Source organism: Xenopus laevis, chromosome 7S (assembly GCF_017654675.1).
Source record: "Xenopus laevis strain J_2021 chromosome 7S, Xenopus_laevis_v10.1, whole genome shotgun sequence".
NCBI lineage: Eukaryota > Metazoa > Chordata > Amphibia > Anura > Pipidae > Xenopus > Xenopus laevis.
Window position 1 is genome coordinate 15603523 of NC_054384.1, and position 288358 is coordinate 15891880.

The 288358-nt window shown below is 40.3% G+C and overlaps 4 protein-coding genes across 8 annotated transcripts in view; all 4 read right to left on the reverse strand.

Annotated features, from left to right (window-relative positions):
• Positions 1–22854: 22854 nt before the first annotated feature.
• Positions 22855–27441, reverse strand: cyp26a1.S (cytochrome P450 family 26 subfamily A member 1 S homeolog). Its single transcript, NM_001088399.1, is given in 7 exon segments — positions 22855–23465; positions 23715–23870; positions 24470–24604; positions 24792–24938; positions 25175–25459; positions 26702–26926; positions 27202–27441. Coding segments are annotated over 7 exon segments (1479 nt in total). The 5' UTR covers positions 27391–27441; the 3' UTR covers positions 22855–23123.
• A 14817-nt stretch (positions 27442–42258) lies between these two features.
• Positions 42259–55735, reverse strand: cyp26c1.S (cytochrome P450 family 26 subfamily C member 1 S homeolog). Of its 3 annotated transcripts, none has more exons than XM_018227047.2 (7): positions 55593–55735; positions 54116–54341; positions 53736–53960; positions 52132–52407; positions 48580–48735; positions 47321–47887; positions 42259–45155 (listed from the first exon to the last, which is right to left on the reverse strand). In XM_018227047.2, the coding sequence occupies exons 2-7, from the start codon at positions 54317–54319 to the stop codon at positions 44775–44777; spliced, it is 1809 nt and encodes a 602-aa protein (XP_018082536.1). In that variant the 5' UTR covers positions 54320–54341; positions 55593–55735; the 3' UTR covers positions 42259–44774.
• A 9090-nt stretch (positions 55736–64825) lies between these two features.
• On the reverse strand, positions 64826–223942 carry LOC108697397 (exocyst complex component 6). Of its 3 annotated transcripts, none has more exons than XM_041570912.1 (23): positions 223739–223942; positions 196423–196594; positions 192628–192675; positions 192124–192214; positions 186035–186080; positions 171195–171399; positions 169415–169567; positions 165508–165576; positions 161863–161946; positions 161712–161758; positions 160395–160515; positions 158319–158390; positions 154483–154580; positions 151329–151434; positions 149969–150078; positions 145714–145825; positions 143039–143173; positions 136811–136990; positions 133642–133671; positions 116444–116585; positions 105912–105985; positions 67329–67441; positions 64826–66135 (listed from the first exon to the last, which is right to left on the reverse strand). In XM_041570912.1, the coding sequence occupies exons 1-23, from the start codon at positions 223837–223839 to the stop codon at positions 66003–66005; spliced, it is 2442 nt and encodes an 813-aa protein (XP_041426846.1). In that variant the 5' UTR covers positions 223840–223942; the 3' UTR covers positions 64826–66002. The 3 variants fall into 3 exon arrangements, with proteins under 3 accessions (XP_041426846.1, XP_041426849.1, XP_041426848.1); XM_041570915.1 differs by having other exon boundaries at positions 67329–67457; XM_041570914.1 differs by lacking the exon at positions 133642–133671.
• A 63084-nt stretch (positions 223943–287026) lies between these two features.
• Positions 287027–288358, reverse strand: part of hhex.S (hematopoietically expressed homeobox S homeolog) — a 12099-nt gene continuing 10767 nt past the window's right edge. The window contains exon 4 of the mRNA XM_018227407.2: positions 287027–287653. Within this exon, the coding sequence (XP_018082896.1) occupies positions 287426–287653 (228 nt within the window). The 3' untranslated portion in view covers positions 287027–287425. The remainder of the gene's footprint in view (positions 287654–288358) is intronic.

Below are 288358 nucleotides of genomic sequence, written 5' to 3' on the forward strand. Positions count from 1 at the left end.
CCCATAGGCATTTTTAACTTATTTAATAAAAGTTATGTTTTAGCCCTATTGAAATTCCATCTCTAAACTGGCAATTGTAAGCGCATTTTAGCCCCATTTCCCCTTGCACTAAATCCTTCTATTGCTGGATCTATTTTTGTTTTCATAATTTGGATTTTGGACTTGCAGGGTTTGGTCATTTGAGTTTATTTATACCTAATTATTATACCTTACCCCTAGTGAGTTTGTGTATTGGTTGCATAAGCAGAGGGAAGAACAGGCGGTGTTATCATTCCTGCAAGTTTGTGGATCACGGTACGCTTGCATAACCTGGTCAATAATCTGTACTCCGAGAGGACATGTATTCTCACTAAAAAGTCATGACCCGTTTGTTTTTATACTCGTCATTGTCCCAGACAGGGAGCAAAACAACCATAAGGCACACAAGGCTTCACAACTTATTAAGGAGATTAGTTGCGTTTTGCTTGCGCCCTAATGAGTAATGAGTGCCCATTGGATAGGAACGCTGATTAGCGATCCACAATACTGTATTTTTATCTCTCTTCTTTTGTGAAAAAACACAAAACAGAGAGTAGCTCCAGGTTTCACATCAATTTTTTTCTCAAAATTCCCCAGCGTTATGTTTTTTCTTCAATGTTTTAAGGGTAAAATAGCTGGGATGCCTGCTGTTCAATGACAAAGTTCATGGTTCAACTGAACTTTTGAACTCAAGGGGAGTATCTGAGACAGCGAAACCTAAATGGATGTAAAGGCAAAGTTTCCCCCAAGTTGAAAGCTTGCTTTTGGGCATTTGTTTGGGCCGACCGGTTGGAAAGTTCTTTATTGATGTTGTTAAACCCTAGCGGTTTAATGGCAGGCAGATGGGAGGGGAGGAAAGAACACCTTAGGATTTGTGAAAAACTGCTGTTACACTAGTTCACTGAACTCTACCTGACCCTATGGAGAAACCTTCCTCAGGACACGGTTTTACAGCATCTGTGACAAGACAGAAGCTTCCTATCTTGTTTCAAATGCTCAAGGGCACAGGGGTCACAGATAAGGGGATTTTTAAGAGCCCATACTTGCTGCACACATAATAAATTCAATATTGCTTGCTCCTCTGGCTAATGCCGCTTCTTCGCTTTCAACCCTGGTTATAGGTTTGTATAAGAAGAATGTATTTTGGATTTAATATATTGCAAAATGTCTTCTAGGTCATAGGTTCCCGAACTAGAGAAGCCCATAGCAGTGGGAAGGGACCTAGGGGTATATTTATCAAAGAGTGAAGTTAGAGATCACCACAGTCCTCTAGAGTGAAATACCGCCTCTCTCCATTTATTTCTATGGGATTTTTAAAGGCGTATTTACTGAAGGGTGAAAGTGAAAGTTCATCTTTTGATGAATACGCCTTTAAAAATCCCATAGAAAGGAATGGAGAGAGGCGGTATTACACTCTAGTGGACTGTGGTGATCTCTAATTTCACTTTTTGATAAATATACCCCTCCTGAAGGCCAGACATAGGGGCAAATTCACTAAAGGGCGAATTGTCACCAGCGACCACTTTGCCAGGAGCAAATTCTCTACCACTACACGTATTCACTTATATGCCCTGGGTGCCGAACACTGGCGACTTTTTGCTATCGTTACTTCGGCAATGAAAGCATTTCATAGCGAAGATGCGACAGTCTTCGTTTGTGCCTAGCAAAAATTCGCTAGTGATTTTGCGCTACGGTCAATTTGCATATGGCGGGTAATTTAAAGTTGTATTATAAATGTTGGTGCAAATGCTTAAAGTTTTTATTACAAATGTCCAGGGAACCTTAATAAAGACAAGAGAATACAGTATATATAATGCCCTACACATGAGCCCACTGTAAAATGAATGTTCCATAGGAAAAAATCTGGAGAAAACTGTTTACCCAAAAAAATGCAGGCAATCCCGCTTAAAAAAAGGAAAAGTCGTCAGCGGTTTTTGAACTTTAATGCATTTTCGCCACACAGGATATGATGTAAGTGACAGAAGATTGAGGAGGATCTAGCTTCTTTTTAGCACTTCGCCTGGTCTGAGGTGGAGAAGTCAAATCAACATAAGCATGCAAGTTCCTGGGGGTGCTAAATATGGGCTGTAATTGGTTATTGGTAGCCCCTGTGTGGATTGGCAGCCTATAGGAGGCTCTGTTTGGCAGTACATCTGTTTTTTATGCAACTAAAACTTGCTCCCAAAGCAGGAATTGAAAAAGAAATTTGATTTGAGCTCACCTGGATGTTGCTCAAAATTTTTTTGAGCAACATCCAAGGGGTTGGAGAGCAATATGTTGCTCATGGGCCACTGGTTGGGGACCACTGCTCTAAGGACCCTCTCATAGTCACACACACTAGGGCAGTGGTCAGGGCAGGAACTAGGGGTAGGCAGAGTAGGCACATGCCAAGGGTGCAAAGCTGGAGAGGCACCGGGCACGTACCTTCTCTGTCTCCTACCCCTAGTCCGATCCCCTCTCGCCGCTCTGGCCGACTTGTATGTCCTTCTTGGCCCATGCGCTTGTGTCCTTCTCAGTTTATCAGTTCAAGTTCGCTTGAAGATCCTACTTTTGTTCAGGGTCCTTCCTGAAGGTCCAAGCTTTGGTCAGGATCAAACTTAGCTCATGAAATGGGTACAGATTATAGGTAAATATCAGTGTATCAGACATTTAGCTATGGTTCAAAGAATATGTGAAACAGCAAATACAACATTTCTCCTAGGTCACAGATTCCTGAACTAGAGAAGCCCACGTCTGAAGGCCAGACTTGGGGTGACTGGTCTGCTTGTTATTGGGTAATAAATATGCTTGATTTTTATTAGTTCTGTAATTTGTCTGACACTTTTTTTTTCACGGAATTGATTTTGTAGAAATGAAAACATGAGCTTTTGAAAATTTGTGTTTCGTTTGTTTACCGAATGGATTCCATGATATGTAATCTTCCTTTCCACATTAAGCATCTATTTTGTCTTTTAATTCTAGCAAATTACAGTTATATATTAATTGTTTAGTTGGCATACAGTTATAAGTTTATATATTTTACACATCTTTACTCAACTTTACACAGCACTGGTTCTGTTACGCGGATATTATACTTTTGAGAGACAAAATACAGTTTGAAAGACAGAAGACATGCTTACATATACAGGATAAAGTTTGTGAAATTATAATTTTCTTTTGTCCACAAACCTGATTTTTTTTTTCTATATTTTTTGCCGGTTTCGCTGGCCACAATTACATACTTTTTGTACCCTGGGAGATGTTTGTTTTGTGTCCAGAATGTATTTTTTAAAAAACAAAATGTACTTGGGATAAACGACACCCCGTAATTTGTCTGATCTGCTGACTGACTGCAGGAGTCATAAAAAGCAGTATGCAGGTTGCCATTTTTATTGAGTCCTTTTGGAATCCTGGTGCCTCATCCAGGGGACTCCCTGCAGATTCACACTGGCAAATCTAGATGACATCGCTCCTTCGTGGAAGTTGTTCGCTACACACTGGAATTTAACTTAGGGTCGTATCAGGCAACAAAACTCTCCTATATGATCCCAGTATTATTTGTCATGGGTCTGTGTATTAGGGTTGACCTACATCAAGAAGAAACCAGAGCCATAACACTAGACCTTTCTTTGTAAAAAAATAACTTTCCCTCTCCTTTTACTGCCTCTGAGGATTGAATCAGTCTCCCCTGTCAAGATATGCAAACTGAATTCTATTTATAAAAGTAATGGCATCCTTATAGTTGTAAATGAATTATTGCAGTGATATCCACATTTGATAGTTGATAGCCCAAAACAAAAGCAGATTATATTTCTTTTCATCGCTGGGTTAAAAGACACCGTCCATATTAATCACTTTCAACAAACGAAAAAGCTGAGCTAAAAGCTTATAACTCATAATATCACAATGATGGAAAACCATACGTTGGGTCATTTGGTTGAACAATGGGAAAACATTTTGGTGTTCTTATACCACAGACACATATGATGACGCCTTCTGTCGAAAGCCATGAAAAATGCTTCTAGGCACGAAATATATCTTAGGAACTTGATTAAAGGAGTTCCCAATGGTGTCCAACTTTAAATCAAAATCTGTCAATTTTTTAATTTTGTGTTTACCAGAAATAATCTATGTATGAATGTGAATATAAATGTCTCTGTTTGCAAATGGTAAACAATGACTTTAGGGCTCCGTAACGGTATCCATATGATGTACAAAGGACTAATGAAGATTGAGGTCTACCGTATCTTAGGGGCACATTTACCTAGGGTCGAATATTGAGGGTTAATTAACCCTCGATATTCTACTGCCGAATAGAAATCCTATCGAAGTTGAAGGATTTAGCGCTATTCCTACGATCGAACGACCGAAGGAATAATCGTTCGAACGAACGATTAAATCCTTCGAATCGAACGATTCGAAGGATTTTAATCCATCGATCGTAGGATATTCCTTTGATCAGAAAATTGTTAGAAAGCCTATGGGGGCCTTCCCCATAGGCTAACATTGGCCTCGGTAGGTTTAAGGTGGCAAACTAGGGGGTCGAAGAATTTTTTAAAGAGACAGTACTTCGACTATCGAATAGTTGAATAGTCAAACGATTTTTAGTTTGAATCGTTTGATTCGAAGTCAAAGGTCATAGTCGAAGGTCGAAGTAGCCCATTCGATGGTCGAAGTAGCCAAAAAAAACATTCGAAATTCGAACTATTTTTCCTCTATTCCTTCACTCGAGCTAAGTAAATGGGCCCCTTAGACTTCACCAGCTTCCATAGATTAGATGCGTGTCAAGTACTTATTGTGCTGCATTAGCTGTTTCAACTTATTGACCAGTGGCTGTCCAATTTTTTGTTTTAAGCTGCCCTTGGAGACTTGTCCGGGACCCCTCATAATATTGTTACAGATATTGCAAAACATTGGTGTATAAGCCAATCAGCCATTTTTCAAAAGGTATCTAGGATAGCAAATACATGTTCATCCCAAATATCACCCTAACTGACTTTAAAGCTGTGCTTTTAAGAACATGTAGGAGAGCACATAGGCTTGCTTTCCGAATCCAAGCGAAATAAACCTTCAATCGAAAGTCCCCTTATACTACCTCTATATATCCACAATTTTTCAGCCAAGGGGAAAGAGTTTTTGTGAGCATATATGGAACCAGGAAACAGCACACAAGCAGAAATTTGGATCAAAGGAGATCAGAGGCCAAATAATGTCTGCAGTTTCACAAAAATGTTGATCCATGATAATCCCGCTCAGCCTGAACATGCCAAAAACAGCTCCTTTTCCTTTCTTTGTTTTATTTTTTCCAAGGAATGTTTTGTGACCTCTCTGAAATAATCTCAGTCTTATTCTATGAAGACAAAAATATTTTGTGACAATGATGCCAGTGTTACATCTTCACCCACAGAGAAACCCCTTTATCCTACATACGTATAGTCTTTCTTCAGGTTTCCTTAGTGCCAACTTTGTCCTGTCTCTTTCCACATTTTATCACCTTTCTATTGGTTGTCATACCTGTAGCTATGAACTTGATGGTGCAAGGAAATCTTGCCTTGACTTTCTTTATGCCAAATATATAATGAATGTTGTGTAAGAGAGCACCTGTGGTTACACTAGACATAATGATTAGTATGGGACTGAGGGGGTGCTTCAGGGGCCTGCACACACTCAATCAGGGCCAATGTGGACAGTTAAGGGGGTAATGCTCAGGGTTTCTGGCCATGAAGCAGGTCTGAGTCGGCAGGACCCAAGAGGACTAGGGTTTTCTCAGTGTCCGAGTTCTACCCTGAAAATGTTGAGGCCTCTGTCTACTTTAGTCTGCATGTGAGTGTGGCAAAAATTGTAGTTCAACAGCTTAAAAGTTGTAGGTTTGACATTCCTGTCTGGCCCTAACCATCCTTGTTCAGATAATCACTCTATTAGCCAAACAAATACTAACATAAGTAAACAAGTGCAAAAGGAACCATGTTTTATGGACACAAATGCCCCGGAGAAACTGTCACACATAAAAATCCGAGAAGAGTTTCAGCATGCTTCCAGGTGAACTGAACTAAAGAATGCCACGGAAACAGGTGTTATGTGACACAAGCAATAATTATCTTTTGCCTTGATGGATGTCTGTATAATCCTGCATGGGATCTAAACGAATGCCAAAAGCGGTGTATTTTACACCAAGCATAGAATCCGTGTGACACAAAATGATTTTTCATTTGTTCTGTGAGATTCTGATATATTTTGTTCTGAATGACTGAAATGAATAAGCTCCAGTAAACTTTCTGGCTATGGGGAGATCTGCCCACGCTTTATATAGGGAATATATGTTAAATATGCATTTAAAATACCTGTCTAATATCACTCAGAGACCGAATGGTTTAGTTTAAAATGATCCACCAAATCTACATTACCCCTCTAAGGCTTGAAGCTATGGGTAGATCAAAGGGAGCAAATTACGTGATGTGGCAGGGGAGAAGCTGGATTCTTCCACTTGATATGGAATTGCCCTAGAGTGGCAGCATTTTGGTCAGAAGTAATACTCTAATATATTTCTATCCTTTCCTGAAATTAAGTCCCCTGAGACTTGTCTATTGGGTATTATAGACGAGGCAGTACCCCTACAAAAATCCAGAACATTACTACGGTCTATTTTGTTCCATGCAAAGATGGTAATAATGAAATGGATGAACCCAAACTTCAGCAATGGATCGACCTAATAAATGGCAAATTGACGCACAATGCTAGGGGAACACCCCAGAAATTTGAAAAGATAAGGGAACCTTCGTTAGATGTCAACCCTCAGGCATCTCTACCAGATGACTGAGCTCTAGATTGGCCCGAAGTATATGCTGATATAACTGGTGAATATGTTGCATGCTCCTTTACGTATTGAAACTGTCACTAAAAAGGCAAAATAATTGAAACAATAGTCTTGTAAATGTTGGTTTACTTTATATGTGTTTTTGTTGGTTGTTTTGAAAATGCAAAATAAAAACCTTTTAAAAAATATACATTTCGGGGCACATTTACCTAGGGTCGAATATCGATGGTTAATTTACCCTCGATATTCGACCGTCGAAGTAAAAAACTTCGACTTATATCGAAGTCGAAGGATTTACCGCTATTCCTACGATCGAACGATCAAAGGAATAATCGTTCGATCGAACGATTTGAAGGATTTTAATCGATCGAAGGATATTCTTTCAATCAGAAAATTGTTAGGAAGCCTATGGGGACCTTCCCCATAGGCTAACATTGGCCTCGGTAGGTTTTAGGTGGCGAATTAGGGGGTCGAAGAATTTTTTAAAGAGACAGTACTTCGACAATCGAATGGTCGAACGATTTTTATTTCAAATCGTTCGATTCGAAGTCGAAGGTCGTAGTCGAAGGTCGAAGTAGCCCATTCGATGGTTGAAGTAGCCATATTCGACTATTTTTCCTCTCTTCCTTCACTCGAACTAAGTAAATGGGCCCCTTCAAGTAAGTCATCAAGGAGTTACATTCATGACCTTATAATGGCTTGTAGTGATTCAGATAATGGAACTCCATGTTAAATCCTTAATTTTTCTGCATTGTCCCCTGCACTCCTACCTTCTGCACTTTCTCTACTGGATAATTTAGTAACTCACCTCTCGCGTGTCACTTCTTCTTGTATATCATTGTCATGCTCCCTGCATTTTCATTCGACAGTCTGATACATGTAGTTTGTACCTGCGACTTCATGTTCGGTTCCACACCATTCTGCACATCCTACACGTTGCATGAGTGTCATCGCATGGCGACGTGTCGGACAACAGTACGCCATGGAGTTCAGCCCTTAAAGTATGAAAATATCATGCGCTGTTGCCCTGCACTGGTAAAACTGATCTGTTTGCTTCAGAAACACTACTATAGTTCATATAAACAAGCTGCTCAGTAGCAATGGCGGAAACTGAAAAAAGTCTATATGGCACAGGTTAAATAGTGGATAACAGATAACACCATTATGTTCTACAGAGCTTATCTGCTATCTGATGTGTTTCCTGCGCTTTTTCTCTTTGAATGGCTGCCCCCATTGCTACACAGAAGCTTATTTATATAAACAATAGTAGAGTTTCCGAAGCAAACACACCTGTTACACTGCATTATATTTTTATTACTTAAAAACACTTTCATTTGTTGATGTTACTGTTCTTTTAAGATCTTCTGCTCACAAGCTAAAGGTCTACTTGTAATTCCTGATCTACCTTTTGGACACCCGGGCGTACATGTCGATCTCACTACGAATACTGGAATCAGACTTGGAAAACTTTTTTGCACAATGACATCAAATTTAGTTAGAAAGTGGAAGCACAATTGCATTTATTTTGATGCATCGCCTGCAATTATAACAAGCGCAACTCCCCTGGCAATCACAACACTGTAATTATGGGGGAGAAAACATGCCAATTGTGCTAGAAGTTGCATTTTGCTCACTGTATTTGCAGATTTCAATACCCCCTATTTTTCTTCCATTGTGAAAATACTTTTTTGGGGGTGAGGGTTCCCTTTACTTGTGATAACAAAAGTTGTGATCCATCTAATGCAGCTACCCCCAACCAATAGCTTGTGAGCAACATGTTACTCTCCAACCCCTTGGATGTTGCTCCCAGTGGCCTCAAAGCAGGTGTGTATTTTTGAATTTCTGGCTTGCAGGCAAGTTTTGGTTGCATAAAAAATGGTGTACTACCAAACAGAGCCTCTACATAGGGATACTAAATAGCCAATCACAGCCCTTATTTTCACCACCTAGAGACATTTTTCATTCTTACATCTGAATGTTGCTCATGCATAAAAAATGTTGGAGACCCCTGAACTAATGGAATAAGGGAAACAATCAAAGAAGATTCAAGAAGCAGTTATCACCTTGGGTAATCTGTTGTAGCTTATAGCAAATTTGAAGGGATCCTACAGGTAACATGCACTTTTATTTACAGCCCAATTGCAAGTGCCAAAGACTGCAGGGGTCAGTTACCAAAAAGCAAGTGGACTAAGCATTGCAAGTGTTTGCTCCCTTTATAACTCATTCAAAGAGCTCTTGGTGGTGTATTGCACCTTACTTTGGATAAAAAAATTATCCCCTTTTAGGCAATGGCACACTAAGAAAAAATTAGTCAGCGATAAATCTTCACTTCTGCAGAGACTAATCTCCTGCAAATGCCTCACTTTGTTTTTCCAAAGTTGCCTCACAAGGAATCTTCACCACATACAGTATGTTTTCCCATTGGTGATTCGAGCATTCATGGTGGCAAAGCATTTGGAGGAGATTCGTCACCTGCATTTATCACGGGCAACTAATCGCCTAGTGTGCCATTGCAATTACATATAAAAGCTCCACATGCTGCAGAATACAGGTATAAGAATACTCCTGTAGAGCTACAAAATACCCTCTCCCCCAATGTCAGCAATACAGGTATAGAATCCATATATACGTTTGAAAAAGGCCATATCTCATAGACTCCATTTTAATAAAATAACTCAATATTTTAAAATATATTTCCTTTTTCTCTGTAATAATAAATCAGTACCTTATATTTGATATTTGATAAATACAGGTCCCATACCTGTATTTATAGTATCCAGGCAGAATGTTGGGATAGGGAAGGATGGAGAAGGCTATTACAGGTATCCCTCTGCAGATGATCCTGTACAGGTATTCGTTTTGGGAACATCAGTCACACAACATCTGACCCCACCACAACTCTTTAGTACACAATGGAAATGCACAAATATTGCTTCCAGCAAGCCGCTGTCTGTAGGAAACACTAGACGTATGAAAGTTTAGACCTGGTTTCCTTTGATGTCTTATAGGAACCCTTTTAAATATGAGTTTCATTGTGCAGTGAGCTAAAGCATTTTAATGGGCATGTCTATTGATACAGTCTGATGTGTATTCCTCCCTCCTTTGGTTCTTCTCCACCCTTCCCCTGTCCTTGTTCTCCTCCCTCTCCCAGAAGACAAGTGTTGCTATTCATATTCACTGAACCTTGTTGTACCATTTCTGACAGATGTCTTAATCTGTTAGTCTTTATATTGTTCTGATTGCCTGGATCTTGTTTGCATTGTTCATTGTTCATTGATCAGTGTGTCTGGGGTCGGACTGGGCCAGTGGCACAATGTCTGTTATCTGTAGTCAGGGGGTAATGGTTTTCCAGCAGTTGAAGTTTGCAGCAGTGGCATCAAGAGGAGGCATGTAGTAGGATGGAGGGGGGTTCGCTAAGAGCCTCCATGGCTAAGCGGGTTGATTTAGGTCCATCACGGGCCTTAATGGGACCCTAGATACCCCAGTTCAAAACGGGCCTTAATGGGCCCCTAGATACCCCAGTCCAACACTGAGTATGTCATATAACTCTAGGACTCTGAGCAGGTATGGAGTTCTATATACTGTACAGGTATAGGACCTGTTATCTAGAATTCTTGGGACTTGGGGCTTTCCAGAGAAATCTTTCTGTAATTTTGATCTCCATACCTTAAGTCTACTAGGAAGGATTATTTGTAGCTACGTTTTGATCGAGTATAAGGTACTGTTTTATTATTACAGAGAAAAAGGAAATCATTTTTACAAATCTGATTTATTTGGATACAATGGAGTGTATGGGAGATGGCCTTTCTGTAATTCGGAGCTTTCTGGGTAACGGATCCCATACCTGTATTGCCAGTCTATATCTAAGCATGGCGACTTCACTATGTATTTGAACACACAATCAGGGTTTCTTCCAACCTCCTCATTTTAAAGCTACGTTTAAACTTTACAACTACTGTAGACTTTTTACTTGGATCAATTATTTTTTTTATTTTTTTCTCTTTACCCCCTGTGTAATTTGAGTGATTTATTAAGGAAATCACACACTGCCCTTCCATAAGTTCCTTTGAGTTGTTGTACACAGAATGACCATGTGGAAATTCGCCTCCTATCCTTTTCATAAAGGTGTGAGAGGCTTACAAAGCAAACACAGACCTGTGAACTCAGTCCCCTTGTCCGAAAGCTGCTCTATTCAGCCGGCTCATTTTCACATCCTTATATAAAATAAAGAGATGAGCCTGCTGCCCTCTCGAGGAAATTGCCTTGGACCGGACAAAGAAGGTGAAAGGTTTGAATGACTTTTTGAACCTCCTGGTTCAAACTTGTTAATTAACCTACAGAACTGGTCCAAATGGTACAAGTTTTGCCTCAAACTAAAGTTTAAATTGTGCCCTTTCTCTTGAAATGTTATTGTTTTCGTCTTTAAAAGTCTCCGAAGTGAACAAGTTGGTTCAGTTTTAAAATGCAATTTGTCATATATGTATTTATATATGTAGGTTGTATTTAAAGGCATTGCATGGAACTAAAAGCCAGCAATTCTTTAGGCAGAATATTTGGTTTGAAATTAGAAAATTAAAAATGTGGTCAAGACGTCTACTACTCTATTATTGAACAGAGTATTTTTAAGTTGCTTTGCTATTAAAGCCTTCAAAAGTCCATCTCTATAAGCCATTGTGACCCTGGGAGCAGGTTCCCCTGACATCTTCTAGCACATAATGGCAAATGGTGGAAAGAAGTTGGATTATTTATTGCATTGGCGGTGTTTTATTATTATTGATAGAGTATTTCACAAACCAAAAAAAATATAGAATTTGTTATTTAGCTGGAGGTCTTTAGCACACCTTTCGCTCTCAACCTGCCTAAGGGATTCACTGATTCTTATCTATGACAACATGGCAGGTGCAATATACAGACTGATCCAGGTGTTGTCCTCTTGCATGAAAGTGCACTGCACCTTGCTCCTCTTATAAAAGGTGGAACAAACAGCAAATTGATGCATGGCACTAATTAAGAGCAAAAGCAGGTGCTAGTGATGTGGGGGTCGACAAAAAGTCGACCCACTCCCAACCCTAAACCCGTGAACCTCCATATTTATAGGCATAGTACCCTCACCCACCTGCGGCCTGCAAAAGTTGTAAAGGTAAACCTACTGATCCTGTGGATTTTGGACCAGCCCTGAGTTACTAACTGAGACTTTATATCTAGATTTGGGTATCCAATTAATGGAATACTGGTCATCCATGGTGCAAAGACTGCTATCCTGAGCTAGCCTGCAGGTTGGACCTTTATTTGTGGTTTTTGCCTCTTTATTCTGTCACTCTGCAAATTGAAACTTCAAAATATAACTAGTTGTTAGGGTGCAGGACCCCAGTAACCATAATGCTGTTTGATTGCAAGACTAGGCTTTATTTCTATTGCTTTGTAACATATATTTTTAGGCTGGCTCCCTTCTAGTTATAAAGGATAGCATGATGGCTCAGTGGTTAGCATTTGTGCTTTGAAAGTATGAAAGCTTAATTCCAACCTGGACAACATCTGGAAGGAGTTTGCATGTGCTCTCCGTGTCTGCAGGGGTTACTTCGGTCATTCAGACTGCTAGCTAGTAAGATCCTAGGAATAGCAAGTGTTTAAATTCCATGCTGGAGGAATGCAAAATAATAATATAATACACAAAAGCCATGAATATCCTGTAAATTATATCCTTATAAACGGTGAGTTCTGATGTCATCAGTTATAAACGGTGAGTTCTGATGTCATTTCTGTCACATGACTCACTGAAACTTGTGTATTATAATAAATAAAGTGCCCCCAGTTGCAAAATATGAGGATATTATAAGTTACCTCGGAGTTCCATGACCTATATAAAAACACTCGGCCTTTGGCCTCGTGTTTTTATATGGTCATGAAACTCCTCGGTAACTTATAATATCCTTGTATTTTACAAGAGGGGGTACTTTATTCACTATATTATGACCAGTTGGAAGTTGTCTTACAATACACGTTTTTACATTCTACAAAAAACTTTTAAGGTGAACAACCCCTTTGAGTAAACCAAAAGAAAATAAAGGAATAAAAAACGATGCTACTATTTGAGTAAAACTATCATGGAACTGTCATCTATGAAGGACAAATGTTCATTTGAAAGAACACAGTGAGCGCCCAGATCAATGGGTTTCCTGTCATTGCTAAGAATTGGGCCAATTCTATTCACTCTAACAACCATGTAGTATAACGCTTGCTGTGAGCAATTGACACCTATTCAACCCTTTGTCGGACTCCAGAATCCGAGGAAATCATTATCAGGCTGTCTGGAGATAGGGTCATTTGCACTGAACCTTCATTTGACCTTTGGGACATTGCCTTATGCCTTCTCTTCTTATGGGATTTCCTTCCTGTGCAAAAACTAGTGAAACTATTGCCTATTAATTCTAAATATGCTTGTACATTACTTTCTTTTGGACACCTTCTTGTGTTTCTTTAGGTAACTGCCCCAGTGTAGCAGATACAACTGACAAATAGGGGTATTCTGCTGATTTAGGCATTGAAATTCCTTATTAGGAGACAGGTGTCCTTAACGCACCAGAATGCTGTAGGTGGGCATGGGCATTAGTAGTTCCAATGTGAAATGGGTAAAGGGGCCATTTTGGACTTTTTGTGCCTGTTGTTTTTTTGACACTTAAGGGCCTATTTATTAAGCCTTGAATTTTTCTGGTCAAGTTTTTAAGGACAAAAATAAGAATTTTTAGAGGGAGAAAAAAAATTGGAATTTTTGAGAATTATTATGCTGCTAAAAATGTATTAAGCTGCTAAAAATATTCTGGCTAAAACCTGTGTAAGTCATGTAAAAATCAATGGCAGATGTCCCTTTTAGAATTGGAAAATGTTTTTTCGCATTAAAGATTTTTGAGAGTTTTGAGCTGTTTGACGCTGGTTTTTTTACGTTTTTCAGGGGACAATTCTAAGATGTCGCACAATTCGAATTGTCGCATGATTTTGTTGAGACTTTTCCCACACGTACAATATTTGTTAGGAAATTTTAGTGATTAGGCCAAATCGTGGATGGGAGTTACAGCAGGTCAAATTTTTATTTTCAAAATAATGAGAAAAGTTTTAATAACTGAACATGAAAAATATGTGTATATGTGAAGGATCACTTTTAGAAGTAGGACCCCGGGCACTACAGAAAAGCTCTGAGCCTCAATCTAATACTAATTATACATTATTATTATCAAGTATTTTTAGAGCGCCAACATATTGCACAGCGCTGAATTTATATTTCAACTTGACGACTTCAGATGAAGTCTGGAGTTTATTGGAGCATGTATTGGGTCAAAAAACCTGACCAATATCTGGCCAAGGATTGGTCCATTGATGTAGTCCTCTGGGTATGCCTCAGGGTATGCCTCAGGGTATGCCTGTTATGATCCAGACATTGGTCCAGGGGCCAAATGATCATGTCAGACCGATCTATCCCACCACCTGTGTATGATCAGATTCAGGGGGTAAACTGTGTGTAATTCGGTTGTCAGGATAATAGGAGTTAATTGCTGAAATCAAAGCCTTCCCAATAAAGTAGAATAACGAGCAAAAAGTCTTTTACTCCCACCCCTATATCATCAGATGATGGCACAGACAACAGAAAGAGGGATTTAGGGCAGAGACACACGGTCAGATTCAGGGAGATTAGTCACCCGCCGACAAATCTCCTCTTCTTCGGGGCGACTAATCTCCCCGAACTGCCTTCCCGCCGGCTCGAATGAAAATTGACAGCGGGATGGCACTTGGAGCGCTTTGTTTTCCGAAGTCGCCCGAAGTTGCCTCACAAGGAAACTTCAGGCGACTTTGGAAAAATGGCACTCCAAGTTGCAGGGCGACTAATCTCCCCGAATCTGTGTCTCTGCCCTTAGAAATAGTTTTGCAAATTATAGCAATAACCAGATTGCTGTGTGGATTTTCTGCTTTTCCTTTATTGGCCCTAGAATGCTAAAGGCCGGTGCAGGTTTATGCTCGGGAGGTAGATATGCAGACAATAAGGGTATGAAGGGCAGAGACGGCACTCTCCTTTCATCTGTTAAATTACATAACAAATGGGTGCGAAATTTCAAGAAAACCATCTTTACGATACATCTAAATTAAATTAGATGTTGTAAACTGCATCCTTTGGTCTTTGTCTATATATATATATATATATTTTTACTCTGCAGCCCCCCAGCGGTTAAATTGTGACCTCTGCCATCCCCTAACAGGCTTATTGCAGGGAGTCTGCTGACATCTGGCACAGTCTTTGCCAAATACATTTTTTAATTGCTATGATGATGGGGAGGGGTCCCTAACTGTTGAATTTCAGATAAAGGGATGGTTCACCTTTAAAGGGCTACTGTCATGGGGAAAAAAAAATTTGTTTCCAAAACTCATCAGTTAATAGTTCTGCTCCAGCAGACTTGAAATCCATTTCTCAGAAGAGCAAACTGAATTTTTAATTTTGAAATCTGACATGGGGCTAGACATAGTGTCAGTTACCCAGCTGCCCCCAGTCATGTGACGTGTGCTCTGATAAACTTGAGTCACTCTTTACTGCTGTACTGCAAGTTGGAGTGATATCAACCCCCCCTTCCGCCCCCCAGCAGCCAAACAAAAGAACAAGGGGAAGATAAAAAGATAGCAGCTCCCTAACACAAGATAACAGCTCCCTTGTAGATCTAAGAACAACAATCAATAGTAAAATTCAGGTCCCACTGCAACACATTCAGTTACATTGAGTAGAAGAAACCACAGCCTGCCAGAAAGCAGTTCCATCCTAAAGTGCTGGCTCTTTCTGAAATCACATGACCAGGCAAAATGACCTAATATGGCTGCCTACACACCAGTATTACAACTAAAAAAATACACTTGCTGGTTCAGAAAGGATATTTTATACGGTAAAGTGAATTATGTAAACCATGTAATTTAGAAATTAAAACAACATCATAAGAATCCCTCGAAGTTAACTTTTAGGATGTTATAGAATGGCCAATTCTAAGTAACTTCATTATTTATTTTTTTAGCGTTTTTTTTTATTTATTTTTTTAAATCATTTGCCTTTTTTTATTACTCTTTCCAACTTTCAAATGGTGGTCACTGACCCCAAATAAAAAAAACAAATGCTCTGTACAAATGTTTTGTTATTGCCATCTTTTATTACTGATCTTTCTATTCGGGCTTCTCCTGTTCATACTAATCCCTCTCTTATTCAAATCAATTCATGGCTGCTAGGAAAATTTGGACCAGCAACCACACTGCTGAAATACTGTAGCTGAAATCCAATTGCTAATTGCCTCAGAATTTCCCTCTCTACATCATACTAAGTAATCTCTTTGGGTTTAGTCGAAGAGGCGACTAGTAGCCAGGCGACTACATCTCCTCAAATCTGCTCTTACCCTTAGTGGGATACCATGGATAATGCTGAAGATGTGGTGAGATGGATGTGAAGTAGGCATTTAAAGAGATGGTTCTTCAAATGCCTGTTTCAACTCTATTTCGAATACAGCTGAAGGCTCAGGGCAGTGCACCTGATCCCCCTAATTACTTTGGTGAGTTTATCTTTAAATATATACCTCTACATCACATTATAGCCCCTTACGGTTATGGCAAACATGACTGTTTGCACTTTTTAGTGGTGAACGTATGATGGAAATCTCCGCAGGGTGTTCCCGTCAACTACAGTCAGAAGAGCGACCAATAATCTGATAATCTCAAAGCCTTTGGCCTTTTCCAAGTGGTAAATAGGGAACAGCTTGGGCCTAGGGAGATTCCTACTGGTTTGACTGCAGCAATTCAGTAGCAATGATCCAAATGCTATTACTGCTCATGATGCAGAGCACATCTGTGTATAGTATCTGCTGGATTCATCTCAACTCTCCCTCAGCCAACCTCACTGATTGCTCTTTCAGGGTGATCTTATCTCACTTGGCTGATGTTTCTTCTGATATCTTTTTCAGTACCTTCCTATCACTCTCTGGGCAGTGGGCCCCAATGAGAACTGGAGCCAAAGTATCTAAACTTTGGTTTGGATTCAGCTTCGCTTAATGATACACACATTTTTGTTATTCATTCTGCCCCTCCCCGACGTCTTGTGATGTCCTCATTCGACATTCGAATTAAAGGCAAAACTGTGTGTGTGTGGGTTGTTTACTTTGTTTCCCTAACTGCTCAGGAATGCTTATGTGCAGCATATAGGTTCTTAGGCACTACCGTACATATGTATTATTATTTTTAGAGTGCCAACATATAAAATGAATTGCCACGAAGCCATTGCTATTGGTTACTAAATGAAGCTTTAAACCACTTTTCTGCTCAGAGATGTTATGGCAGGCTTACCAATTATCTGGTGAAGTTACCTTTCTCCTATCTAATAAATGCAGGCTATATTTGGGAATCTCAGATGTTTCCTCATGTTGTCATAAAGCTACACCTGTCTGAGTCCTGTGCTGGTCATTGCCATTTATCAGCTGGTCATTGCCATTTATCAGCACCTAGTAGGATCCCTAGACCCTTTTTCTCACCTGTAACCCATGGCTCCTGCTTCCACCTGATATGTGATCAGGTTCTCCTAAAGCCCTTTTTCTGGTTGTCCTCCATTTTCACTCATTGTTCTTCAGAATATCCCATACCTCCCAACATTTTGGAAAACTCAAAGAGGCACACAAAGATTTGCCGTGCGGATCAGGGCAACAATTTTGACCACACCCCTTTTTGCGACCACACCCCCTAATTACCATGCCCATTTTACAAAATGTGGCAGGTTATTAAAGTTTGAACACATTTCTGTAGTTTTTATGTTTTATTACAGTTTTACTAATGAAGGTTGAATTGCCCTTTAAACTGTAGGTCTAACACCTTATCTTATCTAAAACTGTTGCAAATGTATCTTAAGTATGTATCCAGGGCTCTCTGCCAAGAATAAATTAAGTTAGAAACAGTGTTTCTTTTTTCGCTGTTCAGTGCAGAGAAATCGGGACTTTCCAGTAAAAATGAGGGACTTTGGGTTGAGCTGTCAAAAGAGGGACTGTCCCGCTCAAAACGGGACAGTTGGGAGGTATGTATCTCACCAAACACAGCTTTCTCCCACTCCCAAGCTTGTCCAGTTCCTCCAACTCACTGTTTGGTTGTCATGTTTGGTGCCACCATTTGTTTCTCCATAGTCACCAGTTTGTTCTTCGTGGCAGTGCTAAAAATATTGTCATTTTCTGTCTCCTTCCACTTATTCTCTCCCATCTTGGTAACTGTAATATACAAGTATGGGACCTATTATCCAGAATACTTGGGACCTGGGGTTTTCCGGATAACGGATCTTTCTGTAATTTGGATCTTCATATCTTAAGTCTGCTAAAATCGTGTAAACATTGCATAAACCCAATAGGCTGATTTTGCTTTCAATAAGCATTAATTATATCTCAGTTTTGATCAAGCACAAGGTTTTGTTTTATTATTAAAAATGTGACTTATTTGGATAAAATGCAATCTATGGGAGATGGTCTCTCAGTAATTCAGAGCTTTCTGGATCATGGGTTTCCAGATAATGGATCCCACACCTGTGCTATATTCTACTATAATCAGCACTGCTACATTTGTTATTGCTTTATAAATGTAATATTTTATTGTTATTGCTGTTATTATTAACTGCTTAGTGATGTCATCATTTATTGTGCAGTGCTTAATGATGTAATTTGTCACATGACCCAGTGAAACTTGTATATATTAAAAGATAATGTAGCCAGGGTCGGACTGGGGGTCCGGGGGCCCACCGGGACTGCTGTGCAGGGCCCCCGCTACCTACTGTTAGGCGAAGCGCCACTCGGCATACTTGCCCAGGCGGTGCATCGCGCATGCGCAAAGATTTTAAAAAACTAGGCTAGGCGCACATGCGTTTTGAAAAACTGTTTGGGAGAGCGGGGGGCCCACTAGGGTGGGGGCCCACCGGGTATTTTCCCGGTGTCCCGCTGGGCCAGTCCGACACTGAATGTACCCTTTTGTAAAATATGATGATATTAGACCAGCATAAAAGAACTTGACCTTAAAGGGGTTGTTCACCTTTAAATCAACTTTGAGTATGATTTTGAGAGTGATATTCTTAAACAATTTGCAATTGGTTTTCTTTTTTTATTAGTTGTGGTTTTTGTTATTCAGTATTTTATTCGGCAGCTCTCCAGTTTGCAATTTTAGCAATCTGGTTGCTAGGGTCCAAATTACCCTAACAACATGCACTGATTTGAATAAGAGACTGGAATATGAAAAGGAAAGGGACTGAATAGAAAGGCGAGTAATAAAAAGTAGCAATAACAATAAATGTGTAGCCTTACACAGCATTTGTTTTTTATATTCACTTTTGGAAAGTCAAAAAGGCAAATACTATAAAGAATAAATAATGAAGACCAATTGAAATACTGTTTAGAATTAGCCATTCTATAACATACTAAAAGTTAACTTTAAGGAGAACCACTCCTTTAAGGCTTTTGCTTTTATAAGGCCACCAAAATCTTTGGTAAATTCTAATATAATTTTCCCTAATAATAGGGGATCTAATATTCCCTACAACAAATGTTTATAATGCAATCCTCTCACTCAAGTACCAGGGCAAAATGCACTTAACTAAGTAACACATTCAATGAATATGGTTTTCATCTGGCTTATAGTTTGCTAGCTCAGCGGACGACTTATTAAAGGGGTGGTTCACCTTTAAGTTAACATTTAGGGGCAGATTTATCAAGGGTCGAATTTCGAAGTAGAGAAAGCTTCGAAATTCAACCATCGAGTTGGAATACTTCGACTTCAAATATCGAAGTCGAAATTTTTTTTCATCGTATTCGGCCATTTGCAGTCAAAGTAAAATCGTTCGATGAAATCCTTAGAATCGAACGATTCGACGGATTTCATCGATCGAAAGATTTCTCTTCGACTTCAAAAAACTTAGAAAAATGCTCTAGAAGGTTCCCATAGGCTAACATAGCACTTCGGCAGGTTTAATTTGGCAAAGTATTGAAGTCGAAGTTATTTAAAGAGACAGTACTTCGATTATCGAATGGTCGAATATTCAAACTATTTTACTTCTAATCGAATTCGAAGTCGTAGTATCCTATTCGATGGTCGAAGTATCCAAAAAATGACTTCGAATTTTTATACTTCGAAAATTCCCTCTAATTCACTTCGACCCTTGATAAATCTGCCCCATAGTATGTTATGGAATGGCTAATTCTAAGCAACTTTTCAATTGGCCTTCATTTTTCATAGTTTTTGAATTATTTGCCTTCTGCTTTTGGCTATTTCCAGCTTTCAGATGGGGGTCACTGACCCCGTCTAAAATGAAATACTCTGTAAGGCTACACATTTATAGTTATTGTTACTTTTTATTACTCATCTTTCTATTCAGGCCTCTCCTATTCATATTCCTGTCTCTTATTCATCAATGGTTGCTAGGGTAAATTGGATTGGAGAGCCGCTGAATAAAAAGCTAAATAGCCATAAATAATAAAAAATAAAAACCAATTGCAAATAGTCTCCAGTATTAGTCTCTGCATCATACTAAAAGTTAATTTAAAGGTGAACAACCCCTATAATAGGGAAGAAATGTAATATAGACAGTCTGTTGGCTGACAGAATGATACTGGGAGTTTTAGTTCAACAACATCTTGAGGCAACATGGCAAACAGCAGGGAAGCTCCAACCAATGTAGATAATAAGGCTTTCTCTGCACTTCCGACAACATGTTTAATAGCCACTTGAGTCTAGTATCACGTCTGTATTTCTTTTTAAAGTTGAGACCTATATTGTCCTTAGGTATAATTGTCTTGTAATGTCATGGCTGCGGGAGACTAACACTTAATTAAATATACTGACTCAGGTAGAGATTTAGAGATAACAGAGAATGCACCAATCAGAAGGATTTCCACATAACCTGAGGTATCTAAATAAATGAAAGGCCCATTTGTTGCAGTGAGGATGATGAGGGCAGGGAGGTAAGACCAAGTTGAACTGATGAGGTTAATGACTGTCTCTCACTCTCTGATCGACCTACTGGTTGGGAGAGTCTGACAGGAGCAGCTTTCACTGAGGTTATAAAAGGTTCACAGGTCACAAAAAGGCCATTTTATCAGTCCTGTCAGGCAGAGCAGTGCATTGGGGTTTTTGTATAGTAGGGAGAGATGGTGTCTATAGTAACAGTGGGATAATAGTCTCTGGGAAGGGAGTGTGACTGTGGGATAGCAGGTATAGTAGGGAGAGATGGTGCCTATAGTAACAGTGGATAATAGTCTCTGGGAAGGGAGTGTGACTGTGGGATAGCAGGTATAGTAGGGAGAGATGGTGTCTATAGTAACAGTGGGATAATAGTCTCTGGGAAGGGAGTGTGACTGTGGGATAGCAGGTATAGTAGGGAGAGATGGTGCCTATAGTAACAGTGGATAATAGTCTCTGGGAAGGGAGTGTGACTGTGGGATAGCAGGTATAGTAGGGAGAGATGGTGCCTATAGTAACAGTGGATAATAGTCTCTGGGAAGGGAGTGTGACTGTGGGATAGCAGGTATAGTAGGGAGAGATGGTGCCTATAGTAACAGTGGATAATAGTCTCTGGGAAGGGAGTGTGACTGTGGGATAGCAGGTATAGTAGGGAGAGATGGTGTCTATAGTAACAGTGGGATAATAGTCTCTGGGAAGGGAGTGTGACTGTGGGATAGCAGGTATAGTAGGGAGAGATTATGCCTATAGTAACAGTGGATAATAGTCTCTTTGAAGGGAGTGTGACTGTGGGATAGCAGGTATAGTAGGGAGATATGGTGCCTATAGTAACAGTGGGATAATAGTCTCTGGGAAGGGAGTGTGACTGTGGGATAGCAGGTATAGTAGGGAGAGATGGTGCCTATAGTAACAGTGGGATAATAGTCTCTGGGAAGGGAGTGTGACTGTGGGATAGCAGGTATAGTAGGGAGAGATGGTGCCTATAGTAACAGTGGGATAATAGTCTCTGGGAAGGGAGTGTGACTGTGGGATAGCAGGTATAGTAGGGAGATATGGTGCCTATAGTAACAGTGGGATAATCTCTGGGAAGGGAGTGTGACTGTGGGATAGCAGGTATAGTAGGGAGAGATGGTGCCTATAGTAACAGTGGGATAATCTCTGGGAAGGGAGTGTGACTGTGGGATAGCAGGTATAGTAGGGAGAGATGGTGCCTGTAGTAACAGTGGGATAGTAGTCTCTGGGAAGGGAGTGTGACTGTGGGATAGCAGGTAGGGAGAGATGGTGCCTATAGTAACAGTGGATAATAGTCTCTGGGAAGGGAGTGTGACTGTGGGATAGCAGGTATAGTAGGGAGAGATGGTGCCTATAGTAACAGTGGGATAATAGTCTCTGGGAAGGGAGTGTGACTGTGGGATAGCAGGTATAGTAGGGAGAGATGGTGTCTATAGTAACAGTGGGATAATAGTCTCTGAGAAGGGAGTGTGACTGTAGGATAGCAGGTATAGTAGGGAGAGATGGTGTCTATAGTAACAGTGGGATAATAGTCTCTGGGAAGGGAGTGTGACTGTGGGATAGCAGGTATAGTAGGGAGAGATGATGCCTATAGTAACAGTGGGATAATAGTCTCTGGGAAGGGAGTGTGACTGTGGGATAGCAGGTATAGTAGGGAGAGATGATGCCTATAGTAACAGTGGGATAATAGTCTCTGGGAAGGGAGTGTGACTGTGGAATAGCAGATGGAATAGCAGAACATGACAGAAAGATAAACTGTTTTACTGCATGATTAGGACAGTAACTCTTTATATCAGTGTTGCTTGACCTAAAACTGTTGAAGAACAACAGTTCATTGAAAGCTGAAGAGGTGCTCTAGTAGCTGTACTCAGTCTATCCTGTTTATCAAAAGTCATATTTAACCACCAAATACACACACGTGTCCCTACAATAGCAGCAAACAGGGCACTTATAGCAAATAAGCAATTTATACTGTGATATTCAAGTACAAATGTGCGAGGATGTAGGAAACATTTACCATTCAACAATGTACAACACAGAAGTTTTTACATTCTGTTAATACTTTATTAGAGCAAACAAAATAAAACCATATTTACAGGAACATTTACAGAGATGCGATAAAACATGTCCAATGATGCAAATCCCAGACACCACGGGCAAGAGCGCAAATAGTGCTTCAATTCAGTGAGAAAAACAAAAAAAGAATAAATAACTGCAACACTGTACAAATTAAATATAAAACCAGTTACAAAAGCCACTATGTACAACTTTAAGATGCTATGTAAGTAGGTTTACACACAGAATCTATTGCTTAAATAGAGCTGGAGAAGGGTTTGAATTTAGCGGGTAGGTTGTCCACAGGACAGATAATCGGGGAGGTTGTCATGGCGGGGGATCCGTTCAGGAGCTCCCAGTCGCAATTACGACACAATTCCACCACGAACACCTTGAGAAGGATTTTAGCAAATTCTTTGCCGATGCAGCACCTCACTCCACCTCCGAAAGGGATGAAGCCAAACCTTGAGGAATCTCTGGGAAGTGGCGTTAGAAAGCGGTCAGGGTTGAATTTGTCCGTGTCGGGAAACAGATCGGCCTCACCGTGGGTGTCAGCAATGCTGTATATAACATTCCAGCCCTTGGGAATCTGATAGCCCTGAAAGAACAAAGAGCAAGCCATAAATAGCAGGCAACTACAGGTAGTGACACCAGTAACAAGGTGTTATGTGGGGTGTCGGTTTCTCCCTAGAGGGGGCTGTAAAACCATAAAACGGGGATTCAGGAACACTGTGCAATTGCATCCATTGAACTTCCGGTAAGGGTAAAAGCCAACACACTGGGGTCTGATTATGATAAGGGTAAAACTATTGAAATAAGCTCTAAGCACAGAGAAAGGGAAACTTACATTTAATACAAACGTCTTGAGAGCCACGCGAAATCCACCGGCCACTGGTGGGCTGAGCCGCAGAGTCTCCTTAATGACACAGCTAGTATACTTTAACTGTTGAAGTACTTCGATGCTCAGTTCCTTCTTTTCCTCGGGTTTAGTGGACAAGAGACCCTATAGAAAAGAAAATACATATAATGCATGCTTTAATGTATACAATGTGCCATTAAAAGTCTGCAGATTTAATTGGACCTGCACATCCACATTATATTGCAGCCAGCAGGGTTACCTCCCACACCCCCGACAAAATACCCTTAAGATTGCAAGCTGCTGCGACCAGTTTGTAATTGGTAACCCTTGTCTGTTAGGGCTCTTACAGACGACCGGTTTTACCTGAAAAAACGCTCGTCTGTAAGAGCCCTTGAGTTATTGAAAAGTGGTGGAAACCCTGCAGGTACTATATAAATAAATGATGAGGCTATAGTTGTGAATTGACCCATTATAGTAGTGCCACTGGCATTTAGAGCAGCTTGCACTACATTTAGTGCACTTTATTAAACTAGATTAGATTATTATACGCCGAACATCTCAATGGTGTTAACTAAATTGTAAGCTCTTGTGACCACAGACTGTTTCATAATGCACTCGTTTGTTATAATTTTCTTTTTTTTTGGTGCTCTTTACACAAATGAGGGTGGTAGTGAACTAGTTAGAAGAACTTCTAGCAAGAAATGAACGTATGTCTGCCTCTAATATTGGTCCGGCTAAATTACCTGTGTTTCAAGCTCCTTGCGGACCTTTTCCAGAACGTCTTTGTGAAGCGCAAGAAAAGAGGTGAGGGACGTGGCAGCACTTGCCGTGGTTCCGTGGCCTCCAAACAAGAGCTCAGTTGCGGACTCTTTCAATGCCTGCAGGAGGTAAAATAAAGGTTTAAAAGAAAATTAGAGCATTGTATGTTTATATATGCATATACACAGTGCCAGCACATTATGCTCATTACTAGTAGGCAAATGTAGGTCTGGCTAAATAGTGACACATGCAGAAAAGCCACATAACGTGGTGGAATGCTCCATAGAAGAGGAGGACGATATTTACCTGCAAGTTGATGGGCTCGCCATTCCTGCGGCTATAGTCAATCAGCAGCTGCAGGGCATCCTTGCAATGTTCATCTGGTTCTCTTTGCAGCTTTTCCTTGATGTTTTCCTCAATTTGGGCATGAATTAGGTTTCTGGCCCGCAGACCCTATTTTAGAGAAAAAGGGAAAAAAAAACAGTTAGCCCAGTGGCCAGCACTTCTTAATATTTCCAAACATATTTTGCCTGGGCATTTGCAGTGATTATAAATACAGCCTTGCCATTTTAGCCAATGCAACAACTTGTAACATGACGGGAATTTATAGGATAAAGATTTTATAAAGAATGATTTGGCTACTGGAATACATAGGGTTAAAGGAAAGAGCGTGCAGTTCCATTGCTTACCCGGTAGAGGCCGCTAAACGGCACATCAATAGGCAAAGAGAAAAGATTTCGGCTCATTTCCTCGAAGGCTTCGAGCAGCGTTTCCTCCTGTTCGCGGTCCATGCGTTGGGGATCACAGCCGAGCAGGAGCCTCATGGCAATGCGGAACATCATTCGTTTGATGGCGGGATACACCAGCACACAGGGGCCGCTCTGCAGCCACAGGTTCACGGAGCATCTCACCTCTTCTTCCATCTGCGGCACGTAATTAGCGAGGGCTTCCCGGGAGAAGGCTTGCGCGATCACCTGCGGGCAGAACATTCATTAGCACCATAGGCACAACCACCTAAACTAGCGCTTCTCACTACTATTCACAGCAGGGAGTTGGAACCCCGTCTGCTTGGCCCCCCATCAGATAAGCATGTTATTTGCCCGAAGCACAAGCAGGGTTAAAGGGGTTGTCCACCTTTGATTTAACTTTTAGTATGATCTTGAGAGTAATATTCTTAGCCAATTTGCAAAGGGTTTTCATTTATAATTATTTGTGGTTTGAGTTATTTAACTTTTTATTTAGCAGCTCTCCAGTTTGCAATTTCAACCATCTGCAACCATGCATTGATTTGAATAAGAGACTGGGATATGAATAGGAGAGGGTCTGCATAGAAAGATGGGTAATAAAAAGTAGCAATAACAATAAGGATCAGGGCACACAGGCAGATGTCGACCGGCAACAAATCTCCTCTTCAACGGGGCGACTAATCTCCCCGATCTGCCTCCCGCCGGCTAAAAAGTAAATCGCCGGCGGGACGGCACTCGGTGCGATTCATTTTCTGAAGTCGCCCAAAGTTTCCTCGTGAGGCAACTTCAGAAAACGAATCGTGCCGAGTGCCATACATGATTTACATTTTTCCCTGAGGGAAGGCAGATCGGGGACATTAGTTGCCCCGAAGAGGAGATTTGTAGCCGGGCGACTAATCTCCCCGAATCTGACAGTGCGTCTCTGCCCTTACAGAGCATTCTTTTTAAACGGGGTCAGTGACCCCCATTTGAAAGATGGAAAGAGTCAGAAGAAGAATGCAAATAATTAAAATAGAAAAACTATAACAAATAAATAATGGAGACAAATTGAAAAGTTGCTTAGAACTGGCCATTCTATAACATACTAAATGTGAATTTTTAATCCTTTCCAGGTGTTACTCGGCCCCCTGCTGGGGTTCAGGGGGGGGAGATTAGCAGGTTCATCCCAAACAAAGATTAACCTCCCTGTCACCCTGCTGAAATTAAATCGAGCTCTGTAGAATAGAACCCTGGAGGGCAACGATTCCCCACCGGGCGCAGATAAAGGGCGAAAGATAAATTGATATATTAGAAGCAGGCGTTTCTCTATGGAAGTGAACGGTTGGTGGCGCTGCAGTTGCGCGCTCGGAAACGCTTACAGCCGCTACTGAGCGTGGGAAATGTTTTCCAGCTGCTACAATAATTCAGTAATAACTGGAGGGCCACAGCTGAACTGTGGAAGCACATTGGGACCCCCGTATTTACACGAACCTTCTTGGTGTACTTGTGCTCGTTGTCGTGCAGGTTGGACAGACAGCCGGCCCCTAGGATGGTGCGCACAGAGGCCGGCCAGTGCACCGACACCAGCTTGTGTTCCCCCATCAGGATCTGTCGAACGTTCTCCGCGCCCGTAACGCGCACCGTGGGGCTGCCGAACAGATGCGTCTTGTAGATGCGACCGTATTGGCTTCGCTTCACTTGGAGGAACCTGCGCCTCTGGGGGGAGAAAAGAAGAGCGGGGCTGGTTAGCAGGCGCGTTGGGTTATTTGATGATTTTAATGAGGTCTAGGATTTGCGCCCCTGGTCATTGGAGATTAAAGCGGTACCTTTATTGATAGAGCAGAATTTTCAGCCTGGCTACATAGTCTATGCGTTCCCCACAGTTACTTTGTGCCAATGCGACTCGCTTTAATGTCCCCCCTCTCCAATGAAACTCTGTTGCGCACAGGTGCCTCCTAGAGCGCATTCAGCCGCCAGTGTTTCATACATACCTGTAGCACCATTTGCAGAGTCTCTCCGAAGAAGGGCAGTCCCATGGTGCCCGGGGGCAGTGGGTTAGCGCAGGCGGCATCTTTGCGCCTCAGGCAGTAGACTTCCCAGAGTTTGGCAGCGGTGAGAAGGAGCAGCAATGGCAGTGCCAGGGTGCACAGAGCGCTGGTGAGCAGAGTGTACAGATCCATGGCACAACAGTAGTAGAAATAAGAAGTGGCTACCTGAGCTGGAAGCAAGGTGAGCCCCGGACACGATCTGCCTCTGCCCCATACTTGCCCCTTTATATACTCTCCCCGCTCTGCCCCCTTTTTTTTTTCTTTTTTTTTTTTTTACCTTGGTCAGATAAATTAGTTCAAACAAAGTTCATCTTTAATTGCGGATTGTCGCATCGCCCTGGGACTCCTCCCACCTGGACACGACGCTACCCAAATTCTTTAACCATTTGGCTCCCATTACCACCCCGAGACAATCAGCATTTGAATGTGAATAGGGTGTTAATTTAGTCTCTACAATCAGTCGCGTTCTGGCGCATTGTGTCGCCCCCACTACCAGCCTTGCGACTGAATATTCTAGTTTCGGGCTTGTCTAACCTTGCGCATCCCTAATTCATCTTACATACACGATTATGCCCTTTATTAATTTTATACACTCCCACTGCCACCATTAGGTCTTTGCAATGTTGTGGCCCCATGGCTAATGCCACAGCAGCTGACCATTTACAAGTCGCTTTATTTACCCGGCATGGGCCATGCCCCTGTTGTAGCGCATTGCGTTGCGTGCCCAGCGCTGTCGTATTACAGTAATGAGATGACTGTACAAGAAACACGTTCCTCTGTTATAAAACGAGCTCTTGGCCCGATCTTCACCCCTATTGTATTTACGTCCCGAGTCCCGGGAGGGAGAGTCGCAAGTAAATTTTCCAACTTATGATGCAGCGCTAATCGCTGGTTCAAACTCAGGTCAGCGAGGGAAAGCGCAAGGTAAACACCAGCCCTCGCTGCCCACGCTGCTGATGCTTCTTCTTCTTTTTTTTTTCTTCTTCTTATGGACTTAATAATAATGATAATAATAATAGATCAGAGCGTTTGCGAGTCCTGGGCAGATGCCGGAGCCAATAATGCGCGCTAAATATCTCCCAAATGTGCGTGTGGCAGGGGCTGAGCGCTGATAACGAGGCAATAAAAAGACTTGAATTAGTAGCTCGTTATTGCTCGGCTGTTTTTCAGGAGTCACAGAAAAGTCTCATCTATTTCTCATTCATCTTTGATTATAAGGCTAAAACTTCTGGCGACTTTGGAATACGAAGCACACGTGTGCCATGCCGCAGGCGACTTTTCATTATAGCCGGCGCAAGACAGAGGGAAGGCGTTGGGGGGAGATTGATTGCCTAAGGGCACATGCTAAGATCTGGGGAGATTTAGTCACCCGGTGACAAATCGCCTCTTCTTCGGGCGACTAATCAACTCGAAAAGCCAGAATATAGCTAGAATGTAAATCGCCAACAGGATGGTACTCAGAGGTCTTCGTTTTCCGAAGTCGCCCTAAGTGCCATCCTGTCGGTGATTTAGATTCTACCCGGACGGGAAGGCATTGCGGGGAGATTAGTCGCCCAAAGAAGAGGCAGTTTGTTGCTGGGCGACTAATCTCCCCCAAATAGCATCTTGTGCTTCTACTCTAAATGTAAAATCTAGCTGCCCATACTCTAAATTCACCAAATTAAAGGGGATTATTAGCATCATTATGGCAACAATCTCAAAGTCACAGCCTAGGAGCCATGTGTTCTATGAGTCAGTGACCTGGGGCCCAAGCATCTGAGGGCCACAAGGCCAGTATGGATATAAGTACAAAGGAAATATTATATTTTGGAACAATTCTCTGTATATGCAACACTATGTCCAAACTGAAGCCCTCCAGCTGTTCTGTACTGCAACAGAGGTTTGTTGGAGGGCAACAGGTTGGACAGCTATGATTTATCTATTTGCCCTTTCTGTCAAACTGTCATTGTCTCTAATTCCAGTCCTGAGTGGCAGTATAATGGCTATCACCATCTCCATGTGTATGGGGCCACCAGTGATAAGGTTGACCAGTCCTAATGATTTGATCCAAAGGTGCAGGCAAATGCCTTGCCTCATACATGAAAGTTCTTACTTTAGGAGCCCATAGGACCTTTAGAAAAAACTGTATGGTTAGTTTGGCCAGGAGCACTCTGTTATACTGTAGGGCAGGGGCCCCCAACTTTTTTTTAACCTGTAAACCACATTCAAATGTAAAAAGAGTTGTGGAGCAACACAAGCATAAACAGATTTCCCTGGGACGCCATATAAGGGCTGTAATTAGCTATTTGGTAGCCCCTATGTGGACTAGTAGCCTAAATGAGGTTCTGTTTGGCAGGACACCTGGTTTTTATGCACTTAAAACTTGCCTTCATGTCAGGGATTCAAAACCCAGCACCTACTTTGAGTCCACTTAGAGCGACATCCAAGAGGTTGGTGAGGAACTGGTTGGGAATCACTGCTTTAGGACAAGATTGGATAAATGAAGGGCTTCCAGATGCCACTGAACTACAACTTCCAGCTTTCAGTAGGATGGAGATGGAGTTCAAGAGCATCTGGAGGTTGGCCTTTTGTGGGAGACGAGGTGAAAAGAGAGGTGAGCACTTTATGGCACTTGTTGAGGTTTAGGTACTCACCCCAGCTATGTAGATCTGGTAACAATGCAGAGGTGGCATCTAACCAGGCCTGTGTCTTTATCTAATGCTACCATCGTCTGCCAAACTGACCTCTAACCACCCCCCCCCATGGTGTTCCTTTCCTATTGTCAGAGGAACAGGTAACCCCCTCAGCACCGGCACTAGATTTAGCCACAAGTGTCCATGGGTAGGTGATGGGAAATCGTTTTTTTGCTGAAGGTGGTATTTTTGGACCTCTAGTTCAGAGGTCCTTAACCTTTTTTTACCCTGTGAGCCACATTCAGAACAGTTGGGAAGCAACGCAAGCATGAAAAAGTTCCTGGGCAGTGCCAAATATGGGCTGTGATTGAGTATTTAGTAAACCTTATGTGGACTGGCAGCCTACCAAATTCATTCTTTAATACAACCGAAACTTGCCTTCAAGCCGGGAAATCAAAAATAAGCACCTGCTTTGAGGCCACTCAAGGGAACAACATCCAAGGGGTTAATGAGAAAGATATTGCTCAAGAGCCACTGGTTGTTGGTCACTGCTCTAGTTAGTAACCAAGCATTTGTTCTGACTAGTGGGATCAATAATAAAGAATCTGAATAGAACAGTGAGCATAAAACATTATAAATCTTTACAATGAGTGATTTTTGTGGCAGGAATGTACACACACACACATATATAATACACAAAAGCCATGAATATCTTGTAAAATATATCCTCATAAATGGTGACTAGTGATGTCATCAGTTATAAGGTGTGTAGTGATGTAATATTTGTCACATGACTCTATAAAACTTGTGTATGATAATAAATAAAGTACCCCATGTTGGAAAATATGAGGATATTAGAAGTAACCTCGGAGTTCCATGACCTATATAAAGCATTTATATGGTCATGGAACTCCTCTGTGACTTATAATATCCTTATATTTTACAATAGGGGGTACCAGGGCCGCCATTAGAAATCACGGGGCCCCGTACAACAAAATTTTTGGGGCCCCCTGGGCCCCGTCCACACTGACGACCAAGCTCCGCCCCATATCCCGCCCACATCGCAGTTAAAAGATCACACAGACATCAGCGCTAAAAAAGTAACCCCCCCCCCACACAAGTTGTAAAAAGCTATTGATGGTCAGGGCCCCCTTATAAAAAAAATTGGGGCCCCAAAAAAAAAAATGTAAATTTTTTTTAAAACATTGGTGGTAGGGGCCCCCTTATAAGTTAAAAAAAACTTGGGGCCCCAACAAAAAAAAATGTAAAAAAAACTAAAAAATAAACAAACATTGGTGGCAGGGGCCCCCTTACAAGTTAAAAACAAATTGGGGCCCCAAAAAAAATTTAAAAAAATAATAATTTTTTTTTGAAAAAAAAAAAAAAACCTGGTGGCAGGGGCCCCCTTACAAGTTAAAAAAATTTGGGGCCACCAAAAAGAAAATTAATTTTTTTTTTTAAAAAAAACCAAAAAAACAATGGTGGCAAGGGGCCCCTTACGAGTTAAAAAAAAAATTGGGGCCCCAAAAAAAAAGTTTTAAAAAAAAGATTGGTGGCAGGGGCCTATAGAATATTAAAATAATACATTGGTGGCCAGGGGATTAAAAAAAAAAAAACACAAACTGGTGTTCAGTAGAATTGAACTCATGGCTTCAGTACTTCAACTTCGCCTCCTTTCGTGACTTCGGGTCTTTTCACCGCTTCAGGACTTCAATTTCGGCTGTTTTCGTGACTTCGGGTCTTTGCGCCGCTTCAGGACTTCGGCTTCGGCTGTTTTCGTGACTTCGGGTCTTTTCGGCGCTTCGTGACTTCGGGACTTCGGCTTTTTCCGTGACTTCGGGTCTTTTCGGCGCATCGGCTTCGGCTTTTCGGCACTTCCGCATTCGGCACTCAAGAGGAATGACGTACGGCTCGGGCGCTCGTAAGGGGGGCCCGGATCTTCAAAAAAATGCAGCGCTGCCGGGCCCCCCTTCATGCCCGGGCCCGGTACGCTTGTCCCCCCTGTCCCCCCCTGATGGCGGCCCTGGGGGGTACTCTATTCACTATACATGTTGTGAGAGTGCATGAGATAATGTAATGCATGTGGAACAATGTATCTAAGCTGCATCCCATAAGCCACAGAGAATAGGCACTGGGAAAGCAGATAAAGTGGCATAAACATCCCCTGCATTCAGCACAGAGGTCATGTTTGGGGAAAAACAAACCCTCCTTGTATTTAAATGCGCTCCAGTGTTACATATAGATCACTAATACACCTGCATTTCATTCAGGGAACCTTATTTGTAAGTTTATTATGTGATCCCTTATTAGCCTGTGAATGGGGACCTCCCGATGACCTTCCGGAACAATATCTGGTAGGTTTGAAAATCCTGCCGCACAAGTACTGCACCGCTGTATGCAATCCTCTCCACGGGTCTGCCATCCAATTGTTGGACCAACGATTGAATCAGCCTTATTTGGTCCAGAGCATGGCTGACTAAATCGAGAAATATCTGCTGTACGTCGAGGCTTAATAATAGCCACGTCATGGATGCTGAACTCAAATTTCGAACAAAACTGATGTTAAATCGGATGTTCATTCACACCCTATAATTATTGAATAGGAAATTCATGGTCAGGATGGCAATTTTTTTGTGCCACCCTACCCTCCTTTTTTTTACCCCAATTAGCAAATGAACATATACTTTTGGAATCTGATTTTATTAAAGGACCAGTAATATCAATTTAAAAAAAAAATTGTTAGTATAGAACGAAAAAAAACAAACCACAAAGACATATTAAACTTTTAAATCACTAAGTCTTTATTAAGAAATAACTTACCGAAATTGCGCTCCTCTTCAGAAAAGGCGATCCGTCGATCCATCATGTGGCGCTCGATTTCTCCTCCCTGCTTTCCTTATAGAAGATAGCCAGGGAGGAGAAATCGATGGATCGTCGCCCTGTCGCCTTTTCTGAAGAGGAGCACAAAGTGGAGTTTCAGTGAGTTATTTCTTAATAAAGACTTGACGATTTAAAAGTTTAATGTCTTTGTTGGATTTTTTTTTTTCTTTCTATGCTAATTTTTTTTTTTTAAAAAAAATTGATGTTACTGATTCTTTAACTCCAGTAAAATTGCATTAAGAATGGGTAAAAGACATAAAACCAACTTCAGATTGAGTGTCATAATTTCATGCCAAAGTGAACAAAATTTGGCATATTAAAGAAACGGTGTAAGGATTTTGTGAATTTTTTCCACAATAGATTAATGGCAAAAAAGTTCTTTCTTTGGTTTTTGTTTTATTACATCTCCTTCTGACCTGGCACTGTGAATGTGCTCCACTTTCTGCTATCTGACCAATGTGCAGATGGAGTTGCTTTTGAAGCTGACCATAAACCTTGAGATCCGCTCCTTGGCACGGTCACCAAATGAGTGGATCTCTGCCTGATTTGCCCTCTTCCCCTATGTGCTAGCCCAAATAGTCTAACTGGCTAATGATTGGATCATGCAAACACAGTGGATCACCAATACACCAACATCAGCTCTCATCCTGATAGATATCTGCCTTATTATTTTCTAGACAACAGACAGGCAGTTGGGAAGTTCACCATACACAGACCAATTAGCTGCCATCTGAGTCTGTAGTAAGGATGTACTAAATCCTGGATTCAGCTCGGCATTTGGCTGAATTAGGGCATTACTAGCAGGATTCGGCCAAATCCAGGAGCATAGCCGAAAGGAATACAAACCCAATAAAATGGAAAAAAAAATGTCAGCTGTTTCAAACAGCTCAATAGCAATTTCCACCTGGCAAAGTTAGGATTTGTTTTGGTATTTGGCTAAACCCAGAAAAAAAGGGTTTGGTGCATCCTAAGTCTGTAGGGACTGATGCAGCAGTTTATATTGAACAATGTCATGTAGATTAAGGCTGGGCTCAAATGCTGACTTTGATCCTAATAATACACCAGGAAATGTCTTTTTTGATTTACAGGTCCATCGTACAGGAGTTTGGTTACATTACTGCACCCAATCAAAACTAACTTTCCTATGACAGAAAAAATGTTTTAATCAATGATGGGCGAATTTGTCCCGTTCTGCTTCGCCGAAAAATTTACGAATGTTGCAAAAGTGAAAAAATTTGACGCCCGCTTCAATTTTGACGCCCGCATCAATTCGGGTAAATTTTTGACTTCCAAATTATGTTGACGTTGCAGAATTTTGACGCTCGCATTAAAGTCAATGGGCTTCCGAATAATTTTTTTGATGCTGGCGAATTTTCACAAGCAATTTCGTACATTTATTAGCTAGCCGCAAAACGTGGAAATTTGCTCCAAATTTGCGCCTGGCAGATTTATTCACCCATCACTAGTTTTTATTTGTTTCTTCACCAATTCAAAGTTTGCAACATAATTCTTTTTGAAGTATGCTGTGCTCCTGGCAATGGTGGCAGCATTAGCCAAGCAATCTACTTTTTGGTGATAAAATGAATTAGCCGGCACTTATCCTGACTGCTGGTCCTGGTGTAAGCACTAGCGCCACAGCGTAAAGCAGAACCAAACCCAGTATTTTGCCTGGCAAAGGGACCTTCGTGCTCTTAAAGCTTGCAGTGTATTTTTGTTGTTAGCCAATATAGGTATCAATACTTTTTTGTGTTTGTTTATTTGTTAATATTTCAAACAGTGGTTCGTGAGCAACATGTTGCTCCCCAAGCCCTTGGATGTTGCTCCCAGTGACCTCAAAGCAGGTGCTTATTTTTGAATTCTCGGCTTGGAGGCAAGTTTTGATTGCATAAAAACCAGGTGTACTGCCAAACAGAGTCTCCTGTAGAGACAATCCACATAGGGGCTATGAAATAGCCAATCACAGCTCTTATTTGGCACCCCAGGAACTTTTTTCCATGCTTGTGTTGCTCTTCAACTTATTTTACATTTGAATGTGGCTCACAGATAAAAAGGTTGGGGACCCCTGGTTTAGCACATGAATGTTGCAGTGGAGCCCAGAAATTTGCTCTGTGCATAACAAATAAACCTGTGCCCAGTCCTGAATTTGTGGGAAGGCCACAAAGGCCCTGTCCTAGAGCAGCAAAATTAGGGGGTCGCATGCCACTTGCCGCATTGATAGGGTGCTCTACCAGCTACTACGCCTGCTTTCAAACCTCCTGTCCCTGATGTGGCCCCTGTTTCTCATATAGAGGGATATGCAGGTTGGGGAAGAAGGGAGGGAGTGTGGCTCCCTAACAGTTCTCTCACACTTGCATGTTTACAGTGTGTGGGGTGGGTTGAAATTGCACTACAGGCTGGCCATGGGGCACATAAATTTGAAATCTGTAGCTAATACTATTGAATACATTTTTCATCAGCCATGTGACATGCGCAGAGCTGCCAGACCCAGACTGTTTCGATAAGATGCCATAAAGGGGTGTAACTACAGAGGAAGCAGACCTTGTGGCTGCAGGAGGGCCCGCCGCCCAAGAGATATAGGGGCTCCCTAATTAAACAGGTCAACCTCTAGACATTTTAGGGGCATGAAAAATAATTTGCTATGGGGGTCAAGTAATATCTAGTTACGCAACTGATGCCAGACAGGCACTATTTTTTGGGGTTGGTGGGGGTAGGGTTGCCACCTTTTGGCCCGGTTGAATGTGGGCAGTGTCACAAAACAATGGGGGCCGCTGTGACATCAGGGGCGGGGCTATGACGGCCGATAGCCACGTCAATCATAGGGAATCCTGCACAGTTATCCTAATTTGGAAAACCGGGCAGGCAGTTTTGACCCGGGCAGCCCTTCAAAAAAAATGGTCTGTCCAGCTCAAAACTGGACAGATGGCAACCCTAGGTGGGGGCTATTTTGGGTTTCAATGTACCTAAACTTCCAGGCAGGGAACGACTGGGATGATGGGACACCGGGAAAAAACGTAAGAACAAAGTTTAGTGGTCGGAGGGGGCCCCGGCCCTGTGGACTGTCAGGAGGGCCCTTCGTTGTGCAGCCCCAGTGGGCCCCGAAGGCTCCAGTCTGACTAGGGTTGCCACCTTTTCTGGAAAAAAATACCAGCCTTCCTATACATTTATCTTTTTTCCCTATTAATAACATTGGGATCAACCATCATTTTTACCGCCCAGGTGGCAACCCTAAGTCTGACCCTGTTTCCAGGGCTTCTTTTGATTCTCAGTCCAGCCTTGACACTTTGGGGCACATTTACTTTTCTTGAGTGAAGGAATAGAATAAAAAAAAACTTCGAATTCTGAATGTTTTTTTTGGCTACTTCGACCATCGAATTGGCTACTTCGACCTTCGACTACGACTCGAATGATTCGAACTAAAAATCGTTCCATTATTCGATAGTCGAAGCACTGTCTCTTTAAAAAAAACTTCTACACCCTACTTCGCCACCTAAAACCTACCGAGGTGCAATTTTAGCTTATGGGGGAAGGTCCCCATAGGCTTTCTAAAAAATTTTTGGTCGAAGAAAAATTGTTCGATCGTTGGATTAAAATCAATCGAATCGAACGATTCGAAGTATTTAATCGTTCGATCGAACGATTTTTCGTTCTAAGGATTTACATTCGGCAGTCGAATATCGAGCGTTAATTAACCCTTGATATTTGACCCTATGTAAATCTGCCGCTTAATGTCCAAAGCCACCGTCCAAAAAAAAAAAAAAAGCAAGTTTTAAAGGAAGAATATCAAACTCCATTTACAGTTCTCCAGTTAGAATTGAATTTCTTCATCCATCTACAGCAGACGTCGTCAAGTTGTAGTTGAACACATTTAGAAACTATATTAGACAATCCTGAAAATAACCGATTCCTCTTGCCTTACAATACACTTAATAGCAAACTTGCACCAGCACAGGAATCAGCCCCTCCCCCGCCAGCATAACGAGTAAGATCGTCCAAATCTTCATTATTCGTTTCAGATACAGCGCACGCTGTGAAGACCACACCCACGACACGCCCACTCCTCGTCTCAATGAGACGCGGCGGAGCGTTCCATTCCCAGGTAGGATGGGAGGGGGGGAGGGAATCGCTGCATTCCTTGTAGCCTGTGTGTAGCGTGTCAGTGCCTCGGCCTGGGATGCGGTGACACAATGACCCCGGGCACATCTCCAATTCCCAGGAGCTGACCTGCTTGTGACCTACAAACACGGACCGTGACATCTGAATGAACCCTGCCAGCAGCCTTGCCAAGTTCACTGCTCATGAAATAACGAGATACGGTGCTGGGAGCGGCGATAATTACAGCAGACACAATCAAATGAATGAAGAATTGCGTATCACGTGCTAGAGAAAGAAAGGGATTCATTAAAGGCACATTGGACCCTTTTCATCGCACGATCTGAGAAGGAGAACTAATTGCTGGCTAGGAATTGTCTCACTTGGCTGCCACAAGTCTATAGATGCTGTGCCCAGCAGAACCAGGCCATTAGTTCACTCTTCTTGTCAACGTGCTGATTATTCCCTCATTTACTGACCCTATAGGCGTCTGGCCGACCCAACCTTTGCTCTTTGGCTGAAGTCCTCCACACCAGGGCTTGTTCACCTTTAAAGTGGCCATAGACGCAAAGATCCGCTCGTTTGGCGACATCGCCAAAGTAGCCGATCTTTCCACAATATGCCACTAACGGGCATGGCTATTTCGGGGGTAATCTGAACGTTCGGCCCTATGGCCGAACGATCGGATTACGATGAGAGCGCAATGGGCTCCAGCAGGACGGTCGTGACAAAATCAAACCTGTCTGATCGACCAAACGACCAATCTCCGCCCGACGAAAAATGGGACTCTCCAAACATGGTCCGAAAATCGTACTGATCCGCGATTCGTACGATAGGATCTTTGCGTCTATGGCCACCTATAGGGCCAAAGCACACCGGCAGATTCGGGGAGATTCCTGTTCTTCAGGGCGACCAAAACCCCCTGAACTGCCTTCCTGCCGGCTAGAATGAAAATTGCCGTCGTGATGGACACGGAAGTTTCCTTGTGAGGCAACTTCAGGCGACTTCGGAAAACGAATCGCTCCGAGTGCCATTTCGCAGGACTTTCGCAAATTGATTTGCCAGCGGGAAACTTGGAAATTCGACCATTTATTCGCCCATCACTATTTGTCATTGCCATAATCTCCCTGGAATCCTCACGTGTGCCACCAGCCTTACATGAACTTTTACTATGATGCAGAGAGTGATATTCTGAGACAATTTGCAATAGGTTTTCATTTTTTATCATCTGTGGTTTTTGAGTTGTTTAGCTTTTTATTCAGCAGCTCGGCAGTTTCAGCCGTCTGGTTGCTAGGATCCAAATTACCCTAGCAACCATGCGTTGATTTGAATAAGGGACACGAATATAAATAGGAGAGGGTCTGAATAAAAAGATGAGTTATAAAAAGTATCAATAACAATAAATGTGTAACCTTACATATTAAGATGGGGTCAGTGACCCCTGTTTGAAAGCTGGAAATAGCCAAAAGAAGAAGGCAGATAATTCAAAAACTATAAAAAATAAATAAATAAAGGCCAGTTCAAAAGTTGCTTAGAATCAGCCATTCTATCACAGACTATTTTTTTAAATTGAAAAATATGCTTTTATTATACAGGTATTGGACCTATTATCTGGAATCATCGGGACCCGGGGCTGTATATAATATAAATAATGGTTAACTTAAAAATGAACCACCCCTTGAGGGCGGCATGCTGTGCTCGTGGGGAGCAACATATCACAGAGGTGAAATTAGATACCAATAAAAAGATTCTGTTATATTTAAAATACACCTACCAATAGTAAGGCTCCTTTACTGCACAATGGACCAATGTCTATGCCACAAGGATGCTAGTCAGGGTTATCTTCTGTGGCAGTCGAGTGGTTAATATTTAAAAGGGGTCACTCTCTAAAAGAGACAGGAGCCTTCAGTAGCCCAGCTAATTAAAGTTAGTCATTGATGTCTGCACCCACCGCCTACAGATTTTTCCTTTGGAGGCCACAAAGATTCACCTTAAAGACAAGGTCAGAAGGGCAGAAGCTCCTGGTTCAAACAGAGGTCATCCTGCCAACAACTGTTAGCCTAGTTCTGTTCAATGGATTTCACCAGATCCCCTTGTCGTGTTTAAGGGGGGGGATACATATGTTTTTTTTTTTTTGGGATTTCATGCAGGTCCCATGTGTTCTAACCCTTAGGGCGGAGACAGACGCGAAGATTCGGGGAGATTTGGGCGACTAATTGCCTCTTCTTCTGGCGACTAATCTCCCTTCAAAGCCTTTCAACTGACTAGAATGTAAATCACCGGCGGGATGGCACTTCATTTTCCGAAGTTGCCTTGCGTGGAAACTTTGGGCGACTTTGGAAAACTAAATCCCGCCGGCGATTTACATTCTAGCCGACGAGAAGGCTTTTCAGGGAGATTAGTCGCCAGTAGAAGAGACGATTAGTCGCCGGTCAACTAAATCTCCCCGAATCTTCGCGTCTGTCTCCGCCCTAAAGGTTAGAACACATGGGACCTGCATGAAATCGATTTTCACACGGGTGACAAAATGTCCAAGAAAAAAAACCATATGTATCGGTGGTGCAGTTGACTTGCTGAGTAATCTAGACAACGTTGCACTGCTCATCTGAGCATCTTCTGAAGATGTCAACAATTTGAGTTGCTTAAAGGGGTGGTTAGCCTTTAAGTTAAAGGGGAACTATCACGAAAATAAAAATTAAATATAAGCTTCATCATACCGAAATAAGAAACTTTCTAAATACAATCAATTAAATATTCTGTACTGTTTCTGAAATAATCAAGTTTTTCTTCACTATTCCTCTCTCAGCATCGGTTTCTCTTTATTCTGCCTTCATGCAGCAGTTGGGTGTCAGATAGTCATTGACAGTTAAATCCAATATATCTTATAGGGGTTGCTCCCTTTCCTAGCAGATATATTAGAGCTCACTCAAATAACTGATTCCAGTACAAACAAAATCTAACAAAATAATTGCCTTTTGCACAAATCCTGCATGTAGAGAGACATGATGTCTGGTGATTTTAATACAGTGATCTCTAATACATCTTCTAGGCAAAAGGAGTCCTCCTATATGATATATTGGATCTAACTGTCAATGAATATCTGACACCCAACTGCTGCGTGATGACAGAATGAAGAGAAACAGATGCAGAGAGTAATAGTGAATATAAACTTGATTATTTCAGAAACAGTACAGAATTTTTAATGGATTGTATTTAGAAAGTTTCTTATTTCATTATGAGGAACCTTATATTTAGTTTTCATGACAGTTTCCCTTTAACTTGTAGTATGTTATAAAATGGCTAATTCTAAGCAACTTTTCAGTTGGTCTTCATTTTTTATTTTTTTAAATGTATGACTTATTTGTCTTCTTCTGACTCTTTACAGCTTTCAAATGGGGGGGGGCACTGACCCCATCTAAAAAACAAATGCTCTGTAAGACTACAAGTTTATTGTTATTGCTATTTTATTACGCCTCTTTCTATCCAGGCCCTCTCCTAATCATATGCCAATCTCTTATACAAATCAATGCATAGTTGCTAGGGTAATTTGGATCCTACCAACTAGAGAAAAAGAGCTGAAATTGCATACTGGAGAGAGCTGCTGAATAAAAAGCTAAAATAACTAAAAAAAAACGAAATTAATAAAAAATAAAAAACAATTGGAAACTGTCTCAGAACATCACTTAATACAACATACTAAAAGTTAAAGGTGAACAACCACTTTAAAGGAGAACCAAACCCTTGCCTGGCGACTAATCGCCTTGACTTCGGGCAACTATGGAAAAAGCATCGCCACGTGTGCTTTAGCGCAGGTGACTTTTCATTATAGCCTATGGGAAAACATGCTGAGGCAGTTCGGGGAGTCGCTCAGAAGATGAAGCGATTAGTCGCCAAGCGACAAAATCTCCCCAAATCTCCTCGTGTGAACTAACCCTTCAGGTCAATGTGACCAAAAGCATCAAAACTGCCCCAGGACCTTTTCCAGTGCACTTGTGGATTAGGAGTCACTATATTTCTAAGCAATAATTGGCTGATCCACACAGAGCCGGAAATAGGGACAGCAGAGGCATGTGCCTAAGGTACAACTGGTGTTGGAGTGTGGGTGCTGGGGCCCTAGGCACATGATGCTGTTGCCTTTACAAAATCCAACCCTGTGGGTGCTGCAAATCTGGGTGAGAAAGCAGGTTATGGGACAAGATGTGTTGGCAGACAAGCAGGCATCCTAAGCATTGGTGGCCCACAAATACACAGATAGGGTCCATGTGATTATCAATCAGGGCAAGGCTGGGGCAATTTCTAGAATTTTGGCCCTACCCATGGATTTTATATTAAAATGCAACCAATCTATGTTCCAGTACTAAATACTGTGCATCGTGACCTGGATAAATGGAAACCTACCTAGACTATTTTGTGATGGCCAGACTGGCAACCTGTGGATTCTGGCAATTGTCAGAGGGGCTACTGTAAAATGCACAGATAGTCACTGTTTATTGGTCTGGGGGTGAGGGGACTGTTTGGGCCTCTGTGTGTTTGAAATGCCGGGGCTTATTTCAAATCCCAATCCAGGCTTGGTGGTGGCCTGCCTATGGCTTTTGTCTCTGGTTTCACCCACAATTATATTGGTTTCCCTGATATTTTTCAGAATGATCATACTGCACGAGGCAATGGTCTGTTCAGGGGCATAACTACAAAGGAAGCAGACCAGTTACTAGTTAATTATAGTATACTGAAACATCCTTCCAGAGTGGCATATTCCAGGGGTAAACCCTTACCCTGCTCTCACTTAGTATGAGCAAGATAGTAAGCAAAAACATTTTGGCAGAAACATTCCTGAGGGGCACGTTATCGTTCCATTGGGCATCTTGTTTCAAACAAGGATAATTTCGTATGAGATGCAACTTTATGATGAGGTGGCAATTTCTAGCCGACAGCTACAGATATCATTCAGATCTTAATCTGCTGCCTAAACGAATCCTTCAATAATATCCATCATTACCCCATGCTTAGTTTATTTGACCGCTGCTCCCCGACCCAAAGGCTTCATCTTTATTTACCGACCACAAATAACTGCAAAATCCAGAGTGTTTGTTTTCCACCCAGGAACCAAATTGCTGTAACCAATTAAAGGCCGACAGGCTTATACTTTTAAGGTTCACTAGTGTGCAGAATGTTGGGATTAGAATGCAGACCACAAAATTGTAATCAGCACTTTTTTAAATCCCCCTATTCACTATGTTGTGATGCAATTTCCTAGGGAGAAGCTCAATTACATTGAAATGGATGGGATTACATTTTTTTTAGGGGAGGGGAAGTCTTAGCATAATGAGGATAAAGTCATGAATATCAAAAGTCGGCTGATTTGCCGCATATAAGCCTCTTTACACAGGTAAATAAACAAATTCACTAACAAAATTAGCACTTGGTTTCTATTTTTAATTTATTGTTTTTAACATAAAAAAAAAGGATAATGCAGATTTGAGTCTTTCTGGTGGCTGCAAATAATGTTTAATGGCTTTGACTTCAGATAGAAGAGAAGAACTGGTTTATTGTAAAAATGACTGTTAAAAGGAATTAAACTAGCAGCAGGACTGCCCCAGACTTCATTATATACACAGCGGCCATTATACCCAGTGCTTAATAGCTGAGATTTATCATACTAAATTGCAGATTTGCAGCATTCGGCAGGCAACGAAGGTAAAGTCATCATTCAAAAGCAAAATGCACATGGATACCAAATGCACTGGAATATGCAGGGTTTCATAGGCACAAGCCACTTTGCATTTCTTCAAAAGAGCAGTAACATCAAAAAAATGAGTGTTATAAAGTAATAAAAATATTTTGTTGCCCTGCACTGTAACTCTACCTATGTTTATATAAATAAGCTGATGTGCCGCAATGGGGGCAGCCATTCAAAGGAGGAAAGGCTCAGGCTCAGGATGTATTCATTACTTTAAAACATTTTCATTTTTTGGTGTTAATGTTCCTTTAATGGAATGTGCATCTCTAAACCAATAGTTGTAGATCAACACTGGATATTTTAAAACTAAACATAGGGCAAGTAACATGGAAACAGTGTTATTCTTTGTTCAACAGTTAGACAGGATGAGATGTACCGTAACTATGTAGCAAAATCCACTTAAAAATATTTTTCTTTCAGATTAACCTTTCTTCTGTCTCTACCTCCAGTCAGTCATACAAAAGGACAAATATATGTATAATTAGTGCTTAATGATACTCCTTGTGCTTTTATATTTATTCCTGATATATTGGCGGTTATGGCTCTCCTTACTGACTTATAATATTGTCATATTTCCCAGTACAGGGTTACGTTATTTCCTGCAATAACTGTATAAGGCCTGGTCTATATTGTAGTGCATGCTGTATGCCAAAAAAGGGTGACTAGATTTCATTATAAAAGAATTAAGGTATGAATATTCACATTATATGTACAGAATGTTTTGTAAAAATTAGGGATGCACTAAATCCAGGATTTGGTTCAGGATTCGTCCGAATCCTTCTGCCCAGGCCCAACCTAATCCTAATTTGCATATGGGGATGGAACTTGCATGATTTTTTGTCACAAAACAAGGTATTAAAAAATGTTTTCCCCTTCCCAACCCTAATTTGCCTATGCAAGTTAGGATTCGGTTCGGTATTCGGCTGAATCTTTTTCGAAGGATTCGGGCGTTCGTCCGAATCTAGAATAGTGGATTTGGTGCATCCCTAGTAAAAACATACTTTGTCTTTATCAACAAATCTTTCTCTTTACTCCCATAAGAAGGCCAAGAATATGAGGGGCCACAATATGGAGTGGGAGCAAGAGTTTGCTTTGGCATGCAAACCACCCAGTGATAGCAATGCAATATCAATGCAAAATTCCATGCAATATGAAGTACAGCACAAGTATTGTGCACTCGCAAGCAGGGGCCCCACAAAGCAAACATAGAAAGAAAGTAATCTGGAGATGGCTGCAGCTAAGGAACAATGTGTTTTTTTAAAGTAAGATAGTGTATCAGGGCTGTCCAATCTGCAGTCACCACCTTTGGCTGTTGGGGAATGCTGCGAGTTATAGTTTACTGGAGAGCTGCATATTGTGGTGCCACAAAGGAACTTGACATCTCTCTCTATATATATAAAGTTCTCAATAAGCATATTGTAGGGATGTATTGGAGAAAGGGTTAAAACATTAATTTTATTTTCATAATTCAGTACTATTTGCTAAATGTCCCCATAAACATATCACCATAGTGCAAAATGCCATATTCTGCTCATAAGCCAATGTTTTTGGGATTGGTCACAGGACTGCTTGGGTGCAGAAGGCACTAAAGAGAGTCAGATTTCACATAAGGGGGGTTAAAGCAATAAAAATGTTTATTGCTTATTATTATTTATGTTCCTTTTTAGACCTCTTTCAATTTGTCTTCCAGTCTGTTATTCTAACTAATGTGTGGTTGCTAAGGCCGTTACACTAGCTGCTGATGTGCCAACGTATAGAACGGCAGAACAAAGATGTTGATGAGATTTCCTGGCACTCTGGATAGAACAGTAGAATCCAGTAGCATAACTAGAGGGACTCTGAACACTTGACTGCAGGAGGGCCTAGAGTGCAGGGAGTCTGCTAAGGTCCCATATAGGGTGGCGGTGCCCGTGAATATGTTTTGCAGCAGGGCCCGGGGTTGCAAACTCATGCCCCAAGCATCATTCAGAAAATCTTGCACAATTAATTGCAAAACCATGCACATGAATAAAATTGCTGCCTTTATTCCTATCGCTTAGTATTACCCTATACTCTTCTGCCAAGAGGCATATAAATATTACATTATAAATAGTCTTTATTCCTCTTGTTCCTATTTATTTGTTCCAGTACCGAACATTACACACCGAAAAGAAACCCGCGTGGAAACTAAAGATAAAATAATTTAAGTGTTAATAAGTTCAGGCAAGTGACCCATTTCTTGCTGCTCTGTCGCGATCGCTTGAGCTTAGGAAACTGAAGGAAAGCTGGAGTCCATCCACTGGGTGCACTACTGGCACCGTCTGCATTTTGGGGAAGCTTGGTGTTGCCAGCTCCCACTTGGCAGTAGTTACCAGCTCCATGGCCAGGATTTTGAGAATGACTTTTGCCAGTTCTTTCCCAATACAGCTCCTGACGCCTCCACCGAAAGGGATGTAGTTGAATTTGCCCAGTTTCCCCTCGTCTCTCTCACTGCTGAACCTCTCTGGGTCAAACATTTCTGCGTTCTGATACACTGCGGCTGTTTCGTGGGTGTCCCTAATGCTGTACATAACGCTCCAGCCTTTGGGGATCTGGTAACCCTGGGAAGGGAAAAAAATGTATGCCAGTTTTGAGTAAGTAAGAAATGAACATTCACCTATATGAATTCATAAATTGTCTGTGCATCTGCAAGGAAAACACTTTCTGCCTAAATGCATAAAGCTTATAGTTGAGTTGATGGAGGAAGAACAATAGTATGCAGCTGTTTCCCATGGTTTGGACTAGGGCCCCTGGTTCCATTGGTTTGTGTTTCCTACTTTGTGATACCTGTTTGGGAAAGGATCTTTCAGCAGAATAGAGCTAAAATCGGAGTGGAAGAACCTGACTGGCCGGCACACAACCCAACACCTGTGGAGAGATCTGGACCGAGAGTCAAAATAGGTCCTGGAAATTCAGGTACAGGTATGGGAACCGTTATCCAGAAACCAGTTGTCCTGAAAGCTCCAAATTATGTAAAGGCTGTCTCCCATAGACTCCATTATAATCAAATAATCCAAATTATTAATCCAAAAATGATTTCCTTTTTCTCTGTGAACAGTGAAAACAGTGCCTTGTACTTGTTCCATACTAAAATATAATTAATCCTTATTGCAAGAAAAAGCCAGCCTATTGGGTTTATTTAACGTTTAAATGAATTTCTAGTAGACACACGCTGCTTTTTCGGGAGATTAGTCGCCCAGCGACAAATCGCTACTTCTTTGAGTGACTAATCTCCCCGAACTGACTTCCTGCCGGCTATAATGTAAATCGCCAGTGGGATGTCACTCAGAACGATTCGTTTTCCGAAGTTACCTTAAACTTGGGGCGACTTAAGAAAGCCGAAGCGATCCATGTGCCATCCCGCCGGCGATTTACATTCTAGCCGATGGGATGTCACTCGGAACTCTTCGTTTTCCGAAGTTGCCTTAAACTTCGGGCGACCTTGAAAAGCCGAAGCAATCCGAGTGTCATCCCGTCTGCGATTTACATTCTAGCAGGCGGGAAGGCAGTTCGGGGAGATTAATACTTCATATTTTTGCAATGAAATGGTGAACAGGATACTATTAACTGTGTGTATGTGTATATATAACTTTAAAATCTGTCTCCCATATTAAAAAAATATCATGTTATAGGAAAATGGTGCACTTTCCACCTGTTTATTTGGTTTGTATGTTTTAGCAATGGTAGCACTGTTGTTTCAAACCATAAGAATTGGCTGGAAAGTGTTCTTTTCTGCCAATAGAGGGCGACTGAGCAGCACTTACTGATGACTGGTTCTTTCAAGGAATGGCAGATTTTGGCATGCTTATTTGGTATTTTTTTCTCATTTAAGTGCAGAATTGCATGTGTTATATGTATGCCATGCATTTTCCATGACCCAAAATATGCAAGGGCAAATTGTCCACAGTGGTATGGGGTCCCAAGGGTTCAGGTGCCCTGCTGGGGCTGAGCAGTTCAGAGTCCGGTCACATGGTGAAGTGGGACTAGAAACTGAAATGTTTTTCCTGCCAGGGGCCTGGGGCTGTGACATCATGGCCCTGGATAGGGGTAAGGAACACACTTACCCCCACCCCAGATCTTCTTCTGCAACTAAAAACTGACCCACTTAGAGGGTTGGGCAGTTTAGCAGGAGGCTAATGTCCTGCTGGGCTTGTGAGATTGTAATGATTTCGGCCACTGTGGGAGGTCATCTGTCCATCATTGAGATAAGTACTCGAAAGCCTCTGGCTACTGTATTACCTTGTGGGTTAAGTACCGTCAATCACTTGTAAAGTCAGCTCAGAACGAGTGATTGACAGCCCAGCACTTCTATCAGACCTGCAGCAGCTTAAACTGGAGAGGTTCTTCTATAGGTCATCTATACTATATATATATATATATATATATATATATATATATATATATATATATATATATATATATTTACAGGTATAGGATCCGGAAACCCATTATCCAGAAAGCTCCGGAAACCCCAGGACCCGAGCATTCTGGAACCAAACTGCGCCAAAAACACTTCACATATCCGCATGTGTGTCTGGGGCCTAAGCCATCTTTCTTTTTTTTTTTGGTGCAAAGGGCTTGCAGAGTTTGGGTAGATCATGGGCAGGATTTTTTTTATGGGCCCCATTCCACTTGTTGGTCGGGGCACCTATGGTGGAGGGCCCTGCTAATAAAGGCATTAATATATTAATGCAGTAATATATGAAACAAAGTCATGTGTACTTACATCCAGCTCAAAGGTCTGAAGGGCTGTTCTGTAGCCTCCAGACACCGGGGGAAGCAAGCGCAGAACCTCTTTCACCACACACTCCAGGTAATGGAGGCTCTTGATCTTCTCTAAGTTGGAGTTTTGCTGGCTGGTTCCTTCACTCACTGGACTTTGCAGCTTTCCTGGAACTGGGGTGCAAGTGGACTTATCGTGGCTGCAGGGTGCCTCCTGGATTCTATTTTTTCCTTTAAGGGGATTCTTACTGGATAAGGAGTTCTGTGGGTCAGTTTTATCAGTGAGTTGTTCAGTCTGTTCCCCTTGGGTCTTCAGATGCCCTTCAGTGCCCATCAGAAGAGGCAACTGGCAACCAGCTGTCAGACACCGATGCCCGTTATCCTGCAGGATGTTGTTATTTGGGTTTTCCATATCAGGAAGACACTGACATTGTTTACTGAACCCATGCGATGCCAGCTCCTGACGCATTTTAAGGATGGCAGAAGGGTGCTTCAGTAAGAGCAGTACCAGGGAGGTGCTGGCACTCGCAGTTGTCAAGAAAGCTGCAAATAAAAGTTCTATGGCAGATTCCTGAAAGCCAAGAACATACGTGGGATTATATGAATGGGGTTATATATCTCAATATGCCTACCATTTTCACAAGAACGTTCATTAACCCAGATACTATTTCCTTGGCATATTGTTTCAGAAACATTAGTGCAGAGACCATATATACCCCGCCCAGACAGATACTGGTATTTACAAAGCAATTTAAAAGGCAAAGTCAACCCAAAAAATAATATTTTGCCAAATAAAAGAAAACATAATTCTAAGAAACTTTGCAATATTAATTCATCACGCGTTATTTTTGTTTATTAACTCATTTGTGTATATATTTCTAGTGAAAGCAGTGTTTGCCTGTCCCTTTCTATGCTTCGATGGCTCAGACTGTTGAAACAATGTAAGACAAGGCAGCTGATTAAAAGACCTGACTTTGCTGTGGAACTAAGAGTTTTGCAAATGCTGCATTCAATGGAAATTGTTTTTACTAATAACTTTAAACACCCTGAACATTTTTAATAAATGTATATTGGAAAGTTGCTTAAAATTAGGTCTTCTTTTATTAAGCAAATTTTAATGTTGGGGTTGACTTGCCCTTTAAACCCATTTAAAAAAAATTCTGTATTGGAAAGTTGTTTAGAGTTACATTTATTTATCATACATGAAAGATCCCCTTTAAGTCAGACAGGGCTGAAACCTCATATGTATAGTTTGTACTATACCTTTAACTCCTGCATATTGATTTCCTTGCCACCTTCCTTGCCGCTGTTTATTAGATAATCCAGGGCATCCTCACAGGCATCTGGGTCTCTTCTTGTTAATTTTTCTTTTATGGCTTCTTCCATGTACTGGTGGAGGGTATCACGTGCCTTTATGCCCTATTTATACATACAGTACACATATAAGCAGAATGGCATAACAGGCTCCCTTTTATTGTTTCCCTATTGTCACCAGATGGGGGTGTGTGTGTGTGTGTGTGTTATATTGTTTTATGACATTATCAAAATGTCGGCTGTACATGCTATGTAACAATTTAACACTACTTTATTTTGGCAAGACCCTTGGTGCTGTTTTTTTCATTATATATATATATATATATATATATATATATATATATATATATATATATATATATATATATATATATATATATATATATATAATGGAAAAAACATATATATATATATATATATATATATATATATATATATATATATATATATATATATATATATATATATATAGATATATATATATATATAGATATATATAGATATATATATATATATATATATATATATAATGAAAAAACATATATATATATATATATATATATATATATATATATACATACATACACACATATAGATGCATTGTGTCAGCACTCCAAGGATTTAAAACATGTACATTCTATCAGGCAAACGAGACGTTTAATGCATCCATATATATATATAATTCAAAAAGTAGTCCACACACTCAGGTCTTAAAGAACAAAAAAATATATTTAGTTTTATTACTGGGAGACTAATGTTTCGGCCAGCGATCTAGCCTTTCTCTTACTTTTCTGCAGACTTCTTTTCTAATGGAATAAAGCTGCTGTGGCTCTGCATCCAGGCAAGTAACTACATTTTTTGCTGGCATATATATATATATATATATATATATACACAAACACACCCCAATATCTCTCTCTCCCTAATTGCCAGAGAATAAAATACCCACAAACAGCTTTGTACACTGTTTAGAATCCCCTATGGCTAAATCCACCTATTCCAGAGGGGATAATGGATGGGCTTTGAAGCTATTCTGCTATTCTAGGTCCTGCCCATTGTGTGTGACCCAGCAGGGAGCCATGGCAAAATGACAAAGTTTTAGTTATTAGGGGCTCAAAGTGTCCATCTCCTTTAATTTGTGATCCCATGGAACAATGTGTTGCGTGTCCTCCTGCAATATGGGCTGCTGTACGGTAAACAAGGGAATCTAGTTCAGACAATTTTATGGCTTTGGAACATACTGTGTCTGCTATTTAGCTTATGATTTATGGGCAGGGGTTTGTATAGATACAGGCTTGTAGCTGTTTGCATGTTTATGTCTATAAATTAAGGGTACAAACACAGCGGCAATAAAGTTGCTCTGGGCCGATCAAGTTCTACCCTGTGAGTCCATTCCCTGCACAATTACTAGTGAAAAGACTGCCTTTGTCATGCGGATGAGATCTGAAATACTAAAACGTCATTAGCCTGCATGGAGATTGGCTCTGTCCTTAGTGGTGAAAGGACCAGAAACCTGCACATATCCAGCTGTTACTGAACTGAAACATTCCCCATCCCTTGAAAGCCTATGGATGTTGGTGGATGATGAAAATTGTAGTTTCAGATTGATAGGATTACCGGGCGCCTAATCTCCCTGAATCTGCCTGACCCTAAGGGCTAGTCCACACGGGGAGATAGCCAAGCGTTTGCGGTCGCCTCGCCAGGCATTTTCAGGCGACTGTTGAAAAGCGCATCGCCTCGTGTGGTTAGCACAGGCGTTTTTACATAGGCGCCCATACAAAACTGTCGCCTGCGCCGGTCGCGGCGACTGGCGCGGCGCTTTGTCGCCGCGACCGCAAACGCGTGGCTATCTCCCCGTGTGGAATAGCCCTAAAGGGTAAGGCATTTTTTAGTAGCTTGAGGCACAAAATGTCTCAATCATGTCTTAAATATATTGATAATGGGTTGAGTGCAGAGGACTCTTGTATTTGTCTATGTGAATTTTGTGGTCACAACCTCATTGCACCCCCGCCTAATGTTTTTAAAAATTAGTGGTGAGCACAACTTTCCCTTATTTGTTATAGTTATACAGGAGCAGTGACCAGCTCCATGTTGTAGCTCCCACCCTTCCCAGCTATAGTCAGGTGATCCCACTGGTAGCCAATAAAAGGGCAACCAAGTTTGGGAGATTTACTTTGAAAGCTGAGTGTTGGAACTGGCCAAACCGGGGGGACTTTGACATAGTTGGCCAGCTTGAATATATTGCAATATATGGACAAACAATCCCTGTTTTGTTTAAAGGGCAAGGGATTTTTTAGTAGCTGTATGCACAAAATGTTTCAATCTCCTTAATAAATTGATAACGGGTTGTGTATATATATATATATATATATATATATATATATATATATATATATATATATATATTATAGGTTGCGCAGAATCCCCGAATCCTTGGTGAAAGATTCAACCGAATACTGAACCGAATCTGCATATGCAAATTACGGACAGGAAAGGAAAAAGTGGAAAAAATGTTTATTTTGTGCTGAAAAGTCATGTGATTTCCCTACCCACCCCTAATTTACAAATGCAAATTAGGATTCGAATTCAGTTCGGGCAGGCACAAGGATTCGGTTTAAAAACCTGAACCGAATCCTGGATTCGGTGCATTCCTAATATATATATATATATATATATATATATATATATATATATATATATATATATATATATATATATATATATATATATATATTACACAAAAGCCATGAATATCTTGTAAATTATATCCTTATAAATGGTGACTAGTGATGTCATCAGTTATAAACGATGAGTTCTGATGTCATTTCTGTCAGGACTCACTAAAACTTGTGTATTATAATAAATAAAGTATCCCCAGTTGTAAAATATGAGGATGTTAGAAGTTACCTCGGAGTTTCATGACCTGTATAAAAACACTCTGCTTTTCGGCCTCAGCCTAAGGAAAAATGCCTGGGTGCCGGTAAAAATGTTGCAACATATTAAGTTTTAGAAAAACAACACGGTCTCGTGAAAAATGAGAAGTGGATTTATTCAATGTTTCGGGTCATACATGATGATGACTTTGATGTGGGGCCGAAATGTTGAATAGATCCACTTCTCATTTTTCACAAGACCTGTGAGTGCGGTTGTTGTTCTAAAACATTATATTTATATATGGAAATTTTCTTAGAATGTCACTCCCATACCTGTATACACACAGTAAAATGTGGGAACTATAAATGAACCCCTATAACTTTGGCTTTGAATTGATTTGCTGCAGGGTTAAATCCTGTTTCTCTCTGGTGATGCTATAACCTGACAGAACGATGCTGGTTTTTGGAGGATGCTGGGAGCTGTAGTTTAGCAACAGTTGGGGAGGGAGAAGTAGACAGGAGCTACAGTTCACTAAGATGATGCCAGAAGGTGCCCACAGTAACAGGGTAATAACCAATAAGATGATGGGAAGGAGCAGGGATAGGGTCATATGGAGAAGGCCGGTACCTTTCGGAGGCCGCTGAATGGGATGTCCAATGGGAGGCTGAAGAGGTTCTCCACCAGCTGCTCGAAGGTCCTGGCCAGTTCGTGAAACTGCGAGTCCGTGAGGCTGAGACCCAATAGGATGCGGGAGGCGATACGGAAAGTCAGGGCTTTGGCACAGGCGAACATCGACACCGGGCCGACACCCCGACACCAGCCACGCACCTCCCAGCGCACCGCTTCTTGGATCCGAGGGAAGTAGCACTCAAGCGCTGCGCTGCTCAGCACCTTGCTCATCACCTGCAATAGGAGCAACAACGACAGTGAGAGAGTCGCACAGACACGCGACATGTATACTTCTATTATATATTATAAACTCTCTCTGCCAGGGTCGGCGAGGAATAATCTGCCACTCTTTGACTGTAAATGCGGGGAATTTGCGCATCACAGTTTATTGTCGGCACTGGATATCCAACACATGTTCCTCCCGGTATTTGCCTTTCCTCCCTCAATATCACTCTAAATAAAGGCTGCAGAATGACATTTCCTATTGGAGATCTGCGCAGGATACCTGTCCGACCCCCAGTCCTGGGTGACCCACCTTGGCACTGGAGAGAAGTTCAATTATATTGCTTTCCTTATAGGATCATCATGGGAGCGCACTTCCTTTAATAGTCTTTTTTCTGCCTGCCTGTGTGTGTCTGTATCATACGATCACATCGCAACGACACAGGGGAAACATATAAACGGATCAAAGACCCACTACCTTGTCTGAGACATTGTCCCAGGTGCCAGGGTTCATCTGTATTCGGGAGGGGAATGTGACAGCGCTAATGACAGCACCAGGGCAATGAGGATGGAAACAGACACTGGAGGGAAAGGCAGCAACTCCCAGCAGCAGCAACTCCCAGCAGCAGTCATTAAATGCAGATTTAATGTGCAACCCCTCGGGCTCAGGATGTGCAGGGGAAACCAAACCCATGTAATTACCCGGTTGTTAAGCAGTAATAATAATCAGGTTTATTTATCTGCGCTGAAACCTAGAAATACAGGATCTCGGAGTTGTAGTTCAAGGGAGAATTCTCAGTAACACAATGTACAGGTATAGAGGTCTCTACTCGCAGATTTCCCAACAGATATTGTCTGATCACTGTAGCGTCGGGTCACTATCTTCCCTATGGAGCTTGCAATCACTGCAATGTGAGTGTTACTGCCCACTGTGGATCTTGGTGATCACTATTATTGGACCACATTCCTTCTTATGGATCGTGGTGATCACTTCTGCTGTGAGCCATGCTCTTCCCTATAAAGTGCTATGTGCGAGAACAATTTACGCATACCCATAAGATTACGCATACTCATACCCATAAGATTACACATGCGAATACCCATAAGATTACGCATGCGAATACCCATACATGACACCTTCCCATTACACTCTTCTGGCGGTGCATTATCCAAAACGCACAAAGTATGCAAAAGGCCTATTAACCCATTAAAAAAAAAACATGCTTGCTTTGGAAATGATGCCCAGTAAATGGACTTGTTATGCGTTTGCAGGCCTGGTGGTGCCAACATGCATTTTTGTATGTGAATATTTCTAGGCAAATAATGGCAGTGCCACCCACCTTCCGCTTTTGTCGATGGAGCTCCCCAATAGAGTTGGAAAGCGTATTGGAACCCAAAATCATTTGGGTGCTCTGCGGCCACTGGGTGCTGACAAGGCTGTGTTCTCCCAATAAGATCTTGCGAATGTTCTCTGCCCCTGTCACTCGAATAACCGGCTTCCCCAGCAGGTGGGTTTTAAATACGTTGCCATACTTCTCTCTCCTGGAACTGTGGAAGCTAGAACCCTAAAAACATATTGGGGTAAGAGCATAAGCAAACTGGTCAGTGGGCATTCACTCCATCATCTGTGGCACCCAGCAATTCTAGGACTGGCATGGTATTGTGTAGGGCTTAACATCCAATATTCTATGAAATAATTATATATAGCATTTATTCTTACCTGCACAAGCCAATGCAGAGTTTCTCCAAAGAATGGCCACCCCATGGAACCCTTGGGGAGGGGTAAAGTGCTCCCTCTGTCTCTGGTACTGTGCCATCTCAAGGACCAGAGCTGGTGAGAAGCAGCCAACAGCAGAACCAATGATAGGACTGAGGTCAGAGTAGCTTCAAAGAAGGACGTGTAACTGATCTCAAGGAGGAACATCTTGTAGCCAGTGGTCTCACTAGTGACTATTGAGATGGAAAACAGTGTCAGCAAGAAAACCTTATCTTAGCCCTCATACTCTCTGAAAGGGGAAACCTTAGCACAGGGGTGCCCAAAAGGTAGATCTGGATCTACCAGTAGACCTTTAGCTGGTGATCAGTAGATCTCAAGACATTGTCAACAAACAGCTTGTCGAAAGTCACCCTCCTGTTTCATTCTTTTTAGTCAGATATTTATGTTACGGTTACATAATAAATAGTTGTATGTTAAATATAACAATATTAATTCTCTCATAAATCAATATAATATTTAAGTAATATTTCCCATGGAAAAGAATGCTAACAATGATTTTATGGATGTAGATCATAATGGGACAACATCAATAAAAGTAGACCTGGCATTAGTAAAGTATGGGCACTCCTGCCTGCTTTCATTCATCTGAATAGGTAACCCAACTCTATATGTCTGATACCCAAAATATATTATTTATATATATGTGTGTGTGTGTGTCTGCTGGGTATTTGCACACATATAGATAATAAAGCTATAATATTATGTAGGTGTGCAATACAACTATTAAGTATAAGCAGAAATGCTTTTAGGGGATGTAACCCCCCCCCCCAAAAAAAACCCCAGCTTGCCAATATACATTCATTACACATTTATAATTATTTGAATATATATATATATATATATATATATATATATATATATATATATATATATATATATATATATATATATATTTGATATTGACTCTCTATTCTCTGCCCTGCTGGTCCTGTTACTGCCTGTTAAAATACATAATACAGAATAAATTGACTAACAGACCTGGCTGCTGGCAAAGCTGATTTCTGCTACATTGTTTCATAAGTCTGAACCAGCAGTGATGACAGGAACACACACACACACTGCTTTCAATTGCAATTGCATTTACATATAAACTTCAAAACCACTGAAATTTGTTAATGAAGGCAGAGTAGGGAAGTTGCTAAGAAGGAAAAAGTTTTTCATTGGGCAGAATGTTATTTTTGGGTCTGGCTGAAAAGTGCAGGTGCTGAAGGTGAATAGAAAAAGTACATTTAAAGAGAAAGAAGTTGCTGCTGGCGAGACATGTAAATGGTGGAGTTTCCTCAGCAGTTAGAAATGAAAGCAGGGCTGTTACATATCCTGCATGTACTGAGGTGGGGGAGAAACAACTTTTCCAGAACTTCCTAAGCAGGTGTTTTCTAGGGGAAGAACAACAAAAACCCAGATTGTAAATGCTACTCACCAGTCCTTTATACAAACAGTGGTCTCAGAGAGTTGTTCAGTGAAAGTCCCACATGATCAGGCAAATGCTATATCTGGTGCTGTGCGCTAGCAGCGCATTTATATACATATTGCCTTCATATACGTTCCACCTTCACCCATGACGTGTTGCGCTGTCTATTTAAGGAGCCTGGAATGAGACCGCTGATTGGTCACTTGGAGGTGATGCTATTGATGGAAGGATCGTGCAGCTGGTCAGGCTGATGATGTGACAGATCTCGCTGGTTGAGGGGCTACAGAAGGTGGGAGCTACAGGCTGCTCAGAGGAACAGGTAACCCCTCACTCATCCCCGTGCTCTGCGCCTGGAGTAGAGAGTCGGACTGCGCTGTGTCGGTACCAGGCTCTAAGTTTGTGGATCACCGAAAAGTCGCACAGTTATTTTGTAGGTGGAACTGAGGCTCCTGATACAGAGCGACTGTTGCGCTGAGTTGGGATTGGAAAGTACACACGGAGCGACAGGCAGACGGTCGATAGATTAGCGATACAGCAGATACTTGTCAGTCCAGTAAACGCTTCGCTTAATGCAACTCAAGTTCTACCGAGTGACTCCAAAGTTTCTCAGTCACAGTGCCTTCCTAGATGGATATATGGACAGGCACACACTTACTTAAACTTACTTACACACTTACACACATGCATAGATGATTATCAACAGGTCTATCTATCTATCTATCTATCTATCTATCTATCTATTTATCTATCTATCTATCTATCTATCTATCTATCTATCTATCTATCTATCTATCTATCTATCTATCATCTATCATATATATGTCTATCATCTGTCTGTCTGTCTGTCTGTCTGTCTATCTATCTATCATCTATCATATATATGTCTATCATCTGTCTGTCTGTCTGTCTGTCTGTCTATCTATCTATCTATCTAATCTATCATCTATCATATATCTCTATCTCTCTATCTACTATATTATCTATCTATCTATCTATCTATCTATCTATCTATCTATCTATCTATCTATCTATCTATCTATCTATCTATCTATCATCTATCTCTCTCTCTCTCTCTCTCTCATCATCTATCTAATCATCTATCTCTATCTCTCTATTTATCTACTATATCATCTATCTATCTATCTATCTATCTATCTATCTATCTATCTATCTATCTATCTATCATATATATGTCTATCATCTGTCTGTCTGTCTGTCTGTCTGTCTGTCTGTCTGTCTGTCTATCTATCTATCTAATCTATCATCTATCATATATCTCTATCTCTCTATCTACTATATTATCTATCTAACTATCTCTCTCTCTCTCTCTCTCTCTCTCTCTCTCTCTCTCTATCATCTATCTAATCATCTATCTCTATCTCTCTATTTATCTACTATATCATCTATCTATCTATCTATCTATCTATCTATCTATCTATCTATCTATCTATCTATCTATCTATCTATCTATCATTTGTTTATCGTTCCATCCTCTCTCTCCCTCTCCCCCCCCCTCTCTCTCATCTATCTGTATAATCTATTATCTATCTATCTATCTATCATCTATCTCTCTATCTACTATATTATCTATCTATCTATCTATCTATCAATTATCTACTTATCCATCTATCTATTTATTGATCTATCTATAGATGTCCTTCATTTCTTTGTCTATAATCTATATATGTCTATAGTTAATGTATCATCTATTTGTTTATCATCTTTCTACATCATTACTAATTCATATGTCTATCTATCAAATTATCATCTATTATACTGTATGTTTTCTATCATCTATCTATATCTGTATTTCTATTGTCTATATGCTTATAATCTATGTACGTCTATGGTTTACATATCTATCTATCTATCTATCTATCTATCTATCTATCTATCTATCTATCTATCTATCTATCTATCTATCTATCTATCTATCTATCATCTATCACATCATTCTTCTATATATAATATATATGTCTATTTGTTATCAATTATATATTATAATTATATGTATTTCTAACATCTCTATGTCTATGAGTTATATATGTCTATAATATATTATCATTTCTCTGTCTGTATCAGCATCTCCCTCTGTTATATCATCTATCTTTGCCTATCTGTAATGTACATGTCTATCTATCCATATCTAAAATATTCCAAAGGGTGCACATCATGTGTAGCAACAAAACCTGGGTGCTAGTACAAAATAATACACAGGACCAAGGACAGCACTCCTAGGATTTAAAATATTGGCAAACAAAAAATATAAATAGACAAAAATAAATGTTTATTACTCGACGTTTCAGTCTCACCCAGATACCTTCATTTTTCTATCTATCATATGCAGTTATGGGATTCCTTTTTACGGAAACCCCATTATCCAGAAAGCTTTAAATTGTGGAAAGGCCTTCTCCCATAGACTCTTGTAGTTGTACTTGATCCAAACTAAGATATAATTCATCCTTATTGGAAGCAAAACCAGCCTGTTGGGTTTATATAATGGTTATATGATTTTTTAGTAGACTTAAGGTATGAAGATTCAAATTACGAAAAGATCCGTTATCCGGAAAACACCAGGTCCCGAGCATTCTGGATAAAGGGTCCCATACCGGTCTATCATTCTTCATTTATCTATATCCTGTATATGGAATGAATGTTAATATCTAGTAATTACCAGTATCTACTCAAATCTCTCGTTCTCACTATCTTTCAGTCATTTCTTTCCCATCTGTTGATTGTGTCAGTATTTGTCATTTCATATCCATCCTTCAGTCTCTATGTCTGTCTTTATGAATCTGTCCATTCTATACACAGTTATGGCCCTTGAAAAACAACTTTAATTATTATTCTAAACTGGAACAGAAATATGGTATCTTCTGCGCAGTAGACATGCAAGCTATACAGTAGATATGATGCATACTGCCAATGTCTCCATCCCGTCCTCATAGTATAGAGTGTAAGCTCTTCATTGCATGATAGTTTGGTACCAGTTAACCACATCAGGGAAAGGCACTCTAGTTGGGTTTAGTTTGCTTAATCACTAAAACAACACTGTATATTGTTCCTGGAAACCATTGCAGACCTGTTATAGATGCCTTACAGGGAGTGATGGGAATATTGGTTCTCCAATAGCTAGAGTGCTGAGAGTTACCCTTTGGGTGCATTTTTGCACCAAAATCTGTCCCGTGTGCACTGACAGGCTGAACACATGCTGGTGAGAAAACACTCAAGATGTTGGGGCAGACCGGAGGGGGTCAGCCTTTTCTCTGCCTGCGTTTCTACACAGTGTACCATTGGCCTAATACCTTTTTATACCCATTGGGTGCCATGGTTTTCACTAGTATGGGGGAACCATTGTGGCTTAATGATCAGCATTGACTCCATGCAGCACTGGGGTCCTAGGTTCAATTACAGCGAGGTTAACTGGCTTGTGATAGAGACCTTAGATTGTAAGCTCCTCTGCAGCAGAGAATGATGCCACGTTATAGCACAAAGGAACATGTCAGCACTATATGAATATTATAAAAATCATGTTTTTTGTTTTTTGTTTTTGTCATCACCCAAAGGGTTAAGCATCACTCAGCAAACATGATATCATTATTGACTCACTTTGTGCTTATCTTGTTCCACTCAAAGTCACAGGAATGGGGCCCCCCACCCGCCTCAATCGATAGACATATGTCTTCCCACATTCACATTCATTGGAGTGCAGCTGTGTAATTTATAGCCCCATCACTATAAATCTCCCAGAGTTTGAGCCCTGCCTCTCAATAATTTACAACTTCAAATGTATTCCAACGGCACGGCCAATTCCCAAGATCACAAACTGCAGTAAAAGGAAAGCCGTGCACTAGAGATCAGTATTTTTTGGTGCAACATAACAGACTCAGATGCCAACTGCCATTTGGACCATCACGCTAAGTGCTTGGACTATACATATTTTATTGGCAGCACCTGATCCAAAGGTGGACTCGATGCAAAGTGACTCTCAGATTATTAAATATGGCGGCAATGGTTGTTCATCGTCCAAACACCTTTTTCAGTTCAGTTGTTTTCAGATTGTTCTCCAGAAATAAACACTTTCCATTTTTCTCAGGTTTGCCTAGCGACAAATCTCCTTTTTTTCGGGGAGACTAATCTCCCCGAACTGCCTCCTGCCGGCTAGAATGTAAATTGCCAGTGGGATCGGTGCGCTTTGTTTTCCGAAGTCGCCTGAAGTTGCCTTACGTGGAAACTCCGGGCAACTTTGGAAAACGAATCGCTCTGAGTGCCATTCAGCCGGCAATTTAGATTAGTCGCCCCAAATAAGAGGTGAATCTGAGGGTGTGTCTCTGCCCTAACAGCTGCCTTCAATGAAACACAGGGATTTGGCTCAGCAGAGATAAAGGTAAGAAATGTATAAATTTAGAACAGTTACAGAGCCATGGACACCCCCCCCCCCCCCGCTGCTTTAGAAAGACAGAATAAAGTATAAAAATGAAACTTTACACTTCTGTATTAGAAAAACAGCCACAAATAGTTAATAGAAAGTAATTGTAAAAAGCCTTATATTGTCGCTCAGAAGAAGAGGCGATTAGTCGACAGGCGACTAAATCTTACCGAATTTGCCCCTGTGTCACAAGCCTTAAAGGAGAAGGACAGGTCTTTTTATTTGGGGGTGCCAATCAGGAGAAAACTGCACCAGTCCAGGCAGGCCCGGATTTGTGTCGAGGCCACATAGGCCTGGGCGGCAAAAAACAGGGGCGGCATGCCGCCCAGCCGCATTGTGGGGACGTGTGCGTCCCCATTCAATGACACCAGCTGCGCTAGGATCGCGCGGTCTAGGGGCGGCCGGGAAACAAATCCGGCGCTGAGTCCGGGGGTTATTCCAGCGAGCACCACGAAGCGATCAGCTTCCTTCTTCTTTCTTCAAATTTTCCGGGGCAGATGCAATTTCTGTTGAACAGACTGAAAACAACTGAACTGAAAAAAAAGGTATTGGAAAATGAGCAAACCCTTTAAAGGGGCGATTTGCCAGTTTGTAGCCAATAGAAATGAAACCAGGGATGTCCAAGGGAGCTGGTAAGTAGGACTGAGAGGGCCCTCATCTGGATCCAACAGAATTCACTGGCACACAGGTACTGCTAGCAGGATAAAACTTGATAATTTATTAAGTGAATTGCAGCATGCAACGTTTCGGGGTAACCCCCTTTATCAAGCATGCTAGCAGTACCTGTGTGCCAGTGAATTCTGTTGAATCCATTGAAACAAGGGGGGACGCGATTCCTCCATTTCTTTGCACCAGGGGTTATCTGGGTCTTCAGCTTCACAGGTGCCCCATAGGGAAAAATATCAAATGTTCTTTTACTTCTTTAATTTATGCATCGGAGATATCCAAACTGCAGCTCTCTAACTGTTGTAGAACTACAACTCGTAACAACAACCCCCCCCCAACAACCAAAGGCTCAATAACACCGAACACTCATGTATTACATGACTTCAAGCATTGCCTGGTACCCAGTGCTGGATGACCACCATGAACTACAGTCTGGACAAGGCATATATAAAGCTGGGGATACATGATGCATTATGGTCATATTCAAGGGTAGCCCAATCATTGATCTGTATGTGCGCAAATTGGTTGGACTTATAACCTACTTAGCCACTAAATTCCATCTGCACAAGGTGAGTTAGTGGCAGGACCTGGTCATGAAGCAGTTTTATCAGAGCAAATGGACCACCCACGCTTGGCTTCATTTAACACAACCTGGTCATTTGGAGCCAGGGCCACCAATATAAATCACGGGCCCCTGTGCAAGAAAATTTTCGGGGCCCTCCCAGATCCCGCCCACACCACAGTTAAGACCACACAGACATTAGCACTAAAAATGGTAAACTCCTCACACACACAAGTTATAAAATGCCATTGATGGTCGGCCCCCTTATAAGAAAAAAAACTGTGGCACCAGGGCCCCCCATAAAAGTTTTTTATAAAAAAAAAAATATTGGCACCATGGCCCCCCATAAAAGTTTTTTTAAAAATCATTGGTGGCCCCCCGTAAGTTAAAAAAAAATGTTGGCGCCAGGGCCCCCTATAAAAGTTTTTTTAAAAAAAAGTTAAAAAAAACATTGGAGCCCTAGAGAATATTTTTTTAAAAAAAAACATTGGTGGCAGGGGTCTATAGAGTATTAAATAATACATTAATTAAAATAATACATTGGTGGCTAGGAGTTTAAAAAAAAAAAAACATATCGGTGTTCAGTTGAACTAAACTCGTGGCTTCAGGACTTCAAGTTCGGGTATTTTCACTGCTTTGGGACTTCAAGTTTGGCTCATTTCATGGTTTCGGGTGTTTTTGCGGATTAGGGACTTACTAGACAAAACATTGGAATCTTGGCAATCTTGTCACAATGTCACACTTAGACACGGAGAGCTTCAAATGTCACACCTATTTCTCTGAGTTTACGATAAATCATAAAAACGCTTCTGGTAACAGGACAAGTGCACAGTTTCTGAAATATATGTTTCCCAATCTTACCGGTTTCCAGCGTAGGAATGGTGCAAGCCTTGTGGTCTATCTCTACTGTAAACAGGGAGTACGTGCAGTTTGTAGCTACAAATCTACCTCGCATTAAGACTGATGTTAACCCTTTGACCTCTGATAGCCAGGCCCGGATTTGTGGAAAGGCCACCTAGGCCCGGGCCTAGGGTGGCAGGATTTTCGGGGGGCAGCATGCAGCCCAACCACACCCACATTGGTTCAAAACCACTGGGGATGCACTGGAGATACAATAATTTTTTAAATTTCCCGTGCACCAATTGCCATTGCTCCAGTCCAGATGATGACAATTTGCACGAATAAAGAGGAGGGGACAGGGGTGACGAACGGCATTGGGCCTAGAGTTGCCCACTATGTAAATCCGGCCCTGCTGATAGCGGGGCCCTTAAAGGGATCCTGTCATCGGAGAACATGTTTTTTTCAAAACACATCAGTTAATAGGGCTACTCCAGCAGAATTCTGCACTGAAATCCATTTCTCAAAAGAGCAAACAGATTTTTTTATATTCAATTTTGAAATCTGACATGGGGCTAGACATTTTGTCAATTTCCCAGCTGCCCCTGAAAAAACAAATGCTCTGTAAGGCTACATATGTTATGTTATTGCTACTTTTTTATTGCTGATCCTTCTATTTAGGCCTCTCCTATTCATATTCCAGTCTCTTATTCAAAACAATGCATGGTTGCTGGGGTAATTGCTTAAATGCAAATTGAAGAGCTGCTGACTAAAAGGCTAAAAAATTAAAACAAATTGCAAATTATCTCAGAATATCTCTCTCTACATCATACTAAGTTATTTCAAAGGTGAACAACCCCTTTAAGGACTTTTAGGGCTGCTGGATGTGAGGTTGTGCACAGTATCACTATGCATCGCATTGCACAGCCGTGTGTACGGATTCACCCTCGTATGCAAACACAGAAATAATGTAAAGTGCATGTTGTTGCCAATATTCTTTATTCCCTATCTTAGGATATAGTCACATTGTAAAGGAAATACTTACAAAGTATAGATTAAAAATCACAGCCCTGAGAACCAAAAGTCATAAGAAAAGGCGGCTGGGGACAGTGACAGCGAGCAGGCCGCGCTCTCTCAGTCGTATCAATGGGCACTTCAAATCTCAATGTATAAAAACAATCGTCCTTGTTAAAATATCACACTGGCATCACACTGGCGGGCTCTTAGCAGCAATGTTGAAGCAATCAAAATAAAATATTTACAATCCTGTATTTGCTGTGCACATCGGCCCTTTTTTTTTTTTTTTTTTATCTGCTGTATATGGGATTAAACCAGGAGTAGCGATTGTGATTTCTCTTACAGTTCCATCGGCATACCCCTGTGCCCTCTTTTGGAGGAAAAATGAAGGGGATTGGCCTCATTATCAAAGGTTCATTCACGTCACTCATTTTGTGGGTAGGGTTGCCACAAAATTTTCACCAGCCAGTGGTTGGGGCGGGAACAAAAGGGGTGGACTGTGACTTCAAAGGGGCAGGTCTTGATGTCAAAGGGGTGGAGCCACGGCATGTGATGGGCAGAAGGCAGTGAAAAGAGTAAATTTTGATCGGATTGGGGGGCAGGCCAAGGGGCCGGGCCTTTTTGAGGGCAGAGACACAAGCTCAGATTAGGGGATATTTAGTCACCCGGCGATAAATCGCCCCTTCCTCGGGGCGACTAATCTCCCTGAACTGCCTCCCTCCGGCTAGAGTGTAAATCGGGATGGCACTCGGATCGCTTTGTTTTCCGAAGTCGTCTGAAGTTTCCTCGCGAGGCAACTTCAGAAAACGAAGCGCACCAATTGCCATCCCGTCATCGATTTACACTCTAGCCGGCGGGAGGCAGTTCCGGGAGATTAGTCGCCCCGAAGAAGAGGAGATTTGTCACTGGGAGACTAATCTCCCCGAATCTGAGATTGTGTCTCTGCCCTGAGGGGTATTACAAATTCACAGGCAAAATACAAATACCGGCCCGGCCTTGGCAGGTGTTTTATCGGCTAGGTCGGGTGGCAACCCTATTTGTGGGTCTAGCAGTGTTGGGCTGTTGTGCATTATGGGTATACCCTGACTGCTAGGAGGGCAGTGTTGGGCTTTGTGTGCAATATAAGGGCAGTGTTGGGTATTCTCTGAATGGTGAGGGCAGTCTTGGGCATTATCCTCTTATTAGTATGAGGGCAGTGAGGGACATTATGCGTAAACCCTTTGTTCCATTGTCATTCTGTCCATCAGGATTATTTGGCCATACTGGGGGGAGGAGGGGATTTTGGTTCTGTATGAGTGTAATGTTATTTTAATGTTAGTCTAAATTATGTTCACATTCTGTTGTAAAGTTTTCAATAAAAAAACATAAAAACCCTTATGGTAAAAGGGCAGTGGCATACGATATGGGTATCTGAGTGGTATGGGACAATGGTGCATATAATGGGTATCCCCTGACTGGTATAGAGGTAATGGTGTATAATGTGGTACAGACAAATGATACAGACAAATGAGGACGATGTTCCACTATAACTAACTGCTTGTTGTAGCGTTGGGTGCAAGCTGCGGGTCCCCCTGCCAGGGACCCACTTATAACTCCAAGAAACACGCTGCAGCACTCCGAATCCTGTGAAAGTGGTTTATTGTGCCAACAAACTAGGTAACGCTTTGGACCAATGCCCTTTCTTAAGCCTGTCCTAATTTGTTGGCACAATAAACCACTTTCACAGGATTCGGAGTGCTGCAGCGTGTTTCTTGGAGTTATAAGTGGGTCCCTCGCAGGGGTGTGTTTCTTGGTGTATATTATGGTGGTCCTGATTAATATAGAGGCAATGGTGCACATTACTATGGTGGTCCTGATTAATATAGAGGCAATGGTGCACATTACTAGTATCTCCTGATTAATATAGAGGCAATGGTGCACATTACTAGTATCTCCGATATTAATATAGAGGCAATGGTGCACATTACTAGTATCTCCTGATTAATATAGAGGCAATGGTGCACATTACTAGTATCTCCTGATTAATATAGAGGCAATGGTGCACATTACTAGTATCTCCGATATTAATATAGAGGCAATGGTGCACATTACTAGTATCTCCTGATTAATATAGAGGCAACGGTGCACATTATTTATATGCCCTGACTGTTATGGGGTTAGTGGTGTACATTACAGGTATCCCCTGACTAATGTAGGGGCAGTGGTATACAATATGGGTTCCATGACTTTTATGAGAAGTGATGGGCGAGTTTATCCCATTTCGCTTCACCAAGAAATTCGCAAAACTCCAAAAAAATTTTGCGAAACTCTGAAAAATTTGCGAAACATATTGAAGTCGATGGGCGTCAACATTTTTTTTCAGCACGAGCGACAGTTTTTACACGCGCAACTCTTTTGTCCAAATGCATTAAAGTCAGTTGGTGCCCGAAATCATTTTGACGTGCGACAGTTTTGACGAACGAAATTTTTTTTGTCTCAGCAAATTTTCCCACGCCAAATTTTCACAGCCGTGAAATTTGCAGCGAAATCCATGCCTGGCGAATAAATTCGCCCATCACTAATTATGAGGACAGTGGTGTACAATATGCATATCCCCTTATTGGTAAGAGAGCAGTGGTGCACAATATGAGTATCCCCTGACTGGTGTATGGACAGTGGGGCACAATAATGGTATTCCCTGACTATTATGAGAGCAGTAATGCACAATATGAGTATCTCCTGAATGGTATGAGGGCAGTGCTACACAATATGGGTTTCCCCTGATTAGTATGAGGGCAGTGGATGATATTATGCATATTCCCTGACTGGTATTGGGACAATGAAGAACACATGGATATCCCACGACTATTATAAGGGCAGTGGTGCACATTATGGGTATCCCTTGATTGTTATAAGAGCAGAATGAATGTTACGAGTGCTGAGACATCCCGTTCACCAGACTCCTGAGTTGTTTCACAACAGTCTCCATTAACTTCTGTTTGTCTCTGTCATTTTTTCTGAACTGAGAAAAGATGTTGTTCTTCTTGCTGCTGTCCTTCATCCTGGAGAAAAAGAAAGTCAACACTCTAACCCACTGGCACACACATAGATATGCAATAAAAAAACAGAACTAAATCCAATATTAGACCTCGTGTATATCTGAATCCTGCAGATCTGACCAGTCACACTTTGACAGCACCATGCATTACTATAGAACTTGCACGGGTTCATCTGCATGATGTAGTCTAAACGAGGCAATACACGCACCGATATTATCCTATGAAACACATTTTCGTACGATATTCGGTGCGTGTATGGCGGGAGACGAGCTGTCGGCAGAAGACTTGGATATCGATCAGCCCTGGTGGAAAATTTTGATTGGGCGCCTCTGAAGGCACCCAAACATCGGCCATTGTTAGTGCTGAATCGTCAGATACCGGTAGAATTCTATACTTTGTAACTGTTTATCTGACTATTCAAGCATCTTTTCCAGGAAAGATCGTAATTGTTGTGTCTAATATGGCCACCTTAAAGGACAAGGAAAGTTAAACTAAAGAAGTGGGTTGAAATGTTGTACATTATGTTTTGGGCTTCTGTACCAACCCCAGGCAACCACAACCCTTTAGCAGTAAAGATCTGGGTCTCCAAAGATGCCCCAGTAGCTCCCCATCTTCTTTTCTGCTGATTCACTGCACATGCTCTGTGCTGTTGTCACTCACTGAGCTTAGGGACCCACTCACAATATACAGTACACATAGAATAGAAATGTCACAATATAAGGCTGATTAGTAATTAATACAGATAATTACTACATGACAGCACAGAAACCAGTGCAATTAGCATCAGAATTTAATAATCAGCCCTGTAGCATCAGCTTATATTACAGGGGAAGCTCATTTTCTGCTGGATAATAAGCGACGACCCCTAAGCTTAGCTTCTCAACAGCTGCTCAGAGCCCACTGAGCATGTGAGTGTCACAGACACTTTCCAAGATGGTGACCCCCTGTGACAAGTTTGAAGTCCTGGATCATTGCTGCTATTGACAAGCTGAGACTTTAGGCTGGTGCAATAAGTTCACTATATAAAACATGGCATTTTTAGTCCTAGTCATTTTTAGGGTTTCCTTCTCCTTTAAGCCACAGACAGATATACTGTACATGTAAGCACAAACCTTCTCACTGCAAAACAGACTGCACAATCTGCACAAATCCGATGCAATTCTTGCAATAGTCAGATCTGCAGGGGGGATACTCACTTCTCCAGCAGAATCAGGGCTGTGCTTGGATTCACTCTCAGATATTTGGAGGTTGGCTGCCCATAATCGGCTAAGTAAGCTGACCAGTCCCATACCATAAACAGGTCCAGCAGCTGAAAAACACAAAATCTTAACATTTTGTAAGGATTCTTCCTAAGAACCAAAGGATGTTCGTGCTTGTAATTTTCTCTAAAAAAAAAAAAAAAGGTATAAGGCAATAAAACAGCATCTCAAGAACAAAATCAAGGGACTTCATATACTGCTGCCCCATGCACAAGTGCTTGAGCACTGATGCATGCAGCACTGAACCCATGCGCCCAACAATGCTGCCGAGAGCAGTGAGCAGCAAACCACTGCAATATAATGATGACTCCCTACATTTAATGCCTGTCATAGGGGTTGAACAAGGGCTCCTTGTGATCTTCAGTGCTCCCTAGGTCACACATTTAAAGGATGCACATACTGCTAAACACAGGGAGACGTTCAGTTCTTGTACTCCATTCTAGGAGCAAGAAGAGCTGTGCCTCAGGGTTCAAGGTGCAAAATGCAAAACAGGGCAATTTACATCCAATCATCATTTTTTTACCCACAATGCAGCATTTTCCCAAGAATTCCAGCATAACTGCATAACTTTAATGAATACCATCAATATGTCAAACATTGGCAACCATTTCCATAGGAGTTCACTTGCCGCTGCATTGGTATATGAGGCGTCTTATGTACTATACCTTTTTTGCACCAAGAACCTCATCCACTGTAAGAAAATGTGTAAAACAATGCGCAAGCGACTCCATTGCCCTGATCTAACTAGATATCACAAAATCAAAATGGTCGGGAAAAAGACAAAGAAAATGAAATTCCAGGCTAATGGAAAGCAGGGTTTTACTTTGCCCTAATTAAGTGCCTGGGATAACAGCAATTAGGGCTCTTACTCACGCGCGTTTTTACCTGCGCTCCCCTGCGTTCCGTTTTTCGGCGTTCAGCCGCAGGGGAGCGCAGGAATAGACGCATTTCATTATTTCAAATGGAGCTGTACTCACTCAGGCGCGTGTAGGCGCCGAACGCAGGTTGAGACGCAACATGCTGCATTTTTCCTGCGTTCGGCGCCTACACGCGCCTGAGTGAGTACAGCCCCATTTGATATAATGAAATGCGTCTATTCCTGCGCTCCCCTGTGGCTGAACGCCGAAAAACGAAACGCAGGGGAGCGCAGGTAAAAACACGCGTGAGTAAGAGCCCTTAGTTTATCCTCAGTGGAGAATCCCAGACTAAAAATGCAACGAGCTGCTTCCAATATTCACCAGGGAATCCCTGATTCCTAAACACAAACACAACAATCTCCTCATCCCTATCATTATCTTAAGGTCCACCACAACGGCTCTCGGGTCAATACTGAGGTAATCTTTTAAAAGCTAATGTATCTGAACTAAAACAGCTATCCCTTTTATTCAGGTTTAAAGCCATAATCCATTTAAGCCATTTAAACCGACTTCCTTTGCAGGTTAGTTACTGTTTGTTACCATTAAGTACTTTGCTTACAAACTTTCTTGGGTTACATTTTAGCATAATGCACACAGGCAGCGGCACTCACTCTACAACCAAGATGCCCCCTGTTTAGAAACAAATGACATTTTTTTTGCAAATAAAAATATCTCATTTAATTTATCTATAAATATGTATCTTTATTTATGAAAGTTTTATTTTGCAGAGGAAGAAATCCAATTTCAGCTCAGTTATAAAGATAATAACGTTTAAATGGAATAAGTTCTGTAAAAAGTTGATGGTGTCCTGCCGAATCTAGTTTTGGCACTCATCATAATTTTCCTTTGCAACAAACATGCTTAGAAAGAGAAACTGCAATATAATTTGCCTTCCAATATCAACAAATATTATATCTTCCACCAATTTCAACCAAAATTATCAAAGCTTTATATTCTGGCATTTTTATGTTACAACAAATTTTGAAATATTTCAAAAACAAATTAAGTTTTACACCAAAGTGTTAAATGTCCAAAATCCTGATCAGTACAGGTATGAGAGACGTTATCTGGAAATCCGTTATCCACAGAGTTCTGAATTACGGAAAGAACATCTCCCAACATATTTTTCAGTTCAGTTTAGAGATCTATCTGAAACCAAGACTTTTTCCAATTACTTTCTACTTTCCATGTGTGATCCTTTTTTTCTAATATTGAAGTGTAAAATTTAGTTTTTCACATTCTAAAGCAGCTCCGGGGATGGGGGGGGGGGGTCGCCGACCCTGTAAACTGTTCTAAATTGATACATTTAGTTGATACATCTCTTATCTTTGTCCCTGATGAGCAGAATCTCTGGGTTTCATTACAGGCAGCTGTTGTAATTGATACAATAGTTGCTAATACTCCAGAGATGCTGCTGAAATTAATTGTTGCAAAATTGTAACAATTCAGAATCTGCACCTGAATTACTGAGCTGCCAGACTCAAACTCCAGAGACCCGAACATTCAACTTTATATTTAGATTTTGGAGAAACGGAAATAAATAAAAATAAAAAAATGGAAAGTAATTGAAAAAAGTCTTTATTTCTGGTGAGCAATCTGAAAACAATTGAACTGAAAAAAAGTGTTTGGAAGGTGAACAACCCCTTTAAGGTATGAAGATCCAAATTACGGAAAGATTTATTATCCGGAAAACCTCAGATCCTGAGCATTCTGGATAACAGGCCCCATACCTGTACATTTTAATAAATTGTGTGTCCAGTACTTGTCATGTAAGCAATGTCCTAACATTGACCCCAAAAGGGGAAAGGCTTAGGGTGGGGTTTCAGGCAGATTGGGGCCAAGTCTGATACAGCTGGGTGTGGCCTGTTTATGGATACACTTTGCTTGTTTATAAAACTAAAAAAGTTTTCAGCCAAATTAAAAATGGATATAGAAGTGTCACTGAAGCAATGGAAATATATTTGTTGCCAAAACCTCATTATTTCAAGAAAGCTATCATCCGAGAAGGAAAATACTGATGACTTCGATAACTATGCCCCAAAGAAGTTCTTTATTATCTCAAAGGGAAGTAGAAATTGCTGAACTGCTGTGATATAACGGGACAAATTTACTAACCTCCGAAAATTCGCCAGCGACAGCTTCGCTCACAGCGCAACACTTCGTCAGGCATAGATTTGCCTAGACAACGCTAATTCACTAAATTCTGAAGTTGCGTCCATTTAGCCGAACGCTGGCAAAGTTCCACTAGCGTTACTGCGCCAATCTAAGTGAAGTTGTGATATCATTAGCTAATTAGCGGGAAGTTAAAGTATAATGGAAGTATATGTTGCAGCAAATACATTACATTACACAAGCCCAGGGAACCTTAATAAAATAAATAAAGTTGTTATATTGCCCTACACATGAGCCCAGTGTATAGTTTATGTGCCACATGTTAGGAAATGTAGGGGGGAAGCCGGTTACCCCCAAAAAAAATTACGATATTTTTCAGCCTATCGCCCTGAAAAAGGAAAAGACGCTAGCGTTTTTTGGGACTATTTTCAACTATTTTTTGAGAAAGTCCTATCTACTCTATTGCACTTCGCCTGGTCTGAGGAGGCAAGTCTGGCACAAGAGGTGACGTTCAGTAAAATCCACATCTTAGTGAATTTGCGTAGTTACGTCCATTCGCTAGAGCCCAAATTCGGCGGGCATTAGGGAGCGAATTACCGCTAAATTACCGCTAAATCTCCTTCGCTAGCAAAGTTACTCCAGTGTCCATTAGTAAATCGACGAAAATGACAGCACGCTGGTGAATTTTCGCCCGCGTTAGTCACTTCGCACTTTAGTAAATTTGCCCTGTTGATGGAAGTGGATGATGACGGAGTTATGAAAACGAATACAAGCTGAAGCTGCATCTTTGCCAAAGTTTTATGAATAGGTACAAGTTCTGCCTTGGCACTTTATAAACAACTTTACCAGATTTCCCTAAGCCCTCGCACATCAAAGAAATGTATTTGCCCATCAGTGCACTGCTCTACACGAACATCTGTTCTGAAATGTATTATTATTAGTAACTAATTTCTCCTATGTGTCAACCATTAAAAAGACAAAGCAGCTCTCTTCCACCCTATTTAACCAAGCCAAAGTTTTCTGACCAGGAAAACAAATGACACCAATGGAAGACCGGTTGCAGTTCTTTTTGCCCCATTCAGAACAGACTAAAAAAAATCACTTGGGGTCAGGGGGTGACCCTTCCATTTCTGAGTATGAAGGACGGCTTTTCCACTGGTTCCACAGGAACAGAAGGAAGAAAGAATGGTTCTCCTCTGCTGAATACAACTCTGCATAAATTCCAGCTGTGAGCACCGAATCAATTCTTCTGCCAAGACAATGGTGCCCACTGTGCTTATCTTTCTCTTCTCTATTTAACTGTCGCTCGCTGTCACTCAAACATCTCCAGTCTACATTATTCTTCCAGTTCCTTCACTTGTATTTGTTGTCGTTGGACGGCCACTTTACAAGCCATAAAACCACTGGCCAAAGACAGAGGGAAAAAAAGAGTATAATTATATTGATAGGACTTGGTGGCTGATTAAAAAGATGGTGTTTCCTTCACAGGGAGGCTGCTAACTTCAAAATGTATTGCAGCTGGGAAGTATTGAGGAGCTCCCATGTCAACCTCAACCTTCCACCTCAAACCCCTTCTGAATTAAAGTTAATCTTTTTCCAAGGCAACAAAGAAAAGCACCACTGACTATGATTGGTGCAGCAGGCAAAAGAGCTTGTGTTTGAAATAAGAGTACAATGTGATTTTACTGTGTTTGAGGTCTTTACACGATGGAGTTTTTGAGAGTAGGAAGCAAATCTGCCTCCAGTTGTTTTGAGCAAATCCATTCCAAGGTACCAGAAACTGGGCTGGAGTATTGACAGATTTGGATTATGACTAAATACGTTGTGGAATTTTCATTCAAGTATCACAAAAAGGATGTTTATGACCCCAGTTGGCATGCTTTGATTGTTGGGGTTAACCCAAAATGCTAAATGGTTACTTCTTTCAACTTAGAAGTTTTATGTGGGTAAATTATGTCATTATTTTTCAAAGGAGACTATAAATTCTAAACAAGCCAAAAGACTGTTAACAAGCTCACTAACTTTTATATAAAATCTACAGTATTGGGAGGCCACCTTAACGGTCCACCACCCCAACCATGGAGGACGCCCAACCCAGCTGTGACCCACACACCACCCCACTGTGTACCTCCTCTTGCTGTTGCCACTGCTTGGTGGGTAAACGTTTGTCAGTCTCAAACGACTCCCACCATCCTGGGAATCGCAGGCAGACAGCAGGCCTGATGAAGAAGGGCACATTAAGGAGAAGGAGTCCACCAGGATTTCTCGGCTATTCCTAACTCTGCCTACAAAAGCCATTTAGTGTATGTTCTGTCTATTATAACAACTCTATTAGCACTTTGGGGTAAACTTACTAAGCGGTGAAAATTTGGCAGCGACGGCTTTGCAACCATCGCAACACTTCTTAACTAAAATGCGAAGTTGCGTCCAGGGCGCTGAACACTGGCGAATTTTCGGCAATGCGAGCAAATCAAAGCAAAGATGCGCTAGCATTCAATTCTGCCTAGAGCAACTCAGTTTGAGGTCTTAGCTCAGGCTAATTTGCATACGGCGGGAAATTTAAAGTTGAATGGACGTATATGTTGCAGCAAATACATTACATTACACAAGTCCAGGGAACCTTAATAAAGAAAATAGAGTTGTTATAATTCCCTACACATGAGCCCACTGTATAGTTTATGTTCCATATGTTAGAAAATATATGGGGGAACCCAGGTATCCAAAAATAACAAATAAAAAGCAATAAAAAGACGCCAGCGTTTTTTGGACTTAGACATTTTTTCCACTAAAAAATATGATGTATGTAACAGAAGAATGAGGAAGATCTATGCACTCCAATGCACTTTGTCTGGTCTGAGCTGGCGAAGGCAAGTCTGGCGAAGGAGGTAACGTTTAGTAAAATCCGCATCTTAGTGAATTGGCGGAGTAACGTCCATTTGCCAGAGCGAAAATTCGCCTGCCGATAGTGTGTGAATCATCTAACATCGCCTGTTAGTAAATCTGCGAAGTCCCTGAAAACGGAGAATCTTCGCCAGCGTTAGTCACTTTGTCCTTTAGTAAATCTGCCCCATTATCTAGCTAGCAAAACTAACCAATACCTTTGCATGCCTAGATCTTGCCCAAATTTTGCAGGAACAGCAGGAATGAAGTTTCGACCTACCAAAAAACACAATGCTTCAAGCATCATCTGATCTTTTGTGCCGAGGGTCCAAAGTTGAGATCAGTCAATTTCTTCTAACCATGCGGCACCTGCCCATTAAATGTATCGCTCATTTCACTGACAGAATGTGACATGTACAGAAATCATTTTCAGCAATGGCTTGTGATACAGGAGCTTATGTTATCAGTGACTAATAAGACTTGAGCTAATGAACCTTCAAGCAAACAGCTGCTTTAATGGGCTTCTGCCGCACGGCCGCGCCTACCTATAATTAATTGTGACAGTTTCACTAAACATCCTCTTTAGTAAATCAATTTATCCTATTACAGTTTTTTTCCTCTGCAATAAGTTCTTCTACAACAAAAAAAACCAAAACACTGTAAATATAAATAAAAGCCTCCGTTAACAGCTACTTTAATGGCCTTCTGCCACAGAGGCGTGTTTATGTTGAATTAATGGAGCGAGTTTTCAGTAAACATCCTCTTTGGCAAATCAATTTATCAGTTTAAAGGTGTTCTCTGTAATAACTTGAAAAAGCAAAATGTAATAAATATGAGTCAAATTATGTTCATCTCTTATATGGTTCCATTAAGTAATACATGAAGTTAATATTATCACATTATTGTTTTCTTCTCATTTAACTACTAAATACATGCAGAACAATACCAATTAAACATCTCCCTCTACTCCTCTGTTGCTTTCAAGCTTGTTACATACCACCAATACGAGAGTCTGCTGATATTCATGGTATCTACTACCTCCTCAAATTGATGGTCTGGGGCATGTATATCCACATCCCATGAGATACTGGTGAGCTCTAACTTGCTTAATATGAATACAGCACTACATATTGTTTCTATTAATCTTAAGGTGCCCATAAACAGGCCAATAAAATATGCTTATTTGGCCATTCCAGGCCGAGTTGCTAGCTAATTGGCTCATGTTTGGGTCACTCTCGATGGCCTTGGTCAAAAATCAACCAAATATCCATCGGGCAAGTTTGGAAATGCCCTTAGGTGAGAGTGTCAGTCCTTTTTCTGTTGTTGTCCTTTCCCAATTAGTTTCCCCGTGGCCCAGGGCTGGAACTAGAGATAGGCAGACGAGGTACGTGCCTTGGGCACAAAGCTTGGGGGGTGCCAGGCAAGTACCTTCCCTCTTGCCTACCCCATGTCTAGCAAATATTAGCTCAATGAAAAGTGTCAGCAAGTTCCACAGTCCCGGCACTGCCTTGGCCCTATTAGGATCTGATCAGTGGCCCAATTTACTGCAGAGTATTGCTGGTCAAGTTGGTTAAAGATTCTGCCTTAGTTACCATAAGACATTTTCAAGCCTATGCTTGAAGCCCCCAGGCCTAGAGGGTAGTGGTCCCTGTGCCTAGTGTTTCTTATCCTTTAAAGGGGTGGTTCACTTTTAATTTAACTTTTAGTATGTTATAGAATGGCCAATTCCAAGCAACTTTTCATTTGGTTTTCATTATTTTTTATAGTTTTTAATTTATTTGCTTTCTTCTTCTGACTCTTTCCAGCTTACATATAGGGGGGGGGGTCAATGACCTCATCTAAAAAAAACAAATGCTCTGTAAAGGCTACAAATCTATTGTTATTGCTTATTACTCATCTTTCTATTCAGGTCTCTCTTATTCATATTCCAGTTTCTTATACAAATCAATGCATGGCTGCTAGGTTAATTAGGACCCTAGCACACGGCTTGAAAATTGAAACTGCAGACTGCAGAGATGCTGAATAAAAATTGAAATAACTTAAAAACCACAAATAATAAAAATTAAAACCAATTGTCTCAAATATCACTCTCTACAGCATACAGATGAACAACTCCTTTAAAGGGTACCTATCGGGGGAAAATGTTTACCCCACTGGAGGTGCAGGCTTGCACTCCTGTAGGGGAAACAAGACTATTTTCTGAAAAAAAATGCAGGTAGCTAGTGCTATACCTCCCACACCAGGAGGGAGCTGGGACACTAAGCCTAATTTACAGTATATGCTTCGGTACCAGTATGGTCGCTCACAACGGGAGCTTTCTCGCCGTGCAGGCAGCATAGCAATGGCTACCAGTATCGGTTCCCTTCAATATTCTCTCTAATCCCTTCTCGGTTATGTGTGCAAAAAAATCTTTTGTGCACACATTTTAAATTTTTTAAAAACTGTGTGCTCAGGTCAAAATGCAAAATGTTGTGTTTTCACACAAAATTCTTTGTGAGCACAACAGCTTAGAGGGAACATTGGTTACCACAACCAGGGTGCGGGCTCTATAAACTGGTTAAAACAATTTTGTTAGGTGCCTTTTAACCTGTTTACACTCTTTCTTACACTACTAGCATTTAAGAATATTAAATTAAATTGGCGGCAAACTGAAGAAGAGACCAGATTTGCAAATACTGCATATATTTAACTAGGAAATGTGTTCTTCACTTCATGTAAATTCAAAGACAAGCAAACAATTCTGTTGCTAGTCATATAGAAATCAATAGGACTCGACTTATTATTAATCCAGCCTTTTAATCCATAAATCAGAATTTAAAGCAATCCTATCACTGAATAACTTTGCTAATTCCAGCTCTGAGGAATGTAATCCGTTTGTTTAGGAACAAGTCCGAAGTGAAATACAAATCCCTGCATTCTCTAAGGCACTTAAATGGATTCTTTATTGTCGCTTTGTGACTTAATTTTTTTTATTTTCATAATAAACAAGCAGAAAGCACAAGATATAAACAAGATTGTCATCTCTACACTGTACAACTGCAGCATTATTACACAGGCTACAGGACATTATTAGAGTGTTATGGTTATTATTGTTATAATATTATAATGGAGGACATTATTATAGGAGCACCATTTTGACAAATAAAAATCCCTTCCTGTTCCACAACTTCTAAACGTAGAAAGATATTGAGATTTGGAAAAGGGCATAGATGGTGTTTGATTTCTGATGAAAAAAGGGCTGTATACCAAATGAACTGCTGAACATACTTTCTGTCTTTTAGTTTATTTAGGAAATATGAATAGTTTTAGTTATTTCTTAGACCAAAGGGGGCACATTCTGAAGATGAATGTAAAGTCACATTCTGCTCCTGATCCCAGAGGCATAGTCAAAATAAAGTGCAATCCACTGTATAATGAGCTGCTTGTTATCAGAAGGCCTTATTGGCTGCAGCAGGGGGAGAGACAGGTTTGTTTATACAGAGGGCTTCTCAGTGGACTGCTTATTGTGTTTTTCTTTAGAGTTTGTTAGGTGTGAATTTTAAATAAAAGCATCAAAAAATGCCTCTGTATGTTTCTTAGGCACCTATTGCTTGACTAGTGCTGGCAGAGGGGCAGTCATGAGGGGCAGGAGAGGTATAATGTTAGGTCGCCTCAAAGCACCCCTGTATTTTGTTGTGGCCCGATAAAGACAATGCTGCCTTGCATCTGCTGGCTCTGTGCTCTGCAGCTTGACCCCAATTTTTTAACACAAGGTGCAGGGTGTGCTTTTGTGCCCCTTAGTCCTCTTATACCGTACTTGCATTCAGGGTGTCTGTAAATGTAAATGACCCCCATAATGTGGATTTTTGTAAATAAAAATAAATATAAAATATAATCATTCAATAAAATAGAATATAATAATACCCTGGAAAGGTGAGATTCTCAATCTATATGATGATCCATTAGTGGTGAGTGTGTGTATGCTGTCCCACCATGGCTGCATAAAACAAATCTTTACAAAAATACTTTTTTACTTTTTTTTTTCTTCAATTTTTTTTTATTGGCCAAAAAAGAACGAACAAAAAGCCCAGCGCTTCAGTAGGAGACAGATTTTATCTTGGTTAGCCTAGATTGAAGTTAAAGCTGTCTGTAAATTTTAAACCCCATTTAATTTCTGTATCTTGGATTCCATTTTCAATAAGTCGTCGGTATTAAAACACTTCCAGGGAGAAGAAAGAAAGCTCTTCAGGCTGTGTCCTTGAATGGAAAAAGTCAACTCACTTGCATGAAACAAAAATAATGATCTTAAGTGCCAGTGTTTGATTATTTTGCCCTTTTGCACAAAATCCTACATAAAGTGGTGTGATCTCTTCTACTGTATATGGGCACATAATTGTGCCTGTCTCATCACAATGTCTGGAAACCTTCTGGTTTTGACCTTGAAAACATAGACAACCAGTGATACATAGCCATGTAGCCTGCACTATGGCTTGGTAGGCTGGACATAGGCCATAAATCCATACACTGAAGGATAATCTCCAACTTCCCACTGATTAACTGATGGATACTGTGCAAATGTTTATACAGGTCTATGTCCAACTTTCAAATGTTCTGCTTCCAAACAATAAGAGGTGCAGGCAGTAAATAGAAAATGTAACTTCCCATTACTTACTCATTCATTTTTGCATTTAGACACCCCTTTGCGGTCCAACAATTGGTTAGGCCCCCTCGTAGTTCAGTAATTCAGCTATAGTCCCAAGAATATTTTATATAAATTGACCTTCAGACAGGGCTTACAATATATCTAAGGAAGCAAACAGGCAATTTTCCAAACATCCAAAATATCGCCCTAAATGACCTTCAGCTTGTAGCCCAGCAACTATCCAGGGCAACAACAGTTTATCTGGCTCAAACTGGCTTCTTAGTGACATTTAATAATTCCTTGTAAGATGGAACCACATCCAACATCCATAAGCTATCAGCCTATTGGCCCGCAAACCACATGATCAAACTCAGAAGTTAACAACTACCTTCAGATAGCAGACAATTAGAATGAATCACTGTTTGCCACAGTAACGGCTATACAAATTCAGGCAATATGTAATTATCCCAATATATCTACTGGTATCAAGCTCTTGAACAGCAGAATTAGATGGAATGTTTGGTATTACATATGGGGTGAATGGGACAAATATTCTGTTTTACTCATGGTTTGAATGATATTCTTTCTATCACATGTTCTTAAACCTGTTTTTGGACCTCACCAACCAACAATCTGATACCTTATATTTATGTCACATTTTTGTTTAACTAAACTATACCAGATTAATGATTATGACTATCAACTTGTAGCCCTTCTAATAGGATTTTCTAGTGGAGGCTTATTTATTAAAGGTCGAATTTTATTTGTTTTAGAGGTATTTGAAATCATGACTAAACAAACAAACTCAGTGTCGGACTGGGATGCCAGGGCCCCACCAGAAAATCTTAGACACTGCGCCCACCAGAAAACCTTAACCCATGTGTTCACTTTCCAAATTATTATTCCTCCACTCCTCACTTAACCTCTTTATTCTCCTAATCTTTTATATCTACTAACTATATTCTTCCATTATTATGCATTTTTTCCCTATAAAGAAATAGGGAATGACCATGAAATTGGCTAAATGGTAATAAACAGGAGGGCCTGACACTTGGGGCCACCAGGAGTTTTCCTGGTATCCCAGTGGGTTAGTCTGACACTGAACAAACTCTAAAACCACAATTGTCATTGAATTTATTAAAAGATCAGAATAAATTCAAGTTTTTCAGATAATTTGTAGAGATAAAAAATCTGGTACTGTCTAAAATTCTGATTGGGCTAAACATGGTCCAATAAGATCAGTGCACCTTTCACTTGGCCAAGTATGGCATTTAAAGCCTTTGTGGTTTTTTCACTTTATAAATTTCACATTTGTAGAGATTTTAAGAAATAAAGGAAAACCTCAAATTTTTTGTGATTTATGGAAAAAAATGCAGTTTGATTGTTTGTCAATGGACACCTGAGTGTCCCCAATTTTTCAACACAAAAAACTTCATATTGTACTTTTATGGCCAACTTGTGCTTGTTCAGTTTCTAAATACGTTACAAAGGCCAACTTTCCTGCAAGCAAGACCAGCAACACCACTTAGAATGTTGTTGGCTTTTCTTTTTAGGAGGAGGAGTCAAAAAACTAAATTAATAATAAGAGAGGGAATAGTTTTTCTTTGTTTCTAGCTTTCCTACAAGAAATATTTCATAACTGTTTAAGAGGTTTAACTTTACCCCATGTGGTTGCCAAGAACAGAACTTGGAAATGAATTCCTAGAGCATAGGTTGAAAGAATGTCGTTATTAGTTAATGAACGGTGCTGCTGGAGTTCAAACTCCATTATCAGCAAATATTTTATAGATCAGAGATATCCGCAAGCTTCCCTTAGTCCCCAGCAACCCTGATTAAACTTTAAGATACTGTGAGATGCCAGCAACATGGGGGAAATATGTCTCTGGCATCCCAGATCTACTGCTGCCGATATATATTGTTCCTGGGCCTGTTCTGCACATTCCAAAGCTCTAATTGTCTATGGTTGGTTCTTGACCTGTCTACCCTGAAGTTCACATGGAAAACTACTGCTGAATACTGCATTCCTAAGACAATATAAAGAAATTAAAAAATAACAAAATATAAATATATATATATTAATTTTAGGAAGAAAGCACGGGAACCACTTAATTGCTAATAAAATGAAGATCAATTGTGGTGCTTCACACAAGAATGAGTGACATTGGGAGCCTGGTTCCCTGTGAAATTCCTGTAAACAAGCCTGTCCATTCCACCAATGCAATATAGACATAATAAGACCACTATCTATCTAAAAAAATCCAAATGGAGCGAGGCCCATTTCCAAGTAAAGCAGTAGTAAAGCTCAAGTCTTAAAGGGATACTGCCATGGGAATTTTTTTTTTTTTTCAAAATGAATCAGTTAATAGTGCTGCTCCAGCAGAATTCTGCACTGAAATCCATTTCTCAAAAGAGCAAACTGATTTTTTTTATATTTAATTTAATTATATTTAATTTTGAAATCTGACATGGGGCTAGACATATTGTCAATTTCCCAGCTGCCCCAAGTCATGTGACTTGTGCTCTGATAAACTTCACTCTTTACTGCTGTACTGCAAGTTGGAGTGATATCACCCCCTCCCTTTCCCCCCCAGCAGCCAAACAAAAGAACAATGGGAAGGTAACCAGATAGCAGCTCCCTAACACAAGATAACAGCTGCCTGGTAGATCTAAGAACAACACTCAATAGTAAAAACCCATGTCTCACTGAGACTCCTTCAGTAACATTGAGAAGGAAAAACAGCAGCCTGCCAGAAAGCATTTCTCTCCTAAAGTGCAGGCACAAGTCACATGACATGGTGTAGCTGGGAAATTGACAAAATGTCTAGCCCCATGTCAGATTTCAAAATTGAATATATAAAAAAATCTGTTTGCTCTTTTGAGAAATGGATTTCAGTGCAGAATTCTGCTGGAGCAGCACTATTAAATGATTCATTTTGAAAAAAAAAAATTTCCCATGACAGTATCCCTTTAAGTTAAAAAGGCTTTATTAGCACATTCATAGGCCTAACGTGTTTCGTGCCTGTGTGGGCACTTATTCCTAGGCTATGAATAAATGCTCACAGAGGCACGAAACACGCTAGGCCTATGCATGTCCTAATAAAGCCTTTTTGACTTATCAAGACTTAAGCTACTCCATTACTTGGAAATGGGCCTCAATCCATTTGGATTTTTGCCCATTGGAAAAATTAATTGGCAACCCTTGGACTGGGGGTTACCTTGGTGAGAAACCATGTCATCAGCGTTATTATTTCTTTCATTCACTTTTTTAGTTTCATTATCTCTAGACCATAGATTTGTTGACTTTGTTCTTGGATAGAGCCATACACCAGTATTTGTGTGTTCACTATCTGTCTACACAACATGCCGCCAAAGTATTTTTCAGAGTAAGGTCCTTCTCTTTTCATGCATTATGCCTATGCCTCCACGTGACAATGGACGACCTTCTGATTGACATTATTTCAAAAAAGCCTTTAAATAAAGTGAATATTCTTGAGCAATGAGCATGCATTATTCCCCGTCTTCTAAACGTTCCTTCCCACTACGATACAGATCAAATTTAAGCAAGCAAAGGACTGCCCTGGCCCATCATCCAGTTCACTGCTTGTCAGTGGCCTAAGGGGCTGTTGGTGGCACCCCACTGCTACCCAACTGTGAGTGAAATGGAAGGGGTTGGATAGGACTTAGATTTTGGATAGGTCACCCAGGTGCCTGACCTTTGGTGACATGTATCTTTATATATTACAATGTAGTATTTAATCGGTAAGGCATAAAACAAAATGTTACCATATATCGCCATGAATGTTAAATTAAATTTCAAAAACATGACGTCATTGGAAACAGCATACTGGGGGCTCACAATAAAATGACAGAAAATGTGTGGCTGATATAAAGTCGCTGCTTAATAATGAAGACCCCCGTGGCAAAGCTGGGGTTCAAAACAACATTCTCCCCTCCACAATGGACTCCGTTCATATGCTAAATAGTATATTAAATTCTAATCATCCCGTTACTTCTACATTTGACTGTATATGTAATTACCTTTTGTGAGGTCCAATTTACTTGATAAACATGTAAGAAGACTTGCTGCTTCTACCGCATTGGATAAATGCTGTCTTTCCACAGCCTGGGGGCATAATTACCACAGAAAAGGGACTTATAAAAACACAGAGAAGCCCATTCACTAAGGGGGGTGCCGGGGAGGAGAAGAAAAAAAAATCCCTTTCTGACCTCTGAATAACACAAGTAAGAGATTAGCCCATTTTCAAGCAACTATGTAGTCATACTGTTAAGGCCAATTGCTTCTATTGACACTTTGCATAAGCACCTTAAACAGAGCGCTTAGAGGGGACCATCGGGCTATTTACTTCCTATTATTTTTATACCAGAGGATTAAAAGGGAATAAAAGAGCGTCGGTGGGTTCCAGCGAGTTCAAAAGGTGAAAAGATTTGTGGGAATAAAAGGGGTGTGCGGCACTTTAAAACGAACTGAGCAAATGGAATAAATCCCAAGATGAGTATTTTGAAGGCTTTATGCAAACACGAAGTTAGAATTAGAGAAGAGTGCCGGCAATGCCAGCCGCTGAATTGGAAGCCCTGCCATGCCAAATCAAAGAGATTGGACCTGTTTCTCTGGATGGAATTAAGCTGCCCTTCTAATCTTTTTCCTTTATTGTCCTTCATATTTATAAATGGCTGAGGAACATTCCCACACTTTGTGACAGTCCCAGAAACTTTGGTTGCTTCCCACTCACTAAATTAATGGTTGCCTCGCCATAACAAGACTGAGCTTCTTTGGTTCAAGTTTTTTGGTAAATAAAAAACCACAAACAAGCTGGATCGAGTTTATTCACAGTTTTTTTTCCCGAGTTCTGAAATGTAATAAATCTCCTCTTGAATAGTTCCATTGGCCAATTCATCAACATTTTCTTTATTCATGTTTCTTTGGAGTTTTTTTTTGTTGTGTTTTTGCAAAAAAAAAAAATGGGAAGGTCCCCATAGGCTAACATTGTACCTCGGTAGGTTTAAAGTGGCGAAGTATGAAGTCGAAGAGACAGTACTTCGACTATCGAATAGTAAAGGATTCGGAAGATAAAAATTTGAATTTCAAAGTATTTTTTTGGGTACTTCGACCATCCAATGGGTCAAATTAGATCGAATTCGATCGAATCAGATGATTCGACCGTTTCAAAGTAAAAATCGTTGGAATCATTCGATTCGATCGAATTCGATCTAATTTGTCCAATTCGATGGTCAAAGTACCCAAAAAAATACTTCAAAATTCAAATTTTTTATCTTCCGAATCTTCCACTCAAGCTTAGTAAATCTGCCCCTTAGAGATCTGCTTGTTTGGTGAGATTGCCTTGAGGTGAGCGATATCGGGCTGATCTGATTGGATCACAACGAGGAGAATACGGTGGTCGGAACGATATTCGCATCAACCATCTGATACAGTCCTCGATCCAACTGGATTTTTAAACCTGACCCATAGACATCTGGCTGACTATCAGCCAGATAGCAATTGGAGAAGCCCGTCAGAGGGCCCCATACACTGTCCAATAAGCTGCTGACTTAATCTGTCGGCATCTTATATTTGCCCATGTATGGGGATCGTAACCCATTAGGCTACAAATGGCACTCTACAAGACTGAAATTGAAGAGTTGTAAAAGATGTATCATCCTCTACAACAGAACAAAAAAAAAAAGAAGAAAACCAAACCCACAAATGCAAATGAATCCCACTAACAAATAAATAAGCTATTGCAAAACTAGCAGGCACCATTGGTAACACAACAAATACATAATGCCACACTCAGCACTATAACCATGCTGCTATAAAGATCAACTATTGTACATAACTTTCACGTTATCACGGTAAAACTTATGGGCACGGTTCAATAGTTTTCATGTGATAAACAGTAAGATAAGCTTTTTTCTCAATGAATTGCAGCTGGCTCGATGGGAAAATCTGGAATTGAATTGAGAGAAAAGCTTTTCTCATTTAATCCAAATTTGGCCCAAAATAACAGATGAAACAAGCCAACCCCAGAAGAACAAAAACCAGCCAGGGAAAGCTTTGAAATATGGATATTCTTAACACAATGAAAAACCTTCATTTCGATTTAAAAAATGTTTTTCTTTGGCAGACAGACACTGGCAGATTCGGAGAGATTCGGAGAGATTAGTTGCCCGGCGACAAATCTCCTCCTCTTCTTCCGGGCGATTAATCTCCCTGAACTGCCTTCCCTTCCTTCCTGCCGGCTAGAATGAAAATCGCCGGCGGGATGGAACTCGGAGCGTTTTGTTTTCAAAGTCGCCCAAAGTTGCCTCACGAGTGCCATCCACTGGCGATTTTCATTCTAGCCGACGGGAAGACAGTTGGGGGAGGTAAGTCATCCGAAGAAGGTAAGTCACCCGAGGTAAGTCACCCCGAAGAAGAGGAGATTTGTCGCCGGGCGACTAATCTCCCCGAATCTGCCAGTGTGTGTCTCAGCCCTAAGAAACATAAATGAACCATAGAAAACAGCACAAGAGCACATTCCATACGAAGGCTTCATTACTGGTGACTTGTTGCAGCTACAAAGTAGTTGGTGTCATCACATACCAACTACATGTCTGTGTGAGATAAAGTCGGATATCTAGTGATTTTACAGGGGCTGAATGTGTTTTCAAGTGATTTTCAGTTTTAGCTGTGCCAGAGGGGAGTGCCTCTAGTAGACTTTGATGGATGGGATTTGGCTTCAATCAACATGTCTATGATATACGGCTGAGCATCAAATTAAGACAGAGACATTTGTGATTTTTATCTTTCTCTTTACTATAAAAATGAGGGGAAAAGAGTATAAAGAATCTATAAAAACAAACACAGAAGATGGAATTCCAATTTCTAGCCATTTTATGTTTTTATTAGAATGTTATTTTTCTTTAATTCAGGACTAGATTTTATTTAAAATAAACCCCCTTTCATCGGTTAGGATGTAGAGATCCCCTGCTGTGAATCCTGTACTGAAGCTAATTGGTAAATTCTTTGCAAATTTGGATAATACTCTCTGATCTCTGCTGATAAAAAAAAAAAACTTCTAAGAGGATGACCTAAATGATGGCTGACAATCTAGGTCCCTGAATTAGGATTTAATAGACTGAAACATAAACTACGGTCAAAAAGCCTCTTATCCTCAGATTTCATGTCTCCGGATTATCAATTAAAGGATAAATTCTTTGTGCTAATACGCCTTACAATGGAAATGAACTAAGAACCTGCTTTAAATTTGGCTTGGCAGCAAGTAGTGTCAGCCACACCTGCAGGGAGAGAGGGTTCGTGGTTCTGCACAATGGGAAATGACTGACAAATGCTGGCTTGCAAGATTTAACTGACATGCAACTGTTAATACAAAAAACAATATTTATCTTTATAGGAGAAATATATAACACACGCATATACAGTATATTTAGTTACTCGTGATTGACTTAGACTTAGAGGATGCCATGGAAGGCTGCTGCTAACCCCTCCCCCCTTAGGCTGGCAATGTCATTCAACCCCACTCTCACTTTGTTCAATGTTGAAGAGGTGGGTTTTGGGACTTTAAGTCCTTATTCTTTTTATGGAGGCTTTGTCTGAAAAGAAGATGGACTTCAAGTCTTAGCATGATCACATTAACATGGATAGGTCCAGATTTGTGGGCAGGACACAAAGGCCCAGGCCTATGGTTGCAAAAATTAGGGGGTGGCATGCCGCTCAGTGGTCATATCACCACTTGGGCCTGGAGGAGAGATTCTGACAGAAGTCTGGGGGGATATCACTCCAACTTGCAGTACAGCAGAGTGACTGAAGTTTATTAGAGCACAAGTCACATGACTGGGGGCAGCTGGGAAACTGACAATATGTCTAGCCCAATGTCAGATTGCAAAACTGAATGTAAAAACATCTGTCTTTTGAAAAATGGATTTCAGTGCAGAATTCTGCCGGAGCAGCACTATTAACTGATGCGTTTTGAATAAAAACATGTTTTCCCATGACAGTATCCCAGTAACTGGTTTCCCCCATACATTTCCTAACATATGGAACATAAGCTATACAGTGGTCTCATGTGAAGGGCATTATAACAACTCTGTGTTCTTTATTAAAGGGGTTGTTCACCTTTGAGATAACTTTTAGTATGATGTAGAAGGTGATATTCTGAGACAATTTGCAATTTGTTTGCATTTTTTATTATTGAAGGTTTTTCAGTTATTTAGATTTTTATTCATCAGCTCTTCTGGTAACTAGAGTACCCTAGCAACCATACATTGATTTGTATAAGAAACTGGAATATAAATAGGAGAGACCTGAATAGAAGGATCAGTAATAAAAAATAGCAATAACATAACATTTGTAGCCTTACAGAGCATTTGTTTTTTTTTAGAAGGGAGTCAGCGACGCCCATTTGAAAGTGACAAAGAGTCAGAAGAAAAAAGGCAAATAACTATAAAACTAATAAAAAATAAACAATGAAAACCAATTGAAAAGTTGCTTAGAATGGGCCATTCTGTAACATAAAAAAAGGTACCTTAAAGGTGAACCACCCCTTTAAGGTTCCCTGGACTTGTGTAATGTAATGTATTTGCTGCAACATATCCGTCCAAATTAAAGTGAAGACCTCTAACGAAGTTGCTCTAGGCATAATTGAGCGCTAGCGCATTTTCGCTTTGATTGTCAAAGTATCGCCAGCATTCGGTGGATGCAGGACGCAACTTCGCAATTTAGTAAAGTAGCGTTGTCTTAGCGAATTTTCGCCTGGCGAGGTGTTGCGATGGCTGCGAAGCCGTCGCTGGCAAATTTTCGTCGCTTAGTAAATTTACCCCCTAGTCCCAAGTGGAAGGGAGCGCTAGTGAAGATACACCACGTCGGCAATTCCCCCACCCTATTTAAGCAACAACAGCTCCCCCGGAAGTGAAAATAAAAGGAATTGTTTTGCGCTAAGCTCCGCAGAGTGACACAGGAACTGGAAAAGTTTGTTCTGGCTGATGATTTTTTCCCATGTCCGTATCAGTTTAAGCTTTTGTATTTCTGGCAAAGGAATAACAATGCTCCCATTAGGGAATAGCTCTGGAAGTCACACGTAGCAGCGTTAGCCCCTTGGGCAGTCAGAATCTTACAAAACCCATTGATTGATTGATTGAAACCACTGCCGTACAGGTGTCCATTACCGCAGAACTGAAATAGATCCCACGTCCTTGTTCAGTGAGTCCTTGGGATTGTAGGGTCACAAATGGCATCTTAATGGAATAATCCTGACTTCAATCGGAGGCAAAGCCGTGGCCCACTAATGATGTTGCTGTCAATAGAGATCACTTCTGTCCCCTCCTCTCAGTTTCCACATTAAAATCCTATATACTTATATTTTTAAAAATAAATTTAGAAGAACAATGGCATCTGGTGGAGCTTCAGATCCCAGCATTCTCTGCAAATAAAGGTTCTCTCTACATGTTCTTACCTTTACCGCATATTTTATATAATCTCAGTATGAATAAATATACACCTCAATGTCCACATATATTTCCAGGCAGTACAAGCCCCTGGCCAGCGCAGAGAACATAAGTTGTTAAAAAATAGGGGAAAAAAGGAAAATGTGCAAATAATTTTCAGTATAGGCATTTATTGCCTATTAAAAGGGTATCTTTATAATTTTGCACTGCATTATATAAATAAATGATGATGATGATGATGATGATGATTATGTGAAAAATCCATGAATGCACATTTTCTTTCTTAACCCTGGAAATTTTTGCTCCCACTTACAGCTTTTATTCCAAATTTGGTGCCTGGATCAAGCAACTTGCCCAAAAGAGTTGAACCAAAACAGCAGTTATCTGATTTAAAGGGCTATAAAGGGCCCATACAAAATTAATAGAAATAGAATACAGGTATGGGATCCTCTGGAAACCTGTTATCCAAAAAGCTCTGAATTACGGAAAGGCCTTCTCCCATCGACTCCATTTTATGCAAATAATTAAAATTTTTCACTATGATTTCTTTTTTCTCTGTAATAATAAAACAGTAGCTTGTACTTGATCCCAATTAAGATATAATTAATCCTTATTGGAAGCAAAACAATGGGTTTATTTAATGTTTACATGATTTTCTAGACCAAAGGTATGAAGAGACAAATTACAGAAAGATCTATGAATGAATAGAATGATTTTCTATTGTTAAGTAGACTTAAGGTATCAAGATCCAAATTATGGAAAGATCCCTTATGCGGAAATCCCCAGGTCCCGAGCATTCTGGATAACAGGTCCCATACAGGGGAGTAACAACAGAGGAAGCAGACCCTGCGGCTGTAGGGGGGTATAGGGGTCCCATGAGGCCCTAATTAATATACAATTTCAATATTGGTAAAACAGGTCAACTTCTAAGACACTTTGGGGCCTGAAAAATAATTTGCTGTAGTAATATCTAGTTACACCACTGTCCCATACCTGTAGTATAAATTATAAAGATCCATATTTCTATGTTCTGTATAGGAGCAGGGAGTACCATACCAGTCGGCACCAACAGCAGCTCAAAAAAGCACAGAAGGTGCCAAAAACACCAGTATGGCGGTCAGAAACCAACATTTCTACAACTGGGGACCTGCACTGCTGTACCTGAGTGGCTGGTAGAGTAAAGCTGGCCATAGACACACAGATCCTATCGTACGAATCGAGGTTTCGTACGATTTTCTGATCGTGTGTGGAGTGTGCCGACATCTTTCGTCCGGCGGAGATCGGTCGTTCAGTCAGGTTTGATTTAGACCCGATCGATCCCGCCGGAGCCCATTGCGCATCGTAAACTGTAATCAGTCACTGTTCCTGATTTGATGGACGTTACAACTTTACCAGGCAGAGAAGTTGATAGCAATGCGTCATGCTAGAGCTCAAAGGTCTTTGTTCTGGACAGGTGACGTCTTCTGATGGCCCAAAACCATTGAAAACATTAGCCTGGGGGTGACAGCTGTCACTATATCCTGTAATGAGCAGCTTTCCAATATGAGGCATTTTACATTGGAGGGTGTTCCATAAAAATATGTCAAGGGATTTAATAGACATTCATGGACTTCTGAAACACCTCTGAACAATCATGTAGTGCAATCTACCTGTAAAATTTACTGCTGGAGTTTTGAAGCCTCCTGCAAACAAGTCATATTCTTTCTGCAAGCAGAGTATATGTGCACAGTCCTTACATAAGTGAAACAAATTAATTTATGTGCTCTAAATCCTGATTTATTATCCCTTTGTTGCACAGAGCAAAAAAAGCCTAAGGCTAGGGCCACACGGCGCGATTTTGCCGCGATTCTGCGCTGGGCGAGTTGCGAGTTGCGAGTCGCTGCGGTTTTTAAGCCGAAATAGCTTTGTTAACTTTGGCGCTGGCGTCAATGCAAATCGCGGCAAAATCGCTGCGCTAATTCACACGCGGCGATTCGTTTTCTATTGTCGCCCAAAGTTGCCTCGCTGGGCGTTTCCGGGCAACAGTAGAAAAAGAATCGCCGCGTGTGAATTAGCGCAGCGATTTCACCGCGATTTGCATTGACGCCAGCGCCAAAGTTAACAAAGCTATTTCGGCTTAAAAACCGCAGCGACTCGCAACTCGCCCAGCGCAGAATCGCGGCGAAATTGCGCCGTGTGGCCTTAGCCTTAAAGCTTGAAGTCACTGGTGATCAGAGAGTACATCACTTATCTTACATTTTATCACACATTCCTCCTTTCTCTTTGTCACTCACTGTATCAGTTTACAAGCAGCATATGCTCCGTGTGATTTAATACAGCCCTTAAGCATCACTTTCATTTATTTCAGAGAGGGAAGACTTTACAGCTTTACTGTAATATCGACTGTAATATCTACCCTTGGCTACTTAGAATGTAGCTTCTCATTTGCGCATATAGTATTCAGAAAACCCTTTGCCCACCAGTGTTGTTCCTGACATCAAGTTTGGATATGGGATCCGTAATCCATAGACCTATAATCCAGAAAGATCCAAATTACAGGAAGGCCATCTCCCACTGGCTCCATTTTAATCAAATAATTCAGATTTTTAAAAGTTATTTATTTACTTCCCTTTAATAAGCAGACAGTACCTTGTACTTGATCCAAATAAAGTTATAAGTAATCCTCATTGGAGACAAATCCTCATTGGAGGTTTAATTTAATTTATGTTTAAATCATTTTTTTTAGTAGAGGTGGATACATATTTATTGAAGGTTAAATTTTAGTGGTTTTAGAGGTTTTTGAAACCACAATGAAACCCAGGAAGTTGATTAAAAGATCCGATTATAAAAAGTACGAACAGAAAAAAATGCGGAATGATGCGCTAAAAAAAATACAAATATCGCTACAACCTCTAAAAATTTGAGTTTTTCGGACAATTGCCACAGATAAAAAAAAAATCAAAAAAACATTAAAAGTCAGAATTGATTAAAAATTATCCACTAGGATCAGAGCAGCTCCCATTGACATCTATGGGACCGTGAGAGCTTTTTCTTGGCATAGTTTATTATTAGAGGTCTTTCGTGGTTTTTACACTTCATAAATAGTGATGGACGAATCTGTGGCGTTTCACTTCGCCGAATAATTTGCAAATTTCCAGTGATATTCGCGAAACGTCGAAAAATCCGCGAAGCGGCGCCGGCGTCTTGTTTTAGATGACAGTATCCATTTTTTTACGCCGGCGCACATTTTTCTTGGACACCGGCGAATCTTTGCCAGCAAATTTTTTGCAGCAAAATTTTATGCCGGTTTCACGGTTTCCGCAAATTCGCGCCTGGCGAATAAATTCGCCCATAACTATTCATAAATCTTGAATTTTTAGGTTTAAAGGAATACTGAAAATTGTGCTAAAAACTGTACCACGTGTATATTATCTGTTTGAACACAATGAATTGTTGCTGCATTGACCAAAGTGGCTACAGACCCCCATGTTTGTTTAAGGGTCAGGGCACACGTTCAGATTCGGGGAGATTAGTCGCCTGGCGACAAATTTCCTCTTCTTCGGGGCGACTACTTTCCTTGAACTGCCTCCCGCCAGCTAGAATGTAAATCGCCGGTGGGATGGCACTCGGATCAATTTGTTTCCCGAAGTCACCCAAAAATAATGGAGTTTGGGTGTCAAGCTGAATCTGTAGGTCGGTTCATAAAAGGGGAATAGCAGAAATGAATAATGTCATCTGGGAGAATCCCAGATTTTGTTTTATAAAAACTGACTTTTTTCGGAATTTCTTAAACCCTGAGGATAGAAAAGTCAGAATCTGAAAATCCGGCATCTCAGATCTGTCGAGGTTGCATATAAGTCAAAGGGAGAAGTCCCAATGATTTTTTGATGTGCACTGGATTTCGTGCAATACCCCAAAATTTTTGGACAAAAATCGGAGTATTAAGATGAAAAATACGAAAAAAATTGAAAATCGGATGAAAAATCCAAAATAAAAAGTGAAAATCTGATTTTTCCCTCAAATCAAATTTTCAGAAAATGTAATAAATAAGCGCAAAAAACACGAGCGGATTTGATTGGAGTTTGTAGCAGAAAGTATTGAGATAATTTCAGATTTTGATAAATAATCTCCTAAAATTAGACACTACAAAAAAGTCTGAATAAAAGACAGAAGGATGATAGAAACAGAGTGCTACAATATTAGAAGCAGAACATCCTCACGGATAGTATGTTGTGAGTCCTTTCTGTGTGCATACTGGCCTTTGTTTGTGACCCCTAGAAATGGGGTTTTGCTTAATTAAAGCAAAATGCAAATAACGATTAGGCTGGTATTTCCCAGGGTTCTTCACTGGACTCAGTTCAGTAATTTCTAAGGAGATTTTTTTTGGCACTAATGCTTTCCAGGAACCCTTGGCAATATTTTTAATTTGAAGAATTATATCACAGCAAGCATGAATAACTACAATCAGGTGATGAATCTTAGCTTCTCTAGATATACATTTTTTTTCAGGCAAGTATGTCATCTAATATCTGGAAACCTCTTACCCTGAATTTTCATTTAAACAAATAATTCTTTCCTACAGATTTCCCTCTGCAATATAAATCTATGGAGCATTGTTTTGGGAGCTTTAACACTGCATTCTGGTGCTTAAAACACCCAAAACAGTCACATGCAACATTACCCTTACTCCCATAAGAAAAGAAGCAGTAACCCAGAGCAAACAATAAGACATTTGCCTTTAAACAGGTGACCAGTAAATGCTACATGCTGATTGGTTGATGATGACTAGTAGCAAACTTTGCGCCCTTTTATTACATTTCCCCGTATGTCAGACCATAATAAAATCATCAATGCCCATATCACAAAAACAACCAATGTGTATTACCATAATACGGCTCATTTGTTGATGAAAGCTTTTAGTTCCAAATTGTTTAATGTTTAAATTTTCTTTTTAGTAGACTTAAAGCATACCTACCAACATTTCTGATTACACCCATTTTTGTGGCCACACTCCCTAATTACCATGTTCATTTTACAAAATTTGCCAGGTTATTAAACATATTTCTGTGTTTTTTTTTCAGTTATTAGATTTGCTAATGAAGGTGAATTGCCCTTTAAGCTGTGAGTCTAACTTCTCCCAAGGGACCTGTTATCTTATATTGTTACAATTACTTATTTGCTTATCTGGAAATTGTTACAAAAGTATCTCGTCTTATCTGGCCTCTCTGCCAAAAGCCAATTAAGTTAGAAACATTGTTTCTTTTTCTGGCTGTTCAGTGCAGAGAAAAATGGGACTTTCCAGTACAAACAAACTGCGGGTTGAGCTGTCAAAAGAGGGACTGTCCCTCTAAAAATGGGACAGTTGGGAGGTATGCTTAAAGGTATACTGTCATGGGAATTTTTTTTAAAAAATGTATTAGTTAATAGTGCTGCTCCAGCAGAATTCTGCACTGAAATCCGTTTCTAAAAAGATAAAACAGATTTTTTTATATTTAATTTTGACATCTGACATGGGGCTAGACATATTGTCAGTTTCCCAGCTGCCCCCAGTCAGGTGACTTGTGCTCTGATAAACTTCAATCACTCTTTACTGCTGTACTGCAAGTTAGAGTGATATCACCAACTCCCTCCCCCCCGCCCCCAGCAGCCTAACAACAGAACAATGGGAAGGTAACCAGATAACAGCTCCCCAACACAGGATAACAGCTGCCTGGTCGATGTAAGAACAACACTCAATAGAGGTCCCATAGAGACACATTCAGTTACATTGAGTAGGAGAGACAACAGCCTGCCAGAAAGCAGTTCCATCCTAAATTGCTGGCTCTTTCTGAAATCACATGACCAAGCAAAATGACCTGAGATGCACCTTCACACCAGTATTACAACTAAAAAAAATACACTTGCTGGTTCAGGAATTACATTTTATATTGTGAAGATTTTCTTTTGATATTCTAACAGTTGGATACCATACTGGACTGGCCAGTGTTTGACCATCGTAACATATCAAAGCAAAATAACTGAAGCTGAATTTAAAGAGAAAGTGTAAACAACCTCTTAAAACATATGTATTAATATATATAAGCAACCCCAGACACTTATAATGTCAATATTGTTTTGTTCCAGAAATATTATTTTAATCCTTAAGTAACGTTTCAAACAAAGTTTCACATTTTACGCTGACTTCTAAAGTTGCAAGAAAGGTGTTGGGAAATTCCACGAATTGGAAAGGGAATCCAGGTTAAACACCGAGCAGCTTACATTCCTCGCAGCTCGAATAAGAACAGAAGACTCCCAAGAGATCAATTACAGTTTCTCAAATGTGTAAAGAATTGTACATTGACCTTAACACTGAAACACGTGAAAGAGATCTTAGAACAAATACTGTTTTTCCGACTTAAACAGTTGGAAGTGTGAATAGAGGTTTTCCCTCCTGCCCTTAAATAAAAAGTAAGAAAGAAAATAAAAGAAAAAATATTATTTTAAAACATGATACACTTTCAGTCTTTTCCTTTTTTTTTTTTTTAATTTTCATGACTCACAATGGAGTTTGAAACATGTTATCATAAATATAAATGCGCCATAGTATTATTATATTATATATATGCAATGAATTCACTTATATGATTAAAAAAAAGAATCTAATTTCATTTACAAAATAGTGATTTAACTATAGATCTGAAACGATCTGTATAATTATATGACATGAAAGTAAGTAAACAGGCCCATAAGTATAGTAAATAGGCCACATAAGGATACGTGCAAGGAAAAAAAATATCACTCTTTTAATATTACGGTGAATCAATTACATTTTGTAACATTTACATTTTTTTGATTTCTGACTAATGCCCAAAGGTTCCTAGATTTATGTGTATACTCAGAAATACAGGTATGCGGGAACCTGTTATCCAGAAAGCTCAGAATTACGGAAAGGCTTCCCATAGACTTCATTTTATCCAAATAATCCAAATTTTAAAAAATGATTTCCTTTTTCTCCATAATAATAAAACAGTAGCTTGTACTTGATCCCAACTAAGATATAATTAATCCTTATTGGAAGTAAAACCAGCCTACTGGGCTTATTTAATGTTTAAATTAATTTCTAGTAGACTTAAGGCATGAAGACCCAAATTACGGAAAGATCCGTTATCCGGAAAACCCCAGGTCCCGAGCATTCTGGATAGCAGGTCCCATACCTGCATTCTCTGCTGCAATCTCAAGTGATCACTGAATATTCATTCAGGACTGGCTGTTGACTACACAGAACAAAACAAGGTCATTTAAAGTCTCTCTAAAAGCAATTTATTTTAAATAATGAAATATTTTGAGATTGGTGTTTTTTTGGCAAGATTTTTTTCCAATAAAGATGTTGAGTCATGTTGATTCCACTACATTATGAAATTCTTGATCATTTGGGTTCTACGGTACACAAAGAGGGCTTCCAAGAAGGCTTCCCAAAGTGCTCCTTAGTAAGTCTATGAAGGGTTTCAACTTTTTATAAAAAGATTTCCTTTTTCTCTATAATAATAAAAAAAAGTTCCTTGTTTTTGTTCCAAACTAAGAACAAAACCAGCCTATTGGGTTTATTTAAAGTTCACAAGATTTTCTAATAGACCTAGGGGCAGATTTATCTAGGGTCGAATTTCGAAGTGTAAAATACTTCGAAATTCGACCATCGAATGGCATTACTTCGATATTCAAAGTCGAAGTTTTTTAAATCAAAATTGGCCATATTTGGTCGAAGTAAAATCATTCGAACGTACGATGAAATCCTTCGGATCGGACGATTCGAACGATTTAATCGATCAACGATTTTACTTCGACTTCTAAAAACGTAGCCAAATGTTGGCTATAGGTTCTAAGAGGTCCCCATAGGCTAACATAGCAATTCGGCAGGTTTAAGGTGGCGAAGTGTCGAAGTCGAACTTTTTTAAAGAGACAGTACTTTGATTTTCAAAATCGAACTTTTTTTACCTCGAATCAAAGTCGAAGTCGAATTTAGGCCTATTCGATGGTCGAAGTACCCAAAAATTTGTTTGAAATTTGAAGTTTTTAATTTCGAAAATTCACTTCGACCCTTAGTAAAACTGCCCCTTAATGTATGAAGAACAAAATGACGGAAAGATCCATTACCAGGAAAACCCCAGGTCCCGAGCATTCTGGATAACAGGTCCCATATATGTATTAGCTTTCTTCTTCTGACTCGAAGCTTTCAAATGGGGGTCACTGACCCCATCTAAAAAACAAATGCTCTAATTTTCATGACTAATCTTACTATTACTATTAAGGTCTCTCCTATTCATATTCCAGTCTCTCATTCAAATCAGTGCATGGTTGCTAAGGTATTTTGGACCCTAGCAACCATATTGCTGAAATCGCAAACTGAGAACTTCTGAATAAAAAGCCAAATAATTCAAAATCCACAAATAAAAAAGTGAAAAATGAAACCTAATTGCAGATTGTCTCAGAATTAGGATTCTGACTTTTTCAGCAGGATTTGGATTTTCTCTATAATAATAAAACACTACACTGTACTTGATCTTAACTTAGATATAATGAATCCTTATCAGAGGCAAGATAATCATATTGGATTCATTTAATGTTTAACTGTTTTTTTAGTAGAATTAAGGTATGTAGATCCAAATTACGGAAAGACTCCTTATCCTGAAAACCCCAGGTCCCGAGCATTCTGGATAACAGGTTATTCCCAATAACCAATTGATGTAAAGCCACAGATTGCTAATCCCCAATAAAAATTCATTATACCTTAACAATCGGGTTCAACTGGTTCAGGGCCGAAAGAGAACGCCCAGTCTGACCTGTCCTAAAAACACCTCTCCTTAAATCGATGAAATTAAGGAAGTAGAGAAATGGAAGATGTAATAAAAAGAAAAAAGGAAGCCTTTATCAGATTATCTCCCTTTTAATCCTGGTCATTGTTCTAGTGCAGGATGGAAACAGGGAGCGGTTGTTGAAATATCTGGCTTCCATTAAGCAGTTTGTGATTACCAAGAAGATCTCAGCCTTCCTCAGCCACAGGTCAGCTTCTCTTTAAAATAAAGGGCAATCCTGCTGACTCAACTTTAAACCTCTGTCTCTGTTCAAGTCCCAGGTCTCCTGCTTTAGAGCTTTGATACGGTCTACACTCTCCCTTGTATCAGACTCTACCTGTCATCAACTCCTCCAGACAGGGCAGCTCACTCCAGGGGTTTGACCTAAGGGCGCTGTCCGGGTGGGCAGGTAAACCTTCTACAACTGCACCCACTTCCTAATCTTTCATATGCCAGACTGCCTGCAACAGTATCAAATTTGAGCCAAAAAACAGAAGCTTGACCTTTTGAAGGAATTTTGGAAAAAAAAACAAGTCTCGGTTACAATTTACCAAACAGTTGGGAAAGCTGTCACTCAACGCATTAATATGAGTGAATCACTAAAAAACAAACAAAATCAGTATGCAGATTAAATATAGCAGCAACACCACAACTGTAGTTTATAATGAGACAATTTCCTAAGGAATTAATATATATAAAGATAACATTCAGCAAACACTTACACATTTCCCGAATGCTAAACCGAACTTCAGAACGATTAGGAGAACTGTATAGTTCAATTAAACAGTATGGGCTTTGGGTACTTGCAGGCTTTATTTTATAGAAAACAAATAGAATGGAAGGGTACTAAACAGGTACTGAGTTTGTTCATACGGCTTGATAATACTATAATGTGGTCTGGGAACATTTTAGTTACCTCTTTTTGAATCAGAATAGTCATGGATTGTAAAATTAATAAAAAAAAAAGAAAGATGTTTTCTTATGTTAACCATACGGGGAAGATCTGATTGTTTAATGAGGACACCAAACAGGCAAATCTTTGCATGATTAAGCCACCCATGTGGAAACCTAAAAATGTACAGTATATCTGATCAGTTGTCCCCCAAGTCAACAATTTGATGATACAGAACACAGGCATGCTCACCAGAGCCAGACAAGAGAGAACTGGGGCCTTCTGCTTGCCCACCAACAACCCCATTGTAACAAACCTACTCTCCACCATGCTACTCCCTTCCTCCCATGTTCAACAATTCTGATAAAGCTCTCACAGGGTCAGAGATTACAGGGCTGGAACTAGAGGTTGGCAGGAGAGGCACCTACATTGGGCACAACAGTAGGGAGGCGCAGGGCAAGTACCGCTTCTGTCTTACGTACCGCTCGTCCAGCACTGGGTGAGAGAAAAGGTGTCTGGTGCCCTTCAACACAATTATTAAACACTATAGTGATAAGCGGGGTCCCCATCACTACCCTGTGCTCGTCAGTTGCCCCTTCCACTCATCACAGCTTGTTGAGGGCGGGGCATGCAATCCAGGACAGTTCCACCTAGGGCACCCATCATAGTTGGGCCATCGCTGACAGGGCTGGTCCTATCAAATGTGGGGCCCAATTGGGACCATGTTGGCGGGGCCCCTAGACAAAGTGTTGCTGGCTACTGATACACCAAGTATTTAGGAAAATAAGGGCATACAGGCACAAAATAGAAAGAAAAGGGGAAGACAAGGTAAGAGAGTGAGAGGGATGAAATAGGGGCACATAATAGGGGCACACAGGGTAAGAGAGAGAGGGAGGAAATAGGAGAGTGGACTGGGCCAATTAGTTTGGGGCAGGCTTGGCTGATTCAGCTTGGGAGCAGGCTTGGTTGGATTGGGGGCAGGCAGGGCCTATCAAGGTTGGAGGAAAGCTGGGCCTATGAGAGTTGGGGGCACGCTAGACCTATGGAGTTGGGGCATAGGCTGGCTTATCAGAGTTGGGGGGTGGGCTGGACCTATGGATTTGGGGATGGGCTGGACTCTCAAAGTTGGGGGCAGGCCAGGCAGTATCATGTGCTGAGGGAAATATTATCTGTGGTGCGGGGCCCCCAGAGGTGCAGGGCCCTATTGGGCCCAATTGGTCCAATAGGCCTAAGGCCGGCCCTGATCGATGAGAGAAGAGCCATAGAATCATGTTTTTAAGGTAGTGCACCCAACCTACAGTTGCCTCCTAGACACATGACTCTTCCTAACTATAGTTTCAGCACTGATGCTCGCTGCAAAACAGAGTACTTCACTGGTCGGGATTTAACAGCCTCCATAGTCAATATCTGAATAAGTATTCATCAGATATCAATTGAAGAGCCAATTATTTTGGCCCTATACACAGGGTCAAGAAAGTACAAAAGAACTGTCCTTTTAGCATTATAAATGACACCCAAAATGATTTCCTTGAACTGATCCCATCGCTCTGGGCACTTCCCATTCCCATCAATGGATGTTCAAACCGATGGGGCCAGTTTTACAACCCTTGTTAGTTACACCCCATAAATCAGTTATTTCTGATTTTCACTGATGCAGAAAGTGCGCACCGAACAGTATGTCTTAAACTTAAGGCAATGCTTGTTCTTTTATTGCCACTTTCTAAACTTATAGGGTGTTAGACCCTGAACTTTAATGCAACTGCTCAGAGGGGTTGATTAAATTCTGACGAATTTACGGTCCATCATTAAACACTTTCCTGACAGTCGGCAAAGTGTTCATAACTGATAAAAAAAAAAACCCTTAAACTGCTGGGATTGTTTCAGAAATCCCTAGTCTGAATTTGAAATTAAATCTTTGAAATGAAATTATTTTTTAAACAATGGCATGCATTTTTTGATGCCCCCTTTATGAATGTCTTTGGTCAATCTGGCAAATACACAAGACTATGGGGGTTATTTATCAAAGTCCGATTTTATCTCAGTATTTTCTGCTGCAAACTCTGATCAAATCCGCTTGGATTATTACGCTTATTTATTATTACATTTTCCCGAAAATTTGCTTTGCGAGATAAAATCAAAGCGAGTTTTTGGATTTCCAGGATTTTTCACCCGAAAACTCACATGAAACATGCAGATTTTCACATGAAAATGCAGATTTCTTATGTTTTTTGCCCAAAAACTTCGGAGTATTGCACAAACCCAGCGCATATCAAAAAATCAATGGGACTTCTCCCATTGACTTATATGCAGCCTCGACAGGTCTGAGATGCCAAATTTTCAAATTCTGACTTTTCCATCCTTGGGGTTTAATAAATTCCGAAACAATTTTGTGATTTTTGCATTCGGAGTTTAGTAAATAACCCCCTATGAGTGATGATTTCATCTTTCCAGAATATCGGATGAAGACGAATGACAAGTTAGCAATACAGGTATGGGACCTGTTATCCAGCATGCTCGGGACCTGAGGTTTTCCGGATAACGGATCTTTCCGTAATTTGGGTCTTCATGCCTTAAGTCTACTAGAAATTCATTTAAACATTAAATAAACCCAATAGACTGGTTTTGCTTCCAATAAGGATTAATTATATCTTAGTTGGGATCAAGTACAAGCTACTGTTTTATTATTACAGAGAAAAAGGAAATCATTTTTAAAAATGAGGATTATTTGGATAAAATGGAGTCTATGGGAGACAGCCATTCTGTAATTCGGAGCTTTCTGGATATTGGGTTTCCGGATAAGGGATCCTTTACCTGTACATCGTTTGTAAGCCAGAACCATATTCATTAAATGGTGCTGGACTATATAAACATCCTTATCAACTAATGATCAGCCAACAATGTCCAGGAAAAGCAGTTGTTTAAACTGTGTATGGTAGAGGCATTTGCCCATTTGGTTTCCTTATACATTTCATACGATATCTTAAAAGAAATTATCACATCAAAAAAGCAGCCGTCAAGAACATGCACAAGCACAGCTTCTGCCCTGGGGCAACAACACTATTTATTTTTTAAAGAGGTTTGATGTTGCCGCATATGCAGCCTCACGCTTTTCTGTGGGGTTTTCATGAACACACTCGCAATCACCGCAATGGCACTCCATACACCTCAATGTACAAATGTGTAGAAATGCGTGACAACGAAAAAAGCCTCAGGTCTCCTACACAAATAAATATGAATATTCCCCCAAGACAGAAACTGTGTTTTTGTAACTGTCTCAGGTTGGCTTGATCAGTTGTAATAATTTCAAAATAGACTTAAAATATTAGTAGAGGGGATAATGGCATAGTGATTGACACGGCTTCTAAACTATTGGCTCCTGGCTTGATTCTTGTGAGGCTACTGAGAAAGGCAGCCAGATCGCATTGCCTTGCGGTGTCTAAACACCAGATTAAATCACTGATCCTTCCCTTAATGAAAACATCTTTATATATAAAACACTAAACACAAGGAATCATACTCTTATCGCAGGTGAAATGTACATTTTGGGCCAGATTTATCAAAGGTTGAATTTCGAATTTTCGAATTAAAAAAACGTTGGATTTAGAAGTATTTTTTGGGTACTTCGACCATCGAATAGGCCAAATTCGACTTAGATTCGAATTGAAAATACTTTGAATATTCGACCATTCGAAAATCGAAGTACTGTCTCTTTAAAAAAAAACTTCGACTTCGACACTTCGCCACTTTAAACCTGCCGAATTGCTATGTTAGCCTATGGGGAACTCCTAGAACCTAGAGCCAAAATTTGGCTGAGTTTTAAAAAGTCAAAGTTTTTTCTTTGAAAATTGTTCGTTCAAACGATTGCTACGATCGATCGAAAACGGCCAAAAATTTCAAAAAGAAAAGTTCGACTATCGAATTTGGCCAATTCGACCCTTGATAAATCTGCTCCTCAATGAAATGCATTTTATAAAAATATGTTAATTTTAAAATAATATAGTAAAAAATGAATTAAATTTTAGTTCATGGAGCATGACATGGGGACACTTTCTTACTGTGTGTAGTAATTTGTAATAGTAATTAGTTTTTCAAGGGGAGGTATTTTTTAGGAACCATTTGACTAAAAAAAAATTTAGGTACAGATATGGGACCTGTTATCCACAATGATTGGGACCTGGGGCTTTCCGGATAATGGATCTTTCCATAATTTGTATATTCGTAAGTCTACTAGAAAATCATGCAAAGATTAAATAAATCCAATAGGCTGGTTTTTCTTCCAGTAAGGATTAATTATATCTTAGTTTGGATCTGTTTTATTACTACAGAGAAAACGGAGATAATTTTAAAAAATTTGGATTATTTGGATAAATTGGGGTCTATGGGAGACGGCCTTTCCGTAATTCAAAGCTTTCTGGATAACGGGTTTCCAGATAATGGATCCTATTTCGGTATATTATATCATGAGGTCAGTTTATTCTTTCTATATGTATCAGGGATGCACTGAATATATAATATCTGGAAATGAGATAAGTAAATAAATCTGATGACAAAATAATGTCAAGTTTTAAAGCCACATGAATTTAAAGGGGCTATTCACCTTTAAATTAACTTTCATTGTAATGAAGAGAGTGAGATTCTGAGACAATTTTCAACTGGTTTCCATTTTTTATTATTTGTGGTCTTTTGAGTTATTGCACTATTCATTCATCAGCTCTCCAACTTGCAATTTCAGCAATCTGGTCGCTAGGCTCCAAATTATCCAAGAAACCTTACACTGATACTGGAAATGAATAGTAGAGGCCTGAATAGAAAGATGAGTAATACAAAGTACCAATAACAATACATTTGTAGCCTTACAGAGCATTTGTTTTTAGATGGGTTCAGTGACCCCCATTTGAAAGCTGGAAAAAGTCAGAAGAAGAAGGCAAATAATTCAAAAACTATATAAAAAAAAAATGAAGACTAATTAAAAAGTTGCTTAGAATTGGCTATTCTAGAACATAAAAATGAACATAAAGGGGAACCACCCCTTTAAGGAGTTGATTTATTAAAATTCGAGATCACATTTTTCTTTTTTCAAAACAAAAACTTTCGTACCATGTTAGCCAGTGTCACTTCTACAATATTTTTGTATTTGTTTGTTTTTTATTTGTTATACGTTTTTCAAGAAGATTGAAATTCAAATGTTTTTGAATTCAACCATTCCAAACTTGCATTTTTATGATTTCTAAAAATCTTGAACATATGATTGAAAACATTCATCAGCTAAAACCTTGCAAGCTTCTATAGAAACCCATGTTAGTTGCGTTTTCAGCATCCAAGCTATTTTGAAATTTAGGACTAATTTCTAGGCGATCATGGGTTTTTTCACAAATAAATGAGATCTACTTTTTTGGGATTCAAGTTCTTAAATATTCGAGTTTGGTGAATACGAATCCTGCAAAAAGTGCTGGGATTGGTCTGAATTCCAAACCAAATTGTAACCCAGAACTCACTCTTCTGCCTATAGTAGCCGCCTTTGGCTTTTGGAGGAGCCCTTCACTACTCTAGACTACTACATGCCGCCAGGTCTTAGTGTGAAAGGACCAAGGAGAGAGTTCTGGGCGAGCAAGGAAACTGGAACGTGTACTATTACAAAGGGAAACAAGAAGCTTAGTTGATGGCCAGGCCAGGTCGGTACCAGTCAGGCAATGTAGTACAAGATCAGGAACAGAAACATAGTTAATGGTCACAGGCCGGAGTCAAAAACAGGAACACGGTACACAATCAGAATCTGAAGAGTGGTCAAGCTGGGCTAGGGTCAGGCAGCAAGCAAGAGAAGGCCAGGGACAGGCAGGGTCAAGAATAGGTTTAAACAGACTTGGAAACACATCCAGGAACTATAGAAAATAGATCTAAGTTGGGCAGCGTGTCCTCTAAATATTTGAAGATCTAAGTTGGGCAGCATGTCCTCTAAATATTTGAATTTTGCACCAATACTGTGCACCAAATAAAGCCGAAGATACCCGAGCGCTGCGCGAACCTGGAAGCGGCAACATCAGGAGCGGCGCATGGAGGAAGAAGACAGCGAGCGTCCCCGCTGCCCCACTAGATCACCAGGTATTCTCAGACAGACACAAAGATCCAATCCTACGAATCCTCGATTCGTACGATTTTCGGAGTGTCCCAACATTTGCCGTGCCATGCCAATCGGTCATTCAGTCAGACAGGTTAGAAAATTTCTGTCGGCTGCCGATAATATCTCTGCGTGTATTGCCGATCTGACGATTTTCAGTGGGAGACTGTCACCAGCTTTGTCGGACATAAACTTTCGTATGATTGCCCCATCGTCTGATCTGTTCTTTTACTACTTTATTTGATCTGAAATGTTAGTGGCAGGTTGGGAGATGACACAGAATGATCGTTCGTCCGAAATAGCAGGTAAATCTGCACGTCTATGGCCAGCTTTAGTTTGTTGCAATCTGAGCCAAATTTATGCTTATCTCTTAATTAGATTCCAAATTACCCTATAAATGTCTATTGAGTTTTTAGGAGATAAAACACAAGTTATGTTTTTCTGGCCCAAAGTATAATCCAATGCTTATTGAAAAGATATACTGTTGAATGACATAAAAGTATTTTGAGTCTTTACAGATTGGGTGTTTACATTTTCTAGTACTGTTAGGTCAATGCAATTGTTGCCTTTATTTTTGACAATTATTTTTAGAGAAGGAAATGTTTTGTAAACTCTAACCCTTCTGCAGGGGTTTCTTCCCAAATAGATTATCCAGTTTCGAACTATTAGACCCTAGGGACAATAAAAATAGGTTCTCTAACCCTGACATTAGACCCAATAGGCCCATGGGATGCTTAACGATGTAACTTAAGTGCTTGCATAGTCAGGTTTTTTAAGGCTTTGGCGTTCAATTCCATTCCGGAAAGCTAAAGACTTTGTGTACTTTAGGGTACACTGAAAGGTAGTGTGTTAAATGTGCTGGCAACGGATCAGATATATTTGTTTTTCAAAATCAAAAAAATTGTGACATTATGACGACTTTGAATACAGGCTGGAAAATGTTTTTTTTACAGAACTGACTTAAAAGCCCTTACTAATAAAATGCTAATAAAATGGCCTAATTCTTCATTTACAAAAATAAACCATAGAAACAACCCAATTAAGCTCATGGATAGGAAATATAGATACTAAAGAACTTATTATGAAACACTGGAAAAACTAACGGTGGAATGTAATAAAAGTCGGTAACGGAAAAACTATTCGCAATGCGAAAAGTTATGCCTTTGCGCAAAGAAATTTAGCTTTGCACGAATTTAATATAGCTTTTGCGACCCGGAACCTGTTAAGCGCTCACTTCCGACGGTGGAAAACCTTTCGCAAATTTTATAGTTTGCGCCAATGCGCAGTAAATGTAATAAAACTTCTTACTGAAAAAGTCGTTTTCTTTGCTCCAAAAGATTACGACAGCTTCAAGCACTTCTCAAGAGTGCGCAATTACAATTCACAATGTAAAAACAGTTTAAGGAACAATATTACATTATGTGGAGATGTGGATTCTTATTCTTATTGGTGTGAACTGTTTTGCCCTTTGCGGCTTTTATTACATTCCCCCGTAAGACTTAAAACTAAGTGCAAATTGTTGGGTTGGACTCAAAATGCCGAAAGAATTGATATATAAAATATCATATATATATTTATGATTCAGAAAGGTACTTGCTCCCATACATGCTACTTTGCCACCTGCAGTAAGCGCCAATACAACCCTTCAAGCTGCTCTGATGAATCACATACAAGAGTTAACAAAACACTTCCTTCATTAAAAACAGTTGTCACAAATAAATCTATATTAGCTTCATTGCAAATGAATCGCAGCAAGTGAACTGGACCAAACGTGGTTATTACAGCCGTGCTTCCAATACAGAACCAGGGGAAACAGACTGCTCAACATACTGAATTTAAGCTTTTATTGGGATGTCACAAGTTGTGGTGGACTTAAAGGGGAAGGAAACCTAGTTGGCGCAAACCCACCACCCTCCCTCCCGTTTGTTGCCCACCCTCCCTCCTCCCCCCTGGCCTACCCGTCCCACTGGGCAAATGCCCCTAACTTGTTACTTACCCTTCTGCGCAGGTCCAGTCCAGGGAGTTCACCGACGACATCTTCTTCAACGCGATCTTCTTCCTGCTTTGAACGGCGCATGCGCAGTAGGATCATTTCGCCGGTACGATCTACTGCGCATGCGCGTGACTTTTGGCGCATGCGCAGTAGATCCGTACCGGCGAAATGATCCTACTGCGCATGTGCCAAAACGCCGTTCACAGCAGGAAGAAGATCGCGTGGAAGAAGATGTCGTCTGTGAACTCCCTGGACTGGACCTGCGCAGAAGGGCAAGTAACAAGTTAGGGGCATTTGCCCAGCGGGACGGGTAGGCCAGGGGGGAGGAAGGAGGGTGGCCAACAAACGGGAGGGGGGGTGGGGAGAGACGCACCGGGAGTTAAGAGACCGAGAAATTAACTGTACCATAGAAACGTTGAGTCTTCCCATTCTGTAAGCAATTACACAATGTGTCACCCACAGTGTCTGAACATGGTGCAAGAAAGATTTACCATAGAGCTTCTCAGACAATTTGGTTGAGTATTTTTTTCAACCTTTATATTTTATGCAAATTAGCCACCTGTGTGCATATGGAAATGCCATAAAACAAAGTTCCAATTACACCGCTAGTTGACTATTAAACAGAAACTGAGGGACACATTCTGCTTGGACCTAAAGAAACAAATGTGCAAAACAGAACAGACGGAACATAAATACTGTAGAACATGAAGGCATGTCTTACTTGTCGGAGGTCAATGAACGCTAACTGCAGAGTATCCTCCTGAAACCCGGGCACAGGATCCGAACTTGCAAACACTAGAAAGGAAAAATCACAGAAATATGATTCATGTGCTGTCACAATGCATTGTGAATATTGTAACGTAATAATAAACATGTTATGGCTTCCAAAAACAGTTGTTACTTTCATGCTGAACATCGAAAATTATGCAAACTGGGCTAAAACTTTAAGTGCAAGTGCATCTGATTGGCATGGAAGTGCAAGTGCAATTACATTAAAGAGGTTGTTCACCTTTAAATTAAAGGGATACTGTCATGGGAAAACATGTTTTTTTCAAAACGCATCAGTTAATAGTGCTGCTCCAGCAGAATTCTGCACTGAAAATCATTTTTCAAAAGAGCAAACAGATTTTGTTATATTCAATTTTGAAATCTGACATAGGGCTATTGTCAGTTTCCCAGCAGCCCCCAGTCATGTGACTTGTGTTCTGATAAACTTCAGTCACTCTTTACTGCTGTACTGCAAGTTGGAGCTGGAGAGAAACTGGTGTGCGGATCTCCTTGACTAGTATATATATATATATATATATATATATATATATATATATATATATATATATATATATAGTTCACCAAAGAGCCAGCACTCACGATAATGAAAATAATGTGCCTGGGTGCAGCATCAATAAATAAACTCTAAATCCAGCGAATAAGATCTGCACTCCCAGGTCTTAAAAATAATAAAAATGTATTGTTCAATCACAGACTGAGACTATATATATATATTTGACATTTTTGGAAAACTTTTGGAAGATCAATATATTTTAAATTAAAGTGGACCTGTCACTTAGACATAAAAAGCTGTATAATAAAAGTCCTTTTCAAATTAAACATGAAATCCAAATAATTTTTTTTTATTACAGCATTCATAGCTGTTGTAAACGCAATTAAAAATCTCAGCTGTCAATCAACTATTGCCTGCCCCTCCTCTATGGGCAACCTATGGGCGGTGCAGGCAATTATTTTCACTTTCCATTCAGCACTTCCTAGATGTCACTGCTCTCCACACATTCCCCTGTTTTCTTCACGGTTTAATTGTGTAACCAGTGCATGGGGTTGGACATCAGGTCCCCCATTCTGGTGCACAAACAAGATTCTAAGATGATGCAAGACTTGTCTTAATAACAGTGTCCACAAAATGGCTCCTGCCTGCTTGCTGTAATTATGAATTCCTAGACCAAAGTAAACAAGAGTCAACTAATTTATATAGTGTAATTAAAGTTCATTTTGCTTGACTAACGTGATAAAATAGGCTTTGAAATAATTTTTTAAGATGACGGGTCCCCTTTAACAAAAAAGCCAGACTTAATGAGTCTATCCTAAAAAAAATACACACGTTCATATAAGATCATGAGCAGCCATATTTAAGACAGGCAATTTTAACTGGGAGAAATGAATTGTTGAAAAATTCTGTTGAAATAAACTCCAGCAGAATCATCTTCCTCATCGTGTCTGAATTGATGCATTAATAAGAATTATTCTGCTTTTACCAATACAGACTCTTTATTAAGGAAGGAATACAATACAACAGCAAATGAATGATATCAGATATCTAAATTGGAAGTAGGCACTTAGAGAAGATCTTCCTAGCAGAATGTCTGAAGACAATATTCAACTCACAACAATTCTTCATACCACAAAACTATTCATCTTTTCACTTAAGTAGCCATTAAGAATGGAGAAAGAATTTACAAAACAGGTGAGCAGAATGGACGCAACATCTCGGCCAATGTCATGTCAACAGCATGATAGATTGGGTGACAAAAGACAGGATGATAGGTCAGGTAGTGAGTATGTTTTGACAATGGTTAGGTTTATATGCTTCTGTAAAGCACGCACTACAGCAGGGATCTCCAACCTTTAGAACCCGTGAGCAACATTCAGAAGTAAAAGGAGTTGGGGGGCAACACTAGCATGAAAAATGTTCTTGGGGTTCCAAAGAAGGGCTGTGATTGGCCATTTAGTAGCACCTATGTGGATTGTCAACCTACATTGAGGCTCTGTTTGGCAGTGCACCTGGGTTTTATACAACCTAATCTTACCTCTAAGCCTGGAATTCAAAACTAAGCACCTGCTTTGAGGCCACTGGGAGCAACATCCAAGAGGTTGGAGAGCAACATGTTGCTCGCGAGCTACTGGTTTGGGATCACTGCACTACAGAGAGACCCAATCTACGAGTCCTGTAGCAAGTGTTGAGTAAACAACTGGTGAAAATGGAGGCTGGGGCAATGGAATCAAGAAAATACATTGCTATCACCAAGCCCTTCGTGAAACCGACCTTTTGACAAGTCATCCCTGTGTGGCTCAAAGGTTCAGTCTAGCCTTCATTATACCCACTCCATGTTCTGGAGACAAGCATAATACAAAGCAACTGAAATGTGACCAAGATAAACAACTTAGAATTCAGTGTCTTCCTCATGCCATTGAGGCTTACTGAGGACTGGTATATCCAGTCATCTTATTTTGTCATTATGTTATAAAAGGCTTTCAGCAAGCAGCAGCAAATATAGGCTCCTTGCCAATAACAGTAGGTCTGAAGCTTCAGTGAATATAGAACTGTTAGAGAGAATGCCCAGACTCTAAGGAGGTTATTTATCAAAGTCCAATTTTATCTCAATATTTTCTGAAAAAAACTCTGACCAAACCAGCACAAGTTTTTTTGCCTTATTTATTAATATGCTTTCCTGAAAATTTTGTTTGCCAGGGAAAAAAAATGAAAAAATAGTGAAAAATACGAATGATACAAATTTTGCTGATTTTCCATCTGATTTTTGGTCAAAAACCCCGAAATCTTTAGGTTATTGCACGAAACCTAGCGCAGATCAAAAAATATTTGGGACTTCTTCCATTGACTTATATGCAACATCGACAGGTCTGAGATGCTGGATTTTCAGATTCTGACTTTTTCCATCCTCGGGGTATAACAAATCCCAAAAATTCACGTTTTTTTCCCACAAAAAATTTTGATTGTATACTAAAAAAACCACAATTTTTTCAGGTTTTTGGCATTCAGAGTTTAGCAAATAACCCCCTAAACTGCTAGATTAACCTGTGTAGAATTTCGACCGATTCCTCTATCTAATGTGTCTCAGGCACTGGCAAGTGTAGGTCACATTTTATCTAATAATATACATAAATAAATAAATCACTAAGTACAGTTTTAAGTATATATTTTGCAGGTTAACATCTTTTGGATCTTTTCTTCTTTTCTTCTTACCGAGAACATCATATCTTGGCTCCAGACACCACCTTGTACTCAATGGCTGGGTTCTTATAGTTAACTTCTTCTCTTGGCTTCAGACACCACCTTATGCTCAACTGTCAGGTTCAGTTGTCCACATCTATAGACAATGAGTCTGGAATCTTTAAGACTTGTGACTTTAAAGGCAGAGACACACGTGAAGATTCTGGGAGATTTAGTCACCCGGCAACAAATTGCTCTTCTTCAGGTGACTAATGTCCCTGAAAAGTCTTCCTGCTGGCTAGAATCTAAATCGCCGGTGGGATGGCACTTGGAGCACTTCGTTTTCTGAAGTCGCCTGAAGTTTCCTTGTAAGAAAACAAAGTGTTCCGAGTGCCATCCCGCCGGCGATTTAGATTCTAGCCGGCGGGAAGGCTTTTCTGGGAGATTAGGTGCCTGAAGAAGAGGCGGTTTGTCGCCGGGCCACAAAATCTCCCGAATCTTCACGTGTCTCTGCCCTAAAGCTGTGGACAACTGAAGCCTGCAACTGAACGTACGGAGAGTGAGAACACTATGGTTGTGCTATTATTGATCTGAATATGGAACTGCTGCCACATTCAGGATGGCTGTAGGTCCCGGGTTCCTCAAAGTGAATAGGCGCTGTACAGAGACGAAATGGGATTCATATACAAAGGGCATGTTTGGACTTAAGTACCTATAATGAATGGCATCAATACGTGCTACAATTGCATCCATTTTAACACATCCACACTTGCAGCTGCATTGGGAAATGGCCTTTTTTTGTTTTTCCTTTTCAAACACATCACTGAGGTCTTCTTATTTACTTCTCTTCTAAGTACAGTCTTCTAATCATGCTCATAAAACCTTAGGTTGTTTACATCATGGATTAGTGAAAGCATAAACATATGCGGCAGGGAGCTGTTGACAGACCACTATGCTGCGACAATACAAATGAAAGTACAGGCACATGTCGTCTATAAAAGAGGAAATCACCATAGGTTTTACAGGACTGGAAACACTGCATGAAACCTGCCTTATATCCTACCCCTGGGAAACACTTATCACATGATCCACTGCACAGATGGTCATACATATTTAATTCTTCTTGTTAAACACACCTCCCAATATTCATAAGCCCATCAAAACACAAAAATTTATAGTGTAGAAAATCATATGGTTTAGTAGGAGTTACTGATTAATGGACAATAAATCATGTATACAAGGCATCGTCAGAACAGATTCTTTTTTTGTCATAATTAAAGGGGAACGCCACACAAACATAACTTAAGCTTTTTGAAAAGTAAACATTATTTCAAGCAACTTTGCAATATACATCAATTAAAAAATATGCAGACTTTTCATGATTTTTAATGGATTGGAACAGTTCCCTAAGCCTAGCCCCCTGCTCTCCTGCTGATCTGTCTGAATATTTTGCTGAGCTGGCTGACTACTTTTACTTTTTATCAACAGCCATCTTTCCTCAGTCTGCATCCTCCAAACCCCACAATTCCCTGCACATGTGATTTCAATAAGGAACAGAACATCCCAGTGCAGTGCATTGTGGGTTAAGTAGTTCCTGCATGCTGTCTGTAAGCTGTGTAGAAGTTGTTACAATTTGTAACATCAGTGTTTAGTCCCTCCTTCCCTGCCAGGATTTCAAATGATGCAGAAAGAGAAGAACTGTTAAACAGCTCGATTTCAGCATAGAAAATGGCATTTATTTATACTTTTTTTTGAAGAAACAGATAGCTGTGATGGGTATATTAGGGGGTTCTGTGTTATGTGGGCCTCTTTATCAAATTTTGGGTTGGAAGCCAGAGTTCCCCTTTAAATATCTAGTAAATACTGATGTACATTGCTGAAACTTAAATGTTTATGTCCCACCCTCCTCCCATACAGATTAGGAGTAGTTATTCATAGCTCTCTACAAAACAATGAAACGTATTCCTAGCCACTCCTCATGGCCATAACAGGGGACATCTCAGCAAGAAGAAGGTCTGTCCAACATGGTGTAAGGATTTTTTTATGGCACCATTCCTACCTATAGGCTCCACTGCCTTGTGTTGTATATACAGGGTATGTATATGATATTTGTGATAGTTGCATTGGACAATTGGCCCAAAAGATTTTGTGTTACGTTTGTTGTTGTGTCCTGTTAGTTCGATTGCAAAAGTGTCACAAAATGAAGTTAGATTAGAGGAACAGAGACGTATGAATGTAACAAAATCCAAATAGTATTGGTAATTTTAGGTTTCTCAAAGCATCCAATTATAATTATCAGAATTTCCTCATAAAGAGAATATTTTCCAATATTGTACATAACATTATTTTTCTTTTGGGACATAATAGGGGTGAACTTGGGCATAATAACTTGAGATTTTGAACACATTAGGGGCTATTTACAAATGCAGATATCACACACCACTATAGCCCCCAAAATGTATTCCACCAAGGTTCCTGTTTAAAGGAGAACTAAACCCTAAAAATTAACATGGCTAAATATGCCATATTTTATATACTGAATTTCTGCACCAGCCTAAGGTTTCACCTTCTCAAAAGCAGCAATGATCCAGGACTTCAAACTTGTCACAGGGGGTCACCATCTTGGAAAGTGTCTGTGACACTCACATGCTCAGTGGGCTCTGAGCAGCTGTTGAGAAGCTAAGCTTAGGGGTCGTCGCAAATTAACAAGCAGAAAATGAGGTTTTTATGTAATATAAGCTGATGCTACAGGGCTGATTATTAAATGCTGATGCTAATTGTACTGGTTTATTTGCTGCCATGTAGTTATTATCTGTATTAATTACTAATTAGACTTATATTGTGACATTTCTATTCTATGTGTACTGTATATTGTGAGTTGGTCCCTAAGCTCAGTAAGTGACGGCAGCACAGAGCATGTGCAGTGAATCAGCAGAAAAGAAGATGGGGAGCTACTGGGGCATCTTTGGAGACACAGATCTTTACTGATAAACGGCTGTGGTTGCCTTGGGCTGGTACAGAAGCACAAAACATAATGTACAACATTTCTAGCTACTTCTTTAGTTAAGCTTTAGTTCTCCTTTAATTAGCATCATTTGCTCTATCTAATAGCAGTGCGTGAAAAATGTAGTTAAAATGTAAAAGACACTGGAAGTCATTACATAACTACAGGCATGGCATCCGTTATCTGGAAATCGATTATCCAGAAAGCTCATAATTATGGAAAGGCTCTCTCCCATAGACTCTATTATAATCAAATAATCAAAATTTTTAAAAATGATTTCCTTTTTCTCTGTAATAATAAAACAGTAGCTTGTACTTGACCCCCACTAAGATATAATTAATCCATATTAGAGGCAAAACCAGCTTATTAAGTTTGTTTAATGTTTACATGATTTTCTAGTACACTTAAGGTATGAAGATCCAAATTACGGAAAGATCTGTTATCCAGAAAGCCCCAGGTCCCAAGGAATCTGGATTACACATCCCATATCTGTATAAAAATGCATCCATAATAAATGAATATATGAATGAAGGAATCCTCTGGCTTTGATGAACAAAAAAATGAAAGCGCTGACTTGGAAAACAATCCTAATTTATGTCCTAACGCAGAAATAGAGCCAGGAGACCTTATTCTGCATTTAATCTAAAGAAGAGCACTAACTCGCCTTGAAAGCCTGCGCTCTGAGCTATTATGTTCGACTATAACCACACTTTGTTTTTAAGCTGGCAATGCACACACGTAACCTTGATGAAAGATACAACTGCTCCCAACATTAATAATGTAACTGTGCTTCAAGTTAAGGGTGTAAGTCCAACAGGCAATATGCACTAGCAGTCCCACGTGATTAAGGAATCGCATTTAACACATATAAATTCCAAAATCCTTTTACAGTAGTTTGGAAAGTAGAAAAAAAAAAGTTAAGTAGTCATTAAACTGGGCACATTAAAATGTAGGAAGCTGTAAAAAACACCTCCCCTTGTATGTCTGTAAAACCTAAAAAGCCATTTATCAATACAGTAGGAAGCTACCTGCCATCTGTGAGTTATTTGCACACCCTGAGTGCTAATGGAAATGTCACTGTTGTAGCCATTAATCCCAAAATGTCAAAGGAGAAAGCTGGAGGAGGCCAATGCATGGAGGCATAAATCACAGTCAGTGGAGGGATGCTTGGAATGTGTCTGACAGGTCTTGTGAATGAAAAGCCAACAACAATGCAGAGTATAGACCCTGTTTAAAAGCCTCTATGTAACAAATTCACCCATTCAAAGCAGAGAGCTTCCTCCATCTTTAAAAAGATCTGTTTGGTATAATGTTGATATTTTGCTTCTGAAACACATTCAGAGGCAACATCTGTAAAGGGGTCACTTTGGGTCCATTAATTCTAAAGAGCTTGTCCATTCAGTGCTATGAAAGCATCTACACGGCGTGTTTGTGAGATCCATTGCCGAACAAAAGAAGTATAACTAAATACAAGAGATGAACTAACATTAGCGGACATCCAGTATCAAATTTCTCTTATATAAAACTTACGGGGGAATGTAATAAAAGTCACAAAGAGCAAAACTATTTCCTCCAATAAGAATAAATATCCACATGTAACATTATTCCTTAAACTGGTATTGCATTGCGAATTTTAATTGCGCACTTAAAAAGTGCTTGAAGGTGTCGTAATCTTTTGGAGCAAACATAACGACTTTTTCAGTAGGAAGTTTTATTACATTTACTGCGCATTGGCGGTCTTCCACCGTCGGAAGTGGTCGCTAAACAGTTTCCGGGTTCGCAAAAGCTATATTAATAAGTTTAGTTCTTTGCTTGCAGGAATGGCAAACAAATAGCAGACGTATGAACAACTACAGGGAATAATATGGAGCATCATGATAATGTGTTACATACCCCATTCCCTCAAGGAATGAGATGATTCTAAGGTCAAGAAAAACACATGGCATATTACACTAAAACTGGCCATAGACATGCAGATTTTAGCCTTGTATCCAACAAATAATTGGACATCTCAATCTTCCGAACTGCCACAAACCATTCAGATTAAATAAAGTAGTAAAAGATGTTCTGGTCGTACGAAAGTTATGTCTGACAAATAGCAATGACAGTCATCCACTAATATCGTCAGATAGGCAATACATGCAGAGAAATGATCGTTAGCCAACAGAAATCTTCTTACCTGTCCGATCGACTAAACGTCATGCTACGAAAAATGTCGGGAGGATCCGCACTTGGTTCGAAATCTTATAAAACTTCGATTTGTACGACTTTATCTTTCCATCTATGACCAGCTTAAGGGTCAGGGCACACAGGCAGATTTGGGGAGATTAGTTGCCTCACAAAGAAATTTCAGGCGACTTCGGAAAACGAATCGCTCTGAGTGCCATCCTGCCGGTTATTTACATTTTAGCCAGCGGGAAGTCAGGGGAGGCAGTTCAGGGAGATTAGTTGCCCCAAAGTAGAGCCGGCTACTAATCCCCCCGAATCTGCCTGTGTGCCCTGACCCTCAGTTCCTATTAACGAATTCTCACAAGAAGCAGAACTGCACTAATACCAACTGGGTGTCTGATACTGATTTGCGGTCTATGTACTTTATAATCAGTTTCTAGCCCCAATGAACTGTGATAACCAGTAGCTGACAGAGGACAATGATTGTTGCCCATAAACAACTGAAGATATCTGTGGATCTACATAAAGAACAATAGACTTTATAGTGAGCAGGCAGCATCTACAAAACTGAAATACATTTTGGACTGCCCAACAGCAACCATTTAACAGAAAATACTACCACCTTCTGCACCCTCAATTCTAGCAGCCACCCCTAAGATCCTGGAACCCAGTTCTAGCCCTGACAGCAATGTTAAAGGAACAATAACCAACAAATTAAAGTGTTTTGAAAGACAATACAATGCATTGTTGCACTGTACTGATATAAACTAGTGTTCAGAAAGGCAACTATAGTTTATATAAACAAACTGCTGTGCAGCCATGGGGCAGCCATTCAAGAACAAGATAAACAGTAGATAACAGATAAGTTCTAAAGAATCCCATTGTATACTACAGAGCTTATCTGTTATCTGCTGTTTATCCTGTGCCTTTTCTCCTTTTTCAGCTTTGAATGGCTGCCCCCATGGCTACACAGCAGCTTGTTTATATAAACTATAGTAGTACTTATCTGTTATCTACTGTGTATCCTGTGCTTGAATGGCTGCCCCCATGGCTACACAGCAGCTTGTTTATATAAACTATAGTAGTACTTATCTGTTATCTACTGTGTATCCTGTGCTTGAATGGCTGCCCCCATGGCTACACAGCAGCTTGTTTATATAAACTATAGTAGTACTTATCTGTTATCTACTGTGTATCCTGTGCTTGAATGGCTGTCCCCATGGCTACACAGCAGCTTGTTTATATAAACTATAATAGTACTTATCTGTTATCTACTGTGTATCCTGTGCTTGAATGGCTGCCTCCATGGCTACACAGCAGCTTGTTAATATAAACTATAGTAGTACTTATCTGTTATCTACTGTGTATCCTGTGCTTGAATGGCTGCCCCCATGGCTACACAGCAGTTTGTTTATATAAACTATAGTTGTACTTATCTGTTATCTACCGTGTATCCTGTGCTTGAATGGCTGCCCCCATGGCTACACAGCAGCTTGTTTATATAAACTATAGTAGTACTTATCTGTTATCTACTGTGTATCCTGTGCTTGAATGGCTGCCCCCATGGCTACACAGCAGCTTGTTTATATAAACTATAGTAGTACTTATCTGTTATCTACTGTGTATCCTGTGCTTGAATGGCTGTCCCCATGGCTACACAGCAGCTTGTTTATATAAACTATAATAGTACTTATCTGTTATCTACTGTGTATCCTGTGCTTGAATGGCTGCCTCCATGGCTACACAGCAGCTTGTTAATATAAACTATAGTAGTACTTATCTGTTATCTACTGTGTATCCTGTGCTTGAATGGCTGCCCCCATGGCTACACAGCAGTTTGTTTATATAAACTATAGTTGTACTTATCTGTTATCTACTGTGTATCCTGTGCTTGAATGGCTGCCCCCATGGCTACACAGCAGCTTGTTTATATAAACTATAGTAGAGTTTCTGAAGCAAACACACTGGTTGTACCAGTACAGGGCAACACTATATTATATTATCATTACTGCTTTTTAATAACACAATTTTCGAATATAAACCTACCAGTCTAACCAACAAGCTTAAGAAATCTGAATCTGTGACTTCTCCATTCATTATCACATGAAGCATTACTTACATTCACACTGTATGACATCTAGGTTAAATTGCTGGATGGCTCCCATGCTTATCTGTTTCAGATCGCTGTCCAGCAGCATCTGTGTTAGAGATGTGGATAGATGTTTGCAGGTTGACATACAAGCCGTCTGCGCCACCTTTCCCTGGAAACAAAAAACGTTGCATGCATTAAAGATCTCACAGACAATCAAAGGCAGAGCACACTTTTGTGTACCGTTAAATAACCTTGTCTTGTGTTAATTTGTGAAACTGGTTTATACAGTAGTTGTTTGTATATTTAATGATGTATGTGTGCGTTCCTCAACCAACATTTTATTTGGGTGTAACCAACACTTCATGCTGTGAGCCTCTGACAGATTTCACCTGCTCTGATTGGCTGATTCCAGTGCAGTGCTTTACTGACACGCAGCATGGTTGAATTGTTTACAGTTGGACAAAAAAATGTTAGGTTGAGAAAGTACACTAATAAACCATTTATGTTTCAAAAACTAAAAAGCAAAACATTATAAAATCTGAGAAAATCAATAATTAATATCCACTACAGTGTGGGTACATGTTTATATCTAAAACAGTTCCCCTTTATGATAAATATTATTTTATTATTCACTCCCTGAAGTTGCATCAACAAATATTGAAATATATTTCATTGATGATAGTTTCTCTGCCCAAACTGTCAGTCATGCAGGATTTACCCATTTGGCATGTACCCATTGGTAAACAGCACTCAAAGTCTGTCCACCTTCTCTAGTCCATCCAATGGGTGTGTCCACATGTGAGTGTGAATTTATTCACCCTTATGGCACATCCCTGCACTTGAAATCCTTACACATTATAATGAATAATATGTAAATTAGCACAGGACATTAGTCATCAATGAAGGAGATGGAAAAAGTAGTTCAGATCCACAAATCATCAGACAGAAGCGGATAAAATAGCAAGAGTGACCACTACCAATAGCAGAGCTTAGATTCAAAACCGAATGGTAATTACACTGGGAGACACGTGGTACTATTCCCCAAGCAGAATATTAAAATGAATGAAACAACAGGGAGAGAAAACAGAAATCAATGGTCCTCGGTTCATTTAATTACAAAGTCATATATTTGAGATACCTAATGGGCATGTCATTTTGATTTAATGGAACAACTAGTGCATTTTAGTTTAATGCACTGCTTCATTAAATAAACTCCATCTCCCCCTTTTTTTTTTAAACAATAATAATGAAATTACTGTACAGCCAGATGAATGGGGTGGCAACAAAAATTGACCTGTGTTCTTCTTAGTGATTTTATACATTCCAGAAAGTAACCAAAGTTATAGCAATTTCAACAAAAAGTTTGGAAAGAAGAATTATGAATAGTGATGAGCGAACTTTTTTGCCAGATTTTGCTGCGAAAAAGACACCCATAGACTCCAATGGGTTGCGCATCAAAAAATTATTGTGTGTCAAAAATAATTTGTTGCCCTTTGACTATTTTTGGTGATTTTTTTTTTTTGCTGTTTCGCTAATTTTCAGCAAAGCGAAATGGGTCATCCATCACTAATGATAAATTTATGCAAAACCTGCTCCAGGTAAGTGAGGCTGAAAAGGACCATGACATTAAAGATTTATTAAAGGTCCAATGTTAGAGGTTTTTTTTACAGTCGAATGAACTCGAAATTCCAATCCTATCTTACCTAAGAAAAAAACGTAAATATCTACAACTCGAACGAATATTACCGACCCGAAAATTTGACTAAATTGCTGGATTGCTGTTCTTTGCAGCAAGGAAACAGTGGAACTACAACCACAAGCAGCGACACTTCTATAACGTTTTGGTTTTATTCTGTCATGTTGTTTTGTTGATATTTGTCACTTAAATGTGACTAAATTATCTGATTGGTTTAAAGTCTTTAATTTGATCCCTACTCTCCCTCCCTAGATATTATGTGTAACAGCAGCAGCAGAAGCATTTTTGAAGATGAAGTTTAATTATACGTTGGTTTCTTTCATGCTGGACAGGATGTAATAAATTGTAACAATGTTCTCTACATCCTCTGTGATCAGATGAAAGTGCGGAAACACTTGCTGTCTTTTTTTTTATTAACGTAAAAACTTGAAAAACCGGTAAATTTACTTGCCATGTTGGGGAAAAAGTTTGCAAAAATACATTCCTCCCAGTCGGTACAATAAATACCTTTTTTAAATTGCGGGTCTCAAAATGGACTACATGCAATAATATGTGTATTTATTTGGATAATTGTTTCTCCTGCCTCTCCTATGTACAGTATATGGCAGGTTATATATCAAACAGCACTTTATGGCAATAAGAGGCATTTATATACTGTATCTAGAGCATGGGATGCCGTCTATGGAAACAAGTGACTTCTGGATAGCGAACCCTCATTGCACATTTTAGAGTTGCTTAGTGTCAGGGAGCCGGGAGCTCCCTCCAGGGAGGTTGTCAGGATCAAGGAGGAAGCCCTCTTGAGGGAACAAGGTCGCGGTGTCCAAAGGGTTAATCGAAGAATAATCTGAATCCAGGCAAGAGTTCAGGGGCAGGCAGATAAAGGCAAAAGTCCAAAGTCCAGGCAAGGGTCAAAGATAATAATCAGGAACAGGATAGCAAAAATAGCACACAGGGAACCCAGGAAATACTTTGGGGAAGATTTCCTATACTTGGGCGCCATCCTGGCGTCTAAACAGGCTTTTTATTTGAATTTGGCGCCTTAGTGACGTCATTGACGTCCTTGCGCCGACGTCGGCGCACTGACGTCATCGCGCCGGCGCCGCTTACCCACGTGGCGGCCATGGGCGCCGCCATCTTGGGAGCGACGCCGGCAGGAGAGGACGCGCCGCCCGGAGCTCCTGGGCCTGCTCCGGGCGGCGATCGTTACAGTACCCCCCCCTTCACGGGGGGCCTCCGGACCACCAGGACTTGGCTTCTGGGGAAACTTGGAATGGAACTCCCTCACCAGACGAGGAGCATGGACATCAGAGTATCCTTCCCAGGAGCATTCTTCAGGGCCAAAGCCCTTCCACTTGATGAGGTACTGAAGAGACCCCCTGGAGATTCTGGAGTCAAGGATCTTCTCCACTTCATATTCTTGTTGACCATCCACAGAGATAGTAGGAGGAGGAGGCTGGACAACAGAAAAGCGGTTGGAGGTAGCGGGTTTCACCAAGGAGACATGAAACACGTTGGGAATTCGCATCTCAGGAGGAAGCTGAAGTCTGACAGCCACAGGATTGATCACCTCCAGGATGGAAAAAGGACCTACGAACCTCGGACCCAACTTAGGAGATGGTACCTTCAACCGAATGTTCCTGGAAGACAACCAGACTTTATCACCGACCTTGTAGGGAGGAGAGGGTCTACGTCTACGATCTGCAAACGTCTTAAGAACCAGAGCACTCTTCTCCAGATTGGACTTGGTTGCGGCCCAAATAGCAGACATGTGGGCTGCATGGTCATCAGCGGCCGGAACATCGGACAACACAAAGTCTTGTGGGAAGGCTTGAGGATGTTGACCATACACCGCCATAAATGGGGACCTTCCAGTGGAAGTGTGGCAGGCATTGTTATGAGCAAATTCCGCCCACGGGAGGAGATCAGACCAATCATCTTGACAAAGGGAAACGTGGTTCCTCAAGAACTGTTCCAGGGCTTGGTTGACACGTTCAGCTGCCCCATTCGTCTGCGGGTGGTATGCAGATGAAAACTGAAGAACAATTCCCAGGTCTTTGCATAGGGAACGCCAGAACTTGGCAGTAAACTGTGTGCCTCTATCGGAGACGATCTCCACCGGGAAACCATGCAGGCGGAAGATGTACTGGATAAATAGCTGGGACAACTCCACCGCAGAGGGCAACTTCTTCAGAGGGATGAAATGGGCCATTTTGGAGAAACGATCAATGACAACCCAGATCACCGTGTTCCCACAGGAGGGAGGAAGTTCGACAATGAAGTCCATGGACAGGTGGGTCCAGGGACGGGAAGGAACTGGCAAGGGCTGTAGTAACCCACTGGGGCGGGAGTGGCTTGACTTAGATGTGGCACAAACATTACAAGCAGCAACAAAGTCTTTCACATCTTTGCGGATATCAGGCCACCAGACCAGGCGTCGTAAGAGTTCAAGAGTTTTAGCTGGGCCAGGGTGTCCGGCTTGCCTGGAGCAATGGGTCTGTTGCAGGATAGGCAGACGCAGCTCAGGAGGAACAAATGCCATCCCAATGGGAGTACCGGAAGGAGCAGAAGACTGACCAGCCAGGATTTGGTCGGCAAACTGTGGATACAGGGAGGCAATAATCTTGACTGGAGGGATGATTGGCTCTTGTCTCTCAGGAGAGCGGTCCACCGGAGTGAAGCTACGAGACAAGGCATCGGCCTTCCGATTCTTGGAGCCTGGGCGATAAGTCAAGATAAAATTAAATCGAGAGAAGAAGAGAGCCCACCTTGCCTGTCTGGGGTTTAGCCTCTTGAGGGACTGGATGAACTCGAGATTCTTATGATCGGTGTAAATCTGAACAGGAATCAGAGAACCCTCCAAGAGGTGACGCCATTCTTCAAGGGCGAGTTTAACAGCCAAGAGTTCTCGGTTCCCGACATCGTAGTTCTGCTCTGCGGACGAGAACTTCTTGGAGAAATAAGCACAGGGGTGCAACTTCCCATCAGCGGGGTGTCTCTGAGACAGGATGGCTCCGGCTCCGACTTCAGAAGCATCAACTTCGATGCAGAAGGGTAGTTCAGGATTGGGGTGTCGGAGGACAGAAGCGGACGTGAAGGCCTCTTTCAAGGACTGAAAAGCATCAATGGCAGATGGAGGCCACAAGCTGGGTTTACCCCCTTTCCGGATGAGGGCCAGGATAGGTGCAATGCGGGAAGAGAACCCCCGGATGAACTGCCGATAGTAATTAGCAAATCCGATAAATCTCTGGATTGCCTTAGTACACAGCGGGAGAGGCCACTCCTGGATGGCAGACACTTTCACGGGATCCATCTCAAATCCCTCAGGAGAGATAATGTATCCTAGGAAGGGGATCTTAGACACCTCGAAGACGCACTTCTCCAACTTGGCGAAGAGAGAGTTCTTCCTCAAACGAGAGAGTACCTCCTTCACCTGGGAGCGATGGCTTTCTAGGTCTTTAGAAAAGATCAGGATGTCGTCCAGGTACACGACTACGAACCTTCCTAGGAGATCCCGGAACACATCGTTAACTAACTCCTGGAAGACGGCAGGGGCATTGCAAAGGCCAAAGGGCATAACGAGATATTCATAGTGCCCGTCACGAGTGTTGAAAGCTGTCTTCCATTCATCACCCTCACGGATGCGAATGAGGTTGTACGCCCCACGGAGATCCAACTTAGTGAAGATTTTAGCCCCCTTCAATTGGTCAAAGAGTTCGGCAATCAAGGGCAAGGGATACCGGTTCTTAACCGTAATCTTATTAAGACCCCGGTAGTCGATGCAAGGACGAAGGCCTCCATCCTTCTTTTCCACGAAGAAGAATCCAGCCCCGGCAGGAGAGGTAGAAGGGCGAATAAACCCCCGCTGAAGATTTTCTTGGATATACTGCTTCATAGCAGTGGTCTCCGCTGGAGAGAGAGGATAAGTACGACCTCTAGGGGGCATGGTTCCAGGCAGGAGATCGACAGGACAATCGTATTGTCGATGTGGAGGAAGGAATTCTGCAGACTTCTTACAGAACACATCAGCGAATTCCTTGTAAAAGGGGGGTAGAGTCTTCAGATCAGACAAAGAGATATTCACCCTCCGGAGGGGTTCAGCAGGAAGGCAGTGCTGCTGGCAAAATGGGCTCCAACGGGAAATCTGTCCTGCGGACCAATCAATGGAAGGATTATGCAGGCGCAGCCAAGGAAGACCCAACACAACTGGAACGGATGGGCAGGAAATAATTAGGAACGAAAGTCTTTCTTTATGCAATGTCCCAACCTGCACAGGCAATTCCCCAGTCGTCATGGAGATAAATTCAGCCTCCAGGGGTCTGTCGTCAATGGCTGTGACTCGGAGAGGAGTAGACAATGGGAATAAGGGAACTTCCAAGTGTTTGGCGAACAGAGCGTCCATGAAGTTCCCAGCAGCTCCAGAGTCAATGAAAGCAGAGCCAACAATAGTCTTAGTGGCTAGGCGAATCTGTAAAGGAAGGAGAAACCTGTGAGTGTTCTCTTGAGACTTTGGAGTAGTGCCCCCTACATGTGTTACCCTAGATATACCTCGGGGAACAGAACTCGTGGGCTTCGCTGGACAAGAATTCGCAAAATGAGACTGTCCGCCACAATACAGACATAAGCCAGCCATTCGTCTACGGAGTCTTTCTTGTTCGGAGAGACGAGCCCTTCCAACCTGCATCGGTTCCTCCGGAGGAGAAGGAGGAGCTTGAGCAGCTGGAGTTTGCAAGAGAGGTCTCTGGAAGCGAGGTGCCAACACGGGTTGAAATCGTTTACAATGCTCCCTCTCTACTTGATGCTCTCTGAGACGAGTGTCCACTTTAATGGACAGTGCAATCAGATCTTCCAGCAGATCAGGGAACTCCCTGGAGACAAGATCATCTTTAATGCGAATAGACAGACCTTGATAGAATACGGCCTTATAGGCATCGTCATTCCAGGAAGTTTCAGCCATCAAAGTTCTAAAGTCAATAGCATAGTCACTGACGCTGCGGTTTCCCTGTCGGAGTTGCAGGAGACGAGAAGGAGCATTAGTGACCCGACCCGGGGCATCAAACACAGTACGGAATGTTTGCAGAAAAGCCTTGGCATCAAAAGTCAGTGGAGAATTCTTCTCCCAAAGAGATGTTGCCCACTCAAGCGGTTTGCCCACCAAACGAGACATTACATACCCCACCTTGGAACGTTCATTGGGGAAGTGCGAGGGTTGAAACTCGAACTGGATCTGGCACTGTGTAGCAAAACCTCTGCAGGCCTGTGGGTCCCCACTGAAGCGAGGAGGAGGCGGAATACGAGGCTCACCAGACGAGAAACCTGTGTTAGAAGAGACGTCCGCCAAGGGAGGATTTGCAGCCGCTTGGGAAGCAGGAGGCGCTGGAGGCACTCGGGAGAGAAGGGTATCGAGTGCCTGTGCAATGTGGTACTGCTGGGCTTCATATTCCTCCATGCGGGATGCCAGTCCGCGGAGCGCTCGTCCGACATCAGGCGTAGCTTCCTCAGTAGGATCCATGGCCCAAGTATAATGTCAGGGAGCCGGGAGCTCCCTCCAGGGAGGTTGTCAGGATCAAGGAGGAAGCCCTCTTGAGGGAACAAGGTCGCGGTGTCCAAAGGGTTAATCGAAGAATAATCTGAATCCAGGCAAGAGTTCAGGGGCAGGCAGATAAAGGCAAAAGTCCAAAGTCCAGGCAAGGGTCAAAGATAATAATCAGGAACAGGATAGCAAAAATAGCACACAGGGAACCCAGGAAATACTTTGGGGAAGATTTCCTATACTTGGGCGCCATCCTGGCGTCTAAACAGGCTTTTTATTTGAATTTGGCGCCTTAGTGACGTCATTGACGTCCTTGCGCCGACGTCGGCGCACTGACGTCATCGCGCCGGCGCCGCTTACCCACGTGGCGGCCATGGGCGCCGCCATCTTGGGAGCGACGCCGGCAGGAGAGGACGCGCCGCCCGGAGCTCCTGGGCCTGCTCCGGGCGGCGATCGTTACACTTAGCTAATAATATTAAAAAATGAACGGACCCATTAAGAACCACTTCTATTCCCTTCTTCTTAAATGCTTGATTTGAAGGGTACCGGTATTTAGTAAGAACTGTTTTTTGCGAGAATGCATTGGTTACTACCAGTAGGCCTACAAGGGTCAGAATTCTTTCCAAAAAACAATTTCTAGCTGCAATGCTTCAAAGGACAGAGTCAGTTTAATAAAAATAAATTAATACTGCCATTCATTTTAAAGTTACATGAAACAAGTCCCACATTCCTTTTTGTATCCAAAGTCAACAAGTGCAGTATAGATTGTTTTCAGCAAGCCATACCCCTATATATATTTTACATCTAAGAGTAGAGGAGATTTAGTGAAAAAAACCTTACAATGTGAAAGCAAATGGATACATCTGTTGGAAACATCCATACCCAAAAGCCTCAATATATATATAAATTTAAGAGCATTTCTATAGGAATAATAACCAACTTATATACTATACATACCACTTCTTGGTCTAACTTTACAGTAGATCTGGGAGGGAGTTTTTACTTAAAGGTGGAATGTGACTAATTTAAAATGCTGACCAATGGTCCCTTTGAATGAAGTCTAAATATGCTATATTTGTATGTATTTAAATATCCAAGATAAACCATGGATGTCCATGCAACCTAGAAATAGGAACGCTAAATACTGTCTATATGTTGGACCAGAGAGGTTCATTTATCCTGATATATTTTAATGTAATCAAATTGTAGCTAATATGTCTCTCCTCACAAAATTTTATTCATATTTTAAGGAAAACTAATAGGAAGAAAAGTCCCCCAAACTTTATGCTAATCTCGTGTTACACCGAGCTTGCCATGGAGACGCGTGCGTTCCAGGAGAGGGAGAGGTGCGCATGCGCATCCATGGTTAGGACCCATCCACAAAAGGCGCATTTGCGCAGTAGGAAATTGGAAGCCTTGAGAAAGTCGCATAGACGAAACGCGTCGGCTGAACAGTGACGTCATCAGAGGGAGACCAGGAGCGCGTGTCCTACCAACAACGCCAGGCAATCAAACATCCAGAGTGGAACGCAGGACTGGAGAACCCCAAGACGAACTGTATTTATGCTTATTCTAAGCACACATATGTGAGTGCAACCTGTATTTTTATCCTTTTATTATATTAAAGAAGATTTTACTCGATTTTAGCATATCTTTTTAGAAACCTAAAGTTAACCAGGATTGGGACAAAGAATCATTTTATATGCTAGTGGCAAAACTAAACGTTTGTAAGTACCCATTACCTTACACAGGAGGTGGCCACGTATATTATTAAAAAGTCACGGATAAAGGGCACTTGAATCCCTTGGTGGAAGACGTCAAACCACACTATATAGCGGTTGCACAAAGGGGTGCAAATCTTATTCGAAAATACTAAACTATATTTTATTTTTGTTTCTTTTGGTTTCTATCCCTAAGCTTTTAGCGCTGGTATATCTTCGTATGAAGGAAAGATTTTTTACATTGTGGTCGATCTGAGGGAGAACAGATCTTTTACCGGCAAAGGGAGTGAACTGCAGAACCTTTGGATTTCATTTACCTTTCACATCTAAGAGTAGGACTACATGGACATTTTCGGCGCGATCCAACGCGCTGCAAATAAAACGCCTGTGTCAGATCGCATGCAATGGAAATAAGGTAAGTGAATGCATTGTCGCAGCGTTGATCCGACGCGACTGTCGGGCGCAGACGCAGCGCCTGTGACACCATGCGACATTTCCATTACTTACCTTATTTCCGTTGGATGCGATCTGACGCAGGCAGCGAAAGCGTCCATTTAGTCTTACCCTTAGGGAGAGTCTTGGCAGTGAACTTTTTCTTAGTCTGCATTTGTCTATGTAGGCAAGTTTATCCGTTTGATAGTTACAGTGCTTGCAATATATGCTGCTGGTGTGAGTATTGTGTATGTGTCTAATGGAGGAACTCCACGAAGCGGCTGGAGCCGACACATCGCCATGCGACAAAACGGCTGCGACGTGAAGGATGTTCTGAAGATAACAGGAAGTGAAGGAGAAATCTCAGGTAAGAACTACATTTATCCGACTGTCGGATGAAAACGCAATGCAGTTTCTCCTTCACTTCCTGTTATCAGCTACAACCTGGATGTCAGGCTGTGATCGGCAACACAATTAACCAGCCGGTGACGGATCCATCCGTCCTCCCTGCCACACTGTGCCAATCAAGGACAGCATGAGGCGACATTTGATAAAATTAGTTTAGAGAAACCCTTTTCTCTGCCTTCAGCTGATTGACAGGTTTTGAATTTAGCTTGTAAAGATGGGCCACCCTTTCCCCACTGGCTTTTTACTGCAAGCTGTGAAAATAGGGCTTTAGGGACAATCAAAGCAACAATGACACAAATGACTGACCCCCAACCCTTCAGGGAAAACAGCACTATTTCTGAGAAAGATCTTAAGGATCTTAATGGTATATATCCAGTTTATTAAAAAGAAAAATGTCTGCCGCAGTGGGGCATCAGAAGAATGGCTATTAAGTCGCACCATTGTTAAGACATGCAAAGAGATAAAGGTTAAGGTAATAAACATTTGTTTTTTTTGTGTTAATTCCCCCTTGATGTTTCCCAATCACATAAATGGGATGTGCAATGGGTTCTGTGTTGGGTTTGGTTGCACTCTACAACTAGCACCAGACTGAAAATCTAGCAGTAGGTGCCGCCAGATGCAAGGCAGCCCTGCCCTTACCACCCGAAATACGTAGGCCCAGGCCTAAGGCAGGAGGATTTTAGGGGGCGCATGAAGCCCAACCACATCCGCATTGGTTGGAAGCTCTGGGGCAGATCATAAGATACAATAGTTTTTTACATTTCCCAAGTGCCAATCCCCAGTGCTCCTGACCTGATGATGAAAATTTGTGCATGTGCTCAAATGAAGGGGAAGGGTGACAAACGACAGCAGGCCTAGGGGCACCCGCTATGTAAATCCAGCCCTGGAAACGGCAGGCTGTAAGTATAGGGCTCCATTGTGGACTTTACCCATTGGCACTCCCTAAAACTAAGCATCTGAATGACATTCAACTAGAGGGAAGCCTACTTGCCTCTCCTGTCCCCCATGAATACAGTGCTGCCAAATACCAATGCTGTATTCATGGGGCACACAGGTCTCTTTGCTCCATTTTGTAACGCAGATTAGAAAAGTGAAGTCTTTTTTTTTTGGAATTTTCACCCTGCGCTGCAACTTGTAATGACCCTAAAATGTTTTGTGGCTCAATTCTTTGTAAAAAAAAATATTTTGTAATGCAGAGGAAAGATTTCATAATTTTTCATAAAATTTTGTCGCTAGTGTTTTAGAGGCACAAAGACACAAATTTACTTCAAAAGTGCCAGTTGCCAGTCTACATGGGGCTAGGGATGTAGCGAACTGTTCGCCGGCGAACTAGTTCGCGCGAACTTCGACTGTTCGCGTCCGCCGCAAGTTCGCGAACGTCGCGCGACGTTCGCCAATAGGCGTTCGCGTCAAAATCGTTCGACCATTCGACCATTCGATCGCTAAAATCGAACGATTTTCGCTCGAATCGAACGATCGAAGCCATTGGATTGAATGAAATCATTCGATCGAATGGCTTCGATCGTTCGATTCGAACGAAAATCGTTCGATCGAACGATTAAAATCCTTCGATCGTTCGATTCGAACGATTTTCGGATGTTTCGGATGCCTTATTTGGCAGCCCCCATGAAAGGTGTTCACCCATGTGTGGTATCCCCAACAATGGTTGGGGAACCCTGCTCTAGATCTATTTAGTTTTCTTTTGAGTTAGCTTTAGTGTGAAGCTGATTAATTAGTTTCTCAGGACTGTTTATTTGTGCCCTCTTCTAGAAGGGCCCTTCATGACTGTTACAGAGATGTCATTTAAATTTAATCAAGACTACTTTGAAATTATATGATGATATAAATCAGATATTTCAAACATAAAACTTTCTTCCTAAATATTAAGGGGTTGATTTAACAACATTCAAATTAAAATGTGATTCAAACTTGCGCTAACACCCATGAATTCAAATTATAGTTTCAAAAACTTGAATGTTCAATATTAATTAAGCTAAAAATACTTGAAAAACTCAAAAACTTTGGAAGTTCATTTAGAAGTCAACGGGAATTGCCCTAAGCAAAATGTTGGTGATTTTTTTCAGTTTGTGATTTTCATGTTTAAAGGATGAAAAGGCAGCACTCCGGTTAGATAAAAGGGTGGTTTATTCCAACAGGTCACTGACCCACATCACCTGATGCGTTTCGGGAGTGACTCCCTCAATCATAGGCAATCATTGTGCATGATGAGTTGACTAAAAATTCAAGCTTTTTTCATGATTTTATTCAATCATTTATTCAATTCAATCATTGTGCATGATGAGTTGACTAAAAATTCAAGCTTTTTTCATGATTTTATTCAATCACGTTTTTTATATTAAGATTCTTTAATAAATAAGCAAACATTTGAGTTTTGCAAAATCTTGACTTTATTCAAATTAAAATATATATATATATATTTTTAATTTCCCAAATATGAATTTTGATTAATGGGTCCTGCTTTGACCGTTCTTCTTTAGTTCCTTCATGTATGAGATTTCTATATAAATTGATGCTTATCTGGGGTTTGTGATGCCCGCTACAAAATAAAGTATTCCCTAAGTGTACTTCGCTCTTGGAGGCACATTTATCAAGGGTCGAATTTCGAATTCATGCAAGTTTTTTTTTTAAACTCCCTTAAATTCGAATATATTCGAAATTCGACTGGGGGGTTACTTGATAAAAAAAAATAGACTAAAACTCGGACTAATTTTACTGACCCGAAAATTCAAATCGAATTTGATTCGAATTCGACCAAACTCGATTCGAATTAGACCAAACTCGATTCAAGTTTTTTTTTCTCTGAAAAAAACTTGAATGTCAGGAAGGCTACAAACATCTCCAAATTGATCCCTGGACCTCTCCCATTAACTTATACAGTAATTCGGCAGGTTTTAGGTGGCGAATAGTTTGATCAATTTCGAAAATCAAATTCGAATTTTTTTAAAAAACTCCAATTGAGTTTGGATAATTCTCTAGAAGAATTTGAAAGTTTTGACCATAAAAAAAAAAAATGCTAAAATTCTAATTTTTAGTAAATCTGCCCCTTGGTTTTGTGGTAATATCTAGATTATTGTTTGCCAAAAACTTCCAACCTCATTGAGCCTCGTTTAATATTACCCTTTCACAAGTACAGGTACACTTGGGGCACAAAACTGTATGCCTATGTGCCTTCCCCGTCTGCCCCTATGTATACAGTGCTGCGAAATACAAGGTTGCAGGCCTTTGTAGTTCTGGACCTATTGGTTGCTGCATAAAACCAAGGCAATAATAGTTCTATTACAGTCAATGGAAACTGTGACCCCCAACCACATGTGGAGCCATGAATGGTGTTAATAACTGAAGTTTGAAAGGTATATTTAATTATAGATGACTTGGAAGTGCATCTTAATGGGAAGCTATTCATCCAAGCATTATTATTACTGCCTGGTTGGCCCCAATGGGCAAGAACATCTTTCCTTTGTAGCCCAAAAACAATTCTACACATTAATGAGGCAGCCGCATTTGCTGCATAATAGTCACCAGTTCCAAAAAATAGCTCCGGAATCATATGATAATATGTGTTTTCTAAGTAAAAAAAAAAAACAAAAGTCACAGTGCCCTAAGGGTTATATTATGGTGAAATAATATAGATTTCCAATAATATAAAACATTCCTATTGGACACGAATATCTCTGAGCTTCGGAAAGATTATACAAACCACAGAGAAGCTTGCAAAGATTTTTAAAGACAGGATTCTCAGTGCCAGTAATTCATTCTGGTCATGCTTAAAATATGTTCAGGCACAGCGTTATCACATTCTCATCAACGCATAATATTAAACCTCAAGCACAAGCAAACACCCCACTCTGTGCTTGGCTTGGGAAAGGTCATTGTATTTCTCGTAACTCATTTTCGACTCTGGTGACATTTATTATATTCCCAGCAAATTAATCCCACTCTCCAGAAATAAGCTTCCATATTCATTTCCCCTGAAAAAGGCACGCATTGTAAAATAGTAGATTTGAGCAGAGACAGCCTAATACTATCAACATTCATTACACACATGCATGAGCAATAAGAACGCCGTAGAATGTCTAAAAAACGAATATATCAATCCTTATAATGTAATAAGCATTTTAAGGACTACAGTGATCACGATAGTGGTAAATACAACTTAATTCCATTTATCTGGCTGAAGCTGGAATACTAGGCTGCCGTTATAAACCCAATTGCTGTTTCCAAAAGACAAACTTGAAAGGTTACCCCATTTAGGTCATTTGATCTTTAAAAATGTGGCAAATTTATCAATTGAACAAATCTTACAAATTAAAAAAGAAATACGCCAGTAAAACCCAGTAAAACCCGGTAAGCTTCCATAGAAGACTCATGGGATTATGTAAAAAATAAACTGTGCAACATTCGTTATAAATCTAATCACCTATAGCAACCAATCAGCAGGTAGCATTTACTCATATATATTTCGTTTCCAAACAGAACTGTGACCAGTGTCACGCAATCAAGTATGAGTTATAAAAAACCGCAAATCTCAGATCTTCAACCTTCAAATTTTATTTTTTCCGCCATTTCAAGTTTTTATACGGCAAAAAAAAATACAATTTTCAAGATTTATGAAGTGTAAAAAACCCCCAAGAACTGGAATGGAATATTTCAAGCTCATGTAGAAGTAAAGTTGTAATTTCATAATTCAAGCTACTTTTCAATTTGAGTTTTTGAGATTGAAAATGTGTCAGATTAAGGTGAGACTGTGATTTCACAGTTTTTGACTTTTTTCATGTTTTTTTGACAATTTTTCAAAATTTGAGGTTTTTAATGAATAACATTTGTCATTTTTGAGTTCTTGAGTTTATTCAGCTTCTTTCAACCATGAATGTTGATAAATCTGCTCATAAGTCTTGGGTTGTACCAAATCCTAACATTAGGGGCAGATTTATCAAGGGTCGAAGTGAATTTGAGGGAATTTTCGAAGTAAAACAATTCGAAATTCGAAGTAATTTTTTGGATACTTCGACCATCGAATAGCATACTACGACTTTGAATTTGATTCGAAGTAAAATAGTTTGAATATTCGACCATTTGATAATCAAAGTACTGTCTCTTTAAAAAAAACTTCGACTTCAATACTTATGGGGACCTATGGGGACCTTCTAGAGCATTTTTCTAAGTTTTTTGAAGTCGAAGAAAAATCGTTCAATTGATCGCTGAAATCCGAAGGATTTAATCGTTCGATCGAACGATTTTATTTTGACTGCAGCATACCCAAATTCACTGAAAAAACTTCGAATTCGAAGTATTTTAATTTGATGGTTGAATTTTCGAAGTATTTTTATCTTCGAAATTCGACCCTTGATAAATCTGCCCCTTATTAAGTCATATGATTTTTCCAGCTATTGACAACCAAATTTAACATTGTTTCCACAACATTTCAGAAACATTAATATGCAAGTAAGATTTTCTATTTTCCCGAACATTTTGTGGAGGATTCAGTATTTGTCTGAATCTATAAGGTTTGTTATTCGGTGCATCCCTGATTTAATCTGATTTTTAAAAATCTGTACTTATGAATGACACTGATATGAAACATGTCCAAGTTATAAGCTGTTTGTACAGCCACTGCAGTTCAGCCACTTGACAGTCGTATTGTACATTTTATATAAGGCCTATAACATGCTTGTAATATATATAGGGCATTCTCTACCTCCCACTGTAAAATATTAGGATATTAGAAATCACGTGAGGTGACCCATGACCATATGAAGTTGGAAGGTTGTGTGCTTTTAAACAGAACAACTATATTTATTTTTTAAAATAGCAAAATGTTGTTTTTGGATAATATACAAGTTTCAGTAAGCCAATACAATTGATATCACAGATGACAACTGATGATATACAACATTTGCATGTCTTCTGCATTCTAAGATTTTTGAATTTGAAAGTATTGACAAAGGATATTTTTCTTGTTGTGCCTTTTTTTAAAATCTTATTAATCCATATGTTTTGGGAGAAAAAGAAACATTTGCAAGCAATGAGGATAGTTGCTGATAATAAATACTGCTTCACTGATCACAATTCAAAATAAAATAACTATTTTGTGGCTTGAAATTTCTCAAGCAAAAAACCTTCAAGCATAATAAATATCCTAACATCTAACTCTTTAATATGAATCACATTTACAAACTGTATTTCCCCATCCAGACAAAATGTATAAATTCCAAAGCTTAAATCTAAACGAGGACCACAATAGATTCCGAATGCGTCTCAATATAACACAAAACATAGACCAAACCCTATTAAATATCATTATGGCAAATACGAGTTCAATTTTCAAACTCTGAATTGAATAAAAAATGTTTAAAAATTCCAGATTCTAGATAGAAGATGACCTCTATACCAAACAGTGGTTCTAAATCAAATCCTATCCAAGAAGTGTAGAGCTAGTTCAGAACCAAACGCAAAACAGAATTCTAATTCCGTGATAGTTGGCACTGCCATATCCCAAAGAATTATTATATTACTTTTACGGGCTACTGATGCCAGGAGTAAAACAAGGGTATATTATAAAATGTACTATACTATACTAAATTGCATACTGATTTATCTTCCTAATTGTATTAAAAAATGATTTCAATTATTTAAAACTACCATGAAATATGGGTTTTAGGATGGAATATATCAGCTTGTTCAGCAACAATAACAAAAAAAATAAACATTTGGTAAGACCACAAATTTGGACAATATTTTGGAAAAAACAATCAAGCATTCAAACATTAAAACTGTATGCTTCTGCCCCATTATAGTAATAAAATTATGGCTCAATTTTCATAATAAAAAAAACAAAAGCTGGTTCCTTATGTCAACATCATACATTAAATCCATAGGATCAATAACTTTCTGCAAAAATAACAACAACAAAAAAAAAATCCACAAAATTGGAGAACATTTTGGATAAAATAATAAGCAAGCATTCAAACATTAAGAAACTATATGTTTCTGCCCCCTTCTAGTAAGAAAATTATGCCTCAATTTTCATAAGAAAAAAAACAAAAACGGGTTCCTTATGTCAGCATCATACATAAAATCCATAGGATCAATAACTTTCTATGACCTTTTTGCTTAATTTCTGACCTGAAGAAGTCGTAAGAAGCTTTGTGCTATCAAAAAGGTCCAATTCCAGATTGCAAGGCCTCTTAGGACTTCTTCAGGTTGGAAAACTCTAATGGAAGAGACAGATGAGCTCATGAGCAGATGACATAATAATGGCTTGGCCTTTAAGGCCAACCTTTTTTTTAAAGGTTAAATGTGAAAAAGAGCAAATGTATTAATGCATAATGTTAGTGAAAGCACAATGGGAGGTAATAAATTACTATTTTCACTAAAGATAGGCCTTCAAGCAGTCTTCTTCCATCATGGATCTACTTACCGACATAGCTGCGTGATCATTGCTGTTATTCTGAGGGAGTAGCAGCAAGAAAATCAAAAGACAAAGAGAGTAGAGATGTAAACAGCAAAGAAATGTTAGTAGGAGTAAAGAAGTAAGCAGAGTCTAGAGAGGGGTCTATGTTTGTGCATTTAAATGTGGTCCCTTTGGAAGACAATCAAAGAAGTGCTTCTTATTCAAGTTCACTTGAATTTATACCATCATTTTATAGTTTGGCTTTCAAGCATGGTAACTGCCCATCACTGAATACTGTTGTAGCAAAGTAGAACAGATTTCATTTTAAACATTTAAGCATACATTCAGCAACTCTTTAAGGGGTTGTTGAAATGGTCATTGTTTGCTCCTTTGTACACCTCCTTTATAGAGATGGACCTGGAGATCATAATTCTGAAAATCACTTCTTTCCAATTGGGAGAAAGACAAAAAGAGGTGCCATGAGACTTTGGGAACTAAAAGCTGTGCATGAACTAGGAGTAACCCAGCAATGACTGTATGGTAGGTTGGTTTGATAGAGTGCACACTGAGGGGGTTATTTACTAATGCAAAAATCACAAAACATTTGTTTGTTTTTTTTATAAAACCAGACTTTTAAAAAATCACACATTTTTGAGAATTTATTAAATCCAGAGGATGGAAAAGTCAGAATCTGAAAATCTGGCATCTCAGACCTGTCGAGGTTGCATATAAGTCAATGGGAGAAGTCTCAATGGTTTTTTGATGTGCGCTGGGTTTTGTGCATTACCCCGGGTGAAAATTCAGAAAAAAGCTGAAAAGCGAAAATCGGATGGAAAAATTGTGAAAATCTGATTTTTTACCGCAAATCATATTTTCGGGAAAATGTAATAAAAAATAAGCGTAAAAAACCTGAGCGGATTTGATCGGAGTTTATAGCAGAAAATATTGAGATAAATTGGGACTTTGATAAATAACCCCCTGAAAGTAAGGTGGGTCGATTAATGGATAGGAATTTATTAGTCTTTATTAGGTAGCAGCTCCAGGTACCACTTTTAGGGATTAATTTTAGAAGTTGGATCTTTAATTTTAGAAGGCCAGATATCTGCTTTTACTTCCAAGATCTACAATGCAGACCTTCTCAAAGATAGGCTATAGCTCTAATAACATTTACCACCCACAGTCTCATTCTAAACTACAATCCTCTCGTCCAGCTGGTGATACTTTTGCACTATATTTTTTGGAGTACTTAGATATGTTCTGGCTGAGTACACCCACACACACATGTTGTTATGGAATTGTGTCTTTGTTATTCTGAGCCAGGACACAGTCTACTGGGATATCCAACCCAATAATGGAGGATTAATTACAGTTAAAATCTGTTTTCACTTCATATATATCATGGAAATATTCCAATTTAATTTAATAAAATCGCCAAACTAACTTTCAAGACAAGCCATTAGTAGCAAGCGCCAGGGAACATGTTTGAACTTCTAAATGCTATAAAAGCATCTCTTTCTAGGAATTCTTTAGCAAGTCATTATTAGAACACAGTAGCCTCATAAACGTTACCATCTTCGGTAAGAGCCCACAGCATTTTTAAGACAATTACTAAGGTCGACGAGAACAAAAAAGATACTAATGCAGCAGAAGTTTAAAAATATGTCCCAGTGGTAACTTGCTTTTATGAATTCAACTGGTGTAATATCGTAAATGGAAAATTCAGCTGAATTACACTTTTGCCGTGTGAACTGAAAAATTAATTAAAGTAAACCCTTGCTGTGAAGTGAAAAATGAACTAAATTAAACCCTTGCACACATAAAAAATCATTCGTGGATTTTAATGAACTTAGTAAATTGTTTTTTTTTTTTATAAATGTGGTGCTCTCCATAAATGGAATAAAGAAGAAAAGAGAACTCTGTTATTGCAATGTTTAGAATTTATATTTTAAAGAAAGGTATCTGTCCTACTAGGATATTTGTAGACTTTGTAGATGATTCGAAGGATTTAAATCCAACGATCGAAGGAATATCCTTCGATCAAAAAAAGTTAGCCAAGCCTATGGGGACCTTCCCCATAGGCTAACATCGAGTTCGGTAGCTTTTAGATGGCGAACTAGGGGGTCGAAGTTTTTTTTAAAGAGACAGTACTTCGACTATCGAATGGTCGAATAGTCGGACGATTTTTAGTTCGAATCCTTCGATTCGAAGTCGTAATCGAAGGTCGAAGTAGCCCATTCGATGGTCGAAGTAGCCCAAAAAAAACTTCGAAGTTTTTTACCTTCGAATCCTTCACTCGAAGTTAGTGAATCGGCCCCTTAAACTTCATATTAATTTGCCTATTATTAAATCTATCTTATCATTCTAAATTATTCCAGACCTTATAAATCATTTCGAATTTCAAGAGTATTCAAGTACTTTATACACTATTGTTGAAAGGTTTGGAATCACTAAAAAGTTTTTTTTTCTATAACACAATGCCATCTCTAATGGTAAGTGCTTCACTGGTGCAAATTTAATCATGCGGCAGGACAACAATTGGAAACATACTTCTAAACTACACAAAAGCTTATTTTTTTGGAAGAATCAAGAAGCCAGGGTACTGTCTTTGGAGGACTGGTTGGCACAACTGCCATAATAAAATGTCCTACAAGCCAGTTGCATTTCTGGGAATATTACTATAAACTGACAGCTACCAAAGCTCTGCAAAGGTGGAGCTGCTGCAAGTTGAGGATTCTTTGATGAATGTAAGGTTTGATGAACAGAACTCCAGGTGACCCTAATTAATTATATTATATTTCTAAACTTTTGGGAGTAGCCTAGAAGGGGGATCTGTGGAAAGTGTAGTCTAGGGACATCTAATACATCACTGAATGTTACAACATCAATGTTGTATAGTTTCTGATCAGTTTCATGTTGCTTTGGTGAATAAACATATCAGTTTCATGGCGATTCCAAACTTTTGAACACTAGAGAATACACAATATATTGCTATTGATATGAAATAAAAATGGAGCAAATAAAAATTTTTTTTTACAAAATGGTTTCTTAATTAAAGAAACTCACGACCTCCAAAAAAAATCAAGCGAGAGAGAGACAGAATTAGAGACAAATACGAGACAAAAATAGTCCTGTAAAATACATATTGGCAACCACTTATAAAAAAGGGAATACAATTCATATGATTTGGTCAACTTACAGGCAAATTAGTAAAAACCTGAAATGTGCTTCTTAAAAAATTGATCAGATCCATTAAGTACCCACTGGCTCTTCCATCTGGCTCAGACATGGTCCAGTCATAGTCGGCCAACGGAATGAATTCATCTATTTTTTGGTTGAGTTTTGTATATATTTCCTCTTCAGCTGAATGTCTTGCATCCTAACAAACCAGAAAACATTTAAGATTTTGTCAGTTCTAATAAATTAAGGAATATGTCTTTAATACTCATATTAAACATATTAAACAAAAGTTGGGTTGTTCGCCATTAAATTAACTTTTTGCATAATGTAGACAGAGGGTAAATTGATTTTAATTTTTAATTATTTGTGGTTTTTGAGTTATTCAACTTTTTCTTCAGGAGCTCTCCAGTTTAAAATTTTAGAAGCTATCTGGTTACTAGGGTCCAAATTATGCTAGCAACCCGACATTCATTTGAATAAGGTGCTGGAATTTAAATGGGAGAGGGCCCGAATAGAAAGATGAGTAATATAAAGACGCAAAAACATTGAAATGATAGCTTTACAGAGCATTTATCTTTATGTTGGAGTCAGTGAGACCCACTTGAAAGCTGGAAGAAGTCAGCAAATAATTCAAAAACCATAAAAAAAGAAAAACAAAAGTCAATTTGAAAAGTTGCTTGGAAATACCAATGATCCTGTTTGAAGAATATATGTATATATTTGTGGCAGTTCAGATAGCGTTTATACACCTTTTTTAACATATGCCCAATTGAATATTGCTTTCCTGTAAGTACCATGAGACTTAAGGCTCCCTTATTCAAAGATGTGAAGCAGGAGACCTGCACCCATAGAGCCAAGTTGGGTAATTGGGGCTCTATTATATGTGACAGAAGGTTGCTGGCAGTGAGAAGCAGTACAGTAACTCTATGCTCTAAGTTATATAACATCAGTTCACCAGTATTCAACCCTATGTAAGACTTTGGTTCTACTGAGTTAAATTTATCAGGATTGAAATATATGCAGTGATGTAACTACAGAAGAAGCAGGCCCGCAGTTGCGGGGTCCCAAGGAAAAGGGGGGTCAAGGTCAATTTCTCTATAGCCTCCAAATCCCCCCGCCACTCTTTTTCTCCTTCTTTAATTGACATACACGCAGGCAAGGGGGGGTTGCGAACGGGGGGTTGCATGCGGGAGCGGGGGGCGGGAGCGGGGGGCAGCAGCGCGCTCTTGTTACTAGGGATGCACCGAATCCACTATTTTGGATTTGGCCGAACCCCCGAATCCTTTGTGAAAGATTCGGCCGAATACCGAACCATATCCGAAGGGGAAAACATTTTTTAATTCCTTGTTTTCTGACAAAAAGTCACATGATTTTCCTCTCGCCCCTAATTTGCATATGCAAATTAGGATTCAGATTCAATTTGTCAACAACCAGTGTCGGACTGGCCCACCGGGATACCAGGAAAACTCCCGGCGGGCTAAGGTGTCAGTGGGACCTCTTGCTTCTAAACATTTAGCCTATTTCAAGGTCATTCCCTATTTATTTATGGGAAAAAATGCATAAAAAAAGGAAGAATATACAGTAGTGAGTAGAATAAAAGACTAGAAGAATGAAAAGGTTGAGTGAGGAAAATACGAATAATAGTTTGGAAAGTGGCCCATGGACTAAGGTTTTCTGGTGGGCCCCTGGCATCCCAGTCCAACACTGTCAACCACAGTCACCACTGAGTCGTTGATGTTTGGAAATAAAAATGCAAGCACTGTTGTTCATTTGTCTTAGACTTGTGTGTAGACAAATAGGTGGTTATGACAATTCTGTAGACCATTTAGTTTCAGATGATACATCATATTTTCTGTTTCAGGCCCTGGATTGATTACACAAGCTTAAATTGCTGCAATGCTTAATTTTCCGTGTTAGTTTGGCATTGTACACAGTATGGCTTGAGATATGGAGATATTTTCATAATGAACAATTCTCCACCCACTGATTAATGTAAGCAATTAAGGGACAGGGGAGAAATTGTTTCTGGAAGATTTATTGTCTTAGAAGTCATGCTAGACACTAGTGCAGTGCTCCGCAGAAAATAAACTCTATAGAAAGCAGCTATGCAAGTTGCATTATGGGATATCTGATCTTTATCCACACTCACTGCAAGGCAACTTTGGGCTACTGTGGGAGGCATATGACTTCCTACCAGCGATTTACATTAATTCCAGTGGTAAGGGGACTTCTACCAAGACCAGACTTATGGTTCCAGCCACAGAAAATTGTAACGATATCGCACATGCTACAAGCCTTTTGCTCATGGGCAACCCCTACGTTGCTTGATTTGTGGGCCATGCATACTGCCACAAATACTTCAAATATACAACTGGAAGCCTGGAATACAAACTTCCAACGGGCAACACTTTTCTGCTGATTAACATTGTACATTTCTTTTTTGTATTATAGAGATACTAAAGTAGTTTAGAGTACATAGTACATATAAGTAACAGAAATAAGCAATGACCCATGGGTTGACCGCCAGTTGGGTAGGTTCAGGTTGAAATTTGGCCAACCATTGTGGGTTTGGGTTGGATGCGGGTCACACTGAGGCAGTCCACTCCTCTATTGCTCCCAAAAATTTCCTGTCTTGGAACCAGAGGCACACACAGAATAGCGTACAGTGTGAGACACAGTGTGAGATGACACAGGTACAGGTTGGGAGTGGCTTCTACAATGGCTTCATTTTGTGGGTTAGGGTTGGATGCAGCTTCAGTTTAGCATATTTTTGATCTTCACCAATCTTGTTTTTTTTCCCAGCCAGTGCATTTTTTTCTCCCTAAAAGGAACACCAGACTTGGTGGTTTGATTCAGTGGGAGATGGCTAACATATTACCTCCACCCCCAAGTAAATACTTGTCCTTTAATATACAATATACCTGCTCGATAGCCACATTAGACAGAGAGAAAAACAAAGTGGGTAGCTAGCATTAAAATACACCTGCACAGCAGAGCCCTTAGGGTAGAACCCATGGATCACCTTTCATGTTCATGTTTGGAGGGAAAACTCAAGCAAATAACTTCCTATTGCAATTTATGGCAGACCTCACAAAAAAAAACAGCTGGCAGTGATTATCCCTGGAGAATATTAATGGGCCAATAATCTCCATCCCCCCACCACTACCACCACCATCCCATTCATGACTGCAGCCATCGAACATAATGAGAGGCCATCCACTCTGGGGACTTTTGCCCAGAAATGATCAAAATTATGCAAAATCAAGGGCAGCCAAGATGGCCCCTTACTAGATAAACAACAGGCAGAAGTGGGATATTTTCTTAAGCAAAGTGTTCTTGGCTTCACAGTGCACCATGATTAATATTTATTATTCATATAACATTTATGAGTAGGTCATTAACATGTATACAGAGCGTTCTAGAATAAATTAGACAGGAACCAAATACGCCAAGCCCCATGTTTTAAAGCTGCCCAAGCTTTTTCTCTTGTTCAATTTTACTGCCAGCAGAATGGAAAACCACTTGTCTCATTTACATGACCCTTAAACACAGAAACTCATTTTATCAGCTCACATTTTGCTTAAATCGAATTATCTACATATTAAATAACACTGCTCGTTGGCTACATGATGTCAATAAATAGAAATCTATGATCAACATATAATATTAGAGCAACTGTAGATACTTAAATGACAGAGGAATATGGAGAAAATCAATGCAAGCTGCTTTCCGAGAAACAAACCGCTAGGAAAACCGATTCCTTTACCAGTTTATTGCCCTCAGTCAGATCAACGTGAACAATGTCAATGAAATAATATATATGATTTGAAGGGAAAATATATTTTGAAGCGAAATGTATTCAACTTAACCACTGGATAACCATTACTTTGGCAAATAATAGTGTTTCAGGTTTTAAAGGGGAACTATTGCGAAAATGAAAATGTAATATAAGCTTCACTATACTGAGATAAGAAACTTTCTGAATACAATAAATTAAATATTCTTTATCGTTTCTGAAATAATCAGGTTTATGTTTACTATTCCACTCTCAGCATCTATTTCTCTTTATTTTCTCTTCATGCAGCAGTTGGGTGTCAGATATTCATTGACAGTTAGATCCAATATATCTTATAGGGGGGCTTTCTTTCCTAGCAGATGTATTAGAACTCACTCAAATAACTGATTCCAGCACAAACAAAATGTAACAAAATAACTGCCTTTTGTTGCACCGAAGTAGGAGCCGAGTTGAGCCGAAGTAGGAGCTGAGCCATGCCGAACACCAATTTTTTTTTTTTTTTTTTTAAACCTTTGAGTGCTAATTTTTTTTTAACTTGAGAGGACCCTGGGCACTAATTTTTTTTTAACATGGGGGTCCTGGCCGCTGATTTTTTTTTTTAACATGGGGGGCCCTGGCAGCTGAATTTTGTTTTTTCTTGTACCAATCCCTGGTCTCCAACGTTTTATTTTTAACTTGTAGGGGAACCACGCCACCAATGTTTTTTTTACTTGTAGGGGGACCCAGAAAATTTTGTTGTATGGGGCCCCACAAATTCCTCCAAACCCAGTTTGTAGTTTAATGGTGTTTGTATTGTGGAAAAATGCTTCATGGTTGACCAATATGTGACCAAGAATTAGCCAGATATCTATTGAGCAGCTTTAAATATCTTGCTACACAAAGAGTTGGGTTAGAGTTGGATTGGGCCGACGGAACACTGGGAAAAAGTCTGGTGGGCCCGTCGACCCTGAACTGCTCTCCTTGCGATTGCGGCCACAAAGGAGAGAACAAGCTATGGGAAAGGGGGTTACAGCAAGTATACTTTAAAGGATCTGACCTCACTATGGGGGGGTTAGGGGGCCCTGAGGTGGCAGACCTAGTGGGCCCCCTAGTCCAAAACTGCATTGGGTCATTGATGTAGTACTCTATTATGTCCCTGTTATGCCCAAAGACCCCTATTATGATCTGTTTGTTGGCCTAAAAGTTAAGCTGTTGCATCTGCCTGTCTACCGTTAAAAATCAAGTGCAGTTGCACTAAATTATGCAGAAAGACCCTGGAGCTACTGCCACCTCCAAACCAGGCCGTTGCTCCCAGGGTCCCTGCGGCACATGTCAATAAGCACATGACACTTGAATCGAACACACACACTACTCTTGCGCCAAACGCCGGAAATGGGGCAGTAAAAGGACAAGTAAAACGTTCCATGCGTCCAATTTACAGCAAAGTGCCAGTGCGTTTATTTTGATGCCTTGCCTCCAACTGCGTCAGGTGCAATGGCCCCTTGCGACCACAACAATGCTGGAATTCTAGGAAAATGCTGCATTATGTGATAGAAACATGGCGACTGTGCTTGAAATTACACTTTTCTTATTGCACTTGCAATAAGTATGGACCCTCAGGTGTCTATATAAATGTGGCCCTGACCTGATGAAGAGTTGTTGTAGACCAGGGGTGTCCAACCTGCGGCCCAGGATGGATATGAATGCGGCCCAACCTGAACTTCCACCAATCCAGGAAACGTCATGTTGCAATGTCCCGTACAGAGAGCTTATGTGCGTGGTCGCTAATTGTGTGCATGTGTGCTTTAAATTTTACATGGGGTGTGTGGTGTGTGGCTTCCTAGAGCAGGAAAGCAGTTAAGTGAGCATTCGGTTACTTACAAAGGCAGGTAAGCATTCTTCAGCCGTATCGCCCGCTATGCTAGGGATATAGCCTACATTTGTGAGCAACTTTTTTCAAGAATGACCACACTAAGAGTAAAATTAGAAACAAATTTTCTGATGAGCACCTTGAAAATTCACTGAGAATTGCAACTACTTCCATTCAACCAGTTATTGATACATTAGTTTCTCAAACACAATGTCAAAAATCTCACTAGGTTTATGATACCCTCTTTTCTTTTACAATAAAATAAATCAAAAGTTAGCGTTAGTGTTTGTGTGTATTTCGAGTGTGGCACCAGAACATTTTTCTTCTTCTAATGTGGCCCAAGGAAGCCAAAAGGTTGGACACCCCTGTTGTGGACAATGCTATTCATTATATAACTGGTTGAAATGTAAAATGCTCCTGGATCATTTCCATCTGCAACGCAAGTGAATGAAGAGCTAATCTCCCCATTTAACAGCTGCTGGATACCGTTGAACTTTGTTGAACTGGATAATTCCCCTGTTAACTGCAGTCGGGCGCTGTGGGAATACTTTCTCCACCATCAAGAAGTGCAGCTTTTTCTGTAATGGGATTATTGGACATACCTTAAATGTAGACAGTCCATAAAGTCTTGTCGTGTGCACTGTTTCAGGTGAAATATTTGTAATATTTGTGATAAACTCCTCCAGGTATTTACAGGCTTGCTCCAGGTGTGTGGTGTTGATGATGATCTGCACTAGCTGCAAAGCACAAAATACATCCGGCATGAGACGTGCACCACCCAAGGCCCACCTGATTTTCTTTTAAGCTTTTGTCCTTCCAGACATGAATGGCAATACATGGCAATTAGTGTATTACAGGCTGGAGCTGATGGTAATCATACACTTTCAGTTCAATAGAGTTCAGCACATTTCCTTTACACACAGGCTAGACCCACACAAAAAAACTTTTCTGTTGAATAAAAAAATATGTTACAAAATAAGTACAGTGCTTGTTATGTTTTCCCTGCTACACGTTATACCTCCCTATTCCTATTTTTTGAAGGATTCTTATAGGGCTCCATTCTAGTTCTCGTTAGTGTCCACTGCACTGGGTGCCACAAATGCCCACCTGCACCACTGATACGCACTCTAGGCCAGGGATCCCCAGCCTTTAGAACCCGTGAGCAACATTCAGAAGTAACAGGAGTTGGGGAGCAACACTAGCATGAAAACTGTTCCTGGTGTGCCAGTGCCAAATAAGGGCCATGATTGGCCACTTAGTAGCCCCTATGTAGATTGGCTACCTACATTGAGTTCTGTTTGGCAGTACAGCAGGTTTTTATGCAACCAAAACTTGTCTCCAAGCCTGGAACTCAAAAATAAGCACCTGCTTTGAGGCCACTGGGAGCAACATTCAAGGAGTTGGAGAGCAACATGTTGTTTGAGCCACTATTTGGGGATAACTGCTCTAGGCAGAGCTCTAAGGGCTGGGACACACTGGGCGATTTGAAGAGACTTAGTCGTCTGGCGACTAATCGCTGCAACTTTCCGCGACCAATCTTCCCCAAATGCCTCCCCTCGCTCTGCGCCTGGCTAAAATGAAAATTCACTCTGCGCCTGGCTAAAATGAAAATTCGCCTGCGCTAATCACACGCATCGATTTGTTTTCCGAAGTTGGCCAAAGTTTCCTCGTGAGGCAATTTCGGGCGACTTTGGAAAACGAATCACCGTGTGTGATTAGCGCCGCCGACTTTTCATTTTATACAGGCGCAGAGCAAGGGGAGGCATTCCGGGAGAAAAGTTGTGGCGATTATTCGCCAGGCGACTAAATCTCCCCAAATTGCCCAGTGTGTCCCAGCCCTAAAGGGCTAAACTACACGGGAGATTTCTGTGAGTCTGATTTTATCTTATCTTGCCATGCAACTGCAGTCCCATTATTTACTTACCCATTCAAGGGCATCCGACTTGTAGGAGACAATCTCTCGATCCAGCACCATCTGACAAAATCTCCTGTGTAGTTTAGCTACCACTAGCCCTAAGTCAAACTATACAGAGTTTGTATAGAGTTGAGCTTCCACTGCTAGAAATGCACCATACCTCCTAACTGTACCAGTAGGGAGTAACAGCACCAGGAGGGAGCTCCGGTATGGGCAGCCATGTTTTGGCTCGTGCATGCACGTGATGTCATAAGCTCATTATTGCACTGGTGGGGGACAATTTAAAAAAAAAACTACTGTTACCACCAACCAGAGTGCATGCTCTATCAGCCTGCACCTTTGGTTGGGGATAATATTTTTTGCCAACAGGTGCCCTTTAAGCTGTAAGTCTCAATTTTAAATAATTACAACTGTATCTTTGCTTATCCTAAACTGTTACAAATGTATCTAAGTGCAGGTGCACTTTGTTTTGGCCTCTCTGCCAAAAACCCTCTTATTATAATTACATTTCAGAAACTCTGGACATTTTTTAAATAAATAAGACAATTCCATCTTTATTAGCAAAACTGTTATAACAGATAAAACAAGGCCCTAAAACTCCTAGAAATGTGCTCAAACGATCAAAACTGCAAAATTTTGTAAATTGGAAAAGGTAATTTGGGGCTGTGGCCATAAAATGGACATAGTCAAAAAAAATTGCTGCGGTTAGAGCAGCAGATCGTTTTTGTCCCTCTTTGCATTTATCAAGTGTTGGGAAGTATGAATTCATGCCTAGAGTTCTCATCTGTGCAATAAATCCCAGGCCTTCTCATTTTATGTCCACAAACACGTGCACCTGAACTCACTGAACTGATTTATCATTTTCTTTACAGTAGATTTTCCTTCTTCCTGAGTTTACTGACAATCCAGTTCCCAAAGTGTTTCAAATGTTTTAGACTTTGCACACTAGGCATATGTTTAGTCTGCACCAGGGGGGCCGTACAGATCTGCATCAATATAAATTGCTACAATTATAATTCAGTGGAAGGTACCAATCTATTCTTCATCAGAGCACCCAGTTAAATGTTATCCACTGTAAAGTGTAACCCCCGGGGGCCAAGCTGATGGCAGTATACTGAATAAAGCTCCTCTCACACATACAGAAGCAGACTAGTTTTACTCATCAGGGATAGCAATAGTAATCATTTTCCCATTACTGACTGATATCATACCTGGCTCACAACTTCTTATATAGAAAACATGGTATAAACTCTCAGCCATATTTCTGAGTCTAAGGCAGCAAATACCTGTTCACCCCAATTCGCCTTCTCCAAAATATATCTATATTTGCTTGCTTACTTCTGCATGTATAAATTGAATTACCTCTGTTAAACCTATGTGAGGCTTTTTGATGACATTCTGCAAACTGCCGCTCAGTGTCCTGGTGAGAAGCAAATTGCTGGATTTTCGAAGCATGTCATCGATTTCCGTGGAGCTGAAAGAAAAGATGATACCCTTCAACAAGTCTGTTCAGAGACCAATAAAGCACTACAGGTATTTGACCTGTTATCCAGAATGCTTTGGACCTAGGGTTTTCCAGGTAAGGGGTCTTTCAGTAATCTGGATCTCCATACCTACTTGTGACCTGCTGTGAACTGGGCAAATGCCCCTAACTTTTGACTTACCCCTCGGTGCAGATTTACAGCATCAAAGTTCATGGGCGCCATCTTCTTCAGTCTTCATCGGGTCTTCTTCTGGCGCTTTGGCAATTTTCTTGACTTTCGGCGCTTGTGCTGTTGCCAAAAACCCGAAGACTGCTCCAACTGCTGCGTCGCTACGGAACTTAATTCTTGATGAAGACCGAAGAGAAGAAGATGGCTGCCGTGAACTCCGATGCCGTGAATCTGCACCGAGGGGGTAAGTAAAAAGTTAAGGGCATTTGCCCGGGGTAGCAGCTAGGCTGGAGGGAGTGGGGTCTATATAGGGTAGGGTTTTTTAATAAGGGGTTTACTTCTCCTTTAAGGGCCATTTCCATCAATGCAGTAATCTATAGCAACCCATGTTAGTTCTGTGCAGTTAGATCAGCGACGTATGGCTTCTTCTGACTACTGCTCCTAGAATTTGGCTACATATGCACAAAACACACCCCTGGTCATCCTTTCACTGTTACATAGTAGCTGAGGTTTTAAAATAATCACCCATGTCCATCAAATCCCAACTACAGTTGAAAATACCGATAAAATTGCTTCCTAACTTCAAAACACGAACTGATCCTTGACCAGCACTATGATAGGTAGAGGGCATTACTACCAATGGCTTTCCATTGCTTCCCTTGCTAAAAAGGTATCCTACCCTTTTTTGAAACTATCTTATATACCTGCCATTATAACCACTCCAGGGAGAGAAGAATTCTACAACTTCACAGCTCTCATTGTAATAAAAACCTTTTCCCACCCCAGCGGCTGAAAAATGAGCCCCATCAATTGTCAGCGAGACGTACACACGAGTGATGAGGGTGACTGAGAAATGGCTTCGCAAAAAATGTGTTTCTCGATCTCAGCACTTCATTTAGATGCTGCAGACTGCACTGGCTTCCATCCGTCCACACGGATTGCATTTCAATCTATTGCTAATGACAGTCAGTATATCAATTTTTTGTGTCTGGTATTAAAAAGGTTCTGATGGCAACCTTACACTGGACCTTTATTTGGATTGTTAAAGTGATATTGCTTCCAATCATATTCTCAACCTGATTTTACCTTAAAGGAGAACTAAATCCTAAAAATAAATATACCTAAAATGGCATATTTTATATACTGAATTTACTGCACCAGCCTAAAGTATCAGCTTGTCAATAGCAGCAATGATCCAGGACTTCAAACTTGTCACAGGGGGTCACCATCTTGGAAAGTGTCTGTGACACTCACATGCTCAGTGGGCTCTGATTGGCTGTTGAGAAGCTAAGCTTAGGGGTCGTCACTAATTATCCAGCAGAAAATGAGGTTGGTCTGTAATATAAGCTGATGCTACAGGGCTGATTATTAAATTCTGATACTAATTGTACTGGTTTCTGTGCTGCCATGTAGTAATTATCTGTATTAATTACTAATTGTGACATTTCTATTCTATGTGTACTGTATATTGTGAGTGGGTCCCTAAGCTCAGTAAGTGAGAGCAGCACAGAGCATGTGCAGTGAATCAGCAGAAAAGAAGATGTGGAGCTACTGGGGCATCTTTGGAGACACAGATCTTTACTGCTAAAGGGCTGTGGTTGCCTTGGGCTGGTACAGAAGCACAAGACATAATGTGCAACATTTCTAGCTACTTCTTTAGTTAGGCTTTAGTTCTCCTTTAACCAAACATTATTTTAAAAGTCACTGCCTACCAAGGGGGGGCTTTACAGTCCAACCTGCTAAAAATGGCACAGGGAATCAACTTAAAGTAATGTGGACTTAAAGGTGTGTGTGCAAATAACGCAATTAGTGCTTGTGTACGCTGAGCACTTTCTAAACACCGGAGCACACTTTTTGCTTTACTTTCAACCACCATGTGAACGGTCCCCTCTTTCGGCTCGGTTGTTAGCAGCCACTTTTTACATATGTTTTGTTAGCAAATATTTACAGGTTAGGCCAAAAGGTTACTCGTTAATATGTGTAAATTGCACTCAGTGCCAATTAAAGATGTGTGAAACTGCAGTCATTTACATCCATTAAGAGATAAGAATGAGAAGATAAACTGGCAATGGCTGATGGATCCTGTGTTTTCCAGCTGAGAGTGCAGCTGGGAGCCTATCTCATTTAAATCAGCCCTGGTTAAAAGGCAATCAAATTGAAATTAGCAGGACAAAGGAGCAGGTTAATCTGTTCACGGATAAAACAAAGCAAACACTTTACGTGACAATGCCGGGTTGCAGTTTCAAGCACAAATTTACAAATGACGTTGATGCTGAGTTCAATTACCTCTCCCATGAAAATCCGCGGATTCAAGTGCATGCAGAGTGAAGTATAACTTCCTATACTGTGAGAGACTTTAGGATTCGCCATGCAGAGTATGTTATCTGGGGAATCCAATATTTCCTTTGCACCTTTAACGTCCGGGTCAGGACAAAGCCTGTTGTGATAAGGGCAAGATAAATGGGCTTAACTGCTGGAGAACAGTTTCATGTAGCTTTTCTGTTTGGGGAATGAGATAGAGAAACAACATCCATGCAAATGAATAGTTGTCAGATGTCCCTAATTCCTTGGGACACTTATAATCGGGATCCTTTGACTTTTGAGGTTTTGTTTCAGAATAATTCTTTTTAACATAACCAGCTGCAAGGAAGTATTTTAGTATTCCTCACTCAAAGGGGCAAATTTACTAAAGGGCAAAGTGACTAACGCAGGCGAAAATTCACCGATTTACTAATGGTCGCTGGCGTAACTTGGCTAGCAAAGGAGATAGACATTTTTCTAAGTCCCAAAAAACGCTGGCGTCTTTTCCTTTTTTCAGGGTGATAGGCTGCAAAAGAGCGTAACTTTTTTTGGGGTAACCTGCTTCCCCCCTATATTTCCTAACATATGGCACATAAACTATACAATGGGCTCATGTGTAGGGCAATATAACAAACTTTATTTTATCTTATTAAGGTTTCCCAGGCTTGTGTAGTGTAATGTATTTGCTGCAACATATACGTCCATTCAACTTCCCGCCGTATGCTAATTAGCCAACACTAGAGCAACACTAACTTCGTTTCGCTGGGAGCAGTAACGCTAGCACATTTTAGTTTGGCGCCCTGGAAGCAACTTTGGATTTTAGTGAATTAGCATTGTCATAGAACATATATTGCTTGAAAAAAAAACTAAACTAAATGCTATTTCTTGAATTTAAATAATGAGATTGCGCAAAAAAACAGAAATCTGAATGTTGTTGAGTGGAACAAAATGGAGTCGATGGGCTCATGTGCTCAGATTCACTCAAATCTGCATCTCTATGTGCCAAATGTGCAACCCTGCCCCCACTGAGTATAATAAAGGCCCCCATACATGGGCCGATAAAAGCTGTTGACAGACCAAGTCGTCATCTTATTGGCCCGTGTGTGGGGCCATCCGACGGGCTTCCCTGATCGATATTTGGCCGAAAGTCGGGCAGATCTTGATCGGGCAGTTTAAAAAATCCCGTCGGATTGCGGCCGCATCTGAGCGTTTATGTGGTCCCGCGATCTGACTGCCCATTTCGGATGCATTATGATCTGATCGTTGGGCCCACGATCGGATCAACCGAATATTGCCCACCTCAATGTGGGCATATCGGTTAGAGATCCGCTCCTTTGGCAACATAGCTAAACGAGTGGATCTCTACATCTATGGCCACCTTTAGGGCCTTAATCGTTGCATGGTCTGTCTCTTGAGGATAATATGCTGCCTTCCGCACAAGATAACAAATGCGAGGCATCCGTCTGTTAGCTTACAGGCGCAGATTTCAGTGCAAATGAATACTTTCTCTCTTTCATGAGAAAATCTTCCCCGTGTGCACACTGACACTGTGCTTGGCAGCGAATCCCATTGTCTCCGCTGTGTGACCCAAGAATTAAGACATTACAATGATTTCATGAGGCCAATTTTAAGAATATATATGCAGCAGCATTGCCAGCCCTTACCTTCTATGGAGTGACTCGGAGAATTTAAGGCTTGCGTAGATAAACTCTTTCACCTGCGAGTAAATCTGAGGAACTGACTGAGATATCGGAAGTTTCTTTGGAAATGGTTTCTAAGGCAAAGAAAAGCAAGTGCCTCATTAGTACTTTGCGATATTAAAGGGGTTGTTCACCTTTATGTTAACTTTTCATACGTTATAGAATGGCTAATTCTAAGCAACTTTTCAATTGGTCTTCATGATTTATTTGTTATAGTTTTTTATTTTAAATTTAAATGGAGGTCACTGACCCCATCTAAAAAAACAAAGGCTAAACATTAATTGTTATTGCTTACTGTTCATTCTATTCATGCCTTCTGCTAATCATATTTCAGGCTCTTCACATTGATGCATTGTTGCAACACGATTGCTGAAAATGCTGAACTGGAGGGCTGCTGAATAAAAAGCTAAATAACTAAAAATAAACCACAGTTTTGCAGAGGATGCTTGTCTGATTTAGCCATACATTAGGGAGCCTTCCCAGTTCATATCTGACTGCGCCCTCATCAGATATTAATCAGAGAGGCCATAATTCTGGTGCCCCGCGCAGGACATAAAGTTACCGAAAATGCTTTCCCACTGACAACAATATAAATAGCTGGTGGGGTAACATACAAGTCGCTTTGGGATTCTCACATAGTCACGGTTTTCTCAATTTAAGGCTACTTTGGAATGCCTCAGCAACTTGTAGGTCTCCTCACCGGTTATTTACATTATTGTCAGTGAGAGGGAAACAAGGAACGTTCTGTCTTAGCGTAGATTTATTATCCCATGTGTCAGGGCCCTAAACAAACTCTTCTCTACACTATAAAATTTCATTTCTGAACCAGCAAGTGTATTTTTTTTTAGTTGTAATATAGGTGTGTAGGTGCATCTCAGGTCATTTTGCCTGGTCATGTGCTTTCAGAAAGAGCCAGCACTTTAGGATGGAACTGCTTTCTGGCAGGCTGTTGTTTCTCCTACTCAATGTAACTGAATGTGTCTCAGTGGGACCTGGATTTTACTATTTAGTGCTGTTCTTGGATCTACCAGGGATCTTGTGTTAGGGAGCTGTTATCTGGTTACCTTCCCATTGGGGATGATATCACTCCAACTTGCAGCACAGCAATAAAGAGTGACTGAAGTTTATCAGAGCACAAGTCACATAACTGGAGACAGTTGGGACACTGACAATATGTCTAGCCCCATGTCAGATTTCAAAATTAAATATAAAAAAAAATCTGTTTGCTCTTTTGAGAAATGGATTTCAGTGCAGAATTCTGCCGGAGCAGCACTATTAACTGATTCATTTTGGGAAAAAACAGTATCCCTTTAAGCCAGGGTACCTTATCAGTCTCTGTGTCCTGGAACGGAAACTTGCTGATAACATTTCTGTATTCCACCTCGTTAGCTACAGGAATAGGACTGTAGTTATCTGCTTCAAAAATGTTCCTGCAGTAAGAAAAAGAGATGCCGGTTACTATACATATGGGAGATCATATCACAGGCTGCTACAAGATAATCTAATCTAATGAACAGAAACGGGCAGATTTATCAAAGGTCGAAGTGAATTTTCGAATTGAAAAAATTCGAATTTTGAGGGTTTTTTTTGTGTACCTTGACTAGGGAATAGTCCAAATTCGATTAAAATTTGCATGAAGTTCAAAAATTCGAATATCAAAATTTATCATGTACTGTCTCTTTAAAAATTCGAATTCGACCATTCGCCATCTAAAACCTGCCGAATTGCTGTTTTAGCCTATGGGGGACCTCCTACAACCTATTTGGAGTCAATTGGTGGACTCTGAAAAATCTAAGTTTTTTTGGGGGAAAACTTCTAATTGAATTCAATCGATTGCGCTATTCCTTCGATTCGTACAAATACGATCGATTACAGACCTATTCGACCAAAAAAAAACTTCGAAGTAATTTTGGTTTTGAATACGAATTTCTTCAATTCGAAATTCGACCCTTGATAAATATGCCCCAAAGTGTAATGGCTGTAATGGCAAAGTGCTGTGTGCCGTGATAACTGCACTCACATGACTCTGTGTGCGTAATCGACTCAATTCTTTGTATATAGAGCGTTATGAAATTAAAAACTGGGGTTTTCCATGACTGAGCAGAAACTGCATTGACGTACATGTAATCATAAAAAAAACTCCACATTTAAGAAGTAAAAATTTACATTTTAGAAGGACAATTGGTGACACAGCATAAGACAAAGCTACTTTGTACAAAAGGCAGGCAAAAGAGTTGTGTCCGGCTCTATCATCTGGTTGAAAACAGTGGTGGACAAAACACCCCTACCCATCGGACCTTGCTCCTAATAATGATTGAAAAGCATGCAAGCTCGGACTGGCAATATGTGGATTCTGGTAAATGCCAGAGGGGCTGCTGTAAGATGCCATAGAAAGTCAATATTTAGTTGGCAGTGGGGGGATGTATTTTGAATGCCAGTTCAGACAGGTCTATCTGTCAGTTTTGTGTGCATAATACGGGGCGCCTTCCATTCACTAATACTGATACTAAGACTGATGACAAGTGGAGAGGGGTGTTGTATCTACCACTCTGGAACACATGACTATGGATTGGCAAAGGGGAGTAAGTAGCTGTTTTTGGTGCAGAGTGGTGGGATAGGCAGGGGTTGGTGGATGTGATGGGCCCTTGATTAGATACCTGGTGGGACCCCGGGTACCCCAGTCCAACACTGCCTGTCTGCCATAGCCGATAGTGAGGTATCTGGAGATGCCCAATGAAGAGAGATCTGTGTTTGGACTAAAAGGCCACTGTCCATCTCCATATTTAAAGCATACCTCCCACCTGTCCCGTTTTCAGCAGGACAGTCCCGCTTTTGACAGCTCAACCTGCAGTCCCACGTTTGTACTGAAAGTCCCGACTTTCTCTGCACTGAACAGCCAGAAAAAGAAACAAAGTTTCTAACTTAATTGGCTTTTGGCAGAGAGCCCAGAACAGCCACCAGGTGCAACTAAGATACTTTTGTAACAATTTTGAGATAAATAATTGTAACAATTTAGATAAGGAGGACTCAGAGCTTAAAGGGCAATTCACCTTCATTAGCAAAACTGTAATAACTGGAAAAAAAACCCACAGAAATATGTTCAAACTTTCATAACCTGCCAAATTTTGTAAAATGAGCATGGTAATTAGGGGGTGTGGCCACAAAAATGGGCGTGGGGAAAACCAATTTCTTTTTGTCCCTCTTTTCATTTCCAAAATGTTGGGGGGTATGTTTGAAGTGATGGGAATGAAACAACGTTCAACTGAATGAATCTTTCCCCCATCCTCATATGCAAAGCTGGAAGCCACTTATCCGAACAGCCTTGATGTTGTAACAGCCATTAAGGGAATCTCCACCCAACAGTTTTTGCATAATAAAAGAAAATGTCATTCAGAACCAGAGAACAGAGCGGGATAAACACACACTGCTTTCAACTGCAATTTCATTTACAAATAACTTTAAAAATACTTTAAAAATATAATCAAAGTATTTTGGAAAGTTGCTTACATTTATATTTTCTATCACAATGGGAAAATTGTCATTTGGATGGAGATTGCAAAAAATGATATAAGCACACTTTATTTTCCAGGGATTGACATGCGCATGCAAGAAAAGCTTCTGTGGATCTTTAATCGGCCAAACAAAATGAATAAGATTCCAATTTATTCTTCTGCGAATTCTAGGAGGCTCTTGCTGGAGTCAAAAATATTTATGGAAATGGCTGTAAAAATGTGTTTTGTGGATCTTATCTAAACATTGAGGCTAACAATGATATAAACAGTATTGCTGCTAATGTACAGGGAAGCATTAAAGGGATACTGTCATGGGAAAAAATGCTTTTTTCAAAACAGTTAATTGTGCTGCTCCAGCAGAATTCTGCACTGAAATCCGTTTTGGAAAAGAGCAAATAGGTTTTTTTATATTTAATTTTGAAATCTGACATGGGGTTAGACATATTGTCAGTTTCCCAGCTGCTTCCTGTCATGTGAATTGTGCTCTGATAAACTTCAATCACTCTTTACTGCTGTACTGCAAGTTGGAGTGATATCACCCCTAATTTTCCCCCCAGCAGCCTAACAACAGAACAATGGGAAGGTAACCAGATAGCAGCTCCCTAACACAAGATAACAGCTGCCTGGTAGATCTAAGAACAACACTCAATAGTAAAATCCAGGTCCCACTGTGACACATTCAGTTACTTAAGTAGGAGAAACAACAGCCTGCCAGAAAGCAGTTCCATCCTAAAGTGCTGGCTCTTTCTGAAAGCACATGACCAGGCAAAATGACCTGAGATGCACCTACACACCAATATTACAAGTGAAATAAAACACTTGCTGGTTTAGGAATGAAATTTTATATTGTAGAGTGAATTATTTGCAGTGTAATTTACAAATCAAAAATACAGTATAAAGTTCATGACAGAATCCCTTTAAATACTGCCCCTCTATCTAATTCATAAATTGGCATCTTTTTCATACCTGAATATCCCTGCCCATTTTTTAAGCAAGGTTTCATTGTATCTGTCTCTTACTTCAAACAGAAGATCAAACAGTCGAGTAACAGGAAAACCAAAGCCCTGAAAAGGTGATAAAACACAAGAATTAGCACGAGGTGCTTCTGGATAATGGAGATGTCTAGGTTATATATGAAATTGCTGAATAAGAGGAACAATAAACACACACAATTTGATCTGCAGGAACAACTCATTTGTCATTCAAGTTATTTTAAATAAAATATTACGTTAAATGGTTTTATTTGCACCAAAATGTACTTGAAAAATTCATTTTTGTTTGGTTATATAATCAAACTGCATACAGTGATAAAATGGGGCATTTAAAATAGATTTAGTTAGATTGTAAGCTTTGCAGGACAGGACCTCCTCCCCCCCTCCAGTGTATTTTACAGGGGAAGCTCACCTATACAAAATATATTGTTGTTATTTTGTACCCCACACATTCTGCCATTTTAAGTTTCCTTCTAGTTTTGTAGTGTTTTATTTATTTTTTTCTCTTTGCTCCAGTTTAAAAAAATTGGCCCCAATCCTAAATTAGCTTCTGCTTGTGCTACTTTGCTTTTAAAACTTAAATATCATTAAAGGGGATCTAAACCCCCAAAATAAACTGATGTAAGTTACATTCATTTTCTAATTTTAGCCATTTCTGAAATATTTGCAATTTTTAAACTGCTGATACAGGGATGTAATTAGTTAGTCGAAAAATTGTTATCCAGAAAGCTCTGAATTATGGAAAGACTCCATTTTATCCAAATAATTCAAATTTTTAAAAATGATTTCCTTTTTCTCTGTAATAATAAAACAGTAGCTTGTACTTAATCCCAACTAAGATATAATTAATCCTTATTGGAGGCAAAACCAGCCTGTTGGGTTTATTTAATGTTTATATGATTTTCTAGTAGACTTAGGGGCACATTTACTATGGGTCGAATATCGAGGGTTAATTAACCCTCGATATTCGACCATGGAAGTAAAATCATTTGACTTCGAATATCGAAGTCGAAGGATTTACCGCATTCCGTTCGATCGAACGATCGAAGGAAAAATGATTCGAAGGATTTTAATCCATCGATAGAACGATTTTCCTTCGATCACAAATTACTTAGAAAGCCTATGGGGAAGGTCCCCATAGGCTAACATTGGTGCTTGGTAGGTTTTAGGTGGCGAAGTAGGTAGTCGAAGTTTTTTTAAAGAGACAGTACTTCGACTATTGAATGGTCGAAATTTTAGTTGAATCTTTCGATTCAAAGTCGTAGTCGAAGTAGCCAATTCGATGGTCAAAGTAGCCAAAAAAAACTTAGAAATTCAAGGTATTTTGCATTCTAATCCTTCACTCGAGCTAAGTAAATGTGCCCCTTAACATATGGAGATCCAAAATCCCGAGAGATCCGTTATCCGGGAAACCCCAGGTCCTGAGCATTCTGAATAACAGGTCCCATTGTGAGCACCACTAAACATTCACAAAAACACCATTTTAAACACTTTTCTCACTATGTTATTTAAAAAAAAAATTCAACCAAACTCCCAAACCCAAATCCCCTTTATTTAGCAATAAGTATTCACGAAACAATTGGTGCAAGAAAAATTTGTATCATGCAACTTTTTTGAATTGACACTCAAATTGCGCAAATTTTTCACGTAGTCCAATCAACAACTCCAATTTATCAGATTATCGAACGAAAACCAGCGAAAAAACGATTGAGAAACCTGAAGGTAAAAGACATGTTCCAGTTGTAAAAAACATGTTTTACATGATTTCGACAGGTTTTAGCTGGAGTATTTTCGGGTTTAAGCAGCTTCAGAGCATAGTGAATCTCAAAACATTCTAGTTTATTTTTTCCTCTAAAGATTTTAATTTTTCCCCTTTTAAAAACCCAGAAAAAACTGAAGTTTATTAAATAGGCCCATCAATAGCCTCATATTTATCAACAGAAGGCACTTTATTAATTATAATATTTATTTTATTAATTTTATTTTATATTATTACAATATTTATTTTATTACAAGTTTCATGGGACAGAAATGTCATCACTAAGCACTGCTTATAACTGATGACATCACTAAGCACTGTTTATAAGGATATCATGACTCTTGTGTATATTATATTATATATATCAGAGGTGACATTTAGTTTCCTTTATAGCCAATGACAGGAACCTCTTTGAGAGGCAACAATAGAGAAGGCTGAAAAGCAACAATAGAGAAGAGTCCTCAGCCTCAGCAGCCCCTACACCATGAGTTATGGAGAGATAACAAGGAAACACAGTTCTTTGAATCTCATTTACCTCTTGAACAGTAAAGGGTACAGCAGCCCTGCACACCAGGGAGCATCATTTTGAGTAAACATATTCGTAGAGAAACCATGGCATTTTTTTTTGTTGTTTTTTTCTTTTTAACAAAATGAGTAACACTTATTTTAAGATTTGCATTGTGTACTTTGTGCACAATTAGAATTATTATTAGGATCTCACTAAAGCTATGCTCCACATTTTGGAGGGTGGTTATGTGCCAATTTTAAAATGCTACCTGCAGGTATATGCCATATTCAACTATTTCTTATTGACTGCAGGTACTCTGTTCATGATGAACCCATACCCAACCCCACACCTGTTCCAGCACTATACTAAGGGACTAATAAATGCAGTTGGTGTAACCTCCCTTAAAGAATTGAAAAAACCTGAGACACCCGGTTAGATTCAGGGGGGCAAATTCACTAAGCGCCAAAGCGCCTAACACTAACTTCGCTAGTGTTACTTTGCACCCTTACGCCTGGTGAATTTGCGCAACGGACGTAACTACGCAAATTCACTAACGCACGCATTGTTGTGAACGCTACCTTTTACGCTAGACTTCCTTCGCCACCTCAGACCAGGCGAAGCGCAATAGAGTAGATAGGGATTGCTTCAAAAAAAGTTAAAATTTTTTCTAAGTCCCAAAAAATGCTGGCGTTTTTTCTTTATTATGGGTGATAGGCTGAAAATGATCGAAAAATGTTTTGGGGCTCCCCTCCCCCCCCTACATTTCCTAACTTATGGCAACTTAACTATACAGTGGGCACATGTGTAGGGCAAAATAAAAATTTTATTTGCTGTTTTGAAGGTTTCCCAGGCTTGTGTAGTTCTGCTACGAATACTTCCATTGGAAATTGAATTTGGCGCCGTATGTAAATTAACCATTGCTAGCGTATTCGATTGGCGAATTAACGCTAGCGCAACTTCGCAACCTTACACTACCCCTGAGCGCAACTTCGGATTTTAGTGAATTTGCAGAGCGCTAGCGAAAATACGCCTGGCGAAGTTCGGCGAAGCGGACGCCAGCGCAACTACGAATCTTAGTGAATGTCCCACAGGGACGACTAATCTCCCAGAACTGCCAGCAGGATAGCGCTCGGAGCGATTAGTTTTCCTCACAAGGAAACTTGGAAAACAAAGCGATCCAAGTGCCATCTCGGAGGCGATTTTCATTCTAGCCGGCGGGAAGGCAGTTCGGGGAGATTAATCGCCCAAAAGAAGAGGAGATTTGACGCCGGGCAACTAATCCCCCGGAATCTGAGCATGTGTCTCTGCCCTTAACATCAAATCCAATAAAACTCCTGCACCCTGAGCCTGAAAAGGAAGCCTGCATTCTTATTTATAACAGGCTAAATGCCATGATATATATAAAACCATTCTCCCGGCACATTCGTATTCACAGTAGAAAATAAACTGATTTTATATCTGTTATAACTCGGCACAATGAAATGTTTCTTTCATTAGGACAAATCTAATTAGACTTAACTGGAAGATCCCAGATAACACTGACCTGCAGAGTATCAGCAAACACAACGATCAGGTTCTTCAGCTCCAGGACAAGATCGGGGTCAGTGCAATACGACTGCAGAGAAATGAGACTTGTTAAGCGCATTTCCAATCAATGCTAAATCAGCTGGTGAAGAAAGATGTGCAGAGATATTGGGATCTGATCTGATACCCAGGTCTGCAGATGATATCACGCAAGGTTTTTATGCTAAGGTTTCTCTTTTACCAAGAAATAGGATTTAGCGTTCTCAGTACATGCTGTACAGGTATGGGATCCATTACTCAGAAACTGTTATCCAGAAAGCTTTGACCAACTCCCACAGAGACCATTTTAAGCAAATAATTCTAATTTTTTAAAAGTAATTTCCTTTTTCTCTGTAATGATAAGACAGTACCTTATATTTGATGGCAAATAAGCTGCATGCATCCATATTGGTGGCAAAATAATCCTATTGAGTTTACTAAATGTTTAAATGTTTTTTTTTGGTAGCCTTGAGATCCAAATTACGTAATTACCCTTATTTGGAAAACCTCAGGTCTGGAACATTCTGGATAACATACAGGTCCCATACCTGTATATAAATGCAGAGTTTAACATAAATGTGGAGTGGCCTTGGCCAAAATACCCACTGCGGGGATCTAGTATTTTTGATCCTGATCCGACCTGCAGCTGCTGGTGAACATAAACTCCCACATTCTCTGAGAGCTTCAAGCTTTAGGGGAATGGTGACAGTAGAGGTTACATGTTGGACAGCCCTAACTGCAGCTTTATATTGCCCCAATACTCAGTATTATGTAGAGAATGCTATTCTGAGCCAATTTGCAATTATTTTATTATTTTTGGTAAATTTTTCAGCTTTTTTTTGGAATTGCAGCAGCTATCTGGTTCCTATGGTCCAATTTAACCAAGCAGCAAGGCAGTGGTTTGAAAGAGAGACAAGAATAGGAATAGAGAAAAGCCTAAACAGAAAAATATCATATAACTGCCTGAATCATACTACAAGTTACAGTCATATGAAAAATAACATGCCTTATGGAAGCAGTAGTATTTCAGCAGTGACATAAAGTTTATTTGATCAACAGAAAATATGCAATATGCATCATAACAAAATTAGACAGGTGCATAAATTTGGCCACCCCAACAGAGATATTACATCAATACTTAGTTGAGCCTCTTTTTGCAAATGTAACAGCCTCTAGACGACTCCTATAGCCTTTGATGAGTGTCTGGATGGACTTCCCCTATCACTGAATAGACCAGGACCACTTATTTTTGAAACAGGGTATCTGGAATGATCATTTGAGACAATTCTCTGTTGGCACACTGAGAGCTGAGCTATTCAGTCAGATCTAGTTATGGCTAATGAGGACAGATAGCAATAATAACAGCAGATCAACTCTGCATATTCTAAAGCAGTGATCCCCAACCAGTAGCTCGTGAGCAACATGTTGCTCTCCAACCCTTTGGATGTTGCTCCCAGTGGCCTCAAAGCAGGTGATAATTTTTGAATTCCAGGCTTGGAGGCAAGTTTTGGTTGTATAAAAACCAGGTGTACTGCCAAACAGAGCCTCAATGTAGGTTGACAATCCACATAGGGGCTACCAAATGGCCAATCACAGCACTTATTTGGCACCCGAAGAACATATTTCATGCTAGTGTTGCTCTCCAACTCCTCTTACTTTTGAATGTTGCTCACGGGTTCAAAAGGTTGGGGATCCCTGTTCTAAAGTCTACGACTAAGAGCATGCAGTACGGACCCAGTCACCTGTAAATCAGAGAAGGATTATGCAGATTGTCCATGGCTGTGGCTTAGTGCCTGAATCTACTGGGGACACAAAAGCCCAGGTAGCATTAGTTGTCAAACACATACACTGGGAGTTGTATGGGTGTCAGTTTGTGTCCCTATTTCTGTTTCACCTACACTGATCCAAGAAGCGGGATCTCTAAGCTGTGGGAGGCGGACGTTTTTGAATACTAGGGTGTGACTGTTTACAAAAAAGTGATGTATTTCTGTTGCATGCACACTGGACCTTCCAGTCACTATGAAACCCCACCAGTCCAGAAAGTTGCCTCTCTTACCGAATGTGTTCGAAGGACAGCTATGATCTTCGACTGAGCCATATTCCACAATTCGGCGGTGTAAATGCCAGTCACTAGCCCTTGCGTTACATGTAAAATATGATCTTCCACAACAAAAAACCTGAAAAAAAATGGGGGGGGGAATGATTTCTATCAATAAATTTGCACATTAATTCCACATATACCTGGTCAGAGTTTTAATGCATTTGTGTGAAATTCCCATGGGTGCAGCAAGGACCACTTTTTTTTTTAGGAAGGAAGTTATTATGAAAAGTTGACCTTTTTTAAATAAATCCTTATAGTGGCACTTTTAGGTCAGAGCAGAGATGGACACCAGCAATATGGACCCCGCAAGGAAATAAATGCTTTGACATAATGGCTCACACAACTGGGGCAAAGAATGATGAGTTCCCCTCAAAGTACAACTCCCAGCATTCTTTAATAGATAATCATGTGCATGAGCATGCTGGTTGGTATATTCTAAGAGTTTAAAACAAAAAGGTTGGGGTTCACTGGGTCTCTCTGATGTTGGTTTCTTTTAAATAAATGGACACCTTGCTGATGATCAGTAAACACTGCTGGAACATTACCATTAAATAGCATTAACTGAAAGACCCAGCTAAGATTCCCATTATTATGTGACCCAGAGATCCAGAGTATAACATCATCTGGACCCAACTACCAGTTATTGAGACTCCTATTATTGAGGGCCCCAGAGATCCAGAGTAAATCATCATCTGAAGAACCAAGCTAAGACTCCTGTTATTGAAGGTCCCACTGATCCAGAGTAAATCGTCAACTCAAGAACCAAGCTAAGACTCCTGTTATTGAAGGCCCCAGAGATCCAGAGTAATTTATCATCTCAAGAACCCAGCTAAGACTCCTGTTTTTAAAGGTCCCAGAGATTCAGAGTAAATCGTCATCTCAAGAACCCAGCTAAGACTCTTGTTATTGAAGGCCCCAAAGATCCAGAGTAAATCATCATCTGAAGAAAACAGCTAAGACTCCTGTTATTAAAGGCCCCAGAGATCCAGAGTAGTAGAAGGCAATATAGCTAGGATGTGGGCCAATGGCAAACAGTAAATATTGACTGCAATAGTCCTTCCTCATCAAGTGGAAGGGAAAATACTGATATTATTCCCAGCAGATGGATATCCCTCTGGAACAGGGAATTCAGTTTCCAGCCTGAATAAGTTTATGCCATAGACATTGCAGAATTGAAGACTCCACCAGGTAAATGTCTCTCTGTGCCCCCGATCTTAAAAGGAAAGTATAAATATATAACATAGTGGAAATTCAGAATGCATTGCCACTTACCCAGCAATTTGGCTGAAATATTTTCTGTAACCTTCGACCGTCTCATGCTTTGAAGACAGAGAAGAAAAATACGTGCCTATATTAATACATATCAAGTTGGGGATAGTTAGAACAATATTCTATAAAAGAAAGATAAAATAAATGGGTTTACCATGTTGGACTGGGGCTGCAGGACTAATCTTGCCTGTTTTCTTCTCTGCTTTCTGTAGTAGTTTTCAAATACTTCTTTATCACCCTAAAACGTAACCACAGAGAGAGACATTAATGTTCCCCAGATGCTAAAAAAACAATTTGCCTAAATATGATCTGAGGCTGCAGCTTATCGGTTTCAGGCTGATAAGAAGCCAAGAAAATACAAAAGTTCATTTGATACTTGTTATAATTTGATTAAACCACGTTTCATACTTAAACTGATCACAACTCCCACTGAAAATGAATACTAAAGACGGCATATTGCTAAAATCCCCTGAATCCCGCTAGGATGATGCTGAGTGAAAGGGACAAAAAGACAACTTACATGGAGTAGAATAACATTCACTTATATGTATGTAGTCAGAGTCTACTCCTTGCAATTAGGACATATGATATTGCCAATGATGCTTTCAAGTAGGTTATGTTCCTGCTTAAAAAATGCAGGGGATTATTTATAAATGCTGGGCAAATTTGCACCTTGGTAGTAACCTAAAGCAACAATATGCAGGTTGAACAATGAAAGCAAAACTGTAATTGGTTGCCATGGGTTACTGCCCTGGTACAAATTTGCCCAGTGCTTATAAATGAGCCCTATTATATTGCGCACAGGTTTTAGATGCACTTGGCTCCTAGTGAATCCCACAAAGGATATGATAAACAGTTATTGCTACACAATATAATATGCCTTTTTTTTTTGTGGATAGAAGTACCAGATACATGTGATATTCTGATCTCTGTTAATGCCATGACCCCCTGCTTGGTCTTGTTACCTCTTCAATTGTCTATTTAGCCTGTGTATACCAGTGCCTACCCTCTGCCTCGCCTGCCTTGATAACCCTGTCCATGTTTCAAAAAAGTTTCACTTTTTGCCAAGCATCTGCCCTGCCTGTTTCTCAGTCAACTTCATCCTTGGTCCATTCTCCAATACTATGACCAGTGGACCCTGAGATGCAGTTATGGCCTCCAGGTCATGAAAATCTCAGGAAATAATAATACACAGCATTTAATTTTTTGACTCTCAGGAACTTTTGGTAAAATATGGAATATACTTAATTCCTACAGAATTCAGCATTTTGTATTTGATAAACCTGCCAGTGGAAACTTCAATATCAGACTTATCCTACACTTGTGCCTTTTCTATAAACTTCAAGAGGCATCCTGGTGTTCTCATTAAAAAAGCGATACTGTCATGGGGAAAAAATTTTTTTTCAAAATGAATCAGTTAATAGTGCTGCTCCAGCAGAATTCTGCACTGAAATCCATTTCTCAAAAGAGCAAACAGATTTTTTTATATTCAATTTTGAAATCTGACATGGGGCTAGACATATTGTCAATTTCCCAGCTGCCCCAAGTCATGTGACTTGTGCTCTGCTAAACTTCAATCATTCTTTACTGCTGTACTGCAAGTTGGAGTGATATCACCCCCCTCCTTTCCCCCCCCCAGCAGCCAAACAAAAGTACAATGGGAAGGTAACCAGATAACAGCTCCCTAACACAAGATAACAGCTGCCTGGTAGATCTAAGAACAACACTCAATAGTAAAAACCCATGTCCCACTGAGACACATTCAGTTACATTGAGAAGGAAAAACAGCAGCCTGCCAGAAAGCATTTCTCTCCTAAAGTGCAGGCACAAGTCACATGACCAGGGGCAGCTGGGAAATTGACAAAATGTCAAAAAAAATCTGTGTGCTCTTTTGAGAAATGGATTTCACTGCAGAATTCTGCTGGAGTAGCACTATTAGCTGATGTGTTTTGAAATAAACATGTCTTCCCATGATAGTATCCCTTTAAGAAAAAACATTCAGAAGAAACCTTCCATCCATTGGAATCCACTGAATCTCTACTGTCTCATCAAACCAGTGAATGCAATGCCATTTGCATTCAAGTAGTATAAAGCAGCTTAGCATTTTCATTTTTGGGAGACATGAGGTTATCTTTAGGTCAGTCACTTTGTATTCATTCAAGCAGTTCTAAACTCTCCCATCATGGCTTGCTAAACTACAAAACAACCCAGGAAAACTATCTGTAGAAATAAGTCAAATCAACTGGACTTGCTGTGCTTTTTCCTTTAAGACGTTTCATCAGTCACCCAACTTTCTTTCTCTGGACCCGGGAAAAAACAGGCAAAGCATATGGCAGATATAATTCTACTAATGGGTTTGCCTTTTAAGATTTATGTGCAATTTAAAGATCTGGCACGTGTGCACTTTCTATCAGACTTCTGCACATGCACCTGAAACACAGACACTACAATATGTATATTATTTAATAGCAGCTTTTCAATATGAGCTGAAAGGTATGATCCTGTAGCTAGCTTTGCATGTGGTTTAGGTGAATGGTAAAATAAGTGTGAACCAGACTTTTCAAACTGTTGATGGGCACCAAATGCACTATTGTGCACTGTTGATGATTTTAGCATAAAACTTTATGAAACATAAGCATTTCAGGATCAGCTGTACACATGTATGGATGTATAGCAGCCTTATTCCCTTTCTGGAAAACAGGTTTCCAGATAAGATATCCCATACCCATATATGAATGTTCTATGCATTTAGTGTAACTTTGTCTTCCATTTTAATATTAAATCTAATGCTACATTTTTTTATTTACTTTTAACTTTTTCCATTTTTTTGCATTTTACTCCCTCTTGGAGCTCAAGAGCGACAGCTGCAAGATTTATTCCCTGTGCTTCTTCCTTTAGACTTGACTTGATTTGCACAATCAGGATTCCTGCTGCATAATGCTCACTTTCCTCAACCATCCTACACTATATCACAGCAGTCAAACATTGCGGGTTTTGCATTAGAAATCCCCCTTTTCCCTCTTAAACCTTCACTTCTTCATCATTACGACAAGACTATAAAATTTTTATTACGGGAACACAGGCATGGGAAGATTTATAGCGGTTCGCAAAGATACAGGACTAATCAGGAGACGCGCAATGGAGAAGCACAGGGAGATCGTTAACGGGAAAGATGGCAGTTTTGGGGAAATTGCAAATACAATAAAAACAACCAAAAGGTCAGTTATTTTGTTTATTGTTACGTACAAAACAGAATATTTATCTGCTTTGCATTTCAGTCAGCGAGTTTCCCATATAAAAACAAGATTAGACCATGGGTCACATTTAGCCTGATAATATTATGGGACAGATTTATCAAAGGTGAATTTTCGAAGTAAAAAACTTCGAATTTCGAAGTCATTTTTCGGTACTTCTACCATCGAATAGTCCAACTTCGATTTGAATTTGAAAAAATTTCGAAATTCAAAGATTGAATTTCTTTCAAGTACTGTCTCTTTAAAACTTCGACTTTAACCATTCCCCACCTAAAAGCTTCCGAAGTGCTGTTTTAGCCTATGGGGGACCTCCTAGAACCCGTATGGAGGCAATTGGGGGAGTTTGGGAGATCGAAGGTCGTAGTTAAAAACTTTGATCGAAGTACAATTGTACGATTCGAAGTAGGCCGAATTCGACCCACTTCAACTCCAAAAAAAACTTTGACATCCATTCAATTGGTCTTTTTGAATTCTACGTTTTTTTAACTTCGACCTTTGATAAATCTGCCCCTATGTGTCATTTAAATAGTTTAAAATGTACTTACCAAAATTGAGTATATGTGGAGACATCTATAAACAGGTGAGAAATCTACCAAATCTTGAACATTTAAAACCTGAAAAAAAGCAAACAGTTTTCAATATAGACTACATAGAGTATCTATCTATCTATCTATCTATCTATCTATCTATCTATCTATCTATCTATCTATCTATTCTCTATCTATCTATCTATTCTCTATCTATCTATCTATCTATCTATCTATCTATCATCTATCTATCTATCATCTGCATTAGAGAGGTTTCTCCTAAATGACCATCCCTCTGGCTGAAAGAATTGTGATAGCTATCTAAAAATAATAATGTCTTATAAATATCTCCTTGCCTGAGCATTGGAGCATTGGATTTGGTAACTTCAGCACTGTGGCTAGTCCCTAGATCTTTTTGCTCTCACCCACCTGCCTTTCTTCAGTTCTGTTCCTGCTCCAGTCCTGTCTTGCCTTGCCCTATTTCTGCTCCAGTCCTGTCTTGCCTGGCCCTGTTCCTGCTCCAATCCTGTCTTGCCTGGTCCTGTTCCTGCTTCAGTCCTGTCTTGCCCTGTTTATGCTCCAGTCGTGTCTTGCCTGGCCCTCTTTCTGCTCCAGTTCTGTCTTGCCTGGCCCTGTTCCTGCTCCAATCCTGTCTTGCCCTGTTTTTGCTCCAGTCCTGTCTTGCCTGGCCCTGTTCCTGCTCCAGTCTTGTCTTTCCACGTCCTGTTCCTGCTCCAGTCTTGGCTCTTGTTCCTGCTACAGTCACTCATGCCTTGTCCTGTTTGTACACCCACTCCTCCTGCACTGCTGCCTGTCCTGTTCTTGTTTGGTCAACATAACCTTTATTTGCCTCAAGGACTTACCCTCCTGTAAGCGGGAAAATTCCCGAAAACCCTTAGAGAATGCACAGGCAATTCTCCTGTGGGTACAGGAAAAAGCCAAGCCCCCTCTTTTTAAATGGCTCTCAAGATTTAACATATTTATCAAGTTTTCACCAAGTTCTGCCCAAATCATTTTATAAAAAGCTCTTTCTTCTGTACATTTATGGAACATAAAAAAAAACTCAAAAATCTCATTTTCCGCCAGTTCAACCAAATTTTCGATCAGTCATCAATATTAGTAAGTCCCAACAACATCTAAATGCCAATATCACCAATAACATTTCATTCGGGTGTTCTAAGCGAATATATCTGGAAAAGCAGAACATTAAAAAAATGCATATTTTGACTTCAAATGGTTACACGGTTAAACCGCTCATTTTATGTAATAACAGTTTCATAATATATTCACTTTGGTATCCGTGTGGGGCCCAATATGTGGGTAAAAGCCACAAGACCATTGCAAATCAAGATATTTGAGAATAATGAGAATATATGAAATGAACCTGAACACATAAGGGACACAAAGCCACACACTTGCATACTATTCTGCTCTCGTTTATTACAACAAATGCCCCATATTTGGTAACAAGGCTTTTGGCTCTAAACAAGGAAAATAGATCATAGGGCAAATGTTGGCCATGAATGGGGGGTTTATTAAAAAACAACTATAGTATATATGTGTTAAAGAAATGCATTCAGTGATGAGTACGGATCTCTTCTGTTATCTACAGTAAAAATGTTGGGTCACCCAACATTTATGGAAAGGATAATCAAAGCAGAACACATAAAGGAGAATTGGTACTTAAAGGGACAGCATACACCTAAAAACAAGTTTGCTAAAATGAGTGCATTAAATAGGACTTGAGTTGAAATTAAATTCTGCCAATTATTTTAATTTAAAAAAATCCATATTTCCCTATTTGTTTCCATTACAAAAAAAATTATTTAAAAGTTGGTCTGTGACACTGAACCCATTTCCCCCCAATTTGTTCAGCTAACAAACAAACCACTCCCCTATCTAAGCAGCAGCCTATAAGGGTGGCGACACACAGGGAGATTAATCGACCATGCGATAAATCTTCGCTACTAATCTCACCGCAATGCCTTCCCACCGGCAAGAATGTGAATCACCGGTGGGACATACATGTCTTTGGTTTTCCGAAGGCAACTTCGGCGATTTCGATAAACTAAGCAGAGTGCATGCTATCGGTGATTCACATTCTTACTGGTGGGAAGGCATTTTGGGGAGATTAGTCGCCTGCAGTAGCGAAGATTTATTGATTGGTGACTAATCTCCCCGGGTGCCACCACCCTAAACAGCTTATTATCAGGGGGTTCTCAGTGGGCTGGTAATTAGTTTTTTCAGCTCCTTTGAAGTTCTGAAGTGAGTGAGTGCAGTTGGACTGGGACACCAGGGGCCCGTCCAAAAACCTTTGACCAGGGGCCCACCAATTAATCTTAGACCAGGGGCCCACTCTTAGTTCTATTTTTCTTCTTCTCCTCACTCAACCTTTATTCTCCTAGTCTCTTTTCTTTACATACTATAATCTATTTTTCCAACTATTTAGCCTCTTTGTTTAGCAGAATGAGGGCCCACTGACACCTGGGCACACCGGGACTTTTCCTGGTATTCCAGTAGGCCAGTCCAACACTGAGTGAGTGACAGTAAGTGCTGGTTTTATTATTGTTTAGTGTCAAAAAGAACAGAAACCATAGATATTTCTTAATTTAAACAATAGACAAAAAGTATGTTCAGCACTAGCCTTATTCATTGAGCTTCTGTTGAAAAGGGGTGTATAGTGTCCCTTTAAATAAATGGATGACACAATGGGGGAAATTCACTAACCTGCGGAGTTGTGCCAGCGATGGCTTTGCTGCACTTTGCCTGGCGAATTTTTGCCAGCGATCTGCAAATTCACAAAAATGCGAAGTTGCGTTCAGCGAAGCGAAAGGTAGCGAACTTGCACTAGCAAAAATTCGCCAGGCAAATCCAAGTTCCAATAGTGAAGGGGAATTTGCATACGGCGGGAACTTAAAGTTTGAATGGATGTATATGTTACAGCAAATACATAAAACTACACAGGGGACCTTAATAAATGCAAATATAGATGTTTTATTGCCCTACATATGTGCCCAGAGTATAGTTTTTGTGCCATATGTTATAAAAAGTAGGGGGGAAGCAGGGTACCCAAAAAAAAAAATTTCGTCCTTTTGCAGCCTATCACCCATGAAAATGGAAAAGACGCATTAAATATGACATTTTTTTTAAGTCCTATCTACTCTACAGGCCTAAGCTGGCGAGGGAAGTCTGGCGTAAGAGGTAGCATTCAGTAAAATCAACTTCTTAGTGGATTTGCGTAGTAACGATCTTTAGTAGTGATGGGAATAAATTCGCAAAATGGCCGCAAAAATTCGCCGGCGTCAAAAAAAATGGACGCTGGCGTCCGTTTTTTAGGACGCTGGCATCAAAAAAATGGACGCCGGTATCAAAAACGAGACGCCGGCGCCGTTTCGCAAATTTTTTTGCAAAACGGCGAAATTTCGCCCATCACTAATCTTTAGCCCTGGCGAAAATTTGCCTGGCGGTAGAGTGAGAAGTTGCGATAGAATCTCCTTCGCTAGCGTATTTCAGCCAGCGCCCATTAGTAAATAGGCGAAGTATCAAACTTATTTAACGCTGGCGAATTTTCACCAGCGTTCACCACTTCGCACCTTAGTGAATTTCCCCCTATGATGGCTATGGTATATGCAAAGTGGATGATTGCAATTAACCCCTGCAGTAGCATTTTTTTGCTCTTTCCGTAATGTGGGAGTTAACAGATGCCATTCTCTTCTATGGGAGACTGTGCCCAAAGGAGACATGGAAGACTGAGCCCAACTCTAAATACAGTCCCATAGGGGAGAATGAAGTGTGACTAAATTCTCAAATAACTCATTGCACAGGATCACATATAAAAATGCCCATGTGTAAGAGCCCTAAGCAACATTAACATAAGATAATGAACTATATGTTGCACTTCTTAGCAGAATGTCTCAGTAAATACCTCTTCTTCTGTGTCTTCATTCCCCGCAACATATTTTGATTTTACTCCATTTTTATCTCCAGAAATGTGTCCATTGAAGATAATCTTGCTTTTTTTTAAATTGACATTGTTTTTTTTATGCAAGGCAACCTGGAAGGTTTTTTGCTGTTGAGCCTGGATATTGAGAAAAAGAACCGTTGCGTATTAATAGTGAAATTAATGAAAGAACAAAAACACATCAAAAACATTCGTATAAACAATGAGTAGAAACAATGAGTTTAACTTAAATGCAGTGATATAAACTTGGTGTAGCCTTCAATACCACGTCTTAGGAATCCCAGACAAACATATTGATATTTCTTTTAGGAACATCTTTTAGGGGGTTATTTACTAAATTCCGAATGCAAAAATCACAAAACATTCATGATTTTTTTTTTCATAAAATCAAACTTTTAAAAAAATCACAATTTTTTTTGTGATTTTGGGTTTGCGGGAAAAAACAAACAAAAAATCTTTCAAATCCGATGAAAAATCCAAAAAAATTGTGAAAATCGTAATTTTTCCCATAAAGCAAATTTTCAGGAAAATGTATTAATAAATAATCGTAAATAATCGGATTTGATCAGAGTTTGTAGCAGAAAATATTGAGATAAATTTGGACTTTGATAAATAACCCGATAAAAGTTCTTTTATATAAAGATATTAAGGGGCAGATTTACTAAGGCTCGAATGGTGAATTCGAATTTTCACATTCTTTTTGGTTAAAACTCACAAATTTTAATTTAAAACCACCAACTGAAATTTGAATTTTAATGTGAGATTATCACACCTCAACTCTGGAAACAGTTCTAATTTGACTATTTTCCACCTAAAACCTTATGAGTTCATGTACAAGTCAATGGCAGAGGTCCCTTGAACTATTTGAAGATGTTAATAGTAGTGATGAGCCATATTTTTGCCAAGTTTCGCTTTGAAAATTAAGCCCATAGACTCCAATGGGAGAAAAAAAAGTGTTGCTCGTCAAAAAAAATTTGACGAGCAAAAGTCAAGGTTTTTTTCGGAGGAAAACAATTTGAATTCAATTGCATTTCGATTTGAGTTTCCGGGTCGGGACTATTTGATCTAATTTTAGACGTTCAAATTTTTTCATCAGATCAGATTTATTACAGTATAAAAAAATACTTACGTAACGTATGGTTTCAAACGTACAGATCCCATAGAGTCTATTGATTTGGTAGTTTCTTGACGTATTGGCGTTTCTGCTGAAAAACGCCAATACTGGCGTCCCGTGGCGGATTTCAGCGTGCAAGTGCCCTGTGACAATTGCCATAGTGTGGTTTCCATTAGTTTTAGTGGTAGTACAGTTTCTGTGTATTTATGCTTTTTTTAAAAACGCAACGTAAAAACGCTACGTCTGGTCTTGCCCTTATGGGCAGAACCCTCTTTCTTCTTTTTCTACCAATAAGAATTGTCACACTAAAGCCCCCAACCTTTTTCACCCATGAGCCACATTCAAAAAAAGTTTTTGGGGGTGCAAAATAAGGGCTGTGATTGGCTATTGCTAGCATCTATGGGGACTGTCAGCCTACAGGAGACTCTGTTTGGCAGTACAGCTGGTTTTTATACAACCAAAACTTGCCTTGAAGCCTGGAATTGAAAAATAAGCAGCTGCTTTGAGGCCACTGGGAGCAACATCCAAGGGGTTGGTGAGTAACATGTTGCTCATGAGCCATTGGTTGGGGATCACTGGTCTAAAGCATTACTAGTTTGTCAACAACTAACAAAAGTCAGACATACTGACCTGCCTCATTGCCGTTTCCCCAATTTTGTCCGAATGCTTCCTGATGCTCTCCAAAAAGTCCTTCAGACCTGACATGGAAATCTCCTTTATTTCCTCTCGAAGCTTCGGAAGATTTTCGCCCATTATTTGGCAAAAACGGTATTGAGACACTTTAGGAAGATAAATGTTTTCTAACTGTTCCATTGTTTTTAGGGCAGAATAATACCTGTTGGGAAAAAGACCCAAAAAAAACAAAGTAAAAACAGAGAATAAATAGATGTAAGTAAATATTTTTTTGAATATAATAATTTTTATAATATTGAAATTAAGATCCTATTTACAGTATAAGGCTTTGAGGATGGAATTTTATTCCCTAAACATTTGTTGGTTTATTGGAAATGGGTTATTCTGAATTTTGATGACACTACTGCCGAGTTCAACATCCACTTTGAGCAGATTATTGATTTTTTTCACCATCATCTTATTATGTTATATGGGAGGACAAAAAAATTGACCAACGTGGTAATAAATCTTTAGTCCTTGACTTGCCATTGAAATAATTGGAGCTTGGTTGCATTTTAATACTTCCACACTAGAGATGTCGCGAACTGTTCGCCGGCGAACTTGTTCGCGCGAACATCGGGTGTTCGCGCTCGCCGGAAGTTCGCGAACGTCGCGCGACGTTCGCCATTTTGGGTTCGCCATTGTTGGCGCTTTTTTTTGCCCTCTCACCCCAGACCAGCAGGTACATGGCAGCCAATCAGGAAGCTCTCCCCTGGACCACTCCCCTTCCCTATAAAAACCGAAGCCCTGCAGCGTTTTTTCACTCTGCCTGTGTGTGCTGAAGAGATAGTGTAGGGAGAGAGCTGCTGCCTGTTAGTGATTTCAGGGACAGTTGAAAGTTTGCTGGCTAGTAATCGTTTTGATACTGCTCTGTTATTGTAGGGACAGAAGTCTGCAGGGGTTTGAGGGACATTTAAGCTTAGGTAGCTTTGCTGGCTAGTAATCTACCTTCTACTGCAGTGCTCTGTATGTAGCTGCAGTGGGCAGCTGTCCTGCTTCAGATCTCATCTGCTGACTGCTGCAATAACAGTAGTCCTTGTAAGGACTGCTTTTATTTATTTTTTTGTTGTTTTACTACTACTACTACTACTACTACTACTACTACTACTACTACTATAAGAGCCCAGTGCTATTAGTCTAGCAGTGCTGGGGAGTGGGACTGGTGTCCCTGAAATCACTAACAGCTCTCCCCCTACACTATCTCTTCCAAGCACACACAGGCAGATTTTTCAGATACATTTTTGCCCTTGATCCCCCTCTGGCATGCCACTGTCCAGGTCGTTGCACCCTTTAAACAACTTTAAAATCATTTTTCTGGCCAGAAATGTCTTTTCTAGATGTTAAAGTTCGCCTTCCCATTGAAGTCTATGGGGTTCGCGAACCGTTCGCGAACCGCTCGCATTTTTGCGCAAGTTCGCGAATATGTTCGCGAACTTTTTTTCCGACGTTCGCTACATCCCTATTCCACACCTCCCTGTCATTGCTAGAAACTTTTTGACTCTCTGGAGGCACATTTATCAAGGGTCGAATTTCGAATTCATCACATTTTGAATTTCGAGCAATCAAAATTTATTATTAAAATCAATTTGGATGAATTGAATCAAATCGAAATTCAATTCACTTTAGGAAAACTCGTATCGAATTAAAAAAAACTCGATTCGAGTTTTTTTTCTCAGAAAAAAAAATTGAATGTCATTAAGGCTGCAAACATGACCAAATTGATACCTGGACCACTCCCATTGACTTATACAGCAATTTGGCAGGTTTAAGGTGGCGAATAGTTGAATTTGAATTCTTAAAGGGCCAGAGTATGATAAATCTCAAAATTTGAATTAAAACTTGAATCGAGTTTGGATAATTCACAATTCGATTTGAGAGTTTTGACCGAAATTTTATTTGAAAATTCAAATTCGACTTTTCACTTTGACCCTTAATAAATCTGCCCCTAAATATGTTCTTTAACAATATGACCCTCTCAGGTTTGGGGATAAAGGGAAACACCTACCTGTGGGCTCTGAGATTTACAATAAAGTCTTACTCATCTCTTGGAACTATTTTGAAAGAGTCAAATCGAATAGAAATATTTAATTCTGAAACAGCTTTGACCGATTTCTCACTACAGGTATAGGATCCATTATCCAGAAACCCGTTATCCAAAAAGCTCTGATTTACAGAACGGCCATCTCCCATAGACTCCATTATAATCAAATAATTCAAATTTTATAAAATTATTTCCTTTTTCTCTGTAATAATAAAAAACAGTATCTTGTATTAATAATAATTAATTCTTATCAGAAGCAAAACAAGTTTATTTGATTTATTTAATGTTTGCATGATTTTATAGTAGACTTAAAGAGGTTGTTCACCTTCCAAACACTTTTTTTCAGTTGCTTTCCATCTTTTATTTTTTACTGTTTTCCTAAAATTTAAGTTTCAAGTTTAATGTTCCTGTCTCTAGTGTCTCAGTCTGATCCAGGAGCAGATTCCTAAGTTTGGGAGTTTTACTTTGAAAGCAGCAAGTAAGTTGCAGGTAAAACTCAGTCCATGTGTAAAATATATAATGAAGCAATTGAATTCTTAATGAATCAGATGAAAATTAAGCGTAGGACTGGTCAGATATGGGATGACTTTGACGTAGTTGGCCAGCTTAAATATATTGCAATATATGGACAAACAATGCCTGTTTTGTTTAAAGGGTAAGGCATTATTTAGTAGCTGTATGCACAAAATGTCTCTGTCTTAAATATATTGATAATGGGTTGAGTGCAGAGGACTCTTGTATTTGTCTTCTGAACTGTTACAATTTGCTACATTTAATTGATACAAGTAGCTGATTTTCTCAGCAGCATCTCTGGAGTATTAGCAACTATTGTATCAATTCTAACAGTTGCTTTTAATGAAACTCAGGGATTCTGCTCAGCAGGGACAAAGATAACAAATGGATCAACTAAGGGGCCCATTTACTTAGTTCGAGTGAAGGAATAGAGGAAAAAAAGGTTGAATTTCGAATGGTCGAATATGGCTACTTCGACCATCGAATGGGTTACTTCGACTACGACCTTCGAATCGAACGATTCGAACTAAAAATCGTTCGACTATTCGACCATTCGATAGTCGAAGTACTGTCTCCTTAATAAATTCTTCGACCCCCTAGTTCGCCACCTAAAACCTACCGAGGCCAATGTTAGCCTATGGGGAAGGTCCCCATAGGCTTCCTAACAATTTCCTGATCGAAGGAATATCCTTCGATCGATGTATTAAAATCCTTCAAATCGTTCGTTTCGAAGGATTTAATAGTTTGATTCGAAGGATTTAATCATTTGATTCGAAGGATTTAATCGTTCGATCGAACGATTATTCCTTCGATCGTTTGATCGTGGAAATAACGGTAAATCCTTCGACTTCGATATTTGAAGTCGAAGGATTTTACTTCGACAGTCGAATATCGAGGGTTAATTAACCTTCGATATTCGACCCTAGGTAAATATGCCCCTAAATGTATCAAATTAGAACAATTAAAGAGTCAGCGACCCCCCCTCCCAGAGCTGCTAAAAATAAAACTTTACACTTCAATATTAGGAAAACAGCCACAAATAGAAAATAGAAAGTAAATGGAAAAGGTCTTTATTGCTGGTGAACTACCTGAAACCAACTGAACTGAAAAAAGTGTTTGAAGGTGAACAACCCCTTTAAGGTATGAAGATCCAAATTCAGAAAGATCGATTATCTGGAAAACCCCAGGCCTCAAACATTCTGAATAACAGGTCACATACCTGTATTTCTTGCCCTGTTTTAACCAATACATCATTAAAATAACTTGGCCATCTCGGAACTGGCAAAATTATTTTCATGGGAGGGTGAAGAACTTCCATTGGGCAAAATGAGAGTAGACATCACTATTTTACTATTCGTAGATCTTTTTATCAAAGTTGTTGGAATGCTTTTGAAATACATTTTGAAATATTCATTTAAAATAAACATTTTGCTACATTGACCATCAGTCACACATTTGGCATTGTTGAAGCTTAATAAATAGGCACTTTCAAAATTTACGCAACTGGTCAAATATGTTCAGGTAGTAACGGTTCTTTTCACGGGCATATAAATAAAGTAACAAAAAGTAATGCCATTTATATATTAGAATAAAGCAAAAATCAATCATTTTTTTTTTTTTTTGGACACAGTAATCAGAGTAGATACCCTTGGCCACAATGACGCAATTCAGAAAGCCAAATGAACGCTGAATTAATAAACCACTGAATAGTGCATTGTCCCCACCAGAAATTACAACCAGATTAAATCCTATGCATTACTTTAATTGCACTTGTTGTTTTTAGAAATACTATCCTTTCAAGTAGACTTTATTTTTATGTTGCCCTGTTATTTGATCTGTTTGCTTTTTCCCCCCATTATTGATTTGTTTGACTTTTTGTAGCGTCAAGGGACGGCAGGATTTACTTGCTGATCCCAGACAGCTTAAAAAAATACAAAAAAACGTGGTTCTGTCATACAGTAATAGTTAATAACCTGTACTCCTTCATCTGCTGGGCCACAACAATCAACCATACTTTCCCATGTTCTGTATATTTCTTAATTTAGAACAAGGGTGGTCCCATTCTCTACAGCTATTGTGAATTATAGATGCCAGGCTGGTTGTGGATTCTCAGATACATAGAAGTCACATCTGCTCTACATCTGGCTACTGTTATGTTGTTTCAATAGCAGGAACCAGCAGTGCAGAGACTAGCCAGGAACAGTCACATACTGCTTTCAATAGCAATTACAAATAACTTTAAGACCACTGCAAATTTTGTAATCTCAATGTATATTCTAAAGTTACATAGGCAAGTGTCTGTACCTATTTGTAGTCTATGATACTGTGAAACTTCAGCAAATATGGGAAGGTATTTACAGAATAATATTGCATTCTGTTCTCTACCTATCAGTCTATCAATCTATTGATAAATGCATCTACATATTTCTTTCTGTCCATCTATAGGACTTTATAGGGGTCATTCGATACATGTAGGACAGGAGTGCAAAGTGCAAAAGACATGCACAATTCATTGTTTATTTTTGCACTTTGCACCCTGCTCTGCATGTAGTATTGCCTCAGGTACTACACCGTCTACACAAAAACAGACATTGTGGGAGGTTATTTATTAAAGTCCGAATGCCAAAAACTAGAACAATTTGAGATTATTTTTAATATAAAATCAGAATTTGCACTGAAATTAGCCCAAAAATTGGGACTTTTCGGGCACAAATCCAAAAATTTGGGCTTTTTGGGAAAGATGCTGAAAAAATCTCTGATCTGGGAAAAAATGCAGAAAAATTCGTACAATTTGGAATTTCGCTTTGATTTTATCTAATTTGTCCCCGTTCCAATGAAAATGTGCTTTCTATTAATAAATAAGGTCACATCGTGAATTTTAGCAGTTCTAGAATTCTACTTTTTTTTATTAAAAAAATTCAGATTTTGATAAATAAGACAATTAGGGGCAGATTTATAAAAAAAAAATCTCTAATGAACTCTAAATTCTACCAATCAAAATGTATTTTAAAAAAATCAAATTTTCTAAACTCAGGTGAATAGGAACGACCTGAAAACTCAAATTGAATTTGAATCATATTGGATTCAAGTTTTAAAAACTATATTCAAGTTGAATGTCAGGAAGGCAGCAAACAACTCCAAATTGATCCCAGGACGTCTCCAATTGACTAAAACAGCAATTCGGCAGGTTTTAGGTGGCGAATAGTCGAATTTGAGTTCTTAAAAGGGCCAGAGTATGATAAATCTCCAACATCGAATTAGAAATTTTAAAAAAGTTGAATCGAATTTTAACAATTCCCTAGTCAAATTTTCAAATTGACCCTTGATAAATCTGTATAAACGACTGTAAAGAGGAGGTCATGAGAATTCTGCATATTGTTAAATCAGCGGCTAGAGTAGGAGAACTGATGAGCAAAACTGTGCTGTGCCGAAAAATTTGCAAAACCACAGAATAATTTGCAACATTTCACAGAATGCATTGGAGTCAATGGGTGTTTTTTTCCTTCAACGAATGCTTTGAGATAAATGGGCTATTTTTCTACTTTTTTTTTCTTGCACAGAAATGTGGAAATTCTAGCACAGATTCAACATTTGCGAAATGCGAATCTGCCTCAGGCAAAAAAAATCTTTCATCCCTAATAGGGGCATATTTGTCAAAGGGTGAAAACTGAGCCTGAAATTCAACAACTTTTTATTAATTTTTATGGGATTTTATCAATGTTTGTGCCCTCACTTTCACCCTTTGATATGCTCCCCAAAGTCCTATAGTAATGAATTCTGGAGCACAATGTTGAGCTCTCATTTCACTCTTTATTACATGTCCCTAAATACAAAGTATTGAAGAGAAAGGTTGAATGTGATGGCATAATCCTAAAGAATATGTATGGATGTGGACAGTCAAACAAAAGACAGACTGATTGATAAAATAATATGCTTTAATTCTTCATCCGGTTTTATTTTATATTACAAAGTTTTCCAGCAAATATACAAATCTGCTTTATTTGAATGGACGTTTTATCAACTTTTTCCTGCTGGCTGATCTTTCTAAACAAATTCAAGCCTATTGGACATTGTAAAATATTCGTCTGCGTGTGCAAATCACTGAAATGTATATCAGAGGAGTTAAATATTCTTTCTGTCTGGAACTGGTTTTTTTTTCAGTTTAATAAGTTCAAACCGACATACGGTTAGAATAAATAATGTGGTCACTGGATGTGTAAATGTCTGGGTTAGGAAATGCCTTGAATTACAATTCTTTGGATGTGTTTTTGGATTCTTTCATCCATCTTCCAAAAGAGCAGCTCCTCATGGTATGACTTCTCAGGAGATAATTCCATAACGGTATTAAAATCATATAAACACTTTTATTCAAATTCTACAAATCAGCTTATCAGAGCACTGTTGGTTCATCTGGAAGGTTTTTGAATGCTGTTGCTGAGATCGGAATTAACATAATCCAATTTAAACCCATTCTTGAGCCCCTCGCTAATTATACATATCCCCAGCTCAAGACCCTGCCCTTTCAACATCTGCTCCAAAGGAAGCTTTCAGTCTTTTTAATTTGTAGGTTATTTGCAGGTCAGGAACTATGCTACCAGGCTTGATTTTGATATTTAAGAATGTGTTAAATAGGCCTGTGCTTAGGTTTTCATGTAGAGAACCACATCTGTTCTTCAAATGTGTTCAACTGAAAAAATAAAAAGTCCAGAGGATCTGTCCTCTATATTTATTTGCTAAGTATTATATACATTTGCTGAAATTCAGCACATCCTTTATATGCTCTGAACACTGAACACATAGAAACTCATACTACTATACACCATAGTACAGCCATGCAAAAAAGTTACTTTATTTAATACTAGAAAAAAAAAAAGTATAGCAACAAACGCACAACATAACTACGCCCTGAGTCACTGGTAAAAATTAATGTTAATTAAAGGAGAACTAAAGCTTAACTAAAGAAGTAGGATAGAAATGTTATACATTATGTTTTGGGCTTCTGTACCAACCCAAGGCAACCACAGCCCTTTAGCGGTAAAGATATGTGTCTCCAAAGATGCCCCAGTAGCTCCCCATTTTCTTTTCTGCTGATTCACTGCACATGCTCTGTGCTGCTGTCACTTACTGAGCTTAGGGACCCACTCACAATATACAGTACACATAGAATAGAAATGTCACAATATAAGGCTGATGAGTAATTAATACAGATAATTACTACATGACAGCACAGAAACCAGTGCAATTAGCATCAGAATTTAATAATCAGCAAACCTGTAGCATCAGCTTATATTACAGGGGAAGCTCATTTTCTGCTGGATAATTAGTGACGACCCCTAAGCTTAGCTTCTCAACAGCTGCTCAGAGCCCACTGAGCATGTGAGTGTCACAGACACTTTCCAAGATGGTGACCCCCTGTGACAAGTTTGAAGTCCTGGATCATTGCTGCTATTGACAAGCTGAAACTTTAGCCTCGTGCAATAAGTTCAGTATATAAAATATGGCATTTTTAGCCATTTTAATTTTTAGGGTTTACTTCTCCTTTACACAGATGCTATAGAGGGAGAAAAGTGAGGTCATGAGCCTGAGCAGTTTCAACAGAAAGTGCTGACAAATATGACACCAGATACACGGTGCCCTTTTTGGGGAGGGGCACTGTAAAATTACTGTAGATTTATGAGTGTTGCTATCTTATTTGTCAGTGAAACAATGATTTGTGCAACACAACTAGAAAACAGCTGGATATAATATATAAAAAATGTTTAAGACTGTAATTGAATTGAGATCACAATGTAAGAGCTAAAGAAAGAAAAAAGAACGATTAACAGCAAACAAAATGACAAAAAATCTGATACAGAAAGAGCCATATGTCAAAATTAGATCTTCTGTGAAGTCCATACTAATGTTTAATATACAATTAAGATGGTCTGTAAGGAGAGAGAAGGACAGGAGAAATGGTGAAAGTATAATAGGCAAAGCTGCCATCAAAAATCACAGGGCCCTGTACCACAAATTATACTGGGACCCGACCAAGTCCACTGGTGCCCATGGTCCCCTATACAAGCTTAAAAAATATATTGGTAGCCAGAGCCCCCCCAAGTTAAAAAATTGGTGCCAGGGTCCCTGACAAGTTAAAAAAACATTGGTGGCCAGGGAGGCAAGAAAGAGAACAGAAGACGAAAATAAAGAATGACTCAAGAATAAATGAAGTGAAAAATGGCACAACCTGAAAATTAAAGGACAAGGAAAGTCTAAAATAGAATAAGGCTAGAAATGCTGTATTTTGTATACTAAATATAAACATGAACTTACTGCACCACAAAGCCTAATCAAACAAATGATTTATGCTTTCAAAGTTGGCTACAGGGGGGTCATCATCTTGTAACTTTGTTAAACATCTTTGCAAGACTAAGACTGTGCACATGCTCAGTGTGGTCTGGGCTGCTTATGGATCGTCATAAACAAAGCTGCTTGAGTTCTGCATGGCTGGGAAGTAAGGTGGGGGCTCCCCCTGCTGTTCATAAGTATGATTGTTTCCCTGCTCAGCAGTTAGGGACCATCTGACAATTCCTATCCACAGCAGTAAATGAAGGGAGAATTTCACTGCATAGTCAGGTTTCTTATAAAAACGGTACACATTTTTTAATTAAAGTATATTGGAGATAGGTTTCTTTTTCATTAAAGAAAGTAAAAATGGGATTTTATTTCTTTGCCTTTCCTTGTCCTTTAAGGAAAAAAAGGAAGGAATACTCTGGAGTGGTACGTGGAATAAAATAAATAGGGATGCACTGAATCCAGGATTCGGTTCAGAATTGGGCCAGGATTCGGCCTTTCTGCAGGATTCGGATTCGGCCCAACCCAAATCCTAATTTGCATATGCAAATTAGGGCCGGGGAGGAAAATCGTGTGACTTTTTGTCACAAAACAAGGAAGTAAAAACATTTTCCCCTTCCCACTCATATGCAAATTAGGATTCGGATTGGTATTCGTCCAAATCTTTCAAGAAGGATTAATAGTGGATTCGGTGCTTCCCTAAAAATAAACACAACAAAAAAACAGATGGATGAGAATAGGTGGACAAAGTAAATTAAAGAGACAAAGACAGGTGTAGGAAGACAAACACAATAGAAAGAATAGCAAGAACAGAAAATAGTGAAGTCAAAAGGGGACGAGAATGTGAGGGTTGAAGGAAGACAGAAAGAGTACATATGGGCAGGGGCAATTGGGGGGAGAAGGAGAAGTAAGATAAGAAAGAGTGGAAATAATTCATTGTAAAGGGAAATTATAGGGATGAACATGGACTGACAGAGATTAAAAAGACAATAGAAAGCACATGAAGATTAAAATTACTTAAAAGATAAATGGGAAACAATAGATCATACATTGTGACTGCTGATAGGAGATAATATCATTGTCAGTATTTAGAAACTCTTGGTCCAGTAAAACAGATGATATAATCTAAATACAGTGAGACTATTCACAATGATATCTGCTTTCTCTAAATAGAGTCCTGCGTGGGTCTATTTTTTGGAACCAGTCCTGCATGCGAGGGCCCATACTCCATAGACAGATGTCATGCAGGGATCTTGGTCAAAATATATTTTATTCATTTTAAAATAAGCACCATCTTAGACTAAATTTAGGTAAATTTACTAAGTGGCGAAAATTCGCCCCTATCGCTACACTTCGCCAGGCGAAAATTTGCTCAGACAATGCTAATTTACTAAAATGCGAAGTTGCGTCCAGGGTGCTGAACGCTGGCGAATTTTTGCTAGCGTTACTTCGGCAATCAAAGCAAAGATGCGCTAACATTCAATTATGCCTAGCGCAACTTCAGTAGAGGTCTTCTCTCGGGCTAATTTGCAAACGGCAGGAAATTTAAAGTTGAATGGATGTATATGTTGCAGCAAATACATTACACTACACAAGTTCAGGGAACCTTAATAAAGACAATAGAGTTGTTATATTGCCCTACACATGAGCCCATTGTATAGTTTATGTTCCATATGTTAGAAAATGAAGGGGGGAACCCGGTTACCCAAAAAAAAATTTAAGGACTTTTGCAGGCTATCACTCTGAAAAAAGGAAAAGATGCCAGCATTTTTTGGGACTTAGAGACTTTTTCCTCTAAAAACATGACAGTAAATTGAGGAAGACCTATGTACTCCAATGTACTTCTCCTGGTCTGTGGTGGCAAAGACAAGTCTGGCGAAAGAGGTAACATTCAGTAAAATCCACATCTTAGTGAATTTGCAGCGTAACGTCCATTCGCCAGAGCGCTAGCGTCTGTCTCGCTAGCGAAGTTACGTCTGCGCCTGTTAGTAAATCGGCAAAGTGCCTAAAAGCGGCAACGCTGGCGAATCTTCACCAGCGTTAGCAGCGCCGGATTTCTTCTCGGGCCGCCCCTAGGCCACGCGGTCCGACAAGGCGACCGTGTGGTCCTAGCGCCCGCCTTCCCAGCGCGCCGGCCGAAAAAACGCCGACGCAGCTGGTGTAGTTCAACGGGGAAGCAAAGATCCCCATAATGCGGCTGGGCGGCATGCCGCCCCTATTTTTTGCCGCCCTAGGCCCGGGCCTATGCGGCCTTGCCGCAAATCCGGGCCTGAGCGTTAGTCACTTCACCCTTTAGTAAATCAGCCCCTCTGTTTCTCTTTCCTCCATTCTCATTTTGCTACAGTCATTTTGCCTCAAGCCACCTTCATCTTCCAGTTCACCTTCTTCTACAGCTCACCTTGAAATCAGTTCATACTTGGAAAGTGTAAGATATAGACCCATGCCTCTACGCTTGTGTTCTGGTTTTGCTTTGCTTTCTATATGATACTTCTGTGACTGGAGGAATTGAATGTAGTTGTTCTTTGAAATGCAAAAACCTTAAAATATATATTTATAAATTTTACTGCAACTCTACAACAAAGAGGAAAGGCAGATAAAGTGTCAGATAGCTGCACGGCTGCGAGTATGAAATCCCTGGGATAAGCCATCACCACAAAACACCACAACAACGTCTATTCTACTTGCATTCTCATTGTTTTACTCAAACTGCAAAAAATGAAACATATCAAATATTTGATATCTGACCCCACTCGATTAAAGGTTACAAGAAATCCAAACAGACTGTACAGCAATACCCACACAGAGAAATTTGGGTAAAAGTCTAGGAGCCAACTTGGTGTCCACATGGATTAGGTATCTGCTCAATGATAAAAATCTACATTACCTGTGTTCCTTATATTAACATTTTTGACACCAGCCATCTGATCTACAAGAACCACGTTCCCCCCTAGTCTCATTAAGGAAGCAGATCATATCATGAAAGTGACTTTTATGTCAGTAGTACTTATGTGGAAATCAAGAGGGAAATCCAAGCTAATTCATCAAAATACAAAGTTGGGTCTCGGCAGCAGAGGAGTAAATTTGTCAGCACGAGAATTTTTGCTAACGTTCATTTCATCGAAACTTCGTTAGTACACTTATGCTTAGGTCAATTTGAATAGGGAGGGTACATATAGGTCATATATATGTCTTTATTAGAGATGTTGGTACAAATGCTTGAAGTGGCCACTTATTATTACAAATGTCTAAGGAAACAAAATATAATTAAAACAAAAATAAACAGTTACAAATTTTAAACATAATCCCGCTTTAAAATATTAAAAAATGCCAGCATTTTTTTTTTCATTTTTATAATTTTTCGGCATACAGGATATGATGTCACTGATTTAGGATTGAGGAGGATGTAACTTAATTTTATCAGTTTGCCAGGTATAACCACAGAGAAGCGATTGCTCGCCTGAGCAAAAATTCGCCTGGTGAAAGGGTGCAAAACTTTATTAGCGATGTACTCTTTCGCTAGCAAATTGTCCTCTATGCCTGTTAATAAAATGGCGGTCCCCTTAGCCCCAAACAAAGTGACACAAACATAAAACTATGTTTCTATGACAGTCATACTGCTGTAAGTCCAGTAAAGGTGGCCATAGACGTAGAGATCCGCTCGTTTGGTGATCTCGTCCTGATATGCTCACATTGAAGTGGACGATATCGGGCTGTTCTGACCATAGGGCCCAACGTTTGGATCATAATGCATCCAATACGGGCGGATTTTTTAACCCTTAAGGCAGAAATATGCATTACCTTTTCAATTTCAGCCTAGTTGCCTTCAGCCTGGAACACCCACTACATTACTGTCTATTTACCAACCCCCTTCAAGGACATCCTCCCTACAGTTTTAAAACCCATGTCTTAGAATTAGAAAAAGTATCATATTGGGGTCCCAAGGGCCCACCAGAAAACTACTACAGGCCCCTCTCCATTTTTACTTGGCCCACTGGGATACCAGGAAAACACTGAGAAGAAATGTTAGTTGCAACATAAAAAACTATTTACCATTGCTCCATTTGTCTGAACCATTTTTCCCCATGTGTGACGCACATTGCTGAGCAAGTATTTGAATGGGTGATAGTAATATCACTGAGCACTACATAACCACTATACAGAACCTCATTCAACTGTCCAAAGCAACAAATCACATACTCAACAGCAGACAAGCTTGTCACGTTTGTTTTAAACTAAACCCATTTGAATCCTCCAGTTTTCCCAAGTTCTATATTTCACAGATCAGCCCATAGCAATTTAGTGCTTAATATACACAATTGTATGAAAACTAGAAATACTAAACGATTCCTTTTTATCTGTGATCAATGTATTTTAGTTTCATTAAACTAGTTGCTTTTAAGGTAACACCCAGGTGAAATCCAGCAAATATTTCGTTCTAGGAAGGGTACAAACAAGGTCAACTCTCTTAATGTAATTTTAACATTTCTTATAATGTGCTCTGAAGGCGATTACTCAGCTATTAATGAGGTGCAGTAGGAGGGATCATTATTTCTCTGTTCCGACTGTGCTCCCCTAAGCTCTAATAAATTGCCTTTCTTTAAATTGTTTAAGATGATATAAAAATATATTCTATTAACCAACATTATCCTTTTTTTATTACACTTCATGCTGTTTAACAGAAAAATTGTATTCTGAACCCTTCAGTACACATTTGAAGAATTGGTCTATTTATATGTAACATCTGTTCAATGCCAGGGAGGAGCATATGAATGATAATGATAAATATAACTATAATGATCATATATAACTTACTCAGGGATCTATTTGCTAAGAGGCTGCCATTTAAGGCGATACCATCTGCTGAGTGGGAGGAACAGGAATTTACAGGGAGGCAAGTAACATTAGTAATTAGGAGAGATAGGAAATAGAGTAGAATATAAGGAGCAGCAATATCTTAGGTGTTATTTACACAGTGATGGGCGCAACCCACGAAAAACAGGAGGAAAAAAGCAGGTTTTCCCACTTTTGCACCCAGGGCAGCCATCAGGGGGGACAGGGGGCAGAGTTGTAGGGGGCCCCGAGGGTAAGGGGGGGCCGGCCACACCACACTTACTTGATTGGCTGGGCCCCCCACCTTTCTGAGAGCTGCTGACTTTGAGAAGGCATGGGGCACTGGCCACCAATTTTCTTATAATGTGGGGGGGGGGGGCTGGCCACCAATTATTTTTTCTCGTGTGGGGTCCTAGCCACCAATATTTTTTAATGGGGGGCCCTGGCCACAAATGTTTTTTTATGGGGGGCCCTGACCACAAATATCTTTTTATTTTTTATTAACATGTGGGAACCCTAGCCACCAGTATTTTTTTTGTTTTTTTACTGTGTGGTGGGGGGGCCCGACCTGTGGGGTGGGGAGGGCGGACCTGTAGGTGGGGCTTGCAGTGGGCGCAGGCCAGGGGGCCCAGGAAATTTTGTCGTATGGGGCCCTGTGATTTCTGATGGCGGTCCTGTTTGCACCCAATAGTTGCAGGCAAAATGGAGAAGACCTGCCCCATGAATACAGTGTGGCCTAAATTGGTAATGCTGTATTTGTATGGGGAGGGGGAATCACAGGGTGCACACCAGCCCAATCCCGTTCAGGTACACAAATTAAAGAGCGCCAGCAAAAGATCCCTGAACTAACTTTTTTTCCCCTATGGCAAGTGCTAAGGACAGGACTCTCTTGCACCCACTGACTTCAGCACCGAGCTCCGGATTTTATTCCAGCACAGCAATGTCCCTGTCCAATGTGAATGAGTGCAATTTTGCGCCATTTAGTCCTCCTGCACTTGTGGCAGGGGCATTGTTAAACAAGCCCCCTCCCCCCATCTTTAATTTATGAACTGTATTTAACTGTATAAAAAAAGACAAATCTCACCTCTTTCCGCTGATTTGTTCCTTTAGTTTGCTGTACATTTCCAGCACTGGGCAAAAAGGAGAAAAAGACAGTAGAAAATGAACATAATCAAATATACAATGGGCTCTGACACTGTTAACCTCAACTTTGTTTTTGCAGAAACTTTTGTAATCTCAAAGGACCCAAAAAAAGGGTTAATCGGATATAAAGGTTTTCCATGTTCAGTAATGCAGCCAGTACCATTAGTCTCAATTATTCTAACTGCTCTAGACTAGTAAATGCTAACTGATGATTGGCTGCTATGCCATACCTACTGCATAATCCACATTATATTCAAGGTATAAATAGTGTCTATGTTATCCCCAAGATTGCCCAGCTTCCAATAAAGATTAATCACCAGTTGGGATCATGTACACGTTTTATGATTGCAGAGAAAAGGGAAATCCTTTTTTAAAAACGTTAAATTATTTGATTAAAATGGAGTCTATGCAGTGGCGTAACTATAGACTAAGCAGACCCCACAGTCGCAGGGGGGCACTGGGGAACAGGCGGCCCAAACTGTGAGGTCTGCTTCCTCTATAGCTAACAAGAAGCCACAACCCTTCCCCAGCAGCTCTTTTACCTGAGGAGGTGGTATCGGAGCTCAAGTCGGCATGGAGTGGAGAACCGGGCGGGGTCAGGGTGGGACATGGGTGGGGTTGGGTGGGGAGTGGGCGGAGGCAGGAAGTGGGCGGGAGGATGGGGATTGGAGTGTGCTGGGCCCCTCTGAAGATTGTTTTGCAGGGGGCCCGGAGCAATCTAGTTACGCCACTGAATCTATGAGAGGTGGCCTTCCCATAATTTGGAGCTTTCTAGATAAAGGATTCCATACAAGTATATAATGAGAACAAGTAAAATATCCCACATCCTACTGCCGATACTGTAATGACTATAGTTATATCCTTTTATGGCACACAAAGTCAAGGAATGAAGCATAAGGTCAGTGAGGGGAAATTCACTTGAAATTCTGTTTAAGGGGTTGGTCACCTTCAAACAACTAGTTGTTTTCAGATAGATCACCAGAAATAACAACTTTTTCCAATTACTGTCTATTTTCTATCAGTTACCGTTTCTCTAATAGTGAAGTGTATATTGTAAAGTGTCATTTTCCCCTTCTAAAGCAGCTCTGGCAGAGGGGGTCGCCGACCCTGTATACTGTTCTAAATGGATACATTTAGTTGATACATTTCTTATCGTTGTCCCTGCTGAGCAGAATCTCTGGGTTTCATTACAGGCAGCTGTTAGAATTGATACAATAGTTGCTAATACTCCAGAGATGCTGCTGATAAATGGATCAACTAAATGTTGCAAAAGTGTACCAGTATGAAGTCTGCACCTGAATTACTGAGCTGCCAGACTCAAACACCAGAGACACCAACATTCAACTTTAAACTTAAAAAGTGTTTGGAAGGTGAACAACCCCTTTAAATGCCGACTGAATGATTTGATCTTTGTTGATCTCGTGATGGAAGACACCAGCATCCGAACCGTGCAGATTGCTAATTATTTTTTCTACCTGAGGTCTGAGAGTTTGAATTTCAACCCAATGCAGCTCTAATAAAAGGCATCATTCAGTCTGTGCATTCCTTCGCTCTGCTTGTAATTGCTATTCAATCAAGTGAGGAAATCCAGCTCAGTGGTGCGAAACAACATCCCTTTTTACTGTTTTGTTTTTCTTTGCCTTGTGCTTGAAAGGTCAAGCTGCTGGCTTTTTAAAGGGCCGCTACAATGGCATTATTTATGGTTTGTTTGTTATTTTTTGTCATTATGGATTTGTCGCATGGAAATATTGGAAGCCAAATGTGTATTTATCTTCCTTTTCCATTCCTCCCCAAGTTCCTATGAAGGTGTTAGCGGGTCAGCTTTCAGTTGTAGACCTCCCTAAGCCGCCTTTTTTACTCCGGTTGGATGGATCACATTGTATTCCTCTTACAAGAAGCCAGAAGGAGGTATGGCCTAGCAGTACATGGCTTACTTGCCATTTTTACAGGCACGGCCAATAGAGCATGGACATATACTATGGACAAATACTATGCCTCCTGTAGCACAGATGTTTAGTGTCAAGCATGCGCATAATGAAGGTTTCTCCTGGTATGATAAGTTAGAGAAGGCTGTGGAATTATTCTCACAACCACAACATGGCTATATGCACCAGGAGCTCCCTCCTGATTTAGGCTTTTTTTTAAACTCTGTTTCCCCTAATTAGAATGCTGGTTCTATTAGCCTGCACCTCTGGTGGGGGAAACAATTTTTGGCTAACAGGAGCCTTTTAATAAGCTCTGTACACTTACACTGAATGCCCTCTATGCTAAAATGGATACTATAATTATACAAAAAAGACAAATCCGGCTCTGAGTGTTTGCTTGATTGTCATAAACACGACAAAGGTGCGGGTATCGATTCAGTACTGAAAAACTTAATGCAGACTTAGCCCCGCTCACCGTAAACAACTGTTGGTCCGGGTGCACCTGCCCCGGACCCCACACTTCAATCTAAACACCGGGCTCTTCCCGTCCGCTAAAGAAATGTTGTAAGTAAATCTTTGTAATCTTACCCTGCACGATAAGTGACCCGGGTGCAGCCAGCCCCGAGTCCGTCACTAGGAAGGAACGCCAAAAGTCCAACAATCGATGTGCAGGCCGCGCACTCCTGGGTATGAACACAGATTCTCTCCAGAATGTTTTAAAAGGTAAATACTTTATTAAGACATACAATCAAATAACTATGGCGTCTGAGGTCTGACGTGTTTCGTGACAATTCACTTCCTCAGAGTGCATTGTCACGAAACGCGTCAGACCTCAGACGCCATAGTTATTTGATTGTATGTCTTAATAAAGTATTTACCTTTTAAAACATTCTGGAGACGAGCGATCTGTGTTCATACCCAGGAGTGCGCGGCCTGCACATCGATTGTTTAAAATGGATACTATACACACATTATGAATTCAAAGTGAAATGCATAGCTAAATCTTTAAATCCGTGCTTACCAGGCTGAAATTGAATAGGTTGCCAGTCTACATACTGTAGCCAATCACAACCCTTATTTGGTACCCCAGGAACTTTTTCCATGCTTGTGTTGCCCCCCAACTCTTTTTACATTTTGATGTGCCTTATGGGTAAACTAGGTTGGGAACCCCCGCATCTAAGTATAAAAGAATATGTTAACCACGAGTTAGGCTGAACCACAGCAAAGAAATAAGAAATAAGAATAAATGTATGAAGATTATCCCCACTGATCTTTACTATTCCCTTTCTGCTACTATCTTTTAATCTTTTCCTGTTCGTTTCAGATTGAACTCCTTCCACTCTACCACCTGTTCATTTAAAATGCAAGAATAAAGCCAAGTTAATATAGAATATAATACAGTTTTTTGCCTGTAGTTTATTTTAGGTTGCAAAGGTGCTCTCATGAACACCCCATAACGGCTAGTGACAAGAGACTATTTATCAAGCCTTTAGGTGTATTAAAGGAATAAATGAGTAATATTAGCTCTTGTGATCCATAATGACTCTCTGGAAGTGGAAAAAAATGAAACCAGAGTATAGGATAAGTGTGTGAAGTTCTGGCCATTGAAACATACTGTGTAAACCACTGACACTGCCCCAGGCCCAGACTGGCAATCTGTGGGTTCTGGCAAATGCCAGAGGGGCTGCTATAAAGTGCCATAGAAAGTCGGTATTTAGTGGGCTGGTGGGGGCTGTTTGGACCTCTGTGTGGGCTGATTGTGCCTTGTACATGAAATGCCAGGACCTATTTTGATTCTCAGTCCAGACATGCACTGCCCTATACGCAAAAGTCAACAACTGCCTCAATACTAGGTATTGGTTCATATCCCTCCCCAAGTATATAGCCTTTACAGTAGTAATGGCCCTCCTGATGCCTGTTCCTTTTGGCCATTTGTTACAGGAGCCTCCAACTACATCATTTATATTACAAAACTATGGACATAAACAGTCGCATGGAGACATATTGGCTTGATAAACAGAGTGAAGAAAAGAAGAGACATGTGATGTATTACAGAACTGGCAGATGGTTGTGAGATACTGAAAAAAGGGGTCACTGTCAGACATGTTTGTTGCCCTGCAGTAAACTATTCAGAGAAGTTATGTGAGCTGGAGCAAAAGTGCCACCAGGGGAACTGTGTTAGGTGATTTGCAGACATCAAAATTGTGGTTGTGTGAACCACTGCAGTAGCATTCGTCAGAAAATATGGAAACCTGTAATGCACGTGGGCACATGTAGTGTTTTACCACTGGAAACAAACCACAGCAAACCTCTGGTGTTTCTATCTATGCACAGTATGTAGGGAGATGTACTGGAACACCAAGGTCATAAATAGCTATGGGTAACTTTGTGTGTGTCGGCCTAAAATCCACAGGAACAGTGGGTTTACAAAAGGGGTTGGGAGGGTGTGGGTCAACAACAAAGCACAACTGAAGGCAGGGGACTGATGTTTTATACTGTTCCCCCCTGGTGACATCATTATACATATTCCAGACATCACCAGGCATGTTCTGTGACTGTCCCAGCTGTTGATATCGATACCCCATGCTATTCTGGCATGGATCATGTTAGGTCACATAAAGCCGGTGGATAAGTTGGGTTGGGTGCAGATCAGGGCTTTGAATGGATAGGCAAATGCCAGTGAAGAAATTGGCAATTTAAGCCCAGTGCCAACTCACTGATTATGGCCAGAAAACACTTGTGTGTGCATTTTCAGACAGAGTTATACCTTTCCTCTCAGTAACTGCATCGTGTGACATTAGGCAAAATGGCGTCTTATAATGGAGCGCCATTTGTCAGCTGTTTCTTCATTATGGCCCCTCAAAAGCCATGTTTCAATATCTTTCACAGATTATTTTTAAAATAAAATTTAAAAAGAGCCTGCCGTTTGTCCTGCTGTACCACTGGTGGTTATGGATGCATCGTTGGCTACAGGGAGTCATTTCCACGTCTCCAGCTTTAATTCATTAATTTTAGGGGCAGATGTATCAAGGGTCGAATTTCGAGGGGTTAAATCCCTCGAAATTTGACTGGGGAATAGAATGGAATAGGGAATTGGGGCGAATTTACGCGCTGGCGAATAGTCGAATGTTGAATATTCGACCGGCGACTAGACGCACGATCGGATATTTGATCGAATGCTTTTCATTCGATCGAATGATCGATCGAATGCCTTTTTATTCGATAGGCTTTTAAAGCAATTCGGTAGGTTTAATCTGGCGAAGTAGGCAGTCGAATGATTTTTAAAAGAGACAGTACTTCGACTATCGAATGGGCGAATAGTCACATCGTTTTTTCGCTCGATCTATTCGAATCATTCTACTCAGGCGAATTTACGCCAATTCGATAGTCGAGGAGCACAAAAATCTACTCGAAATTCAAGTTTTTTTCCCCTCTATTAATTCACCCGAGCTTGGTGAATGTGCCCCTAAATCTCAAATTTTGGGGTTAAAGGCAATGCTATGTATTAAGCATGAGAAATGTTTCAATAGACCTTCATTGTATTCATTATACATAGTGGCACATGTCTTCAGTTCAATCCCATCTAAATATATCTATATATATATGTATAATCTCTGCACAAATCAAAATGATCTTTATTTTCACCATGTAAAGTCTTTGGAGCTGCCTTTAAATCTTTCTTCAATGGCTATAATGTGGCTTTTTGATCTTGTTTTGGGAACAATATTGCTACTAATAATACAGGTATGGGACCTGTTATTCAGAATGCTTGGGACCTGCGATTTTCTGAACAACTGATCATTCTGTAATTTGGATCTTCATACCTTAAGTCCACCATAAAATCATGTAAACAATTAGTTAACCCAATAGGCTGGTTTTGCCTCCAGTAAGGATTAATTATATGTTCGTTTGGATGAAGTACAAGGTACTGTTTTATTAATACAGAGAAAAAGGAAATCAATTTAAAAAGGTGGACTATTTGGATAAAATGGAGTCATTTTACAAATTTGGAGTGTATTCAGAGCTTGCTGTATAACGGGTTTCCAGATAACGGATCCCATACCTGTACACGTTTATAAGCAAAGCTAAATAATGCACTACTCACCTGGAAGGCACAACTGGAGTTTATCTATTACAGTTGCAATATTTCTTGTCTGGATTCTACATCGGACGCTTTCTTCTGTTTTTGCGATGACCTTAGATACACAACACACACAGCAATTGTTTAAATATAATCCCTTAACTACGTAATGGCTCAGCAGACTAGTTTAGAGGCTACACAAATATTAACTCAAACTTAGCGATGGGCGAATTTGCGCCGTTTCTCTTCGCCGAAAAATTCGCGAATTTCGTGTGAAATTCGCTGCGAATTTTCACGGGCGTTTTGCGAATTTATTCGCTGGCGGCGAATCGCGCAAATTCCCTGCGAATTCACGCCTGGCGAATAAATTCACCCATCACTACTCAAACTGAATTATATTTAAGCTAGAGAGAATTCTACGTTATTTAAGTCTCAAAATGTAAGCTTATTTTCTAATTAAAATCTTTCTGTAAGATAAAATACAGAATATAAAATGTTTTTAATCGGATGAATCTCAGAAAGTCTCACCTCCTTCCCAGCATCCTGAAGCCTTCGGTTAGTATCAGTAACTTGGACCTTAAAGAAACAAATGGACCTCGGTCAGACAAAGAAGCACATACTGCCCTGATGTAACTGCTCACCCTTGTAATCAGATCATGATTCATGAGAAAGTTAGAACAAAGAACTGCGAAATTCAAATTAACTCTACAGTTTGAACTTGAACTTTTAATCACAACAGGCCTTTTGTTTCCTCTAATTACTGGTGACAGTTTGAACTAACAGATTTTGTGGCAAACTTCTCAATTTTAGTTGGGATTTTTGAACTTTCATTGTGTCCGCGGGTCTGTCAAACAATTCAAATCATTGACCCAATTGGCCATTGGTCCCCTTTTGATAACCTCAATGAGCTCTATGTGCCATTCATTGTCCGTGTAGGAAATGGCTGACGGCATTTTCTTGTAATTAAACATTCAACGACTGGGTGGTTGGTTCACATCAAACATGGAAATCTCCAAGCCACAGCAACATTTTTCATGCCGCAGGTGCAGGAATAGCGCGACCTCTGATTTTCCCACATATTAAGTGACTCATTAGGTCATCATAATAAGGAAGGACATTCTGGTTTATTAAAAATCTCATTCATTTCCGAACAAAGATGTTCAACGACCTCATTGAGGCTGCATTTTGTCTCTTGTTATCTGAATATCGTTTATATAATGCCATGCGAATCACAGGCTCCGGTGAACTGCGTTTGTCCTGTCTGCTACGCATATTTTGTTCCGAGATATGTAAAGAGACCTAAAAGGGACGGTTCAGTGTGACCTCTGTCTCAACTAAAACACTTCTCGGGTGGTGGAACCACAAGTTTCCCAAAGCTGAACCATGACCACAAATTATAACTGATATCCGACACGTAACTGGAGTCTTTGAAAATTCCATCTCGGTACGGGAGGAGAAATCCAGTTTGGCAGTAGCTACAGAATTGAAAAGGAAAAAGTAGAATGCTCTTGGGCTGCTAAATGGTTAGACGCCTGTAGAGTTAAGAAACTATCTTTAAATGAGTGGTTTGTGCTGATAAAAAAAAATAACCGAGACATGAAATTTCAGATATCGAGTCCAGACAAGTCTCGCCAATTGCTGTTACGGTATGAAACCTTGATTTCATAATTATAACAGTGATCTGAAACATTTTCCTGCTTGGGGTTTAGAGTCCCTAAATTATTTTGGAGACTAGAAAGAAAATAGTTTTTTAGGGGCGTACCCCACCAGACCTGTTAATGGATAGCTTAAGGGTGTGTTTGCTCCTGTCAACTTTGACTTTTCTTCCTGCAAACTATTCATGGTTTTGTATATTTAAGATGTTTTGAGATATAAACCTTATGCTTTGGTGACTTTTTTATTCAGATATCATACTGAGCTTCGGAGTATTCAAATTGCAAAACATTGGCTCAAATGAAAAAACACGGGCGCTAATAACGTGTGGCAGTTCGTTTTCTTATGTCGCCCGAAGTTGTCTCACGAGGAAACTTCGGGCGACTTCAGAAAACGAATCGTCGCGTGTGATTAGCGCCGGCGTTTTTTCATTTTAGCCGGCGCAGAGTGAGGGAAGGCGTTTGGGGAGATTGGTCACCGCAATGAAGAGGCGATTAGTCGCCAGGCAACCTATATCTCCCCAAAACGCCCAGTGTGGACTTACCCTTAAGGTCCAGAGCAAAGCCGTGCAATGCTATTATCAGTAGAATATCAGTATAAAGGTTGTTATTATTTATAATGGAGATAATGAAGGTGGGGATGGGATTTAATGGAATGACAGGACTATTAAAGGTGTGGCTCACCTTTACGTTAACTTTTATTATGTTATACAATGTCCTATTCCTAACAAATATGTAACTGGCCATCCTCATTTATTATTTTCTTTGTTTTTGCATTATTTGTCTTCCTCTTCTACATCTTTCCAGCTCTTAAATGGAGGTCACTGACCTCAGCAGCCAAAATATTATTGCTCTGCCTGAGCTTAAAAAGTTATTATTGTTACTTTTTATGCAGGCCATTCATATTTTATGCAGGCCATTTTTGTTTAAACTAACATTTCCCACCTGTTATTGGTATTTCAGTGTCACATTCACACCACTGACTGGTTGCTAAAGTAAACAAGACCCTAACAACTCGATAGATTCTGACACCCCAAAATGTAGAGCTGCAATATGCTAAATAACTAAAATGAAAACCAACTGCAAATTGTCTCAAAACATCAATGTCTATGTCATACTAAAGATTATTTTAAAGTTGAACAACCCCTTTGTGAATTAGTTTATATCTCCAAAATATTTTTTAAAAATGCAGAATCCCAGCTAATGGATATTATAATTGACATATATCCGTTGAAATTAATTTTGTTATTATTATTTGTGTTTTTAGTAGTTATTTAGCTATTTATTCAGCAGCTCTCCAGTTTGCAATTTCAACAATCTGGTTGGTAGGGTCCAAATTACCCTAGCAACCATGCACTGATTTGAATAAGGCACTGGAATAGGAATGGAGAAAAGAGAGCCTGAATAAAAAGATAAGCAATAAAAAGTAGCAATAACAATCCATTTGTAGCCTTTGAGAGCTTTTGATTTAAAAACTGGAAAAAGTCTGAAGAAGAAGGCAAATAATTAAAATATAATAAATATATTATTAAATATATTAAAATATAATATGCTCTATAATATAGAAAAAATAACTTAAAGCTGAACCACCCCTTCCACCATGTCTGACCAGAACTGATACATTGGATTGGAAATCAGATGGTGTAATGACCTCCATTGGTGCAAACAAGTATTACAGCAATGCAAATATCCACCAACGTGCACACAAGGCCCGTTGCTACAAGTTGCACCATTCCTAAACTGTTTTTAATTTCACTGAACCCTCAGGAAAACGGCCCAGTGACAAGTAATTAGAAATGGTGAGACATGTTGCTGCTTCACAAGGCCATAATCTAATTGGCTGCAGAGAGGAGCAGCATTACTCCTTTAGGACCATACCAACTTGCTTTTTAATTGTTCAAAGTAAAAGGGCAAAAAAGACTTGTAGCTTCTCAAATGTTCTCAAAACAAATAAAACAGCTCAATGTACGTCACAAAGTTGTTCATTGGTGTGAGGCTTGGAAACGTCCCTTACTACAGAAGATACTACATAAGTTATCTTTGCCGTGTAATCTTCTGGAATTCTATGGAATAAAAGTCAGAAACTTTGAACCAGGTCTTGTAACTCATAGCAACCATTAAGATGGTAGTGTTTACCAGCTGGTTGTTTGAAACATCCAATATATTTATACAGGGCTGTGCCAAGCCGACCAGGTGCCCTAAGTGACCCGGCCCCCAATCACGGCCCCAACTTCAAACAGTCCGTGTGCATGCGTTGTAGGCGGGGGGCGGACAGAGGAGGGAGAGGAGAGCGGCGGAGGGGAGGGAGGTGGGGGAGAGCGATGGAGGGAGAGCTACCGGTGGAGCACCACAAACATGGACTAGCAGTAGGCAGAAGACAGTTTAATAGGTACCTGCCCACTATTGTTGTGCCCTAGGAAAGTGCCTCTTCTGCCTACCCCTAGTTCCGGCCCTGTATTTATACAGGTTACCAGACCCGGTACAAACTTTGCCCAGTTTATTGCTAGGCACTCCTAACACAGGATGGACTATTATTGCCCTATAAGGACACAGAGCAGTGACTGACAGGAGGACAAGAGGACCAAACACACACTTGCATTCCCACAGGTCAGTATCAAGCCAATTTTGTAGAGATAAAGCAATTTAAAGAAGAGGATACAGGAATTCTTACCTTCAGTTTCCCGGCATCAGCCCTTACTTTCAGGAGTTCGTTAATTGCTTCTACAAAACCCTGGTGATGGAAATTGCACATTTTCTCAATTTCTCTGTCGTGATTGCGAATCCGAGTGTCCAGTTTTTCCATGAATCTTTGGTGTGCATTTGGCTGGTCATTATATACAGAGCTGTGGAAAGAAGAATTTGTTAGGTGCAGGAATAGAGCCTGAGCATGTGTGTTTATATATATATATATATATATATACACACATTTTAAGAGTCCTCTGCACTCAACCCATTATCAATATATCTAAGACAGGGGTCAGCAACCTTTACTATCAAAAGAGCCAACTAAAGAAAAGGAGCCACAAAATATACCACAGCTTCTAAACTTTTAAAAGTTTTAACCTTTTTTTAATTTTAACTGTTACAACAACAGAATACAACAAATCATACCTTTTGGAAACAGAAAGAGGGACAAAAAGATTTGCCACGCGTAGCAACGTTTTGTTGACCACATCCATTTTTGTGACCACACCCCTAATTACCATGTCCATTTTACAAATATTTGCAGGTTAAAACATTTTCTGTGGTTTTTATGTGTTATTACAGTTTTGCTAATGAAGGTGAATTGCCCATTAAGTTGTGACTGTTACAAAAGTATCTCAAAGTATGTATTCTGGGCTCTCTGCCAAGAGTCAATTAAGTTCGAAACTTTGTATCTTTTTCTGGCAGTTTAGTGCAGCAGATCAAAGAGAAACTCGGGACATATCAATACAAATTCGGGACTGCGGGTTGAGTGGACATCTATACAGCCCTCACACCTGCTTGTGGGCTGTATAGATGTCTTTATATATATATATATATATATATATATATATATATATATATATATATATATATATATATATATATATATATTACGTAGTGTTTCATATACCGGTATGTACCCTATTAAAATATGAACCTAAAGTCTCAGGACCTCTCACCATACATCAGTGTGTTATACATGAGATAGGCACCTTGAGAAATGGTCCTATGGGGCTTTCCTAACGCAGTTTTTGCCAATTGAATATTGCCCTCTCCTATTCAGTGAGAAAGAGATACAAACCAGCTAAGCTGGAAATGGAGAGGTAAGTGTTGTAGAAAATATCAGTGGGCACCAGGCCCGGACTGGCAATCTGTGGGTTCTGGCAAATGCCAGAGGGGCTGCTATAAGGTGCCATAGAAAGTCAGTATTTAGTGGGCTGGTTGGGGCTGTTTGGGCCTCTGTGTTGGCTGATTGGGCCTCTGTGTACCTGAAAATCCAGGGCCTATTGTAATTCTCAGTCCAGGCCTGGTGGGCACTATATAAATGGTATGAGATATGGCACAGCAGACCTATGCAATATAAAAATAAAGATATTTCCAACAACGCCGGATTTAAATGAGGCGCGCCCCTAGGCCGCGCGGTCCGACCAGGCGGCTGCGCGGTCCTAGTGCCCACCTCACCTCCCCTTCCCAGCGCGCCGGCGAAAAAACGCCGGCGCAGCTGCTGTAAATGAATGGGGACGCACGCGTCCCCATAATGCGGCTGGGCGGCATGCCGCCCCTATTTTTTTTGCCGCCCTAGGCCCGGGCCTATGCGGCCTTGCCGCAAATCCGGGCGTGATTTCCAAGGTCCCTAGTGCAACCCAAACCCGCCTATATTTCAGTTCTTCCTGTTTATTTGGGAGTTACATCAGGGAAGAATGATTTAAGGATAGACTAGTAAATGATTATCAAGAACATGAGTGAACAGGTTCTCCAGTTCATCGTCCTCTGGGATGATGTATTTCAGTACCCACATTCAGATGGCCACGGTGCACTGATCTGGCCAATCAGAAAATGTAATTTGTGGTGAAGCTTAATGAGAAGTAGCTCAGCCTATTAACTCAATATCGGTGCCACACACATCTAATTATATGAAAAGAGGCCTAAGATTAGGGTTGTTGAACTTACTACAGTGGGCAAAGGTTGTTCAGCCCAGAACATGCCTGTATGACTGCCTCTTGTATTGCTGTTCTTGGATAAATGAAACCTTTTCATTTTTATTAATGTATCTCCATCCCAGGAAGCAGTGGCGTGCATTCGGAAACCAGCCCCCTAAAGGCAAAGAAAAGTCTGGGCCGCCACATTGGGGGGATTGAAGTACCCCCAGGTGCACACTGCCCCCTTCCCTGCACTTGCTTGCAGCGGTGGTGGATCTGAACAATACAGCAGACCCCCAACAAGCCGCGCCACCCCACACCCCCACACCCGCCACAGGCTGTTGAGGTTGAAGTACTTTTTGTGTATGTGCCCCCACCCCCGCCTATACACAGAATGATGAATTGATTGTGATGACAGACCAAACAGAGTCTAAAGCCTATAAAAATCACAATATAGGTTGTTGGGGTACTCTTGTTGGCTCTGCACGGGGTGTGCTATGTGTCCCAATAACTCCCATTACAGCACTTTTATCTTTCTATATACTATGTGGGAGTAAGATATGTTGGTTACTGACCAGCATCCCATTATCAGTCCATCGTGCACTATGTAAAGCCACTGCTCACTCCCACTGTTACTATAGGCACCATCTCTCCCTACTATACCTGCTATCCCACAGTCACACTCCCTTCCCAGAGACTATTATCCCACTGTTACTATAGGCACCATCTCTCCCTACTATACCTGCTATCCCACAGTCACAGTCCCTTCCCAGAGACTATTATCCCACTGTTACTATAGACACCATCTCTCCCTACTATACCTGCTATCCCACAGCCACAGTCCCTTCCCAGAGACTATTATCCCACTGTTACTATAGACACCATCTCTCCCTACTATACCTGCTATCCCACAGTCACACTCCCTTCCCAGAGACTATTATCCACTGTTACTATAGGCACCATCTCTCCCTACTATACCTGCTATCCCACAGTCACACTCCCTTCCCAGAGACTATTATCCACTGTTACTATAGACACCATCTCTCCCTACTATACCTGCTATCCCACAGTCACACTCCCTTCCCAGAGACTATTATCCACTGTTACTATAGGCACCATCTCTCCCTACTATACCTGCTATCCCACAGTCACACTCCCTTCCCAGAGACTATTATCCACTGTTACTTTAGACTCCATCTCTCCCTACTATACCTGCTATCCCACAGTCCCACTCCCTTCCCAGAGACTATTATCCCACTGTTACTATAGACACCATCTCTCCCTACTATACCTGCTATCCCACAGTCACACTCCCTTCCCAGAGACTATTATCCACTGTTACTATAGGCACCATCTCTCCCTACTATACCTGCTATCCCACAGTCCCACTCCCTTCCCAGAGACTATTATCCACTGTTACTATAGGCACCATCTCTCCCTACTATACCTGCTATCCCACAGTCACACTCCCTTCCTAGAGACTATTATCCCACTGTTACTATAGGCACCATCTCTCCGACCCTCAAAACTACAGTTAGTACCAAATCTTGCAGGCTCTAGGGGTGCACAATGAGTTGTGCTCTATAATAAACAAAATACATGCGTGGGTAGAGGTCAGTTTGCCATGATTCTCAGTCACTATCAAGCAAAATATAAGTAGTGATTGCCATCTAGTGGAAACTAGATATATGTAAGTTGAAACATATACATTTACTTATTAAATGAAAGTTAGACAGATGTCTGTCATCGTATTTATTTTAACCTTTTTGTGCTCCACAGTAGACAACACACACCAGAGGGTATTGGGGCAGATGGTTTATTAAAGCTAAATGCTAATAAAGGCCAAGCAAACCACAGTATGTTACTGTAATAGCCTTTGTTTGTAAGTGTGATTTGTATCCTTTCCCTCAATCTCAATCCTGTAAACAGTAAAGGGGTGCAAAAATATTGTCAATAAAACGTTAGCATTATAAAATGTACAAATAAAAAGTAGAGAATGAATCTGTTGCTTAAATATTCCTTTTGGGGGTACAGTTTTCCTTTAATGGAAATTTTAAAAAAGTGGCCGAAAGAGCAGTTAAAATATGATTTAACAGGGTCACATTTAAACACATTTTTTTATTACACCAGGGATTCCAAAGCTGGAGGGGTCCCCGTGATCCTTGAATACAAAGAAATTGCCTCCTATATCAGGAAACAGCCAGTAGGACAAGGTGCATGGCTGCTTCTAAACCTATAGTGAGTCATAGAGCTCCAAATGAATCTGCTCTGCAAAGAGCAAGGTTAACAAACACTGTGCTGCATGTACATAGCAGTTGCTGATGCATGGAATACAGAGACAAGTGCAGTTGATACTTTGGGATAAGAGAAAATGTAGAGGAAAATGTAAAGGATAAAGTATATGCAGGTCTTCTTTCTGTTGGTTCATACACTGGTCCTGCAATGTACAAAGCCCTTTAAAGCTTTACATTCAACAAGTATCAAAGTAAGGAGCCAAAAGGAGGGTCCACAATGGCCTAGAAGGCAACTGCATTCAACTTGCACCAACAAACAGAAGGTGCCAAACATATAGCAGTCTATGCAAGTGGCCAATAGAAAATGGCCAAATAGAAACGGCTCTGCAAATCAACCAATGGAAAGAAACAAATTCACAGCTGTCCTTATACACCGCCAATGAAAGAAGAAAATATATGACAGAACACAACCAAACAAGTCTCCTCTCAATAAGAGTTATAAAGAGTCTTAAGTTTGATGTTTGCTAATAACTCACAGCAACCAATCAGCAGATAGAATTTACTGATCAGCTGTGTAAAACAAACTTCTGATTGGTTGCTGTGGATTTACTAGGTGTGGACAAATGTAAGACTTTTTATTCCATGACTTCATTTTCCTGCAATTTTTCCCGAACTGCAGGACGATCTCTAATCCTGGCCAGCAGGTGGCGCTGTTGTAAATGTCATCAGTTGCTATTATCTTGATAGCTACAAAAAAAATCTAATTTGAATTAGCAAAAGGCTTTAGATGCAGAATAAAGAACATATTGTTAGGCATAAGTCCTGTAAGTCACAAGAGCAGATATTGAGACAAAGGAAGGCAGCGAGCTATTAACACATTATACAGCTATTTACTTTCCAGAGCCCAGAGATTACAATGTCGGAAGTTTTGACACAACATCCAGCTGCCATGGAAAACTCTCGCATGTCTCAGCCTGGCATCACAAACAAGCCACCAATTAAGTGACTATAAGCCAGCGTGGGGCACTTCATCCACAACAGTGTCTGCCATGTCTCATGTGCAAACAGACGTAGCATTAGAATGAGCCCTATTCATTGATGTCACTTGTATTCCCTACCCGGCCAATAACGCAAGGCAATCAGACAGATATCAACTCCAATAACATCAGAATTTAATTAAATCTACCTACGTGGCACACTTCCAACACACGCCCCGCCTGATATTGCTCAGCCGTAGCGCTTTAACTCCGAGATAAAGTTTATTTGGGTGCTAACCTCATATACACAATAAAACTGCAATATATCTCATTAAATTAAAGATTGCGTTTGGCTTATCGAAACAGATATTGCAATTGGAGACCAAATTAAAAACCCACACGGAAGCTTATATGACGGCTTTAACCCTTTCAGGTCCATTCAGTTGCTGTGCCATGAATAGGCAATATGGGCCTGGGGAATTAAAAGCCTTACATAGGTATGGCACATACAGTATATGAGATGTCTCCTATGATGCATAATAGTCCTTTAGAGAAGAAGGAAAGGTTACAATTAATTAAGCTTTATTAGAAAGGTCTATATAAATACACCAGTAACCCCTTAACGTCCTCTGTCAAAAGAAACACTGCATTTCTATTTTTTGTATTGTGTACACATGGCCTACTGTATCAGACTTCCTGTTTTCAGCGTAAACCTCCAGGGCTAGGGCTTGAGCATGCTCAGTATGCTCCTCTCTCCCTCTCCACCTTCCTCCTCACCTCCCTGCTGTAGTCTGAGCACATAGCTATGAGCAAGCAGGGAGAGACTCAGGCAGGAAGTGATGTCACACCAAGCTAATATGGCAGCTGCTATCCTAAACAATCAAAGAGAGTTTTAAGAGCTGTTTACTCAAGTATGGTAAACCATTCTACATAATAAATATAGTGTTATAGCTTGCACTATTGTGGCTAATCTATTGGCAATAAACTGCATCGGTAGCTTTCCTTCTCCTTTAAGGCAATTTCGGACATTTTAATCCAACATGTTTTATAGCCCAAATAAGCAGGGGCAAAATGCCCAATACGAACCCCCCACTGCCCCCCTGAGAATAACCAGAAAATGCTATAACCAGTGCTCCCAGGGAATTCTAGGCTTAAAATGCAGAGAGGCGTCCAAAAGGTGATGTGGGGGAGGTTTGGTCCTATGTATGTAGGATACAAATAATGCAGTGGGGAATATGTCCATTATACATTTCAGTGCACTGGGAGTTTTGCCATGTCTGTTTAAGGTCATGGCAAAAAAAACCCCACCAAGAATTGTCACCTAATTCCCATTATATCCAATGGCAACAGTAACACATACTGTATTGTGAATGAGGGGTGCAAAAATGGCCAAACACGTGCAGCGTATGTGTGTGTATCGCACCACCCCTGGGTATATGTTACCATGATGAATCAACCGGCAGAATATATTTTCAAATACAAACAAAATTCAATATATTATAGATTACAACTTTACAGGTCTCCTCAAAAATGTGCCAAAAGCAGCATAAACCTGTCAATTAAAATATAAATTCAGCAGCCATATTATTCTTTGGCCACAAGGTGGTGCTACAGCTTTATAAATCATCCTCCAATTCACACCTTGCAGAAATGCTGCTGTACTGATACATTACTGAGAGTTGTTTGAGGTGAGAAGCTCCGTTTACTGCATTGCACTAAAAACAAAAAAAGTTCTTTATGGCTTAGTCAAAGCTTATATTTCATTTATCACAGTAATGTCACCCGGTACCTATGTAACTGCCCCAATACACATCCATATGGGTGGCTGTAAACTTTAATCAAACTACATCTATCCCATCTATAATGGGAAGTCACTCTTATAATAATCTTAAAAAAGAAATTGCAAAAATGTGTCACAACGTTTTTACCCAAAATGCCAGAATTCCTGTACTTCCTGCACCCCCTTATCCTATAGCAGCTCTGCACATTGTGCTTGATTTTTTTATCCAGTGTGATGTGTCCAAACACAAGTTTTGAATAAGCAACAGGGGGCACTATTTTTCCCTTACTCTTCTGTCCAGGCTTTATGCAAATGGCTGCATACTGTATGAGTCTTAAAGGGCAGAATTCTGCCCTTATTATTACATATAAATTTAGATACCATTTATTTCAATGGATTAATCAAGAATAGTATGATCATTAGGGGGTATGATAATGCCTATATAGAGGGGGTTATTTATCAAAATACAAATTTCTCCGATTTTTTAAATAAAAAAAAATCCGACCAAACTAGAATCCATGATTTGCCCCTTATTTATCGATAAAAAAAACCTCAAAAATTAGGATCGGGAAAAACTGTGACTTTTTCAGATTGTTGCGAGAAAAACACAAATTTTTCGCCCTTTCACCCAAAAACTCGGATCATTTTGTGAGGTTTAAACAGGGTCGGACTGGGCCTGTGGGACACCAGGTGGGCCCCGCTGGTCCAGATCCGCACCCTGCGATTGTTTTTCCTGTCGTGACCTCCTTTTTTGTGCACCATTTATAGTATCATTTATAGGACATTCATAGCTCTTGTGTAATATATATATATATATATATATAGCCTTCAAGAAGGACCAGCACTCCACTTGTTCAGGTGATCAAAAAATCTTTTATTTCACATCAAGCGTGTATCCAACGTTTCGGCCCACATTGGGGCCTTTATCAAGGATGAATTGCAAGTGAATGGGTGATCATATTTATACACATACAAATTTTCAAAAAAGGGCGCCAAGATGACGTCATCATGACATAATTGCAGTGATTGGTGCAGTTCTTTGTACAATGTAAATCAAGTGCATGTCTTATTAAAATGCAGCCACTAGATGTCGCTGGTGTTGCTTTATCTCAGTGCTGTTTCAATATATTGGAACAATCATAATTGTGAATAAATACAAATTGTACAAGAATAAAATCCACGATAAAAAATTTTTTAGTTGTTGCTTACTTTATCTCGAACGGCAGATACATTGTATGGCTTCCTAGAGTAAAGAAAAATAATTGCACATTACTAATGTTTCCATTTTCTTTAAGGTAATTTATATCTCACTGTTTCGATACATTGTCTATCCTTATCTATTCTTATCTAGGAACCTTACTGCCAATTGGAAAATGGGAAATCTTCACGTAAGGAAACAGCTGAGGATCAATTGGCCATTTAATCCCTTGGGCGCTACACAGTCCAGCTCATGGATCCAGTATGCCTCTTTTCTTAGAAGCATATTGTCATAGTCCCCCCCTCTTGCTCTTTTGGGGATCTGATCTATCGGCATACATCTGAATGCTGCTGGACTGTGCTTTGCCTCCGCCCAATGTTTGGCCACCAGCTGTTGTGAGATATCTTGTCTCTTAGCTTTTTGCACCCTGTCAGGGTCCAATGCCGCCCTTATGCTCGATCTATGCATCGCTATGCGTTCCTTCAGCTGTCTAATGGTTTTCCCACAGTATATGAGGCCACAAGGGCATTTGATTATGTAGACCACCATAGAGCTTTCACAAGATAATCTTTGCCGAATTTCATATTTTTTACCTGTATGAGGGTGTGTGAAGTTGGCACCTGTTATCAATGTCCCACATGTTACGCAGCCAGTGCATTTAAATACTCCTGGTCTATCTGTTAGGAAATGGGCAGGCTTTATTTTTTGATATTTCTGGACAGGGTCTGAAGGACTCAGTATCTCTTTTAGGTTTCTGCCCCTTCTGTGACTAAAGACAGGTTTTTTGGATATCTTTTTTGAAATCAATTCATCACTAGCTATTAAGGGCCAATGTTTCATTACACTTTTTTTGACCAGAGAACTGTCTGGTCCATATTGGCTAATGTAATAGACATTGTTTTTATTACCCTTATTTTTATCAATGTCTAATTGCCCTTTCATAGCCAGATCTCTGTCCAGGGAAAGAGCCCAATTTTTTGTTTCCAATAGTAATTTTTCGGGGTATCCTCTCTCCAAAAATTTCTTATGCATGGCATATATATATATATAATACACAAAAGCCATGAATATCTTGTAAATTATATCCTTATAAACGGTGAGTTCTGATGTCATTTTTGTCACATGTCTCACTGAAATTTGTGTATTATAATAAATAAAGTACCCCCAGTTGTAAAATATAAGGATATTAGAAGTTACCTCGGAGTTCCATGACCTGTATAAAAAACACTCGGCCTTCGGCCTCGTGTTTTTATATGGTCATGAAACTCCTCGGTAACTTATAATATCCTTATATTTTACAAGAGGGGGTACTTTATAATATATATATAAAATCATTGCTTAGCGATATCATCAGTTATAAACAATCTTTAGTGATATAAATATGTAAATTGTGTCATATGACTCAATGAAAATGTTGTATTATAAATCTGATGTACCCCCTGTTATAAAATATAAGGATATAAGAAGTCACCTCAGATTTGACCCACTCAGCCTTCAACCTTGTGGCTTCATATGTTATGGAACCCATTATATAGCGTACAGCCATAGGAAGCAAAACTGTGCCCAGGAGGTTTCCATGGTGCTGAGCTTAAGACAAACATCTCCTATCTGACCAATGAGATCCAGCCATTCCATGGTAATGAAGACATACTCATCAGTGCACTGTAGCAAAGGAAAATCATATGAAGGTGCTTTCAAGAAGGCTGAGCTTGGTTATTTTAAAAGATTCAACCCTTTTTCAATTACTTTCTAGATTCTCTATGTGACCATTATTCTAATATTGAAGTTTATTTATTTTTCACGTTCTTATATCTATCTGAATCAGCTCTGGGAAGGGGTCACTTGCCACCGTAAAATGATCCATTAAGCTGATACAATTCTTATCTTGTCTCTTGTCCATGCAGAGCAGAATCCCAGAGTTTCATTACAGGGAGCTGTTAGAATTGATACAATATTTGCTAATATTCCAAAGATACTGCAAAGAAACTAAATGTATCAACTAAATGTAGCAAATTGTAACAGTTCAGAATCTGTTCCTGGATCACTGAGGTTGAGCTGCCAGATGGAGACACTAGAGACACAGACATTAAGAAATAAAAGATGGAAAGCAATTGAAAAAAAGTCTTTATTTCTGGTGAACAATCTGAAAACAACTCAACTGAAAAAAGTATTTGGAAGGTGAACAATCAAAAGAGAGAGAAAGGATGGATATAGGGATAGATGGATATAGGGATGGATGGATATAGGGATGGATGGATATAGGGATGGATGGATGAATGGATGGATATAGGGATGGATGGATGGATGGATATAAGGATGGATGGATATAGGGAGGGATGGATGGATATAGGGAGGGATGGATGGATATAGGGAGGGATGGATGGATATAGGGAGGGATGGATGGATATAGGGATTGATGGATGTATATAGGGATGGATATAGGGAGGGATGGATGGATATAGGAAGGGATGGATGGATATAGGGAGGGATGGATGAATATAGGAAGGGATGGATGGATATAGGGAGGGATGGATGGATATAGGGATGGATGGATGGATATGGGGATGGATGGATATAGGGATGGATGGATATAGGGATGGATGGATATAGGGATGGATGATATAGGGATGGATGGATATAGTGATGGATGGATATAGATATGGATAATCTGCAATTTAGCATTCAGAAAGTAACAAATTTAGTTGTGCACATAAAATGCCAAATAAGCAATTTTCCAGCTGAAGAATTGGGAGTCAATCTAGTATAGGTAAATCTAAAAACAAAATGAGCTTTCACCCAGCCTCCCAGGCACAGGAAAGTGAAGGCTTTGCCAGCTAATACAGAGCAAAGAGTCCTACAAGGACACAGAAGTGATACAGCACAAATTATACCATGAATGGGGCTTGTTTGCTGGCCCAGCAGTGCATGTGAATGCCATTTAGTCTCACTGACAGCATTCAGTTTGCTGGAGCCGGAATGGATAGTGCACAGTTTGTATGGTAACATTGCTTCCTATATAATGAGGGTCAATGTTGCAAGTGACCAAGGGCAGCTCACACACAGGGTCGATAGAACGGGCACGCTCTGCTGACAATCTGATAATCTAACCCTCCAGATTGGCCAGTCATTTCCTCTTTCCTGTTTCCCATATTGGCCTCTCATATAAACCTTTCCTTTATCTTACACCGACGCTATTGACACAGGAAAGAAAAGGACTGTTTTATTCTTCCTGCGATGTTACACCACTAAAATGGATTATTTATCAAAACAATGTCTGACCTGTGTCCCCTAGGCCTACCACGGGTCCCCCCCTCTTCCTATTGTTCTTATTGTGCTTCCCAATTAACAACAAAATATTTTCTATTAGCCAGTAAAATATTGGCCAGGAGGCAACCCTGGTGGCTCTTCAGTGATTTGGAATCAAAAACTCCCAGTAGATTGAAGTTGAAGAGCAGGAGAGTTACAGGTTGGACACCCAACTTCTGCCTTTTCTGCACTCGGTATTAAGAAATTCCAACATTAAAAACAAATGATTTGATATTAAAGGGTAGATCAACTCAAAAATAGAAGGTTGCTTAATGAAAGAAAATATAATTCAAGGCAACATTATAATATACTTTCAGTACACTTCTCCAATGGTTTTAAATTATCTGGCAATGTATTTGCAAGTTAGATTCTACTTCCAGTTCTTACAACCACAATCAAAACAAATAACACATCCAAGGAAAGGCCTTCTGTATAAACAAACTCTTCCCTTTCATCCAGTTGCAGTCGTTGTTAGGCTTTCAGATAAGGAGCAGCTCATTATAAAGAGGCTCTTGAGTGGTCTGTTGATTTGTTTTGTTTGTGCTCTTCAGAACCTGTGTCTTCCAAAGTATTCTCTGCCGGCGCTACATACATAGTACCATCTTTTCAGGAGGCGGCTCTGCTGCCCAATGATAACTGTGTTTACTTTAATTTACATATTAGAGTCCTGCACCGGGTCAGGTATCTGTGGAACACCGGCTAAGCGAACAAGTTTCGGGCAGAAAATATCAGATTCCCTGACTGTGCAGGCAGTTTGCTGGTAATGTGCCTGGGTACCTGGGTATGGTGCAGGACTGATACCTCCCACCCAAATTTTCCACTGATTTTTTTCCTGATTGTGTGTCCAAAAAAATTCTTGCGTGCACACTTTCTTAACCTGTGTACACACTTTTAAAAAAAACTGTGTGCAGGTTAAAAATTCTCACACAAAGTTCTTTGTGCAGACCAGAACTCAAAATCAGCTTGGAGGGAACATTGCTCCCACCCTCCCCTGTGGTTTTGGAAGTTTTCTTCCCTTGTCCTCCTGATTTGGCACCGGGTGACACTTTTGATCTACAATCACATCACTTCCGTTTTTTGCAGGTCTGAAAGGTAAGTAAACACACTGCAGTTCAGATCAGGTAGCAGATCTAGGTAGGGGGGCACTTTGGGTGGCAGAAGCAGGTCAGGTTACAGGTCAGGGGGTCTGGTTCGGGCATGGGTCTGTCCAACTGTATCCATGCAGGACTATACATTAATGTAAAATAATTGTAAGGTTTAGAGGCAGAGCTGTGGCTGGATGGGGACTAACATAGACCCTAATTTCTACACTGGAGCATCAAATACAGTAAATTAAAGAGGAACTATCGCAAAAATGAATATTTAATAAAAGCTTCATCATACTGAAATAAATAACTTTGTAAATACAATCAATTAAATATTCTGTACCATTTCTGACATAATCAAGTTCATCTTCCCTATTCCTCTCTCAGCATCTGTTTCTCTTCATGCAGGAGTTGGATATTCATTGACAGTTAGATCCATTATATCTTATAGGGGGGCTCCTTTTGCCTAGAAGATATAAAATCACCAGACATCATGGGGCAAATTCACTAAGATTCGTAGTTGCGCCAGGCGCAACTTCGCCGCACTTCGCTGCACTTCGCCACACTTCGCCACACTTCGCCAGGCGTAGTTTCGCCAGCGCTCCGCAAATTCACTAAAATCCGAAGTTGCGCTCAGGGGTAGCGTAAGGTTGCGAAGTTGCACTAGCGTTGATTCGCTAAGCGAAGCGAAGTTACGCTAGCGATGGTTAATTTGCATATGGCGCTAAATTCAAATTTCAATCGAGGAATACGTACAATCACTACAAATGCCTGGGAAACCTTCAAAACATCAAATAAAAACATTATTTTGCCCTACACATGTGCCCACTGTATAGTTAAGTTGCCATGAGTTAGGAAATGTAGGGGGGAAAAATTTCGATCTTTTTCAGCCTATCACCCATGATATAGAAAAAACGCCAGCGTTTTTTGGGACTTAGAAAAAATTTGAACTTTTTTGGAAGCAATTCCTATCTACTCTATTGCGCTTCGCCTGGTCTGAGGTGGCGAAGGAAGTCTAGCGTAAAAGGTAGCGTTCAGTACACTGCGCAAGTTAGTGAATTTGCGTAGTTACATCCGTAGCGAAAATTCGCCTGGCGTAAGGGTGCGAAGTAACACTAGAGAATTTACGCCAGCGTTTGTTAGTGAATTTGCTAAGTAACGAAAATGCCCAACGCTAGCGAATTGACGCTAGCGTTCGGCGCTTAGTGAATTTGCCCCCATGTCTCTCTACATGCAGATTTGTGCAAAAGTCAGTTATTTTGTTAGATTTTGTTTGTACTGGAATCAGTTATTTGAGTGAGCTCTAATACATCTGCTAGGAAAGGAAACCCCCCCCCCCCTTTAAGATATATTGGATCTAACTGTCAATGAATATCTGACACCAAAATATTGCATGAAGAGAGAATGAGGAGAATATTGATTATTTCAGAAACGGTACAGGCAAGGCAACCACAGCCCTTTAGCCGGGAAGACCTGTGTCTCCAAAGATGCCCCAGTAGCTCCTCATCTTCTTTTCTGCTGATTCACTGCACATGCTCTGTGCTGCTGTCACTTACTGAGCTTAGGGACCCACTCACAATATACAGTACACATAGAATAGAAATGTCACAATATAAGGCTGATTAGTAATTAATACAGATAATTACTACACGGCTGCACAGAAACCAGTGTAAAAAGCATCAGAATTTAATAATCAGCCCTGTATCATCAGCTTATAATACAAACAAACCTCATTTTCTGCTGGATAATTAGTGACGAGCCCTAAGCTTAGCTTCTCAACAGCTGCTCAGAGCCCACTGAGCATGTGAGTGTCACAGACACTTTCCAAGATGGTGACCCCCTGTGACAAGTTTGAAGTCCTGGATCATTGCTGCTATTGACAAGCTGAAACTTTAGGCTGGTGCAATAAGTTCAGTATATAACACATGGCATGTTTAGCCATATTAATTTTTAAGGGTTAAGCTCTCCTTTGAGCCCTTTAAGATTTTGCATAGGCTTGTGTGACAAATAAATTCTAACCCTTTTGAATTCCATACTGTCTCCTGTGTCTCCTTCCAGGATCATCATCATCATCATTTATTTAGACAGCAAGTTACAGAGAGCTTTACAATAAACTACTAAACAATGTTATTTGCCCTGCTATAGAAGAACAGGATGATTAAGTTGACAATGTGAGGAGCCTGGGGCCCCTTTGAGTAACTGTTTATTCTTTGGTGGGCGATTAGCTTTTTCCACTTGAAAGTGCTGTGTTTTTTATGCACAATTATCTTACAATAGAACTTCCCTAACTGTGTGAGAATGAGGTCTATTGCTTCCCCTGTAGAACAGAGTCTATCTGGAATATCTTCTGATTATTTCAGGAAATTATTACACATAATGATCATTACAATCAGCTGTTTTGGGGGGGTAAGCAATTACATTTCAGATTAACTTGGCCTTTAAATGTGTGCAGTGGCTTGGTTGTTATAAAGATATGCAGCAATGTTTCCTTCGCTGTTTAATGTTAAAGAGCAGTTTATTGCAGCAACGGCTTTCAAAATATCGAGATGGCAATATTACACAGGATCAGCTTTCAACTGGGGGTTTATTTTCCACTTCCGCCTCCTCGTTCTTTAACAGGAGTTAATACTTTTATCTGGTATTAGACACAAGGAAGTTAGTATGACTAGTATCATTGGGAGGGTACGAACGATTTAACACTTTCAGTGCAATGCATGGCAGACTCTAATAAGCTGACACTGAAAATGCCGAATGCTGACACTGTAGATTCTGTGTTTCGAGATCACATGTTCCTTATACTTTTCTTATTTTCAAATCTCCCCAAAACGCCCAGTGTGGACTGACCCTAACAATGTCCTCAAAATGGCACTTGCCTGCTTTCTGTGATTGTGTCAATATATCAATTTTTAATTAATACATATAGTGTAAGTATAGTGTAAAAATGTTTATTTTGTTCAACTAACATGATAAAAAGGATTTGGAATATATCTAATTTGATATAATTAGATATCTTGAACTTGGCTAAATGGCAAATAGAGCAGTGTAACCTTGTTATGAGTTAACAGCCCCAAATAATGCTGGAACTCAATGAGGGACTTAATATGAAATGCCCAAAAAACTGGTGTGTTCCATAGCCCTAATGCTGTTGCTACTTGGGGAAAGTTTGTTTAAGTCAAGGAAATGCCTGAATACTTATTTTGAAATATTTTCATATAAATGAGTGTCAGGAATTACCAGATAACAAATGGTTTGATTTCAGACGGCATTTCACTATATAATAACTATAACTATAAAGGCCCTTACATTGTAATGCTTAATAATGCTTAGTACCATAATAGCTTTGATATATATATATATATATGTCCATGTCCATGATGTGCTACTGTTGCATCAATGCCTAAAGAATACAATTACCTGATGTGATGGGCTATTCACACCCCTGTAACTCAACAGAAGGGATCCGGGAGGTTATAAGGAACGTGGGGGCCAAATAATTGCACCACAATAATCCATATTTAGCCTCCAGTTAAACTGCAAAATGAACACTAACTCATCTATAAAGAAAGTACGTAAAATGAAACAGGAGGGAAACAATTTTAAACATATATTTCTCTCTATTACAAATAATCAGGAATAAGGTTTAAAAAGTAGTCCTTGGCTCGATCCATTCTAGCACTCCAAGAGAAATCTCACCCTAATTTTGCAGTGGAAATTAGAAATGTCCATAGTAAAAAACATATAGGGGCACATTTACTAAGGGTCGAATATTGAGGGTTAATTAACCCTCGATATTCGACCCTCGAAGTAAAATCCTTCATCTTCGAATATCGAAGTCTAAGGATTTCCTGCAAAGACTTCGATCGAGCGATCGAAGGAAAAATCGTTCGATCGAAAGTTTAAATCCTTTGAATCGAACGATTTGAAGGATTTTAATCCATCGATCAAAGGATTTTCCTTTAATCAAAAAAAGCTTAGAAACCTTATGGGGAAGGTCCCCATAGGCTAACATTGAAGTTCGGTAGGTTTAAAGTCAACGTTTTTTTTAAAGAGACAGTACTTCGACTATCGAATGGTCGAATAGTCAAACGATTTTTAGTTCGAGCCGAAGTCGTAGTCGAAGGTCGAAGTAGCCTATTCAATTGTCGAAGTACCCAAAAAAAATCTTCGAAATTCGAAGTTTTTTTTACTTCGAATCCTTCACTCGAGCTTAGTAAATGTGCCCCATAATGTGTGATCCTGTACATCACTTCTTTACTGTTTATAAAATGTGTTAAGTGAAACGTACAACTTCCGCCCCTCAGCTTCTGTGTATTTAGGGCTAACGGAACCAATAAACAAACATTTTAAAAGATGGGTAACAAAAAGCTAGTGAAAAATACTGTGACTTGCAACGTTTTGTTAACAAAATGTTTTACACGCTCTAAAATAGAAGCCATTATACGCTGCCATTGTGTATATGTTGTGATGGTGAAAAGGCAACTCGGTTAGTCTCTTTGTTCTTAACACAAACATGGCGTAACAAACGGACCCAAGGAAATGCTGATGAAAGACGTTTCCTTTTGGCAGTATATGTTATTGTGTTGTGCTTAAACATCTCTAATGTACAGACTAAATGGGAAGTGACAACTAACGGCTTTCTTTTCATTGCCATGAGACCAGGTCCTGACTGAGAATTAAAATAGGCCCTGGCATTTCAGGTACACAGAGGCCCAATCAGCCCCCACCAGCCCACTAAATACTGACTTTATATGGCTCCTTATAGCAGCCCCTCTGGCATTTGCCAGAACCAACAGATTGCCAGTCCGGGCCTGCATGAGACCATATAGTTGCTTTCCATCACTAAAATATCTGCTTCAAAGTACTGTATCAAAAACCTGCACCATCTTTAATGTTAGCTAGTTAACTCCAGACCCTGTAGTGAAAGAGTGTGGAAGGGTTTAAAGGAGAAGGAAAGGCTAAAATTAAGTAAGCTTTATCAGAAAGGTCTATATAAATATACCAGTAAATCCTCAAAGTAATGCTGCTCTGAGCCCTCTGTCAAAAGAAACACAGTATTTCTTTCCTTCTATTGTGTACACACGGACTTCTGTATCAGACTTCCTGTTTTCAGCATAAACCTCCAGGGCAGGGCTTGAGCATGCTCAGTTTGCTCCTCTCCCCCTCCCTCCTCCCCTCTCTGCTGTAATCTGAGCCCAGAGCTATGACTGAGCAGGGAAACTCAGGCAGGAAGTGATGTCACACCAACTGAATATGGCAGCTGCTATCCTAAACAAACAGAGAGAGTGTCTAGAGCCGTTTACTCAGGTATGGTAAAGCATTCCGCAGAATAAAAAGTGTTATAGCTTGCACTAATGTGGCTAATCTATTAACAATAAACTGCTTCGGTACCTTTCCTTCTTCTTTAATAATTAGTATTCCTTATGAACATGGTACGAGCCATTGCTGTTCCGACTCCCACACATTCTGCATAATAAGCTGATAGAGATAGATAGCAGTCAATTTGTTTTAATGTGTAATCCCTGTTGCTACAGTGGAAGATTATTAACTCCCGTGCTTGTCATTTCACATTAATGGAGTCGATTAAAATAACGTGACAGGAAATACAAGAAGTCGTTCAATTATATTTCCCCATATATAATGAAGGCACTGTTAATCTCACTACCACGTATCTTCCATGAAAAAAGTATAAAGTCTCAGAGCTGATATAGCGGAGGCTTTCTGTGATCTGAGGCTGTACAGCTCCAACCTGAGTCATCGCACTCTCAGTATTTGGCGCTGACATGCTGATAACCAAGGATTATAATGCGCTCAGAGAATTATTTTTTAGAAGGGTGGAATTGCATCTCAACTGAAATTACAAAAACACCCCTGGAATACGCTGTGGCATGTGGTACTTACTTTCTGATTTGTTGTATTAACAGGAAAACTTAATTTTTTGAATTCAGTGGCTTTAAGGTGAGAGACACACGCTCAGTTTAGGGGAGATTAGTCGCCCGGTGACAAATCTCCTCTTATTCGGAGCGACTAATCTCCCCAAACTGCCACTCGTCGGCTAGAATGTAAATCGGCAATCGGTGTGCTTCGTTTTCCAAAGTCACACGAAGTTGCCTCACGAGGAAACTTCAGACGACTTTGGAAAATGTATCGATCCAAGTGCCATCACGCCGGCAATTTTGATTCTAGACGGCGGGAGGCAGTTCGGGGAGATTAGTGCCCTGAAGCAGGCCCGGACTGGCAATCTGTGGGTTCTGGCAAATGCTATAAGGTGCAATAGAAAGTCAGTATTTAGTGGGCTGGTGGGGCCTGTTTGGGCCTCTGTGTACCTGAAATGCCAGGGCCTATTTTAATTCTCAGTCCGGACTTGCCCTGAAAAGGCGATTTATCGCCGGCCGACTAAATCTCCCCGAATCTGAGCGTGTCTCTGCCCTTAAAGGGGAAGAAAGGCACTCTTTACTTGGGGTGCCAAAAGTAAGGCACCCCCAAGGGATTGTATATACTTTCTTCACATCTCGGGCCGGTGCTCCTATCAGCAGATAACTGAACTGGTCCAGGGGTTCTTCCAGCGAGCGATCGGCTTCAAGCTTCTTCTTTCTTCGCGTAGGTGCGCATGCACAGTAGTGCAAAAAGCCGAACTTTGACTAAGAAGTCAGTTATTTCATTCTACTGTGCATGCACCTGCCCCGGGAAATTTGAAGAAAGAAGCAGAAGGAAGCCGATTGCTCCTTGGTGTTCGCTGGAATAACCCCCAGACCAGTGCAGCTTTCTCCTGATAGGAGCACCGGCCCAGGGTCTGAGGTAAGTATATATAATCACTTGGGGGTGCCTAACTTTTGGCACCCCAATTAAATATGCCTTTCCTTCTCCTTTAAACCAAAGTAATCAAGGCTATTATACCCTGTAAGTACCCCCTTATTTACCACCTTTTTTCTGCTATTGCCATGGCATAATTGTTGGGTATAGGATAAATAACTGTAATGATGCTGCTTTGCTTTAGTGTCAGAGAGAACAGATAACAGATGCCTTACAGTCCACCTTTAAGTTAACATTTAGTATGTTATAGAATGGACAATTCTAACTCTCTACATCATACTAAAAGTTAACTCAAAGGTGAACAACCCCTTTAAATCCAATGAACATTTTTAATGCACTTACAGTTAGGGATGCACCGAATCCACTATTTTGGATTTGGCCGAACCCCCGAATCCTTCTTAAAGGATTCGGCCGAATACCGAACCGAATCTGAATCCTAATTTGCATAGGCAAATTAGGGGTGGGAAGGGGAAAACATTTTTTACTTCCTTGTTTTGTGACAAAAAGTCACGCATTTTCCCTCCTGTCACTAATTTGCATATATAAATTAGGATTCAGATTCGGTTCGACCAGGCAGAAGGATTCGGCTGAATCCTGCTGAAAAAGGCCGAATCCTGGCTGAATCCCGAACCGAATCCTGGATTTAGTGCATCCCTACTTACAGTATGTTGAAAATTTGTTTGTTATGCAACATTTTATTTTTGGTTTTACATCCCCCATAAAATGTTAATATCAGAACACCAGGGCGGACAAAGGAATGCTTGCAGGGGCGTAACTATAGAGGAAGCAGACCCTGCAGCTGCAGGGGGGCCCAGGAGGTATAGGGGCCCCATGAGGCTGTAGTTCTTATACAATTTCAATAAATATTGATAAAACAGGACAACCTCTGCATATGTTGGGGGCCCTAAAATTAATTTACTGTGGGGCCCAGTAACATATAGTTATGCCACTGAATGCTTGTATTGAAATGTTTGGATAGGCTGGCTGGGCGATTAGTCTATACATGGGGGAGGGGGGGTTAGACAGGCGTGAATATTTACCCCACAATTTCATGGATATGGTGACCCCGAAATGCACAGATATTGTGTCGTGTGTCAAACAGAATGCAGTAAAGTAATAATAACAACAGCAATAGCAACACATGCTGAAGAGTATTTAAAGGAGAATTCAACCGTAAAGTAAAACACCCCTAGCCCCCTACCCTACATAGAACCCCCTCCCTCCTAGCCGAGCTGCTACTCCAGGAAAATGCCCCTAACTCTTTACTTAACCCTCCGTGTAGATTCTGTCCAGCGGAGTTCATGGCAGCCATCTTCCGGCTCTTTGGTAATCTTCTAAATGAGATCGGCGATACCGTGCATGCGCCGATACGGAGATTTCGAAGATAACCAAAGAGAAGAAGATGGCTGCCGTGAACTCAGCTGGACAGAATCTGCACCGAGGGGTAAGTAAAGAGTAAGGGGCATTTGCCCGGGGTAGCAGTTAGGCTGGGGGGGAGGAGGAAGGGGGGTCTATGTAGGGTAGAGGGCTAGGGTTTTTTTTACTTTACGGTTAAAAAATTCAACTCCGGAACGAACAATGCGCCAAATTTTTATTTCATGCTAATTCTCCTTTAAGTATAAGAGACAATAGGTCAAAACTTGCTGTGAATCATTTTGTGTGTCAACCTGACAAGCATAAACCAGGTCATGACAAAACCTACATCCACACCCACTATTTATATAAGCACAATGGCTTGTGTATTAATATTACATCATTGAAACCAGAGAACTATACATGATTTTAAGACACTGGTGCTAAATTGCACTAGTGCAGTTACCCAACACAACCAATCAGATCTTTGCTTTCAGTTTAAACATGTAGCAGACCTGCAACTGCATTTATACAATTAGCAATTGTGTTGAAATAAGCTTCCTTTAGGGCTGGGACACACTGGGCGATTTGGGGAGATTTAGTCGCCTGGCGACTAATCGCCGCGACTTTTCTCCCCGAATGCCTCCCCTCGTTCTGCGCCTGGCTAAAATGAAAAATCGCCTGCGCTAATCACACGCGGCGATTCGTTTTCTGAAATCACCCGAAGTTGCCTCACGAGGAAACTTCGGGCGACTTCGGAAAACGAATCGCCGCGTGTGATTAGCGCAGGCGATTTTTCATTTTAGCCAGGCGCAGAGCGAGGGGAGGCATTCGGGGAAGATTGGTCGTGGAAAGTCGCGGCGATTAGTCGCCAGGCGACTAAATCTCCCCAAATCGCCCAGTGTGTCCCTACCCTTATTCTGGAATAAAGCAGAAACTGTAATACAGATATGGAATGTTATCCAGAAAGTTCCAAATAACGGGAAGGCTGTCTCCCATAGACTCCATTTTTTAACAATTCTGTTTATTGAAATGAGCAGAGAAAACATAAGCGCAATGCTACTATAGTACATGTGTGAGTTTGCATATTTTAAAGAACAAGGTCAACAATAAACTTGACAAATAACATTGTGCAAATGGTGAGTGTTCATTGTTTACAAGTATAAATATTTCTAATCATTTGTACCATAGCATGTGTGGAAGGCGCGGTTTCTATGAGTTATGTCTATGGGTTGGCAGTAAGTTATTGCCGTTGAGGTGTGAAGGGAAGTCATGTCATGACTATTTAATAGGGATTAAAGTTTCCAGGAGTATGTGCATAAATTTCCAGTCTCCTAGAGGAGGTATCCACTGGTCCAGCGGGAAAACTCACCTGAATATATCTAAAAAGCATCTGATTAGGTAATGTGTTTTTGTCTTTAAGGGTTTGGAATTGCATCAGTTCACCTTCTGCAAATATATCAGTTATATATTTAAACCCATAGAGTGCCCATAGGTGAGGGTCTGGAATATTTTTGAAGTGTTTCAGCTTGGGGTTACACCATATACTTAGAGCAGTGGTGGGTCAGTTTAGAGGAAAGGTTTAGGGTCACCTGCCATGCATACACTGTGTGGTTGTTTCTAAAGGGACAGCAGCAGGGATGACCATCTCTCAACCTTAGACTCAATATACCTAAGAACTGGGGGGAGATTTAATTCTACAAATTTCTTGAGGTCTCTGTGAATCCATATCCCCAGATTTTTAAAAGACTCCATCCATTAGAGGCCATGCAGGTTTATGGTGACCTCAGAGGCTTTGGGGTCAGAAGAAAAGAGGGTAGACTTAGTCCACTTGATTTCGAAGCTGGAGTATGCCGTATGTGTAATAATGATGCTCAATGCTGCCCAGAGTGCCTGGTCAGGGTTAGCTAGGTACTCAGAAACTCAATTTTAATCAAATAATTAAATATAATACTATAAATAAATATAAAATAATGTCATATTTTTTTTAATGATTTCCTTTTTCTCTGTAATAATAAAACAGTCGCTTGTACTTTATCGCAACTAAGATATAATTAATCCTTATCGGATGCTATTGGGTTTATTTAATGTTCAGTTTATTTATTTTTTAGTAGATTTAATGTATAGAGATCCAAATTACAGAAAGAACCCTTATCCAAAGAAAAACACATGTTGGGAGCATTCTGGGTAACAGGTCCCATGCCTGTAATAGAAATTCTTCCTTTTTATCCTACTACAAACTCAACTGCCATTTCTAATACACTTTTGATAGCTCTTTTCACTAAAACTTTTCTGGGTACGGCAGCCACCAGTTGGCTATATATAGGATGTGCTGAGCATTAAGCCATGGATGGTCCTAAGACCTTAAATGTACAGAGACTCAGAGGACCTAGTCCACCACAAATAAATTGTTCATGGCATCCTACAAAATGATCTGCCCCATATTTGATAACCAGCTGGGGAATTGTCCAAGCTTTTCATTGGTTCGGGAGGAAATATAATATATCTTAAATAATATATAATATATATTTAAGGGAATGGAGAGGAACAGATAGACGTCTGATGCTCTTTTGACACTTTCCATAAATCAAATACATATTATAAATTCATATACATCATTTAATTAGGAACAGATCTGCTTAATAGCAAAGTATGTAATATTTCATCTGCTGAGCCATACAGCGTTGGCTCATGCAAGTTCCACTAAAAAAGCTATGGCTTAACTGGCAATTCAGACAGTCAACGGCTGATCCAAAATGCTGTAACCTAAGCATGTATGCTGCATACAAAATGCAATGATTAACCCTAGGACAACACAAAGCAAACAGGTTTACTTATTAGATATCCTGCAGACTAACGTGTGTATCTTGTTACCTTCTGTTAAATGATCCACTCAGAACGACTTAAGGTGGCAACATGTCACTGGTCAAAATAATGCCTTGAGATCCACATACAGTGTCTGTGTACCCAAAGCAAAAGTCATGGTGATCACCTAACATAACTTTTTGAGCGATTTAAAGGAACGGAAACACCAAAAATTTAAAGTGTATCCCTGTCATTACAATATACTGTACTATTACCCTGCATTAGTAAAAGTTCTGTGTTTGCTTCAGAAACCTTACTATAGTTTATATAAACAAGCTGTTGTGTAATCACGGGGGCAGCCATTCAAGCTGGAGAAAAGGCACAGGTCACCTAGCAGATAACAGATACCGTAAGCATGTATGTAGCATACAGTAGTATCTTATCTGTTATCTGATGTGTATCCTGTGCTTTTTCTCCATTTTTCCAGCTTGAATGTCTGCCCCATAGCTTATTTACATACACTATTGTAGTCTTTCTGAAGTGAACACGCCGGTTTTACCAGTGCAGGGCAGCAGTACATATATTTCAATTACTTTGATACACTTTCATTTTTTGATACACACACTATTGTAGTCTTTCTGAAGTGAACACACCAGTTTTACCAGTGCAGGGCAGCAGTACATATATTTCAATTACTTTGATACACTTTCATTTTTTGATACACACACTGTTTCTTTAAGAACATAAGAGAGGAGCTCCATTGCATAGAGCTGTTGTACATGAGAACACATGCTGCAGCCCAGTCCTATCATACACACATAAAGATATACAGGCAAGAGAGAAAATTATATAAAAGGATACGTAAAGGAAAGTGTGTATCACCGGGCTGGTGTCCACTTCACTAAATATTGCACTTTCAGTGGCACCATGTTGTAAGAGGTCCCTGGTCCCTTGAAACAAGCCAGACCCCATGCACTATAGTAGGAACTGACAAATTTACCTTACTACAAATTAACTTGGTCCCAACATTTGTAATGAACCACTGGGATATTTCAGAATATGGTGGTGCACTGCTGGAATAACTTTACCCTGGGTCAGTGCAATATAGAGCAAAGGGAAGCGCTGGCCTGGGGTCTACGGTTAGTGATTGTTATCACATATTACATATAAGGTTAGTGATTGTTATCACATATTATATATTGGAACCACCAAGCAAATAACACTTAACTTGTCCTTTACCCCAATTATTTGCAGCCACAGAATGTGGCAAAAAAGTGATGTCTCTTGCGACAATCTGTATCTCAGCCTGTAGAGAAACTCCTTATTTGCCTCCATGCACGCCATTATTTGGATGCTGATAAGCGATTTTGGCCCAAAAACCCATACATTTGTGTTTGCAGTTATAAAAATAAAATAACATTCATAGGTGCTTTCCATTCATCAGAATGAAAGACATCAGGGACAGATATTGAGATAAGCTCAAAAACCGGCAGCACCGGGTTTTACATAGGGCATGCTCTAAATGCTCTGTTACAATGATAAACACAATATCAACCATAAAGCAAGACTGTATTGCTGCTTCTGTCACTTACATCATATCCTGTGTGCCAAAAATGCATTAAAGTTCCAAAAACGCTGGCGACTTTTTTGAAGCGCGATTGCCTGCAAAAGTCCTAACAAACTTTTTTCGGGTAACCGGTTTTCTCCAGACATTTTATAACATATGGAAAATAAATTTTACAATGGGCTCATGTGTAGGGCATTATATTAACTCTCTTGTCTTTATTAAGGTTCCCAGGACATTTGTAAGAAAAAGTGGTAACTTCAAGCATTTGCACCAACATTTATAATAAAGACGTCCATACAACTAAGGCAAACTTAAAATGAATGCTATAATTATTATGACTGTATCCATATCCTTGTACACAAGTATATAAAAGTATACATTAATAATAAAAAGACAACGCTGAAATCTGGAGTAAGTTCTCAATGCAGGATACGCAGAATTTTCCCTAATGCTTAAAGGATAAGTAAACCTTTAAAACAAGTGAATGTAAAATTGATGAGAGTTCTAAGCACTTTTGCAATGGACATTCATTTTTTCGTAACCAGAAGAACATCACACCAGGTCTCTTTCTTTCTCCTGACAACTTCCTTGACTACTTGGTGGTCATAGAATGACCAGCAGGTGTCGCTGTTGTAACAAAATTCATTCATGTATCCCATAATATCTTGGAATGAAAAGAAAATAAATAATAAATGTACATTGCAAAAGTTCTTAGAATAGCACTCTCATCAATTTTAGGTTCACTTATTTTAAAGGTTTACTTATCCTTTAAAGCAAAGTGGCATCATTCAGGCCAAAAATTTAAATAGAGAAAACGGGACATTGTCCACCTGGCCGGTTGTCGTTAAACTACAATTCTCAAAATCAAACTTCAGTCCTATGGCTGTATAATGGGAACAACAATGCAGAAGAGCTAAAAAGGCTTCATGTTGCACAGTGCTGATTCATACACCAAAAATATCCAGTTTAAGTTACACGGAACATCAGTGACATAATTTCCTATGTTTTTACATGCAATTTAAAAAGGCTTTAGTGAAAAACATTGTATCCTCTTCTCTACACAATATCAGGTGACACAAACACTGCCAGGAGTAACTCCCTGACTTTTGTCCCTTAAACATTCCATAATTATGTTTAAAAAAACAGCCGATGTTAATAGGGGCTGATAATATAAAATATAATGTGTGATGTTGTTATAATATCAGGGCTTGCCATCATAACATGGGGTGATGTTATTATAATAAGGGGGTGTGCCATAATGATATAAAAGGGGGTGTGCCATTTTATAATAGGGGTGTGCCATTTTAATATAAAAGGGGGTGTGCCATTATCAGGGAGGTACTATTATTATTATAGGGGGTGTGCCATTTTAATATAAAAGGGGGTGTGCCATTACCAGGGAGGTACTATTATTATTATAGGGGGAGTGCCATTTTAATATAAAAGGGGGTGTGCCATAATGAGTTGTTATTATTACTTTATAATAGGGGTGTGCCATTTTAATATAAAAGGGGGTATGCCATACCAGGGAGGTACTATTATTATTATAGGGGGTGTGCCATTTTAATATAAAAGGGGGTTTGCCATAATGAGTTATTATAACTTTATAATAGGGGGAGTGCCATTTTAATATAAAAGGGGGTGTGCCATTACCAGGGAGGTACTATTATTATAGGGGGTGTGCCATTTTAATATAAAAGGGGTTTGCCATAATGAGTTATTATAACTTTATAATAGGGGGTGTGCCATTTTAATATAAAAGGGGGTGTGCCATTACCAGGGAGGTACTATTATTATTATAGGGGGTGTGCCATTTTAATATAAAAGGGGGTTTGCCATAATGAGTTATTATAACTTTATAATAGGGGGTGTGCCATTTTAATATAAAAGGGGGTGTGCCATTACCAGGGAGGTACTACTATTATTATTATAGGCGGTGTGCCATGCATTGTAATAATAATATAAATACATGTAAAACATGTCTGTGTTGTATGGAAGAGTCAGCCTGGTGCTAATAATTAATGCTAAGCGTTAATGATGATTAAGATAATGCCATTATTGCACAGATCAGACAAGCACCTACCCATCTGGCATAGGATTCACTGTATGTATAGGATTTACTGTATGTATGGGAGGATCCATAGAGGGGGGGGGGAGCTGTCACTGGCAGCACACAGGGCCCTGTAGGAAAAGGGACAAAAAGAAAGAGGATTCCCCCCCCCCATGCCCAGTGTCACCTGCCGCCTCCTCCCCTCCCAGCAGTCTTACCGCAGCGTGGGCCCCAAGCACGCAGTGTCTGTATTCTCGATCTCCTGCAGGATTCTTTCGTGCTCAGTGACGGTCTCCAGGCTCCCGCTGCTCTCCGCCATCTTGCTGGGAAGGGAGGTCTCCCGAGCTGCCGGTGACAGGCAGCGTCGCTTGCTGCTGCGGTGGCGTTGGTGTCTGTGGTACTGTTTCTATTGCAGGAAGGGAGTCATGACGGCAGCGACCGCTAGAGGGAGCAAGAGCGGAGGCTGAGCCCCAGCGTTTCGCATATAAGTAGGGATTCCCAGGGAAATCCATCAGCGCTTGAGCTCACACACTTTATTATCATCATTGCTATCAGGCATATATAGTGAATAAAGTACCCCCTATTGTAAAATATAAGGATGTTAAAAGTCACGAGGAGTTTTAGTCATGTGACAAAAATGACATCACTACTCACCGTTTATAACTGATGACATCACTCGTCGTCTAGTCACTGTTTATATAGTGAATAAAGTACCCCCTCTTGTATTATATAAGGATATTATAAGTCACCGAGGAGTTTCATGACCATATAAATGTACGAGGCTGAAGGCCTTTATACAGGTCATGTATTATAATACACAAGTTTCATTGAGTCAGGTGACAGAAATTACATCAAAACTCACCGTTTATAACTGATGACATCAGAACTCACCGTTTATAAGGATATAATTTACAAGAAATTCGTGGCTTTTGTGTATTATATATATAGTGAATAAAGTACCCCCTATTGTAATGGCTCTGGTATATTATATGTTTATACTAGTGATGGGCAAATTTGTCCGATTTCGTTTTGCCATGAATTTCGTGAATTTCCAGTCACATTTGCAAAACGTGCTAAAAATTTGCAAAACTTAGATTTTGATGCCGTCGACAATGGACGTCATTAATCGTTGTTGGCGTCTAGATTGATTGTCAATTCCGTGAAATGCAGAAATTCGCCGCAAATTCGCCCATCACTGGTTTATACATTACAGGTGCACCCAATGGCCAAGCCAGGGTTCCCAGTTTTATATTTCCATTCATTTTTCTACATTAAAGAGGACATTTTTACCATTTCCCCGTAAGTTGGGACAGATTTCTATATTTATTTACATATACCAATTATTCTCAGACCAGCACTCCCTGTTATAAAAATTCAGTTATTTTATTGTTACATCGTATCTATGCCCTATGCACGTATCTAGCCAAAGGCTATAAAAAAAAATAGCCCAATTTGTGTACTGAAAAAAGGGACATTAGTGTATAAATTAAAACAATAAGTTTATCAAATCAATTAAGTGTCTGGAATTTTCCATTAATTTTTCTACATTAAAGAGGACATTTTTACCATTTCCCCGTAAATTGGGACAGATTTCTATATTTATTTACATATATATATTTATATGAATTTATATACCAAACACAGCAGAAGATATCCACGCAGGTGCTGATCTGCTCACTGCTCCCCATCAGCAGGCTTGCACGCTTAATTTGCATTAAAAAAATTAGGCAGGTTTTGAAAGTCCAAACGTGCGGCAACTTTAAAAACTAGCCCAAATCCGTAAATTGGCGGGTTTGAACTTTTAGAACCTGCCACTAATTTTTAAAACTAGCCCAATTTGGCTAGAAACCCGCCAACCTGGCAATCCTGGGCCAAGCTCATCTTCGTCTGTATTTACTCATTCCAGTGCTGAGGATCCCACAATGCATTATGGGTTTTGTAGTCCTTCTGGGCATGACCTTGATAGATGAAAGCACAGCAGATGACAGGAACATTTTTATAAAATATAAATGGAATTGCAGCACCTGACAGCTGTCTGTCCAAACTAAAGCTTATTTTGGGTCCATGGCAAAAATCGTTTTAGGACACCGCTTACAGGGGTTGCTCACCTTTGAGTTAACTTTTAGTGGGATATAGAGAGTGATATTCCAAAAAAATTTCCAGTTGGTTTTCATTTTTTATTATTTATGGGTTTTGAGTTATTTAGCGTTTTATTCAGCAGGTCTCCGGTTTTCCACATCAGGGGCGCAACCATCCCATCTTCCGTCAGCTCCAGGGCCCCTCTCATCTACCTAAACCCTCCTCCATCCGCTTCCTCCCACCCCTACCTAGAACATACCTGGTCAGGGTGGGGAGAGGTCAGAGAGAGCTTCAGGCAGGCCTGGGGTATAGTGATATGTAGGCCGGCCCAATACCTGCGAGTTTACCCATGGGATGGGCGGGTTTGGGCCGACCTCGCACTCTTTATTGTGTGTAGCGGGCGGGTGCGGGTTCAGATCTTCTCCTGCTCTCCCCGCCCGCCACCGTCAAATGCCAGCTTGTGACTTCCGGGTTCTTCTGTTATAGACGATGAGCCTGCTCGCCCCTTTTGTGACATCATCAGTGGAGCGGGGCGGCACGGATCTATAAAAGGAACACGGAAGTCGGGTGTGGGTAAAGGGATGGCAGGTGGCGGGCGGGAAATCCCAACCCGCACATCACTACGGGGGAACAGATCCGGACTGGCAGGGACCATGCCACCAGTTTTTTTTTTTTGGCTGTTTGGCAGTAACATGCGTTCTTAAAGGGGTGGTTAACTTGTAGTATGTTATAGTGTGGCTAATTCTAAGCAGCTTTTCAATTGGCCTTCATTTTTTCTTTTTTATAGTTTTTTAATTATTTGCCTTCTTCTTCTGACTCTTTTCAGCTTTCAATTGGGGGTCACTGACCCCATCCAAAAACAAATGCTTTGTAAGGCTGCAAACTTATTGTTATTGCTACTTTTTATTACTCCACTTTCTATTCAGGCCTCTCCTATTCATATTCCAGTCTCTTATTCAAATCAATGTGTGGTTGCTAAGGTAATTTGGACCCTAGCAACCAATTGCTCAAACTGGAATGCAAAGCTAAATAACTCGAAAACCACAAATAATAGGAAATGAAAACAAATTGTCTCTGAATATCACTCTCTACATCATAATGAAAGTTAATTTAAAAGCAACAACCCCTTTTTAAGAAAATATTGACATAAAAACTGTCACACTTTGTTTATTGTTTAGCTATGAGATGGGGGTTAAGCAGTAGGACATTGAATGAGAGTGTCTCTTTAAACAAGCCGTAGCTCCATAAAATGTTCATTTCCTATAAAATATTTTGACATGTTTCATTTGAGATGAACAGTTAAAGATGAAGCGTGTTCGTTTTAATCACCTAATTAAATATCAGAAACGTCAAGCCCCAAACAACTTTATGGGCTTATAGCATTAAACGGCAAAGACAAAGCAGATTGACAGTTGTTACAGTGGAATACAAGGAATGTATGGAGGGTAGGACTCAATACAATACCCTCTTTCAGCTTTGTTTTTCCACAACCTAATTTCATCAGAACAAGCCTGTAGAAATAAGATAGCTATCTTTCTAAATTAATAATGGATATTTGTAAGGCTCTCTGCAAGTCGGACAGTGTATTCTTGCCTGAGAGCTGCTACGATGTCCTGCCAAACTGCAATCCGATCACATGCTGGTCCCAAAATGATAACCCCCCTATAATGTGAGTTTCTGAGAATATGTCTGGTGTCCAAATGTATCCTACTCCTAGCTTCATAACTCTTTTACTACATGAGATTCTGATACTGTATATATAGTGAATAAAGTACCCCACCTTGTAAATTATAAGGATATTATAAGTTACCGAGGAGTTTCATGACCATATAAAAACACGAGTGTTTTCATACAGGTCATAGAACTCCGAGGTAACTTCTAATATCCTCATATTTTGCAACTGGGGGTACTTTATTTATAATAATACACAAGTTTCAGTGAGTCATGTGACAGAAATGACATCAGAACTCACCGTTTATAATTGATGATATCAGAACTCACCTTTTATAAGGATATAATTTACAAGATATTCATAGCTTTTGTGTATTATATTAATATATAATAAACAAAATCCATGAATATCCTGTAACTTATATCCTTATAAACCGCTCTTAGTGATGTCATCAGTTATAAACAGAGCTTAGTGATGTCAATATAGTCACATGACTCACTAAAACTTGTGTATTATAATAAATAAAGTACAAGTTGTTGGAAAATATAAGGATATTAGAAGTAACCTCTGAGTTCCATAACCTCGGTGACTTATGATATCTTTATATTTTACAATAAGGGGTACTTTATTCACTATAGTATACCCACAAGATGGTTTTTGGAGTAGATGCTGCAGAATTATATGATAAAAAATCCTCATCAGAATAAATCCTAAAGTTTAAAAAAAAAATAAACCCTTTTCTATAAGTAGAGCTTATCTTCTATATCTATATCAACCTGCAAATGTGCCTCAAGGGGGCAGTGCCTTGAGATCTCCCTGAATATATTTGCTTTATTTATTTAATATTTGGAGGGGTTAAAATATAGGCTGGCCTGCATAATTATACATGTATACAGGTATGGGACCTATTGTCCAGAATGTTTGGGATTTGGGGTTTTCTGGATAACAGATCTTTCTGTAATTTGGATCTCTACTTTGTCTCCTAAAAAAAATAATTAAACATTAATTAAACCCAATAGGATTTGTTTACACCCATTAAGGATTAATTATATCTTAGTTGGGATTAAAGGGATACTGTCATGGGAAAAACATTTTTTTCAAAATGAATCAGTTAATAGTGCTGCTCCAGCAGAATTCTGCACTGAAATCCATTTCTCAAAAGAGCAAACAGATTTTTTTATATTCAATTTTGAAATCTGACATGGGGCTAGACATATTGTCAATTTCCCAGCTGCCCCAAGTCATGTGACTTGTGCTCTGATAAACTTCAATCACTCTTTACTGCTGTACTGCAAGTTGGAGTGATATTACCCCCTCCCTTTCCCCCCTCCCCAGCAGCCAAACAAAAGAACAATGGGAAGGTAACCAGATAACAGCTCCCTAACACAAGATAACAGCTGCCTGGTAGATCTAAGAACAACACTCAATAGTAAAAACCCATGTCCCACTGAGACACATTCAGTTACATTGAAAAGGAAAAACAGCAGCCTGCCAGAAAGCATTTCTCTCCTAAAGTGCAGGCACAAGTCACATGACCAGGGGTACTGTCATAGGAAAACATTTTTTTTTCTAACTGCATCATTCAAGCACCAGCAGACTGCTGCACTGAAATCTGTTTTTTCAAAATACCAAACAGATTTTTTTTATATTTAATTTTGAAATCTGATATGGGGCTAGACATATTGTCAGTTTCCCAGCTGCCGCAGTCATGTGACTTGTGCTCTGATCGCGCTTGCGCACCAGCGTTTGCGGCCAGACGTTCGGGCATGCGCGCTGGTGTGCGGCCAGACATTCGCGAATGCGCACGGGGGGGCCCGGAGTATAGTTACCCAGTGGGCCCCTCCATGTCCAGTCTGCCCCTGCCAGAAAGCAGTTCCATCCAGAAGTGCTGGCTCTTTCCGAAAGCACATGACCAAGCAAAATGACATGAGATGGCGCCTACACACCAATATTACAACAACAAAAAAATACACCTGGTTGTTCAGGAATTAAATTTTATATTGTAGAGTCAATTATTTGCAGTGTAAAAAGTGTAATTTAGAAATAAAACTACATCATAAAAATCATGACAGAATCCCTTTAAAATGCTGTTACTGGAGAAGCCACATATACTTGTTTTTATTTTGCTATGTTGCTTCTTCAGATGCCTGTTGTCAACATAATGATCGCTAATCTCATTACAGCCATACAAACTGCATTACATTTAATTTCATTTGGACTGATAGATCTTTATTTCATCTCTGTAACAGTTTTAGCAAAGCTATTGGTATGACAGCAAACCACACTGATGAAACGTGTGCTTGAATGTCATCAACAATTCATTTTTGCCTCTGTTTTAGGTTTGCAAAGTTTTTCTCACTTTTTTTTGTTTCATTTTATAGGACACTCAGCATACAGTCACATACTGCTATTAAAGGAATTCTCATGATAAAAACAACATGGCCTGAAAGCCATGTGCTTTGTGTATAGTACAGGTATGGGATCCAGAAAGCTCTGAATTACTGAAAGGCTGTCTCCCATAGACTCCATTCAGTATCGGACTGGCCCACCGGGATACCAGGAAAACTCCCGGTGGGCCCCGGTGTCAGTGGGCCCTCATGCTGCTAAACATTTGGCCTATTTCATGGCCATTCCCTAATTCTAAGAGAACAAAAAGGCTAAATAGATGGAATAATTGATTATAGTATGTAAAGAAAACAGACTAGGAGAATAGAGGTTGATTGAGGAGATGAAGAATATTGAGTGGGCCCCTGGTCTGTTTTATGGTGGGCCCCTGGTCTAAGGTTTTTGGGTGGGCCCCTGTTGTCCCAGTCCGACACTGGGTGCTATTGCCCTCCCTGCTTCCCCCCGGCCTCCTTCCCCGCTCCCCCCCACGTGCGTGTGCGCGCACACGCCCCAGATGAACTGCAACTTGCATATGAGCGCGACGGAGGGGACGCAGGGGAGGAGAGTGATGGAGGGGAGGAGACGCAGGGGAGGAGAGCGATGGAGGGGATGAGAGCAACTGAGGGGACGCAGGGGAGGAGAGCGACGGAGTGGAGCGGAAAGGGGCAGAGCAACAGAGGGGAGAGAGCGGCAGAGGGTGTGAAAACCAAAGATTGCTGTGAAAACGGACTAGGGGTAGGCAGAAGACAGTTTAAGGTAACTGCCCAGTGCCCCCCTGTTGTTGCGCCCTAGGCAGGTGCTTCTTCTGCCTACCCCTCGTTCTGACTCTGCCTCAAGCTTATTTAAAAAAATATTTCTAACTGCGAATATCAGGTCAATCCCAGATCAGTGGAACGACCCAATTTCAGTGCAAGGGTTCTGTCGGCAATAATAATGAAAAAATATGTTGCGCAGGATTGTGGGGGGAAGCTTTTCCATCACAGCTCAGTGCAGCTATTGCCAGCACAGAGAAGTCTATGCAGGGAGATTTCTGATTGGAGGAGCCAGTGCTACCTGTGCTCCTTTGCTGCAGACAGTGATCGATGCTCTTAGGAAAGGGTTATTGGTTTTTTGATTTCCAGAGGTCAGGTGTGTTCAGGCCAACCTGGCTGCCCCTTTTTTCGGCAACCTCACACTGCCAACTTCCGAATTCCAGTTTTATAGGCGGATGCCTGCTCGCCCCGCCCCTTTTGTAGAGATGCCGGAAGTTTGGTGCGTGTGCAGGTGGAGATCGGGGTCGCGCGTGGCCGGGCTCTGGTAGAGTTTTTCACGACTAGTGATGGGCGAATTTATTCGCCAGGTGCGAATTCGCGGCGAATTTGCGCGATTCGAGGCAGGCGAATAAATTTGCGAAACGCCCGCGAAAATTCGCCGTCAAAAACGGGCACCGGCGTCAAAAACGAGACACCGGCGCCGTTTCGCGAATTTTTCGCTGTTCCGCGAAATTCGCAAATTTTTCGGCGAAGCGAAACGGCGCAAATTCGCCCATCACTATTCACGACCACTAATTTTTCACTGATAGAATGGCTATTTCTAAGCAACTTTTCAACTGAACTTCATTTTTTTTTTTATAGTTCTTGAATATTTACCTTTTTCCGTCTTTCACATGGGGGTCACTGACCCCATCCAAAGAACAAGTGTTCTGTAAGGCTACAAATTTATAATTATTGCTACTTTTTATTACTTATCTTTCTATTCAGGCCCTCTCTTATTTATATCCCAGTCTCTTATTCAGATCAATGCATGGTTGCTAGGATAATTTGGACCCTAGCAACCAGATTGTTGAAACTGCAAAACGGAGAGCTGCTAAATAAAAAGCTAAATAACTCAAAAACAGATAATAAAAAATGAGAAGCAATTGCAAATTGTCTCAGAATATCGCTCTCTACATCATAATTTAAATCAAAAGTGACATGCAGAATAAACTCTGATACCACTAGAGGGCAGAAAAGTACAACTATATAGAATAAAATAGGACAATAACAGAACAGTTTTGCTCCATCTATGTTTTGTATGTATGCATGTAGTATAGGAAGCTGTACTGCATTTATAGTAGCTGAGGATGGAAGGTAACTTGGGTGTGAGTGCTGCCATAGAGCTTGCATCACCTAAAGCCTTCACTTAGCTTTACCTAGTCTATGCAAAAACGAAATAGCATATGAATTGCCTTCAGCATCGTAACTTTAGATATGTCCACCAATTCAGATTATCTATAATTTCCCTACATTTCTGATTTGACCACTAGATGGCATACGGAAGTCAATGGAAAATCTTCTGGAGCAGTCAGCAATATACATCTGTAGTCAATTTTTTAGGACCTGTTGCTCAGGTCTATTGTTTCATAGTCTCTTTACCCAGTGTTTCCCAAAATTGAAAACAGTCAAAAATACACCAACTCTTCTCACAAGATTTGGGTAGGCAAAGAGTGTGCAAAAAGAATACAGATGCTTGTGCAGAACACAGAATATAGGTAAAAATACTGCACTTTCGGCTCAATAAATTAGCAGGAAGAAGAATCTTCTAATGTAAAAGCCGTAGATGAACCTACTGACTGTTAATCACATGACTTCCATCAGTTTAATTGTGAATGAGGCTGATAATATGATGAAATTACTGACCATAATAGAGGGGCAGCACACAGCATGGAATTGATCTTTCTGTAATGTGTTAGCACATGATTCCAGCCTCAATACAGCCTGCAGATTCCATAATAGGCAGTAAATTCCTATTATTCACAATGACGTTACAGGGCATTATCTCATTATGTTACTTTAATGTGATGATGCCTATTGCACATTTTCAGCCATACAAAATAATATGCTGTAATAAATGTACCGTGGCTCGTAGTTCTCATGACTGTGTATACAATATTTTGATGTTCTGAAGACAATGGTGTTGTGGGCAGGCCTGGCCAGGACTGGCAATCTGTGGGTTCTGGCAAATGCCAGAGGGGCTGTTGTAAGTTGCCAGAGACACTTATTTTTTGGGCTGCCTGGGAGGGGGCTGCTTGGGCCTCTGTGTACTTGGAATGCCAGGGCCTATTGTAAATCCCAGTCCGGACCTGGTTGCTGGGATGGACAGATGGAAAGTTGAACAATGCCTGTAAAGCACTATGTTACATATTGGTTTAGCAACAAGTCTGCCAGGATATACCCCTTGCACATTCAGTGACTGCAAAAATGGACGCTCATTGGTATTAGTGCATTTTGTGCATGAGCACCATCGCTTAAAGGAACATGGACACTAGAAAACCTCCTTTTTAAAACATTAATCTACTTTGAAATGTATCTATAGGTCATGTTGATCATTTTTGACTTTTGTAAGTAACTGTTTCTTTAAGTTCCTAACCCTGACAGTTTTGACAACCTGGTGCACAACTGCACCAATGTTTTTGCATTTTGCACTCCTTAAGTAAATGGTCCCTCATTTGTATTGGTGGCCATACACTGGCAGATTTAAGCTGCCAATTTGAGTCCTTTAGACCGAGATGTGCAGTACAAGAAAAAAAAAATTGTTGATCAGACAGGTTTTATTTTCATGAAGAATTGAGGACCGCATCAGCTTGTTGATGAGGTCCTCTCAGCTTGGTTGGTCTTATCATTTGGCCTTAGGAATCACCCACCTTTGGTGAAATGTGCACTCTTTTGGCGACCTTGCTAAATAAGCGGATCTTGTAATGCATGACCACCTTAGGCATCACAGTAAACCAGGAGTCCCCAACCTTTTTCTTACCCCTTAGCAAAATTCAGATGTAAAAGGAGATGGGGGGAATGAAAAAAGTGCTGTGATTGGCCATTTGGTAGCCCCTATTTTGACTAGCAGCCTACAGGAGGCTCTGTTTGGCAGTACCTCTGTTTTGATGCAACCAAAATTTAGCTCCAAATCAGGAATCTAAAAATAAGCATCTGCTTTGAGGCCACAACATCCATGGGGTTGGTGAGCATCATGTTGCTCATGAGCCACTGGCTAGAGATCACTGCAATAATAGGACACAGGCTACTGCAATAATAGGATACAGGCTACCCATTGTGTACAATGATACCTACTAATTCATAGCTTACAAAACATCTCAGTATAGTTGTTGACTCTGGAAAAACATACACAAGTCTAGCCAATCTTCTTATCTGGGAAGGTAAAAATGCACCTGAATCAGTCACTAACGGCTGCACCACTGGGCCACTAGCGAAACAATAGGACACCCTGGGAATATTGGAGGTATCCATACCTGGCAGTAAATGGAATAAAGGTGGCTCATTAGTAAGTGATATCCCAACTGAGGGTGTGAAACACTCAAGGTTAGACCTATTCTATCTATTACTAGTGTGTACAAATTAACAGAATCATTAGCAAAATTCAGGTAATGACATCTGTTAATTGTTTATCTACTTCTCACATGTAAATATCTCTCTCTCTCTCTCTCTCTCTCCATGTACAGATTGGCCACAAACCTCTGGGTTTTGCCACACGGCTCATTTTGCTTTGCACAAAACAAAAACTATTTGACACAAAAAAAATAAAATAAATAAAACGCGTGACAAACACAGAAAAAGAAATACCCATAGACTCTAATGTAGTTTGCTACAAAAATTCATTGAGACAAAAAAAAATTCATGCGACAAAATTTTTCCTGCAACAAAATACTTTGTAGCACTCGCTACACCTCCCAGATAAACACTTTTGTTGTGTCAGGTGCTGCACTGGAAGATCCACTCCTGTCACCCGGTCATAACAATATGCAAAAAAGATACTACAATACTGAATTCAATTGCAATAGTGCACAAAAAAGGAATTTATTGAGCCCACATCATACAAAAAGGCAACTTTTTGGGCCTACCAGGCCCTTTATCAATGGATAAATTCCTTTTTTTGTGCTCTATTTCAATTTAATTGAGTGTGCTGCTGGTATTTTTTATTGCATATTTTTTAAAATACTGTTTTGTGAATTTTTCACTGTTTCGTAAATTTTCAATCCGTTTTGCAAATTATTCGGCTGAAAAAGACAGATTCACTCATCACTGGTCACCGCAAAAAAAACTCACTTTTGACTATTTTTGCAAATTTCTGATGCCCTCTACTGGACATGCCAGGAACAGAACTTTTCCTGGAAAACTTTTGTCTGTTCGAAATACAGTTTATTTCTGTCTATGTAAATGTAGCCCCCAAAGAATAATTGAATTACCCTTTCACTTTCCTCTTTTCGAGATCTACATCTTATTTCAGTCCATTGCTTAATCCAATGACATAATTGGTTCCAAACTAGCACTCATGAGTTGACGGCCTGCCCATGGGCCTGTCCCAAAGCTGCATTATCAGACAGGTGTATCACTGTTATGACTCAAGCACTATTGCCTCATGTCTCTCTCAGATTGGGTCAGATCTCATGAAGTTACCGGCTGCACCAATGACTCAGTTAATTGTGGGGGGAGAGATGGACAGAGATATAATCATTAACAAGCAGTTTCTAGGAGCTGTTCCTCTTATTAAGGTGTGTATTGACACATTCAATGAGAATTAGCCTTTTTTTTTGAAGAGTGAATTTGAACATGGAATGAGCGATTGCAAGACCCGATTATAAATAAAGTCAGAAAGATGTCAGCTCATGGCACATAGGGTGCATTTGGTCTATGTATATATGATGGGTAAATGATTCTGGAATACCAAAGATGTGAAAATAAATGTGAGAAAGAAGAGAAATACCTGACAACACTCTTGCCACATCCTATTTGCTTGAACGGGAAATGTATGGCAGCGCTTTAAAGTCCGAAAGAACGAGAAGACTGGGGCGGTTATGGTTGCTACACCGCCCAATGTGCAATTTGTGACATTATTGTACCGTAAACCTTATACAAGTATGGGATCCATTATCCAGAAAGCTCTGAATTACAGAAAGTTTATCTCCTATAGACTCCATTTTATCCGAATAATCCAAATTTTTTAAAAACAATTTCCTTTTTCTCTGCAATAATAAAGCAGTACCTTGTATTTGATCAAAACAGATATAATGAATCCTTATTGGAAGCAAAAGCAGCCTATTGGGTTTAATTTTTGATTTTCTAATAGACTTAAGGTATGACGTTCCAAATTACAGAAAGATCCATTATCTGGAAAACCCCAGGTCCTGATCATTCTGGATAACAGGTTCCATACCTGTTCATTATTGTGAATCAAACACAAAAGTGGATCCAATCCTCCATGAGTTTGGATGTCACTGTGTGTGTTGCATTTGCCTAATTTCCTAAGAAGCGAGCCATCTGTAGCGCAGAGAATTGTATACAGGAAATAGTTTACTTGTGCCAACACCCATTTGGAGGGGCTTGGATTCCGAGGGAAATTCCGTCTTAAGGAAAACTACATTATCACAATATAATACACAGTCTAGGGAAGAAAAACAGTATTTATAAAACCCCCTTCAGCAGAGACACAAATACAGTAATTGCATAGGCCCTCTAGGGCTAGGGACATGGAAAACACTCTTCTTGTGCTTGTAAAAATGTTTTATTTTTATTGAAGGATGTTTACTATGTGTTCAGCCAACTTTTATCTATTATATAACTCCAACCAAGCTATTGTATTCAACCGAGACGTATGCTAATAGCTAGTGATGGGCGAATTTGTCCCGAAATTCGCGAAACGGCGAAAAATTCGCAAAACGCATTGAAGTCAATGGACGCCAAAATCACTACTTATAGCAGATTAACTCATGTTTTCTCCACCAGTGAATTTGCCAGAGCAGAGAAATGGCTGGAACTGTTCGTGTCGTTTGCTGGTGTCTTGTACTGAACATACAGGTGGATTTGGTCCTAAAACATTCAAATGTGGATTTTCAAGACAATATCTGCCACTATTTGCCATGAAACAAGGCAGCATGGGCAATTTCTTGTTCAGCGAAGACAGCCAAAAAAGGAGAAAACATCTGTTGTAAGATTAGTCTAAAGGTCCCCATAGACGTAAAGACCGATTTTACCGAAGACCGACCAATCCTTCGAAATTATCGTGAAGTTAGTGGGATTCGAACAATCGTACATCTTACGATTTTTGAGCCGACATCTGTCAGGATATTGATCGGCCAGGTTAAAAAAATTTTGTCAGTCCCAGTGCAATCTATCTATGTTTGCAGGGCCAAGAAGGCAGCTCCCCTTTGTTTTCCTGGCAAATTGGTCTTTTCAGTTGATGGACAATTCGTTTCGAGATAATCGTGGTCTCACAATGACGACCAGATCTTTTAAAAATCTTTACATCTATGGCCAGCTTTAAGGTGGCCAGGGGCGCTCCACCAATGAGGCGAGTTGAGACAATCGCCTCAGGCGGCAGCGCCCCCCTGGTTGCCAGGGGCAGCAAAAATGCCGCTCCTGGTAACTAAGAGCCGAATTTCCGGTTTTCAAACCGGAAATTCGGCTCTTCTAGCGCAGAGAGCGCTATTGCGCTCTCTGCACGAATCGTCGCGGACCGCCCCTGCCCTCTCCGGCGCTATAAAGGTTAGTGCCAGGAGGAGGGAAGGGGGCGGCGAAAGAAGGCCGCCTCAGGCGGCATTATAGCAAGAATCGCCCCTGAAGGTGGCCATACACGGGCCGATAAAAGCTGCCGACAGACTGTGTCAGCAGCTTATTGGTCCGTGTATGGGGCACCCCGACGGGCTTCACTGATCTCGATCGGATGGGACGAAAAATCCTATCTTATTAGTTGATGTGGTCCAACGATCCGACCGCCCATTACTATTCGTTAGGATCTGATTGTTGGGCCCTAGGGCCCACAATCGGATCAGCCAGATATTGCCCACCTCAAGGTGGGCATATCGGGAAGAGATCCGCTCGTTTGGCGACATCGCCAAACGAGCGGATCTCTCCGTGTATGGCCACTTTAAGACAAATGTCCAGATGAGCCTGAATTGGCAAGGTGGGAGGCCAAATTGAGCCGCAATAGAGAGAAAGCACCAAATGAGCAGATCTGGCAGTGTAAAGCCATCACTGTATGACACTTTTTGTGTATTAAGAATAATTATTAACAATCTTGATTGCAGTAATCACAATCACATTAAGTCATGGCAACAAATCAATAAAAACAAATCTCATGTTGCATTTTTCCATTTCAACCAAGTCCTTATTTTGCAAAGTATAAAACACGATTTTCACGCTACGGATATACGTCCCATTGGCTTTTCTAGCATTTTTTAGGCAGCAAGAATGTCATTTCTTTTTTAAAGATTTTTAAAGGGGTTGTTCAACCTTTCAACACTTTTTTACATTCAGTTTTCAGACAGTTCACCAGTAACAAAGACTTTTTTGATTACCTTCCATTTTCTATTTGTGACCATTTTTCTAATATTGAGTAAACTTTTGTTTTTCACCTTTTGTCTTTCTAAAGCAGCTCTGGGGGGGGTCACAGAATCTGTAGCAGTTCTTAATTGATACATTAGTTAATTAATTTCTTATCTTTGGCAGAATCCCTGAGTTTTATTAAAGGCATCTGTTTGAATAGATATAATAGTTGCTAATATTCCAGAGATGCTGCTGAGAAATGTATCAACTAATGCAGCAAATTGTAACAGAATTTGTACTTTTATCACTGAGCTAAGTCCTGCAGAGGGTCGGGTACGCAAACAAAAAGCAGGCACCATGCGGAATGGGTTGGGTTGAGAATAAGGCAGTTGCGGGTCCAGGTCGGGTAGCGGATCAAAAGGGGTAAATATGCGGGTTGCGGTTCGAGTCGTGGGCACCAGGTTGCGGGTTCAGGTCGGGTCTTAGAAATTGGTTCCGTGCAGCACTCTACACTGAGCTGCCAGACAGAAACACCGGAGACAGGAACATTATACTTAAATTCTGGAAAAATAAAACCTGGAAAGTAATTGGAAAGGCGTCTTTATTTCTGGTGAACAATCTGAAAACAACTCAACTGGAAAAGATAGTGATAAACATTTGAAGCTGATCCCTCCCAACCCAAACCCATACGTGACCCAATGTGGCAGCTCCATTTATAGACCCATGCCCGACCCTTCCATTTCTGACATCACAAAAGAGGGGGGGAGGCACACACGGCTATAAATAGAGGCTGCCACCGTCAGAAGCCGGAAATGTTGTCGCAGTGTTCGCCAGAAGTCAGCCCAATATGGGGGTCCCATGGGTGTTGGGCCAGCCCACATATCACTAAATAAAACTTATTGGGAATATGTACAACCCCTTTAAATAAAAACGATGGGTAAAAAATGTGACGAAAAAGAAGAGAGTCTGCCAAGTGCAAATAAAATTGCAATAAAATGAGAAAGTAATCTTTTTTTGCACTTTACATGCTGTATTCAGCTTCACAAATGACCTCTCTGAAGGAACAGGTAAGTTCCTATTGATATATAAGGGTGGGTGGCGTTGTTTGGGTCTAATTAGTGTACCCCTTACACTTGCATATAGCCTATGAGATTTGCTCTGTGGAGCATCTGTTTGTGCAAATGCATACCTCCCAACTGTCCCTTTTTCGGAGGGACAGTCCCTCTTTTGACAGCTCAACCCGCAGTCCCTCATTTGTAGTGGAAAGTCCCTCTTTTCTCTGCACTGAACAGCCAGAAAAAGAAACAAAGTTTCTCACTTAATTGGCTTTTAGCAGAGAGCCCAGAATAGCTAACAGGTGCAAATAAGATACTTTGTAACAATTTTGAGACACAAAAACACAGTTTAGATAAGGAGAAATATTTTTAAACTTTCATAACCTGCCAAATTTTGTAAAACAAACATGGTAATTAGGGGGTGTGGCCACAGAAAGGGGTGTGGTCAAAAAATTGCTGCGCTACATGCGGAAAAAATTTTTTTGTCCCTCTTTTTACTTCCAAAATGTTGGGAGGTATGCAAATGCACGAGGATTATTTTATGAGCACATGAATCATCCGGCCCACAGTCCATCCTGAATAACATTTTTTTTAGAGAGCAGAAAAGATTGTTTTACATTGTATTGCCCGGCAGCAACAATGAATCCCGGTGGCAGGGCTTTGCTGTTTCATTTGGCAGGAAGTGCTCTCCTGAGACAAATTGCCAGAATAGCAACAACTGCCAGTATTTAAAATAAAATAGCTTCCAACCACTGTTCTCACAGCACTTGATAATGAACATTTTCCTGTTTTCTGAAAAGAATAAATCATGAATGCCGAAAGGGCCATGTCTGACATCTTCTTCATGCATTGTTTCTATGCTCCCTTGAATTACAGGCTGATATTTTCTATGGAGGCCCCTTGGTCACCTGTTTCCTTGGGCATTTGCAAAGTGCAGTGGAATAAATGATTTAGCCAGACTTTTAATAAGACCCACACTTGTGGTACCTTCACCTCTATGCACATATTTACCATCACCCAAGATTAATCATTGGCCATAGAGTTTACTGAATATTTATTAAACAAACAAACAAAAAAACAACTTAAGCTGGCCATAGATGCAAAGATCCGATCGTCTGAATCCTCGAACGACCCCCCCGAACGACCAATCGGCATGGCACAACAGATGTCGGGACTCTCCACACACAATCCGAAAAACGTTCGAATCGAGGATCGGATCTTTGCGTCTATGGCCAGCTTTAGCCATACTAATAAAATGTCATACTTTCCCATTAACGTAAGAAGAACTTACCTAAACATAAGGACCAATTTGCTAACACTAGATGAGTTACTAGCTGCAGAGTGATGTTGATTCCATATCAAGTGCGTGCGCCTATTTGCGCATATCTATACAAGCACCATGCGCACCAGTCTCCTTTTCCATGTTGCACCTATAAGCGATTGATGTTGCATCTGTTGAATTGCACGTAGTTGAAAGGCTTGTAAGTACTCACCCATGTCCTGTCCCTATGCCAACCCTCACTGGTTTCCTGTATTGGGTTACAGATGTCTTTGCCATATTTTTTGGGTTACAAGAACATCCTTGCAGTGATTTCTTGGGTTACTATTTTATCATGTCTTTGTCTTGGAGAACTGGTATATTGTTGCATCTTGCTTTGAGCTCTATGAACACTCTCCATTGGGTTACAGGATCAAACTCTCAAATTTCCACAAATTCTGCTATTTTTGTCCTGGCATACTACAGCACAGTGCCATCTTTGGTCTTACATGTGTTGCAGGGGCAGTGGCTTACAAAACATTTTACCTATCTTTGCCTTGGGTTTCATGGACATTCTATCTTCTTCCCAAGTTACAAGAAAATGATTGCATTGTTGCCTTGGGTTACAGGAATATTCTCCCACCCCATGTTTATATTTGGTTATAGGAACATGCTCCTATCTTTAAAAATTCTCCCATCTTGCCTTTAGCTATATGGACATTCTCCTATTGATGTTTTGGTGTAAATGAACGGTTAAATGCACGATCATTCGGTGCCCACTAACCTCACAATAATTTTAATGGATTTGACGGATCACATAAGAATTGGTCGTTCAGGAGAGAAAAATTTTAACAGGAACATTTTACCTATCTTTGCCTAGGGTTCCATGGACATTTTATCTTCTTGCAAGAGTTATAGTAGCATTCAGCATGTCTTTGCTTTGGCTTTCAGAAGCATTCTCCCATTTTTGAATGAAAAGAACATTTACCATTTTTGATGTGAAGTAGAAGAACAGTAGGAACTTTCTTCCATCTTCCATCTGTACAGTGGGTTAAAATATTTTTTCTGACCCCATTTAAAGGAGAACTAAAGCCTGACTAAAGAAGTAGGCTAGAAACGTTGTATATTATGTTTTGGGTTTCTGTAGCAGCCCAAGGCAACCACAGCCCTTTATCAGTAATGATCTGTGTCTCCAAAGATGCCCCAGTAGCTCCCCATTCTTCATTTATGCTGATTCACTGCACATGCTCTGTGCTGCTGTCACTTACTGAGCTTAGGGACCCACTCACAATATACAGTACACATAGAATAGAAATGTCACAATATAAGGCTGATTAGTAATTAATACAGATAATTACTACATGGCAGCACAGAAACTAGTGCAATTAGCATCAGAATTTAATCAGCCCTGTAGCATCAGCTTATATTACAGGGGAACCTCATTTTCTGCTGGATAATTAGTGACGAGCCCTAAGCTTAGCTTCTCAACAGCTGCTCAGAGCCCACTGAGCATGTGAGTGTCACAGACACTTTCCAAGATGGTGACCCCCCCTGTGACAAGTTTGAAGTCTTGGATCATTGCTGCTTTTGACAAGCTGAAACTTTAGGCTGGTGCAATAAGTTCAGTATATAAAACATGGCATTTTAGCAATATTCCTTTTTAGAGTTTAGTTCTCCTTTAAGGTCATGGAAAACAGCATGGACAGAAATGGAGTCATGACTCTAAAAGGCTGTACACCCCCTTTAAGAAATGATGGGAAATACAGATGAAGATTGTGAAGTCTGCCCTTTCGTCCATGACTTTTCCAAACACCTCTGTTGCAGACTCATTACGTAACCTCTAGAAATTGGTGAAACTATTGTGAGTACACTTTAGTTTACTGAACTTCAGTGTTATGTTCAGCATGGGAATCACAAAGACTTCTGCGCTGAAGCAATAAATGGATGTGTGAATGTTACAGATAGAGATTAGTCATTTCCTGCTTTTTATATTCCAAATCAAAAAGATTAAGGAAAATTAACAATTACAATTGAGTTTGATCATGGGGAGACCCAGGTTCAGCAGTTCATCTGTATGTTTCCTTTTTTAAAGAATACATTTTTAACTCCTTTGTTATCCAGGAAGTAATCAGGATGCAACTATGGAAATATATGAATGCAACGGAAATGTAACAGGGGGATAATGTGGCCAGAAAATTCATCTGCATTAATTTCATTCCATACAAGAACAACATCCTAAATCAGGAAAAAATATAATACGGGAAGGGGCTGTCTTTACGCCTGCAACTCAAGTGTAAACATAGTAATAAAGAATTGTCTGCACTTTCACATAAAGGGCCACATTCAATTCATGGTTTATCACAAGAAAATGTATGGACGAGATTCAAGGAGAAAAATCTTTAATACAGTTCCAGATTTTTCCCATAGACTTCAACCTAGTTTTCACATGATAAACCATGATTTTCTCATGAGATACGTTTTTCAGAATTAAAGTGCATCTCAAATTGAATCTCATGCATGAGTTTTCAAGTGATACAACTCTTTCTCAGTGAATTGAATCTGGTCCAAAGTCTGAAAGGGTTCAGTCATCATACAACTGCTACGTGGGAAGTCCTTGCACTATAAAGTAAACATTTCATGCAAAGTCTCTGTATTGCATATACTGTATGTATACTGAATAAAGTGCCACCTAATATACAATATAAGGGTATTAAATGTTTATACTGGTCATGGAACTCCAAGTTGACTTTTAAATAATTTTCACAAGGGGCAGTTTAATTATTATAATACACACGTTTCAGTGAGTCTCTTAGCTCCAGTTATAACTGATGACATTACTAAGCACCATTTATAAGGGTTTAATTTTCAGGATATTCATGACTCTTGTGTATTATATATTGTTATTCTTTTTGATCACCTTCTACATCTGCAATTTACCTGTTTACACCAAAAGCCTACCACACTAACTACAGGTCATAGGTGGAGGATAAATGAGATTTAGGAAGGCCTAGAATTCCCCAAAAGAAACCAATTCATATATCATTTTAAGTTCTCCAAAGGAAACCTTCCTATTGGTAGCCTCCTCAAACAAAAATGTCACTATCTTCCTTCCCAAAGGAGAACATATAACTTTTGCAGTACCCTTGACAACTTTTGCTTGGCCCAGTATTGCAACTCTTCCTGTAACTAATGAATTAACATAAACAATTTGTTTATAATCCCTTCAAACCCAAATTCATTATTATTAATAAGAAGATGAACTATTTGAAAGTGTGAAAGAGGCATAAGAAGAAAAAGGCAAATTATTTCAAAGTTATGAAAAAATAAAGACCCTTTGAAAAGTTTCTTAGGATTTGCCATACTTTAACATACTAAAAGTTAACTGAAAGGTTAACTGAACCACCCATTTAAGGTTCACATATGTGCAGAGATATGATCAAGAAAAAGAGGGATATTTGTAAGATTGATTTTTCAGTAAAAAGCACCATCTCGGAGATGAGATTAAAATCATTTGGCTGGCCTCTCCTGGATATAATGATGTTAACCTGTAGGGACCTTGTATCCTTTATCACTATCCTTTCATCCCTATCATCAGACTGACTGTAAATAAATTTATGATATTGTTTATTTAAAGGACCAGTAATACCAGAAAATGAAATGTATTAAATGAATGACAATATAAAGTACTGTTGCCCTGCACTGGTACAACAGTGTGTTTGCTTCAGAAACATAACTATAGTTTATATAAACAAGCTGCTGTGTAACCATGGGGGCAGCCATTCAAGCACAGGATACACAGTAGATAACAGATAAGTACTACTATAGTTTATATAAACAAGCTGCTGTGTAACCATGGGGGCAGCCATTCAAGCACAGGATACACAGTAGATAGATAAGTACTACTATAGTTTATATAAACAAGCTGCTGTGTAGACATGGGGGCAGCCATTCAAGCACAGGATAGACAGTCGAACAGATAAGTACTACTATAGTTTATATAAACAAGCTGCTGTGTAGCCATGGGGGCAGCCATTCAAGCACAGGATACACAGTAGATAACAGATAAGTACTACTATAGTTTATATAAACAATCTGGCGTGTAGCCATGGGGGGCAGCCATTCAAGCACAGGATACACAGTAGATAACAGATAAGTACTACTATAGTTTATATAAACAAGCTGCTGTGTGGACATGGGGGCAACCATTCAAGCACAGGATACACAGTAGATAGATAAGTACTACTATAGTTTATATAAACAAGCTGCTGTGTAGACATGGGGGCAGCCATTCAAGCACAGGATACACAGTCAAACAGATAAGTACTACTATAGTTTATATAAACAAGCTGCTGTGTAGCCATGGGGGCAGCCATTCAAGCACAGGATACACAGTAGATAACAGATAAGTACTACTATAGTTAATATAAACAAGCTGCTGTGTAGCCATGGGGGACAGCCATTCAAGCACAGGAGACACAGTAGATAACAGATAAGTACTGAAGAATCCCAGCTTGAATGGCTGCCCCCATGGCTACAGCAGCTTGTTTATAAACTATGAGGGTCCGTCTGGGTCAGACTGGGCCAGAGGGGAACCGGGAAAAAACCTCATGGGCCCCGCTGGCCCAGACCGGATGCCTACATGTACTTACTGCCACTCACCCTAATGTCTTTGCTGTGTGTGCACGGAGGTCAGCGAGGGGTAAGGGGATGGCAGAGGAGCGAATAAGGAGCTGGTGGGGGGAGCTAGGACCCCTGGGACAGCAGCACCGGTGGGCCTTGGACACCCAGTCCAACGCTGACTTTAGTAGTCTTTCTGAAGCAAATACACCAGTTTTACAGTGCAGAGTATCACTACATTATATTGTCATTAATTTAAAACACTTTCATTTTTTGGTGGTATTATTCCTTTAATAGATCACTAAGAACTCTCCTGTAAATAAAACAATTTTCCTACTGTATATAACAATTTTGCTCCTGGTCAGGGTCTAGAAGTTAAAATTTAAAACGAGGGAGCTCCACTTCTATCACGCCACCCAAACGTAACAACCTCTGTCACCAAGCTTAATCTTCCAGCGGGATTCAGGCAGAGCAAACTTCTATGCATTTCGTGCTTTGTGCTTTCTCAAGAAGAAGCTCATAATGGTTATTATACCATGAATGATTTAACTTTACATATATACATATTGTGGCCTGAAGTCACAATCAGGCAGTTACTGAGTTCTAGACCACATATTTGTTTATTGGCAGTAAATTGCATATTTTCCAATCAGCAGGCAGTGTAACAACGTACAGATAGTCGATAGGTGGCAATGGAAAAAATATAAAGACCTAATAGTCTGAAAATAAAAATCGCACAGCCAGTCCAACAAATGCAATAATTATATATCTTCCATGCCAAAGAGTCCTTCAAAATAAATTAAATCTCATTACAGTCTAGTTTGGTTACATGCTTGAAGTCATTAAAGCAGTTGTGACGTATGATGTTAATTGAGTTACCGACACGTCATCATGTGAGCCTGAAATGCACTAAACATTAGCACATGACCCCAATGTGCTCCTTCAAACATTACAAAATGCCATTTTAATACACCCCAAACACCACCATGAAACCTATCCTTGTGACATAATAAAAATGTTTTCCTTTTTGAATAGTAATTCATTTAATAAAATCGCACAAATTGAATACTATGGTATCTATGTAAAAGGAATTCAGATCATGATTGTGGTTAGTGGCTAAACATAGTCACACTAAAAATTTGTTCAGTATATAAAATTTGGAATGAAAAACATGGCCCTGATACACACTATCACACATCATGATACTCGTCTTCAGGTGGAAATTTCCATTACCAGTATTAGCCATGTTATCTCCTTCACTGTGACAATTGATGTAGGAATTTCCTTAAACAAAGATAAAAGAAATATAATGGCAAACTCTGAACAAGTATTTGTAAGGCCGGACACAAGGTCTGTATCAGTATTGTCTGATAGACTTATTCATAGGAAAACAGGAGACTTTCATTGAAAACCAGGTTGACCCTTTCTTTGTTCTATGACATGGAGCCAACCAGTGGTACATAACAGAGATACCATAGCAGAGAGATACCATAGCAGATAGCTAATCCAGGTCAAAAGAGTAAGAGGTCCCTTGTGCTTCTCTATATGGGCAGGTCTGACATTGTGGTCAGACACCATTTACATGTCCAGATATTTAATTATTTGTTCAGTGCATTTCAGAGGCTCTGCTGTAATTGAGGGCTAGAATGAAGAATGGGTGGTGCCCTTTGATAGATGATATATGTAAAAAAAATTTCCAGCGGATTCATTTAGTAAACCAGGTATGGAACGACCTTAGTGTTATCGGAATACAAATGCCATGCCCACCTGACAGAGCTGTAGCACATGGATCACAGCTACTAGTATAGACAACCCAAATGCCATTAATCATCTCTGCTTGATTCCTATGGGCAGGAATAGAATTAATGCCACATCCACCCTTAAGGTGGCCATAGACGTAGACATCAGCTCGTTTGGCGGATTGAAGTGGGCGATTTCTGGCTGATCCGATCGTGGGCCCTGAGGCCCTAAGGCCCAACGATCGGATCATAATGCATCCAAAACTGGCGGTTGGATTGCAGACCACATAAAAGCACAGGATTTTTTAACCTGCCTGATCGAGATTGATATCGATCGGGAAGCCCATCGGATGGCCCCACACATAGGCCAATAAACTGACAACTTGGTGGGTCGGCAGCTTTTATCGGCCCGTGTATGGGGGCCTTGAAAGGTAATTGTTCTTCCTAGCAGGGTGACCCATGGTGCTCACATTTCCATTACTAGTATAGGTGGTGCCATTTTAATCTTGTGCTATCAAATGTCACTTCTCATTGTAGGAGAGCTGAAGTTGAGTTCTGTCTTCCACAGTAAATCCTGCCTACCAGTCCAAGCATCTGCCATAGACAGTGTGATTTCCATTCAAATGAACAGAAATTCATGAATGATATGGATATTGGAATATTGTATCTCCAAAATACAAATAGAACAGAAATTCGCCTTTTAAACACTGCAGTTGTCCCTAAGAGGCCAGGCACCCATGTGCAATAAACCTCATATACTGTACCTGCCTGGTTACAAGTAATTCCAAACCCCACATTTTTTAAATGGACCAAAGGGGAAACCCACCAAGACAGGGGCACTATAAGACCTTTGATCGGACTATTCTATGTTTTACTGAAGCATCACAGCCCCCTTATTTTAATCCATTGGGAGACCTATATAATACTTTATAAATTATTCTATGTAATTATGGTTTATCTAATCCCATAGGTGTTGGTTCAGGAAGGTGTACCTGTGCCTGAAACCAAAAAACCAGTTATCCTTCACCCAGCTCAAATTTACATGCAAATATCCAGGGATCTTTTTTAGTAATTCCTATATGTAAATACACCCCTGCCTGGACCCCAGGCTTTATTGCCTGTATATTCAAGTTCACCTGTTTGAGGGTAGTACTAACACAAATATCTTGGGGTAACCAAAGGGGGCATACATTGGCACCTTAATCAGCCTTGTCCCCGCTAGATTAAAAAACTCAACTGCAAATTGTATTACAACATGGAATATTATAACATTCTAAGAAAAATCTCCTATGTACTCTTTTGATGTCTAAGGGTAAGGCCACACGAGGAGATTCGGGGAGATTTTGTCGCCTGCCAACTAAACGCCTCATCTTTTGCATGACTATCTCCCCGAACTGCCTCTGCATTTTTCCCCATAGGCTACAGCGCAAAGTTGCCTGCGCTAATGCACACGCGGCGATTCGTTTTCAATAGTCGCCCAAAGTTGCCTCAAGGCAGTTGCCGAGGCAGTTCGGGGAGATAGTCGCGCAAAAGACGAGGCGTTTAGTCGCCAGGCGACAAAATCTCCCCGAATCTCCTCGTGTGGCCTGACCCTAATACAGGTATGGGATCCATTATCTGGAAACCCATTACCCGGAAACCCATTATCCCATAATCCAGATTTTTAGAAATTATTTCCCTTTTCTCTGGAATAATAAAACAGTACCTATAACTTGATCCCAACTAAGATATAATTAATCCTTATTTGAAGCAAAACCAGCCTATTGGATATATTTAATGTTTACATGATTTTCTAGTAGACTTAGTGTGATGGCACATGCTGCAAATGCCCAGTGACAAATCTCCTCTTCTTCCGAAATGCCTTCCCATCGGCAAGAATGTGGATCGCCGGCGGGATGGCACTTGGATCGATTCAGTTTTCCGAAGTCGCCCGAAGTTCCTCTTCTCCCGAAGAAGAGGAGATTTGTCACTGGGTGACTAATCTCCCCGGAATCTTAGCGTGTGCCACCACCCTTAAGGTATGAGTATCCAAATTACAGAAAGATCCTTTATCTGGAAAACCCCAGGTCATGTGCATTCTGGATAAGAGGTCCCATACCTATACTGGATGAAAAGTCTTCCCCAAGAATGTATGTTCAGAACGCTGGAGTTTAAGAGGTTGTTTGAGAAACACTCTACCCAGTTTGGAGAGAGAGGATTAAGTTCAGAGTTCATTGTTTTGCCTGTCACTCCAGAGATTAAATAGTTTAGTTAGGCTCCTACTGCCCATGTAAGTGACTCTGTATTTATTGACTGTCTAGAGCTACTATCAAAGCTTGCAAACGCAATCGACACCCTGCAAACAAAAAGCCCATTATATTTGTAATACTGATAAGATTTACATGGGACTTGTATCTCCACTGTGATTGATTATGCAGTTAAAGGGTTTAGTACAGTGGGAAAAATTATGATGATGGTGGAAACATTTACTGCACAAAGAGACTTTATGAATTGTTTTAGATAGCAGGCTGCCAAGTGCGCTCATATAAATCATAGGAAATGGGGATTAATGAAGGAATCTGTATTGCGAATGAAGGTCATTAAGGGTTGTATTTGCAGGTAGCCATTGCACAGAAAGTGAGAGCACAAGCTCACAAACTCCTGTTTTAAAAATGCTTCTACGGGGCTTGAGTTCTACTTGGGGTTGTTTAACTTAAAATTAACTTTTTTTATGAAGTAAACAATGCTAATTCCAGACAATTTAAATTTTTTTATGTTTTGCTTTTTCTGCACTCCAGTTTTGAATTTTTATGTTGTTCCTGCTGCTCCAAACCTTTGGTTTCTATTCTGGGCCATTTTCCACTCCAGTTTTGAATTTTTATGTTGTTCCTGCTGCTCCAAACCTTGGGTTTCTATTCTGGGCCATTTTCCACTGTTTCTGCACCCAGTGATACCAGGCCACATTCCCTTGACTGCAAGCCACGCCCCCTTTCTGGCACCTCATTAATACGGGCGCATTATAGCATTAGATAAAGATGGTCGTTGCAGCTAGTGAATAATGGAGTTTTATGCAAGGCTGAACCAGCTAGCAAAATTATTAATAACTTAAAGGGGCAATTCACCTTCGTAAAACAATAGCCTTACATTTTTTTTATATTTTCTCTAAACTGTACATTAAAAAAAACAATCAATTTGATTTCCACACCCAGTAGTGACTCAGTGAGCCTGTTGCTGATTTTCTAACACATTTCACAGCAGCCCTGCTGAGCATCCTCCCTGAGCTTTAGTCCAAGCAGCTGTTACACCTGATACTTTAGTAGCAGGTATTTGCCTGATGCTAATGAGAAATTACATTAATTGGTTATCATTATTTATTTTTTATAGGTTTTAAATTATTTGCCTTCTTCTTCTACTCTTTCCAGCTTTCAAATGGGGGCCACTGACCACATTTAAAAACAAATGCTCTGTAAGGCTACAAATTTATTGTTGCTACTTTTTATTGCTCATCTTTCTTTTCATATTCCAGTCTCTTATTCAAATCAATGTATGGTTGCTCGGGTAATTTGGACCCTAGCAACCAGATTGCTGAAATTGCAAACTTTAGAGCTGCTGAATAAAAACCACAAATAATAAAAAATGAGAACCAACTGCTATTTTAATTTAACAATAAATTATTCGTATTAAGCCTAAATGTATCCATAAAGAGTGTTTATTATTGGATTGAGATTGTACTGTAGATTGATATTGGATTGAGATGTACTGTATGCGACTGGGAACTACTGTATGTGATTGGTATCTACTGTATGTGACAGGGATATACTGTATGTGACTGGGATATACTGTATGTGACTGGGATATACTGTATGTGACTGGGATATACTGTATATGACTGGGATATACTGTATGTGATTGGTATCTACTGTATGTGACTGGGATATACTGTATGTGACTGGGATATACTGTATGTGACTGGGATATACTGTATGTGACTGGGATATACTGTATGTGACTGGGATATACTGTATGTGACTGGGATATACTGTATGTGACTGGTATCTACTGTATGTGACTGGGATATACTGTATGTGACTGGGATATACTGTATGTGACTGGGATATACTGTATGTGATTGGTATCTACTGTATGTGACTGGGATATACTGTATGTGACTGGGATATACTGTATGTGACTGGGATATACTGTATGTGACTGGGATATACTGTATGTGACTGGTATCTACTGTATGTGACTGGGATGTAGTGCAGGTAATTGAGACACACATGAGTTTACATAAAACACCAAGCTACAATATTACAGCTGCATGGTTGTGCTGTGCCTGACACTGGAATCATTTTGTTACAATGGCTTATTCAGGAGGCATGTTTTTCTTTCTGCTACATGAAATGGATTAGGACCCCATTAAGATACAATCAGAAAAATTCCATCTTTTTAATTAGTCTTTTAAACACAGGAGCTCCTAACACAAATATTTGACTGTGTGGTTTCAGCTGGTCATCATAAGAAAATTTATAGGGAGCTTAAATGTCTTCTCCCAATGAATTTCTCAGGTTATAAATTCTTGAATTGAACTTTATTGCCAATTGCCGTACACTGGGTAGAGGCTAAAGGCGCAGGATTAGTGCAGCGTCCCGATAAAAACGTTTAATCTTCAGATCAAATAACTTACAATAATGGAAGCCTTCTATTTGGAGGAAGAAAGAATTACCTATAAACAAGGTTAGCTATTTTTACACAAAGTAATGAATCACTTGCTTGAAATACTTTTTGGGCAGGTGCCAAGCTATGTCACAGTTGGTTACGTTTTGGAGAAATGTTATCAGCCAGTAAAATGAACAATTGAAAAAGCAAAAAACAAATCTCACATTCAAAAGTTCTGTGAGGACCAAGCATTAATAGGCTATTCATTTGCAGCTATGATGGAGCTTAAAAGGATTCTGGAGTTTAAAGGGGACCTGTCACCCAAAAAAATTATTAAAAATCCTCTTTTATCACATTAGTCAAGCAAAATGTTAAATTACACTATATAAATTATTTGAATCTTGTTTCCTTCAGTCTGGGAATTTAAAATTATAGCAAACAGGCAGCAGCCATTTTGTGCACACTGTTATTAATGCAAGCCTTGCATCATCTCAGAATCTTGTTTGTGCACCAGAATAGGGGACCCGGTGTCCATTCCCATGCCCTGGCTACACAATTAAGTGGTAAAGAGAACGGGGGAATGTGTGGAGAGCAGTGACATCTAGGAAGTGCTGAATGGAAAGTGAAAGTAATTGTTTGCCCCGCCTCTATCTATGCCCATGGCATAGAGGAGGGGCAGACAATATTTGATTGACAGCTTTTTAAATGAGTTTACAACAGCTATGAATGCTTTAATAAAAAATAGAAATTGGATTTCATGTTTAATTTGAAAAGGACTTTTATTATACAGATTTTTGTGTCTGGGTGACAGGTCCACTTTAAAGCTAAGCAAGACCTGAGGCTGTGGTCACAATGCAACCCTGGTGGTAATGGCAGAGGCCATCTTGGCATCAGTCTTGGCATCAGAATTATTGCCTGCAAGTGGCTTGGGCCTTGGGTGTAACAGTTGGGGGTACTATCAGGGGGGAGCAGAGAGGTGTAATGTGGAACTTGTGGGGAGTTATGTTTGAGAAGTTGCCATGTGGATCAAGTAGGGAGGAATGCATACAAGGGGTTCAACGGACCAGGCACAAGTGCAATTAGCAAACTGCAACTTTGAGCACAGTCACCACTTTTTTCCCCACAATGCAGCATTTTCCCCAGAATTCCAGCATCTGTAAGGGGACATTGTGATTAACGCAATTGCCCTGCGTCTGACACAATTGTGTCAGATTTGACAAAGCAACACAACTGTGCCCACATTTGGTTGTAAATCTGAAGCAATGGCATGAACGTCTGGCTGGAATCATTTCTATTATTTGGTGTGTAAGTGCCATCTGTAGCTGATTTTTTAGGTGCAAGTGAGCTGCGCCTATCGATGCTGGTCGCAATTGAGTTGCCAGTAGTTCCGGATGCTCTTGCATCTATAGGTGCAGCAGTGATCAATTCAGAGTGAATGGCAGGATGGACTGAGCTTCACCGAGTGAAACCATACGGAGGAGCGCATATCGATGCAACTACCTTTAATGAAAACGCACTGCAAGGAAAAGTGTGGGGGCTTGCAACTGTGCTTGAAATCATAAATGACCTAAGATCCAGCAAGCAAACAATATGGGTCATTTATGACCTAAAGCACAGTTCCACTCCCACACTTTTCCCTGCAATGAGTTGCACATTAAACACAATGGTACTTGCGTCAATATGCGCTCTTCTGCATCTATTAATACAGCAGCACCCGGGAGCTACTGCCAACGTCTGACCAGACGGTAGCTTCAGGGTTCCTTTGCATCCAAAAAACAGGTACAGAAATCACTTGCAAGCTGAATACGGTAAATGATGCCAGGCAGACTTGGTTTGCTAGATGGATTTTAGGGGTCACTCTTTTAGGGGTCACTTACTTTTCCCAGCAGTGAGTTGTGCATTAAACCCCATTCAATATGTGTTTGCACCAAAATGCTTTATTTTTGCGCTCAGTGAAGCTCAGTCCTTCCTGCCTTCTGTTCCAAATTGAGCATTGCCGTGTTTATTGATGCAGGGTTCCCTGCTTTAAAAACACAACCATAATGTAGCTGGACTACAACTCCCGGCATGCCTTAACCTCGATAACATCTTATTGTATTTTGGGATTGAAGTCCAGCACTTCAGTGACTTACTGTAACTTGGCCATAGACTCAAAGATCCGCTCGTTTGGCGACATCGCCAAACGAGCGGATCTTTCCCCGATATGCCACTAACGATGCGCCAAGGGGCTCCGGCGGGTCGGTCGGTTAAAAATCAAACCTTCCCTATCAATATCGTGGCCGGATATCGATCGGGAAGACCCGTTGGAAGCCCCCATACACGGGCAGAGAAGCAGTCAAGTCGGTCCAAATGCCCGTGTATGGCCACCTTTAGATGCACATTTATCAAGGGTCGAATTTCAAATTCTTGTTTTTTAAACTCCGAAATTCAATTGGCGGAAATTTATTTTAAAAAATCGAACTCGGACGAATTTTACCGTTTCAAGAACTAGAATCGAATTTGTTTCAAATTATACAAAACTCGATTCTAATTTTTTCTCTAAAAAAAACTTGAATGCCAGGAAGTCTGCAAACATCACCAAATTGATCCCTGGACCTCTCCCATTGACTTATACAGTAATTTGGCAGGTTTTGGGTGGTGAATAGTCAAATTTAAATTCTTAAAGGGCCAGAGTATGCTAAATCTCAAAAATCGAATTAGAATTCTTTTTAAAAAAAATCGTATCAAGTTTGGATAATTCCCTAGTCGAATATGACAGTTTTGACCATAAAAAAATTTTTGAATTCGACCCTTAATAAATCTGCCCCTTAGTGTTAGTGCACAGTGCAGTGTGGCAGTGTTTAGGTGACCTTTAATATTTCATTGCAGAACTCATATGTGTCTTTGTATAAGATCCCAAGTTACAAACTGGCAGCCAATCAGGCTCTGACATTCAAGGATTAAGCAGTAGTTCCATGGTGTCTCCTTATCTTTGGCCAGCTCACTTTTACATTTTAATCACAAACCAAGTTTAAACATTAGCACAGTTAAATGACTAATTATAATCTGAATGTAAACTCTGCCTGACTTTCATGCCGCTGAAACTAATCAATATATCCTAGCGAGGAGTTACAGAGAAAAGCTTGTAAAATAACATAACAGTCTTTGGAAATTGTGATGCGTTTTTGATATGTTAGGAAATCCTTTCTGGTTCTCAGCATCACAGCAGGGAGAAGTATTAAAAAAGAAAACATTTATGCAGTTCTATAGCTTAAAAGGTGTCGACGTCAATCTGATATGGGGGGTCCTTGCCTTAGTGGTGAGGTCTGCTCCCGCTATAGTTACAACACTATTTTTTGCATTTTCTCCACTTGAGCTGCTCTCTTAAAGGACCAGTAATGTCAACATTTTTAAAAAAAATTTGTTTGTATAGAACGAAAAAAAAACACCAAGACATATGTTACATAGTTACACAGTTAAATTGAGTTGAAAAAAGACCATCAAGTTCAACCCCTCCAAATGAAAACTCAGCATCCATACACACACCCTTCCCTACTTTCACACAAATTATATATACCCATATCTATACTAACTAGTATCACAATAGCCTTGGATATTATGTCTGTCCAAAAAATCATCCAAGTCCCTCTTATAGTCATTAACTGAATCAGCATCACAACATCACCCGGCAGTGCATTCCACAACCTCACTGTCCTGACTGTGAAGAACCCCCTACGTTGCTTCAAATGAAAGTTCTTTTCTTCTAGTCTAAAGGGGGGGCCTCTGGTACGGTGATCCACTTTATGGGTAAAAAGGTCCCCTGCTATTTGTCTATAATGTCCTCTAATGTACTTGTAAAGTGTAATCATGTCCCCTCGCAAGCGCCTTTTTTCCAGAGAAAACAACCCCAACCTTGACAGTCTCCCCTCATAATTTAAGTCAAGTGCAGTTGCATTTAGACAAATCCCCCCACAGTCAGTTGCATGTAAATTGCATGTACTTGCGTCAAAATCTACTCCTCGGGGTCATGCCAAGGCAACCGGCACCCTAGGCAGGGTCAGACTGGGCCAGCGGGACACCGGGAATAAATCCGGTGGACCCCGCTGGCCCAGATCTGAACCCTGCACTGCTTGTTCCTGCCTCAGGACAGTCACGGCAAAAACACATTGCGTGCACAGTTGTCTGCACACGTGCGGTGCACCAGGGGCCGGGGGACAGAGAGGGGGCCCTGAAAATGAAACCCTGGTGGGCCCTGGCCCCCCAGTCCGACCCTGGCCCAAGACTAGGGGTAAGCAGTAAACCCTCTTACAGGTACCTGCTCATTTAAGTCGATGAGAGTTTTTTCTTATGCCGATTTTTTTCTCCTAATGCATTAAAGTCAATGGATGTTTTTCTTATGGGCATTTTTTTATCGGAAAATTTTTGCCGCAGTTTCGTGAAAATATTCGCACATGGGGAAATGCGGAATTTCACTGCGAATCCATGGCTAGCAAATAAATTCACTCATCACTAGTACCTACATACAGTTTACCATACCTAATTCTACAGGAACAGTTGGCTCCTGTATGTACAGAAAATAATGAGCTTTAAATAAAATAATACACAGTATATTATGTTGATGAAGCACCAGGAAGATCATTCTTTTAAAGTCAATAAATAAAGTTTCTGGTCCACCTTTTGTGGCTAAAGATGACAATATAATGGCATCCATTTCTTGCATTACTAGAAAGTCCACCTCTTCACAGACTTGGTCACCAGGATAGAAATCCTTACAAAAATGACTAATTCCACTCCACCACTGTGTCTTCACAAAATCCTTTGACCCAAGCAAACTTCAGTAAGTGGAGCCCTTACACACACAGTTTATCATAAAGGTTTGCTGGAAATTACCAATTAGTATGAGGCCTAATTTAGTAACCCCAAATATTCATTGGATTACACATATATATATAATAAAATGTAAGCAGTTTCTATGCAATTCTCCTTTTCAGGAGCCAACGGGCGGTCATTTTAGTCTGTTCTATTTAAGACTGGAGAGAGGGAGATGTTCAAGTTGGGGATGTTAGGATTCAATATAGAGGTGCAGAATAGATGATCCAGAATCTAAAATTTAGCTTCTGTAGTGGTTCAGTCCCATTTAAGGTCTGGCCTTATACCATGGTCCTAGAGCTGTTAGGTTTCTCAACTCACTTCATGGCAGCAGGGGGCCTGGATGGTCTCCCTTAAAGGTCCAACCTTCAGTCAGTTGTATCCAGTAGAGAAAATGGACACGCTCTCTTATTCACACCTTAACTGGCCTTCAGGCTAAGCCACCTTCCACTACTCCAAGCCCATCCAGGGAGCCATCACCACCGTTTGGAGACCACTGACTTAAGAAAGAATCATAGCTTAAAATGTATGAAACGGACAAGTTCAAGCCAACAAATATCTCATGTAAAAGATAAACCAATCTCCATCTTGGTATCTTTCTTAAGCTGGCCATGGACACAAAGATCTGATTGTACGAATCCTCGAACGATCGGACTTCCCCATCTCACGACCTTCCACTAACCATTCAGATCAAATAAAGTAGAAAAGAACAGATCAGCCGATGTTCTGCCCCTACAGCAATAATACGAAAGTTATGTCCGACAAAAGCTGGTGACAGTCTCCCTCTGAAAATCATACGATCGGCAATACACGCAGAGATATTATCGGCAGCTGATAGAAATTTTCTAACCTGTCCGATCGACCAAACGACCGATCTCCACCGGACGAAAAATGTCAGGACTCTCCACACACGGTCCAAAAATCGTACGAATCCTCATTTCATATGATCGGATCTTTCTGTCTATGGCCAGCTTTAAGCTTAGGATTTACTAATAAACAGTAAATCATTTTGGTGAGATCACCTGAAAAATAAGTTGTGGTTATGCCTGGGATTTTTGACACTTGTTCAAGATTAGCACAACAGTGACATAAATTTATTAAGTTTAACAATCCAGAGTCAGCAAGAATGTGGGGTATCACCACTTCTGAAAAATGCATTGGTTGGTATAGCGCACTTCCTTCTTTTTATATATATTTCAGTGACACTAGATAGGTCAGAAAGTCAACAGGAAAAGTCTGGCCCGGTCTGCTTGTAGATTTTTAACAGCAAAGAAACCATGAAATTCAGGAAGCTTGTAAACACATTTAAATAAGACACTTTACTAAACCGGGTTAAAATAACTATTAAGACGGGTCACAATCTATTTCGGCAGCTGTATGTAAAGAAATCTGTTGAGATCTGTAGTCATCCTACAGTTTACAGCTATGGTACAAAAAATAGTTCTTTAAATGACATTTTGCAGCCCTTCTGTGTAGTACATGAATTGTGCACTCTCTGCTCTGGGAACATAGTAACACCCTTCATAAATGTTTAGGTCCATTACATCCATTCCATTCCATTCCATTATTTTTAATAATACCAAGATCAAAGAACAGGGGTGTGTAGGAGGTGTCCAGTCATTTTAGGAGCCATGGAAAAATATCTAGTAGTTGGAACACACAGGTATTCCAAATGCCTTTTGCACAGGGCCATGGAGGGCCAGGTTGTACCCAGAACAGGTCATCCAGTAAAAAGGGAGATATATATGTTTTCTATGGGGTGTGGGCTGTTTTATTGTTTTTGAAAGAACCTGCCTTGAACTGCTTACCCCAATTGTAATATCCCATGGCCAGTTGAATAGGGAAGTGGTTTGTCAAGAGTCAGCCTTTTTCCTGCAATGGAAAATAAATCACCAAAAACATGTCGGTTATTAATGTGCAAATGATCATCTGACATCAATAGAGGAGTCTTTTGAAATGATGATATTGTACCAACATGTCCCCATGTCAGATTTCATTAAATATTGAAAAACAAGTTTGCTCTTTTTAAAAACAGGTTCCAGTGCAGAAGTCTGCTGGAGCAGCGCTATTAACTGATGCATTTTGAAAAAAACATGTAAAAAATGTTTCTCCTTCCCACCCCTAATTTGCATATGCAGATTAGGACCCGGATTCGGTTCGGCCGAATCTTTCGCAAAGGATTCGGGGTTCGGCCGAATCGAAAATAGTCAATTTAGTACATCCCTAGTATATGTATATATCAAGACATTAATGTTGTTAGATCATCAATTCCTTGATTTAGTTTCTAAATGTTCTGAACCTATCTATATATTTTTTCTAAATGCTTGACTAAAACTTTACCCCATATTCAACATGTAGCCTAAGGAGAGTTATACATAGCTCTAATTATGTTTGTGTCCTATAAATGTTCTTATTTTATTGACATAATGGTACACCAGCTCTGCAAACAGATACAGTTGAACAAGGGACCCAGGTTTTTTTTTTTACTCCATTGTTAACCATTAGAAAACAACATAACCCCCAAAACTTAACCCTCAGGCTTGCCACTCCCTTGGTCTCAGTGCCAGTGGGCTTTTTTCACTTATGATAGTTCAGCCTTTGGTGCAGAATTCAAAGCAAAACCAACAAACAGGCATTAAAAAATTGTCCCAGAATCCCTTTTACTGAAACTGAGTGAATATCCAAGAATGATTTGACGGCCCTAGAAAGAAGTTGGAGTGAATACCCCTTAATAGCCCTTAATATGCAGCTGTTGGAAGGTTTGCAAGAAAATCAGAAATCGTATTTGACGACCGCAAGTCAGTTGCCTTATAAATGCTGCAGAAGCCATCATGTGCCATTTCCAGGCCATGGAAAGTGTTATCTTTAGCAGATTTTGGGCAGGAAGTTGTGTTTATCACAACAGCAGTTCTGTATGAGATCAGATTGCCTTGCTTTGCAGGCCCTTGTGCCTTTTACTCATCAAAGGAGCAGGCCCGAGAAGCTCCTATCAATTCTCTGCACGTGCAGCCATGTAGCAAAACAACCACTATCTTGAAAACTCTGTTACTATATCTTCTGGGCAGGGGGGGGGCTGATCTGGGAATAAAGCGGTTAACTCTTTGGATCCCAGCACAATTCCCTGCTCTATGCTCTCCCATTGGCTCTCGCTGTTTGCTTGTCGGGAAACCTGCTTGGCTTGACATGAGTAATTTTTATTTTCATTTTGTATTTGCCTAATATTCTTTTCCCCCAGTGGCATCTATCAAAGTATTACTTGACAGTGGAGCTTCCATTGTTTTATACTGGCTGAACATAACCATCCTTATCACTTTCTATAGCCATATGTAAAATAGTAATCTCCAGACATAAAGAAGATGGTTGTGGCCAAACAGCCATAAGAATGTGGACTGATGCCATGAGGAAGACCATATGGAGACAATTCCCTCTGATTTCTTATAGCATGTATGATTAGATGCCACAGGTATTCCCCAGTAACGTGACTACCTGGTGCGGCCCCACCCCCCTCCAGAAGTAGACATAGCTGCGGGCCCTGAGGGGGTGCGGGCCCTGGTATTCCCTCATACTAAGCATATCAGCTTTACGTGGTTGCAGATATCAGAACATCAGGAATGCCTGTAAGGTTCTTTCCATTGACAGCCCACAATATCACTACAAAACACATTTTCAAATGATAATCACAGATCCTATTCTTCCTACTCAGTAACTAAAGGTACAAAGGACATATTATACTCTGGGAATTGTAGTTCAGCAACAAATGGAGGGCTACATATTGAGGTACAGGTATGGAATCCATTATCCGAAAGCCCATTATCCAGAAAGCTCTGAATTACATGCGTTCCACCTGCATTTAGCACTTACATGCTCCCGTGTCAGTACAGCGCCCTTCATAAGTATTGCTTGCGTTTAAAACTGACCACCGGGAATGCACTTAGAAACACTAGTGTATACGAACCCTAATGTACACTAACACTTGTGCACAACTTACCAGTGCAAGTGCAAAAAAACTTGGTAAATCAGGCGTCCACAGATAGGGGGCAAGGGGAGGCACTTTCCCCTACCTGGACTTGTACTTCATAATAAAGGATATTTCCTTGCCATATGTATATTTATTGTTTTGTTCTTTTTTATATGAACACATTTCTTAAAATTACCGTTAAAGAACCTGCAATGAGTTTATAAATATTATAGTCAGCACCCCTTCAAATAATGGACTATCCCAATGCCTATTCTACACCTCAGAGTCTGGTTTAGATCTGCCCGTTCCCTCTGTGAGACGCTTCCTGCTCCTCAGCTGTGTGAGGAATGAGAGAATCAGAGTTAAGTATCAACTCCTGACAAATCAGCTTCTTTCCCAGGACAGAGGAGTGTGAATCTGTCAGGTGTGTTAAGTTTAGAGTGTGAAAGCCAGTGCACGTGTGTGTGTCTGTGTGTAAAATGAAGTGTTAGTGTTATTGTGTGTAAGGACAACTGTGTTTAAGAAGGTCTGACAGACTGTGTGTGTGAGTTATAGAGACTATAATGAACCTGTATATAGTGGTGTAACTACATTCATTATTAAATCTTGTAGGTACAGGTTGTCTGTGGGTTTTGCCTACAACCATTCTCTCAGTGCATATATCATTAACCCCTACAGTTCCTTGCCCCTCTACTCCATTGTATCCCCCACCTACCCATGGCCTCACTCTATTCACTGTCCTCTTTTACCCTTTTCCCTTCTCATTCTGCTGAGTTACCCCCACACTTACCTCTCTGTCTCTCATAACCCTCTGCCTCACTCTATGTGGGACATTCACTAAGATTCGTAGTTGCGCCAGGCGTAACTTCGCCGCACTTCGCCAGGTGTAGTTTCGCCAGCGATCCGCAAATTCACTAAAATCCGAAGTTGCGCTCAGGGGTAGCGTAAGGTTGCGAAGTTGCAGTAGCGTTGATTCGCTAAGCAAAGCGAAGTTACGATAGCGATGGTTAATTTGCATACGGCGCTAAATTCAAATTTCAATGGAGGAATATGTAGCAGCACTACAAATGCCTGGGAAACCTTCAAAACATCAAATAAAATGTTTATTTTGCCCTAAAAATGTGCCCACTGTATAGTTAAGTTGCCACGAGTTAGGAAATGTAGGGGGGAAGGAGGAGATCTTTTTCAGCCTATCCTAACGCCAGCATTTTTTGGGACTTAGAAAAAATGTTAACTTTTTTGAAGAAATCCCTATCTACTTTATTGCGCTTCGCCTGGTCTGAGATGGAGAAGGAAGTGGAGCAAAAAAGGTAGTGTTCAAAACAATGCGCGCGTTAGTTAATTTGCGTAGTTATGTCCGTTGCGCAAATTCGCCAGGCGTAAGGGTGCGAAGTTACACTAGCGAAGTTACGCCAGTGTCCATTAGTGAATTTGCAAAGTAACGAAAATGCTCAACGCTAGCGAATTGACGCTAGCGTTAGGCGCTTCGGCGCATAGTGAATTTGCCCCTATATATCTGTATATCTATAATATTATAATATATATATTTTTGCACCTCACCCCCCTCTCCTGCTCCTGTATCCACCTCATTGTTTCTTTTTGGATGACTGTTATATTCTGCCACTCCAGGAACAAAGCAGCTTTCCCCTAGACTGAAATAAAATGTATAAACATAGATTCTATGCTAGTGACATTTTTTTGTGCACAACCTCTCCTTGCTGTTGTTACTCTACTTTATGTACAGTAGAGCCCGCCTTTTTACATTTTTCAGGGGACCAAGAACAATTGTGTAAAGTCAGGGAAATGTATTAAGCATTGCATATTGGTTGGACCACAAAATATGGGATAAAATATGGAAAAACTTAAAATGAGGGTATGTAAAATGGAGGCTTCACTGTATGTATCCAGCTGTAACTAGGACTCGAGAGGGAATAACATTCTACAAACCGCTGGCTAGTAATTGTGCTAAGAAATAGAAAATACCAAGTACTGTCCTGGCAAACAAGGAGTTTGTGCACAATTGCGCTCTCTGCACTAGCAATGGCCCCTTCCGCTCTGATGGAAGATGTTAAGAGCGGTGGGGAGGGTGGTGGCATGACAGGACTCACCTCAGGGCAGCTTAGGGGTCCATCAATCAGATGTTGGTTCAACCTATAAAAGTTTAATCACAGAATGGATACTATGGGTCACTTCCCAATTTCTATATTCTATATTCTATATAACCATGTCCCTTTGTGGTCCATTATTGCATTTCAGTTATCAGTAATCTATGGGGTACATTTACTATGGGTCGAAGTTAAATCCTTTGACTTCGAATATCGAAGTCAAAGGATTTACCGCAATTCGTTTGATCGAACGATCAAAGGAAAAATCGTTCGATCAAATCCTTCGAATCGAACGATTCGAAGGATTTTAATTCATCGATCGATCAAACGATTTTCCTTCTATCACAAATTGGCTAGAAAGCCTATGGGCACCTTCCCCATAGGCTAACATTGATGCTCGGTAGGTTTTAGGTGGCGAAGTAGGCGGTCAAAGTTTTTTTCAAAGACAGTACTTTGGCTATCGAATGGTCGAATAGTCCAACGATTTGATTCAAAGTCAAAGTCGTAGTTGAAGGTCGAAGTAGCCAATTCGATGGTCGAAGTAGCCAAAAAAATACTTCAAAATTCGAAGTATTTTTTATTCTTATCCTTCACTCAAGCTAAGTAAATGTGCCCCTATGTGTATAATCAGTTGGTGGCGCTGTTCTATCATTCTCTGTGAAATGCTTTGTGAGCAGTTATCAGTTGTCTCTTAAAGGTGGTGGCAGACAGGGAGATTAGTCGCACAATGACAAATCTTCACTACTTCAGGCGACTAATCTCTCCAAAATGCCTTCCCGCCGGCAAGAATACGAATCGCCAACGGGATGGCATATGAATCGCTTCCGAAGTCGCCCGAAGTATTCTTGCCGGCATGAAGGCATTTTAAGGAGATTAGTCGCCCGAAGTAGTGAAAATTTGTCACTGGACGACTAATCTCTCCATCTGCCACCACCCTAAAACTCAACCTTTATTTAGAGATTTAAAATAGCTGCTGGGAGAGGTAAATGCATTTCAATAGGGGCATTTCCCAGATTTTTCACTTTTTCTTGTATTTTGTGCCCACACACACAAATCATATAGTTTTTAGTCTCAGTGTGCTTTGCTGTCTTTATATGCATGAAAACAGAGCATCTATTCTTCTGTTTGTATGAATGACAGATTCTCATTTCACCCCCTGCTTTATACATTAAAAGTGTTCGTTGCAGCTTTAAGCAGACTGAGAGCGGATGCATACCCTGTGCTATAAACAGTAATACATTAGAGATGTTAAAGGAAATATTACTACATTTCTTCTTATGCTTGGCCACAGACACCAAGCTACAACTGTTAAAGAACCACAGGCATTTGAAACAACTGACAAGTCCTTTAAATGCAGGAGGCGATTTATTTCCTCTTCAGGTCAGGCTGCGGAATACTGAAGTGCTAATTGAGCTAAATGGGTTCAAATAAATAGTTTATATCTGTGCTACTGACAATGGCAAAAAGTGTTTGGGTTTTCAGGTATTTAAAGTACAGGTATGGGATCCATTATCCGGAAACCCATTATTCAGAATGATCCGAATTACGGAAAGGCTGGCTCCCATAGATTTCATTATAATCTAATAATTCAGAATTTTAAAAAATGATTTGCTTTTTCTCTATAGTAATGAAACAGTACCTTGTACTTGATCCAAACTAAGATATATTTGATCCTTATTGGAAGCAAAATCGGTTTTATTTAATGTTTATGTGATTTTCTAGTAGACTTAAGGGATGAAGATCCAAATTACAGAAAGATCCATTATCCGGAAAACCCCATGTCTCGAGCTGTCTGGATAACAGGTCCTATTCCTGTATTTATCGCCATATTGCAGCTACAAATGTGTGCATGCCTCCTGTTGCTAAAGCTTATCCAGTATAAGGTATTACACTTCTGTGTTCATTTTAAGCACTGACCCTTTTATTATGGGTGTCTTTCCTCAACCTATATCAAGAGCCAACCAGTTCCTCCCTTTCTCACAGGCTTTTTTAAAGGTACAGGTAATTGTGCCTTGTCTATAGCAGTAGTGATTGAGAAACACTGGCATACTGAAAAGGGATGTCAGAAATCATGCACCCTACTCACTGCCTCCACGTTTTGACTTATAGAATAGGTAACTGATATTCAGTACCATGGACAGCAGACAATACTCTAGAGAATTCTTTATACCATAGCACCCCTCATATTGGTTTAATGCATTAATAGTCACAAAGTTTGCACCAGGTTTAGTAATCAATAGCATCCAATCAGCAGGTAGCATTGACTGGTCACATGTTTGAAAGCAGACATCTGATTGGTTGAAATTGGTGACCAACCAATAATTGCATTATCTTCTTAACAGTCCAGAGTTTGGGCTTCTGGCATGGATTACTGTACCTTGTACTATAGGATGGGGCAGTGTATCATGGAGGGGCAGGAAGTGGTTACCGTGAGTAGAACAGGAAAAGGCTGACAACCACCGCTGTATAGAAAGACTCACACTGTGGTGTATTAAGCAGGGTTATGAAAGGAAGGAACATACCACATACTAACAAAAAAATTGTGTCTGTATAAGGCAGCCAAACAAAATACATGGAAGGCATTCAGAGAAAAGAAAACACATTTTTTTCAAAGAAATGCTTATAATAATATATAATAATAATCATATGGTATGTAATTGTTGTGACATTACATGAACATCAGTTCTAAATGTATCACACACTTTATTTACTGAGAGTGAATGTGTTTATTTTCCTATTCTTTGAGTGGGATGAGTGAGTGCCCTATTGTCTTTTTATGAACTCATGACAGTAGAGACGATGGTTTTTGAAAGGCGCATCTGAGTTGTGTTTTTGCAGTGGATCGTTCTCTATTCATGCTGACAATATTTAGACCAACATTCGTGGTCTTTTTATGCATGCATTCAGGGCTGCCATCAGGGGGGCACTGGGGGGTGATGGCTTCTATATTTTGGCTTCTATATTTTAAGGGGGGCCTGGCCATGCTACGTTTCTTGGATTATCTGGGCCCCCCTTGAATTGTAGGAGTTGAGTTGCTCCAAAGTAGGAGCCAAGTTGCACTGAAGTAGAAGCAGAGCAATGCTGAACACCAAATTATTTTGTAAGCACTAATTTTTTTTAAATTGGGGGGGGGCCTGGCCGCTGATTTTTTTTTTTTAACTTGGGGGGCCCTGGCCGCTGATGTGTTTTTTTAATTTGGGGGAGGGCTGGCCACCAAGGGTTTTTTTCTTACTTGTACAGGTCCCTGGCCACCAATGGTTTTATTAACTTGTAGGGGGGGCACGCCAGTAATCTTTTTTCTTGTTTCTTGAAGGGAGGACCAGAAAATGTTGTACGGGGCCTCTTGAATTCTGATGGTGGCCCTGCATGCATTTCAACATCTAAAATAAGGGGGGAAATGGCAATAATGTCAGTGGTTTAAAGGCTATAGAATGAACACACCGGTACTGTCTGTTCCTACCAGGGGTACTTCTGCTCCCATATTCCATTAAAAATCTTGAGGGTCCCATATGGTTGGAGTAGAGGGCCCCTTTTTTATATGTATGCGTGTATATTTTTATTTATATAGCACTACATATGTATGCAGCACTGTACAATATAATAATAAATTAATAGAAAAAACAGAGGGTCTAAAAGATCAGAGACAAATGGAACCTTTACTGCAAATCCATATTCCAAGGATTTTAGCAGAAAGCCTTTTTAATATTTTTCACTGCACTCTCCAACTAGTGACTAAATGAAGAATCGATAAATATCAGGGGTTGGGATAAATTATATAATGAAATTATTATTAATCATGTTATAAAATAATGAAAATAACCCTGAGAAATAAGGAAAATAAATCATAGATGAAAACTTACAAATATTCTAGGATATTTTAAAGTCAAAACTAATTCAACATTGTTAGGTAAATCAGTTCTAGGGGTTGCCAATAAAGTTTGCATTACTTATCAGAGCAGCATAAGAACATGGCTGTCTTTAGTTGTGTAGGTATAGTAGTGCAAGATATTTTCAGTTTGTAGCTGTCTCCATCATACTCTGCAGCTGCCATCTTGCCCCACTATAGCTCTAATTATTACTAATTCTGCCCTTTGGAGTATCACTATGTGTGGGGCTCAGAGCAGTGACCCTTAAAAGCAGATGTGTAGGTATGGTGTCTAGCAGTAAAAATGGGGTCCCAAGTCACTTCTTTGTTTTAGAGCAGCAACTTGGCTTTATAAACGCCTTAAGGGGATCCTGCAACAAAAGATGCAAGGTTTGCACATCATCTCAGTAACCGATCAGCAGGTAGAATTTACTGTTCAGCCTTATGAAACTTCTAATTTGTTTTTATTGGTTACTAGAACTGGCACAAACATTGCCACTTCTATTACACTACCCCATGTTGTAATATAATGACTGTGCCCTGTATAACAACACTACCTGGTATATCCAATTATATTTATGCATTTCGTGAAGGGCAGCACTTTCTGATCAGCAACCAAGGAAAGATTTGCTTGTCATGGTTCCACTCAAAGGCCATCGTTCTGTGACCAATACAAATTCACTTCAAGTTCCCTAATGAAAGGAACAAGGCAATGTTTCTATAAACACCAGTTTTTATGATCTCATACCTAATGCCTAAAAGCAAGGGAAGTGGGGGGCAGGGGTATACCTGGCAACTGATTCATCTAAATATAGTCCTTAGGGTGAAGTCACACACAGTGCTACTAGAAGCAGCTACTTGTCATGGCTACAAAATAGACAATAGCGCTAACTGCCTCTGCTAAGACACTACTTGTGTTTTATCAGAGGCAGTATTGTATTGTCTGTTGCATAGCTGCTACTAGTAGCCTCAGAGCCGGTGCTGGCACTAAGAGGAACTCAAAGTATTGGATGGGATGGTCCATCCAAAGTGAACAGTTATAGTTGCAGTTAAACTATTAGTAGTAGTACTGATGCCCAAGCAGGCCCAGAATGACAAATACCAGAGATGCTCCTGTAAGATTCCTAAGACAGTCACTATTTAGTGGGCAAATGAGGGGCTGTTTGGGCCTCTGCTTACTTGAAATACCAGGGCCTAGTCTGAATCCAAGTCCAGGCTTGCCAGGGAGTGGGCAAAGGCAGGAGATGAGTGGGTGGGCAGATGTGGGAAGCAGGATGGAAAGTGGATTGGAAGGATGGGGATAGGAATATGCTGGATGGGCCCCTCTGAAGATTGTCTTGCAGGGGGCTTGGCACATTCTAGTTACATCACTGACTACCTGGAATCCTATCTGCCCAACACCCCCATGCACTCACTCACTCACTCAACACTCTCCCCACTGCTATGACTCCTCCACCTTGGTCTTCACAGTACTCTTCCTCTCCAGCCAATTGCATCCCCAACCCTGTTGTGCCTGAGGAAATGCCTCTGGTGCCTACACCTAGTTCCAACCCTGCATCTTGTTGCGAGATGAGGTGGGACACAAGATATACTGGCCAGTTAGAAGAAAAAACAGAACAATGAAGTGAGTGCATCCCTGTTGTTTATTGCATCACGATGAAACATTTCTTCAAGTATTGTATTGTGGAATGTAAATAAATTAGGTAGGGATTGGGAGGGTCACCCTCCCTGCCAGGGTTTGCCCTTGGGTTTTTACAAGCACAGGATATATTGGACCACAAACAAAAGGGTCTGAATCCAGAAATGCCTGCATAAGAACGCTTCTAAAGGCCTAATTCTATTTTTAAGTGGTGTTTTATTCTAAAGGGTTGGTCCCACCTGAAAAGTTACATGCACATAAACATACCTACAAATTGAGCTTGTGGTGTGTCACTAAGTAGTTATGATATATGTGTAATACCTCCAGCCGGACTGTTACATCTCTAAGATCTTCAGACATAATTTATGGCTGTGTTATTTCCTGCAATTTCTTTTTATGTAAGGAGTTTCCTTTTTGAATTTGTGCATCAAGCTATGGAGACTGCGGCAAATGGCAGCAACAATCTTTTTTCATCTTTGTTATTTCAGACTTGGGCATCAGTAGAAAGGAAATCAAACAGAATAGCTGCATTTCTAATGCCCTTTACTGCTGATAACTTGTGTGTGGAAACATACAAATAAGAATAACTTCCTGAAATATTTTATGAAACTCTGGGAATATGGCTGGCTCCAAAAACTTTCCTGGAAAAAAACCCAAATGTGTTTTTTTTTGCGTGTGGCACAATAGAGAAATAAATATGCACAACCAGGAAAATACTCTAGAACCATTTCCTCACTGAAGATAACTAATCCAAGACCTGGGAGTACAATACGGTTTTTACTATCTGAAAAAATAAATTCAGTATGTATCCACATTTATGAAAGACCTGACTGTAATTTGGTTGTAATAATTTCACCAGAAAAAAAGTTTAATTCGTGGAACATTGTTTTCAAAATGATAAAAGCCTCAATACATCTATTAAGAAAAACCAAGGTTTCTGTGAATTTTAAAATATGAAGAGAAGAATCAAAAAGAGTCATGAAGATGTCCATGGTTCATCAAAACCAACTAAAATACATAGGACAAAATGGAATATAAGATATTAACAAAGTCTATTCTTCTTTCAGTTGTCCCTTTTCCAGGATTAATCTTAACAGTAACAGGTTTGGGCCAGCACAACACTCTTCCATCAAGGTGCAGAGGGGTGATGAACCAAACTCAGTCCTTGGTCCAACCCAATCCGCGATGTCAGCATCTTCCAATTCCTCCTTCATCTAATGACTATTGCTTATTAACATACTGATGCCTGTTCCTCCCCTACAGTGATATCAGAGAGGGACAAGTCAGGCATAGGTATATAAGTGATGGCACGTCGGATTGGGTCACATTTTGGTTGGAAAAGTGCTAGGCTCCCTGGTCTCGGCTCTTGGTTCTGACTTCTAACAACCGCCTTTCACCTCTGGAGGAGCCCTTGGCTAATTGGATGCCGCCAGGTCTTAAGCTGGCCATAGATGCAAAGACTTTCCCATCTCCCGACCTGCCACTAACCATTCATTAAATAAAGCCGATGTTCTGCCCCTGACAGCAATCGTACGAAAGTTATGTCCGACCAAAGCTGGTGACAGTCTCCCTCTGAAAATCGTACGATCGACAATACATGCAGAGATATTATCGGCAGCCAACAGAAATCTTTTAACCTGTCCGATCAACCAAATGACCGGTCACCGCCGGTGTCGGGACTCTCCACACACGGTCCGAAAATTGTACGAATCCTCGATTCGTACGATCAGATCTTTGCGTCTGTGGCCAGCTTTACTAAGAGAGGAACAAAGCTACAGGTTCTTGACTAGCAATGGGGCATGATCGTCTCACCAAGCATACTGGATGGAAGAACACAACTTGGAAGTCAATGGGCTATGTCCAGAAGATATCCTGATCTGCGCTGGGTTTCGTGCAAGATTTTGTGGTTTTTGGACAAAAATCTGAAAAATCAGAGTTTTCGGGCAGAAAATCTGATAATTCGGTACAATTTAAATTTCTATACAATTTTCAAGACTTTTTCAAGTTTTTTTTCCGTACTGGAATTTTTCAGGAAACTGTATTGATAAATAAGGGGAAAGAACTTGTATGGAATTCGGTCGCAGTATATTTCTGAAAATGAGATATATTCGGATTTTGATAAACAATCACCTCAATGTCAGACTGGGTTTTTTAGGGCCCACCAGAGAGCCTAAAACACTGGGCCCACACCAATTAGATATAAATAGCACCATACTTTTTGACTGTTAGTTTTAATTAAGAAACTGATCTGGTATTTGTTGTTATTTCTTGCAATACTCATGTAAACCAGCCAGAGCTCCTTTTTCATTTTCTTACTTATAGTAGACTATTTATTGAACCCAGTACCAATGTTATGGAATCTGCCACATCTTTTAGGACTATGGCACATTAGTACACATGAATTAAAATTATTTTCTTCACGTTTACAAGCCATCTTGCAGAGCTTCGAAGAACAGCTAGAACAGCACCCAAAATTTCTCTGAATTAGTCCTTGTCACCTAATCCAAAGTTTTGAGTGATGCTGCCTAGGGAGTCGGTCCTACTGTTTCGGAATCTCTGCTCTAAGAGGAGACTATAACCTATATATAAAGTGCATTGGTTTTGCTTTTGTTTTTAAAGAGACATTAATGTGAGGGAATTGAGATTACTCTATTGCCAAACCAACCCCTCTCTGAATATTTGCTGTTATTCAAAAAGCTGCCATATTTTTGCCTTAAGCTGGCCATAGACTAAAAGATTCGATGATTCGTACGATTTTCGGACCGTGTGTGGAGAGTCCTGAATTTTTCCTGATTGCTGTCAGGGGCAGAACATCGACTGATCTGTTCTTTTACTACTTTATTTGATCTGAATGGTTAGTGGCAGGTCGGGAGATGTGGAAGTCCGATCTTTGAGGATTCGAACAATCTGATCTTTGCATCTGTGGCCAGCTTTAGAAGCATTTTCCCCAAGTTTTTAAAGAACCAACTGCCAATCTACTGATGACCACAAGGGGCAGTATTGAATGTAAACCGATGGATTTTATGTTGCTGTAGTTTTCTCTTATTATTATAAATGTAATTGTACAGAGAAGGTGTTTAGTGTCTGTTTACACAAGACCTACCTGCGTCTTTTCATGTTATAATAATCAGCTAATTAAGCAATAACTCAATAACAGAGAATATTTCCTTTGCTATCTTGTTTTTTATGTATAATTGTCCTTTGCCACTGTAAAATTGATCTGCAAAATATTCAGATTATTCTGTTTTGAACAAAAAAAGAGTATTACAGTAACGGCCAACTGAAGGGATGAAACTAAGTAAATGAATACAGTTACATTGAAAATAGAAGGATCTTTGGTTACTATGCATCATATTTTTTTTCCTGATAGACGTTAAGACTGATATTGATATATTTGCTAAGTACACAAACTCCCATCAATAAATAACCATCCTTGCACTTGAAAGGACAGGTCAGAGATCAGGTTAAGCTTCAACGATAGCACTTCAATGCGATAAGATATACTGTGGGCTCAAAAGGGATTTCACAGTGTCCTTTTGGCACTATTACAAATTTTATAAAATTGTACCAATTTTGCAAATTGTACCAAACACACTCATGCTCCAGTCATAATGAAATTGTCTTCCTCTTTTGCGATTAATCCGTGATTCACAGTGTCTTTTTAGCACCATTACAAATTTGTAATAGGCTGATTGTACCAAACACGCTCATGTAGTTCTCAGTCATAAGGAAATTGTCTTCCTCTTTTGTGATGAATCCTTGGACCAAAATATCACCTACAATCTACTTTTACTGAAATAACAGGAACACCATTTGCTGAGCCAGCCCTGTTCTAAAATGGGTTAATGTCAGCTGAATTCTCATCTTATCAAAAGTCTAAAAATTAAATCTGGAGCTACTTATTCACCCAAAATTGCATGCTCAGACCTGGCATACAACCATTATTATTGTGTTCTCTCACCTTAGCCCCTTCTGCTGAATTATTTCTTATTGATAACTGCAAAAGAACGAGTGGGTGGGCCACCAGCAAAGGGGTGGGTGATGGTAGGAGGCCTCACACTGTGCTCCCTGAAGTTTTCTTTTATGGGGGGACCAGGGGCGTAACTACAGGAGGAAGCAGACCCTTAGGCTGCATGGGGGGGGCAAGGAGATACAGGGGGCATCATGAGGCCCTAATTAATGAGCAATTTCAACATAAATTGGTATAAAAGGGCAACCTCTGGATATGTTAAGCGCCCTACAACTAATTTGCTGTGGGGCCCAGTAACATCTTGTTGCACCACCGGGGGGACGTAGTAGTTACACCACCAGTGTCAGACTGGGATACCAGGGGCCCACCCAAAAAACATGGACTAGGGGCCCACTCTCAGTATTATTATTCTTCCGATCCTCACTCAACAGCCATTCTCCTAGTCTCTTTTCTTTACATCCTATAATCTATTATTCCATCTATTTAGCCTTTTCGTTCTCATAGAAATAAAGAATGACCATGAAATATCCCAAATGTTTAGCAGCATGAGGGCCCACTGACACCTGGGTCTACCGGGAGTTTTTTTGGTATCCTGGTGGCAGGGCTGATCCTATCAAATGTGGGGCCCAATTGGGACCATGTTGGCGGGGCCCCTAGACAAAGTGTTGCTGGCTACTGACCTACCAAGTATTTAGGAAAATAAGGGCATACAGGCCTAAGGCCGGCCCTGCCTGGTGGGCCAGTCCGACTGTACGCCACTGAATACAAAACAGTTCACACATACAGACAAACATTTCACCAAAACAGATGCAGAGGATCTACAACTGGATATCAGTAGGATACAATAGAGGGAGGGCCCTGTTCACAAGAGCTTACAATCTAAGAATGAAGGGATTGCGAAGCAATATTAAAAAGCTCTTTGCTCCGACTGAGCAGTCATTGAAGGAGGGTATACACAGCTGTAAAATCTAGATATAATGTAATTGATAAACTGGGTCACTAAATAAACATTTCTCTTCCATCCTGTTTCAAATGGCTCATTGGTTGCTGGGGTAATTAATCCCTAGCATGTAATGTTTTTTCAGCAAAGCCCCAGCAAAAATATTTCTGGGCCCCACACCACACTGAAAGTCAGAGCAACTCATTCACTTGTGGTGGACGGGGAAGAGCAGGAAAGGGGAAACCCTACAGTGATGATGGTCTGAGTTTCGTTTGCCCCGGCTCCTGGCCTGCTGTACGGTAGTTACACCACAGTCCCTAGTAACAAGATAGCATCTAAAATCCAAAGCCTAAGAGTTTCAGAACAAAAAAAGTTAATTTTAAATATTTTGGAAAGCACAACATTTAAAAAAAAAACGAAGACCAACTGCAAATTGTCTAGTGCCATCTACTGCTATTTCCTCTCTGTCTTGTTCCCTTCATCTCCTCTATGCTTCCTGTCCTATAAGGGGTAACTGGTAAGATCTCCTATTGGTGCAGCATTGGCTCTGGGGCCCAGCCAATTGTAGAGGCTCAATTTGTACTCAAAGTAGACATTTTGTTGTTTGTCAACAACTGGGGTGTAGCCTACCCTGCCTATTGTTCCAGATTTCCTGCACTGTTTAATTGGAGGGGGTGAGTTTACAACCCAAACAGCTTTTTGCTCTGGCACATACTCCTATTTTCTTCTTCCGGACATAAATGATTTTAAAATTAGTACTAAGGGATACACTTTTGCGCCCATTAGTACTCTAGCACTTGCATTTACTTTATGCATTCATACTAAAAACTAAAAGCATAATACATTTTCACCTTCGTTCTGATTTTGAGATTGGGTTTATCCTGGCCCTTTAACTGGTGTGTTCTTTTCAGGTAATGGCACACAGGAGGACTATTTCTGGAAGCTCTTAAAGGAACAGTAACACTAACCAATGAAAGCAGTTTAAAGTAATGAAAATATCATGTACTGTTGCCCAGCACTAGTAAAACTGATCTTTTTGCTTCAGAAACACTACTATAATTCATATAAACAAGCTGCAATGGGGGAAATTAAAAAAAGGCTATATGGCACAGGTTAAATAGTGGATAACAGATAACACCATTATGTTTTACAGAGCTTATCTGCTGTGTAACCTGAGCCTTTTCTCCTGAATGGCTGCCGCATTGCTACCCAACATCTTATTTATATCAACAAAAGTAGTTTTACCAGTGCAGGGCAACACTGTATTATATTTCTAGTAGGGAAGCAACAAATCAAGGATTCGGGTTTGGGATTCGGCCAGGATTCAGCCTTTTCCAGTAGGATTCGCAGGCTCGGATTTCGAAACAGGGTGCCTCTAGGCCTTCTCCGCTCGCCGCCCTCCCTTCCTTGTCCTCCTTCACCCTTACCCCTCCCCTAACTACTCCCCTTCCTTTGTTCGTCCCCTTTCCCCTTCCGTCTCTCTCTTAACTTCCTTTCCCCTCCCTGTCTGCGTCACCTTCCCCCTTCCCGTCCGCGTTGTCCTCAGCTTGTGCCTGGACGTATAGACGTATGCCCACATCTTGGGTATGCGCTTGAGCAACATGTTGAATGCAGCTGGGCGGCATGCCGCCCCTGAATTCCTACCGCCCTAGGCCCGGGCCTTTGTGGCGTCGTAGCCTCCTGAGGATTCCGAATCGGAATCCTAATTTGCATATGCAAATTAGGGTCGGGAAGGGAAATCACATTCCTTTTTCTTAATAAACAAGGAAGTAAAATATTTTTTCCACTTTTTTACCTTCCTAACATATGCAAATTAGGATTCGTATTCGGCCAAATCTTTCAAGATGGATTCGGGGATTCGGCCGAATCCCAAATAGCGGATTCGGCGCCAGAGCCGGGCCACACTGCGCAGGCGCCCTAGGCTACCTGGGCCGACGCTGCGCCTGCTGAATGATGCGCATGCGCAAATTGACGCCAGCGCGCATGCGCGTGTTAACGCCAGAGCGCATGCGCAGAAGCAGTAATCGGCGTGCGCACATGCGCAGAAGCATCAATTGCGTGCAAGAAGACGGGGAATGAGAGGACCGGACATGGGGTAGGCGACAGAGCAGGTACATGCCTGGCGCCCCCCCCAGCTTTGCGCCCTAGGCACGTGCCTACCCTAGTTCCGGCCCTGTTCGGCGAATCCCTAATTTTTAGTAATTTAAAATAATTACATAATAATTAAATAAATTTTTTTTTTGATGTTACTGTTACTTTAAGAAGTCAAAGTACCTGAAACAGCCTCCATAGACTAACATTTTAATCTTGCGACCTGTACCTGTCAAACAAGCTGAAAAAAATCTCCATGCACTTTATCTTTGGCCTACTTACAAACAAAGAGCTTGTACAGCCCTATGTTCTCTGACCCTTCGTTTATCTGCGTTCTGCAGTCTTGCATGAGTTCTTACCTGCAGAAGACAGGAATAACAAGCCTTATTGTAAAACAAAATAAAGACCCATTAACATACTAAACAGATGACTAAGTCAACTTGTATTTTCATGAATCAATGAAAACAATCGACTTCAAACAGTCGCTCAGATGGTATCTCTCATCCCCTTTGAATTCACAGCCTCCCTGTATATTGGCAAGATGAAATGCATGCATCCCGTTAATGATTACTCCTCTGTGGTCAAGTGCTCGGGTACAGTAGACTTTTATGGATTTTCATTGTAGACGAGGGCGGATAATTCACGGGAAGCTGTTGCTCCTATACGTTAGCCAGTTAAGGAACCTTAATATTGCACAGAGCACTGCGAAGAGAAAACATATTAAAGCAATTAATCAAAACATATTTGATGGGCATTTGTTAATGTGTTTTTAGCAAACAACTGAGGAATGTCAGTTTGCTGCTTGTTGACCTTGGGTAACCTTAGGGCCATTATGCTGAGTTCAGTTGATAAATTGGTGAAAGGGAATGTTTACCTGTCATTATTGTAGGTTAGCTTGCTGCCCTGGAACTTACTGACTACTGTGTATCAGATCTATATGCAGTGCAAATAAGACAAGAGGCAGAAGGGCTGGTGTGGATTGGGTGCTTTAAACAATTAAGCATAAGTGTGTCTTATACACATCCAAAACTGTAGGTATAATACAGGCAGTGTCGGACTGGCCCGCCCATATATACGGAAAATTTCCTGTATGCCCAGATGTCAGTGGGACCTTCTGCTTTTAAGCATTTGTAAGAATTTCATGTTCATTCCCTAATTCTTTATGGAAATAAAGGGGCCAAATAGATGGAATTGAGTATATCATGTAAAGAAAAGTACTAAGAAAATAAAGTGAGAACTGGAAGAAAATTAGTTTGGAGAATGGGCCATGGCCTAAGGTTTCTGGTGGACCCCTGGTAGAAATAGAAGTTTTGCCTTTTGATCTTATTTTGTTTGGATAATCCAAAGCACTGGAATACTGTCACCCCCATCAAGTCTTCTCTTACCTTTCAGGTAATCTCCTCCTCTTAGTGACGGGGCAATAGATTTGGGCTTCAAACTTTTTATGTTCAACCTAACCCTTTAGATCAGTGATCCCCAACCAGTAGCTCGCGAGAAACATGTTGCTCTCCAACCCCTTGGATGTTGCTCCCAGTCCCATCAAAGCAGGTGCTTATTTTTGAATTCCAGGCTTGGAGGCAAGTTTTAGTTGTATAAAAACCAGTTGTACTGCCAAACAGAGTCTCATGTAGGCTGCCAGTCCATATAGGGGCTACCAAACAGCCAGTAATAGCCTTATTTGAAAACCCCATGGACTTTTTCATGCTTGTGCTGCTCTCCAACTCTTTTTTTACATTTAAATGTGGCTCACAAGTAAAAAAAGGTTGGGGACCCCTGCTTTAGATTAAGGCCACATGATACGGATCTCGGCAGGCAAGAAAAGGATCCACTCCCCCCTGCTGCTCCTCTGCTGCTGCTCTGCCTGCACCCAGAAAAATTAAAACTCCAGTGCAAAATCTCACGTTTTGGCACCAAAATCCACAGACCTGGAATCAATTTCACAATTAGCAAAGCTATCTAGCAAACAACAAAATCAAGATCTGTCATCAACTGCCAGTCCAAGAGTGCAAGAGTGTTGCCATACTTCCACTCTAACACAAAACCCCTAGCATATGTTTGGGCATATATATATATATATTTGATTTCTACTCCTATAATAAATGGAGACTTTAATGGTCTGCTCATCAGTTCCTTTTTCATCTGCTAACGGGTTATTAAATGAGGCGTAAGCTAACCCCCTTTTCAAAAAAAATGACAAACACTTCCTAATTCAATAGAATGCAATAGGCTCAAATATTTAGCTATGCATTAGAACGCTATGAAGCTGAGAGTCGAGAAGTTTCCATTTGTTAAAAGGTCTGAAATATCAACTTGATTTCACGGCCCAGTAGGCAGCCATAATTGATGCTCAGCACAGTGATCTGTGTTTAACATTACAAATGCATCAGCAAACAGCCACGGACAACATACAGGCCCGGGTGATTTTCCATTCAATTTGGTTGGCTAATTTTTTTACAGCTGGGGCTGTTTGCAGATAATTGGCCTCCCAGGGAACTTGATAGGATCCATGAAATTTTACATAAAGAGCCTGATTAGATAAAGGAAGAAGCAATTAGTCAGGCAGCCACATATACTAAGTGGGGTTTCTTCATTTAAGAATCTCATGTGATAACGGTGTTTTTGTTAGAGTTTTTATTGCCTGTAATAGAAATGTAATAGTCATCTGTCCTCTGTTAGTCTGTTCTGCTGCTCAGCGCGGAAACGGATCAGGACTGGGAATTTTATTATAATCCTGTGTGCCCAAAACCAGAACAGAAGTGATAAACCCTAAGTGTTCTTAAAGTGATACTGACACTAAAAAATTATTATTCAAAATATTAATGTACATCAAAAGTTGCCTATAGCTCATGTTGATCGTTTTTCACTTATAGGGCTACTTTTGTAAGTAATTGTTATTTGAAGTTCCTAAATCTGACAGTTTTGCCAACCTGACTGTCCCTTCTTAACATGTAAGTTAGAGTTTCTAATGCTAACGGACTGCTGAAGCTCAAATATGGCAGCACCCGTTATAGAGGGGGATTAGATGGGTAATGTAAAAGCATCTGCAAATACTTTTATGGCAAAATTATAAATAGCATGCAAAGACAATATTATGATAGAGGTAAAAAAAAGGCTTATTTATGGTGTCAGTGTCTTTTTAAATAGGTTCAAGCAAGGGTAATTATTTTGGGCCTAGTATATAAAAAAGACTTTGTGGAGCAGCAGTTGCAGTGCTAAGAGTCTCAGTAATGGTTCAGTATTTTTTTACTACTGTATTAGCTATTATTAAAGGTTACGATGTGATTAGCTGAATTGATTGTGATTCAACAACACTGCATTATGGGTAAAAAAAAACATGGATAATTTTGCACAGAATTTGCACTTTGCGCACTACACTTGCAGTTGTAAATTATAGACTTACACCTCTGCAGTGCAAGTGGCATTAGTCCAGTGCTGCCTATTAGTTATGGAACTACTGATAAAATCAGACTGGATTTTAAATCCCCTGTGTTAGATATCTGGCAAGTCCCCAGCTGGATATTGTTTAGTTTTGTCCCCATAAACAGTTGAATAAACTGCTCATTCATGGCAGAGTTGCCAAGTTGCCATCCATATTGTCTGTGTTTGGCCAGCTTTACTTTCTCCACAAGTTATTTTGCGTCAATCCGCCAGAATCGCGAAGAAGACGATTGTGTAGTTCTCTTCTAAATGCGTTCAGTTGCAGGGCAGCATAGGAAGGAACGTATGTTATTCATTCACAGGGCATGAAAGCGATGAACGCATAATTCCATAAGGAAGAGTCAGCTGTATTTCTTCCTGCGCAGATATAAATTGCACAATTTGCAAATGCTTTTCATTTTTTATCATTTGTGGTTTTTGAGTTATTTAGCTTTTTAATCAGCAGCTCTGCAGATTGCAGGTTCAACAATCTGGTCGCTAGGGTCTAAACTACCTAGGGATGCACTGAATCCACTATTTTGGATTCGGCCGAACCCCCGAATCCTTCTTGGAATATTCGGCCGAATACTGAACCAAATCCGAATCCTAATTTGCATGTGCAAATTAGGGTTGGGAAGGGGAAAACATTTTTTACTTCCTTGTTTTGTGACAAATAGTTATGCGATTTGCCTCCCCACCACTAATTTGCATATGAATCCGAATCCTGCTGAAAAAGGCCGAATCCCGAACAAAATCCTGGATTCGGTGAATCCCTAAAATTACCCCAGCAACCATGCATTGATTTGAATAAGAGACTGGAATATGAATAGAAGAGGGTCTGAATAGAAAGTCGAGTAATAAAATGTAGCCCCATTTAAAAGCAGTGACCCCCATTTGAAAGCTGGAAAGAAGTCAGAAGAAGAAGGCAAATAGTTAGAAAAAAAAACAAAGACCAATTCAAAAGTTACTTAGAATTGGCTATTCCATAACATACTAAAAGTTAACTTAAAGGAAAAGCAAACTAATGAAAACCCCTAGCCTCTACCCTCCATAGTCCCCACTCCCTGTTCCCTTCCGCACATTACCCCTCGATGCAGAGCCAGCGCAGCGGTGCTCATGGAGGCCATCTTACTGTGCTTCAGTAATCTTCAGGTCCCTTTGGCAATTTCTGAGGCTTTTGGTGCATGCGCAGTTGTTCGGGACCGGAATATTGCTACAACTGCTCATGCACCGATACGTCGCTTAGCTACTCGCTGGTTGAATGGCACTCGGCTCGATTTGTTTTCCAAAGTTGCCCAAAGTTTCTTTGTGAGGCAACTTCGGCAACTTTGGAAATCGAATCATGCCGAGTGCCATGCCACCGGCGATTTGCATTTTAGCCGGCAGGAAGGCAGGGGAGGCAGTTCGCCCCAAAGAAGAGGAGATTTGTTGCCGGGTGACTAATCGCCCTGATTCTGCCTGTGTACCCTGAACCTTAGGGTAAGGGCACACCTGGAGATTCGGGGAGGTTAAGTTGCCAGCGACTAATCGCCTCTTCTTTGGGATGACTAATCTCCCCGAACTGCTTCCCCGTGTCTTCTGTATGCTGTAATGAAAAAAACCCTGCGCCAATGCACTCATGGCTTTTTCGATTTCCGAAGTCGCCCGAAGTTTACTCGTGAGGAAAATCAAAGCGCCGCGAGTGCATTGACGCAGTCGTTTTTTTCATTGAAGCAGAGGGAACACACAGGGAAGCAGTTCATGGAGATTAGTCGCCCCAAAGAAGAGGTGATTAGCTGGCCATAGACGCAAAGATCTGATCGTACGAATCGAGGATTTTTGGACCATGTGTGGAGAGTCCCGCCATTTCTCTTCTACCAGAGATCGGACAGGTTAAAAGATTTCTGTCGGCTGTGGGTAATATCTCTGCGTGTATTGCCGATCGTACGATTTTCAGAGGGAGACTGTCACCAGCTTTGGTCGGACATAACTTTTGTACGATTGCTGTCAGAGGCAGAACATTGGCTGATCTGTTCTTTTGTCCTTTATTTGATCAGAATGGTTAGTGGCAGGTCTGGAGATGGGGAAGTCCGATCGTACGTTGATTCGTCTGTGGCCAGCTTAACTCACCAAACTGAACCAATGAAACTATCAGTCGTTAATTAACAGATATACAAAGATTTGCCTTTTTTCATTTGTTCCCCCCGTGGGTGGATGATATCTTATTTAAAAATGTATCATGGCCTCCCCGCTAATGGAGATTAGTTATCCCAAACATACTGGATCTTCCAACGTAGGATCAAATATTTACAGTGACTATTTACCCTATCAGTAAATCTATTTTCCCTTATACCTGGAACAATATGCTATTGATAGGACATGCTTTTGTCAGAACGGTAGTTTATTGATTCGAATGAACCCAGGTAGATCAGGTAATGGAGCAGTTAAGCTACATTTACATTCAATTAAACAATCAACAACTTTATGCACGGGTTATCAACTCCCTGCAGTTACCCGCTATCATATCATTAGGCCGACAGCAGTTGTCCAAGAAACCACTTCTGTGCTCCGACACCAGCACTCAGAGCCCGTTTTTAAAATGATTTACTCAATTGCAATGGTGTGATCCTCAAACAATGGAACGCATGGTGTAATGCAGATTCCATAGGCAGCTAAGGAAACCTTTCCACCTGCTTTGCCATGCGCTGGGGGGGTCTCTGTTTGCCATCCAATTACATTTATGATGATGTGTTCAGAAAATAATTTGCTCAATATTCTTATCTTTCTGCTTGAGTTTCCATGTCAATAATGCTTGGTTGCACCTTTAGAAGGAAACACTGGGCTCAAGGGACATGTTCCATTTCGCCCATCATAATAATAATAATAATACAATAATTAATTCCTAAAGATTATACATTCAGAAATAAACAAACTGAAGAACATTTTATTAAAGGTCTTGGTAAGATACTCCAAAATACTAAACAAATGAATTTGAGAGAGTCTTGTTTGGGGAACATTGTGGAGAATTATATTTGTACACACTGTAAAATTTGCAAATCTTTACCCCGACAGGCCCACCTTGGGTGGGCGATATTGTGGTAATGTGAATGTGATGTGTTTAGATACAATGAAGGGGATATGAAAAGTCAGAGTGAGGACCGCATCAATGAGCTGATACTGTCATCAATCCAACAGAAAAATCAGACTGCCCAATCAAGATCTGGCTGATTTTTGGCCCCATACATGGGCAGATAAGCTGTTGAATCAGTCTAAAGGGGCCATACACGGGCCTATAAAAGCTGCCCCGATCGAGCCCTGGTTGAAAGTCGGCCAGATCTCGATCGGATGGGACGAAAAATACCGTTGGATCGCAGCCACATCTATTCGTTGATGCGGTCTCGCGATCCGACCGCCCATTACTATTCATTAGGATCCGATTGTTGGGCCAAACGAGCGGATCTCTCCACGATATGCCCACCTTGAGGTGGGCAATATCGGGCTCATCCGATCGTGAGCCCTAGGGCCCAACAATCAGATCCTAACGATGGGTAACGGGCGGGCGGATCGCAGGACCGCATCAACGAACAGATGCGGCCGCAATCCGAAAGGGATTTTTAGTCCCCTCCGATTGACATCTGGCCTCCTTTCGGACAGATATCGATCGGGGAAGCCATACACGGGCCAATAAGCTGCCGACTTGGTCTGTCGGCAGCTTTTATCGGCCCGTGTATGGCCACCTTTATATATGTTATAGAATGGCCTATTCTAATTTGACTTCATAATTTAATTTTTATAGTTTTTTTTGCCTTCTTCTTATGGCTTTTATCCAACTTTCAAATGGGGGTCACTGACCCTAGCAGCAGTGCTATAGTGCTTAGGTCCGATGCCGCCCTAGGTAAAAAAAAGTTAAAAAAAAAGGTTGGGAACCCGTGATCTATGGAATCCATTCTGGCGACATTTGTTGGAAGAGCTGCATATCCTACATATGGGCAAAAAATCTGTTTATTATATCAATAAACCACATGTGTGTGTGACTAAATCATACAATAGCTAATGGTTATTGTATATCTTTCCTATAATGCATATCAGCCTCACTTATGGACCAAAATGTGTATTTAGTACCAAAATTGTATTCTGATGGTTCATCTACACTGGTGTATGTTGATGAGATGACTTCACATAAAGAATGCCCCACTCAGTCAATGTTTCAGAAACTCTATATAAGTATGACAATTAGTAAAACATCTTAACTGAGTATATGGACGGTTGGGTTTCTATCAAGTGGGAGCTTTGACCCGAAAGGGAACACCATAATGTCTGTGTTTCCATTTTAATAAAAAGCGTTTAACCTGCAAAGGTAACTGGTATTTTGAAAGTCAAAGTACACCGAGCAAAAACAAATCAATGGCTTATTAGAATGGAGTTTGGCATATGGAAGGACAATGAACTTAATGACTAAAGATACAAGTGCATGAAGCACAAGATTGATCACTCAATGTCATGTTGAAATTGGTGCAATTCTTCCAATGATTAACAAAAATGTGCTTTTCTGTTTGCCTTTCTGCTAAATGATAACCGTTTTCAAGTTGAATCTCCTGATAAAAAAAATTGCAAAAAAACAAGTAGCTGGTTGTTTTGGACGGGTTATAGATGCTGATTTGACAATCTTTAGCTAGCAAACAAATACGAAAGTCGGAATTCCAGGAATCCCTATTTGACGGTTTAATAAAATAGAATCCTCTCCGAGTCCAAAAGCACAATGGAGGTGCCACATCGATTTGTGGGTTAGTGTAGTGAGTAAAAACGGGAACCCTAAAACTTTCTGCACCTACAGCTTGTTTCTGCTATACTGAAATAATCATCTGCTCAGAGGTTGTGAACTCTGCTTTGGGTGAGGGATTCTTGGAGTTTTGGTTTAAAACCATTAGATGTGACAGCCCCTGGGTTTGCTGCAAGATGGACTTGTCAACAATAGAATGTTTTGCTTTTCTTTATTTTTTATTGCACATTATCATTTTACATGAAGACAGCAAGCTGGAGGCCAGTCCTAAGAAAAACAGTCAACAAAGTATATAATGAGATTTTAACCCACAATTTAGCTATCAAGTAAATGCCCATGCAAATTAAACACATGCAAATGAGCAGCAATTAGCCCTCTTTAGTGAAAACATTGTTTGTAAAGTGGCCAGATTTAAGTCTTGTTCACACTCATGTGTAAACATGTAAACACACACAGACAGGCAAGAACTTTACCACTTCTGAGTTCTTTCTTTAACCAACAGTGTTGCCAACTCTGGGGTACCCCAGTCTCCCAGTTTAACTCTATCCAAACTCGTATGACTTTGAAGCTCTGGAAAACTTAACGAAAAAACAGGCTGAGCCTATGATTAAGTGTCCCTGCGCGACACGAAACGCGTCAGGCATTATCCTTTTAGATGTAATGTAAAATAAAGTATTATATTTTTTAGATACAATTTTTGGCTCTTGGAATCTACTTTTGTTGGACATTCCGGATTGGTGCCTGCCTGCTGTTTTTCCGTGAGTTACTCCCCTATGCTGAAGGTCTGGGGCATGAGCACCCTGACCCAACTGGGAAAGCAGTAAGCTTATCCTAATGATACATTAGATTTATGCTTTTTTGTGAAATTTTGGTTTATTGTATTTGGAAAACTTAACACCAAATGTTTTTGTTCACACTTGATGCAAAATTTGAAGCTCATGCATTATTTAACAGATGACACAAGGTCACCCATTCCGATTTGAAAAAAGGAGGTTCCAGGCTAAATATTGGGAAGGGGTTTGTCACAATGAGAGTTGTGAAGATGTGGAATTCTCTCCCTGAATCAGTGGTACAGGCTGATACATTAGATAGCTTTAAGAAGGGGCTGGATGGTGTTTAGCAAGTAGGGATGCACCGAATCCAGGATTCAGTTCGGGATTCGGCCTTTTTCAGCAGGATTCGGATTCGGCCAAATCCTTCTGTCCAGCCAAACCAAATCTGAATCCTAATTTGTATATGCAAATTAGGGGCGGAGAGGGAAATCGCGTGACTTTTTGTCACAAAACAAGGAAGTAAAAAATGTTTTTGCCTTCCCACCCCTAATTTGCATATGCAAATTAGGGTTCGGATTCGGTTCAGTATTCGGGGGTTCGGCCGAATCCAAAATAGTGGATTCAGTGCATCCCTATTAGCAAGTGAGGGAATACAGGGTTATAGGAGATAGCTCATAGTACAAGTTGATCCAGGGACTAGTCCCATTGCCATTTTGGAGTCAGGAAGGATTTTTTCCCCCTCTGAGGCAAATTGGAGAGGCCTTAGATGGGTTTGTTTGCCTTCCTCTGGATCAACTGGCAGTTAGGCAGGTTATATATAGACTTAAAAGTTTGAACTTGATGGACGTGTGTCTTTTGTCAACCTAACTTACTATGTTACTATGAATTCATTGTATTCATAGTAACTTAGTATTATGTTGGATAGGGTTGGATTCAGTTGACGATTTGGCTGAATCTTTTCCAGCCAAATCCAATAAAATATGGATTTTGGCATTATGAGCCTGCATTCGACTGGCTGACTGGAATACACTGGGAAAATTAGGGCCGTGGGGGCTGTGTGAACCTCACAGCACATGAAATGCCAGTCCAAAAACATAGAGGAAGGTTAATTGTCTAGTGTGTTTGAATGTTATAGGGCCAAAAACTGGAAAGCCTCCTGGCTTTTTTCTTAAATCGTGTTGCAAGTTTTCCCAGTGGCAACAGGTATAGACTTTCAGCTTACTAGATGAAACAGCACCACTCCTTCATAAAATAAAAATGCCTTTATTGGAAAACTTTAGGGGAGATTCGGGGAGATAAGTCGCCAGGCGACAAATCACCTCTTCTTCGTGGCAACTAATCTCCCCGATCGGCTTTCCCTTGCCTTCCGCCGGCTAAAATGTAAATCGCCTGGGGGCAGGCACACGGAGCGCTTCATTTTCCGAAGTCGCCTGAAGTTTCCGGGAAAACAAAGCGTTCCGTGTGCCTGCCCCCAGGCGATTTTAATTTTCAGCCAGCGGAAGGCAGATCAGTGAGATTAGTCGCTGCGAAGAAGAGATTTGTCACCTGATGACTAATCTCACCGAATCTGCCTGTGTGGCCAGACCATTAAAGTGCCCTATTAATGTCTCCAGCCACAGTAGTGGTTGATGGACCCTTACCATCAGCATCACTGGTGGGTGAACAGTGCCCTAGTCAAACACTGGATGAGACTGTTATTATGAATAAATACACATATGTTTGTACATTTCCAATTGCTGCTTACTAAAAATACCTTGCCCTATCCATAATGTCAGCTTTAATTTAATGGGGATGGGGTAAGTAAATTGTTCCTTTTTACCCAAAGCAGCACACGCATCCCACCTCCTCTTTCAAAGATTTTATTTAAAGTTCTTTTTCTAATCTTATTGTGTTGAAACAGATTCTCAGAACTGAAGTCATTTCATGGAACTGAGATAACCTCTATTAACTACAGAGGGGTCACTGACTGACGGTTTTTGGATGATGAAAAAACAATCATGATCCTTAAAAAATCAATATTACAAAGTGTGAGTCACATTTACTTTTAGCAATCCCCTTATCTCCTGTTCTCCATTTATTGTTTGCTGGAACCGGGATATAACATCGACTTTTTTTTTTTCTGCATATTTTGGATTTTATTCGATTTTTTTAGATTTATGTTCCCCCCCCCAAAAGTATTGGATCAAAAAACCTTCTATAATTATCAAATGAATGAAGACAATTGTTTTTATCTGTTTTTTGGTTTATTCAATAGACACAAAATTAAATATGTTTTTTGCTTGGACAGTGAAAATATATTTACAAGACATATAAACAACATGAGGTATAACATCACGCGCCATTTACAAAAACGACAGACTATGTTACATATTCACAGTAAAATGATCGTATGATAACATTTGATTTTTGATCTCCCTTTGTTAAAAAAAATAACAATAAATTCATTATTTGGTCATTTTCTAAATGCACTTGGGATTTACAAAAAAAATATGTACAAATGTGTAAAATTTTAATTATTGCAAAATTTAGTCTTTCAATATACAGTATATCTTTCTATTCCAAATAGACCCAACAATAGGTTTGTGTAAGACTAAAGTCATTTATAGAAAGTGTAGCAATAAGTAAATATGAACTACATCCCATACAAGGTTTATCCATATGGTCCCTGATTATTGGTTGCCTGTTTGCAACCTCATTGGCTGTGCACCCTCCATGATTGACGGTTTACTTGTGTAAATAGGGAAATTCCCAAGCCACTGAAACAATAGGCCTGGTCACCCCAACTTGAGATGCACCTGAGTTTATAGACAAAATAGACTCTTCCTTCATTTTCAGGTGTCAATATAATCTGAGCTTTCTTACACAATGATATTCCTATCCGCCTGTTAAAAAAAAAGGCACTTGAGGAATACAAGTGATATTCTGTAATTAGTCAAAATATTACAGTAATACCTTTAATGATATACACACAATCTGAAATAGACATTGCAGCTTATAAAATGTCCTTTCCGTTAGAGTCCTGCAGTGGGTCGGGTACCCGCAGGTTACCCACAAATAAATCAGGCACCCTGCGGGTCGGGTTGCGAATAAGGCATTTGCGGGTCCGGGTCGGGTAGCGGATCAAAATGGCTAAATATGTTTGGGTCGTGGGCTACCAGTTGAGGTCGGGTCTGGATCTTGTAAATTGGTTCCGTGCAGGACTCTAGTTTCCGTCCCCTTTACTCAATGGCCCCCAAACTGTAGCACTTGCACCCCTGGGAGGGGATCGAAGCATAGGCCAGTTAGGGTGAGAATTTAGGAGAATGCCCAGTGGTGTAACTAGATGTTGGTGGGCCCCACAGCAAATTCATTTTAGGGCCCCCAACATATGCAGTGTTTGTCTGTTTTACCAATATATATTCAAATTGCTCATCAATGAGAGCCTCATGGGGCCCCCTGTACCTCCTGGGCCCCCCTGCAGCCGCAGGGTCTGCTTCCTCTGTAGTTACGCCCCTGAGAATGCCTATTTGCTCTCTTACATGCCCGCCAAATTTAAGGTTCAATAGGATGAGGTTTAAGTGGAAAATATATTTTTTGCCTGAGATATTTTTGGAATTATGGTTAAATGACTGATACACTGCCGTTTTCCTATATCTATAACCTTGTCATGAATAAGGCGGCCCTGAATAAAGGTTGGAACTCCAATGGCAGCTTGAACTGAAAAAGTCTGACAAACCCTGCCTTAACCTAAGTCACCGGGAAGCTTGGTCCAGCTTCTGTTAAAGTGCAAGCCGAATAGAGGTCCATCTTTTACCGAACAGCAATTAATGTGCACAGTTGTAATATCCTTTATCGCCTTCAATGTCCACCTCCTGTTCGGAATCGTCGGACACCTCCGAATCCAGGTTCTCTTGGGAGATGGGCGACGAGGTGGGATCCTCCAGGGAAGACTCTCTGCTCTTCTGCTCGGCGCTTAAACACCTCTCCTGACTCTTTTCGCAGATGTTCTCTAGACTTTCGGTTTCGTCTTTATTATTTCCCTGTGGGTTCTCCTAAAATAGAAAAAGTCAGTTAAAAGTGTTGAATGAACTGTACAATCAGTACTAGAAACCTAATAAGCTGTTCACTCATCTGTTGAAAATAACATGTTTACACCCACCATGCACAGAATTTGTTTTCATTTTACTGTATATCTATAGCACTGTTTTCTCAGTTTGGCCCTTTCAGTTTAAATTTAAATACTTTTGTGCCCATCCCCTAACACCAAAAGGGAGTTACAGTTTCCAAGGAATTTCTGTAAAGTCTTCTTTTTCTTTTTAGTTTTTAATTTCTTGTTTCCCTTTATTGGCATTTATACAACTCTGTGGTTGCTAAGACCTATGACCTTACCTTAGCAACCAGAAAGCAGTTTGGAAATCAGAATGGAAAAGGTAAAAAGTGAAAGTGCAGCAATAATAAGAACAAAGTGGTTGCTGGGGTCACTGATCCCTGCTTTAAAAAGCAACAAAAAGCAATTTTTAAAAATGAACACCGACTTAAACCGTGCTTGGAATAGAATGGTATTATTATTGTTAATATTAAGCTCCAAACTTCAGCACTGTACAATAGATGTGTATATAGTGCTATTTGTACTTATGCTTATATGAAATATATTCTGGAGAAAAAGCAAAGATATATAGGTAGAGTTTTGGGCTCAAAAGTAGCTGCTGACAAAAAATTGCCCTAATAAATCAAAAACAGTGTTTGGGTGGCGTTCC

Bases quoted from the DNA above. Each gene is read 5' to 3' on its own strand.
- cyp26c1.S (XM_018227047.2), bottom strand. From the start codon at position 54,319: ATGTTCCTCCTTGAGATCAGTTACACGTCCTTCTTTGAAGCTACTCTG. The intron at 48,736-52,131 runs GTACCGGCCTTC...ATGTATAAATAG, and splicing joins CATTCAGCGGCCTCCGAAAG to GGCATAAAGGCACGTGATAC. The intron at 45,156-47,320 runs GTAAGTACACAT...TTCCCTTCCCAG, and splicing joins TTCAGACCTTTGAGCTGGAT to GGTTACCAGATCCCCAAAGG.
- LOC108697397 (XM_041570912.1), bottom strand. From the start codon at position 223,839: ATGGCGGAGAGCAGCGGGAGCCTGGAGACCGTCACTGAGCACGAAAGA. The intron at 116,586-133,641 runs GTAAGTAGATCC...TTTTGTTTCCAG, and splicing joins ATGATCACGCAGCTATGTCG to GGAAAGGTGGCGCAGACGGC. The intron at 67,442-105,911 runs GTAAGACATGCC...TGTGTTTTTCAG, and splicing joins CGTTCATTGACCTCCGACAA to CTGCTGGACCTGTTTATGGT.